Source organism: Sorex fumeus, unplaced genomic scaffold (assembly GCF_029834395.1).
Source record: "Sorex fumeus unplaced genomic scaffold, SorFum_2.1 ptg000006l, whole genome shotgun sequence".
Taxonomy (NCBI): domain Eukaryota; kingdom Metazoa; phylum Chordata; class Mammalia; order Eulipotyphla; family Soricidae; genus Sorex; species Sorex fumeus.
Window position 1 is genome coordinate 4,169,515 of NW_026606063.1, and position 287,667 is coordinate 4,457,181.

General features: G+C 52.6%; 2 protein-coding genes across 5 annotated transcripts in view; both read right to left on the reverse strand.

Moving 5' to 3' along the window:
* Positions 1-1,786: 1,786 nt before the first annotated feature.
* LTBP1 (latent transforming growth factor beta binding protein 1) lies at positions 1,787-192,466 on the reverse strand. 4 transcript variants are annotated; one of them, XM_056125225.1, is made up of 30 exons: positions 192,244-192,466; positions 162,578-162,802; positions 161,115-161,392; positions 144,380-144,482; positions 138,672-138,743; positions 119,669-119,791; positions 111,650-111,817; positions 109,022-109,090; positions 107,188-107,210; positions 104,767-104,866; positions 104,199-104,297; positions 97,822-97,947; positions 97,510-97,635; positions 96,985-97,107; positions 92,928-93,047; positions 82,686-82,808; positions 80,418-80,540; positions 77,978-78,100; positions 68,782-68,904; positions 57,682-57,807; positions 38,253-38,378; positions 34,481-34,624; positions 22,124-22,294; positions 20,638-20,724; positions 16,519-16,647; positions 15,134-15,274; positions 14,074-14,244; positions 4,671-4,793; positions 3,577-3,723; positions 1,787-2,352 (listed from the first exon to the last, which is right to left on the reverse strand). In XM_056125225.1, the coding sequence occupies exons 1-30, from the start codon at positions 192,464-192,466 to the stop codon at positions 2,171-2,173; spliced, it is 4,017 nt and encodes a 1,338-aa protein (XP_055981200.1). In that variant the 3' UTR covers positions 1,787-2,170. The 4 variants fall into 4 exon arrangements, with proteins under 4 accessions (XP_055981200.1, XP_055981186.1, XP_055981207.1 ...); XM_056125211.1 differs by having other exon boundaries at positions 109,022-109,249; XM_056125232.1 differs by lacking the exon at positions 38,253-38,378.
* A 20,951-nt stretch (positions 192,467-213,417) lies between these two features.
* The window catches only part of LOC130034187 (latent-transforming growth factor beta-binding protein 1-like), a 95,019-nt gene continuing 20,769 nt past the window's right edge, over positions 213,418-287,667 (reverse strand). The window contains exons 4-6 of the mRNA XM_056125751.1: positions 278,260-278,563; positions 213,746-213,915; positions 213,418-213,473 (exon numbers count right to left, since the gene is read on the reverse strand). Coding sequence (XP_055981726.1) covers positions 213,418-213,473; positions 213,746-213,915; positions 278,260-278,563 — 530 coding nt within the window. The remainder of the gene's footprint in view (positions 213,474-213,745; positions 213,916-278,259; positions 278,564-287,667) is intronic.

Here is a 287,667-nt window from a genome sequence, read left to right on the forward strand (position 1 = left end):
AGCGCCTGCCTTTTCGGACTTCTCCATTTCCCTCTTGGCTCTTATTGTCTCGCTGTCGTCTTAGTTTGATTGTCTGTTGATAGCACACAGTAGCAAACAGTTGCCACTCCGCCCAGCTATTCTTGTGTTTTTTTGAGTGGCGACTTTGGTCTTTATACATGTAGGGTGTTTATTTCTCAAGGAAGCCTGTTTTCTGTTCTATTGAATTGCCTTGTTCATGTTTTTATTTTTTTTCCTTTTTAGGTCACACCTGGCAATACACAGGGGTTACTCCCGGCTCATGCACTCAGGAATTACTCCTGGCGGTGCTCGGGGGACCCTATAGGATGCTGGGAATCGAACCCAGTTAGGCCGCGTGCAAGGCAAATGCCCTAGCTGGAGTGCTATCATCACTCCAGCCGGCTTGTTCAAGTTTTTGTTCTGTTTTTCTTCTTTACCGCTTTCCCCGAGGCTTTTAGACTTTTTTTAGACTTTTCCTGCATCCATCACTCCAATACCCTCCGACCAGCTTCCCTGCACCAGTGTTCCGAGGGGCGCTCCCAGGTAAACACAAGTCTAGAGGTGAAAAGCTCCAGTTTTCAATGATTCTGGCCAGTTATCCCAGGTCTAACGCCCCTCAGAGACAAAAAAAAACAATCTGAAAAGCTAGAAGCTTGCCTAGGTACATGGTAGTGCTTTGTACGACAGAATCTGGGGGGGGAAACCCAAATATGCAATGATGCATAAAGGTGGTGTGCTACGTCAACACAACAAACACTGTGTTGCAAGGGAGGGGGGCGGGGAGTAGATTCGTGTGATTTGCAGGAGGTCGGATGGGCCTGGAGGGCGGCCTGCAGAGTTTCGTCAGTTCCTCTTGTGTCTGCCAGAGGAATCTTCAAGGTTGCCGATCACGACCATCCTGTTGTTCGTCGATTGCCTCGAGCAGGCCCCAGTAAAGTCTCCTTCGCCCTAGCCCTGAGATTTTTTTTAAAAAGTGCCGTATTCAAGGCTCTTTCAGGGTTAAGAGAATGAGACCCATCATTGTTACTGGTATTTGGCATATTGGGTGCGCCACAGGGAGTTTGCCAGACTGCCGTGAATCTTCAAGGGTGCCGAGAGTGTCTTAATAATAATGGATTGCGGGTCTGAGAATAGAGCGGGTGGGAGCGACCACAGGTGTACACAGAGCAGAGAGGAGGATCGCAGGCACGACGTGGGTGACAAAGGAGCAGCAAAGCCCCCAAACCGGACACCTAAACGAGGATTAAAAAAAAAAAAAGGAAATTGATTCACGAAAGATTGCATGGTCAGCGGAGTGTGAGGAAGGATGAAGGCGGCCTCCTTAACAATGACTCTCAGGCAGAAGTATTTCTTAAAAAAGAAAAAAGGTGATTTATTTTGCTTTAACAGACAAATGTATCAGGATCAAGTTTCCCAGCGGGGTTTGCTGGGCCCTGGACAGGCCCAGGGGCCGGAGTTCAATGCAGACGGCGCCGACGAGGCCCCCTGGCGGTTCGGTTGAGAAAAACACATTCAAACCCAACAACACGCAGGACAGACAGAAAATCCTTTCCTTCCTGGGTGCGTAGACGCTGGCAAAACCCCTGCCTGCTCCACAGGACAGGCAATTTGGATTTTTTTAAAAAATGTTCTTGGCCAGAAAAGAAGTATCAGGTGTCAGAACAACACTTAGACCGTTTTGATATCTTACCCGAGTTTTGTACTTGAAATTAGGTTAAAAAAAAAAAAAAGAAAAACCAAAAAGCAAAAAAATACAAAAAAAACAAAAACAAAAAAAAACCCACCCCAAACTGCCAAGGAACCGCACAGCCCCTAAGATGAAAATTATATAAAATATCTCCATTGCTATTTAAATGCCAAATTTAATCAAGCAAGAGCTTTTTTTAAAAAATAAACTCACACAAATCACTATCATCATACAACCTTCTGTGTGAAACAACAGCTGTCTGGCCTCTCTCCCACTCAATTTTACATATGAACAGAATATATATAGACCGGCCCTCCCGGAAGTGTCCATGGTCTGTCCGAGGGGTCAGCTCAGCCCGGTCCTCTCTCTCCCCGGGGCTGTGCATCTCTCGGGTCTGCAGCACCCTGGGGTGGCGTCACCGTCTCTGGCCCACGAGGCTGCTCATCTCAGGGGCGTGTGCCGGCCCGGCCCGGGTTCCAGGCCTTACTCCAGGTCGCTGTCCCGCTCCCGGCTGGAGGCTGAGCTCGCCGCGGTGCAGTAGTTGGGCCTGTCGGAGGGCACGAAGCCCGGCAGGCACAGGCAGCGGTAGGAGCCCTCGGTGTTGATGCACTGGGCGTTCTTGCAGAGGGTCATGCGGCTGTTGAGTTCCTCACACTCGTTGACATCTGCGCGAGGGGGGGGCGGGCGGGGGCGGTCAGTGGGCAGGCAGCAACCCCCACACCCGAGCTCCTGCCCCCAGCACAGCCCTCAGGCTCTGCTGCCCCAGCGCCGGACAGCTCAGCCCACCCCCTGGGGCTCTGCCCACCCTGAGCTCAGCCCACCCTACAGCTCCACAGACAGACCCCGGTGGCCAGAGGCTTGCTACCCTCGCTGCCCAGAGGCAAGGACGGAATTCAGGACAAATGCTCACACTCTGCAGAGGCCTCGGGGGGCTCGGGGGTGGGCGCCCGGGAGGGTCTGGGTGTCTGTCCCACCAGCCCTCTCACCAGCTCCGTCATTAGCGAGGAGGATGGGGTGGGGGTGGGGCTACCGGAGGAAGGGGGCCCTTGGCAAGGGGGGGGCGGTGCTGGGCTCAGACGGAGAAACACGAAATGCCTCAAACCCTATTTGTGTCGAAATTCCAAGGATCATTATTATTTTTTAAGCTGCTGTTTTCAAAGCTGGAAGAAACCATCCTGCTTCCGGTCTTTTTTCTCCAGCTTCCCTGAGGCCCACTGACAACCGCCCAGGAGGGAGATCCCCACCCCCCAGAACAAGACCACCACTCACAGTCACCTAGTGGGGGCTGAAGCGGGCAGAGCCGGGAAGAGGCCAAGAGGCCTGGGGAGGGAGCAGGGTGTGTCCCAGCCCCAGACCTGCTGCGGAAACAGGGGAGCACGTGCAGGGGCCTTGTGTGTGCATGTGTGTACATGTATGCACATGTGTGTGCATGTGTATACGTGTGTGCGTGCATGCATGTGTGTGTCCGTGCGCATGTGTGTGTGTGCACACTCCTTCCCTCCACTGCTGCAATGGAGTTGGGTTTCCCCCTACCCCAGCCCCCAGAATCTACAATGCCTGACACTTTGCGTCAGGTAAAATCGCCCCAAAAATCCAGTTTTCAAAAGTCAGGGGTTGGGGCCTGAGTGACAGTCTGTCTAGTGGACAGGGCACGGCTGGCCTTGCAGGTGGCGACCCAGGTTCGACCCTGGCCATCGCATATGGGCTCCTGCCAGGAGTGGCCCCTGAGCACCACCGGGGTGTCCCCCCAGGCCTGCGGTGGAGGGGCTGGACAGAGGACGGCACTTGATCTTTGCAGCTGGCCGGGACGCTCCCCGGCCCTGGCACCCTCGGCAGCCACGGCCCGGCCGGGGTCACCTGGCGCCAGAGGCTGGGCCGTGTCCTCTTACCCACACACGTCATCTTGGCCATGTCCAGGTGGAAGCCGTCGAAGCAGTCGCAGGTGTAGCCCTCGGGCACCCGCACGCAGCGCCCGTTCTCGCAGCCGTTCAGGATGCCGCACTCCTCGGCCTGCAGCTCCTCGAAGCTGTCGAAGCCTGCGGGGGGCGGGGGAAGGGTCAGGCCCGGTGTGGGGGCGGGACGGGACACAGGGGTTGGGGTGGGGGGGGAAAGGCAGGGGTGGGTCCTAACCCCACGCGGCGGGTGCCAGGGAAACCGCCGCTCAGGGTGATTTGCAAGCAAGAGCCGCGTGTGTCGGAGGCCACTGGGCTCACCGGGAAGTGGGGGACATGGACAGCTGGACACTGGCCAGGGGCTCACACACCCCAGCAGAGGAGAGAGCGCCCCAGCCTCACGCAGTTCTGGGGCCACCCCTGGTGGTGCTTGGGGTTGACTCTGGGCCCTGGGCCCAGAAATCACTCCTGACGGTGCTTGGGGCTGACTCTGGGCTCTGGGCCCAGGGATCACTCCCAACGGGGATCGGGGCACTGGATGTGGTGCTGCGGACAGAGCCCATGTCGGCCAGGCCAGGCCAGCACCCCGCCGGCCTGAGTCTCCCGTGAGTCCAAGTTGGATCTTCCATCTTTGCCCCACTGCAGGCTCCAGCCATAGGCAAGAAGCTGACTGGGCGGCAGGAGTCATGAGCTCCCTTTTGGGATGAAAAGGGGGAGAATACCCCTCCCCCCCCCCCCCCCCCCCCCCCGGGTGTTTCTGGAACCCTGCAGGTGAGGGCAGCACTCGGGCATCATTCCCCGGCACGACTGCAGGGGGCAGCACCGCGCAGTGCTCAAGGCGGGCCTGGGCCCTCGCAGAGTGGGGGAGGGTGTTTGCCTCACATGTGGCCAACCTGGGTTCGATCCCTGGCACCCCCAAACAAAAATCCCCCCAAATTGAAAGGGGAGGAAAAACCCAACCTAACCCAACTCAAAGGAGCCCAGGTCATTCCCTTGGCTGCAGGCGGGTCCCCGGGGACAGGCAGGCGCGATGATGACGGTCCCTGGGAGCCCCCGACTAGCCGCGGCCCCCGCCCCCCAAGTGTGCTTACGGTCCTGGAGGAAGTAGGGGTCGGTCTCCGGCACATACTGCTGGCTCAGGTCCACCAGGGCGTCGTGGCCGTAGGGGCGCCGCCGGCCGGCCCGGGGGAGGTTGCAGAGTTGGGCGTAGTCATCTGCGGGAAGGACGGGGTGAGCCGGGGCCAGCAGGCACCCCCACCATTGTGGGGGTGCCCTGGCCATCCGCGAGCCACGATGCACCCCTGGCCAAAGGGCTGGGGGTCTGGGTTGGGGGCTGAGGTTCTGGGGGGCCCAGCGTAGGGGCTGAGGGTTGGGCGGCACTCAGGGTTGGAGTCTGAGGGTCTCTGGGAGGGGTCTGGGGGGTCTGGGTCGGGGGCTGAGGGCCAGGGTTATCTCAGAGTTGGGGGGTTGAGGGCCTGGGGGGTCTGGGTAAGGGACTCAGCCTGCTCTGGGTTGGGGACTGAGGGTCTGGGGGGACTCAGGGTAAGGGGCTAGGGGTCTGGGGGGTCTGGGTGGGGGGCTGAGGGTCTGGGGTGGTCTGGGTCGGGGTCTGAGGATTTCGGGGGAGCCTGCTCTGGGTCGAGGGCTGCATGCTGGGATTTCTCTCCTGGTTGCAGAAGCAGGACCCTCACGCACACACAGGTCAGCTGGGCCCCAGAGGCGCCTGTGAGGCAGCAGGGAGGGGCCATGTCCCTGGGGTCCTGGCGTGGACATGCTGCTCTCACAGGCACCCTGGGGTTTGCCCAAGCCAGTGTCCAGCCGGGCCTGGCATGTGGCCATTACAGAGGAAATTTCCAGGCTTCACAGACAGAGAGGGTCTCCTGAGGCTGGGCACCCCCCCCCCAGGTCGGGGCACCCAGGAAGGGGGCAGAGGCACCACCTCAGGCCGGCAATTCTGGGTGCAGAAGCAGACGTGCAAGGCTTATGACAGACAGACAGAGACAGACAGAGACAATGACAGCCAGAGACACAGAGACAGACAAAGACAGAGACAGCCAGAGACAGAGACAGACAGACAGACAGACTGCAGCAGGGCTGGGGGCACACGTCTGGCAGCTGGCCTCTCCCACAGCTCGTCCGTCAGCCCTGCTGCAGCCTGAGCTCAGGGGTGCCCCTGGGTGGGGTCTCAACACGGCCCGGCTCCCACTCGGGGTCTCGGCTCTCGCATTTGGGGGCTTCGGGCATTTCTGGGGGGGGGTTCCTGGCCCAGCCCCTCACATGCACTTCGGGACAGTCCCTTAAGAGAATCAGGCAGGAGGCTGGACTGATAGCACAGCGGGGAGGGCGTTTGCCTTGCACGCGGCCGACCCGGGTTCGATTCCCAGCATCCCACAGGGTCCCCCGAGCACCGCCAGGAGTCATTCCTGAGTGCATGAGCCAGGAGGAACCCCTGAGCATTGCCGGGTATGACTCAAAAATCAAAAAAAAAAAAAGGAGAGAGAGAGAGAGAATCAAGCAGCCGGACTGTGAGACCCGCACTACACAGCCAACTGCCCTGTGCCAGGCGCCGGGGGCCGGCGGGGGCCGTCCGCAGCTTCCTTCTTTGGCTCACGGTGAGAGAGCGGTGCCCAGGCACCTCACAGACGCACAGGGACGCGGGACCGCCAGGGAGGGGCACAGGGGCCGTTGGGACGCAGGGGGAGAGGCAGCCACAGCCGCGGCCACACTGGAAATTATTATTATATATAAATTATTATTCCTGCCACCCTGAAAATCGTCCCGATTCTGTCTCAGTTGTCCCAGTGGAAACATAAAGGGAGTGAGAGTTGCCCCCCGCCAGGCACTGCCTACCCCCAATCCCTCCTCCCGTTGCTCGAAACGATCCGGGAAAAGTTTTTGCTCCCGTCCCCGGTCTCCAGCAGCCCAGCAGTCACGGCCACGAGCCACCTCCGGCTGGGCACATGAACTCAGCACCGGCCACCGTCCAGGTCACACGTCCTCCTCTCCCGGGAGGGAGCAACGTGACGCTCGCCATGACCATGCCGCCAGACCCCACGCCAGGCTGTCTTACTCGGGGCGCCCCGGAGGGGGAGGGAGAGACCCCTGCCCGCCCCAAGGGACCCAGCCCCGGCAGCTGACAACCTCCAGAACTCAGCCACCACCACGGTCACCGCCACTCTCCACACGCTCGGGCCGAGCCTCACCCACAAGTGCATCTATTCCTGGACCGCGTGGTCCTTCAAACCACATACTCTGGCCCTACTCCAGGAACACTGCACCGCACTTGACAGGGTTCAAAGTAGGAGGCACCAATCTTAGAGGGAAATCACACGATCATCCTGTTGTTCGTCAGTTGCCTCGAGCAGGCCCCAGTAACGTCTCCTTCGTCCTAGCCCTGAGATTTTTAAAAAGTGCCATATTCAAGGCTCTTTCAGGGTTAGGAGAATGAGACCCATCGTTGTTACTGGTATTTGGCATATTGGGTATACCACGGGGAGTTTGAGTTTGCCAGACTCTGCCGTGTGGGCAGGTTACATTCAGTAGAGGAAAATATACACTTTTTTTTTACAGATATATATATATATATGAAAAATCTTCATCAAGATCATGAACGATGGGTTTGAGGCCCTTCATGTTCCCGGAGCGAACAGATGCCATTGGGCTACACTAGCACGCGACAGGGACAAATGGAGACGTTACTGGCGCCCGCTCGAGCAAATCGACGACTAACGGGAAGTTAAGTGATTAAGTGATTAAGTGATGAAAAACACACAAGGCTCGACCTTTAACACCATGTTAGTGATCTCTTACAGAAGGGCTTAACGGCCCCTGGTGAAACACAACAATCCTCGCCCTCTTTCCTCTAAGGATACTTTTTTTCTAGCATTCTCAGCAGATTTTCATAGTAAACAATACAAAATATTTTATTCCGGGTTTTCTTTAGTGCAGAGATTGGGGAAACATCCGAAATCTGGTGGTGGGAAGGTGTGATGGTGGTGGCGTTGGTGTTTGAATATTGAATGGAACCAAATATTGTGAACGACTTTATAAAATAAAAGAATTTCAAAAAAAAAAAGTCTTTGCTTTGTTAAGAAGACATCTGGATGAAAGGAGAAGATCCTTGACTCCGAATGCCACTCGCAGCAAAGACAACGGACGCCAAGGGCAGCTGGTTCAGCCGCCAAGTTTCAACAGGACGAGGGGGTGTCCTGCCCCCAGTCTGTCCTGAGTGAGTGGGTCGCCTCCCCCCTTGGCCCCTTAGGGAATCAGCACCTACCACAGGGCAGGCCCACATTTCCCGACAGAACATGGACTCTGTGCTAGAAGACGGGGTTCTGAAAGGGAAAAGAAACTCCTGGGGGCTCCTGGGGCCAGAGGGAGAGCTCAGTGGTTAGGCCACTGCCTGCCCGTGGCACCGCAGGGTTCCTGCCTACGCCCCTAAAAACCCGCGACAAGCAGAATGCAGAGTCTGAGTTTCTTGGCCGGTGACGCTTTCACCCACCGGGTACTAAAGGGCCCAGCCTTCTCCCGGGGACACAGTCTGGCACCAGGCCATCCCCGGGGGCCACAGCGCATACAGGGTGATGGCTGAGGGGCACTTGGGGGCTGACGACTCCACTCAGCTTGGAGGAGCTGGGCACCCTCCCCTTGCAGAGAACCACCGACAGAGGGGGGCAAACTCTGGGCTCAAGCACCCAGGTGGGGCCGGGAGACGTTTGCAAAGCAAGTGCCCACAGAGTTGGGCAGACACACACGTCTCCGTGGCAGAGGGTTCAGAGCCGAGGCATGAGGCAAAGACTCTGGGAGCAGTGCTCAGAGCAGCCCTGGGCAGGGCTGAGTCAGCCACACTCTGTCCCAGGGCAGCAGGGACTACAATTCCCACCCAAGGAGCCTTCGTGACCGAGATGAGTTCAGCGCCCCACCCCCACCCCCCGGCCCCCACTCAACCCTTATTGATCCTTTTGGGACAGCTCGATTTATTAGGTGAAGGCGATCAAGTTGCTCAGTGTCCAATGACTTGTCGTGGACAGGAAAGTAATGAAGTCGCAAGTCTTGGCAGGAGCTCTGGGGCCTGGGGGCTCCTGTGAATGGTAATGACGCAAGGATGGGCTCAGGGCCAGACCCTCTAGTCCCCTCACGCCGCGTCCCCACCCCCCACCACCACTCCCCACCCCCAGTCCCGTCCCAGCAGATGGGCCGCACTCCAAATGCAGGACCATTTATTTGGTGGGTCTGAATGAAAAACAAAAAACAAAAAAACAAACAAAAAAAAAAGCAAGGAAAGAAGAAGAGGTTCCTTTGCTTTGTCGCTTTGTCGCTAGGCCTGGACTCAAAGATACACGCCGCCTCGGACCGTCAAGGAACGCCCTCAGACGCAGGGATGCGGGGTCTCCTGACCTGGCCCTTCTCTGAGTAGCGGGGGGCTTTGGAAATCCACCGTTCCCACCTTAGTGGCAGGCAGTCCTGGAGGAAGTTAGCGTGAGGTCACTGCAGGCCCAGCCGCTCCACAGGTGTGGGAATGTACGGTGTGTGTGTGTGTGTGTGTGTGTGTGTGTGTGTGTGTGTGTGTGTGTGTGTGAACCTGCTAATTTCCTCCTCGGCTCCATCATTTCCCGACATGAAGGGTCTTCCACCATGTCATTTCCTCCTCTCTAAGTGCTCCCCTCAGCAGCCGCCAGAGAAGCCCGCAGTTAGGGAAAAATCAGCTGTCAGTGTCAGGAATACGACACCCCCCTCCCAGCCCCTCTTTTTCTTTTTCTTTTCGCAGCGGTAGGTAGGGCGTTTGCCTTGCGTACAGCCAGCCCAGTGGAGCCGGGTTCGATTCCTCCACCCCTCTCAGAGAGCCCGGCAAGCTACCAAGAGTATCTCACCCACACGGCAAAGCCTGGCAAGCTCCCCGTGGCGTATTCAAGATGCCAAACACAGTCACAACAAGTCTCAAAACGGAGACGTTACTGGGCCCGCTCGAGCAGATCCATGAACAACGGGAGGACAGTCTGCATTCACTCAGGAGGTCCCAGGGGTTTGTCAGAACCACTCCTGGGGGGCAGAGCCCAAAGCCCAGATTGCAGAGCCGAGACCGGCCTGCACCCCATCCCCCTCCTCCCCTCCCAGGTGGTCTGTAGCATAGAGAGTTCTAGAACTTTGGTTCTAGAACAGATGTACCTGAACAGACACATTGGTTTTAAAATCCAATGTATCTGTTCATCCCCCCCCCCCCCCCAGAACCAACAGGGACCCACCTGTCTGTCCATACTCTGGTGGGTTTACTAGGGCTGGTAAGGTTTTTGTGTTTTCATTTTTTTAATTTCCACTTTCCTTGGGGGGGTCCCCCCCACCCCCATGAACCTGGTCTTTCTGGGGTGGGTCAGGCCGTGCCCCAGCTGCAGTTCCTTGCGTCACCAACAGGTGGCACTCTCCCCACACAGTAGGTCAAAAAGTCTTCCAAGTTGAGGTGAAGAGTTAATCGAATCCATATGCTCGATTTACTTACGATGAGCGTTTTAATAACCCACCCACTAGAGTGTGACTCTTTTGGGGGTCCCCCACACCCATGAGAAGCACATGAATTTAACGAGACTGCCATGGACACTGGGGTCCCTGGGCGTGTCAACCATGAGTTCAAATGGATTTTGTTCCATTTCAACAGCTGCAAACCCATAGGTACATTTTTTTTTTCTCCCTGAAAATTTAAGTTGACACTTATAAGTCTGGCGATACACAAAAACACTAGAAATCCACTTTAGGGACCAGAGAGATAGCACAGTGGTTAGGGTGCATGCCTTGCATGTGATCAACTTTTAAAAACTTTTAAAAAGGTTTTTTGGGGCTGGAGTGATAGCACAGCGGGTAGGGCGTTTGCTTTGCATGCGGCCGACCCAGGTTCGATTCCCAGCATCCCATATGGCCCCCTGAGCACCTCCAGGAGTAATTCCTGAGTGCAGAGCCAGGAGTAACCCCTGAGCATCGCCGGGTGTGACCCAAAAAAGCAATAAATAAATAAATGAAAATTTAAAAAAAAATAAAAAGTTTTTTTCCTTTTTAAAAATTCACTTTGGTTTTCAAAGGCGCTGACCCAACAGCTTCACGGGGCCGAGAGAGGTACCGACCCAAGCTTGGGCTGGGTCGCAGTCACATGCAAACACGCGCAGACCCGTCAAAGGGACACTTCTACCAACAAGTGGCCCAGAAAGTCAACTCTGGGCCATAGTCAGGAGCAATTCAGAGGCAGAGCGTCTGACAAGGGCGGGCAGAGGAGAGGGACACTTCCCAGATCCAGGAACACACACCACCTCCAAGGAGGGAAAAACCCTCAATTGCCAGCACCTCCCACACGCAACAGGAAGTGATGTCAAGGACGGGGTCAGCCGCCAACGGTCCCAGGAGAGAGGTCCTGTGACCCCACCGGCACACCAGAGAGCCAGGGAACCAAGTTCCAGGGCTTTTCTGCCCTGGGTGCATCGGTGGGAGTTTTCCCGGCGAGCTGCTGAGGTACACAGGACAGACCTGAGCTTCAGAGCAGCCTGGCGTGTGATAGCGTGGTCAGGAGGAGGTGGGGGACCCACACAGAGCAGGGGAGAGCAAACGTGGCTTAGTCGCGGGCTGCCACCAATGGCTCGCACTGGGAAATGGCCTGGACTCAAATCACAGCACCGGGCCCATGGGTGTGAGCCAGTGAAATGGGTGGGCAGCTCTCATGAAGCCACATCCCCATACAAGAAGCCAAGTGGCCTGCCTTACAGGCCGGTGGCCACTGCTGGACCATCAGGGCACAAGGCGTCCTCCGTGATCCACTAGGCTGAGCGAGGAGAAGTGACACGCGTGGATCGCCTCGGACCCAGGATGGGGATTTCCGCCTCAAACCCAGGATGTGGATTTCAGGGCAACCTCTGACACGGTCGGAACAGTCAGGCGGGGCTGGGCTGACCCTGAGCGTGCCTGGCCGGCCTCAGCCCGATTTTAATCCCTGCTCCCCTGGATCCCCCCCCCCCAACCCCAGAGCACCACCAGGGGTGACTTCAAAGTATCGCTGGGTCCTGCCCAAATGTGTGTGTGTGTGTGTGTGTGTGTGTGTGTGTGTGTGTGTGTAAGCTAAATATGACAGAATAATGGAGAGGGAAAAGGCTGGGGGTGGGGGAGGTTGCAGAGACAGTGTGTAGGGTGTTCACCTTGCGTGCAGCCAACCCCGGGGCAACCCTAGCTGTGACCTCTGAGCACAGAGCCAGGAGTAAGTCCTGAGCACTGCCTGCTAGGCGCCCCAATGGGCACCAAGGCCCGACTATGACAAAGTCAGCTGTGACGAGAGACTGTCTCGCAGGGCCGACTCAGCCGAGATGGGGTCAGAGCGAGGAGACGACTGTCCCTGTCGTCGCTTGACTTCTTAGGGTATTTTGATTTTGTTTTTGGGGACGGGGCACACCTGGCCTGTGCTCAGGGATCACTCCCGGTGGTGCTCAGAGGACCAGGGACAGAACCGGGGCCGGCCACGGGCAAGGCCAGCGCCCTCCCCACTGTACCTGCCCTCCGCCTCCCGACGTTGCTTCTTTAGTGTAAACACGCTGCTTATTTGGGCTTTGGGTCAACCCCTGAGGTGTCCAGGGGTCACGTGGTGCAAGGGATGGAACGTGGGGATCCCACATGCAAGACACATGCCCAGCCTTGGCGTTGTCTCCCCAGCCCTGTTTGGCAAAGAGGAAACAGCAGAAACGGGTGCCCGGACCTGAGGGCCGAGAGCCTTGAGTGATGCCAACTCCAGCCCCGGTGCTCCGAGACGAGACTTCCCCCACCTCTCCCTGGGGCATCGGGTCTGCAGCCCGCGGGCCACCTCAGGGCCAGCTCCCACCCGAGCTCCCTGCTGGGGCGCCCTGTCCCCGCCTGCAGCCGTGGGCAGCTTGGCGTCCACCTGCATCCATGGGCACCGGCGGCCTGACCGCTCACGACTCTGTCTGTCCAGGCGCGTTTCTCCCTGTCCTCTGCCTGTTTGATGGCAGCCTGGAAGGGTTTTCCTTCCCAGGCGGCCTGTGTCTCGTTTAGTGATGTTCCAACACACCCTCAAAGTCGTGCCTCAGTGGCATGAGCGGGGATGGGGGCTCTGGTTCTCGCGAGCATTTCGACTGCCCAGTGCACTCACGCTCATCCCCACACCCCGGGGTTTCCACCACTGGACCAAAGCATTTCAGAGTGCTACACAACACACTCCTTCCAGAACTTTCCTGCACAGGGCAGGAAGTGGCTGAATGGTGAGAAAGGACAAGTGAGACAGGCACAAGGTTGCAAGCAGCCCAGAGGGAGGGTGGGGGAGGGAGTGGGGTGTGTGTCCAGCTGCCCCTCCCCGCCCAGCCCCCAAGAGAGGGGACACCAGCCACAGCCGGCCACTCCCACCCGACTCCGGCCAAAGGCTTCCTTGCCACCTGGAAACCTGGAAAGGAGAATTCTGCACATCCTCGCTCACTCCTTTCTCACTTGGTCCATCCCTTGCTGTTCTAACCACGTTCCCATGTCCTTGACGAAGACATTGAGACTTGGACACACAAAGATTTCCCAGTACATTTTTCCGCCCCTCTCAGAGAGCCCGGCAAGCTACCGAGAGGATCTCGCCCGCACGGCAGAGCCTGGCAAGCTCCCCGTGACGTATTCGATATGCCAGACACAGTAACAACAAGTCTCACGATGGAGACGTTACTGGTGCCCGCTCAAGCAAATCAATGAACAACGGGAGGACAGGGACGGTGACAGTGATTTGCTCTGAGTCAAAGCTCCTCGGAAGTGAGGGTGGTCAGACCCGAAGACGGGGCAGGGAGTAGAATCGGGGACGCGCTGCCCACAGCTCAGCTCCTCCTCCTACTTTGCTTCCTTTCTCTTGTTTGTTTGGGGGCCTGGGGTGGGGCGGGGTGGGGGCACACCTGGCAAACAACGCCCAGGGGTTCCTCCTGGCTCTGCACTCAGGATCAGTCCTGGCGGCACCCGGGGACCGATCCTGAGCCTGCTGGGTGCGAGGCACAGTGCCCCCTCCCCGCTGAGCTGCCCGCCAGCCCTTCCTTTCTCACGCGTTGGCAAAGCGGCCTGGGGGGCTTCCAACAGTGATGCCGGGTTGGGCCGGAGGTGACGGAAGCAGGATGCTGAGTGGGGCCTGTCATCCCTCCAGCGCACGAGGACAAACATATGCAGGAAAGGCGTGCACACGTGCACACACATACAGACACACACACACACACACACACACACCAGGGCATGCATGGGCATTCGCACGCATGGGCATGTGCACACAAACACACGCACACACACACACGCACACACACACACCAAGGCATGCACATGCATTCACACGCATGGATGCACTTACAAACACACACACACACACACACACACACACGCACGTGCACACATGTATATTCACACACACCCCCGCCCAGGGCAGGCACGCGCACCCCCTGGTGTTGGATGAGAGGAAGTGCCAGCTGGTGCCCCACCCCCAACCCCCAGACCCCGGCTCACCTGAGTCCTTCATGGGGCACAGGGCGCACTGCATGCCCCAGGCCTCCCCGTAGAGGCAGCAGCACTCGGTGTAGGTGGTCTGCCGGCCCACCAGGGGCTGGCTGCACACGAACTCCTCGCTCAGGTGCTCCCAGCACAGGTCCTGGTAGACGTCGGTGTCTTCCACTTGCTCTGCGGGAGGCAGGGCCGCGGCCACTCCATCTCTTCCTCTTCCCCACCCAGCGGAGGAGACCTCCGAAACCCCCCTCCGCGCCCACCGCCGTCTGGGGCTCCGAGCCCGGCCTGAGCGTTCACGCCGGCTCTGCCCTCGCTCAGCCCAGCCGCCCCTCACGCTGTGGCGTCTCCCACAGAACGCTGTGGGCTTCGTGTGTGCGCCCCCAGTGACCCGTGGAAGCCCCTGTGATGCCCCCACCCCCATCCAGTCTCTGCCCAACCTCTCCTGTCAACGGGCTTCGGCCAAAGGAATTTCCTGACCAAGGCACTGACCCACATGCAGGTTCTGTTCTGATTATCACATCACTAGGGACACGTGGGGGATTCCGTTCACGGCTCTCCACCAGGTGCTCGAACACCCGCTGGTCGGCTGGCAGGATTCTGGCCTCTGGGCCGTGAGAAGGTCGGGGTTTTCCCGCCCCGGCCTTGTGTCCCTCTCTCCTCTGCTCGAGGGTAAAGACTGACGAAGCTCAGGTGTGGGCTGGTGCCACCAGCTTCCCTGATCCCGCTGTTCCTGAAGCCCACAGGCTCAGGGGGGTTGTGGGAGAGTGACCCCCTGACTACAATCCCACGGTCGCGAGAGTCTCCCGGGCAAAGCACTTTAGCTCTCCTGGAGTGAAATAGAGCGGCGAGTGAGCTCCCAGGAAAGAGCAGTTCAGGGTCTGGTTGACGGGGCGGCCACGATGGGCAAACAGAACATGGGAGACGGTCGTGTCTTTCCACTCGAAGGTGCCCGCGTCCCGGCTCCGTGACACGTCCCGCCAACAGCTCACGGGCCAAGTCTTACGAAAGACCTGGGGGGAGGCGGGTGCGAATTGGACCGGCGTCGACCACGCCCCACACCTACCTTGGGACTCAGCCGGCCTCACGCATCTCTTCTCGGAAGCATCCAGAACCAGAGGGAGGGTGCAGAAGCAGTTGTAGGAGCCTTCCGTGTTGACGCACTGGCCGTCCACGCAGCTGCTGGGGTCCTGACACTCGTCCATGTCTTAAAGAAACGGAGCGTGAACGAAACAAAACAAACCGGCCCCCGGCTCATCCCCAGCCTCACACGATGGGAGGTTCTGGGCCCCGGCCTGGGAGCCAGAGGCGGCTGCTGACCACACGCTCCCTGAGAAACGGGCGCTGGTCGGGGAAAACAAGAGCGCTCCCAGGGCCGCCAGTTGCCCGGCAGACGCGCTGAGCCAGCTAAGATAAAGGGCTGCTTCTGGGTCGTTTTCCAATGATTTCCTTTGGCCCTGTTTCCTGTCTCTTGGATATGGTTTTCAACTTAAGCACGAAAGTCTGGGTCAGGACCTGAAAATGATGCTCCCTTGCAGGGTTGGACAAAGGCATGCGGGTCCCGGGGCTGAGATCTCCAAGCCTGCTCAGATCGGGGCCGAGCATCCTCCACCCAGATCCTCCAAATTCCAGGCGGCGGGGGTCACACCCACCAACTGGCCCCCTGGTGCCGTGTAATCCCATCAATGGCCAAGACCCAGAGACTATAAAAACCAGCTCCCGGAAGCGATATCTTATTATCTCATTCTTACTTTGGACAACCTGGCAGGTTACCAAATGTTACCTGCTCACAGGACAGAGTCTGGCAAACTCCCCTTGGCGTACCCAAAATGCCAAATACCAGTAACAATGATGGGTCCCATTCTCCTAATCCTGAAAGAGCCTTGAATGTGGCATTTTTTAAAATCTCAGGGCTAGGACAAATAGACGTTACTGGTGCCTGCTCGAGGCAATCAACGAACAACAGGATGATCGTGATCCTGATCACGCAGGGTTGGAAGGGATGAACAGTCCAGTTACACCAGGGGCCTGAATTAGAATTCCACAGTGAGCATTAACCCCCCCCCCCCATCAGAAACCAAATCCAGTTGTAGGATGGCATTGGGCTGGTTCCCCCCACCCTTCTAAATAAGCTTTGAAAATCTATTTCTTTTTCTTTTTGGGTGACATCTGATGATGCACAGGGGTTCCTCCTGGCTCTGCACTCAGGAATTACTCCTATGGGATGCCGGGGATTGAACCCGGGTTGGCCACGTGCAAGGCAAACGCCCTCCCTGCTGGACTAGCATCGCTCCAGCCCCAACTTTGAAAAATCTCACTCGAGAGAAGATACACAAAACATGCCTAGATATTTTCAGCACCATGATTCAGAGTCCAAGGAACGGGTTGGACGCTCTCCGAGCACGCCCGTTCTGCTTCCGCACGCGCGAGGCACACCCCGGTGACACCTACCAAAGCACTGCAGCTGCACGGGGTCATAGTAGGTGCCCTGCTTGCAGTAACACTCGTAGCCCGGCTGCGTGTTCAGGCAGAAGCCGTTCTTACAGATCTCCTGTCCAAAGAGGAGGCATTCATTTGCGTCTGCAGGGAAAAAGGAGTAGCAGAAAAAAAGAAGTTGGCTTTGGCTGTTTAAAAAATAGAGCTCATCATTTTTTTTCCCTTTAAAAAAAAGAAACTGAATCACCATGAGATGTAGAGATACAAAGTGGTCCATGATCGAGTCTCAGAAATACAATGTTCTATTTTTTATTTATTTATTTATTTACTTTTTTGCTTTTTTGGGTCACATCTGGCAATGCACAGAGGTTACTCCTGGCTCTGCGCTCAAGAATTACCCCTGGCGGTGCTCAGGGGACCCTATGGGATGCTGGGAATCGAACCCAGGTTGACTTCGTGCAAGGCCAATGCCCTACCCACTGTGCTATTGCTCCAGCCCCGGAAATACAATGTTCTAACATCTGTCTCTTCACTATCTCCTCTCCCACCCCGGTTTCCCTCCTGCCTGCCTCCCCCCCCCGCCCCACCCTACAGCCTGCCTCTATGACAGACACTTTTCTTCTCTCTCTCTCTCTCTCTCTCTCTCTCTCTCTCACATCCTTTTAGGCACTGTGCTTTGCAGGACGGTATCACTTTCCCTCCTTTCAGCTCTCATTTTGTGTCTGGAGCAGAGTCCCTGAATAACTACAAGAAAACGTCCCATCTAGTTGACATATACATCTGTTCGATGCTTATTGTCAGAGACAGAAAAAAATTGTATTCCATTAAAATCATCATATAATATTCTTGGTCTTTGGAAATACAACCAAGACCATCCAAGAAATGAGTTCATAGAGTTGAATACCTGGACAACGTCTGAAACATAACAAAGAACAATACTCAAAGGCCATGGAACCAATATGGCTCTTCGAGCTGGCATGGGACCCGCGCATCCCAGAGACTTAGTGACACAGCACCAACACCTCTGAGAGGGGCTGTTGGGTGCAGAAACAGGAGCAGGCCTTCCTGCAACCGGCAAGGAATAGCACCCAAAGCTTCATTTGGGAGTATATGTTAGGGGAAAAGGGAGGTGCTGTTCTGAAAAGCATCTCTGTGTTTATTGAAATGCCGTATGGATTTCATAAGAGCATCAACAATAGGCTCTAGATCCCTTTCTGGAAATGTCTGTTAGGGCCCATGAATTAGATGCAGTGGAGAGAATTGAGAAAGAGCCTGGCATGGCTCAGAGCGTGCTCCTCAGAGACAACGGTCAGTGCCTGAAGGACCCGTGCAGAGACGACGGTCCGTGCCCAAGGGACCCGTGGCCTCCTCGGAGACGCTGGTCCATGCCCGAGGAGACAACAGTCAGTGCCTGAAGGAATCGTGGCTGGGGGCCGCCTGTAACCCTGATTGTTCAGTGTTCCCACAGTGCAGTTTGCTCTGGGGTAGAGCGGGGGATGAGAGGACGGCCTTACTGAGAGTATAAAGCAGGAAAAGCCACAAGAGGACCGGGCGGATTGCAAAGAGGGTTTCTCTGCTGCTGAGGCCACTGTGATGCTATTTTTTTGAGCTCCTCATTGATGCAAGTCCTCACTGATGAGCCCCACAGATGACTTGCTCAAAGGTCCCACGCTCACGGCCCAGGGCTGCGTAGAGCTGGGTCGAATCTTCCAACCCTGGATGGCCCTGCTAACCGAGGGAAACGGAAGGGCTTTTGTAGAAAAGGGGACAATTATTAGGGGGCTGGAGTGAAAGTTTAGTGGGTAAGGTGTTTGCCTTGCATAGAGCCGGCCTGGGTTCGATTCTTGGCATCCCATATGGTCCCCCGAGCACCACCAGGAATAATTCCTGATCATAGAACCAGAAGTGACCCCTGGGCATCACCAGGTGTGACCCCAGAAGCCAAATAATAAATTAATTCAATAAAATATTAAAAAAGAGGAGGATTTTAAAGCGAAATCTGAGCTCCATTCAATATGACCTAATATTTTTTATATCTGCTGCAATAATATATAGTACATACCTCTAAACTGAAAATACTATAACACATCACAAAACCTTCATATTGTCCAGCTCCTGGATTATACCAGATTATCAAAACATCAGTTTTACAAAAATAAAAGGACAATAAAATGGCTTTAGTCTGTTTTTTTTTCCAGCCTCTGAGCAGTTTTCAATATTAGACTTAACAGGAAATGTAATTAATCCATTTCCTAAATAAAAGGGGTTAGTATTGCTGTCATGGAAATATCAAAATTGAATGGCGTGTAAGGACCAATTCATACAAAAGGTTTGAATGTGACCCAGACAAAAAGTTGCCTGCTTATTTTATAATCAAAGACCACCTTTTATAAAACCCATACAATTCTCCTTTCTTCTTTTCCAGTCTGCGATGGATGTAACCCTCAGTAAAAGATCCCACAATCAGGGACCAGAGTGATAGCACAGCAGGGAGGGTCTCTGCCTGGCACGCGGCCGACCCAGGTTCAATCCCCGGCATTCCATTCGGTCCCCTGGCCCCGCCAAGAGTGATCCCTGAGCCTCGAGCCGAGAATAAGTCTTGATGAAGTCATGAAATTCACTTATAAATGAATGGACATGGAGAGGATCTGCTGAGCGAAATGAGTCGGAAGGAGAGGGACAGACATAGAATGATCACACTCATGTATGGGATATAAAGAAACATAGTATGGGACTAATACCCAAGGACAGTAGAAACGAGGGCCAGGAGAACTGGCTCACGGCTGGACGCCGGCCTCAAGTGTTGGGAGAGAAGGCAGTTGAAATAGAGAAGGGACCCCTGTGGCAAATGAGGCTGGAAATGATCACTCTGGATAAGAACTCTGTGCTAAAAGTAGGTAAAGGAACATACGTGATAACCTCTCAGTGTCTGTATTGCAAACCATAATACCCAAAAGGGTGGAGAGAGAGAGAGAGAGAGAGAGAGAGAGAGAGAGAGAGAGAGAGAGAGAAAAGGAATATGCCATAGTGACAGGCTGGGGGTGGGCTGGCAAGATGGAACTGGGGGCATTGGTGGTGGGAAATGTACACTGGTGGAGGGATGGGATTGGAACGTTGCATGACTAAAATCTGATCAGGAACAGCCTTGTAGCTGTATACCCCACAGTGATTTAATTAAAATACACACACACACACACACATATATGTATATATGCATGGTAGAGGAGTGTGAGAGAGAGGAGGAGGAGAGAGAGACAGAGAGAGAGAGAGAAGAGAGAGGAGCATATATATATATATATATATATATATATATATATACGCACAGGAGAGGAGAAGAGTCCTCTCTGTGTATATATATATGTGTGTGTGTGTATACATATATATAATTGAACCTGGATTACCCGGGTTCAATTCCTCCGTCCCTCTCGGAGAGCCTGGCAAGCTACCAATAGTATCCTGCCCTCACGGCAGAGCCTGGCAAGCTCCCCATGGCGTCTTCGAGATGCCGAACACAGTCATAACAAGTCTCACAATGGAGACGGTACTGGTGCCTGCTCGAGCAAATCGATGAACAACAGGAGGAGAGAGCTACAGTGCTATATATACATATATGTATATATATATATACACACACACACACACACACACACATATATATATATATATCTTGAGCACAGCTGCTGTGCCCCTCCCCAAGCTAAACAAACAAAACCTCCCACAAAGCAGCAGAAAGGTCCCCACAGCTAGAATGGGAGCGGTTAACTTAAAAACGCCTGAACCTCGATTCTGTGAGCTGTGAAGGGCTCCTGCTCTCACTCCCACACACTCTTAGGAACCTTCTAGAATCAGCAGGCAAGTGTGAAGTGTGGGTGAAAGACAGAATTCTGTGTGGAGTATGTTGGTGCGTGGGATCTCGCCTCGGGCCAGCCCAGGAGCCTCCACTCCCGGCTGAGGGACAGCGAGGAGACACCTCAGACCGACAGTGACGGGCACCCCAGCTGATGTGCCGAGCTTCCAGGCCACGACCGAGGCTCCCGGGGCCATTCCCAGAAGGGTCGGGACGCTGGCATCAGTCCGTGTCTCCATCAGCACCCTTAGCCCCCCAGCCCAGTGTCCGGCCCCCACGACTCTCACCTTTGTAGCTCTCACCGCCGATGTCGTACACGGAGTCTCCGGAAGGGACGAAGCCTTTCCCTCTGGGACACATCTCCGAGAATTCCGCTGGCCCCAGAGAACAAAAGGAAAGAGAGAGAAGTTGGAAGAATGAACATTCCCTGGGCGGAGTCTGCGCCCAGCTGCGCTTCCTCAAAGCTGTGGTCCCAGGAACCAGAGGGGTCCTGGACCCCCATGAGGGGACCAGCAGCGCCTGGAGCCTGACCCCAACCCCACTGACACGAGGGTCTCAGAGTTCACGGACTGTGCGCTGACCGAGGGCCAGCCGTGGGCCAATTATTTCTCTGCGGCTGTGACTTCTGCCACTTCAGGGTTTAGTTAGAATAAGAGCAAGGGCCAGAGGGGCCGCTGAGCGGCAGACAGGGGCCACAGAGCGGAGAGGCCCCGATTCAATCCTGACACAAAACAGACACATGCACACACACACAGACACACACACGCAGACATATAGACACACACAGACACACAGATATACACACAGTCTGACACACAGACACACGCAGACACACATACATGCAGACACACACAAGCAGACATACAAACATACACAGAGACAAACACAGTCACGCACACGCAGACATAAAGACGCGCATACACACGCAGACATACAGACACATACACACACATGCAGACACACAGACACATGCAGAAACGCACATACACACAAATGCATACACACACAGACACATACAGACACGCAAACATATGATGCAGACACACATAGATACACCGAGGCACACAGACACAGACATACACAAATACATGCAGACACACACATACACACAGACGCAGACACACACATACACAGACACATGCAGATACACACAGATACACAGACATAGATGCACACAGACACATAGACTCACACAGACATACACACAAGATGCACACACACAGACACATACACACAGACACACACACACATACACACAGATGCATAGACCGCATAGACATACACCCTTCAGTTCCAGTTCTAGACAATGTATTACTAGCACACTCACACACACACACAGACTAGTTTTACCTTAAAAAAAAAAAGGATTAAAACAGAATTTTCTGAAGGCCAGAGCAGTAAGACAAGGAATGGGTCAGGTGTTAGTCTTGACCTGAGTTCGATCCCCGGCACCCCATATGGTCCCCTGTGCCCGCCAGGAGTGTAGAGCCAGGAGTAACTCTTGAGCACTCTGGGTGTGACCCCCAAACCAAAACGCAACCAAAAAATCCCAACCAACCAACCAACGAAAAAAAGAAAGCCAAACTGAACTGTCTTCGGCCAGAGCCGCTAGGGTAGCTGACGGAGAAGCTCTAGCATCCAGCCGAGCGGGGCTGAGGGCGCCAGGCCCCTAAGTCCGGCTCCTCCGAGGCCGCCTCCTCCTTGCCTCCACGGGAGGGGGGACCCGGTCGAGCCAGGTCTGGGGGCAGGACCCGGGGGCGCGGCTGCTCTTACCCGTCCCCACCACCGGGCAGGGGAAGATCTCGCAGTTGTCACCCCACCCGGCGCCCGAGGTGCAGCAACACTCCTGCTTGGTGACGTTGGGCGCCAGCACGTTGTCGCAGAGGCTGGCGTCGTTCAGGTTGTAGTAACATTCTTTCTTCTCCTCCCTGGGCGGGTCCACGCCTGAGGCGGAGGGGAGAGGGAGAGTCAAGGGGTAGGAACGCGTCCGAGGCCGAAGAGTGGACAGCGACTGACAAGGCTACTCCTCACTCACTCTCCGTGTCCAGAGACAACTGGGCACTCTCGGGGCCCCGGGGATGGAGATGGGGAGGGCGCTGCCCTTGCATGCATCCACTTGAGTTCGATCCCTGCCACCCTGTACGGTCCCCCAAGCCCAGCCAGGATTGGTCCCTGAGGACAGCCCGGATCCCCCCGCAGGGTGTGGCCCCCAGACGAAACCAAAGCCAAAACAGGGCATGAATCCTGAGTGTGGGAAGATTTCTCATGAGACCGGAGAGTGGGAATCTGTCAAAATTGCTTCCCGTGGTGCTGGCCAATGGGCTGATGCTGGCAGAAGTGGCCATGAGTAGAGTCTTCTCACCTGCACAGGGTGTGTGTGTTTGTGTGTGTGTGTCTATGCATCTGTGTGTCTGTGTGTGTGCCTGTGTGTATGTGTGTCTGTGTCACTCCTGCCAAACCCAGGGGACTCTTTACAGCTCTAACACTGATGAAAATCAATGCACACTTTCCCCGCCGGGACGGGAGCTCTGTGACCACACGGCCATTTAAGCTGCAGGTAAACTGAGTCAAGCTCGGCCCCAGTCTTTTCTGAGCGGGACAAAGCAGGAGAGGGAATCCAGACGAACACAGCAGAAACCAGGAGTTGATGAAAGAAGGTCTCATTACTGAAACTCTCGCCGCGAAAATCGTGGCAAAGTCTCCATGAGTGAATGAAGTGGTGAGTGCTGTGAAACTCAGGGTAGGGTTTCAAGGGCGATTTCTAAGCCTTGGCTCAAGTGTGTGCCGTGCAAAACATTCCAACAGACCGGGTTCACACTTCTGTGCCAAGACAAAGTGAAATGAGGACGGATGAAGGGGAATGGCAGAATCTGCTCACAGATAACACGCCCAAATCAACCATTCTTAATTTTCTTATTTGCATACGTCAAACTCGTCTAGTAATCACTAGCGGGTCCTTACTGACTTCTGATCATCCTATGTGCCATTTCTTAAAGCTTTGTTGGAATAAGCAATCTAAAGGGAATTTATTATATGCCAAAGGGGGCAGGTTGGGACTGGGGATATTGGTGGAGGGAAGGTCCCCTGGCAGGTGTTGGAACACGAAATGCTTGAAACAACTGTATCGTGAACCACTTTGGGAACCACGGTGTTTTTCATAAAACTCAATGAAGAAATCATTTAGTCTTATTGGCTGAGAAGTCAATGACAAGGCTTCTGCTTATTTACCTATTTTTTTTAAGTCAGCATTTTGTGAGGCGTCTCAGAAAGTAACCACGTCCCTACGGAGGCTGCGGAGTTTAAGTTGTGATGAATAGTTTTAATTTGCACAATTCTCAAGTAAGCAGCCGAGACTGGCTGTCTCAACTGTCCAGATGGACCTTGACAGACCATTTTCATTAGATTCTCGCTCTTTCCAGACCTTCCCCAAAGAACTCGGGAGTCAAGGGAAAGCATTTGCTGATGAGGAGAAGACTTTGAAGTGGGCCTCCACTTTCCCCCTCCAAACTGGGAGATGATTATTTGAGTGGAAAAATAGAATGGGTTCTTTCCACAACAGTTCTCTACCTATTTATTTTGGCCAGGTCAGGCTGGCTGTGGAAATCTGATTAATACACTGAACAACAAATGTGTTTTTACAATGTAAGTTTATAACGTTTCATTGCCCTTTCTTCCTGCCGATGGTATTAAAACCAAGAAAAGCAGCAAACAAAAAGCTTTTTTTGAGGAGGAGAGGAGTTTGGGGATACAGTGAAATAGGAAGGAACTTGGGTTATTCCTGGCTCTGTCCTCAGGAGTGAGACCCCAGCAGTGCTTGGGGGACCATAGGCAGTGTTGGGGGTCAAACTGGGGGAGACTGCGTGCAGGACTAGTGCTTCCCTCCTGTGCTATCTTTCCATTCCACATAGAAACGTCTGATGTGTGAATCCCTCTCGAACAGAGAGGATCAGTGTAAAAGATCCCTCGAACTCTGGAGTCTTGCTAATTCTCTCATTTGTCCCTCACTGTGTGTGCGTGTGCGTGTGCGTGTGCGTGTGCGTGTGTGTGTGTGAGAGAGAGAGAGAGTGAAAGAAAGAGAGAGATTTCTGCTTAGACAAGTATTAATAGCTGGTGGCAGTCAAGCCTAGAATAAGAGTCCAGGGAAAGCTGGACATTCTGATACCCAAAGGTACAGTTTATGGAGAGGTTTCAAATCACTCCCCCGGGGTCAGAGATAGCACCACAGCTAGGGCACTTGCCTTGCATGCAAACGACCCGGGGTCCGATCCCCGGCATCCCATATAGTCCCCTGAGCACCGCCAGGACTAATTCCTGAGTGCAGAGCCAGGAGGAACCCCTGAGCATCGCCAGGTGTGGGACAGAAACCAAAGGGAAAAAAATCACTCCCCAAGCATGGAGCAAATGTGTCCCTCATCCCAGGGAGCACATCAAAGGCGCAGACGAAAGAAAGGGGGCAGCTCAGGCAGAACCCCCAACCCCCCACTTCCCTACTCCAGGAGGACTCCAGCTCCCAGTCGCATTTGGGAGGACGGGAGCTAACAGTTCTGATCGTTACCATACCAATCCCGGACCTCTCAGAGAGCAATGTCACGGCCCTCTCTTTCACTTGTGGGTCAACGGTCAGTGTACTGCTACCAATGGTCTGAGCTAGCAGAAGCTGTTAGTAAACGTCTTAGGAACCGCAGTCATCAAGGCAGTCAAAGAACTGAGACCAGCTGCTCAAGGTGACAATTTGCACTGAAGGGGGACCCCAGAATTGTCTATTTCTTTGGGGGAGATGGTCTGTGAGTCCTTGTGTGTATCACAACATGGAGTGACACATGTCAGGGCACCCCAGAAACGCAGCTCACAGGTCGAAAGTATACACGGAGGCTGGAGCAGTAGCACAACAGGTAGGGTGTTTGTCTTGCACGCAGCCGACCCGGGTTCAATCCCCGGCACCCCCTACGGTTCCCTGAGCACCGCCAGGCATAATTCCTAAGTGCAGAGCCAGGAGAAACCCCTGTGCATCGCCGGGTGAGACCCAAAAAGCGGGGGGAAAAAAGTAAACATGGACTTCGGTTAAGGTTCACATTCTAGACACTGAGCACTGAAACCCAATTTCAGGGGCGTCCCCCCGCTCCTCTAGAAGGAAATTCAGGGGCCCCAGCACACGGCCCTCACCGCACTCTCCCAGTTTCACGTAGAATGCTGTGGGCATCACTGCTGTTCTCTCATTTATATAGCAGAAAGGGAAGGCGCTCAGGCCCTGTCTGTCTGTCTGTCTGTCTGTCTGTCTGTCTGTCTGTCTGGACCGGGAGGGGGATTCTTTGGCAGGAAGAGCAGCCCACAAAGGCCACTCTGGGAAGCCCACAACTCCCCTGCCCCCTGGCTTTCAATAACGGATCCCCCAGGCCATCTTCCACAGGGAAATCCAGCCTGGATTTCTTCAAGAATCTCTGTCTGAGATCACGGCAGCTGCCGGGGAGAGTCCTGGGGCCATGTAACCTCAGACCATCCACTCAATGGCTCTGGGAAGGGCCGAGCCTTGCGAGCCCATGTTCTCTGCCTTTGGGATTTTATGGCGAAGGTCAGCCACAAAGAAAATGATGACTTCATGGTGTTTCACTAACAAAATTTTAAAAAAATGTAAATGATGGAGAATGGGCACTGGTGGAGGGACGGGTACTGGATCATTGTATAACTGAAACCCAAGCACAAAAATTTGTAAGTCTACAACTGTACCTCATGGTGTTTCACTAATAATTTTTTTTTTTAAAATGAGGACTTCCATGAAATTTACACACAAGTGGTTCTACGTGGAAAGTATCATGCTAAGTGAAATGAGTCAGAAAGAGAGGGACAGACATACAAGGGTTGCATTCATCTGTGGAATATAAAGTAACAGAATAGGAGACTAACACCCAAGAGTAGTTAAGTACCAGTAGGTTCACTCCATGGCTTGAAGGCCAGCCACACATGCTGGGGGGAAAAGGCAGCCCAGATAGAGAAGGGAGCACCAAATAAAGGGTGTTGGGAGGATCCTCCCAGGATGGGAGACGCATGCTGAAAGTAGACTACAGACCGAAAGTGATTGCCACTCAATACTTCTATTGCAAACCGCAACACCCAAAAGGAAAGATAGAACAAAAGGGAATGCCCTGCCACAGAGGCAGGGTAGGATGGGAGGGGGATGGGGGAGTGGGAGGGATATTGGGGTCATTGGTGGTGGAGAATGGGCACTGGTGGAGGGACGGGTACTCGATCACTGTATAACTGAAACCCAAGCACAAAATTTTGTAAGTCTACAGCTGTAGCTCATGGTGTTTCACTAATAAAAATTAAAAAAAAAAAAAACGACGACTTCGCCTCAGTAAGATCTTCCCATTTGTATTTCGACTTGGATTTGTATTACGAGCTTAACTTAACACCTGGGTACAGGCAACAAATTTGTGCATTTATTTCTCTCTGGGGCCACCACCAGCATTTGTGTGGGACATGGGGCAGGGCATTGGGGCCTGGGCCTTGTGGACGCCAGACACTTGATTCACACCCCGGGAGTGTTCGGGGCCCTGGGGGTTACCTCTGCCATGCCTGATCCAGCAGCGTGGACTGTTCTCTGCATGGAGATCGGGTGCCTGATGGTCCAAAGATGGAGTTAGGGGTCTAGCTCCCCCCCTGCAATGCTCTGAACATTTTCCCATCCCTAGTTTGTGTATTTAGGTAACCAGGAGCTTGAGGACATGTCCAGTATGTGGGGAGGGGGGGGAGGGGAGTCTTTAGGTCTTTATCCTCCAGTATCAAGAGGATAAAGATGGTCATACACACAGCCCCAGGCCTTCCCTGGAGTGGGTGTTGAACTGTTGCTTCGTGGTGGGGAGCGTGGTCTTCGCCTTGTAAATGCGGTGACCTGTCCTTTCACTTTTTTTCCTCCGACTGAAGTTCAGTGTTTCCCAGTCACTGGGCTAGAGAGTGGAATTCAAGGGCCCGAGGAAGCGATGGCCCGGGGCCCTGGCATGCCAGGCTACACTGTGCAGGCCACACCTGGAAACCCTGAATGTTGCGAGTCTCATGGGAAGTACAGGACTAAGCCCGGTGTTGTTTCCAAGGCAGTGTCGGGAGCTGGGAGTTGCTCTTTGATTGTTAATATGACAACTCTCCCTCCACTCAGAGACCAGATAGCCCATGCGCTTGCAGCCACAGGACAGCGGGCAGGACACTGGGCTTGCATGCAACTGACCCGGGTTTGAAAACCGGCATCCCAGATGGTCTCCTGAGCCAACCAGGAGTGATTCCTGAGTGCTGAGCTGGGACAAAGTCCTGAGCATCGCCAGGTGTGGCCTCCAAACCAAACAACAGAACAACCCTCCCCCCCCAAAAAATAACCCAAAACAAAAGAAACCCAGATGTTCCCTTAGACGCTCTACAACAGAGCAAGCACAACATTTCAGGAGAATAAAAGCAGACCTTTAGCCGCTCTTCGTCAGCCTTGGGAAGGAGCGTGACCACCGTTTGGGACCCTGAACGGGAGCCCCCTTTCCCTTGCCCATCCGACACCTGGGACGGGTGCCCCACTGCACACTCAGTGGGATCTTGGTGTTTCCCGGCATCTCGCGAGGGTTGCCTTCGCAAGACCGTGGTCAGGCCATTACGTTTTTTCCTACCAAAGATCTTCTCTCCCTCCAATCATAAATTATTTTAAAAAGGCTTTTTCAATGTTAATTTATTTTACAGGCTAACTAAACACCGAGAGTATCTTGCCCACACGGCAAAGCCTGGCAAGCTCCCCGTGACATATTCAATATGCCAAACACAGTAACAAGTCTCACAATGGAGACGTTACTGGGCCTGCTTGAGCAAATCAATGAACAACGGGAGGAGAGTGACAGTGACTAAACACATTAAAGAAAAATTAACCGATTCATCCAAATAGAACAGCAGAACTGATATTGTATGTGGTTTCTTGCCTTGAACTCTACAGCACACACAGACACACACAGACACACACACACAGAGACACACACACACACACAGAGCTGTGGTGGGCACTGGGGAAGGTGGTACTGGGTACTGGTGAGATCCACAGGCAGAGCTGGGGGCAAAAGGGTCCCTGGGCTCCAGGGAGCAGGGAAACTCTTCGTTTCCAAAGCCCTTTGCTCTGCCAGCAAGTTAATCCATGCCCACGGAGGAAACTTTCTTATCAGACGCCGAGGGAGACCCTTGTCCCAGAGCAAGACCCTGGGGGGACACATGGGTCCCTGGCCCTCTGGTCCTGGGGTTGCTTTTCCCAGAGGCAGGGTCACTTGGTGGATCTGAGCTTACTGGGGGTCCCTGGGGCCTTCTTCTGGGCACACGAGGGAATTATGTGGGTGAGGCCGAGAGAAGGGTCAAGATGCAACAGATCATTCTCAGCTCTTTGAGTGCCGGCAGCAGAACGTTTTTCCTGAGCACTTCTCGGGGGTGTCAGAGGCATCTCCCAGCCCTGCATGTGGAGGATTTAGCTCTCCCTGTCCCAGGCGTGGGGTCACCCGACACAGCTGTGGGGTCAGGTGGACGCACTCACCCTGGCAGATAATGGGGGACCAAGAAAGAGACAGGAAGTGGGAAATCCTCGGACACCCACATCTGGAAGAACCTTCAAGTCCCTTCTCCAGGACCCTGGGAAAGAGGTAGAAACGGCCACCTTCGGCCCAGGGTATCCAGGCAGTCTTGAGTCCTGCCGTTAGCTGCAGTGCAGTCAGGGGCTGATGTTCGGTCAGTCTTGCCAAGGTGGCCCAAGGCCGCCGTCCTAAATGCCCCTCAGGGCTCCACCAGACTCTGACGCTCTTGGGCCCCAGGCCTGGCCCATTGTACTGAGAAAGTTCTGAAGCCCAGCGGCAGGGTGATAGCTCCCCTGTGAACTGGTCCCCCGTCTCCCAGCTCTCGGGAAGCGTGATCTGATCCGTGAGTAATCACGTGAGTGATCCATGCCCCAAATGAAGCCGCTCTGGGCCAGAGCCGTAGGACAGCAGGTAGGGCTGACCCAAGTTTGATCGCTGACACCCCATCAGGTCCCCCGGTCTGGCCTCCTGGGAGTGACTCCTGAATACAGAGCCAGGACTCAGCCCTGAGTACAGGTGGGTGTGACCCCCCAAACAAAACCATAACAAGATGAACTTGCTTTGACATCCTTAAGAGAAGCCCCAAATCAGAGGTAACGCTAGTGCAAGTGGGTCCTGTCACGGGACAAGCAGGGTGTCTGGAGGGGGACAGTGTCCTTAAGGGGCCTCCTGCTGGACCCAGGGAAGGTCTGGGCCACACTCCCGGTCTCCTGAGGACTCAGGAGGCCAATTCTCCAGTGCAGCGGGCTGACAGTCGTGATAACACGAATAGGTAAAACAACGGGACAGGAAAGGAATAGAGTTGTTCCAGAGCAGGTGACAGCTTTGGAGAACTGACTACTGTGGATTCAGCACAAAGACTGCCATCAAATCATGTGTGGGGGGAAAACCCAACTAAACCATTTTTTTTCTTTTTATTAGGCAAGCTACCCGCGAGGTATTCAATATGCCAAACAAGTCTCACGATGGAGACGTTACTGGGCCTGCTCGAGCAAATCAATGAACAACAGGAGGACCGTGACCGTGAGTGAATCACCGTGGGGCCAACTAAACTATTGACGTGGCTTAAGTGGATGTGTGCAGCCCAACACGAGCAGAGGCCCCGAGCTCTCAGGATGCCCCACCCCTATCTCTGTCACTGACTGGGCTAGGAAAGGGAAAATCCTGACTAAAATATCTGTCTTGCAAGCACGAGGCTGTGAGTTTGATCCCCTGGATCACACGGCGAAGCATGGACCGGGCAGGACCACGGTTTGGATCTCTGACTCACACCCAGGTGTGGGGTCTCTGACTCAGTCCCCTGATTATGTGGCCCTGGGGAGCATCACTGCCTAACATAGTGCAGGGGTGGGGGCGGAGGGAGGAAGAGGGGACTCAAGTTTCACAACCAACGGACACTGGAAAAGTCCATCTGGAGGGATTTTGCACTTGTTTACCCTGCAAAGGTCTTTAAATGCTCACTCACTTTGAGGTGGGTGGAATCGACCCCACTCACTGTGCCTTGGGACCCCCATGGGTGTGGGGGCAGCACTGCAGGGGAAGGTTGCAAAGCAGCTTTATGATTAGTTTTCTTCTTGGGGCGGGAACAACAGTCCAGCAGGCAGGGTGTTTGCCTTGCACACAGCTGACCCAGGGTTAATCCCCATCCCAAATGGTCCCCTGAGCCCCATCAGGAGTGACCACTGAGTACAGAGTGACGGGCAAGCCCTGGGCATCACTGGGTATGACCCAACACACACACACACACACACACAATCTCTGTATCACTGTCATCTCATTGTTCATTGATTTACTCGAGCGGGCGCCAGTAACGTCTCTATTCATCCCAGCCCTGAGATTTTAGCAGCCTCTCCTGACTTGTCTTTCCCAATGCTGCCATATTAGAAGCTCTTTCAGGGTCAGGGGAATGAGACCCGTTATAGTCACTGATTTTGGCATATCAGATATGCCACGGGGAGCTTGCCAGGCTCTGCCACACACACACACAAACACACACAAACACACACACACACACAATTTTCTTTACTTCTATTTTTATTTTTTAATGTATGCTTATGTTTTTTGGGCCACACCCAGCTGTGCTCATCAATATTCCTGGTCCTGTGCCCAGGGGTCACTCCTGGCAGATGGGGGGAGCATAGATCGTGTGGGGGATGAAATGTGAATCGGCCGCATGCAAGGCAAGTGACCTACCCACTGTGTGCTATCTCTCCAGGCCCCAAAGTTCATTTTCCAGGAACAATTTTTAATGATTGATTAGCAGTAAATGTTCGATTTGTATATACATTCTATACCCATAGGCCTGGGGTTGTATAAACACTTCTCAGGTGTAAAGGGGCCTAGAGTGGTAAATTTTAGAAGTCCTGGTCAAGAAAACACACAACAGATCCGGTTCATGCAGGACAAGCCACAGAGCTGCCCTGTGTTGGTTCTCCTACAGATTAAGGTGGGTCGGCCATCCACAGGGAAGCGCGGGGAAAGGCAAGTCTTCCTGAACTACAGAAATAAGGTGAAGGTAAAGGCCCTCCCGTTGTTCGTCGATTTGCTCGAGCGGGCCCAGTAACGTCTCCATTGGAGACTTTGTTGTTACTGTGTTTGGCATATCGAATACGTCACGGGAGCTTGCCAGGCTCTGCCGTGCAGGCGAGATACTCTCGGTAGCTTGCCGGGCTCTCCGAGAGGGGCAGAGGAATCGAACTCGAGTTGGTCATGTTGGCTACGTGCAAGGCAAACACCCTACCGCTGTGCTATCGCTCCAGCCCTAAAGAATGAAGCAGGATGACTCTCTAATGCTGTATCATGGTCATGGTCTTCCTGTTGTTCATCGATTTGCTCGAGGGAGCCCAGTAAAGTCTCCATCATGAGACTTGTTGTTACTATGTTTGGCATATCAAATACGTCACGATGAGCTTGCCAGGCTTTGTGGTGCAGGGGAGATAGCTTGCTGGGCTCTCCGAGAGGGGCGGAGGAATCGAACCTGGCTCAGCCGGGCCAGCTGCACGCAAGGCAAATGCCCTACCGCTAAGTTCTGTTAGTTACTGAAAGCCAGGACTGCAGCCATGACAGGCCGCAGCTGACATTAAGTTTTGACTAGGCCAAAGTTTCTGTTTCCCAGAAACGGAACTTGTAATTTCTGGTAAGGAACTGCTAGAACATCTGACTGGTCATGAGGGGTCACTATGTCCACTTTTGGGAACAAACACAAACTGGCTGTTACTATGTTCATTTTTTGGAACAACCAGAAGCTGACTAACTGTTATCAAATGTTGACGACTCTTGCTTGACCACTGCTATCACAGCGCTTGCTCAACCTTGGAACCTCTATAAACTGCTTGCACTGGGGGGTCGGGGTCACTATCAAGAGACCACTTTGTGGGTGAGATAGCTGACCACAGTTATCTGGAATAAAACTTCTTTGCAAGTGCATTACTGTCTCCCGGTGTCGTTCATATCATGACCCGAAAACCTGGGTACGACAGTTTCACCAGTTACTGGTCTAGTCAGATTATAGAGAGAAGGATGAAAAAAACAATCATGAATGAAGAGTATTTCATAGAGCCCGTCATCTGGGGAAAACATGCAAGGAACCCAGATATTTGAAGGTTAGACAGAAGAGGGAAGGTTAAGTCTTCACAGACAGAACAGTTGTCCTGAGGCCGGGTCTTCAAATTCATGTTCTTTGAAAAAAACAGGCGAGTCCTAGGGAACTCTGAAGAATGTTCTAGAAAGAAAGTCATCGAGTGACGGAGCAAGACTAGGGGAGATGGAAACGGCTAAACAGGTGTCGAGCACAGAAAACTGTCAGGATAAGAACTGAGAACCCGGGCTTGTGTGGAGAGGTGTGGAGCAGCTATGGTCTAGCCAAGTTCTAAAAAAAAAAATGGTCCATTTACGGTTCCTCCACCTCAGTAAATTATTATCTCATTACTAATGGCTAAAGCACGAAAGGAGGCAACTTCAGCATCCTAGACATGGACCATGCGTGAAGCGAGAAGAAAGAATTCATTTCTTGACGCTTCTGAAACATTTTAGCTAGAAGATTTGTAGATTGGGGCCCTCCCCTCACCCCCACCACTTCAGAGAAAGTCATTCAGGATGAGGAATAGATTCCTCAGATGTGCCTGGCGTACAACTTCCCACTTCCCACGGTATTGGGCTACTCGTGGGTGCCTTAGCATCTATGACTTCCTTTAACACCCACAAAACTCTCAGAGACGGGCATATTTCTGTTCTCATGCACAATATGTCAATGTATTTTAGGGGGAAAACCCAGACTCAGAGGCAGTTTATGATGTCCCCAGGCTGGTGCCGTGGAAAGTTCACAGTGTCCTCAAACCCTCGTCTTTCCATCTGAAGCATTAAGTGAGGTTCGGAAAGGCCAGAAAGTCCTCAACCTGCTCTTAAGTCCAATGGGAATCTTCCTCTATGTTCCCTTCCTCCTGGCTGTGCTCAGTCACCTCACTTTTGAACTTAACATTCTTTTCTCTTCTGTTCTTTTCTGTCTGGGGGCCACCCCTGGCTGTGCTTACTCCTGACTTTGCACTCGGGAATCTCTCCTGGTGGTGCTTGGGGGACCCTAAGGGAAGCCGGGGATCGAACCTGGGTCGAACACATGCAAGGGAAGTGTGTTGCCCACTCTCCTAGATCTCTCCAGCTTTGCGTTGGAACTTATCATTGTTCTGGCCACTGTCTGCCCACAGCTCATCTGGGGACTGGACAACAGTCCAAGTCAATCATTTCTGTCCAACCACCACGGCAAGATTTCTGCGCTACCAGAACCCAAAGCAAGAAAGAAACAGAATGATCACTTTGCCATCCTACCCCTGGACACCCAGATTTCTTGGGTTTGGGTTTGGGTTTGTTCTGGTCTGGAGGGTGGAGTTATGATGGCCAGCATGTTCTCTTGAGTTCTGGGGTCACTGAAAGGACCGGTGCCCCTCTCCCTCTCCTCCAAGGGGGACAGTGTCCCACCAGCACCAGCACCCTTTGATAATGAATGCTAAGGAAAGGGGTGTGTGTGTGCGTGTGTGTGTGTGTGTGTGTGTGTGTGTGTGTGTGTGTGTTTTATCCCACATCAGTTTTGGGGCTAGTTATTCCACACTGAACAAGCATGTTCCATTGTTCAGAGCGAGGTATCTCACAGCAGCAAGAATAACCTCGACAGGAGTCGGATGTTCCATGGCTTGGCCCAGACACGGGGGCTTTCCCCCTGGCGGTGCTCATGACGGGCATTTTCACCATGGGCCGTGGCAAGAGATGGTTCTCTGAGGACCCGCAAAGGATGGAGCGAGCACAGAGCTGTGCTGGTCCAGAGCCTGGGATGTGGGCCAACCCCAGCCAACATGCTCCTCCTGAAACCCCCCAACCCAATCTGTGTGTGTGTGTGTGTGTGTGTGTGTGTGTGTGTGTGTGTGCGCCATGCCGTCCCACTCTCGTCGGCACCTCCCATCTCCTGACTCCACTTCCCCGCCTGGAAGCTTCCAGAGGCGAGGGCGTGCCAGCGAGTATCTGTTCTCCTGGACCCCCGCGGGACCCCACAGGCGAGACTTACCTTCCGGCACGGGCGGGCGGCACTGGCCGGTCATGGGGCTGTACTCCTGATGTTCGTGGGGACACACGCACAGGAAGGAGCCCTCCACGTTCTCGCAGGCCGCCTCGCCACACACGCCGCTCAGCAGCTCACACTCGTTCACGTCTAGAAGAGGACGCGGGGATCAGTGGGTGCCAGAGGCTCTGCCTGTGACCAGGAGGGCGAGGCTTGCTGTCCCGGGGGCCTGTTCCCTCTGTTGGGTGCTGCAGGCCAGGCTGCGCTTTGATGAAGGGCCCCCCCCCGCCGACCCCGTGACCACAGAGGGTCCCCCTCGTGTCTGCGGAAGCCCTGGAGTGGGACATCGGCCTCCCAGGTCAAATGCAAGTGCACTTGACAAGTGCGTTTTGTCATTCTGGCTGTCACCATCCTACAAATCTCAAGGAACCCAATATTCAGATCTGAAAAATCCTCGGAATCCCAACATCTATTCTAAAAGAAAAAAAAAGGCAAATGTTTGAAGAGTTTTCTAGCTGTGCAAATGCCCAGCAGCTGACCCCGGAATTCTGGTCAGGCAGATGCTGGAGCTGGTGGGAGGACCCTAAGGTGGCCGGGGGCTCAGAGCTCTCGCCAGACGGTCCTGAGACTGCCACACGCCGGGCTCTCCTGCGTGTGGACCCTCATGAGACTCCGTGTTCAGGGGCTGTGCTTCAGCCGGCACTCGGCCAGAGGTCTGTCTTCGTGACAGGTGGTCCCCCCCATGCCTGCTGGGCGGGACCAGGGGGTCCAGCTCCCCAGGGCACGCTGGGCCTCACTCCTGCCCTCCAGGTGTTCATGCACGTGTGCAATCCCGCCTTCCTGCACACACCAGGGGGTGTAGAGGTGAGCTGAAAGTGTGAGCAGCCCACTCAGCTGGGAGTGGGCGGGGGTTGCCCCATCTCACCTGATCGCCCCGGTTCATTGGAAAAAAAATTAATTTTGACTATTTTGGATGAGTACCCCAATGTTTTATGTTTCACTCGGGATTTAGACAGACAGAAACCCACCGAGCTGGGTCTTGCTTATGAAAAGAGGCTGACACTTGCCAGGGAAGCAGAGGACTGGCCTTGTTTCCACCAGGAAGGTCGGCTGGAAACACGAATGCCCGTTTGTCTCAACCGAGTTCCGACCCGGGTCAGCGGGAACTCACACCTTCCGCGCTCGGCTCCTTGCCTGGTCGGTGGCGTCTCTCTTTCCACACCGAACTCCTTCCGTCAATATCCATTGGACGGCCAGGCCGGGGAGAGGGTGCTGAGCCCCACAGGTCCCCTCCTGCCTTCGCGAGCTTGCCGGTGGCCGGGGAGGAGCCAGAGTCAGAGGCCACGAACAAGCCACCGAGGAGACGGAACGCGGGAAGCAGGCGGTGAGGCGCGGCGGGTGGGTTAAGGTGCGGCTGCAGCCCTGCCCCACCGGGGCCGAGCCGGTGAGCATGAGCCGGTGTGAGGGTCCGGGGGAAGAGCCCGGGCGGCAGAGGCAGCTCTCGGCGCCCACTCACCCGGCAGAGCCCAGAGGACAGTAAGGGCGGCCAGCACGCGGGATGGTGCTCGTTAATACTCAGAGCGAGAGAAGCGAGAGACCCAGGGCAGCACCCTGGTGACGCGGTGACGGCTCAGAGCAAAGCCCTGCAACCTCGAGGGCTGCCGGGCAGCGTGGCGTGGCCGGCGGTGTTTGTGGCTGCCGTGTGCCCAGCCAGCTCAACAGGCGGCCCTGAGGGGCACGGTGTGGGCACTGGCCGGAACTCAGAGCTCGGGAGTGGACAAGTCCCGCAACACAGCAAACATGAGGCCACGCGCGTGGGAACTAAGCTTCGGGATTGCGCGCACGCGTGTGTGTGTGTGAAACGAACTGCAGGATTTTATGTGTGTGTATGCACGAGTTTGATTTGTCTACTTCAAAACTTGCTGCTTGAAATTTGTCCTTTCCATTGAGTGTGTGTGTGTGTGTGTATCTTTGCGTGTGTGTATAAAGCAAGCGTCAGGATTTTATGGGTGTGTATACATGAGTCTGAATTGTCTACCTCAAAGCTAGCTACTTGAAATTTGGTCTTTCCACTGAGTGTGTGTGTGTGTGTCTGTGTGTGTGTGTCTGTGTATCTGTGCGTGTGTGTTTGAAGCAAACTTCAGGATTTTATGTGTGTGTATACATGAGTTTGAATTGTCTACTTCAAAACTAGCTGCTTGAAATTTGGTCTTTCCATTGAGTGTGTGTGTGTGTGTGTGTGTGTGTTTGTGTCTGTGTGTGTGTGTTTGAAGCAAACTTCAGGATTTATGTGTGTGTATACATGAGTTTGAATTGTCTGCTTCAAAACCTGCTGCTTGAAATTTGTCCTTTCCATTAAGAGTGTGTGTGTGTGTGTGTGTGTGTGTGTGTCTGTATGCCTGTGTCTGTGTATCTGTGTGTGTGTATATGAAGCAAACGTCAGGATTTTATGGGTGTGTACACGAATTTGAATGTCTACCACAAAACTAGCTGTTAGAAATTTTGTCTTCCCATTGTGTGTGTGTGTGTGTGTGTGTGTGTGTGCCTAAGAGAGAGAGAGAGGGAGGGAGGGAGGAAGAGTTGGAACCCCCATGACGTTCCTGCCTCAGAGAGAGTGCGCACACACCCTGAAACCATCCCCAACAGCTGCAGGCACGACCAGAGATTTCTGCTTGGGAAGCAGGCGGAAGGGCCCCGTCACCTGTGAGCGAGCCAGGGAGCCAGGTGGAGCCGTGGCTGGCTGAGCTGGCACCTGCCTGGGGCCACCGTGAAGACAAGCGGAGGAAGGGAAGGAAAGGGTGTCGACATGGGGGAGGGTGACAAGAGCCACACAGCGGCACAGTCCTGCGGCAAGCAACCACAAGCCGTGATGCAGTGCTGGGCTGTGAGGGGGGCCAGGGCGAGGCGGAGAAGGGAAGGGGGGACCCGCATCCGGCACCTCCTTGCCCCCAGAAGCAGCCTGTGGCTCCGTGACCCTCCTTCAGGCCTTCCTGTGCCGCTGAGAGAGACTCAGGCCGGGGCGGGGAGCGACCCCGAGGAAGGTCTTGGCTACCGTGTGGGCACAGGTCGCTGTTATTCGTGGCCCCGTGGGGCGTTTTCCTTCCTGGGGTGGTGGGTTGGGACTGAACCGTTGCTTGGAAATTTCCAAACGAGCCCCTTCCTGTCTTGTCCACTCCAGCACCAGCTGTCTGGAGGCGACAGAGTGACCCGGCCTCCTGGAGGAGTCTGGTGTCCAGCCCGGTCCGTTCTCCTCCATCTCACTGAACTGCCCGGGAGCAGGAGGGGGCAAATGTGTTTCCAGGAGGAATCTGAGTTCGCACCCTCTCAGGTGGGTGGAAAACAAGAAAGAAAAGCTTTTCCCTGTGACTGGGCCATATCCTGGGGCCGGCTGAGGGGCCACAGTGGGTCATTGGGTCCCTGCGGAGCAGGACTGGCCGGAGCAGTGCCCGCCGGCGTCCTGGGTTGGAGGGGGGCATCCGCCCACACTCCGGCTGCGCCCTGCCAGGGCCGTGTGCGGTGCAGACAGAACGCTTCGCCACACGCCAGACCGTTTCCTGTGCAGGAGGGACTCCAGCCGCCTTGCGCTAAGGCTTTAAGCAGCTGTGCTTCGCAAACCGCGCTGGAATGCCTCGGGGTGCCGTGGCCCGCTGTGGAACATCCCTTGCCACGGGAGAGCCGGGTCACCCCCGGCGGCCCAGCCAAGGCCAGGGACAAGGAACATCTGGCCATGCTCAGGGTGACCTCTGGGTGGCCGGCTCGGCAGGGGGGAAGCACTCACCCACACACCCCTGCCCATCCGGAGGGGCCTGAAAGCCTTGGTAACAGAGGCAGCGGAAGGAGCCGGCTGTATTGTCACAAAAGCCGTGCCTGTCACAAATAGTGTTGTTTACACATTCATCAATATCTGCAAAAGAGACATTTCTCATCAGAGCAGGACAGACCCACAGAGAGTCCGACGGCTAAGAGGGTACTGCGCGTGTCCTGAGGAGGAGGAGAAGGTGACCGCATAGACAAAGAATGCGCCCAAAGGACGTTTTGTGTGGAGAGAAGGAAAACGTGGGGCTGGAGAGATGGGACCGTGGGCGGGGCACTTGCCTGGCACACAGCTGAGCCAGATTCTGTCCTCAGCATCGTACAGGGTCCGCCTGAGCCCCGCCAGGGGAGATCCCTGAGCACAGAGCCTGGAGTCAGCCCTGAGCACCACCTCGAGTGGACCCCACACCGAACCAAGCAGCTTGATGGACACGCAGCGTTGGGTTCCAGGAGAAAACGCGCGCTCTCTCAGGAAATGTGTTCGAATGGAAACGGGGACAATATTGACAATGAGCATGGTCAATATTTCCTATAAGTTTTCAACTCTTTCATCCTTGGCGGGAGGGGGTTGGTCCCTACGGGGTAAATCTGTGAAAGGGGGACTAGGGGGATTCACTGGGGGCGGGCGACCTTCTCCGAGGGAGGCAAATGCCGGAAGTTCCCCAGGCAGAGGTGGGGCTTGTCTGAGCCACGTTCCTCCAGGGTTCAGATAATCTGGATGAGTCTCGAGAGCATTTCCATGAAGGGGAAATGTGGGGGGCGAAGGAGGACGATGGGAGAGGAGGACAGGTGGGAAGAAAGAGGAATAACAACGCCAGTACAAATGAAATCGACAACAGCATCGCGTACTCCAAGAATCACTGTCACGATAAACCAAATGACGTGCATACGGTTCGTAGAACATTGCTTGGCATGTCACCCAGGGAACGTCCAACACATATCAACAACTGCTATTGTAATTACTAGTACTACAACCATCCCCCTGGGCTGGAGTGATAGCACAGCGGTAGGGCATTCGCCTTGCAAGCCGCCGACACGGCTGAGCCGGATTCAATTCTTCTGTCCCTCTCGGAGAGCCCGGCAAGCTACTGAGAGTATTTCGCCCTCACAGGAAAGCCTGGCAAGCTCCCCGTGACGTATTCGATATGCCAAATGCAGTAGCAACAAGTTTCACAATGGAGACGTTACTGATGCCCGCTCGAGCAAATCGATGAACAACGTGAGGACAGTGCTACAGGGCTACAGTAAAAAAACTATACATAATTCACTATGAATAAAAGGTATTATGCATTTAGTACATAGGGCTGGAGCGATAGCACAGTGGGTAGGGTGTTCGCCTTACACGCGGCCAACATGGCCGACCCGAGTTCGATTCCTCCGCCCCTCTCGGAGAGCCCGGCAAGCTACCGAGAGTATTCGATATGCCAGACACAGTAACAACAAAGTCTCCAATGGAGACGTTACTGGGCCCGCTCGAGCAAATCGACGATCAACGGGAGGGCGTTTACCTTTACCTTTTTTTTGCCTTACAACCATCCCCCGCTGCCACCACTAGTACTGTAAGCACCCCCACCACTCTCAATGCCACTTCTGCTTCTATGACCGTGACAGTTTTAAGTCCCGTTACGGCACACTACCACTACTATGACTAAGACAACTACAACTAAGGCTGTAACAATCACCACAACACAAAGACTTCTCTCTCTCTCTCTCTCTCTCTCTCTCTCTCTCTCTCTCTCTCCCCCTCTCCTTACTTAATGACCAATCAATTCACTTCCTGTCTCTCTATCCCCATGAGAAAACCCACCGGTGACAGACTCATCCCCTACCCTTCACCCGCCACCAGCCCTGACACCGAAGTCTGGCCAACAGTTCCTCCCTTCGCCTCTGGCTTCTCATCATCCAGGAGAGAATGTCACGGCGGTTCTGCCCTCGTCCCTCTGGGTGTGGTGGACATCTGCCCGGGCTCCCCACCAGCCCCAGTTGCCTACTCAGGCCTGCTGACCGCCCTCCCCGCCTCTCCAGACCTCCCCATTTCAATTCCACCGTCCCCAGGGGAGCACCGGTCTCCCTCTTCTGCCAGGATGCACCCTGTTCTTCACCACCTCCACCGCCTTTTACTCCGTCAAGTCAAGCGTGTCCAGCCTTGGACCCAATTCACACTTCCCTGAAGAGGGCACCTCTGACCTCAGGGGACTCACTGACCTCTGTTCTCATCTCCTTACAACTCTGCTCTGTCCATCCCCAACACTCCGCCCACAAAAGCCCATGAAATTATTTCGCTTCTGTCACTGTCCTCCCGTTGTTCATCGATTTGCTCGAGCGGGCCCAGTAACATCTCCATTGTGACAATTGTTACTGTGTTTGGCATATCGAGTTCGTCATGGGGAGCTTGCCAGGCTTTGCCGTGCGGGCGAGATACTCTCGGTAGCTTGCCGGGCTCTCCGAGAGAGGCGGAGGAATCAAACCCAGATCAGCTGGGCCAGCCATATGCAAGGCAAACGCCCTACCACTGTGCTATTGCTCCAGGCCCATTTTGCTTCTAAGAGGAGCAAATTAGGACTCTCCCTTCTGTCCCCCCCACCCCTGCCTCCATGAAGCCAACAGTCCATAACTCTGTTCTGGGGCATTTTCCAGGTTTGCCTTTGACTGGGCTGACAGTGAGTCTGAACGATCACGTGAGCAGAAGCAAAGAAATCGCACTGTGTCAAGTCACGTGACGCAGCTCACCGCTCCTCTCTGGCACCCTGAGCCCACCAGGAGGGTCCCTGGGAGCAGAGTCCTGGGCATCACTGGGTGTGGCCCCAAGGCCAACCCTATCCAAAGGAACCTAAGCTCTATGGTGCGTCTGTCATGTTAGAATAAGGGCCTTTCCCAAGACACTGGCGCCTTTCCTGGGAGAGTGAGAACCAGCCTGTTCCAGCCAGCGTTGGAAGGAGACGTGCAGGGGTCTCCGCCTGCTCCCAGGTGGGGTCTCTTCCCTCGGCAAAAAGGAACAATCCAGTCAACGGCTCCAGGGGCCACCAAGGGGGCACCCGCCGGGGAGGGCAGGGCCAACTGTCACTGGATCGCTGATTTCCGCACCATCACTCGCTAGTCCCTGTTTCTAAATCATTGCAGGGGAGCACCCCCCGTGGTGCTCAGGGGCAGTTCCTGGCTCGGTGCTCACGGGCTCCCCCTGGGGGTGTTTGGGGGAACAAATACGGTGCCGGGGACTGGACCTGAGTGGGCTGCGATGCAAGGCCACCCCGGAACCATCTCCGCCCTCTGCGCCCCAGTCTGACCCAGCAAGGCAGTTCTGTGTACTGCACTTTCCACGGAAGTGACTTCCAGAAGGAATCCCCGAGGCTGACCGGGAACGGGGGGCTTGGGGTGTGTTTCCCAGTGGCACCCTGAAGTCAATGCCAGAGAGAGAGAGAGAGAGAGAGAGAGAAAGAGAGAGAGAGAGCGGGAGCCGAGACGGGGCCTCCACACAAGGCAGCAAGGTTGTCAGATCTCACAGCGCCCCCGTCTCGGCTCTTCATGGGAACCGCCTCCACGAGCCAAGTGTTTTCCGAAACAAAACCTCCTGCCCTCTCGCTCCAATCCTTCTTATTTTCAAATAGAGAAACACACCGTTAGTTTCCGAACTGAAGCCACCACGTTTCACCAGTGTGTGCGTGACAGAACTTGAGGCATTTGGAGTTCCAGTCCCGCCGATGCCGTCCCCGGTCACGTGCATGTGTGCATGTGACCTTGCCTCCGCCAGGGTCCCCAGCGTCCCCCCCAACCCCTTCATCCCAAGCAGCAGAAACTGAGGCCTGGAGAGGGGGGAGGGTGGCCCTGTGGCACCCCCCCTGGGGACAGGGGGGCAGAGCCGCCTTGGAGGGAGCTCACTTTTCCCCTGTCCACTTCCTCCCCAGTCCCCCCCTGCCGGTTCTCAAAAAGCTCCAGAGGATAAAATAAAATCCCCCAAAACACCCAGACCCTGAAGTCAGCAAGAATCCCGGGCTGTTGGTGATGAGGAGGGCCGAGAGAAGGGCCGCGCCCCCACTGACCCCGTTCTGAGCCGCCTCCTCCTGAGTGCCCTCCTCTGTCCATCTCCGGAGAGGCCCCTGGCCCCAGGACCATCCACCCGGAAGCCCCACCTTGGTGACCGGCTGGGCCCCCCCTTTGTGTGGAAGTCCAGGGGGACAGGAACGAACAGGACGGGACTGGTTGGGCATACGCGCTCTTTGGACCCCTTCACCCAAATTGGAGGAAATGGGGTGATTTTGCTTCCGTCTAGGGTGCCTGCTCTGCCGTGCCGGGTGCCGGGAGGACAGGGCCAGCGAGAGGAGCCGGTGCCAGGACACTGAGCGCCTTCCCGAAGGGAACGGAAGTGGAGCGGGACACTGGACACGCCAGCGCGCCGGACAGAACCATGTGGGAGCAGTGGAGAGCGCCCACGGGAATCTGCAGAGGGCATGGCTGCGGGCCCACGGGCGGCCACGGGTGGCCACGGGTTCTCTCTCGACACAGGAGGGCAGCCAGGACTCTGCACGGGAGAGCACCACGAGGACGAGGAAGAGACGAGACTCCGGCTGAGCCCGTCAGAAATTAAGAACTGGGTCTGGACGTGACCCAGGCAATTCAGCGGGGGATGGAGAGAGGCTGTGAGGAAAAGCGTCCCCCGGGGACTTGGCAGTGGTGTCACGGCTGGAGAGGCCAGGGGCTGGGTGGGGTGGGAAGGGGCTGGTCCTGGGAAGTGGGGATGTGGCAGAGGACAGGGGGGCGGGCAGAGTCCTCGTGTCTGACCTGGGGTGTATATGCATGCATGCATGTGTGTCTATGTAGGTGCACGCATGTGTATGTTTGTGCGTGTGCATGCAAAACTTTGGACACTGAGGGCCAAGCGTCCATTGAGCAAGTCCCCGAAGATTGAGTAGCAAGAACGGGCGGCAGCAGTGAAGCCTCTGACCCAGCTTCCAAGCACAGAGACTCCAGAGCACAGAGCTGGTGCTCACAGAGACTCACTATTGAACAGAGGCTCGCTCAGTGATGCAGGTTTCCAGGGGTCATTGTGTGAACTGCAGACAGTCACGCCTCCAGAGCGAAATATCCCATCTGGAAACACCCCTAAGCGCATCAACATCTTCCCGGTTCTCTTCTCCTCGGACCCGGGCCGCTCCTGCACTCCCACTCTCTCCTGTTACGGTCTCAGGACGTTCCCTCTCCTCCCTCACTCCCATTTCCCAGCCCGCTGTCCCAATGCATTCTCCACCTGCCACTAGAACCCATGAGATGCCCTTCAGAGTGGCCTTGGCGCCCCCCGCCCCTCCCGTCCAGCCATCCACGGTCACTCCAGATCAATCCTCCCACAGGACAGACAGATTCACCTGCCGGGACATCCAGTCAAACAATACTCTGTGCCTCCTCATCCTTCCTGTGGACAACAGCCCGGAGGCCTGGCCATGTGCCGCCCTGACGCTTGTCCACCCCCTGCTTGTCAAGTTACCAAACTTTCTCTTTGCTAGCTGGCCCTCTGCCTCTGGTCCTCCGCTTCCCCCGTCTCGTTCCCCCCCCCCCTTGACCAGATCAGACTGTCCACATCAAACTTTTCCTGCTGCCATTTCAAGAATAACAAAGAGCTACTCTGCACATAACTCCTTCGGCTAGAATCCCGTCCTCCTCACCGGCGTTCACAGCCAAAGTTCTGGACTCTGAACACCCGCTTTTGTTCTCTCTGTTCTTGCAGGTCCTTGGCCGTTTCTCCACGCAGGGTTGCTGCTTTGTGAGACCCAAAGGCTCGTGGGGACGGCCACGGCACTGCCGCTCTGTGGACCAGCCAATCTCTCCCTTGCCATGGGTCCCACTGTCCTCGAACTTCTGGGCTTCCTTTCGCGCGTTAGTCATTGTCACATAAATGTCCCCTGCGCGTGACTTCTTTTGTGTTCAATTTTATTTTTTCGATCTAGTTGCTGATGGTGATTTGTTACATTCACATTCCAGCACCAATCCCACCACCCCCATCGCAACTTCTCACCATCGTTATTTCCAATTTTCCCAAGCCCGCCCCACTAACAGCCCCTGAATAGTTAATTTTGCTTGTTATAAGTAATTCACTAAAAATGACTAAAAAAAAATTGTAAAGTTTGAGATGTCATGCAACAGGAATTCAAAAATTTTGAATGGGATAAGACAGTTGGAGTTGAATTTTAACTGGCGTGTGACACCGGGTCCCCTGGGTGACTCAGCCTGTCGAGCGTGACTCTCTTTCCATCCTACGATCTGTTTTGCGGACTTTACCCATGCAAATACCGTCTTCACCTGGGGCTCCCCGGGTCTCCTCTGAGTCCGGCAGCTGGACCTCGGTTGTCCCAGCTTCTACCTGACACAGCAATGTGAGTCACAGGCCACTCGGACGTAAGAATTGAATTATGTCTGTCTTGAATTAATGAAAAGTTTCATTGTGCCCCCGTGTCAGCGGTCAGGACCACTGAGCACCGGACTTGCTAAATCCAGAACCAGGAATCCAAGCTCCGATTTCCTGTCCCTCATCCCCTGGGTTCCGGTCAACACTATGTTCTCCTTCCAGACCAGCTTTCATCTCCCAAAATGTTCCTTGAGTCTTTCATTTCTCCCCGTCTCACTCTCAGGAGTTCTAGCCTGAGCTAGAAACACGTGATCAACCCCCTCCTCGAGAATAGACTGACCTCCTTCTGTCTCGAATGCCACTTCCCAAGTAGTAGGATCTAAAATGTTAGGAACCGGATAGCTAGCACAGGGGTTAAGGCATTTTCTTGGTGTGCATCTACTGGATTCCCCGAACGTGGCCAGGAGTCAACTCTGAGCACAGAGCACCTTGGGCAGGACTCAAAGTCACCCCCCTTAGATAAATAAATAAAAATGGAATCACTGAACAAAATCAATCCGAACTCTCTACTCGTGGAAAGGAAGACAACTATGTAATGTAGCAAACGCAGCAAATGACATCAATTGCTCCTGGCATTCCAATATTGGACTGTGGGAAACACGGACGTTAGAGATGATGAAACAGACTCTCGCGATGGCTGGCCGGAAAGCCGACGGTCTGTGCCAGTTACACTGAGAACGTGTTTCAAACTCTTGACATTTCCCAGAGACGATGCTTATTCTGTCTCTGACACTGTGGCCCCTGGTCCTCCCGGCCTCGCTCTAAGTCCAGGGCGTGACCCTTTCCATTCCCTGGATACACTAAGTCTTGCCCCACTCCGACTCTGCCCTTACCACAGTCTGAGCCAAGACGCGTCCCCCCTCAGCTCCTGGGTCACTTGCCCCTGAGGCCAGCTCCAGGGACGCGTCTTGTGAAACCGAGTTTTCCCTCTGTCAATCCTCCACCCCGCGATTCTATGTTTGATCTATGGAATGATCTGCCGTGCTGGGCTATTTTGGGAAAATGCATTCATTTTTTTTCTGCTTCCACGCAGCTCCAAGAAGCCAGACACAGGAGTTGGAGTGACAGCACAGCAGAAAGGGCATTTGCCTTGCACGCGGCTGACCCGGGTTCGATTCCCAGCATCCCATACGGTCCCCTGAGCACCGCCAGGAGTAATTCCTGAGTGCAGAGCCAGGAGTAACCCTGTGCATCGCTGGGTGTGACCACCCCCAAAAAAGCCGAAAAAAAAAAAAGGCAGACACAATATTCATTTTGCTCATGGCCACGTGGCCACAGCCTAGAACAAAGTCTGACCCACGACAGGCCTGCAGCGGGGGCACTTGTGGCTTCCACAGCCCAGAGCGCGCTGCCCTCACCACCTATTCCTCTTACACGTCTCGTGTCAGCCACACGTGTGAATGCAGAGATGTCCACGGCGGCCCCAGATCCATGCCATCCTCCCAAATCTGGAGCACCAGTCCTGCCGGGACCCCCTCTTGCTGGCAGCCCACGGCTCCCATTTTCCACTGAAATCCCTTTTATTTCCCCTCCAAGCTTGTCAAAGCTCGCCTGCAGGCTTCTGGAAGTGATTAAGATCATTTCAACCCATTTTGGACAAAAAGTATTCAACTCGCACAACTCTTCCAGGCCCTCACACTAAGCCTTAGAAAGACGGCACAGCTTGTCCTCGTCAAACTTCCCAGGCTGAGGGCTGGGGGCCACAGCACCGGAGAAAGAGTGGTTTGGAAGCAGGGTCCGGACCGCAGCCGTCAGGGGAAGCTGGACGCCTTCCCTCTCGGCCAAAAGCAACAGTCAAAAGCCACGAGCGGGTCGCGTAAGAAGAGTGTACACTACAGGAGTCTGTGTTTGAGATTTTGAACGGCAAACATACGAGACAGCGTCTCCCTTAGAATGGAGATCCTAAAAGGGTCGGCCAGAAAAAGTTTGTGCACTGTTAGCTCCCAGAAGGACGGAAACAGTGAATACGAAAAAAGATCATAAGGGGAAAACACTGATAGAAATAGATGTATTCGATAGGCCAAACACAGTAACAACAAAGTCTCCGATGGAGATGTTACTGGGCCCGCTGGAGCAAATCGATGAACAACGGGAGGACAGTGACAGTGACAGTGATCACAACACAACAGGGGAGATGGCACAGAGTCTACGTAATGAAATAAAGAGCCACTTGAACAAATTTAAAGGTAATTAAAGAATAGGGATATCTTTGGAAAATACTCACAAGTGATTAATCTTCATCCATATCACATGATGGAAAACAATAACCATCGAGATTCTAGCTCTAAAGTACATTTCACAGAAGAGGAAAGATTTAAAAGAAACTAAATTCATGAATAGCAAATAGAAATTTAAGTGAGGTATTACTTTCCCCTTATCAAGTAAACAAAGCTATGAACGTGGGCTGGGTCTAGAGATGAAGCGTTAGAGCAAGAAGACTGATGTGCTTAGCCACGCATATGCAAGGTGCTAGAAAGACCCTTTGATCTTGGAATTAAACATTGAAAAATGGAGTCCAGGGATCATGATCATTGGGAGAAAAAACATGTTTCTGTACAAGAGACCAGAGAACAGTTTTATGTCAACAATTGGGGAATAATAATCAAGAAGCTGTGTCTGACTCCAATTGAATCCTTTTATCATGGGATTTAGATCATACCAGGAAAATATAAATCATGTAGTGCCAGGGAGAAAAAGAGCAAAAAAATATATGATCTCATTTTGTTACAGCATCCAAACACTAAAAAGTATAAAGTGAAGCCAAATATAACTAGTTGTTATCCCTGACATCTGGAAACAAATGAATACGTGCTACTCTTAACATCAGAATTATTGTATATTTGCAATCCACGAGTTGAAGAGAATGCAGATACAATGATCGGATTATGTATTCAAAAACGCACAGCACCTTGTGAATTCAAAATGTGATGAGACTACAATGAAAAGTAGAATGGACATCCGTAAATATTTGAAGCCTACCAAGGGCTTGCAGCATTTAAAAAGTTTCCTCCCATTTTCAATGAAGAAAACATGGAATAGCTTTATTTTAAAATAGAGTGCTAGGGCTGGAGCAATATCACAGTGGGCAGGGTGTTTGCCTTGCACGCGGCCGACCCGGGTTCGATTCCCAGCATCTCATATGGTTCCCCAAGAACGGCCAGGAGTAATCCCTGAGTGCAGAGCCAAGAGGAACCCCTGTGCATCACCGGGTGTGACACAAAAAGCAAATTAAAATAAAATTAATTTTAAATTAAATAAAATAGAGTGCTATAGTAGAAATCACACAAACAGGTCAAATATTGGTTGTAATTACCAATTAATAGTGTAAACATATTTTAATTAGTAGAACATTAACAAGTCTCAATAATTATAACTGCAATGGAAAATAAGCAAACAAAATAATCAAACCCTCCAGATACACACCAGAAAAATAATCCTTTAAAATGCTATTTAGTGTAGTCAAGTTCAGTGAAGTTTTGTTATGCAAAAATGTATTTTAGATTAAAATACTTTAAAGATCTGCTCCAAAAGAAAATAATTTCATTGTTAATTCAAAGTTTTGATTGAATGAAAAAATAAAAATACCTTGAACCCAATCCCTTCCTCAAATGCAAATAATAAATCACCAAATGTTATTTTTAATTAAAAAATGAACTTTTCTACTTTTTACGGACAAGTACTGCATATAACTTGATTCTCTGCTGTGTGGAAATAAATCTTATGCTGCTAAATTTCAGACCCCAAAACTTAATTTCAAGAGGTATCTAACCAGGTGCCTTCTATGTTATATACCCCTTTCCCCCCCCCCAGAAGGAGACTGCGATGTTTTTAATGATTGATTTTTCATAATAATGATGACTTGATCACTTGACTTCCCGTTAATTATCGATTTGCTCAAGCAGGTGCCAGAAACGTCTCCATTTGTCCCTGCCGCGTGCTAGTGTAGTCCAGTGGCGCCTGTTCGTTCTAGGAACACGAAGAACTTCAAACCGATCGTTCAGGGTCTTGACTAAGAAGTCTGACCATCTGGTAGGTCTTTTGACGTCCCATGGAATCTAGTTGGTAACGGCTCTAGTCCAGAGGTCTTCTCCAAATCTCATTACATGTCCAGCACATAACAATGATGTGTCGCTATAAATCTTCTAACAAACTTTTGGGCCTTCTGGTAATTTCCTGGATTTCTATAGTTGGTTTTAAACTGAGGTCTGAGGACTTACCAGCTACTATTCTCTAAAGCGTCTTCCATTCCTACTCCATTCTTTCCTTCTCTTTCTCTCTTTCTCTCCCTCTCTCCCTCAACACGTCCCCTCCCCTGCCACCTTCCTGGTATTCCTATTATCTGACGCTTATTTTCCAACAGAATCTAATAATTCTCCAATGGTTTCTTCATTTCTCCTAAATTTCACTTATCTGTCTCTTCCAGGAACCATCAGTGGAATTTTTATCTTCAGTTTTGCTGACTCTTCATTTCTGCAAGACCAAGCCTGATTTCCACGCTTTCCATGGAAATTTTTCACTTCGTTGTTTTTCACATCCGGTATCTTTGTTCCTTTTTTCCTGTTTCAGCCTCTGCGGCGAGGGGCTCTTTCTACTCTCACATCTCCTACATCACTACTCCTTTGTTCTAAGATGAAATGCAATCGATGAAAATCATGGATTTTCTTTATAATATCGATTTTAAGTTCATTGCCTGTGACATAACCCATTTCTGGCATAAAGATTTATTAAAATTTATATCACTTATGCATTTTTTTGATTTTTGGGTCACACCTGGCGATGCACGGGGTTACTCCTGGCTCTGCACTCAGGAATTACTCCTGGCGGTGCTTGAGGGACCATATGGGATGACGGGGAGCAAATCCCGGTTGGGTGCGTGCAAGGCAAACGCCCTACCCGCTGTGCTATCTCTCCAGCCCTGACCTATGCATATTTTTTTCATCTCATGGTTTATGACAGTTTCTAATATAGTGATGAACCAATTGGACAATTATTTAGGGGAAAAGTAAATCTTGGCCTTTTTTTTTTTTTACCTCAGAAAGCAGGGCTCAGGGGAACTTGCAGTGCCAGAAGTCAAACCCAGAGAAGCTCACGCCTTGTCTGTAAGCTGTACTGCCTCCTGGTTGCTGCTTTTAATTTAAAAAAATGTTCTACAAGGGCTGGGATGATAGTGCAGTGGGTATGGCACTTGTCTTACATGTGACCAACCCAGGTTCGAGCCCTGGCACCACTTACGGTCTCGTCAGTCAAATCAGGTGTGATTCCTGAGCACAGAGCCAGGAGTGAGTCTTGAGTACAGCTGTGTGCAGCCCCGAAATCCAAAAATACAGTAAAAGCAAATAAATTGGAATACAAGTGAAAAATAAGAAAACACATGTAATGAAATAGGTGATTCAGAATGATTCTTTTTTTCTGTTTGTGGGGTCACACCTGGAAATGCAAAGAGGGTTACTCCTGGCTCTGCACTCAGGAATTACCCCTCGTGGTGCTCTGGGGCCCATATAGGATGCTGGGAATCGAACCTGGGTTGGCTGTGTGCAAGGCAAACACCCTACTTGCTGTGCTATCGCTCCAACCCCCAGAATGTTTTTTTTTTAATAACATCTCTTCATGACCCATTGCAACTCAAGGGAATTCTTTAAAACTCGCTCCCACACATTGATTATCTTGTAGAAGATAATATGTACTGCAAAACGTATTTTTCTTACAATTACAGTAGTCTTGCTACGGAAGTAAGCAGCTACTGTTCAAAGGAAAAGTCATACTAGGAAGCATTAAGGTCTGGCCCCACCCAGCGCTTCAGATCACCCCAAGCTCTGTCCCCTTCCCAGAAATACGTCCCCACTGAGCCCAGGGATGGGCTGTCACTGACTCAACATGCCCTTTCCTAAGTTTACAAAGAAAGAAAAGGGAAGGACGGATCCTAAGTCCTTTGAGGCTGTCCTGAGTTCTCTCCACTCAGTTTCTGAAGACCAGCAAGTGGGCTGAGTTTACGGAGGAAGATTCTCCATCATTCCAACTCAAGTCCAGGACGCCCTGGGCACAGACGGTGTCGTGGTAGAGAAACACCTTCAGAAAAAGCCAGGAAGAGCATTTCGGCTTACACCCATCACACCCTGTGGAAGATTCTTCCAGTGAATGACCAGGAAAACGGGGGAAAGGTCTTGGTCTCGGTTTTCCTCCTCAAGGGAGCTCTGAGTGTGTGGGGTTGGAAGATAAAGGGAATTGTGGAATTCAGCAGTCACAGATGCCTGCGACATTCCCTAGCCCAGAACAGGGGCCATGTGGGGGGGAGGTCCCCAAAGTGCCAAATGTTTGCTAACTTGTATGAAGACCTCCCTGTTCAAAGGTTAAAACCCTAAATAGAAGCCTCCATGGCGTGTAAGGAAAAATTCTCAATTAGGTTGCAAAGCAGCTTAAGTGCAATGTGACATAAAATAGTTTTTTTTTTAAAGTAAATTCATAAAAAATAAAACCAGGAAGCACAATTAAACATCTAAGCTTCATCTGAGAAAAAAGCAAAGGAATCGTGTATTCTCATATTGAGAAAGGCCTCTCCTTCCTTTTTCTTCTCTCTAAACGCGGCCAGATTCTACAAAAGCCAGAAAAGTGGAGAAGGTGGGTTTGAATTTGCTATAGAGGGAACACATTCCTAAAACCCCAAAGGGGAAGAGATGAGAAAGAGACTTAAACTGCTTTTACTCCTAAAAACATTTCTAATATACTAGGAGCAAACAGATTTTCACAAAAAAAAAAAAAAAAGCGGAGAGCTGGATTAAGTTCTGTTCTGACCCAGTTCTCTAGTCTCCTGCAGCAAATAGGAGGGCTGCGATTACATATTTCTCTTCCTATAATTCTTCACAAAATAGGTGTTACTTAGATATTGTGTATTTTATTTTCTCCTGCACACAGTTACTGAAGTACAACCCTTTGTCTTAACATACTTACGAGTATTTGGGCTATATATGAAAACGAGAGATTTATCATTTTTCACATCTGACATTTCTTTTGAGAAAATCAACATCTTCTTCTAGCCATGCACATAAACCTTCTTACATGAAGAGCACACGCCAAGTAGCCTGGGAGTGAGCCCCACGCCGCGGCCAAACATACCAAACCCCAAATTCATCTTTTTGACGTGCAGATCCCAGAGGCAACAGAACAGCTGCCAAGATTCTTCCCCTCCTTTTTTTTTCACCCTTCTAACTTTTCTCTTTCTATCTTCAACTGGGAGGCCAAGAAAGATCAGTCATGAAACCGCAGAAAACAGACCGCGCATCCCTGGAAATAACCACACAGGCAGGCAAGCGTTGGCGCCAGACCTCCGTCCACGGGCAGCAGACAAGTGAAAGCATCGAAGACTTGAAACGCTTTGCGGGTGGACGGGGAAGGCGGCCAAATGGAACTTCTTGGGAAAGAAAAGGACACCGTACCTCCAGATTACACAGGGAGTCAGTTTCCCCTTATTCTGTAGGACTTGGGGTTTGAAAATGGACAGACCACTGGGGCTGGAGCAATAGCACCGTGGGGAGGGCATTTGCCTTGCACACAGCCGACCCGGGTTCAATTCCAGCATCCCATGTGGTCCCCTGAGCACCGCCAGGAGTAACTTCTGAGTGCAGAGCCAGGAGTAACCCCTGTGCAACGCCAGGTGTGACACCCCTCCCCCAAAAGAAGAAAAAAAATGAAAATAGATAGATCATAACCTAGTAGTTCATTCTTTCTTTCTAGGCCTGGACCGTGGGCTGGCAGACAATCTCTTTCACAAATATCAAATTATCTCCGCACATACTAAGTGTAGCAACTGATCACAGCAACGCAAACAGAATATCTATGATCTCACCTTTTTATTTATTTATTTTGCTTTCCGGATCACACTCGGCAATGCACAGGGGTTTCTCCTCGCTCATGCACTCAGGAATTACTCCTGGTGGTGCTCGGGGGACCACCAGCATATGGGATGCTGGGAATTGAACGCTAGTCGGCCGCATGCTACAGCTCCAGCCCCTTACCCTGAACCTTTGCCAAACCCTGAAACTCTGCGCCAAGCGGCCAGCTGTGACCTATGATTGCGGGCCATTGTGCTTTCGCCCTGCTGCCGGCCACATCACCCCCAATACGGCTCTCCCGCCCGCGAGAGACACAGCGTTCCCTCTGCCAGCCAGGAGCGTGGGCAGCGAGGGTCCAGACGTTCTTTCCCGCTGCTCGCAGGACGTGGACCGAAAAGTCTGGGAACAAAACCAGGCGGACGCCCACTTTGTTCCCGTTTCTTGGATTCAGAGGAGCCCTCCCGGTGTGTCTCTGCTTTCCCTCGAGTTCAAGATCGGCCCCAGAGCTGGAACTGCTGGTTTCATCCGTCTGATCTCACTGTTCCCTGTGGCCTTGAAGAAACACTTCTCCTGGTGACTCACCGCACCCCTGCAGGGTTCCACGGCCCCTTTGAAGGGAGCTGAGGGGAGTCAGCCAGGAATGGTGCCAAACAGGTATCCAGGGAGCAGGCGGTGACTGGCAGGTAACAGGGATCCAGGAAGGGGCTGACTGACAGGTATGGAACCCTAAGTGCGGAGGGATTAAGGGTTCAGCCTGGCTGTTACAAGAACTCCCTTCTCATTCTTGTAGTTCTTTTTTATTTTATTTTTATTTTTTGCTTTTTGGGTCAGACCTGGCAATACACAGGGGTTCCTCCTGGCTTTGCACTCAAGAATTACTCCTGTCTGTGCTTGGGGACCAGATGGGATGCCGGGAATCAAATCTGGGTTGGCCACACACAAGGCAAATGCCCTCCCCGCTGGGCTATCACTCCAGCCCCTTCTTGTAGTTCTTGACTGGGGAGTGCGGAATCATATTCCGATCATCTGATCACTGGGAGCACGCAGAGCACATCCTCAGTCTGGAACAGTGGGAACGGCTAAGACCCCAGGGGCAGAGAGGCTCAGTGCGTGAAGTGGAAAGATCTGGCATTTTCTTCCTGCTGGAAAATTAGGGACTGTGAAAGTGCAACTCTAGGGTTTTGAAAATGCCTTTTTCCAGGTATGTGGATGGATGTCCCCAATACTGGGCTCCCACGTCATTCTGACTTCTGGGGTCTCGTCCTCCCAGGAGGCCACTTGCCTTGTGAGCAAAGTCTGAATCCAGTCTCATCCTCACGGCGCTTAAACCAGCCTTCTGTTTCCTTGGTGTTTTTAAAATTTTGAAGAATTTCCCTGAGAATGTGGCAAAAATCTGAGCTGAGCTCTAGCCATTTAGAATAAAAATAGTATAAGTTTTTATTTAAATTTATACTTGAGTAAAAATAGTATAAATTATAAAAAAAAATTTAATAGTGCATGACTGCCTTCAGCTAACTCGAGTGGAGCAGGTGAGACCGGGGACAGGGCTCGCAGCTTCGCACGAGGGCCTGGGCGTTCCCAGCCACCAAGCCATCTTCTGGTCCCTCTCCCCAGGAGATTTTTGTATATTTGTTTGAGGGCCACGTTCTCCAGCGTGTAGGGGAAGTTCCCGGGTCTGTGCTCAGGGGCGACTCCTTGCCGTGGGGGGTGCCCAACGCAGTGCTGGGGTTGTAACTGAACCAGGAGAGGCGGGAGGCTGACCTCCCGATTGGCCCTCGCTGGCCTCCTCTTAAAGACATTTTAAGAGGCCGGAGTGATAGTACAGCGGGGAGGGCATTTGCCTTGCAGGTGGCCGACCCAGGTTCGATTCCCAGCATCCCCTAGAGTCTCCTGAGCACCGCCAGGAGTGATTCCTGAGTGCAGAGCCAGGAGTGACTCCTGTGCATCGCCGGGTGTGACCCCGCCCGTCGCCCCACACACACCAAAAAAAGTCAGTGGAGATCTGAATTGGGATATAAAACAGTGATGGGAGTGCAAGAAGGGAAAGGAGTCCTTTGCTTTGCCACTCAAGACCCAACTGTGGCAGGAAGGAGGAGAGAGAGGAAGCAACAGAAAAACGCCCACCCACGGGGTCCTGTCTCTGGCCTGCAGGACGCACGTACAGACTGAAAGGCTACAAGAACATGAGAGACTCCATATTAGACTTAGTCCCACATGGTAATGATTTAATGCTAAGCAGGCATAGTGGACAGGGTATCCGGGCTTATCTTTCACCTAGCGAACACGATCACTGGCATAAGTTCTGGGAATGCAGAACAGCAAGTAAAGGTCACGGTCACTGTCCTCCCGTTGTTCATCGATCTGCTCGAGCAGGCCCAGTAACATCATGAGACTTTTTACTGTGTTTGGCATATCGAATACATCACGGGGAGCTTGCCAGGCTCTGCCGTGCGGGCGAGATCCTTTCGGTAGCTTGCCGGGCTCTCCGAGAGGGGCGGAGGAATCGAACTCGGATTGTCCATGTTGGCCGCGTGCAAGGCAAACGCCCTACCTGCTGTGCTATCACTCCGGTCCAAGTAAAGGTGCAGGACCATAAAAGGAAAAGTGGTACACTGTCGCCTAAAAAGGGGAAAGGAAGTCAGATTGGGTGATCAAAGTCAGCAGGTGAGGGCAGCCAGGAAGGGACAAGCCAATCAAGAACAAACACGACCTGAGGGTCCTGGGAGGGACCAACCCAAGGCAGGAAGGTCTGAACCCAAGTAAAGGATAACAGGGGACGCTTGCAGGGAGACGGGGTCGCCCTCTGTGCAGGGACCCTGGTTGACCAGTACATGTGCCTGCCTCGAATCAAGAACTTTTTTGCATGCATTCCGACTCTGTCTTGCTCCTCAGATCACGGACCCTAACAGGACCACAGAGGAAAACCCACATCCAATGCGCATTCCCGGGGTGCCCTGTCCTCACCACACCCACAGAGCAGAGCCACGTCCCACGGCTGCAGACACACACGCGCTCCTCACCCCAGATCGTCGGCTCATCCCCCAGCCCTGCCGGGAATGTGGCATCAGGCGGGCAAGGACACAGGAAATAGAAACGCAGCCTGGCAAGAGAGGGGCGCCCCCCGGAAGGGCAGGAACAAACCAGCTGCCCCCCAATCTGCTCTCATCCATCCAGGTGGGAAAAACAAGAGAAACAAGGTATTTCTTTCCTCACCCCAAGGTCTGCGGGGCCGCAGAGGGATGGGCTGATTTCTCGAAGTATCCACCCTGCTCTTGGGGTGCTCACGGCCACAGCGCCCTCTTCGGGGGGGGGGGACGACTGTGCCTGCTGCTGGCGCCCTTCTAGCCCGGGGGGAACCAGGCATGAACCCGCTTGCCCTTGGCTGGTGGCTGTCTCTTGCCACACTTGCTTGGGGGGATGTGCCAGCCCCCGGTGCTAACAAAGCACCCAACCCACACCCACAGTGTAGCAGGGAGTTTCACAGCCTCATGGGACCCTGGGGCCTGACCCCTAGGCGGATGGAGGAACCGCGTCCCCACTAAAGCCAGCAGAGGGAAGGGCAGCGAACCAGCAGCCCCCAGGGGAAAGGCAGCCGACTGATTCTGGAAAGTTCCAGGAGTGCTCACTGGGGGAGGCTTCCAGGAGGCCACTCTCAGACGCCCTGTTCTTAACATGAGCCTAACGAGTCTTGGGCATGGAGCTGACATTTTTAATTCCAAGCACCTTGTCAAAGAGTAGCCAGAACCTTTGGAAAGGCACGAACCGGGTCACAACTGCATCAAGCCAAGAATGGGTCCCACACTCTCAACCTCACATGGGAACATGGGAACCCATCTGCTGGGTCTCATCGTCGGAGGCAGCTGGTTCTTGAGGTGGGGACCGGTAGGAATCAGCTCCCTCCCCCAACACAGCACCTCTCCCCGAGCTGGGAAGGCCAGCGTTTCTCCCGGAGGCTGTTACCACCACCCACGTCTACTCTCAGAACGCTAGAAAGAAGCACCCTGAAACGCAGACCATGGGAAACGGAGGCACTTGTAAATCTCTCGTGGCCATCTTCTTTGGGTGACGTTTTTCTCCATTTTCCAACTTTTGAACCCTGCCTATCTTTCCTCCCCGCCTGCTCCCCCCAACACACACAACCCCCTCAATCCTACAATCTGATTTTCAAACCCTGCCCTGCTCGCTCTCTCCTGCAAAGCCGAATTTAATATCAGTGGAGAGTTAGCTCAGCAGGGGAGCAAGTCCCAGAATCGTCTGCATCTTCTGTGGTCAGATTCCTTCTCTCCATGTAATTTGCTTCCAGTGAACCCTGAATCCTATGGTTCGGTTCGCAGCGGAGTCAGGAGAGCAAACACTCCCTGCTCCGTTAGGTTTCCTGAACAGAGAACGTGTCGTCCTAGGCCCATCCAGACCCTCTGCTCTTTACTCCGTTAAAACAGAGTTGGGTTTAGACAGCCTAGATTCTCAGAAGGATTGAAATCATGGTCACGAAGGCATCTTCAACTTAGCTTAAACATAAACGCCCGGATGAAAGATGGCCCACTTCTCAAGCTATGCTAAGCCTGGAAGCACCCCCATCTTATGAGAGGAATCCACTCTGTTTGTTGTTGTTGTAAACAAACCCGCAAACACACACAGGTTGCCACAAATGGGAAAGGACGAGGTCATCTCTAGTCTTAGAACTTTGTTTGTTTTCAGGAGGTAATAAATACCAAAATGGGAGGAAAGATCCTGCCTTCGGGCCCAGGGGATCTGAGAAATCAAGTGAGATTCTTCTCACCATTTTAAATTTCATAATTAAGATGAAATTATTAAATCCTTTTCGGACACAGAATGACCTAGACCCTCTCTGAAGAGCAACGTGAAAACAGGTGGACTTGTCACCTTCCAAGACCGCCGTTGTTTCCTCTGTACCGTTAGCACCTACAATCAGGCCAAGCACACACATACACCTCCCGACTCAGTGTCCAAGCGCAGGGAAGATGGCTCGGTGAGTTGGGCACGCCAACCTGGGCTGTCCAGCACAATCCTCCCAGCAAGCCCTGTGCGTGCGACTTCAGGCACTGGTCACCTCTGTGAAAACCATGCGTGTCCGGGCCCTCAACAGGAAGCATCTCCCCTCTGCGTTACCGTGCGTTCGCTGTGCGATTTTCTCGAGTTCGGGTACGGCTTACCTTCGCACACGCGACCATCTGAGGAAATGGAGAAGCCTTGCTCGCAGATGCAGTGAAAAGAACCCTCGGTGTTCAGACACTCCCCGTGAGGACCACACAGCCCAGTTTGCTCACATTCATTAACATCTGGAAGGGGAAAAGGAACGTATACTTGAATCAACCAAACAAGTGGTTTTGTTTTCATACACGATTACACTTGCTATTACTGAAAAACGGGCCACTTACTGCGTGTGCAGCCACAGGGGCCCATAGGCCAGACAGGAAATGAATTCTTACCAATGAATGAGATACTATTGGGGTTGAATCAGATGAAGCCGCCATAGGGGGTGTGGTTAGAGGCGGGCGGGGGGAACTGAAGCCACAGCTGGCCATGCTCAGGGGCTATTCCAGCTGGTCCTTAGTGGACAGGGCACCAACTGGGTTCAGTCACATGCTAGGTCAGTCACACCTGACCTCCGGTACTATCTCTCCACTCCCATAGGATGCAGGTTTCTTAAGGATATATATGACTTCCTGTGTCTTATAAAGATAAATGTTTGGCTCCTACATGCACTTCACAAATGTCTATGAAATATAAAAGTGAAAGAAATTTTGAGTGCTATTGTGTTGAAACTGGAGAACAGAAATGGAATGCTAGAAAAAAGAGAACTTTTAAGACCAAGAAGATTATCGCTGGCATAGCTTTGCGATAACAAAAGTAATCAGTGAAGAGGGTGAGTTGCTTCTAGTTTATTTTCATTTATTTATTTATTTATTTATTTGGCTTTGAGTCTCAGCCAGCACTGCTCAGGGCTTACTCCTGGCTCTGTACTTACAGATCACTCCTGGCAGAGATCAGTAGATTGACCGGGTCAAGCTGTGTGCAAGGCAAGCTCCCTGCCCACTGGACTATCTCTCCAGCCCCACTTCTGGTTTCACACACAATTTAGGGTTCTGTGATTCACCCTTGACCACACCATATTGTAATCAAACTTGTTGGTCTGCTTCCATGGGCTCCTCTTCAGCAAAGTGTGCCGGTGCCCTTCATGCCCAGGGCCTGGCTCTCTTTAATGCCAATCACGTGTTAAGCAACACAGATAAGAGAAACATTCTTTCCAACCACACATCTTAGTTCTGATGGTGAACTGCACCCAGGTTGATGACCTAAGGAACGTCCAGGGTGGGTCCCCCGTTGCCGTGGGTACTGATACATCCCAGCATGCTCTGGGGTACTCCCAACCTTCCTACTCAGCGGGGTTCCTCATAATGACACTGACGCTCTTGGAGGAGCCCAGAGTCCCTTTCCCCTCCCAACTGCTGACACAGCACATTGCCAGCGTGGGCTTATCCATGCCACAGCTCCTCAGCCGTGTCCATTCTCCGTGGCTTGTTAATCAGCGGCGAAGATTCTCTTAACCAACTGGGGGCATGAAAACTAGCCCAGGTCCCCAAGACCTCCGAGGTAGTAGCCCCACCAAAGCCATTTCCCTGGCTCCTCCTTGGTCTCTTTCGAAGGAGATTCTCAATACCCCCCTTAGATCTTCCATTCAATTAATGGCATTTGCTGGGCGCTTGTTAGGTGTAGGTTGAACGGGTCGGGGCCCTGGCCAGGAAGATCCTGTTCGCCAAACGGGCAGGAACCAACAGGGATTATGACCGTGCTCCGTGGGAATGGCAGGAAGGCAGAGATTAGGCATCCCACCTAGTGAACTGAGGGGCACGCTGACCCCTGATCCTGGGGTCCCCTCAGTGACTCATCTGTTCCCTGCATTCAGCCTCTCCAGGGCTGATCTCTTATGCCCTGTGCATCTTGTTATGCAACAGAAATTGGACGCTATCATATACTTTGCCAATCCCTGGTGATCACCCAGCTCTATACTCTTCCAGGTGCCATGTAATCCAGACCCTACAGGCTCATTCCTTGCTGTGTGGAAATAAGAATCCAAGCAGGAATCCCTCAAACTTTTCTAACAATCCTCCCGTGTTTGCTCTTGTCCTGAATTCAGAGGCATTTGAAGGAGCAACAGCTGGCTTGCCACGGGATGTCTCGTAGGAGTCACCGTGAAGCACCTCGCCGCGGCCAAGTCCCCAGGCCCGTCTGTCTGCTATATCTTCCTACTGATTCTACCTCACTCGTCTCTTAGCCTTTAACTTCAGTTTTTCTTTCCAACCTGGCGCGGTGAGTTACCTCTACCTGGGCAACGAGTGCCCCGAGGTTCCACGGATCTGGGGCGCCCGTCCTAAACCTACCTAGCTGGCTGAGGGGACTGGAGACAATTTTATCCTTTAGTTTCCATGCGGTGTGTTAAGAACTGCCTGCTTTGCAACTTCACAAGAGAAATAATGTGCATTTGTCTCTTGCTTCAAGCGAAGTCAGTGATTAACAAATAATTGTCTAAAACGTTTGATGACAGGAACTGAAGACAAATTCCCAGACTTTTTTCCAGGATACGGCTCAGAAAGAACAACATGAATCTCTGGAACCAGGGAAACATATGCATTCAATTTGGTTGTATTTATTGAGGCATTTCTAAAGTAGGCGCTAGCAACGCTGCTGAAAGCCAGACTGTATTTCAGCTGGGTTTCTTTTGTGGGTCCAAGATGCCACAGAAATGCACAACTTGGCCCAGGAAAGTCAAAACATGAAACTGAAGCGGGTTCTGAATCTCAGACAGAACTGCCACATTCTCAATGAGTCTATGAAGGGGGAATTTCCACGCTGCCTTTATATCATCATTAATGAGGCTGGAAAAAAAGATATGCAAATAGACATCCAACTGAAAATACCTTCCTGCATCTGGAATTACCTGAATACAGTGCTACCTTCAGGCTATTGGGTAAGATTTAAAGTTTCTGCCTAAAATATTTTTATTCAACTGTGTCTCCTAGTTATTAGCACTGCCATCAATTACATTCTTGGCATTGAGCGGAAACCTACACTTTTTGGGAGTTCTGAAGAGGTCAGGGCCACCTGGTGTGGTGTCACGGCTTACTGGAGGGATCACTCTGGAAGGGCTCAGGGGACTATATCGGGTGCCAGCGATGAAACCTGGATTGGCCACATGCAAGGCAAATGCCCTGCCCACTGTACTATCTGTCGCTCTGGCCTCTGAAATCTCTATTTTCATAGAGAATTGCTGATCAGATCATGGGGTCTTTGGACAGAAGCAAATGACTAAATTCAAGAAGAAAGATCACAAAAGAGTCTCAGTGAACAGAAAAAGGGCGGATTTAAAACAAGTGAGTATCGGTGCCCTGACAGAGTCTCACTGGAGAGAGCAGGAGATGGAGAGTCACGGGCAGTATTTTGAAACTGGTGCTAAAGCTGCTTCAGAAATACTGCTCCTTTGTGTGGATTTAAATTTTCCAGCAGACATATTAATTTTTTCCGGAAAACAGAAACCTCTAAAGTGGTGGAAAATGAGTCAACTGAATAATGATTGAGAAAATAAAGCCTATGTGTGGGGCAGAGGCACGTCTGAGAGAGAAAAAGGGACACAAGGAATGATCCCATGATGAAATTAGTTCCACGTGAGTGAACTCGGGATGCTTAATTACAAAATTTTCACTATGAGATCATGGTCCCTTTATAAAAGTCTTGGTTTTGCCTCTATTTGGTCAAAAACTGTGGTGAGAGAGGATTTAGTAAAGACAATATTGCTTGTGAGCCAAAAAATGTGCAGTAAAAATAGCAATCAGGTTCTGCTATTTTCTAAAAAAATATAAATCAAAATCTTTTTTCAAATTCTTGTGAAGATGCACAAGTCCCCGTGTGAAAGTATGTTCACATAAATGGAGAATTTAAAAATAATTCTAATAATTCTTCTCTTATGGCAATCAATCAAGCACATTCCATTTCCATATTGGAGAACTGGAAGACTTCATATCCACCTTAACTGCATAATGATGGCAAGTAACTGCATCAAGAGAGGTGCGGCCATCTTTGAAACGTTCAGAATAAGAGAAGGAACACATGGAGGGTGCGGGATCCCGGAGAAAAAGAAAAAAGAAAAAACAGGTTCCAAAAAGAGCCGAGAGCACCGGGAAGTTCCAGATGGAGTAGGCGCCGCATCCCGCCTCCCCCAGATGGAACCCTGGTGACCAGAAGCCTCTACAAACACAGCTCGAGTATGCGGGAACGAGGACTTTTTCTCAAATCTGCCGGACTACACCTCCCAGGTAACCTCTGATCCCGGAAGTCATGCCCACAGCCCGCCCCCCAGCGCCATCTTTGAAACGTTCAGAATAAGAGAAGGAACACATGGAGGGTGCGGGATCCCGGAGAAAAAGAAAAAAGAAAAAACAGGTTCCAAAAAGAGCCGAGAGCACCGGGAAGTTCCAGATGGAGTAGGCGCCGCATCCCGCCTCCCCCAGATGGAACCCTGGTGACCAGAAGCCTCTACAAACACAGCTCGAGTATGCGGGAACGAGGACTTTTTCTCAAATCTGCCGGACTACACCTCCCAGGTAACCTCTGATCCCGGAAGTCATGCCCACAGCCCGCCCCCCAGCGCCATCTTTGAAACGTTCAGAATAAGAGAAGGAACACATGGAGGGTGCGGGATCCCGGAGAAAAAGAAAAAAGAAAAAACAGGTTCCAAAAAGAGCCGAGAGCACCGGGAAGTTCCAGATGGAGTAGGCGCCGCATCCCGCCTCCCCCAGATGGAACCCTGGTGACCAGAAGCCTCTACAAACACAGCTCGAGTATGCGGGAACGAGGACTTTTTCTCAAATCTGCCGGACTACACCTCCCAGGTAACCTCTGATCCCGGAAGTCATGCCCACAGCCCGCCCCCCAGCGCCATCTTTGAAACGTTCAGAATAAGAGAAGGAACACATGGAGGGTGCGGGATCCCGGAGAAAAAGAAAAAAGAAAAAACAGGTTCCAAAAAGAGCCGAGAGCACCGGGAAGTTCCAGATGGAGTAGGCGCCGCATCCCGCCTCCCCCAGATGGAACCCTGGTGACCAGAAGCCTCTACAAACACAGCTCGAGTATGCGGGAACGAGGACTTTTTCTCAAATCTGCCGGACTACACCTCCCAGGTAACCTCTGATCCCGGAAGTCATGCCCACAGCCCGCCCCCCAGCGCCATCTTTGAAACGTTCAGAATAAGAGAAGGAACACATGGAGGGTGCGGGATCCCGGAGAAAAAGAAAAAAGAAAAAACAGGTTCCAAAAAGAGCCGAGAGCACCGGGAAGTTCCAGATGGAGTAGGCGCCGCATCCCGCCTCCCCCAGATGGAACCCTGGTGACCAGAAGCCTCTACAAACACAGCTCGAGTATGCGGGAACGAGGACTTTTTCTCAAATCTGCCGGACTACACCTCCCAGGTAACCTCTGATCCCGGAAGTCATGCCCACAGCCCGCCCCCCAGCGCCATCTTTGAAACGTTCAGAATAAGAGAAGGAACACATGGAGGGTGCGGGATCCCGGAGAAAAAGAAAAAAGAAAAAACAGGTTCCAAAAAGAGCCGAGAGCACCGGGAAGTTCCAGATGGAGTAGGCGCCGCATCCCGCCTCCCCCAGATGGAACCCTGGTGACCAGAAGCCTCTACAAACACAGCTCGAGTATGCGGGAACGAGGACTTTTTCTCAAATCTGCCGGACTACACCTCCCAGGTAACCTCTGATCCCGGAAGTCATGCCCACAGCCCGCCCCCCAGCGCCATCTTTGAAACGTTCAGAATAAGAGAAGGAACACATGGAGGGTGCGGGATCCCGGAGAAAAAGAAAAAAGAAAAAACAGGTTCCAAAAAGAGCCGAGAGCACCGGGAAGTTCCAGATGGAGTAGGCGCCGCATCCCGCCTCCCCCAGATGGAACCCTGGTGACCAGAAGCCTCTACAAACACAGCTCGAGTATGCGGGAACGAGGACTTTTTCTCAAATCTGCCGGACTACACCTCCCAGGTAACCTCTGATCCCGGAAGTCATGCCCACAGCCCGCCCCCCAGCGCCATCTTTGAAACGTTCAGAATAAGAGAAGGAACACATGGAGGGTGCGGGATCCCGGAGAAAAAGAAAAAAGAAAAAACAGGTTCCAAAAAGAGCCGAGAGCACCGGGAAGTTCCAGATGGAGTAGGCGCCGCATCCCGCCTCCCCCAGATGGAACCCTGGTGACCAGAAGCCTCTACAAACACAGCTCGAGTATGCGGGAACGAGGACTTTTTCTATACAAAGTGATCAATGAGAAGTAAACCACCCAATCTTTCTCCCTGAAAATCAGAGTTAAGTTTGGAGCATGGCCACAGCCCCAGAAACACAAGGACTTAATGCAGAAACCAGCAGCTTAGAGCAGAAAAGTGAACGGACGATGCGTTAACCCAGGCCATCATTTCTGCCCAGAGGGGAAAAGGGTGTTGCCCCATTCGCCCTCTCTTCTCTGGAAAGAAGGATGGCGGCCGCATGGGAGCCTTGTGGACAGCAGGTATGGGCCGGGGGTGTGGGGGCGACTAAAACCTCATGGGAAGGGGGGCGTTCCGGTCTGTCCTTCACGCCCTACCGAGGTCACCAGTTGCCCCCCACGAGCGGCTCTCCAGCACGGCCACAGCCCCAGAAGCACAAGGGCTTAATGCAGAACCCAGCAGCTTGGAGCAGAAAAGTGAAAGGACTATGCGTTAATCCAGGCAATCATTTCTGCCCAGAGGGGAAAGGGTGTTGCTCCCTTCCGCCCTCCTCCCTCTGGAAAGAAAGATGGCGGCCACATGGGAGCCTTGTGGACAGCAGGTATGAGCCGGGGGTGTGGGGGCGACTAAAACCTCATGGGAAGGGGGGCGTTCTGGTCCGTCCTTCACGCCCTACCGAGGTCAACAGTTGCCCCCCACGAGCGGCTCCCCAGCACGGCCACAGTCCCAGAAGCACAAGGACTTAATGCAGAACCCAGCAGCTTGGAGCAGAAAAGTGAAAGGACTATGCGTTAATCCAGGCCATCAAGTCTGCCGGAGGGGAAAGGGTGTTGCCCCATTCGCCCTCTCTTCTCTGGAAAGAAGGATGGTGGCCGCATGGGAGCCTTGTGGACAGCAGGTATGAGCCGGGGGTGTGGGGGCGACTAAAACCTCATGGGAAGGGGGGCGTTCCAGTCCGTCCTTCACGCCCTACCGAGGTCACCAGTCACCCCTCACGAGCGGCTCTCCAGCACGGCCACGGCCCCAGAAGCACAAGGACTTAATGCAGAACCCAGCAGCTTGGAGCAGAAAAGTGAACGGACTATGCGTTGATCCAGCCCATCAAGTCTGCTGGAGGGGAAAGGGTGTTGCCCCATTCGCCCTCTCCTCTCTGGAAAGAAAGATGGCGGCCACATGGGAGCCTTGTGGACAGCAGGTATGAGCCGGGAGTGTGGGGGCGACTAAAACCTCATGGGAAGGGGGGCGTTCCGGTCCGTCCTTCACGCCCTACCGAGGTCACCAGTTGCCCCCCACGAACGGCTCTCCAGCACGGCCACAGCCCCAGAAGCACAAGGGCTTAATGCAGAACCCAGCAGCTTGGAGCAGAAAAGTGAAAGGACTATGCGTTAATCCAGGCAATCATTTCTGCCCAGAGGGGAAAGGGTGTTGCTCCCTTCCGCCCTCCTCCCTCTGGAAAGAAAGATGGCGGCCACATGGGGGCCTTGTGGACAGCAGATATGAGCCGGGGGTGTGGGGGCGACTAAAACCTCATGGGAAGAGGGGCGTTCTGGTCCGTCCTTCACGCCCTACCGAGGTCACCAGTTGCCCCCCGCGAGCGGCTCTCCAGCACGGCCACGGCCCCAGAAGCACAAGGACTTAATGCAGAACCCAGCAGCTTGGAGCAGAAAAGTGAACGGACTCTGCATTGATCCAGGCCATCAAGTCTGCCGGAGGGGAAAGGGTGTTGCCCCATTCGCCCTCTCCTCTTTGGAAAGAAAGATGGCGGCCACATGGGAGCCTTGTGGACAGCAGGTATGAGCCGGGAGTGTGGGGGGCGACTAAAACCTCATGGGAAGGGGGGCGTTTCGGTCCGCCCTTCACGCCCTACCGAGGCCACCGGTTGCCCCCCGCGAGCGGCTCTCCAGCACGGCCAGGACTCCAGAACACAGAAACCAATTTCTTAACTATCTGACTTTCAGTAGAAATACTTCCAGGGTCAATAGGTAAAAGAGCAGAAATCCAAAACCAACATTTAATTCTTGAACCCAGCCGTAGAAAGCAAATCACTTCACAATGCTTTGTCAGCATGTCTGATTTGGGGGTGGGGGGTAAACTCTAAATAATAGTGGTGAATCTTTTATTGAAACAATGAATGTAATCAAAGCAGATAGAGTGTTAACTAGAATTCATCTACCCCACAGGGACTGGGAGGGGTGGGGGGTGGGGTTTTATTGGGGTTCTTCATGGTAAAAAATAAGTATTGGTAAAGGGAAATGTGTTTGATATTTGCATGACTGAGACATAAACCTGAAAGCTTTGTAACCTTTCCCACAGTGATTCAATAAATAAATAAAAAAAAAAAAAAAAAAAAAAAAAAGAGAGGTGCGTGGCAATGCACTTACACCCCAGGTTCAGAAGCAAATCAGAAGGTCTTGAGGCCAAGTCCCCTTTCTTGGGTATCTCAGTGATAATTGCTGGGTGTGGGCAATGCTGTAGATAATCACTAGAATGGGATTCTAGTAACACATCCTGGACAGCAGGTCACGTCATCGCCTTCGAGAAAATGCAGGTGGAGCCAGGGATATAGCACAGTAGGTAGGTCACTGGCCTTGTACCCCCGAGCACCAGCAGGAGTGATCCCTGAGCACTGATAGATGTGTCCCCTCCCGCCCTGTAGAGACAGTACAGTGATGGGCAAGGCACTGGCTTTGCATGTGTCCAGGTGGAGTTTGAATCCCCGGAGCTGATTATGGTTCCTCGAGCACCACCAGGAGTGATTCCTGAGCACAGAACCAAGCATAAACTCTGAGCACTGCTGGGTGTGGTGCTGCCCCCCCCCACACACACACATACCATTGTAATTTGGGATCTTTGAGAAGGGATATGATTTATGATGACTGGGAATAAAAAAAAAGTGATAAATGTTCAGGAGCAGTTATAAAAAGGAGAAAAAGGTGAACTCCACGGGTTGGGAGATGGGTCAAGGATTGGGGGATTGGGGGGTGCATGCCAAGGGACCCAGGTTCCAGCCCTGAAGCTGCATGAGTTCTCCCAGTGTGGGTGTAGCCTAAACAGTGATCCTCACGCCATGGAGCACCGTGGGACGACTGTATAAGACTATGAGCCTCTAAGTTCCCACCCTCCAAAAGCCCAGTAAATCCAAGCATCCTTTATTTGCACATTAGTATATACGACAGGGTCAGGTGAATGAGACCAGTTGTAGTTAATATCACAAATGAGAGAACGAATCCGGAGTTCTGACATCCGTCGACGATCAAGGATCAGGGACGCTGTCTCATTTGCCAAGGTGTCGAAAATCAGATGGGCTGGTCACGTAATGAGATTTAAAGACGACCGTTGGACTAGAGCTGTTACTGATTGGATTCCACGGGATGTCAAGAGACCGCGTGGCCGCCCACCTACCAGATGGTCAGACTTCTTTGTCAAGGTCATGAACGATCGGTTTGAGGCCCTTCATGTTCCCGGAGCGAACAGATGCCATTGGGCTACACTAGCACGCGACAGGGACAAATGGAGACGTTACTGGCGCCCGCTCGAGCAAATCGACGACTAACGGGAAGTTAAGTGATTAAGTGATATACGACAGAGTTTCATAATGGCAAAGAAACAGTTAGATAGAAAAAAAATACTGATCAAAAATCAGAATAAATTTGTGGATAGGTAACTATCAGTGTGACTGTCTAAAGGGAAAACTGGCTTAGTAAAATGACCATTTATAGGAAAACAGGCGGGAAGCCAGGGCTTGCTAACAGTGCCGGGGTAGAAACTGAACAGGCTGATGTTTTCAGTGTCGTGTCCGCTACGTCTCCTGCATTCCACTAGCAAAACCACTTCATCTCACTGCCTGCTTTCTTTCAGCGACACGTATAATAATACTTGATACAGCAACAGAGGTGAGGGTTTGGAGAAAAAAACCTTAGCTATCTCAATTATTAGGGGAATGCAAACTTATTAATTCTAATTCATTCTTGAGTCTCAGCTCCTACACACAGCAAATATAGGAAACATAATTTCTTAAATTCTGTAAAAGTGAAATGAAATACAGGGATCAGCACAGAGTAATGCTTAATTAAAATATGGCTGATGGGGTGTTCTTCCCGGTGTCGTGTCCACTGTGCTAATTCTTTTTTTTTTTGGCTTTTTGGGTCACACCCGGTGATGCACAGCGGCTACTCCTGGCTCTGCGCTCAGGAATTACCCCTGGTGGTGCTCAGGGGACCATATGGGATGCTGGGAATCGAACCCGGATCGGCCGCGTGCAAGGCAAATGCCCTCCCCGCTGAGCTATCACTCCAGCCCCAACTGTGCTAATTCTTTGGGGAGACTAAATGGCACTTTGGAAAAAATTATATAAAATCCTGTTTCCTATAATTGTGACTAGATTATTAATGAGGAGTTGTAGAGAGAGAGGAAGCTGGGTATAGAGTCAAAACATGAATCAGGAAAAGGACAGAAACATATCAGCTATGGGCAAAAGGAAGTGTATTTTTCTTTATTTTTTTTTCTTTTTGGGTCACACCCAGCAATGCACAAGGGTTACCCCTGGCTTTTCATTCAGGAATTACTCCTGGCAGTGCTCGGGGGACCATATGGGATGCTGGGAATCAAAGCCGGGTTGGCCATGTGCAAGGCAAACTCCCTACCCGATGGACTATCACTCCAGCCCCAGAAACGTACTTTTCAAAAATAACAACACACCAGAGGATCATTTAGACTTCGATATAAAGGCTGGCCATGGAGGGAAAAGCAAGGTATGGGAGATCACAGGATTAAAATCTTAAAAAATTAAGGACACAATTCCAAAACAGACTCATTTCAGTTAACCCAAGGGTAGTCAAAATAAGAATCTCCTGTATCTGAGGCAGAACCAAGAAATAACTTAAGAATATGAATCGAATTAGCTCTCTTAGTTGCAAAGCAAGTGGCAAAACCGGAGAGTTTGGCAAGGAAGCACTACAGAACAAACCCCCCTGTCAACAGACTTAAGAGAGAAGAGTACCTCGACATCCTTTGTGGCCATTGAGTTGGAACCCTTCCGGACAGGTGCACTCATACGAGCCCTCGGTATTAATGCAGTCTCCTCCTTGGCAAACATTCTTATCTTCCAAGCATTCGTTGATATCTACAAATCAATTTTTAATATGTAAAAGACCGAACCGTACCTAAGCCAGTGAGACATTTTCCCATTTCTTTAGACACCAACATATATTTCACATCACTCGTACCCACGGTTTGTAATGGCTAAAAGCTTTTTAACGAGGAGACTTTTTAAACAGTGAAACGCTTGGAAAGGAGTTTAGCTTCAGTGTAGAAACTGGAGGTTTAACATCCAATTGGAACAGGCCCAAAAGAAATGAGCTGAATGCAACATTTAAGAAGCATCAAGACTGCTGGGCAGAGACACTGGTCCTTATCTTCTTCTCCCTTCCCTCCCTCCCAGAGCCTAAGATAAAGACAGCTTGATCCCTTACTCAGAAATCCCAGGCTTTGGTTTGCAGATAGGATTGGGTGTTTATCAGGAGACCAAGTTACCCGGCAGTTTACTGTTCCGTCTGGTGCCTCCGGCCTGCATGGTACCCTCCTCCCTTGCTAAAAATATGCTTTCCTCTGCTCGTTTTCCATAAACACATTTTTTTCACAGTTCAGCATTTAATTTTTTTATTTTATAAACTAGTCCACCATATTTGATTATATTTAATATTCAAACACCAATCCCACTACCGTTACACCTTCTCACCACCATATCTTGGGTGTTTCCATCCTGAACTCCAATCCCTGATCCAAAGCAGAACCCAAATAATATATTTCTTTTTGTTTTTTTTAGAAATACATATATATATATATATATATATATTAGACTTACAAGTTTTTGTGCTTGGGTTTCAGTTATACAATGATCGAGTACCCACCCCACCACCACTGCCCATTCCCCAACCCTACCAATTCCAGTATCCCTCCCACCCCCCCCCATCCCCCATCCCACCCTGCCTCTGTGGCAGGGTACTTCCTTTTGTTCTCTCCTTTTGGGTGCTGTGGTTTGCAGAAGAGGCATTGGGTGGCAATCGTGTTCGGTCTAGAGTCTACTTTCAGCATGCATCTCCCGTCCTGGGCGGATCTTCCCAGCACCCTTTATTTGGTGCTCCCTTCTCCATCTGAGCTGCCTTTACCCCTAGAGTGTGCGGCTGGCCTCGAAGCCATGGAGTGAACCTCCTGGTATTTATCACAGCTGTTCTTGGGTGTTAGTCTCTTATTTTGTTACTTTATGTTACCCAGATGAATGCAATCTTTCTATGTCTGTTCCTCTCTTTCTGGCTCATTTCGCTTAGCATGATATTTTCCATGTAGTACCACTTGTATGTAAATTTCATGACTTCATCTTTTCTAACTGCTACATAGTACTCCATTGTGTAGATGTACCAAAGTTTCTTTAACCAGTCATCTGTTCTCGGCCACTCAGGCTTTTTCCATATTCTAGCTATTGTAAATAGCGCTGCAATGAACAAACAAGTGCAGATGGACAGGCTGTCTCCTAAAATTGACATTTGATTGGTTTTCTCCCAAGTATTCCAAGGACACTTCCGTTACAAAAGATTGATGTGATTTTGGGAAGTGGGCTGAATTTTCCCTTAGTCCTAAATAGAATTTTTGACAGTGTGCATGTTACAAGTTTAAGGAGTTACAGTCTTTTTTAAAAAAAAATAATGAATCTGCTAATTAATGTTATATTCTCAGCATGCCTGGAATACAAACTTTTATTTTGCAATAGAAAAAAGAAAAAAAAATAATATATTTCCCTCTAAGGTTGGTTGCCTCCTACTTTGAATCCCATCAAAGGTGATGCGGGACTCTCGGAGTATGGGTCGGGTGTGTCCTATGAAGTGTGGTGCAGCCTCGTATGCTAAACACCCATCCTTATGCCTGCGAGACAGTATGCTATGTAGTGAGTCTGCCCTCCACTAACCTGCCAGTTCTGTTGCCCAGAAAGCTCTTTTCCCACCCATCACTGTGTTTCTGATTGATGAGCCCTTGAGTGGTAGCAAAACCAACCTTTGAGGTGACAGGATAAAATGAGATAAAGAAGAATGAGTCAAAATTCTACAACAAGCAATGACCTATTCGATTATGCTCTTGGAAGTGCCAAAGACCCAAAAAGCTCTTGAAGTCAGTGTTCTTACGGCTCTCTAAAGCCTCTATCACACATTATGCATTAAAGGAAAAACTTTTAAAGTACCTGGCATGATCCCTGCCTTCAAAGAGAAGTGTTTGCTCAAAGGACCACTGCGTATTAATTAAACACACACACACACACACACACACACACACACAAAGAATATAAGATATGAAGTTGCTTTGCAAATCCAAGACAATGCAATGTAACGATTGCTTGAAAATTAACTGTTTGTTGAAAGCACATTAGCTATGAATGTCAGGTGAACTGAGAGAGAGAGGGATCAGAAAAATCAAAGTTGACTTTCCTGGGCAGAAGAAATCCAGCAGATTCTACACAGCTGGGGAGAATGTGGAAGAGGGCGGAGTCCAGGGGCTCTTGGCAGAAACAGAGATCAGCGAGATCAAAAGGGCCCTGAAGTCACTTCCTCGGCAGCTGTCACAACAGGTCAGAAGAGGCTGCACTTCTGAACGAGCATATTCATAGCACATGTGTGGCTGAAAATGGTTTACGCAACCAATAATGAGTTTTGACTCGGAGCACATGAGCCCGCTAATGCCCTCGTCCCACAGAGGACCTGGCGGGTCTCTGCAGGAGGGCGGGGTGCGATCGCGCTTACTCCTGGATGCAGCCCATCAGTCCCAACTCACCAGGAGTCCCTCTTCAGCTCTCTGTGTAGAGTGTAAATTATGAGCATCGAAGAAAACTACGGAACAAAACCTTCTTTGCTTTCTTGGCATTGGCATATTGGGGCATTTCCTGCAACTAATTCCAATTGCTACTCAAGTGCATGAAAGGTCTCAGAAAGAAGTAAAAATGCACCCTGTTTCGCTGTCAGTAAAACGCAGTCAGGGATATTGAGACATAGGAAGGCACAGTAAGATACTAAGTCTTCCTATCTCCTCCATCCAGTTCGCATTATAGAGCCACCAAATTAAGTTTCCCTCATAGAATCCAAGGCATGGATAACTGGCTTCATGGGGGCATTCTGTCACATTCATGGGGAAAATAAAAGAGCTAAGTGCCTAAAAGTTTCCTTCATTTAAAACAACCAGTTGCGGGGCTGGAGAGAGAGAACAGCAGGTAAGGCACTTGCCTTTCATATGGCCAACCTAAGTTCGATCCCTGGCACCCCGTATGATCCACTAAGCCTTATTACGAGTGATCCCTGAGCGCAGAGTCAAGAGTAAGACCCCAAAAATGTACAATAAAGTAACAAGTTGTTTTTGAGTTTGCCCAGATTTAAAATGCCTCAAAGAATTCAGTCTCTAAAACGGAAAGCACAACTAAGGTAGTTATTTTGAAGTGGGTTCTCACTTAATATTTAGTTTTCTTCCAAGTTTACTGCATTATAATTTACTTACAGCAGAAGCGTCTAATTATGAGAGTCAGTGGAAGGAAGGATTTTCAGTGAATTGCCCCTGATTTCTGACAAATAGAGAGAGGTTCTCCTGATGACTGTTACACAGGGGTGTCTGTTGGGAGCCACTCTTGGACTCTCAGGTCACTCGTTTTAACAGGCTCACTCTGTCAGATGTCCATTCCATAGTGACCAACATAGACTTCCGCTTCCAATTATGTTTCAAATCTGTCTCATTAAAGTCTCCATTCCGATTACCAAACGGAATGGGTATTACAAAGGCCATGAAAAAGACCCTAAGAGCGGCACCAGGTACATCTGAGAGATATTAGTGTGGACAAGCCAGAGTCTGCTGCAAATTCTGAATGTGTTATTGGCAAACAAGTGTCACCTTTATCTCTCAGACGACCCTTGGTATATCAAGATTTCTAAAAGAATAATATTTTAAGTAAAAATTATATATATGTATATGTGTGTGTAAATAGCTGCTAAATCTCGACTCCCTGCTAATTTCAAGATTTAAAATTGTGATGATACCAAATGGAGATTAAATCCTTGACTCTTGTTTATGAATCTTTGTCAAGAAATATATCCTATACAGAAAAATTTCTTCATCTAGTCATCAAGCCCCAAAGAGATTCAGGCGTTTCCATCATCACAAAGGTTCCATTTTTTTCTTCTCTTAGCATTCTGAGATTCATCCAAATTGCTGTATATTCAGTAACTCTCTCCTCTGAGTGCTAAATAGTGCTACTGTACAACTGTACCACATGAAGAAAAAAAAAGTCATCTCCATTTGGTGAGCACTGGGGCATTTCGGCCATTATAAAGTCTCTAAAGAGGTCAATATTTGAATCTTGGAATAAATGTATTTTCTTAGGGGGCATAAGTCAGAGTCAGATAGCTTTTCAAAAATGGATATATTGGGGGCTGGAGCGATAGCACAGCGGGTAAGGCGTTTGCCTTGCACACAGCCAACATGGCCCACACAGGTTCGATTCCCAGCATCCCATATGGTCCCCCGAGCACCGCCAGGAGCAATTCCTGAGTGCATGAGCCAGGAGTAACCCCTGAGCATCGCCGGGCGTGACCCAAAAAGCAGAAAAAAATGGATATATTGGTTTATATTATCCCTGACGGGGTACGAGAGTTCCAATGACTCCACATTGACTTGACTTGCTCGGCTGCTACTCTAACAGCTGTTGAGTAGGAGATCTGCTGGTTTTAGATTTGTCTCTTTCTCTTTGTTGTGCAGGAAAGTGAGATAGTGAACTGAAAGGAGGGAAAAAAGCACCGTTGGCTATTAGCATGATGTAAATAATCACAACTCAAAAGGTAAAAAGGTAAAAGGCCCTCCCGTTGATCATCAATTTGCTCGAGCGGGCCCAGTAACGTCTCCATTGGAGACTTTGTTGTTACTGTGCCTGGCATATCGAATACTCTCGGTAGCTTGCCGGGCTCTCCGAGAGGGGCGGAGGAATCGAACTCGGGTCGGCCATGTTGGCCGCTTGTAAGGCGAACGCCCTACCGCTGTGCTATAGCACAGCAACTCAAAAAGTGATGAGAATCCCAAGACTAGGAATTTCAGCAACAGAGAAACCTAAAGGGCACCATTGTTTTTACAGCTTATAAGTAACTGGGTAGCAATTAAGACCCAGTTATGGTTGGGTGTAGTTAACTCGGTGAGATCTCTACTGTCAAAAGCAGGAGTTAGATAGTAGATGGGATATAAAGAGACGTGGTGGGGAGCGGAGAGAAAGTCCAGTGGTGAAGGTGCTTGCTTTGCAGGTGGCCAACCCAGGTTCAATTTCCGGTACCCAACCTGGCCCATCCCAAGTCCTGCCAGGAGTGAGCACTCATTGTAGGAGTAAGCCCTAAGCACTGCTGGTTGTGGTCCAAAGAAATAAAAAAGAGACACGGAATTGTCCAATTCCATTATGTAGGCTGTAGAAAGTCTGACTCCTTCGGCAGCTAGGTGACAATCACCCCATCATTCCCCTTCTGAGACTGGCTTCTCAAAGTCATCACTGATCTTAATCTGGTATAATCCCTTGGTCCATATAATTTTTAATTGACTCATCATGCGATACATAATCATAAAGTTATTCATGATGCCTCAGTCATACAATGTTCCAATACCCATACCTTTACCAGTGTACATTTCTGCCGCCCAGTTTTCCTGCACCCCCCAGCCTGCCTCTAAGGCAGACACTTTTGTTCTCTGTCTCTGTCTCTGTCTCTCTCTCTCTTGCATTATGGCTTGCAACACAGATACTGAACGGCCATCATGTATATCTCTTTTCCTTCTTTTAGACTCAGTTCTTGTTCAAAGTGATCATTTCCAATGGTCATTAGCACAATGGGCCTTTCTCTGTCCTTCCTAACTTCCCTCCCCTACAGCTGTGGCCAGCTTCCTACCATGGCTCACAGCTGGCTTAGAAGCTACTTTTGCTCATCACCCCTTCCTCCTGGACTTGCTTTCTTCTCTTAGATTTTGGACTTCCTGCCTCCCAGCCTGCCACTCTTCCTCCCCATGTCTCACAATCCTTCATTTCTAAATGTCCCGGGCTGAGACACCCCCTTTCATTTGAGGGTACATCCATTCCCTTCTTGATAACTGCTCCTGACCCAGACTTGCTGCTGAATTCCAAACACCTTGGTTCAATGGCCTTTCCAAATTCTCCATTGGATCCTATCATAGGCAAGAGAAACTAAAAGTGCCCAGCTGAACCCCTAACCTCTTCCGAAGCCTGCTCTTTGGGGTTCCTGCACCTTCTTCTCCCCCTCAAGAAACCAACACCATCATCTCAGTGAAGCTTCCTGTCTCCTGATTTAGTCTCCACCCTCTCCCAATCAGCATCACATTTACACTGCTACTCTTCACCTAAACATTCACAAACCATGGGTTTCATTGATTTATCTTATTATTAGTTTCCTCACAAACATCAGCCCCAAGGAGCAGGAAGTTTTGTCACTGAGGTTGGCTGCTGCATGTCCTGAGTCCAGAACTGAGTCTGCCACTCCCTTGGCACCCAGTGAATATTCTATTGAAGAAATGCACAAGTCACTCAATGATTCTGTCTTGGAAATCAGTGTCAGAAAGACATGCTGTGACTTCTTCCTCCACTCCTTTGATGTAGTTCACAAAGAAATGAGCAAGAGAGAAGTGCCCAGGAAGAGGGGGTGAGTCATAAATCATCTTCCCAGGCTTCAGCGGAAGGAACTGAAGGGAGGGAGGGGCAGGTGGGAAGCCAACCAATCAGAGAGAGATGGTGCCTGGAGGAAGCCATTCAGAGGGAAGACGACTGGGGTTCTCGACACACTGACACCAGCACATGCCCCCAATGGCTCACACTCCCATGTCATCAGACAGACTATCAGCAGAAATGGTTATAGTGACCAAAATTTCATATTCTGCTTTAGTTTGAGGTCAGTGGATGAATTCAGGATAACCAAGACCCCATCAACAGACCCCAGAGGCTTCTCACTCAGAGGAAGGGCAGAAAGAGCTGGGGGTGGGTGGGTACTTGGACGCTAACTCCAGAAAGCCAGTAGGCATGAGGAACGGGGCGGGGGGGGTGGGGGAATGGGGACACAGGCGTTGACCAGAGTTCCTAGGAGAGAACAGCTTCATAAGTATGGAAGCCAACAAGAAAGATGGCAGCCCCTGCCAGCTGAGAGCAGTCCGTGATCTGCCCCAACTCTTAGTCACAGCTAAATGTTACCGGAGATGGTGTGAGTTAGAAAGCTTAGTGCTAATTTAGTTTCAAAGAGAGGATTTAGTTGCATGGACTGCTGATCTATTTTTAACTCAGAATGCTGGCAAAATTGGCCTTGGCTTTAGGAGACAGGGGCCTGATTAAATTCTCCAAGAAGCATTCTAATGGAACCTAATATGTCTTAAAACAAACAGTGATGACTAAAGACCCAATTGGCTTTGAAAAAAAAAACATTAAAAGAAAAACAAAACAAAACAAAGCAAAAAAACAATGGTTGGGCCAGGGATTGTACAGTGGGTAGTACTTTTGCTTTGCATGTGGCCAACCCGGGTTTGATCCCCAGCACTCCACATGGTTTCCCCGAGTGCTCCTGGAGTTATTCCTGAGTTCAGAGCTAGGAGTCAGCCCTGGGCATTGCAGGGGTGGCCCCAAAACCAAAAATTATATATTTTTTAAGAGGTTCTGTTTTCCTTTTTTGGATTCTTTTTTTAGGTATAAAAAATACATAGAATGAGACTCATACCCAAGGACAATAGAAACAGGGGCCAGGTTTGGGCCATGGTTGGAAGCCTGCCCCAAGAACTGAGGGGAGAAGGCAGTTGGGATAGAGAAGGATACAAGAGTTTCCCACTTTCAACCATCACTGTGACAATCGTGGTTGAAAGGAATCACTCTAGATAGGAGGTGTGTTTTGAAAGTATCACAGCCCCTCAGTATCTGTACTGCAAACCATAATGCCCAAAAGTAGACAGAGAGAGAGAGAGAGAGAGAGAGAGAGAGAGAGAGAGAGAGAGAAGGTGCCTGCCATAGAGACAGATTGAGGGCAGAAAATAGATACTGGTGAAGGAATGGCTGTTAGAACATTGTATGACTGAAGCCCGACCATGAACAGCTTTATAACTATGCATCTCATGGTGATTCAATTTAAAAAATAAGTCTTGGGATTTCTGATAAGGAGACATATATAGACCCCAAAAGCCCAAATAATAGAACAAACACTCTCCTGAAGACCTAGTACCAAGATTTAACCAGGGGTCTGATTTCTCTCTGGACAGGGAATCGAGGCAGAGCTGACACTGACGGTCAGCAAAGGTTTTCAGTGTCTTGCTTCTAGTTACTTCTAGAACAAGTTGTCCCATAACTGCCTTTGGCAATCTGGAATGCCGCCACGTTGGCGCTTTATTTCTTACCTTTATGTTAGAGTTTCCCACATACAAGTTTTCTGACAATCAAATTTCAAGATTTTTATTTCTATTGCTGGTTTGGCCATTTGTTAGCTTTGCAGTAGGTATACTGACTAATTACATGGGTATTTTACAAAAAACAAAACTCTTGAAAGAACATGACCACCTTAGGATAAAGTTCTAGAAGATGCTTTGTTGATTTAATAATAATGTGTATGTGTAAGGCCTCTAAAACTCAATATTGTCCTCCAGAAGCTTCCGCGCCAAGGGTTTGTAGCTGATACGGCTAACAAGACCCAGAGCTGTACATGAGGGAGATCTTTCAGAAACATATTCTGCAAAAATACCTCAAAACTGAATTAAAGTTTGGCTCTTAAAAACATCACTGTGATATGGAATATCTACTTGTATTTACTTATTTGGAATAGTTGGAAGCTTCCCCTGAGTAAATAAGAGTTCAGAACTCTAGACCCGGGCTGGAAAAGTTCATCTGATTCCTCACTCCTATGCTAGCAAAATTCTTTGAAAAAGCAGCCTGCAGCAGAGCAAAGACCAACACACACACACACACACACACACACACACACACACACACACACACACAGACACTTCTTTGCATGACTTGCATGACCATGGGGACAATACTTTGCAGGTTCCTCACGTCCACCATAGCCAACAGATTGAGCTGGAGGCCAGAGGCCGGGCGGAGGGGCGAGCCTCCCTCTGCCTGGTATTGCCCCCCTGAAATGGAAGTCACTTCTCACCTTCACAGCGGTCACCCAGGCCGGAGGCTCTGTAGCCGTGGTTGCAGACACAGCGGAAGGAGCCTTCTGTGTTCCTGCACTGCCCGTTGCTGCAGAGATGGTGGTGTTGGCATTCGTCGATGTCTGGAAGCAACAGAGCAACAAGAGGGTAGCCGTGATCCCAGCTTTGTCTGACGGTTCACGCCAAGGAGGTACAAAACCAATGAGGTTCCTGCTTCCTTAGTATCCATGATGTGAACCAAACTGACCTTCAGTATAAAGTGGGCAACCTCCAGTGGGGAAATCCAGAGGAGCTCAAGGATCGGTGACTTCATTCCATGTTCCCTGGGGGGTGGCCAACACCTGCCCTCACATGTAGAATTGACTCTACTAAGCCTCTTGGATTTCTTTGGGTGACTCAACTGGAACCAGGAATGTCAGGGACACAGGCCTGTATACATCTAGAGCAGGCTTTCAGCAAACTACTGTCCCCATAGCATAGCCACTGACTACAAATAAAGTTTTATTTGAATAGAGCACTGCTTTATTCTTTGGCCCTTTACGGGAAAATATTGCTGGTCAACTGCTGATCAAAACTGTCCTGGCCTGCACACTGATATTTCTTTTTTACAGATCTATCCTTTGGTCCCAGATAACCGGGTTTCCATTCTATTGCCTGCAATAACAAAGATGTTCTGACCATACCAATGCACCCTTCTCTCCTGTCAGCCAATTTGATGCTGCTGAGTTTAACAGAGTTTAACAGAACCCCTCAGGCCCGCTTCCTCGCTGGGAGAGGAGGCATATCATGGGTTGCTTGCCTGACATTACTTGATCTTGGTTGCTACATCTTAAGTTCCCTACAGGTGAGGACTGTGTCTGCCATCTCCTTGCTTGCTATCTGGATGCCCTGGCATTTTCTGATCAGTATTTTCCCATCGCTTTCACGTTGCTGGTTGATTTCACTCTGAGCCTAACATGAAACACTGATCCACTCTGACAGTATTATTCTGTGGGAGCTAACACATGCCTGTTTCCACGGGGATCTGGAACCACCGCCCTCCCCACGCCACAGCACCACGTTCATTATCAGGCATCTGGTACCTTAAATCCGATCGTCCCTATTAATAACCTGCTGGGTGGGTCTGCATGCATCACACTTGTTGCTGTCTGCGAGAGCGTACGGCAATGCATTCTTAGAAGAAGGGACACGATGACATTCTATGACATGTAGACCTCCATCGGGAATTATACTATTGAGTTTTCTATGAACAAGACACTCAATGAATGCTCAGCTAAGTGGCAAGTATGAAGTAATAAAGTATGAGAGATTTTGTTGAATTTAGAAGAAATGGCACACTCGTGTGTGTGTGTGTGTGTGTGTGTGTGTATTCATGTGTGTTCTCACTTTCCTCCCTTTGAGGTTCAGTATTATGATGACTTTCCATGTTCTAGAAAGAGGTACGTGGGGAAGGATAGGGTAATCCTGGTGGATTCCCCTGGCTCTCATACTCCATCTTCAGGAGACCTTTTGCTCAGTCAATATTCAGGGCAGACACACAGACATGGATATGGTTTGTGTCTTTACAGTAAGACGCAAACACAGGTTCTCTTTCAAAATGAGAGACTTTAAAGCAGTGTCTCCTTTATAGATGGAGACCCTGTGCTTATCACAGCAGAACCTTAATACCTCCAAGTTCAAAAAACATCTACTGGGTCAGAGCAATATACAGTGAGTGGCGAGGGCATCTGCCCTGCACGTGGCCAGCCCAGGTTCGATCCCCAGCATCCCATATGGTCCCCTGAGCACTGTCCGAAGTGACTCAGAGTGCAAGGTCAGGAGAATCTCTGAGCATTGCTGGGTATCACCCCCAGACCAAAAACCAAACAACCTCTACCTCCTTAATGGCACAGAAAGGCTTTTCATGTGAAGTTCAATAAAATTTCTTAAATCTCAGGCCAACCCAGCGAGTTTTAAAATCCTCCCCATCACCTCTATGAACAGGACAGACTTTGAAAACTTTCTCTCTCAGGAGAAAGGGGACAAGATCTCAATCGAATCCAACTGGAAAGTTTTCTTCAGTGAGATTGCTTTTAAAGGCAATTAAAAAAAGAAGGGTAAGTCCACACAAAATTCAAGATCATTTCAGGTCACTCCATGATGAAACAGCCAATGGATCTTCTAATAGCTGAAGTTCTGGTGTGTGAAAATTTCAAATGAAGTCTAATGGAATGCATTTTATGTAGTAAGGAATGATAGAACAATCGTTTCTCTTCCTATATACTGATGCCTAGTCACTATCATGAGTGTCCTGTTGGAAAGTCGACCTTTCTCCATCCAGCTGTGCTACTTCCTGTGTAGGTTTCCACCCTTGCTTTCTGGGCCCACAGAGCTATCACCCCGGTCATTTCCAGGCAGGCGTCCTGAGCTGACCCTGCAGTTCATGCCCCACAGTCTTACCTTCACACTGGTCTTTTGCTGCTGACAGCTGGTACCCCTGGCTACAAGTGCACTGGAAGGAGCCCTCGGTGTTTCTGCACTGCCCGTGCAGGCAGAGAGTCCCTTGCTGGCACTCATCAATATCTGTTAAGACCAACAATCACAATGGCTTGAGTTGTCTCATACCCAGAACCAGACCCTCCGCTTGACTCAACATGGAGACCTGTGATCTCCAGTCACGGTCACAAACGTCACCTTCTAAGCACAGAGTGTTGGTTTTGAAACAGAGAAAGGGGCCAACAGGAAGATGCTGTGTTCCTTGCGAGATTTCCTGGGGCTCCTGGAAGTCCCAAGAACACCCCCCCAAAAAAAAACATACAAAGTAATGAGACTGTCTAGAACATCTGTCTAGAACATCAGCCTCCCAGTGTTCTTCATCTAGATCTCAGAGTGCCAAAGTGTAGGACAGGCAAAATCCTGAGGACAGACTTTGGTAAGGAAGAGATATCATGACACACCATCATGTCCTTTGCCATGTCTCTTTCTCTCTCTCTTATGCTTCGAACAGGAACGCAATGTGAGGCATCTGTTTTCATTTTCCGGCATCTCTTCTGTGGTGGTCTTTTGGGCCACATCCAGGAGTGCTCAGAGATTACCCCAGCTCTGTGCTGGGGAATCACTCCTAGTGGGGTACTGGGGACCCTGTGGAGTGCTGGGGATCTAACCCGAGACAGTTGTGTTCCAGGCAAATGAGCTCCATGCTGTACTACTGTGGTGAACCCTCGTTTTTAGTTTTTAACGGTTACTTTTAGCCCTAAGGTTTACAAAGCTGTTCATGTAGGGTTTCGTGCATGAAACACTCTTGCGCACCGTCTCCACTCCACGAGTGTGTCAGCTTCCCACCAGTGACCCAGCAATGCCTCTCCTGTGCCAAGTTTCTACTAAGACCAGTGGAAATTGGTCTTCCGCACTGAAGACCGGTATTTCAATCGAACCCTGCAGAAAAGTCTCTTCCATGGGACGGCTTTTAAAGTAGAAGCTGGTCTCAGTAGTATAGGAAATGCTTACACACGTGGACCTAAAATCTGGCAAATGGAATCCTGTTCAGGAGAGCCCCCCCATACTAGGGGAACCCTCCTATCCTTCCCGCTCCCCCCTTTTTATCCTCTCAAATACAATCGCTTTTGCAAATGGGGGTGGGGAAGGGATCTGACAAATGAGAGACACAAACACATTTACAAGGGAAGAAACAGAAATGCTGAAGAAAATGTATGAAACAAATGTTTAATAGTTGGAAGAGCATCGTGAATTGTTAAAAGAAAGGAACGCAGAAATAATAAATCTTTAAAAAATTAAGGCACATATTCTACTAATTAGAAATTAGTAATCTATCTAAACAGCATTTAAAACCTCTTACCCCAAAACACCATTTTTAAAAAAATAAACAATTCGAAAATCTCAAAAAGATCACTTTCCCAAAGGCTCGGCACAGAACTCTTTTTACATAATAATGAGATTTGGTGGGGGTGGGGGGTGTGGAAGTGAATTCCACATCTGATGAACGGCAAGAAAATGGTGATACAGGGATATATCTGAATATTACACAGCCCTGAAGGATAATATTTGAAAAGGTTCATTAATAAAATGTCTAATATTTCTACTATAAAGCCACAAAAGCCACAAAAATGCCTACTGACTATGCTCTATAAAATATTCATGAAATATTTTCAAGAGCATCTCTTTTGTTTTACTCTTTTGGGCCATATCCAGGAGTGCTCAGGGATTACCCCAGCTAATCAAACAAGATTATGAGCAAGCATTGCTTTTAACCTTTCCATATTTGTTAGTCTGAGGTTTGACTGAAACGCAATTTGCACACCATAGAGGTTATCTATCCAAGTATATACTTTAAAAGTTTGTGGGGCTGGGAAAGAACTCAAATAGTTTGCCAGGGGCACCTCCAGCACCTATCATGGTCCCCCATGGCCCCTTCAAAACCTAACCAACCAACCCACCCAGAGCTTTAGAGGTCTTTAGTATATCCAGGGTCATGTAACAACATGCATTACTTTTTTACCCAGAAACATTTGAAAATAAATGCCTCTGTGGTTTAGAGCTCCTCTGAAAATATGCTGCTTCTCTCCACGGAGCAACAGTCTGCAACTGCAGTGCCTCCGCACTTTCAAAGACTCAGCCAAACCTCACCCAGGGGCATAGGCCGAGAGGATGACCAGTGTGTGTGTGTGTGTATGGGGGGGCTCATCCTGGACCATGCGGGGGCCGCCTCACCTTTACAGTGCTTGCGGTCAGGCGTCGGGGAGTAGCCCCGGTGGCAGGAACACATGTAGGAGCCGTCCAGGTTGGTGCACGTCCCGTTGCGGCAGACTCTGGGATCCAGGCACTCATCCACATCTGGCAGGGCGGGGCACAGCGCCAAGCCCAGGAGAAGGGAAAACAAAGAGGAGGAGGGAAGACGTGAGCACGGTGGCATTTGGCGAAAGATCAAACCAGCAGACCCTTAAAAGGAGACGTCGGTCCTTTACGCTCAACTTTCCAGCGTGCAGGGGAGGAACAGCAGTGCAGCGTGTGAGCATGGGACGGACAGTGTCCGCCTCCGTTTGCCGAGTGTGCAAAGCCACGCTCGAGGGAAACAAACACGCTCCGTGTGGAACGGTGGCGGCGGCTGAGTGGGGGAGCCACGTCCCCATCAAAACAAAACAGTCCCGGGGCTGGAGCCATAATAGTACGGCGAGGAGGGCGTCTGCCTTGCTCACGGCTGACCTGGGTTCAAGTCCCAGCATCCCATATGCTTCCCCCAAGTACCACCAGGAGTAATTCCTGAGTGTAGAGCCAGGAGTAACCCTTGAGCGTCGCTAGGTATGATCAAAAAAGAAAGAAAAAAAAAGGAAGAGAAAACCCAAAAATTCAGTCCCAAGAACCCAACATGTACCAGGGCTGGGGAGCTGGCACAGGGACTAGTGGTGGATGCCCAAGTACACCCCTGGCACTGGATTGTCCCTCAAGCACCACAGGGGCATCCCTGCCAGCTCCCAAGCGCCACCGGGTTGGTCCTGCTGGTCCTGGTCACACGGACGTCTCAGTAGTCATATCCTTGAGCCCTGGTAAGGAACCCCCTGGTCGACTGGCTGAGAGCTATTGGGAATGGCCCGTTTGGGGTACCCCCACCAACAATAGTAGCACGGTAGCACAGTGCTCTGTTTTTCATCGATTTGCTCAAGGGGGCCCCAGTAACGTCTCCATCGTGAGTCTCATTGTTACTATGTTTGGCATATCAAATATGTCACAAGTAGCTTGCCAGGCTTTGCCATGCAGGCAAGATACTCTTGGTAGCTTGCCAGGCTCTCCGAGAGGGGCGGAGGAATGGAGGAATTGAACCCAGCTCGTCCAGGCCGGCTGTGTGCAAGGCAAACGCCCTACCACTGTGCTATCGCTCCAGTCCACCACCAACAGCGAGACAAGGAATCATGGAGGTCTGCAGAGTAGGAACTGGTGAGTTCCACATGACATGTGGGTTCACTGAAACAAACGCTACAACTCGGAAACTAGAGAAACCCTGGAGAAAGTTACAACAGAAAGGCAGAAGCACTCAATACTTGAAGGCAGCCCTGCTTCCGTGTTCGAAAAGCCAACTGAGGCTTGCAACATCGCCTGTTGGGCAGTTTGAAGATAAGCTGCGGGCTGAAGAGTCCAATCAGATAGGAATCCGTTGTTGCTAAGCACTGGATGCCCAGGTCTGGAACCTGGAGCTGCAGCATGTCCAGAGTCAGGGGTGTGTGAGTGTGTGTGTGTGTGTGCGTGTGTGTGTGTGTGTGTGTGTATGCGCACACTGGCACAGGGGTTAGGGGAACAGCCAGCAACAGGCATGGTGGCCTCCACACTCTCCTCACTCTCACAGAACCACTCAGCGGAGTGAACCAAGCCAACTCCGCGGCAACCACACAGCGTGTCCAGTGCCGACGCCGCACCCACGCTCCCGTTGGTGGGTCCCATGTTCCCCAGTAGCTGAAAGCAGACGGGCCAATAGAAGCAGCCGGACGCACGGCAGAGGAGATGGTGGGACAGACCGAGCGTTGCCCTCCCCGTGGAATTCTGGATGGCACCAAGGAAATGGGAGGTGACCTAGAGGGTCTGCTTCAGCTGAACAAGGTACGGACTGACTTCTCTCCTCAGCGGTCTGCACCCGGGGCCCTGATCTACAGGGAGGTAACAGCCAAATCCATCCCCAAGACAAACGTTTTCCTTCAAGCGATACAGAGGCGTCGGCAGTTTATCATTCAGGAGATACTTAGACTTTGCTTTTGCCAGGTGGTCGCGGTGGTTAATGAAGCAGCAGTCGGGTAGGATAAATGAAGAGCAGAGGAGACCTCAGACTGCCAAGCCACGGGTCTGCCTTGAACTATCTAGACAGCCCGAAATGTTTATTCTTCCCTGACTGCAGCTACAGACGCAAGGAACCAGCCCCCCTTCATGTCCGCCAAGGAGTTGTAGATGGAAAATTCTGAGCTGAGTGAGCGCCTGGCCTTCTGAGAGCCTGGACCCTTCAGAACACGACTGTCAGTAAAAAGTCACTGAGGGCTCTGCACAGAAGCGACGTGTCTAGGGCTTACTGGGGAGAAATGCAGAGAGACCAGCTCAGTGCTGTATCCTCAGCTCGGGTCACTCTGCACTGTAGATGCTACTTACAACCCACTGGGTCAGCAGACAGCTGAATGTGACCTCCTATAGGCGCCTGGAGTCTTCAGGATCCAAGGGGGCCTCAACACCTCCACCCGCACCACACACACTGCATTCTTGGTTTTTATAAATAAAATCCTGTTGTTTATCAATTGCTTCGAGCAGGCACCAGTAATGTCTCCTTCATCCTAGCCCTGAGATTTTAAAGTGCCATATTCAAGGCTCTTTCAGGGTTAGGAGAATGAGACCCATGATTGTTACTGGTATTTGGCATATTGGGTACGCCACGGGGAGTTTGCCAGACTCTGCCGTGTGGGCAGGTTACATTCAGTAGCCTGCCAGGTTGTCCAAAGTAGGAATGAGATAATAAGATGTTGTGCAGCCACAAATGCAGCCGCGTGCTTCCAGGAGCTGAGTTTTGTAGTCTCTGGGTCTTGGCCATTAATGGGATTACATGGTGCCAGGGAGTCAGTTGGTGGATGTGACCCCTGCTTACTGGAAGATGGAGGATCTGGGTGGAGGATGCTCAGCCCCGATCCGAGCAGGCTTGGAGATCTCAGCCCCGCGACCCGCATGCCTTTGTTCCTCTGCCGGTACCTTCATGCGTGCGGAGAGTGGTCTCAGCATGGTGGTGGCTGGTTCTGGAGGTCTTTGGCTGCCGGAGCTCTGCTCGGGGCAGGGAGGGAAACTCAACCCACCCCCTCCAAGGGGCCCCGGCGAGGACAGCCATGCGTGAGGGCAGGAGACTCCATTTAGACACCATGGTTTACGAAGTTGTTCATAATAAAGTTGTGATGGGCTTTTGATGGTCCAGCACCAATCCCACCATGAGTGACCGTCCCTCCACTACTTCCTTGTTTTCCCCAACATCCTCCTCTTCACTATATCCTATAACATATAACATTACTGCTCCAATACCCGGATTGGAAACGTGGGTGTCTCCCTCTCTAGATTGTTTACCCTCTTTCCCTGACTACAAATTATTACCAAGTCCTCCGCATCTCTCTTCCAAATCATTCTCAACACATCACTTTATTTCATGTCTAATACCACCAGTTGTAGTTACTGGTTTTGGCATATCGAATACACCATTCTCTCTTATTTCGCTCCACTTCAAGTCCGGCCCTCTCTAACCTACTTCCAGCCTGCGGGCAGAGGAATCTGTCAGAAACACAAAAGTTGATCAGGGTGTTATTCCTCTAATTAAAAAAATTTCTGACACAGATGTGCTGGACCCTGGTAAGGGTATCAGAAATCATGGCACCCACAGTCCTTATTAACACCTTCAGGCTTCAATTCCATAGAAAACAGGGAAGTCTCTCCACAAAGACCACCCCTAGCTCCTTACCTCTGTGGCAGAATGTGCAATAACCATCTCTGGCTTTACGTCTGGGAGATTTTATCTTACTCTCAAGAGGGTAGGTCTCTTGAGCTGGAGTGATAGTCTAGTGGGTAGGGCCCTTGCCTTGCATGTGGTCAATCTGAGTTTGATCCCCTGTACCCCACAGGGACCCCTGAGCACAACCAGGAGTGGTTCCTGAGTGCAGAGCTAGGAGTAACCCCTAAGTATTGCCAGGGGTGTCCCCCAAAAAATAGAGAGAAAGAGAGAGAGAGACAGAGAACAGGTCTCATAAACATATCCTTACAACAGATGCATATATGATTCAAAGGCAACATTTATCCAGAACAAAGCTGGGAAAACAGTCTGGAGACTCCCAGAGATAAATTTGCTACTGGGTTTCTTAATGATCTGGCACTTGCCCTTCTGTAAATTAAATGGGTCACAGACAGGAAGTACTCAGAGGGTTACGAGGCTGGTGCCATGGGGGTGAGCAGGCCAAAGGTTCATTGTGAGCCCATACCGCTGTTACTGCCCCAGCCTAAATGGGTCCTTCTTAGGACACTTGCACAGATGCCCAGTTGGAAACTTCTCGGCTCCCGCAGGCTTCTCTGGGACACTTCCCCGAGCCCAGAAATAGCAGCATAGGCTGGCATGCATGACCTAGGCGAACCCCAGCTCCAAGCGGCAAATTCCTTTGCGAAAAGTTTCACCTCATCATCGGAAGCCTGAGGTCTGCGAGTTCTCTCTCGGTCAAGATCAACACGAAGCTCCAAGCTCATTGGTTCCCAAACTCTGCACTTTGCTCCTTGAGGGGAAGCAAGGACGAGGAGCTGCTCTGGCAGGCATCCCCGGTTTTCACAGAGATCACTCCCAGCTGGCCCACCTGCACACTCTGCTCCCTGTGGATGGAAGGCAGGTGCAGACGCCTTCTGGACTGTGCCCTCCTCCAGCCGCCCTGGAAGGGGCCGGTGGTATCTGGTGGCCAACACATGGCCACAGAGTCTCAGAGCTGTGCTCTTCCCTCCCATCCCTCGACCAGCCACCAGGGGTTGGTGGAAATTGGTTCTGGAGCAACAGTTTGCTTGCAGAACTTCCTGTTCTTCTAAGGAGAAGAAACTGTCACCATTAAGTCCTTTTCCGAGCCCATGATCTTGTAAAGATATTATTAATATATTATTTTATGATTAATGATACTACCACGGTAGAGCCTGGCAAGCTACCTGTGGCACATCTGATATGCCAAAAACAGTAACAATAACAGGTCTCATTCCCCTGACCCTGAGAGAGCCTCCAATAGGGTAGGGTTGGGAAGGACGAGTAAGGAGAGGCTGCTAAAATCTCAGGGTGTGACGAACGGAGACGTTACTGGTGCCCACTCGAGTAAATCAATGAACAATGGGATGACAGTGATACAGCGAATGATACTAGATACTATAATATTATTATTCTGAGGTCTCCAACACAGACTTGGTGCCATCTGACGTGGAAGATACACACTTTCTACCGCTTTCACCCTGAATAGAATTACTTCCTGCCCCAAACTTTCCAAGACGTCACTTACCCTTCAACCAGCAAGCCACAACTATAAAACACTGTGTTGCATGTAAGTGATCTCCTATAGAAGGGCTTAATGGCCCCTGTGTGAAATGCAACAATCTTCACACTCTTCCTCTAAGGAAACTTTTCTTTTTCATTTTCAGTGGTTTTTTCATAACAAACGATTCAAAATAAATTATTTTGGTTCTGCTTTGGGGCAGGGGTTGGAGTTCAGGATGGAAACATCCAAAATATGGTGGTGGGAAGATGTCATGGTGGTGGGATTGGTGTTTGAATATTAAATGTAATCAAATATTGTGAACTATTTTATATAACAAAATTTTTAAAATTATATAAAAAAAAGTATCACCTATAGCTCAGAGTTAACTCTTATATCTCTGGTTTGAGGTGGTTGGTTTAATTTCCAGATACAAACGACCCCTCTCTTCCTCCTCTACTGCCAGTCTTTCTCTACGGAACTGTGTCTTCGTATGTGCTTGCATGTTTTCAAAGCACTATAGCACTGTCCTCCCATTGTTCATCGATTTGCTTGAGCGGGCACCAGTAATGTCACCATTGTGAGACTTGTTGTTACTGTTTTTGGCATATCGAATATGCCACGGGGAGCTTGCCAGGCTCTGCCGTGCGGGAGGGATACTCTCAGTGGCTTGCCAGGGTCTCCAAGAGAGGCAGAGGAATCGAACCCTGGCCAGCCGTGTGCAAGGCAAACGCTCTACCTGCTAATGCTATCGCCCCAGCCCTAAGTTTTCAAAAATAAAAGATAATTATAATTTTTCTAAAAATTAAAAAATAAAACACTGTGTTGGGCCAGAACTGAGCAGCAAGCAAGTCTGGTGGGATGCAGTTCAAGCTGGTGAGGCCAGTGTGAGTGACAACTTCCACTGTACTTGAAGGACAGTTACCTCACGCCCTCAGCCCCACATCTCAATTTGGACTACGCTGAACAATGCAATACCGGATCAGCCGACAAAAATGTGACGCATTCCTCAAAGTTCTAGAAAGAGCCAGGACTCTGCATGCCCCAGAGAGCCGGGCAGACCTCAGGAAGTCACGCCGTGATCTGCCATGCCACCCCTGCCCCCTTCCCGCTCCCCAAAAACACTGAGTCTTTGTAGCCAAATGCTACAAGATCTGCCATGTCGGCTGGCCAGGAAGAGTCTCGAATCCTTGAACCATTCTTTTTTTTTTCTTTAAATGAAACCACCCTGAGCTACACAGTTACAAAGTCATCCATGATTGCTTCAGTCAACAATGTCCAACAGCAGCCCTTCACCAGCGCACGGTTAGCACCACCAATGCCCCCAGTGTTTCTCCTTCCACCTCCCAACCCTGTCTGCCTCTACAGCACTTTTCTTCTCTGTCTCTCTCTCACTCCCTCTTTCCCTCCCTTCCTCTCTCTCTTGCTCTTCCCCTGTCTCTGTCTCTCTCTGTCTCTGTCTCTTCCTTTTGGTCATTATGGTTTGCAGTACCAGTACTGAAAGCGTATCATGAATATCCCCTTACCTCCTTTCAGTACTCAGTTCTTGTCCAGAGCGGTCATTTCCAGCTACCATTGTCATCGTGGTCCCTTCTTTCTAACTGCCTTTCTCCCCCTGCTCTTTCTGAAAGCTTCCAGCCATGGGCCAGTCCTCCTGGTCCTCGTTCCTACTGTCCTTGGCCTTGAACCATTCTTATTGCTACTGGCAAGAAACGGATTGCAGCACAAGATCTCTCCTCCCTGTGAACTCTTCATTTCCTTATGACCCCTGACTATACCTGCGTTGTTCTCTTATTTTTCTTGTGTGTATCTGAGAGTTGGGAGATCTGCAGAGAACAAAGCATGCGCTTGGGGGATAAGAGGCCGGGGCCCTACCCTGCCCTTTCCTACTCATTATTCCTTAGTAACTGGAGCAGGCCAAGCCCCTTCGCCTCCTTTGGGAACTGGATTTCTACATCTTGTATCAAAGATTGCCATCAAGAACAAGTGAAATCAAGTTTAAATCACTTGATGGCTATAAAAAGAGTTATAATAAAAACTTCCCCCTCAGGGTAGTTTCCTGCCTTGAAAAGTGGTGTTATTGAGAGAGAGAGAGAGAGAGAGAGAGAGAGAGAGAGAGAGAGAGAGACAGACAGACAGACAGACAGAGACAAACAGAGAGAGAGAGACAAGAGATATACAGAGAGAGAAAGAGAGAGCAAGAGACAGAGAGGCAGAGACAGAGAGCACCAGAGATCACGGAGATGCCTATTACATTGTGGAAATGTAAGACATTCAGGATGCTGATGTGATCCACATATATGTGATGAAATGATGAGCTGATGCCCTCATGCCTGTCCATATTCCTTCCTTCCATGTGGCCACAATAGTTAAGGCCAGTTTCCTGTTTTCCCAGCAAAGCTGGAAGACTTTCCCAGTGTTTCTCAACTGGGGACCTTATGAAAGTCATGTAAAATGGAGGGGGTGAGGGTGGGGAGAAAGTATATCCATTCAGATCAGTGCAACTCTCCAGGATTTGGGGAGGAAAGAGGAAATGAGTTCTATTCGGATGCGAATTCCCCGTGAGGTGACTTCAGTTCCTAAGTCCCCAACTCCCAGGGCAAGTTAGGCTTTGAGGAGATGAGCAGAGAGACAGCGCCAGAGAAGACCTGTCGGACACAGGCGTGTGACACACCTTCTCTTCCAGCATAACTGGGCTCTGACTCACCCTCCTGCTGCTGGGGGTCTGGAGAGGAAGGGGGAGGCCGCATCACCACATCCTCAGGGTCCTGCCCTTGTCACCTGCCTGCCAAGATGCTGTATAACATGTCCAAACGCTGCCATTTCCTTATAAAGCAGGCCTCCTCCTCCTCCTCCTCCTCCTCCTCCTCCTCCTCTTCCTCCTCCTCTTCCTCCTCCTCCTCCTCCTCCTCTTCCTCCTCCTCCTCCTCCTCCTCCTTTTCTTTTCTTTCTTTTTTTTTGTTTTTGTTTGGGGGACACCCCTGGTGGTGTCTGGGGCTTTCTCCTGGCTGTGCAGGAATCACTCCTGGCTGTCCTTGGGGGACCATCTGGGGTGCCGAGGCTCACAGCTGGGTGCAAGACGAGCACCTTAACCTCTGTACTCTCTCCAGCTCTGAAGAAAGCGTTTCCTCTCCCCTTCCCCGGACTCTGCAGAGCCTACCGGGTTCCAAACGATCAGAGACAGCACTGAGGGGGCGCGGCTTCCCCGGCAGGACACGTCGGTTCCTCTGAGGAGCGGAGAACCCCAGAAAGGGCGACCCACTCGGGGAGCAGTCGCCAGTCGGAACTGGCTCAGGCCGGCCCAGGGAACCAAAACCATCACGGGAGGCAGGGAGCAAGTAGCAGGTGCTGGGGGTCATAGGCGAGAGCCGGGCAATGCATTGTGGGGGGCGCAGGGGCTCTTGGGGGGAGGACCGTACCCCCCAACTCCAGGCAGGCGCTCCACACTCGGAGGGGCCCCCCGGAGCTGGCGGGTTTGGCAGAGCCAGGGCAGCGATTTTGCTGGTGGACACCAAGGACCGTGTGCCCCTGACCTCAACCCCGCTGGCATCTGGCCAGCTCGGCCCCCAGCCACCTCGGACCCTATCCCAGACCCAGGACAACCGTCCCGCTCAGAGAGAGGCTGGAACTGGGGCCCCGTGGATGACCCCAAGTGGCCGCTGGGGACGAGCCCACGTTGGGCAAGAGAGATGTTCCCAACGGCCGCTGAATGGCAGGTGCCAAGGGAAGCGGAGGAGGACGGGGTGATTCAAAACAGAAGCAAACCAAAGCCAAACCCGAACCATCCACGCCAAACCTGCAAGCCCAGTGCCCAAAGCTGGTACCACGGAAAGCCCAGGGCAAGACTCCGGGAGCAAAGGCACCTTAGCACGGAAAGAGGGTCCCCCACCAGCACCGAGGACGGGACAGGGTCTGACCGCCGGGAACCCAGACTGGGAAGCAAGGCAAGGCCGTGTGTCTGAAACGAGCTGCTCTAAGGGATTATCGATGTTCCTTATCCCCAAGGGACCAGCCTTCGATCATCGTCTGACTGTGACTCGATCATGAGCTTTGCAACTGCATCTCATGGTGAGTCGACAGAAAATTCATCAATAAATAAGAGATTCTTTATTAAAACTACAACAAAACAAAACACCTCGCCGCAGATAAGAGCCAGATAAAACCAGACGTGAGTACTGAAGTTCTAAGGCATAATTCGTCAGGGCGAGTGGTGGTGGTGGGGAAGTGGGGGGGTCCCTGCGTTGTCAGGCCCCACCAACAGTGGGAGGTAAGGAGGGGAGGAGGTCGGGAGGGGAGGGGAGGGCAAGACTGAGGCAGGGAGGAAGGGGAGGGTGGGGGGGGGAGGGCAGGGAGGCTGGAGCGAGAAGGAGTTCAAAGCTGGAAGAGGCCCCAGGAAAGCTGTTGGAGGAGGTGGGAGAAGAGGACTCAGACCCAGGGCCTCAGGCACCCTCTGGCACGCAAGAGGAGGCGGGAGGCAGTGGCCACACCCAGGCGTGAGTCGGGATCTAGGGGTGCCGACGATGCTTCCGGGTTGCTCTGGCTTTGACTGTCTCCAAGCCCTTTGCCGCCGCGTCATTAGTGACAGGCGAGAGATGGCAAAGGCGCAGCGGCCTTGTGAGCGGCGACTCTCAGGGGCCACACGGTCCACCAGGCACCAGTGAGAGGGTGTCGTGGCCTGGCGGGGCCCCGGCAGCACCTGCAGACACTGGGTCACCTGGAGGGCTCCAGGGCGTCCCAGGCGACCGGTGACCGAGGCAACACTGGTTGTTGCTTTTCTACACAACGCCAAAGTGACACCCACGTGCAGGCTGCCACCCACCCCGCACCCACGCCCGTCCTGCCCTTCTGCTCCCCTTCGGCTCCCAGTCCCCTGGGTCATCTTTACTGGTTCTCAGCTGCAGAGCCAGACCCAGCCGTGCTCAGGATGAAACCCCGGTTGGGCGAGAGCCGTCGCACCTACCCAGACACTGGCCGCTCCAGCCTCGGAATCCCTCAGTGCAGGGCACGCAGCGGTAGGAGCCCGGCGTGTTCACGCACTGCTCCTCGGGACAGGCGCTGGGGACTACACACTCGTCCACGTCTGCAAGAGCAAAGGCAGGTCAGCGTGTCAACAGAGCACCACGGCAGGCCTGAGTCCTGAAGATGGGACCCCGAGTCCTGGGGGATGGGGACCTTGAGTCCTAGGGATGGGGGTCCCAAGTCCTGGAGGTGGGGACCCTGAGTCCTGGGAATGGGGACCCTGAGAATTGGGGATGGGGGCCCCAACTCCTGCAGAATGGGACCCCCCAACTCCCAACTTCTGCAGTGATGGAAACACCCGATCCCTGGCGTGATAAGGACCCCAACTTCTGCAGTGATGGGTACCACGACTTCTGCGGTGATAGGACCCCAAATTTTATCAGTGATGGGGACCAGGTGTGCACTTCCCCAGTTTGGGCCGAGGGAGCGAGCGCTGACTGACCCACACGAGCAAGGCAGGCTCAGGTACTTCGTCCTGGCTTCATCTTCCCCCAGGGAGCTGGTAACTCGTCTGGGCCCTGAGGTGAAGGTCAGTCTTGCCAGAAAGAACCAGGCTGGCCCGGCAGGGAACGAGGAGTGGTGGGGTGCCGGAGGGGAGCAGGAGGGGAGGCCGGGAGCCCCCTGCACTGGCCACATGCACCAGGGAGGGCCTGGCTCAGGTTCCAGGCCTGAAACGTGCTGGGCTGGAATGATTCCAACCCCTCTAGGCCACGAGTTGCTCAGAGGTGGAATAGAACTTGGGGAACGCCTAAACTTGGAATCACGGGGTTCGAGATTTCCCGGAAAACATGGTAACGGGACGCGGGGCAGTGTTATCTGTGGTCACGCCATGGCCTCCTGCCCTTCAGTCACCGCTGGGGCTGCGGCTGATCCTAGAGGGAGGCCCAGGCTGGAGTGAGGTGGGGACGGGTGGCAGGAGCATTCAGAGAGGCAAGACTGGCAGGACACCGAAGCAGGAAGAGCGAGTGATGACCTCACAGGTTTCTTTTGGGCGGGAAACGATGCATTGGGGGGGCCACACCGTGTATGACCAGGGGCTACTCCTGGCTCTGTGATCAGGGTCACTCCAGGCAGAGCTCTGGGGACCAAAGCCGGGCAGGCCCTCAGCTGAGCTCGCGGGCCACCCCTCGACAGCTGGGAAGGGGCAGAACTGCGTTGGTCCCCTCGGAAACGAGCCGTACTGTTCACCCTCTGGAGTTCAATTTTGAACTCGAGTCAGCAGACTTTAATGTCCCCCCGCAAAATAAATAGGTGTAAGATCTCTCTCCAGACACAGAGCTGCAGACAGAGGGCTGGAAAGAGAGAGCCCTGGAGGAAGGGGAGGCTAAAGACAGAGGGTGTTTGATCATCATCATTCTGGCAGCTTCTTAGAACAGTATCTCCCACTATCTCCCTGGCGAGTATGGAGAAAGATGCTGAGATGCAAGAGACACTTGCCAACAGAAAACGACACATGACAGAAGTGCTGGGACTTCTCCAAAAAGCTGAGTCTGGACCGGGGAGCCAATACAGTGTACAGTGGGGTGCTGACCTGACACACTGCCAATCCAGGTTCCATCCCCGGCACCCCGTATGGTCCCCTGAGTCCTTCCAGGACTGATCCCCGAGCACAGTGCCAGGAGTCAGCCTTGAGCACAGATAGGCGTGACCCAAACCCCCAAACCATCCCTCCCCACCCCACGGAAAAGAAAAAAGAAAGAAAAGCAAAATAGTTACATCTTTCTGGTTTCATTTTTCCAAAGAGCACTGCATTTTTCTCTGGATGGGACTCTGTGTGTGTGTATGTGTGTATGCATGTGTATGTGTGTGCGAGTGCATGTGTGTGCACATACATGGACTGTGCACACGTGTGTGCATGTGCGGATACACAGTGTGACTAGGAAGGGCTTGGAGAGGGGCCATGTGCAGTAACTTCGGAGCAATGCCAGGCAGCCTGATGCGACAGCCCTGGACTTCCTGTGACTGTCAACTCTCTCCCCCCTCTCTGTAAATGCAGAACTCCCTGCCCGGGAGAAGGTGGGAGGCAGGAGAGCATGGCTGTCACCTGTACTGAGGCCTGGGGGATGGGCAGGTCTGGAAGAGTCACAGCTGCAAAGTAGTGAGAGATCTGGTAAGGACAAAAGCCGGAAACAGCCAGCTGTGTGGCTCCCACTTTTCCGGGGAGGGAAGTGTGCATTATTGATGAGGGGAGCCTGGCAGGGTTTCTCTGTCCATTTCCATCCATGGATGGTTCCAGAATCGGGCAGGACGCGCTCCCGTATCCTACGTCCGTCACTTTCAAGTCTCGTCTGCTCCTTCCCACCCGGCTGCTCTCGTCTTCCCTCCTCCTTGTCCCCTCCTGAGCCTCTGTGGGACTCGAAGGATGAGTGTTTGCCTTCTTCAGGGCCTGCTGCTCCAGAGGGAAACGCTAGTCAGCTAATTAGGTGTCCTTAAAAAATACCCCACAATTATAGATGCATGGAGAATGTCTCGAAGCAAAATCAAGAAGGGTTGGATGAGTGAATTTCTCCTGACAAGCTCAGGGGACCACACAGGACGCCAGGGATCAAACCCAGGTTGGCTGGGTGCAAGGCAAATGCCCTACCTGCTGTACTATTGCCTAGGCCCCATTTTTGTTGTTGTTGTTGTTAGAAGAGTTTTTCTGCTGTTTAAAAGATTTTGAATACGTACATTGTACTGTACTGTTGTCTACAGGGTTTCATACGAAACACTTTCAGCACCATCTCCTCCTCCCATTGGATCTTCCCTCCAATATATTCCTTGGTCCCGCCCTGAAACTCTCTGTCCTACAGGCCAGCTCCCTCAGGCGGTGGTGTTTTTCCTATTGACTTCAGCTCTCGTGCTTTTTGTTTCTATTCTTTTTTTATATATTGAATCACCGTGAGCCATAGTGGCAAAGCTTTCATGTTTGAGTTTCAGTCATATAATGGTTGAACACCCATCCCTCTGCCAGTGTACATTTCCCACCACCGATGTCCCCAGTATCCCTCCCCTCACCCCATCCCACCCCACCCCACCTCTCCCCCTGCCTCTGTAGCAGACATTTAAAAGTGCCCTTTGTAGAGGCAGACTTGTGGGTGGAAGATAAAGTAGGGGTTTGGGGAGATTGGTGGAGAGATGTGGACACTGAAGAAGGAACTGGTGTTGAGACAATGTATGCCTGAAACTCAACATGAATAACTCTGCAATTTCACAGTGATTAATATAAAAAGGACAAAAAGAACAAAACCAAAAAGAATTTCAGGTAGTTTAGGACTGTATGTATTTTATATCAAAACAAGTGATCAATTCATGGGAAAATTGAAATTGAAATAATTAAAGTCAAAGCCAAAGATAAAAAAAAAGATTTTGAATAATTTAATCTGACTTGGTAGACTCATTGAATCCTCCTTTTCTCCCTTCTTCTTGTCCCTCTTTTAATTTTTTTATTTTATTATTTTTCCTCCTCTGCTGTCCTTTATTTTAAAGAGCGGCTTGCCTTTCCTATTTGTTTTAAGGCACTGTGGCATTGTCCTCTCATTGTTCATTGATTTGCTGGAGCAGGCACCAGTGAAGTCTCCATTGTGAGACTTGTTACTGTTTTTGACATATCAAATACATCACTGTAGCTTGCCAGGCTTTGCCGTACAGGCGAAATACTCTCAGTAGCTTGCTGGGCTCTCCAAGAGGGGCGGAGGAATCAAACCCGGGTCAGCCATGTGCAAGGCAAACGCCCTATCCGCTGTGCTATGACTCCAGCCTGGGCTGGAGCGGTATAATATATAGGATATAATATTCACCATATATTGTATAATTCACCATATATTCTATATTAAAATGAGGGGGCCTAGGAATGGAGGAGGTCAAAGGCCTGAGCCCCTAGAGAGCCCCCATTACTCTGTGCTTTGCCCCTGATGAACTGAGTCCAAGTCAGAACTGAATGTGCACCCCTCCTTGCCTGCCACGTGCCTGCACACCTCCAGGCCCCCGCTCTGGGCGGGCAGGCAGGTGGGACTCACCTTCACAGCGGCCTCCCCGGGTCATGCGGTAGCCACTGTCGCAGTGCTCACAGCGGAAGGCGCCCACCGTGTTGACACAGTGGCCTGTCCCGCACACCTGCGGCCGTCGACACTCGTCCACGTCTGTGGGCAGAGAATACACTGAGGGCCAGGCCCAGCTGCCACTGAGCCACCTGGCCCCAGGGCGCCCATCTCAGCAGCCACAGGGGGAGCAGGAGGTACGTGCACCAAGCCGGCCTCAGGAGCTACTCGGGTAGTCTCTGCACTTACTTTTGCTACTTGGGTCACACCCAGATATGCTCAGGGGTTCCTCCTGGCTCTGAACTCAGGGATTACTCCTGCGGGTGCTCAGGGGATCAAACCCGGGTTGGCCGCATGCAAGGCAAATGCCCTCCCTGTAGGACTGTCACGCTGGCTTTATCTCTGCTCCTTCTTTGATGGTGGACAGGGGAAGGCCCTGTCTGTCCTCCAGTTACCGAGGGCAGTGTCCGGAGCAGTGGGACCCAGCGCGGACCGGTGCCTTACCGATGCAGTGGGTGCCCTCCTCGTTGGCCATGAAGCCCGCCGGGCAGATGCACAGGAAGCTGCCCTCAGTGTTCTCACAGCGGCCATGGGAGCAGAGGTTTGGCACCTGTGCACACTCGTCGATGTCTGGGAGAGGCCAGAAGGCAGGGTCAGGCCAGCGTCATGCCAACGCCCATGCTGCCTACTTGCTGGGAAAGTGCCAGTGGGCTCCCCCTGGCCGACTGAGTTATAGGAACATCTGGTTTCACCACGGTTAAAGGAGAAAATGGTCTAATGTGCAACCGTTTGAGAGTGATGATCACTGTCTCTTACCTACACACTTTCTCAGCTGGTCACTGAACGCATAGCCCTTGTAGCAAATGCAGGTATACCTCACTGGAAGGTTGACGCAGTGTCCAGCTCCACAGATATTGGGGTTCACAGTACATTCGTTGATTTCTTTCAGGAAGAGATAGGAAAAAAGACACAAACAGAGATTCTTCGACACTTGTAAATTATTAATTTTCTGACTCGAAGTCATGATGCAGTAATACAAAAAGGTAGCCTAGTCTCTAAAATAAAGTATAAGTTCACTTGGTTTTCTAGTTAATTGACCAGTAGGAGGAATTATTTCCTAGTGAGCAGGAATTTCTAATGAAACAACTTCTACAGTGAAGAAGAATAGGTAGGTGGTGAGGAACGGGCCAGGAAGGAGAAGCTGTAGAAACCAATTCCTCCAGCTGCTTGCTGGTTGGAGACTGAGTTTCTGTCTACCCGAGTTGATCTGAGACACTGGCCTTCAAGTTACCGTGTGGTTTCCCATGTGAGAAATCTATGTTCAGTTTCTGTTTGTCAGAAGGCCAAGTTTAGGTTTCAACAAATACATCCAGCCTCCTCCAGTGTGTCTTAGTAATCCTCCAGAAAGAGTTACCATTTCTAACTCAAGTGAAACTTCTGGTTTCATATGCTCTTAATTTGCCAATTCCAATGGGGACGAATTCTGCTTGTGCTGGTGAGGTACAATCTTCTTCCACACTTTTCCCGTTAAACTCTCCTTTCCCCTTGATGTCCTAGTGGTCCCTGCTTGAGACACTTCTCGAAAGCCTGAGCAGGTTAGTGCTCACACACATGCTGGTAGAGCAGAATCACAGGAGTCCAAGGTGAAAAAAATATTAATAACCATTAACTATGGTTATTAATAAGAGCTCTATAACCCCAAAGACCTAGGAATCAAAGGCGTAATCAGAGAGTGTAACTAACTCTGAGTGTGAGGTTCATGGCAAGGACCTCACTAATGCATGCAGTTTCAACTCCTGCCACATTTTCAGTGCTCAAGACAAGTTTGCCATTGTAATTACAATGGTTCCTTTGAAGTCATTTAGGAAGGCATAACAAAAGAAAAGCCTGTTTATGGCAATATTGCTGTGAGTTGTTGCAGTGGCACGTCAAAGAACCATACATTTACAAATCCTTTCTCTTTGAAAGCCAACTTATGCTGACCCACTGCCAGGAAGCTAGAGCTGTTTTTGTAACTTCTGATAGAAAGAGCTTTAAAAATTTTTTACACACGTGACACAAAACGTTATATAACATTCACAGAACAGGAAAATGCCCCTTAGTTAAATACAGTTGGGTGCAAGGTGTCAGTTTCAAGTTCAAATACGGATACACGGATGAAAAGGAAGATGGGGCGGAAAGAGACCCCAGGGTGCCAATTACGAGTACATGTAATTTTTCACACTTGTCTGTACTGGTCGAAATATCCACAGTAAGCATGCATGACCACCTTTATAGTCATGAAGTCTTCCATTGAAAAAGTGCCATTTCTACATGCCACAAAAGACTGGAGGTAAGAGGTGACCCCTCTGCAGGTCACAGGATCTCACTAGCCAGCGTATCTCTTGCTGTCTCTATCGTACCAAGGCACTTTCTTTGAGTTCTGGTGCTCCATGCTCAGTTTTCCATGAAATTCTTGACCTTCCTTTATATTATATTCTTTCCCACCGTTTTCTCTTTGTTTTATAGGGCCACGCCCAGCAGTGCTCAGGGGTGCTCCTTACTGGTGCTCAGGGGAACCGTGACTACTAATGATCATTCCTCAGGGCTAAGCAGGTATCCCTCTAAGTTGGCCCTGCTACCATTTGCTTCTAACTGACAAAGCGGAGTGATCATTTTGCAAAAATTGAAAACTGAAGATGCGTCTTCTAGGGATAAGACAGCAGAGAGGATTGCTAGGCTGTAAATGCTGGGATTTCCTACAAGGACAGTGCAGCAGTCACTCACTCCACCAGCCATGCACATGCCAGCATGAAGATGATCAAAGTACCTGTCAGTCACTAACAGGCAGACCTTCAGAAAGACCTTTTTAACAGAGGCAAACGGAAGTCTTCAAAAATACACGAGCAAATAACATCTACTCCTACATCACACTGTGCCAACCTATTCCAATTATTCACTGGTGCAAAATCAGAAGAGTTTTAACATGATAACATCTTAACCTTTGAAAGTGAGTACCATGGCTTTTCCTCCTAACATCTTAACTGAGGCAAAGGAGGAGAGTTTTATGTATGAGAAGGTCTAAGGATCGTTAGTGGACAGGTGCAATTTGACAATGTGAGTGACACTGGGTCCAGCACTTGTAATGTGTAAGAAGATGTCGCTTTGACACCACTAGAGGGTACCAAGAGATTCGCCCAGGAAGGAGAAGGTATTTATTGCAGTTCACGTGATCTCTTGGCATTGCTGGTGTGATGAATGCATCAGCCTGACTTGGTGGCCCCTTTCAGGAATCCACCCTTCTAAGGGAGAAAGAGAACTTTCCTCAACATCCTCAAGACACCCCTCTACTTATTTTCTCTTCACTGGCCATTTAAGAGTTAACTAACACCACTTAGGGTAAAACTGAATGACAGGTATACCCAGAAGTCTTAAGCATGTCTGCTGTTACTTCTTGGCCCGTTTCCTTTTCGAGCAGACTGGCATGCCTGAGCGTAAATAGTTCACAAAGAAAGAGGAGGATTGTCTTGAAGAGAAGGAAAAACTTTCACTTCTTCCAAGTTCTTAAAGAGACATCATGTTCTATGGTTTTCTAAGAGGTCACTGTAGGTATATGAATCCATTCTCACAGTGACAATTCCATTGATTGCTCGGAGCAGATGAACATGGTGTCAGCTTAGAGCGATGGTGAAGCCTCGCACAGAAGGACTCGTTCTTCTACCCCAGGGAATTCAGAGTCAGTGAGAAAGTTTTGTCTTCACTTGGCTGGCTTTCAGAGTGATTCTGAAACTCTCCTGAGTTACCTTCTTCCTAATTCCCATCCCTTGGTCCTTGGGCCTCAGGACAGCCTGACGCTTTCCTGCCACCCCTATCTCCTGAAGCAACAGCACCATCATGGGCTAGAGGACATCATTCCATGTCTTTCACAGTTCATTTAGAAGTTGGACAAACAGTCACAAGCAGAGGCCAATGGAAAAGCAAACACTATTCTAGAAACAAGGCCAATGGTGGATTCAGGAGTTTGGTATCTTTATTTTATTTTCTAGCTCTAAGTGAAAAGGAAAGCTTTTGCCAAAATAGGATGATGAGCACGCTGACTTTCAACGTTTTTCCTCATCGTGTGATTATGCCAAGCAAATAAACGAACGAAACCTGGAAATATTAAAAGTGCGATGATTTGACATGCATAAAGCAGCCCTGTTGCCATCAGCACAGTTTACTGAGGCTGTACTGACACTGGTGATGGCCCTCAGGGACAAAAATTTTTGAGAGGTCAGTTCCAAGTGTTGCAAATGATCTGATGAGCAAATCATTTGCCTAAAGTTGGAGCTCTGAGAATTCCAAGGGTTTCTGCAAGGCGCTCTTGGAAGTCAGAGCTGTCTCTCACTGGCTGCTCCGAGGGGCCAAAGAGAGAGTTGGGGAAAGCTGGAGGAAGGCATGAGTTGTTAACTCACAGGAAAGTTTACATAAATGCCCTGGCCACAGACCTGCCCTGCGACTGAGCATCCATTGTTCCACGACAATCGAACAGATGTTTCCACTTTGTAAATATTTGCCAGAGGAGTAGAGACTTGCTTTTCCGATCTCTCCTTGAGCTAGCAAGACTCTAGCATATATCAAGAACATATATGCTGAAATGTCCAATTTACTTGGAAACAGTATTCCGGCTACAAGTCAGCAGGTCAGCTAGGAAGAGTGGAAAACGTTATACTTCCTCCCTGAAAATGTGCGACTCTTTCTGTAATGATGACATGCTGTGTGTCTGAGAACTCTTAAAAAACTACTCCCAACCTCACCGTCAAAAAGAGATCATCACTGAGCAATGTGGAACGGATTTCATTTATTTTAGACTCCTACTTATTATTCTAGCCCTTTCCCCAACTGAAGGACAAAATGCATAGTGACAGTAACATTGATCTCCTCAGTGTTTCCGGGGGAGGAAGCACTGTCTAGTGCTCCCCAGATGATCGATCCACTTACGTCTTTAATCTACATTTTGGCGGGAACACCTACATTTCTGATTTAAATTAAGTCTGACACAAAGCAGTCTGCGGGTTCCAGTGTGGACGACTGATGACAGTGTAGTCCCAAAGCTGCAAACAACTGTAATTCAAAACCGAGTTATTTCCCCCCACGAATTATTGCAGAAGGGGCTGTCAGTGGGAGGCTGTGTGGGAAAAGAAAACGAGTGTCACTTGCTCCCTGGGAAGAAATGTGGTTGGCGCTAGCAGAGGTGAGTCCCACGTTTCTACAGAACTCCAATGAAGCTGCCTTCCAAGAACTCCTGAGACTCCCCTTCTCCTCCTTTATTTTTTACGCCAATATTTGCAAAGGTCAAAAAAGACCTTTTCGGGGCTGGAGCAATAGCACAGGGAGTAGGGCGTTTGCCTTGCATGTGGCCGACCCGGATTCAATTCCCAGCATCCCATATGGTCCCCTGAGCACTGTCAAGAGTAATTCCTGAGTGCATGAGCCAGGAGGAACCCCTGTGCATTTCGGGGTGTGACCCAAAAAGAAAAAAAAGGCCTTTTCCAGCAAACCCCACTGGCCTTCCCAGAGGTAGTTTGCAAGAAGCCTGGGAGTTGAAGTCAGCTCTGTGGAAATGGCACAAACCAAGAGCATCTTCCTCCTGCAGCAGGTCTGGAGGGCTGGAGGGAATGAGTGAATGACGTTGCTCCAGGAGTTTTTTGCTCAGCCCGCAGCAGAAACGCCCCACCAGGTGGTCGCTGCTAACCCGCACATCAGCCCTGAGGGCCCGTTTTCGGTGCTGATGCAGGAAGAGCGGAGCGCGCATGCGCAGCCCACAAGGGCGCCGCGAACTTGCCCTTGGCTGACCTCTGGCCCGCTGGAGAAGACGGATGCCCAACGCTCTGCGTGGTCTTCCAGGAGCCTCCAGCATCCCTCCCACGCGCACCTCTATGAAAGCGGCTGCAGCCCGTCTAGGACACTTACAAAAAGCTCTTTTTCCCTTGAGTTTATGTGCAGTACACAAAGCACGCAAACCTCTTGGTAATAAAAATAAAGGGAAATTCTTTTAAAAGATACTTTTATTAATGTAGAGGTATTTTACTATAACTGTCGCTGTCACTGTCCTCCCGTTGTTCACCGATTTGCTCGAGTGGGCCCAATCACGTGTCCATTGTGACACTTGTTACTGTGTTTTGAGATATCAAATATGTCACGGGGAGCATGCCAGGCTTTTTGCCGTGCAGGCAAGATACTCTCAGTAGCTTGCCCGGCTCTCCAAGAGGGGCGGAGGAATCGAACCTGGGTTGGCCAGGTTGGCCACATGCAAGGCAAACGCCCTACCTGGTGTACTATCACTCCATCCCTATAACTAGTGTAATAAAATAATAGAATTGCAGGGCAAGCACCTAACCACTGGACTATCTCTCTAACGCTGTGTTCCTTATTTCTTTCCATAAACGTATACTCACAATCACGATCACGACCATCCTGTTGTTCGTCAATTGCCTCGAGCAGGCCCCAGTAACGTCTCCTTTGTCCTAGCCCCGAGATTTTTTAAAATGTGCCATATTCAAGGCTCTTTCAGGGTTAGAAGAATGAGACCTATCATTGTTACTGGTATTTGGCATATTGGGTACGCCACGGGGAGTTTGCCAGACTCTGCCGTGTGGGCAGGTTACATTCGGTAGCCTGCCAGGTTGTCCAAAGTAAGAATGAGATAATAAGATGTCTGGGAGCTGGGTTTTATAGTCTCTGAAAATATATTCAGGACAGTAAATATTCTCCTTCTTTTATTCCCCTCTTCTTCCTTTTGTTATACCTGTTGCACTGACCAGAGGTCAACACCCGTAGTTATGGTGTTCTCTGGGACTCTCACTTTGGGTCACAGTGCTCACCCACTTCAGCTGTCACGCTCACACACACTCGGCTATGGCAGTTGCTGATGTTGCAGCATCCCGAATAGAGCAGGGGTGGGAAGGCTCCAAAGATCAAACTCTCAGCCTAAGGCTTGTAAGTTTGCTACATGGCTATTTCCTGGCTCCTCAAAACATTCACATCTACACGACACTCCACGGCACCATCCACAACCAACTCCTGCACATCCTCCTGTTTCCCATGACTTAGAACATATCCCTACTTGGGCCACCACCACCCGTCCTGTCTGAGTAATCTCACAGCTGTGATGCCCTGGAATCCTAAACAAGACACAAAACTCCCATCCTGTCTTCTCCACGGGCCGCACATACCTGTCACCTGAGTAGGGGCAATCACTTGGCTGGCACTTGACGTGGAACCTTCAGGAGCGACCTCCACAGGCACGGGAGGGGATGTTTTCTCAATCACGACTGTACAAGGAAGAAGGCAAGAAGGGAAAAAAAAATGAAAATCTGTCCTGCGCACGGATTCCATTTCAGAATGAAGTGCAGCTCAGACTAATAGACCACAGAGTTGTCGGAGAGTAAAACACTGCCACTGGTCCTGAAAGCTCCAGGGATTAACAAAGCACTGGTGGCAGTATTTAGTAGGAACATCTGAGAGCCTTTTGGAAGCCAAGAAAAACCACCCGACATCCAAAGTGCATCCAAGAATGTTCTAAAAATACATACTGCTCCTGGCCATAGGAAAGAGTGAAAACTAGCTTCCTGGCTATCCCATGTTTATAGAATGCTATGGGAATATATTCAAAGCGATATTTGGCTTGCTTCTCACTCTCTCAACTTCTCTTGAGAACCCAACTGATTTATTCAGCCCTAAATTCAAAGAAGCAGCATTATTTTTTTGCTCCTGCAAAGAGCACGGGCTGATTGCAATTACCTGGAAACTGGGGCTGCAGATGAATTGTGGAAACGCCTGGAGAGAGCTGGGGTTGACCAGGCTCAAGTTTGTTTTTCCCGTGATCCAAGGAAGCAATTTCCTGGACAGGCATGGTAGAAAGAAAAAGAGATTGCTGAGAGCACTTGTCACTGTCCACAGCGACTACTGAACCTAATTCTTCCCCTCCAGAGGCAACCGGACCTCACAGGGCGGAGGGCTGAAGAGGCTGCACCAGAAGGGAACTGAAAGGAAGAGGAACTCTGTCTGTGCCTCTGGATTGGGGAGCCCTTGAGGCTCCCTGATAAAGCTGCTTTAGGCACACAGCGGGCCCTATTTCTGCGACGGCTCACAGCAAGGTCCCTTGGGCAAAAGCCATGACTCAGGGTCCCACATCCAGTCTGGAACAAGGCAAAGTAAAGTCACAGGACCAAGAGCTCACGCATCCATGGCTGTCCCAGGAAGAGGCAGCCCTGCTTTGCAGATGCCGCAATGGCTGGGGCAAGGGAGCTGGGGAGTTGGGGAGTGAACAGGCTTCTTGGCTGGCTCGCCACAACTCTCCACTCACACACTCATTCTCCAGACACAGGGGGATTGTCCTGGCAGGGCCTCCTCCCTCCTCTGTCCTGTCATCCACTCCTGTCCGCTGGGCTACGAGCAAATGAAAAAGATGGAGACTTGTGCCCTGTTTCTGCTTCCTGTCCTGAGCATCACAAGGACTGAATAGAGTAGGCGAGTTGAGGCCCCACAACCTCAGATACCCAAGGAGGGGCCTGTGTGCCCCAGGGATCCCCCCTTGCCAATCTCCAGCTGCTCCCTGATGCTTGTGCACTCTACATTCTACTGGGGTTAACGGTCAGCCTCTCTCAGCAGGCTCACTTCTGTCGGCTGCCTCATTAGCTGCTCTCCGGACTTTCAACATCACCATCCCTACAGTCTCTGAAACACGGAGTCTGCCTGAGGAACTCATGGACGCTCCAGAGTGGGGGCCTGGGTGCTTCCAGGTCATAGCCACAAAATGCCCCAAGTGGCCTGTCTCAGCCAAAGTCACCTTTCCCGTGCACACCCTGCTCATTTCTCAGCCTGTCTGTGGTGTGCTATCTTTGTTCTCACCCTTTTTAGCAACAGCACACACTAGGGTGTTCTCTCTCTCTCCTTTCTCTCTCTCTGTCACAAACACACACACACACACACACACACACACACACACACACACTTGCATGCGCAAACTACTGGAAGAACCTAATTGGCCTTCCACAGCTGTTCTTCCTCCTGAAACTTGTCCTCTAGGACTCCCAGCAACACACACAGAACCCCTGTAGCCTACAGGCAGAATTCTGTCTCCCGCATGGGGCAGAGGCATCCCCCTGTACTAGCTACCAACTGAGCAGCCTCAAACCAGCCCCCACTAAGCAAGTCTCTCAGGCTCACTAAGGTGATTTCTTGTGCCCTCTTCCTAGGACTCCGCCTTTGCACACAGAATTCCCAACACACACACACACACACACACACACACACACACACACACACATCCCACATTCTCAACCCACTTTCAGATTCTTCTTGAAAGTTGCCATGAACTCAAGTCATTCATGGCAAGGAGCAAATGGAGGAAAGTTGAGACTTGTCAGGGGTAGGGCTGGCCACTCACACTTCAATTTCTCCCCATGTCCACCAGAACTCAAAGTCCGCAGACTGTGACTCCTGCATCACGGTCCCTGGGGTTTGCAGTGTCCAGGGTGTGATGAGCATGGGGAAGGCACTGCTGTTAGCTCCTTTGGGGGCCAACAAAAAACAGTGCTTCTCCTTGGCAGGTACCAGCCCTCTCTCAAACCACACCTGCTTTCTGTCTAGGTTCTTGTGCATGGATGTTATTCGCCTTAGGTTTACAAGCTAAAGATCTTCTCAAGAAGATAATTTGATGGAGATATTTTATATCCACGTATGGACATAATTTATATCCACGCCCCTGCACTGATGTCCACTGAACATTCTTGTCAGTATACATAAATAAACACTTTAAAGGGATCCCCATCTTCATGCTTTCATTAAATGAAGAACCAGAGCCACACTGGGAGAAGTCAAGGAATTAGCAGACCTATCGAGTCCTGTCAGGACACAGTACGCTGCTGGCTAGGAGCTGATTCCTTTCTTTCTGCTTCAGCCCCGACTTCCCACTCCTCTCCCCACTTCTTCTCACTAGCCCTCGAGTCCCGTGAGAAGCAGACACCTCTTGCTGGTTCTCGAGAGTTCTGGCTGTGTGTTGGCTGCTCCCCCGTCTCTCCTCCCATGAACAATGACTATTTCCTTCCCCCAATGATGCGTGATGACATCTTTACTACAGTTCTGTCTATGAACATCCCAGGACTCCAAAATAAAATCATAGCAAGTTATAAAAAAAATTGCAAATGATGAATCAGTTACCTTCTCAGAGGGTATAGTTGCCACTACAATCAGAAAAGAAAGAAGAACCATTAGTGCAATTGAGAACAATCAATTCCTGAAGATTTCAATGCTTAGTAAGCAACCAACATGCCTTTCTCCCCAAAGGAGTAAGTGGGAAGGAGTCCAATGCAGAGCGATGGCCCCATGGGGAGTCTGGGCAGTGACTGCTGAGCAGGAGAAACTGGTTCTGGAGGTGGGGGGGTCACTTCTCAATCACAGCTGCCCCAGGGGCTGCTCCCACAGAGTTCTCTCCCTCTCCTTAACCTTTTCTGTCACCTTATTTGGTGGCTAGTAATTTTGTGAAATCTCCCACATCCTCCAGACCAATCCTCTCATGCACCGGGCACCGATTTATCTTTCAGGTAATTGGGAACATCTGACACACATCATCACACACACACACACACACACGCTAAAGGACACAGTCCTCTCCTTTAGACTTAGCAAAGCCTGGCCCCCTGACACCTACAACTCTTATCTGCTGAAGGCCGGAGGGCAGGAATGCGTGTCAACTAGAATTATGGAGTGGGGGCCGGGGTGGCGGAGGGAAACCCAAGTTTGTGAGATTCAAGGCAAGATCAACACTGAAGGTTGGACCAAATGACGCAGCTTTGGGCTGGCCTGGATCTCGGAGGGCCACTGGCCTCTCATTCATCAGCACTTAGTATCAGCTCTCAAGTCTCAGGACAGCCACTCACTGGGATTTTCCTGATGAGCTGATGCCTCCAGAGGTAGCCTGGGGTCATGAGCAGCCCACGTACCAGCTGAACTGTCTCACTGCTTCAGTATTCTCTCAGGGGAAGAGCCAGGCTGCAGTCCATCCACCTAACACGTGCCACGGCCCTCTCTAGACGGGACGCGAAGCAGGGCCATCTGCACTGCCCGTGTAGGGCACACACATTCTCTAACATGTCAGCGCATTATGCCATGTCTATGACGAGCACAGCTGCCTTGCAGCAAGGCCCCGGCAGCTCAGGGGAACCAAGGACATGGGGAGCTCTGCAAGAGACATCCCCGGGGGAGACTCTTAGCCCCCCAAAGCTTTATGAACCGGGGTCTGATCTCTCCTCTCAAAGCCCAGATGTGGACACCGGGTGTTCTGACAAGAGAGTCTCCTGAAAGGCCAGCAGGGAGCCTGAGAGAAGCAACGGGAGTCCACTCAAACTCTGGGTCGGGGGTGAGCATTTCCGTGTCATGAACATCCTCTAAGTACTAGCAGGAGCCCTCAATGAACTCTCCTGCCTTATTCTTTTTGCCCCCCAGTCTGACTCCTACTGCACTCAGCTGGGATTCGTCTTCACGATGATGGGGCTGATGCTCTAACCTTCTCGAGTCTGAACTCCACTTGGTACATAGTGAGTTACAAAATGGACTTCTAGATACAGAAGTGAATCCAGGCTATTCAGTGAATACCCTAACACACACACACGCACACACACACACACACACACACACACACTGGCCCCCAAACAGCTAAACAGTGTCCTGAGATCACCAACAGAATACTGGTGGCTAGGAGTATATAAGTCCCCAGCAAAAATTCTCCATTAAGGGCCATACTGTGCTCCCTTTGGGGTTGTTTCGGGGCACGTGGACACTTCAGGAGGAAATCCTGGACGGGGAGGGGACTAACGGCACACAGAGGTTAGGGACCAGGGGTCCACAACACCCAGAGCAGTAGCCTTAACCAAGAATCATCCTGGAATGACAACAGTGCTAAGGCTGCAGAAGCAAGTTCTAGAAGCATCTACAGAGGGAATCGAGGCCAAGACACGTGAGCATGACAGCAGAGCCGCCTCCCTCTCCCACTCACCTTCCTGCTCTGCCCGGCCGTGCCCGTGCTCCTGGGGGAAGCTGAGGGCCTCCACGTGCTCTTCCTTGGCTGGGAGAGGTGGAGGGTGAGTACTTTTAGCAACAGGATGGGTGTTCTTTGGCTTGACAAATACAAGTCCTTTACCTACATGGTGATGGATTGGCCTGCGTCTGTGTACGCCAGAAACCGTATAACCCATTCCACCAGGACAGATTTCCTTAAAAGCGGCTAGATTTGGGATGGGAAAATAGGCCTTTTAAAAACCTAAACAGTGCAAACTTATACAGAGGAAAAGAGCACGATGAATATGTCTTAATCAATCATCACTAACCGAGTCACATTCACAAACTCAAAAACAACAGATGCACAATGCTTGAATTTCTGGTAAACGTAATTTTTAAGTAAATTTTAAAGTAAATTTCTATTTACTTAAAGAGAAATCAACCATGTCCCTTAATAAACATTTCCCATCTGTTAATTCCTCACCACACACAACCAGAATTTATATGTCTCTAGACATGCACACACACACACATATATATATACATATATCAGCAATAAATTAAGAGATTTATTGTATCTAAATATTCAATATTCAAAATACAGTATTTAATATCATATATCACATTATGTATTATACAACACATTTCATATATTAGATTTTTATATAGCAAGGATGCTCTATTATGTATCACGCATTTCTGTAACATCAGCTGAGTCAGACTTTTTCCTTTTCTTGCTGTTTTCATTCATTACCAACAAGAAACTCAATAGGATCTCCTTAAGTTAGATGACTAACAAAAAAATTGAAAAAGAAAATCTACTCTTCAGAGAAATGTGGTGCTGAAAGCTTAGTCAGTAGAACAATTCAAGGGGCTCAGCAAAGAGCAGTTTGTCTGCTACAGGGGAAGAGTAATTAAGAAGGGTTGGAAGGGGGGAAATGTTTTGGAGGGGAAAGTTCTCAGGACGGGGAGAGGGACTCTCAGTCCTGGGGCTGAGAGACAGCCAACAAGACAAAGGAAACAGGCCCAGTCGAGGCCGTCCTTTCTCGGACAAGAGGGCTAAGGAATTATCACCTGCCCCAATGGGTGAGGCCAGCACGCAGGAGAGATTTGAGGCCCAGGGAAAGCTCTGATTGTCAGAAAAGTGGTCCTGGAGGTCTGAGATAATAAGAGTTGGTGCAGGTGATGGGGAAAAACCAGGCTGGCAAGGTGGAGTGAAGCCCGGGAGGGGATAGCCCCTCTGCCCTGGGTGTTGGCATTGGTCACAGTTCATCAACTCCAGGCACGCGGAGTTCTGGGGAACTTGTATTTCTTCTTCTAAACCTCACAGAAGAATGAGTCCTTTCTCATGCCTACCGAACAAGAGATCTTCTATTGAACGTTCTGGACTAAAATGAGTTCTCCATAAAAAGGAAGCGCTAAAATATTCCTTACAGCATGCCAAGCATTGGTTTTCTAAGGAGTTGGAACAGTGCAGATTCATTCTGTGTTTCACTGCATGGAAATGCAGCTCTTACTTGAAAGAATGGATGTTTTCAGAAGGAAACATGTTTTTCTAGCAAGTATCTGAAATGGCGGCAAACTACCAGCTTTATAAAAAAATCTCTGCATTAACCAAAGATTGGTTAAGCGCAGAAACATTTATCTTCAAATTGTTTTCATGATATTCACCCTCCTGACGGATAAACAGTACACAAGCACTCGAAGTGGACCATGGGGAGAACTATATTTAAGAATCACAAAGACTTGACTCCGTGGATGATTCCTTTTTCATCATGCATGTATCCGATCCCAGCGGAAGAGACTGGGGTCTTCTGGAGCTGCCCTAAGTTGCCCTGCCTGTGCCGAGCCAGAGCCGTGATGCCCGTCTGCTCGGTCAATTCTTTCCCACCCTCTCCACTAACAGAGGCAAATGGAGCTCTGCAAGTGTGAAGCACAGGCACAGCTGTAAGCCATGACGTTAGGACAGTAAGAGACTCTGCGACAGTCTGTGTCGGGCCCTTGGCAGGGTCTCACTAAGCAAACACAGGAATAGAACTTTGTACGTTCCTCCAGATGGGGGTGTTGGTGCCTGATAAGCTCGCCCTGTCTTGGGGGGCAGCCTTCTCTCTCTCCCAAGTAAGTCTGTGGGGCCCTGCTGGAGAGTTGGGTGATCCAGATGGGCTAAGGCCACTGCAGACACATAATACCCACTCTTTCTGAGCACTAAGCCCACTGGCTACGAAACTTCAGGGACACCAACTCCTAACCCTCAGCATCCCTGGAAATGCTCAGGACTGTGGGCAGGGCTGGCCTTTGAAGGATATAACACTCAACACGGTGACGGGTGTGAAGACATGTCCCTCTGTGGCTGGCAGCAAGAGCGACTGGGCATGGGTACATCCCCAGAGGGTCAGAGAAGGCCAGCTCTCCTGGGAGCAGAGGATGGGACGTAATGGCTATCCTGAACCTTCCAGAAGAAGCCACAGCTGACCCAGGAAGCAGGCCATGTTTATCACGGTCCCCATGGATGGGCCGTATGTCCCCGTGCACACTGACTGTCCCACTAGACACCAAGTATAAAGGCCCCAGCACTGGCTCGCGTGGCCAGGAGAAGAGTGTATGCGGGCAGGCGGCCGGGTCTTACCTGTGCCTGGCGGGGGGCATTTCTCACAGTGGGGGCCCCAGGCCTTGCCCACGCTACAACAGCAGAGCTGCTTGGTGAGGTGCACAGACAGAGGGTGCAGGCACTGCCTCCCGGAACTGACCAGTCGGTAGCAAGGCCCCTTCTCCTCCGAGATCACAGGGGGTTCCGCTGCAGGAGAGAGAAGATCTGACGTCTCCGGGAAGGACCCGGATCTACTTTTCACGCAACGGGGGGCACAACCCGGATGGAGGGAGGGCGTCTGAGACTGTTCTGCCATCCTGTCTATACTCCGGGCACCCCCTCTCTGCTGGTGGGGAACCCAGTGAACCACAGCAGCCCCTGGCTCCTAAGGCCACACCAGTCCTTCCCCGCACCCCAGGCCGTCCACCCTGCACCCCCGACGGGGCCCAGGTGATGGACACAAGACCCGGAAGATGCTGCCAAAGCAGAGATTCGGCTCAGAGCGACACATGCGCTGGTGTTTTCCCTCCGCCTTTTGGAGCTGAGACGCCGAGAAGCTGAACAACAGGCTGGAGGGTGGTTCTGCATGTCAGAGGCCCAGGATGGCTCCCCTGACCCCCCAGAAGGGATGGATACTGCCTTCAAAACATGCATTTTCTATGTAAATGGGGGTGGAGAACTTCCCCTTAGAATCAGTTCCACCCGTCCTCCATTCCCGTCTCTCCTTTCTGCTCAGACCTAGAAACGGCTGGACAGAACGGGCCTGGTGCTCTGCATCAGGAAAAACTTTTTTTTTTTTGAATTTTTATTAGTGAAACACCATGAGGTACAGTTGTAGACTTACAAATTTTGTGCTTAGGTTTCAATTATACAATGATCAAATACCCATCCCTCCACCAGTGCCTATTTCCCACCACCACGGATCTCAGTATCCCTCCCACCACCCACCCCTCCCTGCCTCTGTGGCAGGGCAATCCCTTGTGTTCTCTCTCTCCTTTTGGGTGTTGTGGTCTGCAAAAGAGGCATTGAGTGGCAAACATGTTCAGTCCATAGTCTACTTTCGACATGCATCTCCCCTCCTGGGAGGATCCTCCAAACATCCTTTATTTGGTGCTCCCTTCTCTATCTGAACTGCCCTTTCCTCTAGGATACCCGGCTGGCCTCTAAGTTATGGAGTAATCCTCCTGGTGCTGATCTCAGCTATTCTTGGGTATTAATCTCCTATTTTGTTACTTTATATCCCCCAGATGAATGCAATCTTTCTATGTCTATCCCTCTCTTTCTGACTCATTTCGCTTAGCATGATACTTTCCATATTGTACCACTTGTATGTGAGTTTCATGACTTCCTCTTTTCTAACAGCTACATAGTACTCCATTGTGTAGATATACCAAAGTAAAAAACCTGAGTGCCCGAGAACAGGAAAAACTCTTTGACTGAAAGGCAATCGTGAAAGTTTCTAAGTCTGTAACAACTCTGTCTCATGGTGATTCACTAAAATAGAAAATAAAAATAAATAAATAAATAAACAAATAAATAAAAAGTTCTACTCCCTCATCTCGAGGTCTGGATGAGACTCCGCCACTTGGCCTGCCTCTGACCCATCCTCCGTTCCCGTTTCTCCTTTCTGCTCAGACCTAGAAGGGTCTTCTGGCCCAAGGCAGCCCCCGTCTCTAGCCACCCCAAGAAACGGCCACATGAAAACATGGAGCTGGAGCTCCGGACTGGAGCAAGGGTTTCCACCACAGAGACCTTAGTCCCCCCGTGACGCCTGACCCAGACAGTTCACTTCAGGGGTCAACAGTCCCCAAAGAGTTGCTCCAAGGCAGGTTTGCCAGATCTCTGTCAAATTATTATTTTTTCATTACGTGGAATTCCCATGGCGACCAGCAGATTTGGAGCACAGCAGGTTTCACTGCAGGATGTGGTGGGCACCGGGGGGCAGCTGAGCTGGCCCAGAACCCTGCGGGCAGACAGTCCTGCCTACCACTGTCCTTGTCCCTGGTCTCCATCCGTCTGAGACTTGGGACTTAGCGACTCCACAGTACTGAGTCAAGAGGTTTTTGGGTTTTTTGGGAGGAGCAGGGGGCCACACCCAGCAATGCTCAGGAGTTACTCCTGGCTCTGCACTCAGGAATTATTCCTGGCAGTGCTTGGGGCACCATATGGGATGCTGGGAATTGAACCCGGGTCGGCCGCGTGCAAGGCAAACACCCTACCCACTGTACTATCGCTCCAGCTCCATGAGTCAAGGTTTTCTATCAGGCAGGCGGCTCCTTTCACCCACCCACACTGCGCTAAGGGATTCTGTTCCTCTAGAGTTTTGCCGGACAGTCAGATTGAGCTTCAGTGACTTCCTCATTTAGAAATGCAAGAGCAACGGACAGATGAGAAATACCAAAGGCCAACTGAGTATGAAAGAGGCACAAAATACAAGCCGTCCACTGTTTGTGGTAAGAAAGGTTAAGTGCCCCGATTCTCTCAAGGACAAAAGACCTCCAAATAATTGCGATGGATGGGTGGCGGGTGGTGGGGAGGGGGGAGAGTTTCAGAAAAGGGAAGAGAGTTATCAAATGGGTTATTTGGGGAAGTTATTCGGAGGTGGGGGCAGAGAGCAGCGAGAGCTTTCTAGAACCTCAAAACATACACAGTATGTCTAGTCAAAGAAAAAGTTTGTGGTTTCTTTTTTTCTCCTGCTGGACTGACTTTTGAAAATAAGCTAGGAAAGATCAAATGTCACAGAGGAAAAGCTTTTAAAAACCAATCTGAAAAGAGTGTGGATATCACCCCTGAGAGGACAGTCTGTCCCTGGAGTGGCTGAGCCTCAGCCTAGACGTGCGTGCGTGCGTGTGTGTGTGTGTGTGTGTGTGTGTGTGTGTGTGTTTTGTCTACAGGGCGTATCATCTTAAACACATATACACAGTTCTCTCTCTCGTATAATCAGCACGCAAAACGTTTTGCTCCAAAATCCCTGCTCCAAACTGTTTGGAACCTACAACACAGATTTCCATAGAAACAATGTCCATCAGCTCCTAAGAGCACATTGAGCACATGGCAGGGATTAATTGTAATACTAATCGCATTAACGTGAGCGTGAGATCCCAGAAACAAGGGCCCTTCAGAGACCCCAAATCCTCCAATTTTGGCAAACTGGCCCTGGCTCTCCCTCCCCCCACTCCCCCACTTCTTTTCCTCCACTCCTGGCCTGTGTCTCCCTCCACGGATGGACCTTGGCAGTGACGCTCTCTCAGGCTTCATCCCCAAGAACCTGGGCTGGCCCCGACAGCCAAGCCCCCCTCCGTAATTGAGGGAATCAGCCACCATGGCCTCTCCCCATTCAAACAAAAACTTCCAACGAGGATTTTGTTTTTTCAAGGGATGCGTGAGAGAGAATCACATCATGCTGCCTGTTTGTTCAAGTAAGATGCATCATGTTGACGCATCATGCATTGAGCGCGCGCGCGCACACACACACACACACACACACACACACACACCCCATGTAGGTATTTCATCGTCTGAAGAACCAAGACCCATGTTCTTCAAGGCAATTTCCCTTGAACATCTTAGCCTGAAAGGTCTGGTTTATACGTGCTTGTCTCTCAGTGTCACCTCCTAAGGGTATCTGGCTGTGATGTTCTTCCCCTGACGGCCTCCAGGCCACATCCAGGGGAGTCTGAGAGAATCATGGGCTCAGAGAGGCCACGGAAAGTCAAGCTCTGTCCTCAACAGTGTGCTGCATTTCAGAGCAGAAAAGAATAAGAAGCAAAACATCCACCAATGGGGCTGGAGCGATGGCACAGCGGGTAGGGTGTTTGCCTTGCATGCAGCCGACCCAGGTTCGATTCTCAGTATCCCATATGGTCCCCTGAGCACCGCCAGGAGTAATTCCCGGAGTACAGAGTCAGGAGTAACCGCTGTGCATTGCCGGATGTGCCCAAAAAAGAAAAACCATTGGTGTTTCCTTCCTTCCTTCCTTCCTTCCTTCCTTCCTTCCTTCCTTCCTTCCTTCCTTCCTTCCTTCCTTCCTTTCTTCCTGCCTGCCTCCCTTCCCTCCCATCCCTCTCTCATTCTTTCTTTCTTTTTTTGCAGTGCTGGGAATCAAATCCAGAGCCTCACACATGCAAAGCAAGTGCTCTACCACCTCTGGGACCTTAAGAACACCACAAAAGGGGGCTGAAGTATAGGCTTCACTTTTATGGATGCACCCAGAATTCAAATTTCTTTTTGACCTACCACTCTGGAGAGCCCAAAGAGCAGCATTCTGTCTGAGCTCCAACATGCCGTGTCCTTTGAAGGGGCCTCATTTCCATACCTCTATTGCCTATTGTTCATTTCCAATATGCCATCCCGGGACCGAGGCAGGGATCGAACACACGCACCTTAGCAAGCCCTGCACCATCTCTTGGCCCCACTCCACTCATTTTATTAGCCATCCCCGGCATCAAATACAGCCAGAAGATGATGAAACAGTTCCTGCCCAGGCTCTGAAATCATTTATCTGGGTTCTTCTCTCCTGAACCCTTGGGCACTCATCCTAGAACTGTGAAGTCTTGAGCAGAATAAACGGTTTCTCAGAAAAGTTCCCCAGTCTGACTGCAAAGGCTAGTATGTGCTTCTTGGAGTTGCTCTGAAATTTCACGTTCCCCCCAAAGCCTAGACAGGGCTGAGCCTAGCAAGCCCCTGAGGCCGGGGATGGGGGGAACGTGGTCAGAGCCTCCCACAGGGCCTCGTTCAGCCCAAGTGAGTCAAGAACAGAGAGCAGCAGGAAAGCCAGGCCACAGGCTAGAGTCAGGAATTCTGAGGGTGTTGGTCACCTCAGCGATGCGGAGATTAGGGTCAGCTGCCCATGGCCCCCGGCCACTGCCAAGTGCATGTGGGAAGAGTCAGCCACGGTCTGGGTGGCCTGGAGCTGCCCTTGGTTGATGTGAAATGCGGCAATGTGGCCAAGCTTCTTCTCCTTCTCTCCTTGCCTCTCAAGAACAGCCACTGCAAAGGCTGGGCAAGAACTCTGGACACGGGGCTGGAGCAATAGCACAGCGGGGAGGGCGTTTGCCTTGCACCTGGCCGACCTGGGTTCGATTCCCAGATCCCATAGGGTCCCCTGAGCACCACCAGGAGTAATTCCTGAGTGCAACGCCAGGAGTAAGCCCTGAGCGTCACTGGGTGTGACCCAAAAAAGCAAAAAAGAAAGAAAGAACTCTGGACACTGCACGTGTGTGCACAGATGGGCCTTGTGTGGGTGCCTGAGTATGTGGGACTCGCTCTCATTCCCCCAGGATGGTCAAGGGCGCCGCCATCTTGCCAGTACTCCCTCCTGGACACTCTAAGCATCGCCTCCCGTCCTGGTCCTCCCCCCAACCCTGCTACCCCACCAGCTTCCTCCGCACATAGGTCACCCGCAAGCCAGACAAGGATTGATCCCAGTGACTAATGCTGAGAACACTGCATATCTCTGCGATGTTCCATGCAGTAAATTCAGAGGAAAGAGAAATAAATCTGCCCACTCAACACGGGTGAAGAGCCCAGGGTTTCAGCTCCAAACTCAAAAGTGGAACATTTAACGAGCAACAAATGTCTCTTAGTACTTATCATTTCAGCTGTTGTAGCTGAACCATAAAATTGAATTATTTATTTTTCAAATAAAAAATGGATGGTTGTTTAATAAATTCAGTTTTATTTGGACAATGACAGAGAAAAATAAATGCTAAGACAGTGTGTAAGAGTTTCAAAAATCTCATTGGCAGATTCCGACAATCTTATTAAAACCTGGAAGTCTGCCCTGTGCTCCAGACATCAAACTGAGTTAAGTTTAATAAAATGCTTCGAGACCAGTTCTCCAAGGTTACCTAATCTGCAAACGTTAGGGCTGTGATTTTAACTAGACTACAAGTAAAATTATTTAATTAAAAGAATAAAGCGTTCACAGCAAATGCTTTGGCCAGACTCTGTGAAATCTTTACACGCAGATGATGAAGTGCTGTAAAATATTTATCATTTAATCTAAATCAGCCAGAATTATCCCTAAATTATCTGGACATTGTCAACGATGTGATTTTTGGCCTGAAATGCAAAAGTCCTCATCGTGTTTCAAATATACCTTGTGTGCAAACATAGCTTTGTAAGTCTAATTTATTCCCCTCCTCCTGCCAAAAATCTCCACCGTGAGGTGTCTGTCTGCTTCAAGATCAAAATGTAAGAGAACGCGGAAAAGAGAACTTACGTGGGTCAACGTCCTAATCTTCATTCGACAGGTTTTAAAGGAAACAGCAGTTATTAGCAACAATATTCCAACAGATTCATCCTCTAACACCCTGAAGGAGCGAGACCCACCCGTTTTGTTTTGCTTTGTGTCTTTCCCAAGCCCAAGCTTCTCGGTTCCCCCCGCACAGCTAGAAGGACATCCACCTTACAGAACAAACGCGGGCTCTTGGCAAGAACAAAAGGCAAGCTGCAAACTGGGGGACAGGGGCTGGAGAGGGGACACAGAGGGTGAGGGTGTTTGCCTTGCTTACAGCCCATCTGGGTTCAACCCCAGAGCTCCGTATGGTCCCCTGAGCACTGCTAGAAGTGATACCCGAGCACAGAGCCAGGAGTAAGCCTGAGCACCACTGGGCTTGGCCTAAAAAACAAGGGAAGGAAGGAAGGAAGGAAGGAAGGAGAGGCTGGAGCAATAGCACAGCGGGTAGGGCGTTTGCCTTGCACACGGCCGACCCAGGTTCGATTCCCACCATCCCATATGGTCCCCTGAGCACCGCCAGGAGAGATTCCCGAGTGCATGAACCAGGAGTAACCCCTGTGCATCGCGGGGTGTGACCCCCCCGAAAAAAAAAGGAAGGAAGGAAGGAAGGAAGGAAGGAAGGAAGGAAGGAAGGAGGAAGGAAGGAAGGAGGAAGGAAGGAAGGAAGGAAGGAAGGAAGGAAGGAAGGAAGGAAGGAAGGAAGTCGGGGAATATATGGCTACACTTTACCAAATGCCAAAGCCATATTAAAAAAAAAGAAAAGATAAAAGCAAAATCCCAGCAGGATAAAAATGAGAACAGAATTGCTCTGAAAATTACCTGGAGCATTTTTCTAGCAGGCATTCATTTCAAATCTTTAACCCTTCACTTGATCTGGCTTTAAAAGCCACGAGGAGCTTTCTAACTGGTGATAATGGGCAGAACCCAAGCCTTCCTCAGAGGGGTTGGAGGGGTTCGCTAAGGTCCACTCTGTGCTCACGCGTGGAACCTCCACTGACAGGAGGTGATCAGGCAGCGTCTCGAGTGATGACACGGATTTGGGGTTTGTGGCAAGGAGTTATTGGAGGAAACCATATATTTGGGACCAAAATTAGAACCCGTGGTCTGATGAAGAATTTTTTTTTGCCATCACCAGGTACAACGGAAAAGGCTCATGTGAACATTGACACGGCAAGCACACAAATTGGAAACCAATTTGGTGGCTTTTTGGAAGACAACAGAATAGAGTATTTGAAATTACAAATGAACAGAACATCTGAGTGGGAGGCCACGGAGAATATTTCTCCACCTCAGCCAACTGAGAAAGCAGAACAAAACCTCATTCACCCAGACGGTGGAGACTCCTAATTCGGAGTATAATGAAAGACAGAAGCCGGGCTAACGTCTAACGTGGCCATAAAAACGTATCCAATACTCAGGAAGGGAAAAACAGTTCATTTCCTACATGTGCCGACTTTAATTAACTGTCTTTTATCCTCTCAAAGTATATTCCCTTGGTATGTTTTTTTTTTCCTCTACCTTAATTCTTTGAGCTATTACATTTTTCTGAGGGCAGTAGAACTGCACCTTGGGGGATGGACAGGAGAGAAGAATTTATTCTCAGATACTAGGTTGGCCTCTCTGTCTTGTCATTTTGATTAATATGATTTTTTTCTCGCATCTTTACAATATTCAGCAAATCACTGGGTCTATTTTTTTTCCAGAATTCTTTCTACGCATGCGTGTACAAACACACTCACCTCCCCCCGCCCCTCACACACACACACACACAACCCAAAGCAAGTCCAAAATAGGAATAAAACACAATCGTTACTTACGAACGCAACTCGAAAAGGTCGGATCCGGCCCAAAGCCCATTTTGCAGGTACATCTATAGCTCCCCATGGTATTCAAACACTCACCATTGGGGCACAGCCCCTGGAGCTGGCACTCATTGATATCTGCGGGAAAACACAACGCTGTTATTGGTTTTCGCTTTGGGGGGGTCCCCCTCCTGGCGGTGCTCAGGGGACCACATGCAGTGCTAGAGGCAGAAAATCCAGGTAAGATAGATGCAAAGCAAGCACCTTACCCTGGCATCTAAAACACAACGCTTCTACTGAGAAACGCCCCGTCCTGTGAAATAATCCATCCAGAAATAAAATTACATTCACTTTCTTTTTCACTGTAATAACCTGTTGGTTACAGTAAATGAAGACTGTTTCAGGTGAGGAGTGAATTAAAACCAACAGACATGGGGCTGGAGAGAGAGCACAGCGGGTAGGGTTGTTTGCCTTGCACGCGGCCGACCCGGGTTCGATTCCTACCATCCCATATGGTCCCCTGAGCACCGCCAAGAGTAATTCCTGAGTGCAGAGTCAGGAGTAACCCCTGTGCATCACCAGGTGTGACCCCAAAAGCAAAAAACAAAACAAATTAAAAAAAAAACAAAACCAATAGGCATATATTGAATACCTATCGTGTATGTGACACAGAGCTACAGTCCACCTGGTTCTTTTCTAGGACTTAGGGATTTACTAGTGGACAAACAGGACAGTAGCCTGCAGAGAGTTTACACCTGTAGGTCGAATTATACTGGTTAGACCAGGTCAAGATTCCCTCTGGAGACGCTAACAGTCCAGGCGCACATGCAGAGCTATGTAAAAAAAAAAATCAAAGACATCAAGATTCGTTTCGGTCACCACCATTGCGGAGGGAATGTCAGAGACGCAGGCCTGGTCAGTGGGGAAGTGGCCCACACAGACAGGAAGGGGCTGGTTGAGGCCAGGGTGAGGGAGAAGCATCAGCCATGGGGCAGGAAGACTCTGCAGAAGTGCAGAACTGTCAGAACTGCAAGTGCAAAGGAAGAGACGGGTTGGGCGGGGAGGGCGGCAGACGGGGTCCTGGTGGGAGGCAGTGTGGGTGCTCGCAGGGAGTGGAGAGGGCTCAGGAAACCATGAGTCAAAGCGTTGGCTGGGAAAGAGGTGGGAAAAAGTAAATGGCCGGAGTCAGAACGGCTGAAATTTGGATTTCCCGTGACAGGGAGATTTCTGAGCAGGAGAGAGACATCACAGGAAGCGCATCTGGCCGGCACGTGGCTTGGTGAGAAATGACGCAACGCTGGTTCCGAGAGGGAGTCAGCAGCCCCGGTGACAGGCCAGGTGGGTGACGGCGGGGAGGCAGCAGGAAGCAAGGGCTTTATCTCGCTGAAGAGGCTGGTGTGCGGCCGGCTGACCAGGAAGGGGACGGGAAGATGGCCAACGTGGAAGGGGGGGCAGCTTCAAACGGGAGAGTGGGGGGAAACCATTGTTAGTTTTAGGGGGGTCACGATCACGATCATCCCGTTGTTCGTCGATTGCCTCGAGCAGGCCCCAGTAACGTCTCCTTCGTCCTAGCCCTGAGATTGTAAAAAGTGCCGTATTTGAGGCTCTTTCAGGGTCAGGAGAATGAGACCCACCCTTGTTACTGGTATTTGGCATCGTGGGCACGCCATGGGGGGGTCATGTGGAGAAAAAAAGAGGCAGCGGAAGTGGTCCCTTTCCCCCTGGAAAGCCAGGCTGGAACTCCCCAGTCTGGTGTTCCAACACTATCCAACCACGGGGCTGAAGTCCAGGATAAAGTGGAAGAGAAGAGGCCGGAGTGATAGTCCAGCAGGTAGGGCGCTTGTCTTGCATGCGGAAGACCCAGGTTCGATCCCTGGCATCCCATATGGTCCCCTGAGCACCGCCAGGAGTGATTCCTGAGTGCAGAGCCAGGAGAAACCTCTGGGCACTGCTGGATGTAGCCCCTGCCCCCATCTCAAAAACCAAAGCAAACAAAAATAGAGGAAACAAAGGCCAGAAATAAAATCTCCACGTCATCTGCTCTATAGCTTAAACAATCTCAAATCCCCCACATGTCAGGCCCAAGGGGAAGGTAACGGTAGGTGGTTTGTAGGGAGACGCTTAGCCAGAAGGTGACTAAGCATTTAATTACCTAAGCATTTAATTTACACCTTCCAAGCACCCCAGGACCCATAGGGGTGATGTAGATTGGGTTCCAGGACCCATGGGGGTGCCATAGATTGGGCCCTTAGTAGACCACCCTGCTATGGCCATGATCTGGAGGTCCCAGCCTCCAAAACTGAGCCCCGCCTTCTGCTGCTCGAAGCTCTGTCGTTTACGGTGGTTCATTATCACAGCGTAAATGAATTAAACTGTCAAGGGAAGCAGGAAGCTTAAAAGGCGAGTTGGAGAAACAAAGATCACAGTCGCTCTCCAAGTCCATATTCTCCCGAGACACGGTCTCTCCCTCATAGTCTCTCTCTTCTTCTCTTGCCTATTTCTACTCCGGGGAAGCCTGGCTTCTCTCTCAAACACACTTTTCCCTCTTTCCCTCTCCTTACATCTTTCTATATAGGTTTCAATAAAAACTTTCTTGCTTCACATACACACACACACACACACACACACGAAAAGGAAAAAATGGAAAAAAAGATTACAGAGTCATCGGAAAAGTTGATAAAAAAATCTTTTTAAAATAATCTGACAAGTTTCAAGGGCGAAAATGAGTCAGCATTTGTGTTTTATGCAATGTGGCCCAAAAACAAAAGTTGACTGCTTTTGGCTCTGGGTGCATTCATTTGTGATAACGTTTACTTCCTTCAATCCTTAATTCCAATAAAACTTTCACTAAGGATCCTAAGAGATTAATTTTCTACATGAAAATGAAATCAGGGGGGAGAAATCATGACGATTCAAAGAGTCACTGAAAAGCCACTGTTGGCTCCCTTGTCTTAATTTAAGTCATCACAGCATTTGAAAAAACACCATCACCTGGGGCTGGAGCAACAGAACAGCAGGTAGGGTGCATCCCATTTGGTCCCCTGAGCACCAGCAGGAGTAACTCCTGAGTACAGAGACAGTAGGAAGCCCAGAGTATGGCCAGGAATGTTCCCCCCTCACCACCTCAAAAAGAGACACAGTTCCCCATTTGAGAGTGAACTTCAGTGATGAAGCACTGCATTTTCAATGATACTGAAATGAAAGAATGCCTCTGCTTCTTGGAGAAACCTCACGGTCTTCAGACGACAGCCCAGATGCAACCTGACTCCACACCAGCTCTCTCTCTCTCTCTCTCTCTCTCTCTCACACACACACACACACACACACACACACACACACACACACATATACACACACATATACACACACACATACACACACACACACATACACACACACACCTGTCCGGCACGCCATGAAAGCTGATATTCCCTATTTCACGATCCCTTAAGAAAACTGTCAAGAAGTAGCAGGAAGTGTGTCGAGTCCCGCTGGGGCTCGCAGAGAACAAGGGAAGCCCCTGGCCCAAGTCCCCTGGGAAACCCCCTACCTGGGAACCAGCCGGGTGGGAACCAAGTTGCAGGGCCAACCCTCCCCTGGCTGGCGTCCCGTGAGGGCTCAGAGCCGACCTCTCTCCACACAGTGACCCTCAAGTCCCAGGTGGGCCCCCGCCTGCCCCGGAGACCTCCAGGTGGCACTCCAGCCTCTCTGCAGCCTCCTGCTCAGGAGTGAGACGCCCCCCACGGCAGAACTCCCCGTCTGGCAGCCACTCTCCTGATGGCGCCTCTCACCCTCCTTGACACGCCTGTGGCCTCAGCCACGCACCCTGGGAACGGAACACAGGAAGTTGGACTTAAAAAAGAACCGAGTTTGGACAGGAAGGGCCAACTCCATGAGGAAGAGGACTTGGACGTGACACTTCCTTTTCCTACCGCCTCGAGTCACACCGGCCTGAGCCACCACCTCTCCTCAGCCAGGCTCTGGGAACCAGGCACAGGCTCAGAGCTTCCAGAAAAGACCATGCGTCAACCACCTCTAGTTCTCCTAGGTCTCTGAAGAGCCACAAAGGAAGAATCCTTAAATAGCTTGACTTTAGACTTTTTTTTTTAACTGAACCACCAGGAGATACACATTTACAAAGCTGTCCATGACCGGGTTTCAGTCATACAATGTTCCAACACCCAGCCCTTCACCAGTGCACATTTTTCCACCACCATGGTCCCAGTTTCCCTCACACCACCCCCACCCCTATCCTCCAGTCTGCATTAAGTGAATTTTACATCATACATAGGATAAAATGTAACCACATAGATAGAAAAGGGCCTGTCCTAAAAGTACTCAAAGAAATGCAAAATGTCCATATAAGAGTGCTTGCGGGTGTGAAATATCCGTGGAAGAGCGCACACAGCCCAAACCAGGCAGGAGGAAGAAAATGATAAAATTTAGAGCAGAAATTAATGACATGGAAACCAAAAAAAAAAAAAAATCCAAAAGATCAATTAAACTAAGAGCTGGTTCTTGGAGAAAATAAACAACGAAACCACTAGCAAAATAAACCACTAGCAAGACTCACAAGGAAAGAGAGAGCCCTCAGTCGGCTTCCCTTACATCCATGTAAGAGTGCGTGTACATGGGAGATGGGTGGAAGGGCCCATGAGTAGAGGCTGGCGCCTAGATGCACATGCTCCATCCAGACGGTTTCAGAACAGCTCAGAAGGTCTCCCTGGCCCTCCTCTTCGCACTTCAGCACTGCCTGGAAATACTTTTCTGACTCCTGCCTCACTGACTCCTCTTGTCTGTTCGTGAGCGTCATGCCAAGGGGAAGTGTCATGTTGAGGCTATTTTGTCGGGTGCCCGACTCCTGGTTAGAGCTGTCAGAATCCTCACGGATGCTGATCGGATGCAGCTGGTCCGTTTCACTGTGGTTCCATCTGCATGGCTGTGGGTACCCAGAAGAACTCATTCAGCCTCCCCTGGGCAGGCACTGGGAGTCTTTGCAGCTGGACGCTGTCACTTTCCTTGCTTTCGTGACAGTTTTTTGAAAATACATGTCATTTGGTTGGGGACCCATTCCTCTTGGCTGTATCTAGGCAGGACAATGAGTGGGTCACCAGGAAGGACCCAAGTTAACTTTCTCAAACTTTCTCTTTATTCCCAGCATCACCTCCAAATCCTCGTGAAACTACAGTCAGCATTTCATTTTGGTCCTCTCGGAGAGCCCGGCAAGCTACCGAGAGGATCTCGCCCGCACGGCAGAGCCTGGCAAGCTCCCCGTGACGTATTCGAGATGCCAGACACAGTAACAACAAAGTCTCCGATGGAGACGTTACTGGGCCCGCTCGAGCAAATCGATGATCAACGGGAGGGCCTGTCTAGGTGGAAGCGAGTGTTTCAGCTCACAGAGGTTTCAACCAGAATTTCTTTTCCATATGTTTTTTTTAAACAATTTGGTTAGACAAACATTCTCGGGGCCGGAGCAAGAGTATAGTGGGAAGGGTGTTCACCTCACATGTGGCAAACCCAGGTTCAATCCCCAGCATCCCATATGGTCCCCAAGCACTACCAAGAGTAATTCCTGAGTGCAGAGCCAGGAGGAACCCCTGAGCATCGCTGGGTGTGACCCCCAAAAAAGGGGGAAAAAAAGAAAAAAAAATTTCTTCTAAAATGTCACTGTTTACAGGCAAGTCACAGGTCTCTAAGACAATTTCTCTCTTCTGGAAGGACTGGGGTGATTGTCCGAAAGCAGGGAGGGGAGTGGGGTACTGGACAGATGGGACAAACCAAGGGAGCAACACATTCTCAAAGGGGGGCAGTTCCCGTGACAAATGCCTTTCTGGCCAATCTGTCCGCAGACCCCTCATGCAAAACTGCACCCCAAGGGGTGCTGGGAATCCAGGTTTGCAAGGGCAAAGAGGGGCCGGTGGGAGGGAGGCTGTCTGAGCATCCTGACGGGCAGGTAGCTAGGAAAGGCCCCCATGGCAATGGAATTCCTCAGAAGCAATAAAGCCAATGGCCCAAGGCTGCAGAAAGTCCACCGTGCAGACACAGGAACTAAGGCGTGGTAAGACTTCACCTGGCGCCAACAGACCCAGAGAAGGCCGGACACGCCCTCCGACAAGAACCAAAACCAATGAAAGGAATTTCAAAGAGGACCATCAACCAATCTTCACTCTACCCCCTTGGCAACCACCCTAGCAATGGACTCTTACCTAGCTAGAAAGCCCCACAGGGGGCAGGTTTGGAGAAAGCCTTTAAAAGCCAACTGGAACCAAGACAGGGCACGTAGATGGCCTGAGCCCATGGGGGCCCACCACCTTCAATCCTAAGGGGGTTCAGGGTGCCATCCTGAACCCAGGGCCCGAGAGCCCCCTTCGTCCCTAAGATCTCGAGCCTGGATGGGGGCTCAACTAGCACACAGAGACGGGGTCCACCAAATGCCTGAGCTTAGGGCTTCCTGCTTTGTGACCTGCCAGGCCAGTCGAGGCACAGCCCAGTCTGTCCCGGTCATGAGACGGTACCTCGGACCCTCTCTGGAGTCTGGGCCTCCGCTGACCCCTTCACCAAGGACTCCCTGCTCATCTGCTTCAAATGCCTGATAAACGCCTCTCAAATGCCTCTGTGACACAACACCACAGTTGCTTGGGGACGCTTGAGAATCCCAGCCTTACTGTGTGCCACCACCCATGGCCCAGGACCAAAAGTGCCGAAAGCTCTAGAAAGCATCCCCACCCACAGTGCTTCACACCTAAAGACAGAGCAAACTCCCCCTCCCCGCCCCCAATGATGCGTGCCTTGATTCTCCCACCCTCGGCCCTTTCCTCAGAGGGCGGCTAGGGAGCTTAGATCCTTGGGGCTAAAAAAAATAAATAAATAAATGAAAATGCAAAGAGCAAACTGCCCCAGAGCTGTTCCCCACAAGCCACAGATTAATCAGGACCAGGAGCCAGGTCCCAGTGGCCTTCTGAGGCAGCTGCATACTTGAGGCCTGTCCCAACAAACAGACTGAAGTGAAAGTCTCAAAGAGGAGTGGGTCCCAATAGCACGTGGGCCGCCCCAGGACCCCAGCGTACCAACAGGGGAGAACTTTCAGGACTTTCCGCCCCATCGTCCTTGGCCCAAGCTTACCACGAACATGCAACTTGATGGGAAAACAGCAAATTTTAATTGTATTTCCTCTGTGATTCTTTATTATTTATTTATTTATTTTTGCTTTTTGGGTCACACCCAGTGATGCTCAGGGGTTACTCCTGCCTCTGCACTCAGGAATTACTCCTGGCGGTGGTCGAGGGACCATATGGGATGCTGGGAATCGAACTCGGGTCGGCCGCGTGCAAGGCAAATGCCCTCCCCACTGTACTATTGTTCTGGCCCTTCTCTCTGATTCTTACGGCGACTTCTAAATCAACTGAAAACTCCTGACTTGGTTAGAATAGGGATAGTTAGTTCCATCTGATAAACAGAACTAGGGGTTCAGCGTTCCCATGCTTTACAGGGTCAGGCAATCTCCCCCCGGACGTCTTGGGATTCAATGCAAAGATGTTTCAGGCTGAATTTGAAAAATAGCTGCATAAAACAACAAACATGTTCCCTGTCTTCTTCTGCAGACCCTCCACGGTGATCTCACCAGAAAACAGCGGGTTTGGGCCTTTACTGCACGGTCTAACATGCACATCAAAGAATGAAGAGACCAGAAGTAGACACCACGGGCAGGGCCCCAGACAGGATGGGGCCCACAACCTAAATCCAGGGACCCGAGAACACTCTGATACATTTTTTTTTATTAGTGAGACATTATGAGGTACAGTTGTAGACTTACAAATTTTTGTGCTTGGATTTCAATTATACAATGATCAAATACCCATCCCTCCACCAGTGCCCATTTCCCACCACCACGGATCCCAGTATCCCTCCCCACCAATCCCACCCTGCCTCTGTGGCAGGGCATTCCCCTCTATTCTTTCTCTCCTTTTGGGTGCTGTGGTTTGCAAAAGAGGCAATGGGTGGCAATCATGTTTGGTCTATAGTCTACTTTGAGCATGCATCTCCCATCCTGGGAGGATCCTCCCAACACCCTTTACTTGGTGCTCCCTTCTCTATCTGAGCTCCCTTTCCCCCTAGCGTGTGCGGCTGGCCTCCAAGCCATGGAGCAAACCTCCTGGTACTAATCTCTGCCACTCTTGGGTGTCAGTCTCCTATTTTGTTACTTTATGTTCCCCAGATGAATGCAATCTTTCTATGTCTATCCCTTTCTGGGTCATTTCGCTTAACATGATACTTTCCATGTAGTACCACTTGTATGTAAATTTCATGACTTCCTCTTTTCTAACAGCTACATAGGACTCCATTGGAACACTGACACATTTAAATATCTGCAGAGTCACCCACAGCAACAGAAGCTTACAGAGAGAAAATGATTAACCGGTCCACATCAAAATACAGAGACTCTTTACAAACCAGCTGAAAAGAGGATTCCAGGACTGGGGTAGGATAACGTCCTCTAACACAGGGGTCCCCCCCACCCCACAACTTTTCTCCACACCTGTCATCTCACTGGCACTCCAGAATTTCCCTCTCTGAATGCTGAACACCAGGCTCGTCATCCCCGTCTCAGAGAGAGGATTCCACCCCGGACCCTGTCCTAAGCCAGTGCTCAGGGGGGAATGGGAGCAATTCAGCGGGAGCACGGTCTCACAAAGGTCTGTCTGGGTCAAGCAAGGATGCTGGTCTTGGGGGAGGGGCTAGAACACAACACTCTGTTTCCCCAAACACCAAGGGTCTGACTCCAGGTTCCTTCAAACTTAAAAATCTTAAGTTTGCAGGGGTGGAGCAATAGCACAGCGGGGAGGGCGTTTGCCTTGCACGCGGCCGACCCAGGTTTGATCCCCAGCATCCCGTATGGTCCCCTGAGCACCAGCAGGAGTAACTCCTGAGTGCAGAGCCAGGAGGAACCCCTGTGAATCTCTGGGTATGACCCAAAAAGCAAAAAAAAAAATCTTAAATTTGCTTAAGAATTTAATCAAACTTAAAAAAAAATTTCAAAACCACTGCCCAAAATTTCAAAACAACTGCCAGTGTCCGGGAGAGAAGCAGCCGAGGACGCCCGTGGTCTGCCACTGAATGCCTCCTGGGTGGGAGCCACCAAGCCTGGTGGTAAGTCAGGGCTCTCTTCTCTCTCCCACAGGAGAGACGTATATTCAGCCGAGGGAGCACTGTCTCTCGGGCGCTGGCTGGGATGGGAAATGAGGCATTACCTGCAGCAAACAGGAGCTGGCGAAAAGGAGAGAACGGAGCCTGACACTGCAGAAAGCACTGACACTTCCTGGAGACTGGCTCACCCTGTATCGTTTGTGCTGATGGTGAGAAATTCCCCTAGACAATGGGGAGAGAGAACTTCCTCTGGGAAGCAAAAGGAGCTGTTCTCTGCCGGACAGACCAGCTGCCGGTTCAACGGGACCGCTTCCTGTATTTGGGGGGAGCGGGAACGACGCCCAGGGGGTCTGGAGAAACAAGGCAGTGCCAGGGTTGAGCCCAAAGTTCCTGTGTGCAAACCACGTCCCCCCACACAACCCAGCCCTGAGACCATGAACGTTAGAGAGGAAAGTTGCTACCGGTTACTCTAAGTGCCACAACTGGTGGGGAGATGCAATGTCTGAAGGGGAGCTCCCAGATCAACCTCGGACCCCAGAGTGGAGGGTGGCGGGAAGAAGAGACAGATGGGAAGCTCAGGGGAAAGCCAGGAAACTCAAGTACAAAGGCTGGATACGAAATATCCACAGTCAACAATGCTGAAATGAAGAGACCCGAACTTGGAACAACCGAACTTAGAGCGAAAGGATGGGAGGGAACGGAACCGGGGGCCACTGACGGAGGGAGGAGACACGGCTGGTTGACACTGGGTGCAGGGTTGTATGCCTCGGCGTTGAGAAACTTTGCAAATCACAGTGCTTTCAGACTGTCACTGTCACTGTCCTCCCGCTGTTCATCGATTTGCTCGAGCGGGCACCAGTAACGTCTCACAACAAATTGCGAGACTTATTGATACTGTGTTTGGCATCTCGAATACGTCACGGGGAGCTTGCCAGGCTCTGCTGTGCGGGCGAGATACTCTCGGTAGCTTGCCGGGCTCTCCGAGAGGGGTGGAGGAATCGAACTCGGGTTGCCCATGTTGGCTGCGTGCAAGGCAAACGCCCTACCGCTGTGCTATCGCTCCTTAAACAAATAAAAGTTTATAAGGAAAGAAAGCAAACGAGCTGCCATCCCAAGGGACCTGAGGAGTCCGTTGACGAGCCTGCAGCCAGGTAGACCCTGCAGCCGTGCGCTCACACGCCAGATCGCATCGCACGGGGACAGGAAATCCTGTCTCTCTCTGCGAGCTGCTGAGGCCACCTCTGCCATCCCCTTCGTGTGTACAAAGTCAAGACCCCCATCTGGAATGTTCCGAGCTCTCAAGGTGCAGTGTCCTCCAGGGTCAAAGCTCTCCGAGAGCCCACACAGATGGAGCGATGCTCAATCCCGGCCTCCCCGGGGAGAAGGTTGGAGACGCGCCTCGTCTCGTTCATCCCATCGGCAGACCCGGCTCTGCCAAATTAGTTAGACAGCAGACGTTATTCATGAGTGGGAGCGGCCAACACCGCAGCTCCAAGGTTGCCACGAAAACCTGTTGAAAACACTCTCTCGACATCAACAGGCCAGCAGTGAATCGGCTGCCTCTATTTAACGGTCGATTCCAAATAAAATCCTGTAGGTATGTGTTGGGGAATGCGTGCATGTGCATATGTTTCAACTTTTGTTTTTTTGGAGGGTCACACCCGGTGATGCTCAGGGCTTACTCCTGGCTCTGTGCTCAGGGATCATTCCTGGCAGAGCTGGGGGACCAGATGCAGTGTCGGACAGAACCAGGCTAGACTAGATAGCTCTGGCTTCTTTTCCAGAATTCTTTTAAGAGGAAAGTGAGTTAAAAAAAAATCATTCAAGAGCAACTGTAAGGGGCTGGAGCAATAGCATAGTGGGTAGAGCGTTTGCCTTGCACGCGGCAGATCTGGGTTCGATTCCCAGCATCCCATATGGTCCCTTGAGCACCGCCAGGAGTAATTCCTGAGTGCAGAGCCGGGAGGAACTCCTGTGCATCGCTGGGTGTGACCACCCCCCAATAAAAACACACATGTATGCATATGTTGGACCTAGGTTCAATTCTCAGCACCCCCTTATGGTCCACCAAGCCTGCCAGGGGTGATTCCTGAACACAGAGCCAGGAGTAAGCCCAGAACACCACCGGGTGTGGCCCAAACATACCCTCATTCTCCACTGGTCACTGTCCTCCCATTGTTCATCGATTTGCTCGAGCGGGCCCAGTAACGTCTCCATTGGAGACTTTGTTGTTACTGTGTCTGGCATATCGAATACTCTCGGTAGCTTGCCGGGCTCTCCGAGAGGGGCGGAGGAATCGAACTCGGGTCGGCCATGTTGGCTGCGTGCAAGGCAAACGCCCTACCACTGTGCTATGGCTCATTCTCCACACATAAGATAATTAAACACACGTTCCGTGAGGCATCTTTTATAAGAAGCGTCAAATAAGCTAGAGGAACCATGTTTCCACAGCCTCCGGGAAGGATGCCTTTCCTCCCTCTTCCCGTTCCTTCCTCTCCTCCCTTCTCCCCACATCCCGTCCTTCCGCCCCCTCTACTCTACTCCTCTCCTCTCAGCAGAGGACTCTCACCCCCGGGGTCCTGGGATGAGCCACAGTCCAGAATGAGCCAATCCTAGGGCACCGTGTGGGTCTCCCCCTGGCAGATGCTTCCAGGGCATCTGGGCCCTGCTGGGTGTGGCAGGTGTGGGTTGGCTCCGACCTGGTGCTCCCTGCCCTCACCACAATGAGTGCACCAGCATCCCCCTGGGCCCGCCCCCCATGACATATGCCCTTTGACCCAGAGATGAAGGTCAGAGGGCTTTCAGAAAATAAATGACGCCCATCCCTGAGGTCTTTCCTGAAGGAGAGGGGAGGAAGAAGCACACTTTTCCTTTCTAATCCTAGCCCAAGGAGCTGCGTGCTCAGGGCAGACACATGGCACTGGCCTCTCCCACGGATGGATGGACGGACAGAAGGACAGAGAGGCAGGCTGCACACCGGGTTGGAAAGTTCAGGTCATGACAGAACTGTTTCAAGTCCTCCTGAGAAGAAGATGGCGCCTGTTTATTTTGAATTTGGGGAGGAAATGTGTCATTGAGATCCTGTGGCTTACAATGCTATTTCTAATGGTCTCTCATGCATAATTCTAATTCTTTTTTTTTTGCTTGTTTTTTTTTTTTGGGGGGGGGGTCATACCCAGCGATGCTCAGGGATCATTCCTGGCTCTGCACTCAGAAATTACTCCTGGTGGTGCTCAGGGGACCATATGCGACGTTGAGGATTGAACCTAGGTCGGCCACATGCAAGGCAAACACCCTACCTGCTATGCCATCACTCCGGCCGGCCTCATCATAATTCTAATACCACGCCCACCACCAGTGTTCGCCTCCTCCTTCCCGCCCCTCCCCCCAACCACGTGGGTCCATTCTCCCATTCTGTGGCCCTTGGCCCTGTGTGGCTGCGTATCCTGAAGTCCCTCAGAGGAGAGACCATCTGTCCTTCAGCATCTGTCCCTTTCCTTCCGACTCACGTCACCGATCAACCAAAACTGGCAACAGGAACTCTCTGAGGCATCGGTAAGGCATCGGTATTCGGGTCTCCCAAAGAGGAATCAAAAGAGCTATGCTTGGAGTATCACGTTTCACTCAAATGAGAGAAAGAATCCGGAGTTCCGACCTCCGTCGACAATCAAGAATCAGGGACGCTGTCTCGTTTGCCAAGGCGTCAAAAATCAGATGGGCTGGACACGTAATGAGATCTGGAGATGACCGCTGGACTAGAGCCGTTACCGACTGGATTCCACGGGATGTCAAAAGACTGCGTGGCCGCCCACCTACCAGATGGTCAGACTTCTTCGTCAAGACCCTGAACGAACAGTTTGATGCTCTTTGTGTTCATGGAGCGAGCTGACACCATTGGGCTACACTAGCACACGACAGGGACGAATGGAGACGTTACTGGCGCCCGCTCGAGCAAATCGCCAATTAAAGGGAAGTCGATCAAGTGATCAAGTGATCAGTAAGTCACCTTCCAACCCCCTCACTCGGCGCCCATCTGGAAGAGTCTCAATACCACAAGCAGCAGCTGTGCGAGGAGGGGCCTGGAGTCCATCCCTGGCATCAGACGGGCTGAGCACCACAGTTGGAGCCGCCAGGAAAACAAAATCAAGCAACTGACACTTTGTTTCCTTTTCTCTCTCTCTCTCTCTCCCTCCTTTTGTTTGCTGTTTATTTTCTTTGTCCTGAAAAACCCGGATCCCTCGGCTGATGTGCACACCTCTTCCTTTGCGGATCTCGCCAACCCTCTCTGCCTTGCTCTGAGGTTAGTACGTGTGCAGCCAGAACCAGCACCAGACAACTGACTTTTCCTAAAAGTTTTTGCTACGTAGCTGGGCTCCCAAGGACTTTCTGGAATGAATTTATTTATTTGTTTATTTGCTTTTTGCTTTTTGGGTCACACCTGGCAATGCACAGGGATTCCTCCTGGTTCTGCACTCAGGAATGACTCCTGGCAGTGCTCAGGGGACCATATGGGATGCTGGGAATTGAACCCGGGTCAGCCGCATGCGAGGCAAACGCCCTCCCCGCCGTGCTATTGCTCCAGCCCTGGAATGAATTTATTTGATTTTTGAAAAATGTCTAGACTCAGAGGCAGGAGACTGCACAGCAGTGAGGGAGCACTACCTGGCGAGCTCAAAGCCCACCAACACTTGGTCCCCGGATAGACCTGTATCCCCAATACAGCCCTGGGGGGCACCCCCACAAACCACGAGGGAATGGGGGTCCCCAGCACCACAGCCTCCAGCCCTTGTCTGAGAATCCCTACTGTGGGCTCCAGATCTTCTGAGCACAGCTTGGGACCCCTCAAGAAATAAACTTAGGGTTGTATCACAGCTGAAAATTCAATGATCTCCCCTCAAAGGAATAGGCAAGTCAGGGTGTCATTGGCTATAAAAGCACAGCCCCCGGGGCTGGGGAGCACCAAAGGAGGGCCTCCCATCACCTCCTCTCTGAGATACGGTCCCGTTTAATTCAGGCTCTACAACAAACCTCCAACGGAAGGACCAGAGAGCCACTAATAGGCGCTCCAGAGTCACCAGGAAGGAGAGCGACTGTGTGTGATGACAAACCAGGCGCAGTTGAACAATTCCATCCCACAGACACCGGGAGCAGGTCTGCAGACTCTGTGTGTGGGTCCGGAGTAAAGCATCCCTTTGAAAAGATCTTGCTGGAGGCCCGGGAGGACCCTGTGAAGGCCGTTCCTTGGGAAGTGCCTCAAGCCAGCCTGGGCACAGTTCCTGCTTCGTTACTGAGTGCATGAAACTCAGAGTTGACTCAGGAAATAACGCGATTCTTTGGTCAAGGAAAATAATGGGATTGTCTTATGAATCACTTTCATGATCGACTCACACTTTGCAAACAGAGAGGAAATTCAGTTGGGAAAACAAAGTAGCCCACACCCGGGGCAGGGCAGGATCGAGCTCCTTCTGCAAAGCTCTGAGCTCACAGAACCCCGCACGGGGGAGGCTGAGGAAAAGCCGAATGCGCGACAGTCCTGTGAGACCATCCAGTTCCATGTTACTGACCCGCCGCACCAGCTGACACGAAGCCCTGATCTGCGACGCGATCTTAACAGATGATGCTGAATGAAATCATATTATTTTAGGAGGCGATCTCCACGCCAACGTTGCTGAGCAGCGTGTTCACGAGGCACCGTGAACCAGAGCTTTCTGCGATGCTTCCAGAAGGCCCGCCAAAGACAGCATCCAGCCCGGGCCCCCCAGAGACACGCAGGAACGTGGATTTGGCCTTGGTGACCCTCTGACTGAGGTGGAACCGCTGGGCTGCTCAGTCAGAATAAACTTTGCTCAAGATCCTCCCATCCCGGAGAGGAAAAGCAAGAAAAAAATCTAAGTCCTGAGTGAAAGAAGTTTCTTCTGAGAAATGAGATGGCAAGGGCCCGCCTGCCACGGTCAGTGGCACTGGCCCAGGGCAGCTGAAATAAACTCATTATGACTGTGAAGCAAAGAGGGCATGGGATGTGTGACTTAGGCATCTGTCCTGAGAAATGCGATCAGAATATTCATTGCGTGGACCTCAGTCAGTTCCTCCAACAGATCTCTCCTCTGTGAGCGAGTATCGACATTCTTAGTTCTTTACAGTTAAAGGTAGGAGGGCAGTGAGAGGAGAGAGAGAGAGAGAGAGAGAGAGAGAGAGAGAGAGAGAGAGAGAGAGAGAGAGAGAGATCCTGGACGGATCCCTCACTAACCAGCTCTCACTCACTCCTGGGGGACTTGATGACATCACCTCCCTCCCTCCGTGTGTGTGTGTGTGTGTGTGTGTGTGTGTGTGTGTGTCTTAGATCCTAATTGGCATGAATAATGGCCAAGTCGGGATTGCCTTCCACATCTGATGAAAAAACGAGAAGCACCAGACACACTCTGACACAATTTCTAACCACTGGCCGAGCAGGACCCAGTGATGGAAGAGAAGTAAGAATCCTCCTGATCTTGGAGAGCACAAAGGGGCAGGGCGGGGACATATGGCCCCCGGCTGAGAAATGCTGGTCTACGGACTAAAACTCAAGGGACAGACCAACTGCCACTTCTTCGCCACAACTTTCTTCCCAGCGGACAGAAACAATGGCAAAGGAGTTGGACACTGTAGCTCCAGAATCTTCTGGCCCCCCCTTCCCCCCCCCCCATGGGACAGAGCCTCCTGGAGCTCCCCTGCCAGTTAGGCATCAGATGGGCCATTTCTGCGCTCTGCAAGCTCAGTCCTTGCAAAGAAGCCTCAGGGTGGCTTTGGGGAGTTGGCACCCACAGAGAAGGGCTTGGCCGCCTCATCAGTCCAACCTCTGATACCTCTGAAGCCACAGATGAAAGCTGGTTTCCTAGGACAGCCTTCCTGGCGACCACCTGGAAGGTGCCCATCCCGTTTCTCTTCATTCTCTATTCCTCTGGGCTACACACACACACACACACACACACACACACACACACACACACACACACACGTGCCCAGGCCCGACACAATCATGGGAGAACTCAGAGCCCAAAGAATAGCCAACCCTCCCGCCTTCAGGTTGGCAGGAAGGGAGAAGAGACACTGCTCCCATAGGCTGGAATCCGGCTTTAATTTGGGGGTGGCAGTCACACCTGGCAGTGCTCAGGCTTACTCCTGGCTTTGGTTCAGGAATCACTCCTAGAGGAGACAGAGGAATAGAGGGGTGCCAGCGCTCCGTGCAAGGCAAGTGCTATTCTCTCTGTGGCCTGGAATCCAGCTTCTTGGTCCTGGCACCAAAGGTGGGGGTTGTTTGATGATAAACCCCTGGTGAGGCACAGGGGTTACTCCTAGCTCTGCACCCAGGAATTACTCCTGGCGATGTTCAGGGGACTATGGGATGCTGGGAGTAATTCCTGAGTTGGCCACGTGCAGGGCAAATGCCCTCCCTGCTGTGCTATGGCTCCATCCCTGAAGATAAATTTGTTGATGAGGTAGAATCAGTTGATGTTTGATTTTATAGGTAATTTAGATACATCCCAGGGTCACATAATCATTCCTGGAGCAAAAATGGGTTGTGAGTGGGAAAAAAAAATTGAAGCTCTATGGTAGAGACGATTACTTAAAAAAAATAAAACAGTATTTTATTCAAATCTTTGAAACGATAACTTGGTTTACATGCAGAAAACAGAGCCATTCATTCACAGAACCTGCTCACCCTTCCATCTAATTTCATCTTCCAGCCACTTAGTACAGTCTTTTAAGGACACCGTAAGTTCTGCCGAGTGTCAACTAATCTTCAGCAATTCATATTCTCCTGTTACTGAGATTTGCAAATGTCTCTCAGGAAGTTTCTCTTGCAGCCTCTCCTGGGGTGGGGAATCCTAAGCTTTGCACCATTCTTTCACCCAGGAGGCTCTGTAACAACTCACAGCAGAACCTCTCAAACTCAGGCATACCCCTAGGTACCTCTCAAAAGAAACCTGAAGTTAGCCAGCAGAGGCTCACCCTGACAGCTGTGCTGTGAGAATGATTTAGCTGAGAAAATTCCCGGGTGATTCAGAATCCCCTTGATGGGAATCCTGTGGAGAGGCCTCGCCCGTACCTTCTAGAACATTCCCTGCTTCTATTCTGGCCACAGACTCTGGAGAGGACAAAGAGCGTGGGGCCACAGGTCAGAAGACACGTGCCATGGTCCCTGTTTCTGTCAGCAGACGCACCTTTCCACATCACTGCTGCCACGGACACTAAACCTAGGCAGGCAAGTCACCGCCGCCATGGATACTAAGCCCAGAGAGGCAAGTCACCACTGTCATGGATGCTAAACCTAGGCAGGCAAGTCAGAGCACTCGGGTCACTCGCCCGAAGGAAGTAAGACGGAATTCAGAGTCACCAACAGGCTCCAAGCTCACTCTTGGTGATCCTGAGTTGCCTCCTGTGCTGCCTCCGGTGCCCACCCTCACCCCCCCATGCACCACCCACCCTGGGACATGCTCTAAAGTGCTTAGGGCATGGCATTTGGCAGCCTGGGGCGCTTAGGGCATGCTGACCGTTCACCTCTGGAGTACGTGTTTGGATGAGAAAAAGGGTGTGTGTGTGTGTGTGTGCGTGCGCATGTGTGTGTACTTGCATGTGTGCGTGCATGTGTGTGTGCGTGGCTGTGTGTGCATGTGTGTGTGCGTGTGTGTGTGTGCGCGTGTGTGTGTACTTGCATGTGTGCGTGCATGTGTGTGTGCATGCATGTGTGTGCATGTGTGTGTGTGCGCGCGCGTGTGTGTGTACTTGCATGTGTGCGTGCATGTGTGTGTGCGTGCATGTGTGTGCATGTGTGTGTGCGTGTGTGTGTGTGCACGTGTGTGTGTACTTGCATGTGTGCGTGCATGTGTGTGTGCGTGGCTGTGTGTGCATGTGTGTGTGTGTGCGCGCGCGTGTGTGTGTACTTGCATGTGTGCGTGCATGTGTGTGTGCGTGCATGTGTGTGCATGTGTGTGTGTGTGCGCGCGCGTGTGTGTGTACTTGCATGTGTGCGTGCATGTGTGTGTGCGTGGCTGTGTGTGCATGTGTGTGTGCGTGTGTGTGTGTGCACGTGTGTGTGTACTTGCATGTGTGCGTGCATGTGTCTGTGCGTGGCTGTGTGTGCATGTGTGTGTGTGTGCGCGCGCGTGTGTGTGTACTTGCATGTGTGCGTGCATGTGTGTGTGCGTGGCTGTGTGTGCATGTGTGTGTGCGTGTGTGTGTGTGCACGTGTGTGTGTACTTGCATGTGTGCGTGCATGTGTCTGTGCGTGGCTGTGTGTGCATGTGTGTGTGTGCGCGCGCGCGTGTGTGTGTACTTGCATGTGTGCGTGCATGTGTGTGTGCGTGGCTGTGTGTGCATGTGTGTGTGCGTGTGTGTGTGTGCACGTGTGTGTGTACTTGCATGTGTGCGTGCATGTGTGTGTGCGTGGCTGTGTGTGCATGTGTGTGTGTGTGTGCGCGCGCGTGTGTGTGTACTTGCATGTGTGCGTGCATGTGTGTGTGCGTGGCTGTGTGTGCATGTGTGTGTGCATGCGTGTGTATGTGCTTGCATGCGTGCATGAGTGTGTGCATGTGTGCAAGTGTGTGTGGGGTGGGGGGAGAATGCTCTGTCACGTGCCCCCAGTCAGCATGAGGGCAGACGCGTGAGCACAGGTGAGGCCGGGAGATGACCAGGCACTCTGGGCGTCGGCCAAGCTTCCGGGGATTCGACTGGGGGGGGGGGGAGGGCAGCGACGAGGCTCCAACAAGCCCACATTCTCCTTCGACCTCGGCCACGTGTGGGAGCCACGAGCCAGGCTCTGGGCCGGGCAGGGGAGCCGCCCTAGAAGCCCCCAGAGCCGCAGAGTCCAAGCCGGAGCCTCAGCTCAGCTTACCTTGACAGAAGGTGTTGTTCACGCGCTTGAAACCCTGCAAACACTCCAGGATTTGGTTCGATCCGTGGTAAGCTGCAAGGGAAGGACACAGTCTCCGTTACACGGGCGCGGGAGCCAGCGGCCTGTCCTTCCTGCGGGCGCGTGAAGGCAAACCGGCCCCTCTCGTGCCCTGCGGCTCTCCAGCGCACACACTTGCTTCGCCCCCGACAGGCCCAACTCTCGCCAGTCTCTGACTGGCATCGTAAGACTTTCCTCCCTCCTTATGACTAGCAGCTCCTTCCTTCTCTCACAAAGGAGGGATCCTCCCTCCGTGCCCGGGACTGGGCTCCTGGCACCTGCTCTTCCCTCCTCTCCGTGCGCTGACCGTCTGCCTGGGAGCGTTTGGGAGCCTGCGGGTCCGGCCAACTTCTTGCCGAGCACCGATTTCTCTCCGGCGGGGCCCGTGGGCACCGTAAGCTCCAGGCCGGGGGTGTCGTCCTAGCTCAGGGGCTCTGCCTGCCAGCTGCTCCCCAGACCGTGAGCCTGGGGAGAAAGCGCAGGAGTGGAGAACGCCTGCTGCCCCCACAGGCATCTGCTCCGGGCGAGCTCCAGAAGCTGGCGGGCACAGCAGAGGAGCCCCCAAACCGGGAAGGGGAAGCCCAGGGCTGGGCTCGGCCAGCAAGACTGGGAGACAAGCTCGGGGTATGGGGGGATTCGTGCCTGTGAGACAGCCCGGGGGCAGCAGAGGCTGCGTGGGGTCGGGCTCAGGACTGAGCTTGGTTCACAGTGACCGCCACTGAGCAACAGTGACAGTTGCCATCGTCCCTTCCTACACAGTCTCTCTCTCTCTCTCTCTCTCTCTCTCACCTTCCTTCCTTCCTTCTTTCTTTTTCTGTGTCTTTCTCATTCCTTCCTTTCCTTTCCTTTTCTCCTTCCTCTTTCTTTCCTTTCTTTCTTTCTTTCTTTCTCTCTCTCTTTTTTTCTCTTTCTTTCTTTCTTTCTGTTTTGAGGTCACACCCAGCAATGCTCAGGGGTTACCCCTAGTTCTGCACTCAGAAATTACTCCCGCTGGTACTCGGGGGACTATATGGGATCTCAGGGATTGAACCTGGGCCTGGGCAAGACAAGTGCCCTCCACATTGCACCATCACTCCAGCCTCCAAAGGATCTTTTGTTTGTTGTTGTTTGGGGACGACACCGGCTGTGCTCAAGGCTCACTCCTGGTGGTTTCCGGGGTCCACATGGGGTGCTGGGAATCGAACCCGGGTTTGCTGCATGCCAGGCAAACACCCTCCCCCCTGTACAGGTTGGCCCTGCAGGCCCACTTTCATGACCAAGGCAACGAGTCACAGGAAGTTCACTGTGAGTACAAAGGGAGGCGTGGACCAGCTCTAGGACCTGCAACGGGCAAAGGGGAAACTGAGTCAAGGAGGACTTTCTCTGGGGAAAGAAGCGATTTTGCCCCTAAGGCAGGTTCTTTGCTCCTGCCCCTGGCTGGTGTTTCCTCCCTCAGGGCCCCTCCCCCCTTCCTTCCGCTCTTCACCCAACCTGCTTCTAAGTGGAGCCTCCTGAAGGTCAACAGGGAAGGGGATATCTGGGGGGGGGGGGGTGTAGATGACCGGGAGCTGCCCCATTGGGCCCCTCCTCTTGTCCCTTAGAAGGAGAACCCGGGAACCCTGCAGAAAAGCCGGGAGGGGGGCTAGAATGATAGCACAGTGGGTAGGACATTTTCCTTGAACGCAGCCGACCCGGGTTCGATTCCCAGCATCCCATATCCCCGAGCACCACCAGGAGTCATTTCCTGAGTGCAGAGCCAGGAGTAACCCCTGAGCATCACCGGGTGTGACCAAAAAAAGCAAAAAAAAAAAAAAAAAAAAAAAAGAAAAGAAAAGAAATCCTCCCAGGAGGGGAAATGCATGTTGAAAGTAGACTATGGACTGAACATGATTGCCACTCAATGCCTCTTTTGCAGACCACAACACCCAAAAGGAGAGAGAGAACAAAGGGGAATGCCCTGCCACAGAGGCAGGGTGGGAGGGGGGGTGGGGGGAAATGGGCACTGGTGGAGGGATGGGTATTTGATCATTGTATGACCGAAACTCAGGCACAAAGATTTGTAAATCTACAACTGTACCTCATGGTGCTTCACTAATAAAAATAAATTAATTAATTTAAAAAAAAAAGAAAAGAAAGGCCAGAGGGACCAGTGGGCCACAAAAGGCAACGAACTTGGTCCCTGGCCCTATAACCCACATTTCTCCACTTCTGATATGATGCATCATCCGCTGGATCAGATTAAGGAGCTCCAGGGCTTCAGCGGGGCCCCTCACACTTCCCTCCGTGACTCCCCCCGACCCCCATCACAAACACTCCTCCCTCTTCCCACCCCCACCAAGAAAAGGTGGGAGGGATGCTGGGACCCGTGGTGGTGGAGGATGGGCACTGGTGGAGGGATGGGCACTCGATCATTGTCTAACTAAAACCCAAGCACAAAAATCTGTAAGTCTACAACTGTACCTCATGGTGTTTCACTAATAAAAAAAAAAATTCCGAAAAGACAAGTGACTTATTCATGCCCATTTCTAATGGACTCAGGCCAGCAAATAAAATCGTTTGCAGACTTGAAGTTTCCCCAGAACAACGGATCGACAGGGCAAGGCTTTTCTGTATGTGATTAAACAAAACCTTCAAACAGGAACTGGAAGCTACTGCAGCGGAATTGCCCTGTTCTGGGTGAAAAAGAAAGGCACGGGCAGAACACAACAGCATCGCAGACAAAGCCAAAGCGAGTCTGCACTGGGCCAAGAGGTGGGACCCCGGGAAGTCGGTGTGGCCACAGGAAGAATGTGACCCCGGGGTCTGCGGGCTGCAGAGGGCAGGGCCGGCCAAGCAAAGGCCAAGGCTTGCGCCTGCCTGACTCTCTCCTCCACGGGCCCTTCCAGAGGGCCGCTCCGTCTCTTCTAGGTCAGAAGAATTTCTTTTCATTGGCCCACCCTGGCAAGCCACTGCGACTCCCACCTTCGACTCAAATCAGGAACTTCAGCGCTAGCCAACGCACGGGAAAGAATGCAATTCTCCGCTGAAAAACGCAGGTCAAGATAAATGACCCGAGGCCGGGGACAGACGGCAGGGACTGAGAAAAAAAATGATGAGGATTCCTTGTCCCAAGTTGGGCCGCGCTCTGGCTCTTTGGGGACTTGGGAGAGGGGGTTGAGAGAAGAAACTGAGCCAGATATCCCCGGAAGAGAGAGAAAAGAAGACAGTAGCTGGGAAATATTAACGCCAAAGTGGTGAGATGCAGACTTGCTCCCTGCCAGCCTCTAAACCCAGACGCCAGAGATGGGCACCCCCACTGCCCACTGCCCTATCTGTCCAGCGTCTACCCAGGCAGACGGGAGCAGGCATCTGTCCGATGCCTTTGAGGGAGCGCCGGATCCAAGCTCCAGACAGCTTGAGAGTAAATGACAGGGCCAGAAAGTGTGTCTAGGGGTTGGGCCACTTCCCTCCCTGCAAAGGACCTGGGTGTGATCCCCGGTGCTGCGTATGGCCCCTTGATCACCGTCAGGAGTGATCCTTGAGCATCCCCGGGCACAACTCAAAAACAAAACAAATAGTTTGGGGCCACTCCCAGGGCTTACTCCTGGTTCTGTGCTCTCAGATAACACTGGCTCGGGGTTCCGGGGACCGTATGGGGTTCTGGGGTTTGAGGCAGAGTCAACTTCTCTGCCACACCATCTCCCTGTCTTTCCGTCACACCAGCTGCCTTCCAGCCCCTTGCCCAGGCTGCCCGCCTCACTTCAGGCAAGCGTGTCTTCCCCGGGTGGGGCTGTCACCAAACTCACACCCACTGGGAGGATGTCCACGGGACAACCTCTCCGTCCCCGGCAGCTTTATTTGGGGGCCTTTCCCTTAGATGAAGAACACACTTTTTTTTTTTTGGTTTTGTGTTTTTGCTTTTTGGGTCACACCCGGTGATGCACAGGGGTTACTCCTGGCTCATGCACTCAGGAATCACTCCTGGCAGTGCTCGGGGGATCATATGGGATGCTGGGAATCGAACCGGGTCGGCTACGTGCAAGGCAAACACCCTACCTGCTGTGCTATTGCTCCAGCCCCAAGAACACACGTTTTATCAGAAGAGGCAGTGGGGCATTGCACAAGGCAGGCCTCCTCACGAGGGTAAGCATAGCATCGACAGGGGCCGGAGATAGTACAGCAGGTCGGGCACTTGCCTTGCACAGGGCTGGCCGGGTTCGATCCCTATCACCCCAAATGGTTCTCTAAGCCCTGCCAGGAGTGACTCCTGGGTGCAGTGCTCAGGCGTAAGCCCTGAGCATAGCTGGGTACGGCCCCAAAACAAAATAACCAAAAAAATGGAAAATGAACATTGACAAAATCCGTGAAATCCACTTTCGACAAAAAGAGAAGTCGCGAGTTGGACAGACCCAACACCCAAAGGGAAAAAAATCACTGAAAACGAATCCTAATGAGAAAAAAAACTGTCAGCAGACAAGACCGACAAAGAAAGCCATGTCCCAGGGAGGTTTCTACGTTGGACAGAGAGGTAGGGGAAAATATGCACCCAATCAAATTTATAATCGAATCACATGTGTGACATACATTTAATGATAAATTTAACGGGCAAAATAGAAAAATATCCAAGGGAAATAAATGAGAAATTCCTCGGGACCCAGAGCACTAAAAACACGGCAACAAAACCAACAGCAACAAGGGAGAATACTGCGACCAGGGGTGTGTGATTTGTGAGTACGAGACCCCAGCTCGACCCCCAGCACTGCAGTTTCCCCGGACTCTGCCACGGATGCCCTGGTGACCTCAGCAGCGCCGGGTTCCAGCAGCTCCAACGCTCGAGCCTGAGTGTTGACCCCTCCGTCCTGGCTGAGTGATCTGAGTGACCCCAGCTGCACCCCAGGGTCTGAGCACGGTTTGGGGGCACTCCCTCAGACCCCAAGAATCAATAGACGACTATAAAATTAGTGGCGCGGTTGTAGTGGCACAAGAGAAACTTGAGAAAAGGAGGTCTCGCTTTCCTGAGAGTAAATGAGTGAAAACAGAAAGCCCAGAAATGCCTCTGTCCTCCCGGGAGGTACCATGAGAAATCTCTGAGCCGGAAGCAGAGGCCCAGGCACTGGGCGCTCACGGAGAAGAAGGTCCGAGAGGAGGAGAGATCAGGAGCTCTGTGGACCAGCTAATTGAGCCTTTTGGGCTTCTGGTAGATTCTGCTCCCTGAGAAGGAGCCAGAAGACTCTGTCCCAGGGCTGGAGAGAACTTGCCTTGAACGTGGGTAGTCCTGGTTGCATCCCTGGGGGTACCCAGGACCCCCCTGAACACCGCCAGGTGCACCTGGAAGCCCCCATCGATGCCGGCTGGGCCTAGGGGACCCCCCACTCCGCGGGCTGTGAGTGTATCATCCCCGCACCCGGCCACTGAAACACGGATCACTCCTGTGGTTTAGCGTCTCGCCTGAAGCCGCATCTGAAACGCTCGGGTCTAACCCAACAGGAAGTGGTGGACTGATGAGATAAGTTATTTGGGGGAGTCGCCTCAGACACGGAGACCGACTTTCCCGGGGCGGGAAACCAGACGTGTGAGGTTTGGTCTCAGGAGACCTCAGTCTCTCTGCTCCCGAGAGAGCGGCGAGGGGTCTGCCCGGTGAGGCCAGGGGGTGGCAGTGTCCAGGGACCCGCGGGCTGGAACGCGGCACTTACCGGGCTTCTTGGGGCACTTCTGGCACTTGTGGAAGCCCCAGGAGGTGCCCACGGTGCCGCAGCAGTCCTCCTGCTTGGACAGCCCCGGCAGCGCCTTGCCACACTGTAGGAGGGAGACGGGAGGCTTAGCGGGACCCGTAGGCCTGGTCCTGTCCCCACACCCCTGCCTCTGAGCTGGCAACCACTGAGCAACCCCAGCCTCAGAGCTGGGCGCCCGCGTTCCCACGCTGGCCGAGGCGGCTGCTGGCATCTCCGCCCGCCAGCGTGGGGGACCCCTGGGAAAAGCTTCTGGTCCCCCACGCTCCAACAGCCTGGGGAGGCACAGACGGGGGCAAGCAGGGCCGGAACACCTGAGTCCAGGTGGCGGGCAGGATCCATCCATCAGGGGACTGGGAGACCCCAGTGGTCAGCCATAGGTCGGGAGGAAAGAAAGTGTAAGAGGCAGGAGGAAGGACATTGGCAGGGGAACTGCAACACCGCAGGCTCTGCCTCGCCCACACGCACTCCATGTGAGAAGCCACGCCAAGGGTTCTGCCCTCTGGCTTCCAGCAGAGACGCTCTCTCTCCCCTCCTTCCCCTGCTCTTTGCGTCTTTACTCACCCCTCCTTCCCTTCCTCCCTTCCCGCCTGGCTCTGTGCTTGGGGAATCACCTATGATGTAGTGCCAGGGATCAGACCCCGGGTTGGGGAATCACCTATGATGCAGTACCAGGGATCAGACCCCAGGTTGGGGAATCACCTATGATGCAGTATTAGGGATCAGACCCCGGGTTGGGGAATCACCTATGATGCAGTATTAGGGATCAGACCCCGGGTTGGGGAATCACCTATGATGCAGTATTAGGGATCAGACCCCGGGTTGGGGAATCACCTATGATGCAGTACCAGGGATCAGACCCCAGGTTGGGGAATCACCTATGATGCAGTACCGGGGATCAGACCCCGGTTTGGGGAATCACCTATGATGCAGTACCAGGGATCAGACCCCAGGTTGGGGAATTACCTATGATGCAGTACCAGGGATCAGACCCCAGGTTGGGGAATCACCTATGATGCAGTATTAGGGATCAGACCCCGCGTTGGGGAATCACCTATGATGCAGTACCAGGGATCAGACCCCGGGTTGGGGAATCACCTATGATGCAGTAATAGGGATCAGACCCCGGGTTGGGGAATCACCTATGATGCAGTAACAGGGATCAGACCCCGGGTTGGGGAATCACCTATGATGCAGTACCAGGGATCAGACCCCGGGTTGGGGAATCACCTATGATGCAGTACCAGGGATCAGACCCCGGGTTGGGGAATCACCTATGATGCAGTACCGGGGATCAGACCCCGGGTTGGGGAATCACCTATGATGCAGTACCAGGGATCAGACCCGGGGTCAGCCACATGCAAGGCAAGCATGGGGACAGCTGGTCATCTCTCCAGCCTTCTCATCCGCAATGTTCTGACGACGGGCTCAACACGGATGGGTCTGAGGCCCAGGGCTTTCAGAAGGCGGCAAGCCGGGGTGGAAGGAACCAACGGCTCTGGTGAGGCCGGCTCTGGGGCCTCTGAGGGACAGCGAGGTGCCCCGCCTGCTGGGTTCATCCGCACGATCCATGCCCACCAGCTTCCTGGACCCACTGAGGTACCAGGGCAATGACTGGGCTTCCGGATGGCATGAAGATTAATCTCCTGTGTGCCTGCTTTTGTCCCCCAAAAGGGCAGCTTTTCCCAAAATAGCCACGGTTTCTACAGGGCTCATCCTGGATCCTGAGAAATAATCCACATGGTGTGTGTGTGTGTGTGTGTGTGTGTGTGTGTGTGTGTGTGTGTGAATCCAGAGGCCAGAGAGAGGCTGATTCAGCAACGCTGGACTTTGGCGTAAGGGACAGTGTCCTGACAATGCCGAGGTCCACACAGCGTGGGTGGCCCCACAGCTAGACAGGCATCCAGCCCACTACCACCCACAGCACCTGGTCCCGTGGCATTCTGGGAGTCCAGTTGGTGGGGGGAGGGGGTGTGAAGCCCAAGGGCATCTTTTGCCTAGACCAGGGTGAGGGCCCTTGCAGGGTTCTCTCTGTCTGGGAAGGGCTGGTGTCCTCAAGCACCCGGCCCAGTTCTCCTCCGTTCCCACCATCAATCTTGGTGCAGTGACACAAACACATCTACGCCCTGGCAAAGTGAACTCCTCCATCACTGAGGGAGAGGGTATTCTTCAAGCCTCCGGACCGGCCGGGGTGCCAAAGGAAACAGGAAAAGCTCCTCCGAGCTCTCCCATGCGCGAGCCCATTAACTGTGTTTACGTGTGTGTGCCAGCGCAGAAGGGCGTCCAGCTCTCTGAAATCAACCCCCAATGCAAGGGAACAGCCCACCTGGTCCACTTGTTCTAAAGGCGGTCATCATAAGAGAGGAGATTGTAAGCCAGACCCCTGGAAGGGAACAGGCATTGTCTCAGAAGAAGAGGGAAATGCTTAAATACTTCCAGATTTTCTAAAAGAACTTGTAAAAAAGAAATTTTTTTTTTTTGCTTTGGCTTGGGCAGTACATTCTTTATAAGCAAGGGTGGTTTTTCTTTTTCTTTCTTCCTTTTCTTTTTTTTTTCAAAGTCCACCCAGCTTTCTTTTATTAGAGTAATTAAAACAATGCTTGGCATCCGGGGTATCTGGTACAGCCATAATCCTCTGATATTTCAGACTATTGATTTTACAAAGCATCTCCTGTGACCAGGCTTAAGTGCTGGAAAGGTATCCACACTCATTTCTGACCGTGGATTTGTTTAACGTTGGCGGGAGCCAAACCATGGACTTCAAGGAATTCCAGACGACTACTTTAGTTTATGCAACGGGATGTGAAAAGTTACACTAAGACACAAACGGTTTCAAAGTGACATACTGAGAGGAGAAAATGCAACAGTGAAACTTTTGGCTGGACGTGACTTTCTCTCTAAAGAGACCCTCATGTTCCCGCTGCCTGATTTTTTCCACCTTCACCAGGAACTGCCTCTTCCACACTCAGATCTACTGGGCAACGCTGTGTGTACCATGCTTCTCAAAATTCTTAAATTGCATGAAGAATAATTTAGAATTATTCTTAATAAGTTCTCCAGAGAAGATTCTTAAAACCAGTAATGAAATATTAATATAATAATGAAGATGTCCTGACGACATTCTTGTATTGCAATCCTTGCTAACCTTACCTTGGAGCAAAACACACATAAAAATATATATAGACGTGTGTACATTGGTCTGGAGCAATAGCACAGCAGGTAGGGCGTTTGCCTTGCACGCAGCCGACCCGGGTTCGATTCCCTGCATCCCATATGGTCCCCTAGCACCGCCAGGAGTAATTCCTGAGTGAAGAGCTAGGAGTAACCCCTGTGCATCGCCGGGTGTGACCCAAAAAGAAAAAAATAAATAAACGTGTATATCATAAATACTTTCCTCCCCGCCCCGACCAGGGCTCCGGCAGTTGAAGACCTCCAGGACCAGCCACAACCATGCTGAGACCACTCTCCACACACATGAAGGTACTGGCAGAGGGACAAAGCCACACGGGTTCTGGGGCCGAGATCTCCAAGCCTACTCGGACTGGAGTCAAGCATCTTCCACCCAGATCCTCCAAATCCCAGTAGGCGGGGGTCACACCCACCACCTGGCCCCCTGGCGCCGTGTAATCCCATCAACGGCCAAGACTCAAAGACTACAAAATGCAGCTCCAGGAACCGCGCGGCCGCATTCGCGGCCACGCGACATCTTATCAGAACATCTTTTTATGATATCTCATTATCTCATTCCTACTCTGGACAAACTTGCAGGGTATCGAATGTAGCCTGCCCACAGGGCAGAGTCTGGCAAACTCCCCGTGGCGTACCAAATATGCCAAATACCAGTAACAATGATGGGTCTCATTCTCCTAAAGAGCCTTGAATATAATCTCAGGGCTAGGATGAAAGAGACGTTAGTGGGGCCTGCTCGAGGCAATCGACGAATAACAGGATGATGAAATGAATGAAATGAAATCATAAATACTAGCTGATTATCATATATCTGCATAGACATTATATATAATTTCTATCAAAAATACTAGATGATGAGAAGATGAAATATATTCAAGTTTCCATTCTGAAAGAGGTGTTAAAAAACAATCCATCTGGGGCCTGGGAGGGTTGGAGGTGTTTGCTTTGCACTGCACACAGATCTGGGTTCTTTCCCCAGCTCCACACGTGGTTCCCCAAGCCCCACCAGAAGCGATCCCAGAGCTCAGAGCCAGAAGTGAGCCCTGAGCACTACAGGGTGTGACCCTCAAACAAAACAAAAACAATAGATTCAGACCGGAGTGGTAGTCCAGTGAGGAGGCTGTCTGCCTTGCACATAGTCAACCCGGGTTCGACTCCTGGCATCCCAGGTGGTCTCCCAAGCACCACCGTGGGTGACTCCTGAATACAGAGCCAGGAATAACCCCCAAGCACTGCTGGGTGCGACCCAGAAAACAAAAAACCCAAACAATTGATGGAGTAAGTAGAGGACACAGGCATGGTTGGTGTTACCACAGGACCAGCTCACTCCCCAGTCCCAGAAAGGCCTATTTCTCCCTCTGGTTCCTTCTCCAGCTGTACAGAAATTTTCTCCAAAGAGCTCAACGTATGTCCATTTCCTTTCTGTCGATGGAGAGACACTGAAAGAAGCAAAACCATTCGGGGCCTCACCACATGCTGCAAATTATAACACAACGGGCCACTTGGGGGAAGAAGGTTCCACGTTTTCTGCGTCTCATCCAAGGACACCCAAATCAAAACTGATCATTACCTGTGGTTTGGTTGCAGGTAATGTAAAAACACCGAAAGCCACAAATGATGCTAATAGGTTTTTTTCTGGTTGCCCACAGCAGCGAACTGTCTGTTTCATTCAGGGCTCTGTCACAGGTCATAGGAACTGAGTGCTCACGCCAACCCACTACTCCCACACACATCACACGTGGACAAGTTCCCCTCCTACGGGGCCACGACAAAATGCCATTCCTCGAGCAGCTCATACAACCAATGCAGATCTTTGCTCGTCTTCGAGAGAATTCTGCTCAGGAGGCAGCCCGGGCCTCTCTGTGAGGAAACCCCTCCTGCCCCTCACAGGCTGCCATTTGCCATGTCCTCACAGGGACTAAAGACCAAACTCCCCAGGCACCTTCTTACAAAGCCACGACCCCTGTCCCATCATTATGGCCCTCCTTGGTGGCCTCATTTCATCTTAATTAATGCTTTCTAGGCTCGACTGCCCACGAGTCCCTCAAGGGTTGAGATGCCAACTTAAGTTGTGAGGGAGCCCAGGATGGGAGATGCATGCTGAGAGTAGACTCTAGACCGAACAGGATGGCCACTCGTTGCCTCTTTTGCAAACCACAGCACCCAAAAGGAGAGAGAGAACAAAAGGGAATGCCCTGCCACAGAGGCAGGGGGGTTGGGGGGTGGGAGGGATACTGGGATCCATGGTGGTGGAAAATGGGCACTGGTGTGGAGGGATGGGTATTTGATCATTGTATAACTGAAACCCAAGCACAAAATTTGTAAGTCTACAACTGTACCTCATGGTGTTTCAATAATAAAAAAATTTTTTTAAAAAGTAATAAAAAGTGAGGGAGCAGATTAACAGCCATGATCCAGAGACTCTCAGATGAATCTCAGAAGGGAACAGCATGCCCCAGAGATGCCTCTGACCCCAAATATTTGAAATTTTAGAATTCCGGGTAGGGTGTTTGCCTTGCACGCAGCTGACCCGGGTTCGATTCCCAGCATCTCATATGGTCCCCCGAGCACTACCAGGGGTAATCCCTGAGTGCAGAGCCAGGAGTGACCCCTGTGCATTGCCGGGTGTGACCCAAAAAGCAAAATAAAATAAAATAAAATTTTAGAATTCCAGGAGCATGTGGCTGCAAAAGCCACCAAGTGACATCTCGTACTATTGATAACAAGCAACACAAAGTAAATTACCCCTGTGGGGCAGGCTTGGATGGTGGGAAAATTTGAAATAATGGCGGTGGGAAGGTGTAATGGTGATGGGTTTGGTGTTGAGATATTTTAATGTAATCAATTACTGTGAACAACTTTGCTCAAGTGGGCCCAGTAACGTCTCCATTGGAGACTTTGTTGTTACTGTGTCTGGCATATCGAATACTCTCGGTAGCTTGCCGGGCTCTCCGAGAGGGGCAGAGGAATCGAACTCGGGTCGGCCATGTTGGCCGCTTGTAAGGCGAACGCCCTACCGCTGTGCTATCGCTCCAGCCCAACAACTTTATAAATATAAAATATTTTATATTAAATATAAAATTTAAAAAATAATTTAAAAAATCAGGTTTATGTATTGCAAACCATAATGCACAAAAGGAAAAGGAGAGAGAGAGAGAGAGCAAGAAGGCAAGTAATGTGGCGGTCATGCCCAATTCAATCAGCTTAATCAATGGCTGAATAAATAACAGTACTCCACTAAAAAAAACCAAGTTTATGGTTAAAGAAACTTTGGTACATCTACACAATGGAGTACTATGTAGCTGTAAGAAAAGACGAAGTCATGAAATTTACATACAAGTGGTACTACACGGAAAGTATCATGCTAAGCGAAATGAGTCAGAAAGAGAGGGATAGACATAGAAAGATTGCATTCATCTGGGGGACATAAAGTAACAAAATAGGAGACTAACACCCAGGAATAGCCGAGATAATTACCAGGAAGTTTACTCCACGACTTGAAGGCCAGCCGCACACTCTAGGGGTAAAGGCAGCTCAGATAGAGAAGGGAGCACCAAATAAAGGGTGTTGGGAGGATCCTCCCAGGATGGGTGAAGCATGCTGAAAGTAGACTATAGACCAAACATGATTGTCACCCAACGCGTCTTTTGCAAACCACAACACCCAATAAGAGAGAGAGAACAGAAGGGAATGCCACAGAGGCAGCGGGGGATGGGGGGGATGAGGGTGGGAGGGATACTGGGATCCGTGGTGGTGGGAAATGGGCACTGGTGGAGGGATGGGTATTTGATCATTGTATAATTGAAACCCAAGCACAAAATTTGTAAGTCCACAACTGTACCTCATGGTATCTCACTAATAAAAATTAAAAAATGAATAAATAAATAAAACCTAAAAAATGAACCAAGTTTAAACTTGCCAGATAACAACGTGAAAATGAAACCCCAGTGATGGGCCAAAAAAAAAAAAAAGTGAGTGAGCGGGCAGGGTTCTCTCCACCATGCCATTCACTCAGCAGGCAGAATGACGTGTGGTGGGGAGGGCTGCCTGTGCCCCGGGTGTGCCATGCTCCCTGGGCAGGGATGCAGGAGGCCCCACCTACCGGGGAACAAAGCACCAACACAGCAAAACCAGCTGAGCCCCCTGGGAGAGGGAGGCAGAGTGGTCTGCTCCCTTGCGAGGCCAAAGATGGGCTCAGTCAGGGTTGGCTTCTCACCAGAGCCGAGCCAACTGACCGAGTGCATCCGGGTCTCTCCCAGGGACCCTTCTGGAGGGGAGTCTGACCTCAACAGAGCCCAGGGGGAGGGAGGATAGCAAACAGCCTCCTCTCCATCCACACAGCGCTGGCGGGTTCTAAGTGCAGGAAGACTCCAGGGAGGGCAGAAGGGGACAGAATGAGGCCACATGTGAGAAACGTCTCTAGAGAGGCTGGGCTGGGCTGGGCTGGACAAGCCTCAAGTCATGGACAGTATCAACATCTGTCCATCTCACTCATACCATGTCTAAGAACACGGCAAAGAAGAAATGTGCGAGTTCTCATGTCAGAGGGGCCAAAGGGGCCTGGCGGGGTGGGGTGGGTCTTTCCAGTGCCTTCATTATTTTGGGAAAGGGAAAGACTAAAGGCCTGGACTCTGGTGGGTTTGCGAAAACGGAAAAAAACACAGATAGGTTACCCGTCAAAGCTCACCACCCACGTGGGTCTCGTGGTACACAGCAGAGGGAAGACCCTCCTTAGGTGGGCACACACCAAGCAAAGATGGCTTTGCTATAGAGAGAGAGATAGAAATGCAGATGTGTAGCTATTACGATGTTTTTGGTCAGAGTTTAGAATCCTCTTTAGGGCTAAAGACACGTTAACGTCCCCAGTGGGGGCAAGCTGGAGACTGGCTTGGCCAAGAAAGTTTCCGAATCACTGAGCCCTCCTAAAGGAAAGAGCTGCAGGAGATCAGTCCTTCCCGGGGCTGTTCATGAAGGGCTTCTGGAACATTCCTTCGAAAGAGGCCATCTCCAACTCCGGGCTCAGAAGCCACAGCACGAGGGTCCATGTGGCTCAGAAAGTTCTGCCTGCAAAGGGCGATCCTGTCCCACCTCTGAATTCGCTCGTGCACCAAAGGAGACAAGAAGAAGGAAACGGAAACAGGAAGCAGGACGGAAACAGGAAACAGGACGATGCTGCCAGGATGCGGCCGGTGGGAGGGATCCTGCAAACAGAGGCTGGTTTGCGCATTCACTCGCTCCAACTCTGGGCCACATTCTAGGAGACTTTGTTTATTTAATTAAACCAGGTGATACCACTTCGTCTTAGCAAATCTCACTTCCAAGGGATCAACTGGCCGGCTGTGCCTTCGTGTGTGACGGATGGGGGCTCAAACTACTCTCAGATTTGTCCAGGGTCTTGTAAAGCTTTCAGCTGGCTTGGTGCTGTCATCTTCGAAGGCAACGTCCCCCCAGATCCTGCCACTACTTTTATAAGTCCCCCAGCTGACTCAGATGCCTCTTCCCAAGCAGTATCTGGAGTCATTAATAGGTGTCTCACTGCAGAGATCCCAGGAAGTAGCAAGCAAGAAAGTCAGATATTGCAATCAAGGTGGTTTCCCTCTTTCTTTCTTTCTTTCTTTCTTTCTTTCTTTCTTTCTTTCTTTCTTTTCTTTTCTTTCTTTCTTTCCTTTCTTTCTCTTCCTTCCTTCCTTCCTTTCCTCTCTTTCTCTCTCTCTTTCTTTCTTTCTTTCTTTCTTTCCAGTTTTGGGTCCACACCTGGCTGTGCTAAGGATTTATTTCTGGGTCTGTGGTCAGGGATCACTCCTGGCAGGGCTCAGGGAAACACACAGGGTGCCAGGGATCAAGCCCAGGTCAGCACTTGTTTTATAGCAAGTGCTCTACTCGCTCTGCTATTTCTCCGACCCTGAGCAAGGCATTTTCATTGCCAATAAAATGTAAACTTTTGTGAGGCGGGGACTTGAGGAGCCAAAACTGGCTTGGATGCTAAGGAGGACGGGGTGCGGGGCCCAGAAGGACTGGCCTGGGTAAAGCAGGAGAAGTGTTCTGACTGTGCCTTGCCCTTTCTGCGAAGACTCTCTCTCAGTTCTAAGAATCTTGACTTTGATCATCTGCTTGTCTGAGGCGCCAGTCTCGATGCAAACAAAGCCAGCACCTCTCCCCACGAGTGGCAGAAAGAAGCCAGGGACACAGAGCACACTCCCCTCCCATGGCACGAAGCCCGACTCCTGCACTGTTTGGACTTGACCCGTGTCAGCCTGGCAGGGCCCGCAGGGGCCAGAGCGGGCAGCAGTATGTAGGCGTTGCAGGCGCTGGGCTTCATCAAGGGCAGCTTCCATGGCACAGGTGGACATGGGCCAGGATGGCCTCAAACAGCACCAGAGATGACCAGACTCCCCGACGCTCACATAGTTCTCAGATGACGCTGAGGATAATGCTGGCACAGGCCCTGAAGGGAAGCCCAGATGGCACAGCAAGTGCCTGCTACGGACACTTCTCCCCAAACAGAGGCCAAACTGCACCCACCACCATCTGCACCCTCCCGCCCAAACTGTGGTCCTTGTCAAGTCTGGGGGCGGGGGGAGGGGGCTGATTTTCCCCAGTCACACCCCTGCAAAGGTGAAGAGTAAGTTCAGGAATGGGGGACCAGAAGCGGGAAGGGCAGCCTCCACCCCTGTGACGCAGCCTGGCTGGCTCGGCACAGCTCCCACACATGGACTTCTGCGTCAGAGAAGGCTGTGCAAAGTAGGTTTACAGGAATTCCTCAGGCACCACCTAGCCCCCATGATGCTGTCGGGGAAGGGGGTGTGTTTCTGGGGAAACAACAGAGGGAGGCAGCTGTGGAGCTGCATTGCATCAGAGCTTTGGGTCTCACAAGGGTCATGCTCACAGAGCTGGGTCGAGGAGATTTGGTGGAAATGGAGGACTGACGTGTGAGCACAAGTCAATGGTCCCAGAGTCATCTGTGAGACACTGAATTTCTTTTCCATCACCGGGAGATTTGGAAAGCCTGATGTCTGCCCTTTCTCCTTACGACTCCTCCACCTGTACTGTGCGGCCATGTGGGCCTCACGGCCTTCATATCTGTTCCCCTCCTTTCGCACTGGCTTCTGTGCGGTGGAAACCAAAAAAAAAAAATAGTTTTCTTCAAAGTTCTGTGTCAGAAGGATGGAGAGCATTGAAAGGACTTTCAGCCGTCGATGAGGACACACTTCACGTGGATGAGCTCACTTTCCTGTTAATGGCTCCATGATGCTTATTTATTATAACATTTTGACAGTAGCTAAGCACATATGTTTGGCACTCCAAAAATGTGTAGTGTGTGTGTGTGTGTGTGTGTGTGTGTTTATCTGTGTGTGTTTTCTGGTACTAAGGTTTGAGACTTAAGGATGTTATTAAACGTATCTCCCAAAAAATGACCTATCTCCAACTAAATCATCTTTTTCTCCAATGACCCACTCTGTTTCCATTTTCCTGGCGCAAAGAGAACAGTTGGACTGACTTCTGGAATCTCAGGCAGATCCAAACAGTCCTCTGTCACCATAAGTCAAATTTGACCTGGGTCATACTTGCATGACCAATAATTAAAGGAAAGAAAGGCTTTCCCCCATGATCTCAGCACTCCGTATCAAGCACCGGGTGTTTCTTAGGCCCATGATCCACTACAGAATCATTTCCTTTTGTAGGATATATATTAAGAGACTTCTCTCACTTGAGTGAAATATGATATGTGATATTCCAAGCATAGCTCTTTCGATTCCTCTTTGGGATACCCGAATAGCGTTCTCGTCCTGTTTTCATAGGGTCCAGGTCTCTGAAGCATATATTAGTTCAGGTTCCAACCTCCGTCGATGATCAAGAACCAGGGATGCTGTCTCGTTTGCCAAGGCATCGAAAATCAGATGGACTGGACGCGTAATGCGATTTAGAGATGACCGCTGGACTAGAGCTGTTACTGACTGGATTCCATGGGACATCAAAAGGACACATGAACACCCACCTACGAAATGGTCAGACTTCTTTGTCAAAACCATGAACAAACGGTTTAAGACTCTTCGTGTTCCTGGAGCAAGCAGACACCGTTGGGCTACACTAGCATGCAACAGGGAGTAATGGAAATATTACTGGCGCCTGCTCGAGCAAATTGAAGATGGATGGGATGACTAGTGACAAGTGATACGAGTGATATTAAGAGACTATCCCAGAGAAATAGGGCAGGGGTTTCCGTACTTGCTTTGCACATGGTAGGGGTGGGGGGCTCTAGTTTTATTCCTGGCTCTACATATGGTCTCCCAGCCAGTGCCAGGAGTCATTCTAAGCACAGAGCCAGAAATAGGTCCTAACCACCACCAGGTGTGGCGCAAAAAAGAGAACCAGAGGAAGAGAGAGACTTAATCTGAATTTGTTGCTTCTTTCAACTGCAGTGGGGATTTAATGGTGCAAACTATGAAAGTGTGTTTATGCACCATTTGATCTGATCTATGTTGGAATGCTATCCTAAAGGATCTTCTCATTCTCTCCCATTGCTTTAAGTTTTCCAGAATCTCTGCTGTTTCTCGTGAACTCAGGTGTTTATCGGTGGAAGGCTCTGCTCTTTTGGCATTTGCAATAACAAGGCCTGGAAACCCTGCGATTTTCTGCCCCATCCTGCAATCCTGGATCTAATTAAGGGCCGCGATCCTGTGTTCAACAAAGAACACAGATTGCACAACGAGGCCATGGCAAAGCCAGAGTGGATGCTGGACCCTGAACCCAGCCATGGGGATCTGAACAATTCCCAGAGAAGGTCTTTCCTGCCATCTGGTATCATTAGGTCACCAGGGAAGACTTTGCTTCCAACAATTGGGCAATCATCGAAGCCCGCTGGAAACAAAAACTCAGATGCCAAATAAGTTTCAGATTTAGGTCACCGTGAAAAGAATCACTTTCAAACAAAGGCCATCCTGTACAAAGGAGAGGGCGGGCCCAGTCAATGTCTCTGTCAGACAAAAAGAGATTGGAGGAGAACGATCTGAAGTTTGGCCTTTCCTCAGAGATGAGCATTAGCGTGGAGCTGTTCAAGTTCTCAGCACATTAAAAAGAACTTTTCCTAAAGTACCTGGCAATGAGTGGGAATGTAACTTCTAACTTGATCTATAACAGAGTGAGCTCAATGCAATGTTTTCCAAGCACGTCTAGGTACTATGATTTACTCCGCGTGGCACGGATGTCTCACTGCCGAAAGATAACTTGTCATTGACTTCACATTTTATTGACATGCCAAAAGCCATGTCACTGAGCCACCCATTTGTTCTATTATCTGATCCATTTCTTATAGTGCTTTCACAAAGCCTGGCTCAACCCAATGCACATAGGATCAATGCTATAAAAGATTTCTCTCTCCCTCTCCCTCTCCATCCCTCCTTTTCCATCCCTCTCTCTCTCCCTCTCTCTCTTTCTCTCTCCCTCCTTCTCCCTCTCTCTCTTCTCCCCCTCCCTCCCCTCTCTGTTTTGGGCCACACCTGGCGGTGCTCAGGAGTTACTCCTGGCTCTGCATCCAGGAATCATTCCTGGCAGGTCTCAGGGAACCATATGGGATGCCAGGGATTGAACCCAAGTTGGCCACATACAAGCACCTTACCCACTGTACTATCTCTCCACCACCAATGCTATAAAAGATCTTAAGAACAATAAATTACTTTCGAGCATCTGGAAAATGCCATGTCCCTTTCTAAATTCTCTCCAATCTCCCCACCAACCCCGACTTCATCCCATATCTGAGACTCTCTGAAGGGAAAAAACAAAAAACATTTCACATTTCTACACTTTTCCTTTGCCATACAAGCCAGAAAAATGTATTTGTTCTCATGAATTTACCTGCCAACACTCCATCTGTACTCACTAGACTCTGCATCTCCGGGCCGCCATCTTTCTCTCCATCTCTAGAATAGGAAGGAAATCCCTGATGGGTGTTTAAGGGGCCGTGACTCGAGTCAAGGATGGGACAGCTTAAACCAAGAGGAACAGCTACTCTGCCTTCACCTCCTAATCTCCCTGCCCTGCAGGGAGGTCACCAACGTGAGCACTTACCTGATTTCTTGTAACTTAGGGGTTGGGGGCCGGGTGGGCCCCCACCTGGTGGTGACCAGGGACTATTCATGGCACTGTGCTCAACAGTGACCCCTAGCAATCCTTCAGGGACCATAAGCAGTCCCAGGAATCATTCAAGACAAGCACCATAATCCCTGTCCCATTTGTCCAGCCCCGAGAGTCCGGAAATCAGACCCATCTGACCTCTGAAGCAAGAAACACACAGATCTCCACGTCAACAACATCCTTTACTTTGCACGAGTTGCTTCTGTTGCTTGTTGCTTGATTGGTTTGGCGGCCGCATCCGATGGTGGTTGGGGAGAACTCCCAGCACTGTTTGGGGTGGGGGTGGGGTCCTCAATGCTGGGACTCGAAACACGGGTGCTCTCTCCCTGACGCCGTCACAGTAGTTCTTCATCAAATCCTGAGGCTGGATTCTCCACAAAGCTCCTGCACCCACTGTTTTTCTTTCAACATGGCCTCATGGAGAGCCCAGCAAGCTACTGAGAGTATCCTGCATGGACAGAGCCTAGCAAACTCCCCGTGGCGTATTTGAGATGCCAAGTACAATAACTACAACAGGTCTCATTCCCCTCAAAGAGCCTCCAATCGTTGGGAAGAGAGGAATAAGAAGAGGCTGCTAAAATCTCAGGGCTGGGAGGAACAGAGACGTTACTGGTGCCCGCTCGAGTCATTCGACGATCAGTGGGATGACAGTGATACAGTGATGGCCTCATGGATGGGACAGGTTACTTCACAGCAGGGACGGGAGTGATTGCTTTTCCAGTCCCCTCCCAACTGCCATCCACACCCACCCAGCCCACGCATTCCCAAGATGAAACTTCAAATCACCTTTAGAAAATCAGTAGCGATCTTAGAGTTGCAGTGATCATATTCCGCAGAAAATTGTATACTTTCTTTTCAAGTCATGGGAACGTGAGCCCTTGCCCCCTTTCTCTCTAAAAACGGTTTCTTCTAACCTTCCCTATCTAACCTTCTAACCTTCCCGCTCAACGTCCTGACTCTGGCACATACCATCCGTGGCTCTCCCCTGGACACGCTCAATGAACACCAACTGCAGTGCTGGCGTCCGCTTGTTAAGTCACCGTCCCCTTTGTCCCCTGAGTCTGGTTTCCTGACCCCTCACTGTTTTTCCTCCACCCAAGCAGTTCTTGAAATTCCACCCCTGGGGAGTTTTCCTGAATGTAAATGGATGATGGTTCATATTAGTCTTTCCAGCCTCCTCCCCGCCCCTCACATCGTCCGTGGCCTAGTTATCAGAATATAACAGAATGATTTCTGCCCAAATGACTTCACATATGGCCTCTCAGGACAATACGCAAAGAGGCATTTATTGATAACTCCAGGGCACTAAAATCTCAATAGTTGAAACCTACGGTGACATTGAACTCCAAGCAAAGCAATGGCAAGTATTTATGTAGTTGTTCTTGTCTGAGTACCTCTGCTCCTGTAGATATACGTGCAAGCCATGATAGCGAGAAAGTATAATTACTTTCAAATATTTCTAAGGTAAAGGTAAAGGTAAAGGCCCTCCTGTTGATTGTCGATTTGCTCGAGCGGGCCCAGTAACGTCTCCATTGGAGACTTTGTTGTTACTGTGTCTGGCATATCGAATACTCTCATTTCTAGGGGATACTTTTTGTTTATTTGAGAGCCACACCTGGCAGAGCTCGGGGCCCTACTCTGCACTCAGGGCTTTGGCGGCAGGGAGGGGAACATAAGGATTCGATCTGTCCTGGATCAGCTGCATGGAAGTGTCTGGTCCTCTGTATTATCTCTCCAGCCTTTACAGAACACAGTTGAGATGCTCTAACTATTTGACAGTGCCTATTTTGGGTTTTTTGTTTGCTTTTGAATTTGTGTTTGGAGGCCATACCCAGTTACTCGGGAGTTACTCTTGGATCAACGCTCAGAGGTCACTCCTGTCAGTGATCCAAGGATCACGCAGTGCTAAGGATCAAACCTGGGTCTCCTGCACACACTCCAGCCTTCTGAGCTGTCTCCCAGGCCCAGTTGTGTCCTTTTAAAAATGTCGGATCATCCTAATTGTGTTAGTTAATTGGGCGATCACAGACCTACATCCATGTTTCTCGCCAATCTAAGAGGCCAGATCTAATCTAATAATATTTTCTGCAAGCAAGTCTTACTTTGGAACTATATTAGTGGCTGTCCAGGCAAAACGCAACAGGCATTAGCACAATGCTGGATCACTCAGAACATAAGCCAGAAAATTATCCACATAAGACCAGAATACTCCTCGAGTTGTGAGTATCTGGGTAACTCTACTGATCAACTGATCATCCAATTATCCAATTCCTTTTAGTTGTATAGTCTCTCTTAGGCTTAAAAGTAAATTGTTTGTTTTTAGTCTTTCTAGCTAGCAATCCTCTGCCTGCTATTTTACAAGCATAATTCATTTTCTATGACTTCATTTCCTTCTTCTTATTATTATTATTATTAGGGCTGGAGCGATAGCACAGCGGGTAGGGCGTTCGCCTTACAAGCGGCCAACATGGCCGACCCGAGTTCGATTCCTCCGCCCCTCTCGGAGAGCCCGGCCAGTTACCGAGAGTATTCGATATGCCAGACACAGTAACAACAAAGTCTCCAATGGAGACGTTACTGGGCCCGCTCGAGCAAATCGACGATCAACGGGAGGGCCTTTATTATTATTATTATCATCATCATCATCTGTGTTCCAACTTGGAAATTAAGGAGAAAGATTCTGGGCACAGGTTTTGAAAGGATCTGCTCTTCCCTTTCTCTGGGACCTACTGCAACTGGAAACACCCATCAAAGCAGTGGCACCAAACTGATCCTCCCTCCCCAGGGTCAGTGGGTGAGAGCAGCAGCGTCAGATCCACAGAACTTAACTTCACCTCCCCCCACCCAGGCCTGTCAAAACTCGCTCGTCACACACAAAACCCTGTCTTTACTTCTAGCCTAAATTCAAACCAATGATGCTTCCTCTCCAAGAAGCATTTGCTGATACCTGGCCTTCTGTTAAAAGAAGGAAAAGGTCCCTGTCACTGGCACCTCAGATCATCCCAGGCAAAGACCATCAGGGGGTTGAGCTTTCCTTGCCGTATTGAAACGACACGACATGGGCAGTCTCTGGTTTTCCCGTTTGACTCTGGCTCCCCTGGAAGCATCCCTTAACACCCGCAGAGCTTCGCGGCATGCATGGAGCAAATTTTCCCAGGTGGAGAGCTGCATGCACCCTTTAGGCTGGGCAGAGGGCCCTCTCATGCAGACACTCCGGCACAGAGAATGCGCGGCCAGCAGGAGAAGCCACAGGCAAGAACACTCCGGGCCAGAGCAGGCGCTGGCAGCATCGGGCCCTGCCCCTCGAGGGGACCGCCACCTCACTCCCTCCGTCTGTCTGATTCAGTTGCTACCTGGGGGAGGAGACAACACAGCTCACCTGGGCACCCACGGTTTCCTGGAAGCAGCGGCCCAGCTGCGTCTTGGCGGCCACGGGGTAGACGCGGGGAACCACCTGCTGGTGGGAGTACGTGGAATGCACCGCCTGAGTCTTCTGCACTGGCAACCCCGGGTAGGAGACCTGGGCCTGGCTGGGCTGGGCAGGGTCTTTCACCTTCTGGCCCGTGGAGCCGTCGATCCGCGACACCTGATGGAACTGCACGGACGCCTCGGGAGGGTGCTTCACGTGGATGTTGACTATGTTGGGAGGAAATTTCACTGCAACGAGCGGGAGACGGAGGTCATGAATCACGCGCATGGGCGGCAGCGAGACCGCCATGCCATCTGCCATCCACCACACCCACCCGCAGAGGGTTGCTTCCATACTCCGCATCCCTGCCTGCAGTCACAGAACATCCTACATTCTACACGCGTCGGCTGCATCTCGTGCATGTGCAGTGTATTCCTACATGTGCAGTGTCCAGAGCAGGTCATACATACAGAATAGAGCATGCCATCTTATGTCATTTTCACACTCACATCTACTGTTTTGCAACAGTCGGTACGACTCTTGGAAAGGGCACACCCCAAATCACTCGTCTGAGTCTCAACAGCTTGAAGACTAAAGAGGCCCTCAGAAGAGGAAATGGAAGCTCTTCACGAAAGCATGTGCAGAAGACAGAGATGCTTTTTTTTTTTCCTTCCTGGGGGAGCAAAAAGACTAGGAAATGCAGCTTCTGGCGATCAGAGCCGGGTGTGCCTTAGCAAATTCTCCTTCTCAAGAGTTGGGCCACTCTGGAATTCCTCGCCCTGCATCAATCACAGAAGCTGCAGGGTTTGCGTTCCAGCTTCAGAAGGAGACCAGCCGTTCCCCAGAGCGTAATCCTGTGGGTCTGAAACCCAGCACACGTTTCTCTGTGTGTCTCTGGGGTGTCCCGGGACACCCATCACCTGCCCCAGCACTGTGCGTACCGAGCAGAGCTTTACTTCTCGCGGGGTTGCCCATGAAACGTCACTGGCTGCCACTGACATTCAAGGGCTAAAGAATAACAGCTGCTTCTTTGTGCCTTTTTTTTTGGAATAAAAAAAAAAGCAATTTGCGCATGTAGAAGAGATTTCAGGTTTAAAAGAATGAATCCGGGACAGAACTCCTGAGTTCCTAGTGGCCCCACTCACTCCCTGTCCAGATAGAGAAATGGAGGAACCACGGGGCTGGAAAACCAAGCCCTACAAATTGTCCTCGCCAAGCCTTGCAGGTGCCCTCACTCCTCAGCTCGGGCCAGGCCAGCACCCCGCTCCGTGCCCTCTCGATTGCAGGCACGCCCAGAATAGCACCAGGCCCCCGGGCCGGCTCCAAGCGGGACAGAGAGATTCCTTTCTCTGGGCTCCCTTCCCTAGGAGCCAACGCCCTTTGACCCAGGAAGCAGTGCCACCACACCCGGGGCAGCGGCTCTGCTGGCTTACCTTTGACTCCTTGCTGGCTGGTCATGGTAAGAGGCAAAGTGTGCGTGGAGTGGACGACGTGCGTGCCCAGCGCCTTGCTGGCTGGCTGGGCGTGCGGGTACCGCTTGGGCACGCGGGCGCCGTGCACTGGGATCTGGCAGAGCTTGCCCGTGAAGTCGGGAGAGCACTGGCACTTGTCCCTGGAAGTACACTGGCCGCCATTCATGCAGGGGAGGTGACAGATGACTGAAAGGCAGAGCATATGGGAGACCGGGTCAGTTTCTCAAAGGACACAATGAGGTCAGCCAGCCACGCGCGCCCAGAGCCCGCCCAGCTCACGGCACGCCCACGGGAGACAGGGCCAAGTGCAGAACGTGCCCCAACAGCCCATTTTTCATGCTTGTCCCTTCCAGCTGAGGCCACCTGGCCCTCACTGGCTTGTGGGAAGGAGGGATCACAGAGAGAGAAGACACATTGGCGGCCACTCAGCCCCCATGCCCAGGAGGACACCCCCAACCGCCCTCCGCTGAGCGGCCGCCGGACCATCTTCAAGTCTCAGCACCCAGGACAAGACCTGGCACAATGCAGACGTTAAAGGATCCTCCCCACCCAGAGGCCTCCAGGAGCCAACGACAGAGCCTGGAGTGCGCGCAGACATGTGTTTCCTGGGAGTGCGAGGCAGAGGATGGGAGTCACAGGTTCCCTGCTCCTGTGCAAGCAAGATCACCATGCAACACAATAAGTCCCGGGGAACGTATTCAGAAAACCGAGAGATCAAAGGCTGTGCTGGGCGGGGGATTTTCAGAGGCATTTTCAACTCCATCCCCAGACACCCTCTTTATCACCAAGCGATTCTTCCTGTCTGCCTGTGAATAGAACCGGAGCACAGGACTGGGGGCCAGGCAGAGAGAAAGCAGAGAGGCCACAGCCAGGACCCGGACAGAGAGCAGAAAACGCAGGTGAAGGAAAAACGCATCCCTGAGCCCCTGGTCCCAAGCCACGCACGGGGCACTGCAAACATACCCTCCTGGCGCTGGATAAGAGACGCCTCCCCCGCTTCAATGTCCACATTGCCAGTGTGGGAAATCCGGGACCCCCAAGACTGCATCCCAGGGTGCTGGGAGCTCATGCAGACGAGAGGTGCTGGGCTGGGACTGCGCCCCCACACTCCCAGGGCTCTGCTGCAAAGGGGGACCAGGCACGAACAAAGCCGGGCTGGGGGCCGAAAGGCTGCATCCCACCATCCCGCCAGACTCCGCAGACCCCAAGATCACCGCTCACTGCCCAACACCACGTGTCAGAAGCAGCTTCGTGCGCCCCCATCAGAGGGTGTGTGTGTGCCAATGGCACGCTGGGAAGACGGGCACAGCAGGAGGTGGCCGTCTCTCTCCTTTCCCAGTTCTCGGAGCTCCCAGCACGCCAGGCTAGTTTCCTGAGCACAGGCCCTTCTGCCCAAGAGACCCTAAAAACAACCATTGCAAAGGCATTCGGGGACAATCCAGGCTTCTCTGTCGTTCACAGACATGCCGACACAGATGTGACCGGCCACTCGACTCTCCCATTTTCCCCCTTGGAGCGTCAGTGCAGGGGGTAGGGCACGGGCCTTGCATGTGGCCACCCAGCGTTGGATCCCCGGCCCCCGCTATGGGCCAGGAGTGATCCCTGAGTGCAGAGCCAGGAGCAGCTGTGCTTGGAAACTGCCTACAACCAAGCCTCGGTGGCCCACTCACATACTCAGAGGCCCCCAGCCCCCAGACACACACCTGCCACCGCTGGTACCCAGGGGGCGGAAGCAACCTCAGACACACCTGCCACAGCTGGTACTCAGGGGCGGAACCTCACCTCCAAGGTGAAATGGAAGAGATGCTCCTATGGCAGGAGGCTGTGTGGGGAAGAAGAGTAACGGGAGCGATGATCAATGGGCCCTCAGATGGAGCTCGTGGGGTAGGACTGAGGCTGATGTGTCTCCCTCAGCCGACAAGAACACAGTACAGGCTGGCCGGGAGCCAGAGCAGGGCCTGGACCAGGCTCCCAACAAAGTCCTCATGCCACAAAGCAGAGGCGGGGGCAAGGACTGTGGGAAGCCAAGAGCCCTCTCATAGACCCTGGCCGTGGTTCCCATGTTAGGGACGTTGGTGACAGTCTCCCAGGACTTCCTAACCTCAGCCCTCAGCAGAGACCTGATCTATAGCCACATACATCAGGCTGACAGTTATCTTATCTGACCTTATCTATAATAACCTCCAGGATGCATCCACTGCCCTAAGACCCTTTGATATACAAATGTAAAGCTCAGGATGCAGCTACTGCCACAAGACCCTTTGATGTACAAATGTCTACCTTGAATGCTAGGTAAAGCCCCTGTGGCTGACCTTACCATGTATGGTTATATTGCTTCTGCTCTGACTGGGCTGCCCCAGACCCTATATAAACAGCCTGTAGCCCTCAATAAAGTTCTGTCCCTTTTTCTCTCTGTTTCTAAACTGCACTCTGTCTCTTGTGTCTTGTGTTCATTCGGTCGGTCCTTCCCTGCACCTACGGATCCTAGGGCCACCTCTGCGGGCCGGAGAGTGGTTAGTGGGGCTCCCCGCAACTGGCGCCCATGCGGGGTGGTGTCTGGGAGATGACTGCCGAACTCCCCTTCAGGAAGCGGTGACCACCAGCTTGGCAACGTGTAACTATCCAATCGGTGCACACCTGCTCCTGGTCAGGAGCCAATGGGGCTCTGACCTGCCATACCCGGAGCCTGGCAGCCACACCCACAAACCGCCTCCAACGCCATATAAGCTTGTTAACGCCATATAAGCCATGATCCAGAGACTCACAAATAAATCTCGCAGGAGAGCCACAAGCTGCAGAGATGCTTCCCGATCCCAAAGTGGTCTCCAGTTGTATCACCCAATTGAAATTTTTACAACCCCTGGAGCACACGGCCATATTCGTAGCTGCATGAGGTTTTATACTCTACTCTACGTCTACAGATCTACCAAGAGTAGCACACCACAATTGAAGGGGGTAAGGTAGAAGGCAGCCGATATCAATCCAAAAATTGCTCGATTTGCTCGAGCGGGCCCAGTAACGTCTCCATTGGAGACTTTGTTGTTACTGTGTTTGGCATATCGAATACTCTCAGTAGCTTGCCGGGCTCTCCGAGAGGGGTGGAGGAATCGAACTCGGTTCGGCCATGTTGACCGCTTGTAAGGCAAACGCCCTACCCGCTAGCACACAAGGCTCAACGTGTAACAGCATGATAGTAATCTCTTATACAAGGGATATAAGGGCTTAATGAATCTAGGATGACATACAACAATCTTCACACATTTTCTTTTAAGAAAACTTTTGGGATCATTTTTAATGCCTTATTTGTAAAAAGCAATACAAACTAAATTATTTAGGACCTGCTTTTGGGACAGGCTTAAGGGATGGGGGGAAAACTTAAAATAATGTTGGTGGGAAGCTGTTATGGTGGTGGGATTAGTGTTACAATTTACTATTTTATAAAAAATGAAATAAAATTGGGAGAAAAATAATAATAATTTTTAAAAACTGGGGGGCTAGAGCAATAGCACTGTGGGTAGGGCGTTTGCCTTGCACGCAGCCGACCCAGGTTCAATTCCCAGCATCCCTATGGTCCCCCAAGCACCGTGAGGAGTAATTCCTGAGTGCATGAGCCAGGTGTGACCCAAGTGTGCATCGCCGGGTATGACCCAAAAAGCAAAAAAAAAAAAAAAAAGAGGGGGGCTTTCTTTTCTTTCATCCCTTTGTGTGCAATCACTCAGGTCTGGTTTGTGAGCGCTCCAGGGCACCTTTCCACAAGTTCCTTCATATCCTCTTGGTACTATGGGTGCCTGAGTCTTCACAATGGAGGGTTTTTAAGTAGCTGCTGAATCAGAATCTGTCTCTCAGAACGCCCGCAGCCCGCTGACCCCAGAGCAGTGTGAGCTCAAGTCTGGGCCAAGGACGACTGGGAAAAACTTTCACTTCAAGGAAGAGCAAGTGGAAGATAAGGAAAGGATCCTCGTGGCTTCTGCAAAGCCACAATAGTGGGGAAGGTCACTTCTAGAGATAAGTCAGCTGTCAGCTGCCAAGGTTACATTATCTCTCTTCTCTCTCCTCTGGGCTTTGTGTTTTTGTTGTTTTTTTAAAATTTTTATTAGTGAAACACCCTGAGGTACAGTTGTAGACTTACAATTTTTTGTGCTTGGGTTTTGATTATACAATGATCCAATACCCATGCCTCCACCAGTGCCCATTTCCCACCATCATGGGTCCCAGTGTCCCTCCCACCCCCCACCCCCCCATCCCACCCTGCCTCTGTGGCAGGGCATTCCCTTTTGTTCTCTCTCTCCTTTTGGGTGTTGTGGTCTGCAAAAGAGGCATTGAGTGGCAAACATGTTCAGTCCATAGTCTACTTTCGACATGCATCTCCCCTCCTGGGAGGATCCTCCAAACATCCTTTATTTGGTGCTCCCTTCTCTATCTGAACTGCCTTTTCCTCTAGGATACCCGGCTGGCCTCTAAGTTATGGAGTAATCCTCCTGGTGCTGATCTCAGCTATTCTTGGGTATTAATCTCATACTTTGTTACTTTATATCCCCCAGATGAATGCAATCTTTCTATGTCTATCCCTCTCTTTCTGACTCATTTCGCTTAGCATGATACTTTCCATATTGTACCACTTGTATGTAAATTTCATGACTTCATCTTTTCTAAGAGCTACCTAGTACTCCATTGTGTAGATGTACCAAAGTTTCTTTAACCAGTCATCTGTTCTTGGGCATTCAGGTTTCTTCCAGTTTCTGGCTATTGTAAAGAGTGCTGCAATGAACAAACAAGTGCAGATGTCACTTCGACTATACATTTTTGCCTCTCTGGGATATATTCCCAGGAGTGGTATTGCTGGGTCAAATGGGAGCTCAGTTTCTAATTTTTGGAGAATCGTCCATACTGTTTTCCAGAAGGGCTGAACCAGTGGACATTCCCACCAACAGTGAAGGAGTGTCCCTTTCTCGCCACATCCACGCCAGCATCGGTTGCTTTTGTTCTTTTGAATGTGGGCCAGTCTCTGAGGTGTGAGATGGTATCTCATTGTGGTTTTGATCTGCATCTCCCTGATGATTAATGATGTAGAGCATTTTCTCATGTGTTTTTTTGCCATTCGAATTTCTTCTTTGAGAAAGTTTCTGTTCATTTCATTGCCCCATTTTTGGATGGGGTTGGATGTTTTCTTCTTGTGGAGTTTAACCAGTACTTTGTATATCCTTGATATCAACCCCTTGCTGGATGTGTATTTGGCGAATATCCTTCCCCATTCTGTAGACTGTCTTTGTATTTTGGTCACTGTTTCTTTGGAGGTACAGAAGCTCCTTAGTTAGAGATAGTCCCATTTGTCTATCTCTGTTTTCACTTGCTTGGCCAGTGGCGTAACATCTTTGAAGATACTGTTCGCTTCAATGTCGTGGAGGGTTTTGCCAACCTTTTCTTCAATGTACCTTATGGATTCCGGTCCGATGTTGAGGTCTTTAATCCATTTTGATCTTACTTTTGTACATGGTGTTAGGCATAGATCTGAGCCCATTTTTTGGCATGTAGCTGTCCACTTTTGCCAGCACAATTTGTTAAAGAGGCTTTCCTTGCTTCCCTTCACATTTCTTGCTCCCTTATCAAAGATTCGATGATCATACGCTTGGGGGGAGATGTCAGTATATTCAACCCTGTTCCATTGGTCTGCAGCTCTGCCTTTGTTCCAGTGCCATATTGTTTTAATTTCCTCTGGGCTTTGAATACGGCAGGGAAAGGCATTGATGTTCATATCTTCCTAATATACTCCTCCCCCAAGCCTGGAGACATTCCATTATCCTGGAAAAAAACCCTTGGACAAGGGATTCCCCGTTTCTCTGACTCGTGCTTCTTCACTTGAGGTCAACACTGAGGCCTGAACTGCTTCCAGGTCACAGGGCTGTCCTGCGGCTGAAGGCAGGTGGTCTGTTCAAAGCCATTGGCTACGACATCTCCATGAGGGGGTGACAGGAACAGAACGGGGGATCCTCTAGGAGCAGCTTGACGATGAGTCAGGTCATGGGACCCGACTGCATCCACTACCTGTGGCTCCTCTGTTGCTGAGCCCACAGGAGGGCTGCTGGGGAGACCCCAGAGATATTACACGGGTCACAGTGCTCGCCCTGCATGTGGCCAGCCCCAGCTTAAAGCCCGGGTTCTCCTGAGCACGGGGCCAGGAAGAGGCCCACACCATCAGGTGTGCCCCCACCACCCCCCAAAAAAGTTGATTCATGAGAAACACCAGGAGTAGGATGTTCAAACATCAACTTGACACCTGCCTTACTCAAACAGGGTTTTATCTCTGGATATTTCTACCACTATAATAGGCTCCAAATGACAACTTTGGACTTGGAATCATGAACTAAGATTCCCCTCACCGCGGCTCACGGCTTCGATCTCCCTTGCTGAAGCTGCCTCCTCAAACAGGTATTTACCAGAGTCTCGCTGTTACGAGGTTTTAAGACCACATTTGTCATGCTGATGAAAGTATCTGTGTAGGTTTCCTGCTCACCCCGGTTGGCCTGGGTGGCACACATCCATCGCAGTCTCTTTCCTGTCAAGAAGTTTGTGAGCGCTCTGTAACGGGGCTGCGAAGGGGCTGATAAGCATCTTCTCACGGGAGCTCTGGGTATTTTTGCTTCATCCCTTTACGCTTCCTTATTTGATTCAGCCCATGTGGAGTTTCTGCCGCCGTAGAAATACGGGTCTGAGCTTATCATGCCTCAGAACTGGCTCTCTTCATCCCCAGCCTTGTGTGAAGCTGCCGTGTCTACTCTTCAGATGAACCATGAGGGGCCTGAGCGATAGCACAGCAGGTAGGGCATTTGCTTTGCACATGGCTGACCCAGGTTCGATTCCCAGCATCCCATAGGGTCCCCCAAGCACCGCCAGGAGTGACTCCTGAGCGCAGAGCCAGGAGTAACCCCTGAGCATCGCTGGGTGTGACCCCCTCCCTAAAAAATAGATGAGTCAGGGTGGGGATGACAGGTGGGAGAGAGTACAGCAGGGGAGACATTCGTCTTGTGAGAAGCTGACCTAGTTTCCATCGGCAGCACCACATAGGTTGCCTCAAGCACCCACACGGGATCCTGGAGGGCAGAGCTAGGACTGAGCCGTGAACACAGTACATCACCCCCCACCCCCACACACACACCAAAAAAAGCAGTCCTGGTCGCAAACCTTATACAGTTTGCCCCTATTTTTCTTAATTTTGCAGTGCCGGGTGGAAGCCAGGGCTTCCACTCTGCTCTCAACCCCTTACAGCAGGGGCGTGCAGGGGCTCTGACCCTTCCTTCACAAGGGCACCCCGTAGGAAAGCCCTTCTCAGCCAGGGCCCCCAGGGCATTCTGTGACATCACCACTGGGGGCTAGAGGCCAACCCAGTGGGGAGGGGCGCAGGAGGGAACAGAGTCGAAGGGGGCCACATCGGGGAAAGGCTGGGGATCGTGCTCCCAGCCAAGCACACCGACCTTCTCAGAGTCTCAGAGCTATGTCCTCATGACCGTCTCAGCCCAGTCACAGACTCTCGGTCCCCTTCAGGTTCCGCCCAGCCCGGTGACCCCTCTGCTCCCACGTTCTCCTTCATTCTGGTCACACCCGCACCCGAGTGTGATCTGAGAACACGTGCCATGTGCATGTTCCCTCCCTACCCAACGCCTCACACCAGCCCAGCCTCTCGGCACCTGGCCACAGTCAGCCCACACACAGCACGGAGCTGCCACTGGGTGGGGCCATTCCTGGGGGAAGACCCCTGGTCTCTGGGCACCTGTCTATCACCAGAGCTAAGAAACGGGTGGTCACTTGGCAGGCAAGAAATGAAGGGTTGGCTTCTCCTCAGGCCTGTGTTCTCTCCTGAACACATACATCGCTTGCTTGTCCCTATGGAAGGGTCGGACTCCAGCTGAATCTAACAAAGACAATGTTTATGAGAAACAGCCTCGTTCCTGACGCCCCATTCGCTCTCAACGGAACGACCATCTCCGAATGCAACAGCTATGTGTACCTAGGTCGAGAAGTCAACTGATGAATGACCTGGCACCCGAGCTGCGCAGGAGGAAGAGAGCGGCTTGGAACGCCTTCAAGAGCGTCGAAGAAATAGCTAAGAGGATGAAGAACCTCGGACTTCGGGCACATCTCTTCGGTTCCACTGTTCCTCCTGCATTAACATACGCCTCAGAGACCTGGGCCCTATGCAAACACGATGAGAACGCTATTCGAGTGTCCCAAAGAGGAATCGAAAGAGCTATGCTTGGAGTATCACGCAGATGCCATTGGGCTACATTAGCACGCGACAGGGATGAATGGAGACGTTACTGGCGCCCGCTCGAGCGAATCGATGAATAACGAGACGTCAAGTGATCAAGTGAATTTTTCTTTTCTTTTCCTTTTTTTTATTGAATCGCCATGAGATAGTTACAAAGCTTTCCTGTTTGAGTTTCAGTCATACAATGATCCAACACCCATCTCTCCACCCGTGCACATCTTCCACCAATGTCCCCAGTATCTCCCACACCTCCATCCCATCCCATCCCTCCCCCTGCCTCCATGGCAGACAATTTCCCCCACACTCTCTCCCTACTTTTGGGCACTATGGTTTGCAATACAGATCCTGAGAGGCCATCACGCTTGGTCTTTTATCTACTTTCAGCACACGTCTCCCGTCCCTATGTTTTCTTGCTTGTTTATTTCCACTCTTAGAAGCCTGTGTTCTTTCTCTGACACACCCCATCTCTCACCTCACATCATTCTAAATAAGTTTCGAGAAAAACTTTCTTTCTTCACAAAGAGAAAGAAAACAGAGATTTTTGAAAGCTAATAAAGAATGAGCACCTGAATGTTTTACATTATGTTTTACATGTTTTATACAATATATGACTTTTTTAAGTTGGAAAGCCAGCTGAATGCCAAGCTCTAAAGGTCTCCAGTTTCTCTACTATCTCTAAACGTCGTCTCATCTGACTCAAAGCTGACCATCAATATTATATCCGTGATAGGCTTTGAGTCCTTCCAAATGACCCAACTGAATATTCCTAAAAACCACACTTGGTCCTTTTTTTCTCTGCACTCAACTTTGATCAGTTTAGGTAACATACAACTAAGTGACTTAATCTTCTACTAGCAACACCCATTGGAGCACTGATGGAGGGGAACTCCAGGGGGGCGGACTCTTTCTTGTGACCATTAGGGCTGGTCATCGGGTCACTGTAAAGGACAGGAGAAGCTAGCTCAGTGGGAAAATCAGTGAGTCTGGTGGCGGCGGCTGACAGCACCTCTCCCACAGGCTGCTGGGAGAACATCCCGCGTCCAACGCTAACGCCATTCAGAGCCACGAGCTTCAACACTGCTGAGACGGGCCAAGACGTCACCTTCGATTTCACTTAAATAACTCGATCTGTCAAGCTCAGGTTATTAAAATAGGCCCCTCCATTCCTCAGGGCTCCATATAGTCGCCAAATCCGGAACATTCCATTAAATCAGGACAATATGTATCAAGACTGACTTCCTGAAGATAATTCCTTCTAATCCCCAGGACGGGACAGGGGTATGTTTCTAATTAACTCTCTGGAGATGCAGCTCAGACCCGGACCCCGAGACTCCTGAAATAACCAAGTGGCTCCTTTGACACCCAGTTACCACAACAGAACACCCCGAGGTCTAGATTCCGTGCGGGATAAGAGACCTGAGGAAGGAGAAAAGGGAAACGACCCTGATTAATCAGAATGAGGAAAATGGCCACAACGTTCTGGCAATTTTCCTAAATCAACCAGGGGTTGAATCATCAGGGAGATTCCGTGGGCCCACGGAGACCCATGCACCCCACTATGCCCAAGTTCTTTTCTCCTTTCCCTTTTAAGGCCAGTCCGCCAGGAGGGAGGAAACTAGAGAACGTGGTTTCGATCACCAGGCACAGCGATCAGACAATGATTTATTCCACGGCTATAAATCGCGGCGCTGTCACCAACTCTGATCATTTCTCCGCCGTGCGGACGACGCCACGAAACGACCCGGGTTGGCTCCAAGTGAAGCGGGGAGGTTGAGGGCAGACCCGGTCCGGACAGTTACGGGAAAGCACCGAGCTGTGCGGTGGCTTCTGAAGCCAGGCTGCCCGGCAGAGCTCTCTCCCACAGCCCTGGGGACAGAGGAGGTCTGGTCCCCATTACACCTGAGGGGAGGGGCTCGGCCAGCTCGTTTTCCTGCACCATCCACGGCAAAGCGTTTTCCTGAGTTTACTCCTGAAACTCTATTTCTTTTTTTTTTTCTTTTTCTGCTTTTTGGGTCACACTCGGCAATGCACAGGGGTTACTCCTGGTTCATGCACTCAGGAATCACTCCTGGCGGTGCTCGGGGGACCCTATGGGATGCTGGGAATCGAACCCGGGTCGGCCGCGTGCAAGGCAAACGCCCTACCCACTGTACTATCACTCCAGCCCCAAAACTCTATTTCTTTTCTTTATCGGCCTGAGAGGTTAAAACAGCTTTATCACAATTTACATTTTCTTATTGAAAACGCTTTTGTTTAGGAAAGAGGCCCAAATAATAGTAATTGTAGCACTGTCCTCCCGTTGTTCATCGATTTGCTCGAGTTGGCACCAGAAACATCTCCATTGTGAGACTCGTTTTTACTGTGTTTGGCATACTGAATACGCCACAGGGAGCTCGCCATGTTCTGCCGTATGGGCGGGATACTCCGGGTAGCTTGACGGACTCTCCAAGAGGGGCAGAGGAATCGAACCTGGGTCGGCCGTGTGCAAGGTAAATGCCCTACTCACTGTGCTATCACTCCAGCCCTATAATAATAGTAATAATAATACTAACAACAACAATAGTAATAATAATAATGCTTCCCAGGTGTAATAAAATCACCTTCCTCTGGAGTTTTGTTTGTCTGGGGGGAGGGAAAGGAGCTCCCAGGTCCTGTCCAGGGGAGCCAGGGCCACTCCCAGTGACCGTGACCACCCCACCAGACACCGCACTGCGTGGTCCAGCGAGCAGAAGCAGGGAGCCTGAGGGGAGCCTCCTGTTGAACCCAGAGCTCACAGCCCTGACACGGCGCGGCTCAGGCAGCTGGTCTCCTGGGTGAAGGCATAGCCAGAGCGGGAGAGGCACCCTCTCCTCTGCGTCCTGCCGCACCCCACCCCATCACCCGCTCAGCCTGCAGTGCTCTCTCTGAGGGACCACCAGGGCTGTCCATGGTGCCCCCATACACGGGTCAGCACACGTGCCCACGGAGCCTCTGGTTCTGTCTTGGCCCACTCCAGGCTGCTCTGTCGTGCACAGGCGGTGGCCAAGCCTGGCCAGAGGTCCCCCCTTCTCTCACACCAGATCAGATCCACAACAGCCTTCCTGAACTTTCTGCATATGTCCACAGCCATTTCTGACTCCCGTGACACTTCCAGTGGGTCTTTCCAGGGCGGAGAGACCACCCTGCTCTGTGCAGGGAGTTGGGTGGTCACCCCCCCAGGACTTCGGGGTGACCGTGTCATGGAGTTGATGGGGAGAATGGAAGCGCCCTTCCAACTCCTGGACATAAAGTCTGAAAAATTCCAGATCCACTGGGGGAAAAAATGGAATGCCCATTTTTCCTGCACCCCACTCTGGCCCCCTCGGTACTTTGAGGCCCTAGAGGATCCTGCTCCCTCTCCTGCCCCCCACCAGGTCCTCCCTGCAGAGAAGATTCCCCCCATACCCACATCCCTGCCTCTGGAACTCTCTAAGAAGGATCCCAAAAATAACAGCAGTTTGGGGGCTGGAGAGATAGCCCACCGAGTAGGGCATTTGCCTTGCACGCAGCCAACCCCAGTTCGAATCCCAGCATCCCATAGGGTCCCCCGAGCACTGCCAGGAGTGATTTCTGAGTGCAGAGCCAAGAGGACACCTGAGCATCACTAGGTATGACCCAGAAAAGCAAAAAAAAAGAAAGAAAGAAAGAAAGAAAGAAAGAAAGAAAGAAAGAAAGAAAAAAATAGAAAAGAAAGAACTGCAGTTTGGAGGAACTTGCATGGGGCCACCAACCCCTGAGTCAAACCCTGCAGCTTCTCACGGGACACGGGCTTTCTCCTGGCTGAGTGTCATGTTGTTTGAGATTCCAAACGGCCCCGAGACACACCCTGCGCTCAGGGTCCAGCCATTGCCACTCTGCCCGCGACAGGCAGCTGCTTCTCTGGCATGCTGGGTCCCTCCTGCTGCCGCAGTCACACGCCCCTTGGCTTGTCTCCCAGCGGAATATTCTGAGGCCCAGAGAAAGTTAAAAGGCGGGAACACAGCGCTGGCAAGGATGAGACCCCGAGTTCGATCCCAGCGTCACCTGACCATCCCCCCAGCACCAACTGGTCCACCATGTCCCCCAAATCTAGCCCCCCCCCAAAAAAATTCTCTCCAGGATACTTGAAAGTTATATTTTGTATTCTTCGGAACCTTTTTCCCAGCTTGGAATTCTCAAGGCAAAACATCGCTTTCTCTCCCAAAGTTCTCCGCACCTTCACTTGCCCCCTGCAGTTCCCGCGAGAGCTGGTGCCACTGACCACGGTCCTTGTCTCTGGCTGGACAGTCTTCAAACTTGCTGCAAAATTCAACTCATCCCTCCCTTTCCCTGTTCTCCTTTAAAAGGGAAAGAGCCATAGCCAAGGCACCGTGATTTCCCGGCCCCTTTTCTGAATCCCCAAATTTGCATCCCGGGAGGAGACGGCCAGTACACATGGACACACTTCCAGCTCATCACGAACCCCCCTGGGTGATTTATTAGCTCGTCCAGCTGCGAGCGGGCTGAGCAAGAGCCAAGCAGAGGAGAGACGGACTCGTCAATGCCTGTGTCATCAATATGGTTGGGATTAGGGAGGCCGTGGCCCAGACCACGAACGCGAAACTCCCACTTCCACGAGGGCCGTAAAACGGTCCCGAGTTCTTGTGATGAAAATGGAAAGTTGGAATTTTCCGAGTAATTGGCAGGTAGGGAAGGATCACGATGCCCCAGTCAGAATTCCTCAAGCAGACAAGAAAATAAATTTGCTTCGGAACTTGGTTCCAGGCTGAGCTGGTCACGGGCTCGCTGGCCTGGTACCGATCTCCTGACACACGGGACGTGGCGCCCTGGGCCGGGAGGCCTCAAACTCGACGCTTTAGCTGCAGAGTCTGGCGAGAACCTTCCCAGCAGCTCCCTTCGGACTGGAGCCAGCCACACTCCGGAATTATCTAGGGTCATCACGTGTGCTAAGGTGACACGACCATTGTGTCTCCACAGGGCCTCTGAGAGGAAGCCCAGGACCCTGTGCGAGCTGCCCACTGCCTCCACACCCTTCCAACCCTTCCAGTCTCTGAAGCGAGAGCCATGGATGAGCCACAGGAGACTCAGGGTACAGTGCTGAAGGGAGCTCAGAGGGCAGGAGAGATGACCCGGAAACAAACCCAAAGGTTCAAGGGTCCTAGGCACAGTCGTTGGTTTTTTTCCAAGTACCCTCTGAATGCTCTGAGGAACGTGAACTGAGGTGCAAGGGCCACAGACTCAAGTCAGGAACGGCTGTGCGTGTTGCCGTCCAATGCAAAAGGCGACTTGGAGACTTCTAGGGAGACACTTGACGAAAAATGACCACAATGGGAAACGCAAGAAGAGCCCAAGCCAGTCAGCCAGAGCCTTGCCACCAGCTGTGACCACGAGGCCATAATATGCATGTCCGTCTGGACTGAGGCATTAAGCAACAAGCGGGCAAAGACCAGATGGGGTTTTGCTCATGCCTCACAGACCCCGGGTTCTGGTCTGATCCCGGGCCCTGGATGGTGTTCCTGGAACACGGCCAGTGGTCACTCCTGAGCAGAGCCCAGAATAGACATTGATCATGGTTCCAAGCCCCAGTCCATCAATCACCAAATCAATCAATGAGAAGTGGGCCTGTGATAGTCGCCTGGCCCCTCTCGGCTCACGGGCAATCCCACATTCTCTCCCAGGCAATACCCACGTGTGGCCCCCAAATCTCGGCCTCCCATGGAAAGCTCCGGTACCCTCGTGGGGGTTCGCTCTGGAGAAACTCTGCAGAAACTATGCCAGAGAGTGAATCCCCCTGATCTCAGAGACGCCACCTTCAAAGCCCCATCACCTCTGCTTCCCCACATTTCATTCCGTCGAAAGTAGCTCCCCACAAACTGCCAGGCCATTCCAAGCTCCACATCCGAAGCCCCTGGAGTGGCTGGGACTCCATCCTTCGAAGTGCTCGGCAGTGCTCAGGCAAGCTCCCTGTGACAAAGCCTGGCAAGCTCCCTGTGACGTATTCGATATGCCAAACACAGTAGCAAGTCTCACAATGTTACTGGTCCCGCTCAAGCAAGTGTCTCGGACTCCATCCTTCAAAGGGAAGTAATGAGGAAGAAGCTTCAAGTGCTCCCAAGGCAGGAGGGAACCAGAGTCTGTGGCGGGCCTCCTGGGAGATGCTGCTGGCTTTCCCTTCCTCCAGGAAACCCTCCCAAGGCCAATTAAATGAAGGGAAGTTCTTTGACTGCCCCTGGAGTGTGTTAAAATTCTGAGTCCGAGTGTCACTTCCTGGTTTCCAACTTGAGACTACAGTTGAAGGGCAGAACCGTCAGTGGCCAGGGACTTCTGATGTTTCCTGAGGGTCCAGCGGCAACCAGAGACACTGTGACCATCTCCTCCCTGGCCACAGCGCTGCCCGCTAGGCCATCTGTGACTCGTGTAAGCGGCTGGAGGATGCCCCTAACAGAGCAATGGATAAACTCTAACAGTGCCAGCCAACGTGTGTGTTTTCTTTCTTAGTATAATGATGGACTGGAGAGAGAGAGAGAGGACAGGCACTGTGGCACCTGCAAACATCTGATCCAGATGGATCCCTGGCACCGCATATGGTCCCCCAGGCACTGTCAGGAGTGATCCCTGAGCACTGTGTCAGGGTAAGCCCTGAGCTTCGGAATCAACTATAGCCTGGGCAATAGGACAGTGGGGCGGGTACTTGCCTAGCATGCAGCTAACCCGGGTTCGAGAGTTCAATTCCCGGCACCGCAAATGATTCCATCAGCCCACCAGGAGCGATCCCTGAGCAGAGAGCCAGGAGTAAGCCCTGAGCAAGGCTGAGTGTAACACCCAGACCAATAAAAGACAAGAAAAGCAGAATCCACTATAATAGTGGGGCCAGAGCAATAGAGGGAGGAGTGGGAGGGGCCAGGAGCACCAGTGCTTGCCTGGCACCTGACCGGTCTGGGTTGGGTCCTCGGCACCCCACGTGGGCCCCCTGAGCCAGGAGCACCAGTGCTTGCCTGGCACCTGACCGGTCTGGGTTGGGTCCTCGGCACCCCACGTGGGCCCCCTGAGCCCAGCCAGGAGTGACCTCTGAGTGCCGAGCCACGAGTAGGCCTGAGCACTGCCGGGTGTGAAACTAAATCAACTCTAGAGACCAGAGAGGTAGGACAGGACAAGACAGGACAGCGGACAGGAAGTAGTCAAGGTGCTTGCCTTGCCTGGGACCCAGGCTTGCTACCTGGCTCCACGTACGGCCCTCTGAGCACTGCTGGATGTGACCCCTAAACAAACAAAACATCAACTATAATTTTTTTAATTTGTCTTTGGACAGGCTGGAACAATGGCACAGCGGGTAGGGCATTTGCCTTGCATGCGGCCAACACAGTCGACCTGAGTTCGATTCCTCCGCCCCTCTCCGAGAGCCTGGCAAGCTACCGAGAGTATCTCGCCCGCCTGGCAAAGCCTGGCAAGCTCCTCGTGACATATTCGATATGCCAAACACAGTAGCAAGTCTCACAATGTTACTGGGCCCGCTCGAGCAAACTGATGAACAATGGGAGGACAGTGCTACAGTGACAGTGATTTCCTTGGATGTTCTACCACTGTCACCATGAAAGTCCATCTACCTGCCCTGTTCCAGAGACTCATACAGAAATCTCAACAAAGATCAACTAGCTGCAAAAATTTCTCCCACACCCATCCTGGCCGAGACCCTCCCCCCTGGGTGATCTCAGTGTGGCCAGCTCCCCCCTAAACAAAGCCCAGGAAGCCGCTGCCACTCAATGCCCCACCATGCCTCCAGCCGGACTGCCCCCTTAAGTGTTTTGAGTTTTCAGGAGGGAAATCTCAAACCTGTACACACTTGCATCTTAGTACGAGCTGGATTGGATGGGATGTAATGTAAAAGAAACCCAGGAATCCCCGCTAACGAAACACTACCACAGGGCTGAAGTGATATTATAGCAGTAGGGCATCCGCCTTGCTCACTTGTTCGACCCCCGGCACCCCATATGGTCACCAGAGCACCACCGGGGAGGAGCCCTGAGTGCAGAGCCAGGAATCCAGGAGTAAGCCCCGAGCTGCCCATAAAACCCATTTCCGGGGCTGGAGAGATACCACAGCGGGGAGGGCATTTGCCTTGCACGCAGCCGACCCAGGTTCGATTCCCAGCATCCCATATGGTCCCCTGAGCACCTCCAGGAGTGATTTCTGAGTGCAGAGCCAGGAGTAACCCCTGTGCATCGCCGGGTGTGACCCCAAAAGCAAAAAAAATAAAAACCCATTTCCATGAAGCTGAAAACGGAGCTTAAGACTCTGCCGCCAGGGTCATTCTGATCCTCAGCCCTGGAGTGTTCATCCTAAATCGTGCGTTTGTTTGAGGAGAGAGAAGAAGGCAAGGCAGCGGAGGAGAGGGGAGGGGTGGGAAAAAGGATGGAGGGGAGAGGGGAAGGGGGTCTGAGAGGAGGGGAGAGAAGAGGGGAGAGGAGGGGAGGGGAGAGAGAGGAGACACAGATCTCTCCCCACCCGAGGGCCAACCCGCCCCACTCCGTCAGGCCCCTACGTGAGCTGTGCACCCCCGAATCCACCCTGGACTCTTCAGCGCTCACAGCTCATCAAGGACACGTGCGCGCCCTTGGTCGGCCTGAAGCTGTCAGGACGGTCGCTCGGGGACCAGGCGTGCCCGGCCAGCCACACATCAGCACACAGGCTGGACTCGTATAGAACCACCCTTTGATTTAGAGCAGAACAAGGAGCCAAGGCAGGGACTAGAGGGAACAGACTGTCCGTGCTCAGGAACCGCAGTAAATATTTTCAGAGTCAAACGTGCTCCCGAGAGCTGATCCCATTTACAGCCCATCACTGTCCCCGCGACGGGCCCCACCGACAGGATGACCGTCTCCTCCTCCTCCTGAAACAGCCCCGGCTCGCGGGGCCAGAGGACGGGGCTCGGTCTCCCAGAAGACCCCAACTCGCTTCCAGGCCCGCAAGCACACGCACGCACGGTTCTGACACGGAGGCTGCAGTTCTTCACGAGAACAGGCGAGTCTTCAGAGTCTTAGCGTGGATGAGAGAAGCCCATGGATGAGTGATGCCTGCAGTCCCGTCTCGGCCACGACACACACGGCCCACCCTGCAGGGCTCGGGTCACCTCCGTGTGCGTGCCCAGACGTGTCACCCATGGCCCAGTGCTGGCTATGACCAAGTCTCAGCCCCCCCTGCCCCGTGCAGCAGGGGCACGGCCAGGCCGATCAAAGGCCAGGGGCCCGAAAGGGCCAGAGAGGCCCAAGCTGGACCAGGGAGGGAGACGCCTGCCGAGGGGGGCGCGGAGGCAAGGGGGCAGGGGAGACGGGAGGGAAGGTGGGTCACGGGGTAGCAGGAGGTGAGGCTTGCCACTGAATCTCATGCGCTCGAACCCTGATCAGCGGGACTTCCCACTGGTACGGGCTGGGCCAGCCTCTGAGCACTGGAAGTGAGTGCTCACGCGTGCTTCCTCCCCTCCCGGCGGCTGCAAGAGGACTTTCAGCAGCGTTTCTCACCCAGGAGCTACACGGCCCCCAGTGGGCCCAGGATATTCCAGGGACACAGCAAGAATCACACACACGAGGCCTGTGGTGGGGGGTGAGGGCCCCTCTGAGAGCACGGAGGTGAGGCACATGGGAGGAACAGAGGTAGAAGGGGGTCCCAGGCAGGAAAAGGATGAGAACCACCGCATGGGGCGTCAGATGCTGCTTTCCAGCAGACAACCTGGCTCGATCCCCGGGACCCCAAGATCCCCTGCCTGCCTGCCAACACCTCTAAGTCCAGCTCTATGCACCAAGGACCACTTGAAAGGCCAAAACCAAACACACGACACTCCTGAAGAGCTTGAATGTGCCCGGCACAGTGACACGGGGCTGCGCGGTGAGCCACGCGGGGGTGACGGAGCATGGACCAAAGGGAAGACGGAGGTGGGGGTGCAGACGCGTCTCCCCTTACGCTGGGCCCTGCCGAGAACTCACACACACGCCCCAGCCCCCGACTCCTGCTCGCTCTCCACTCTGCAGACCTGAGCAGGACCTCCGCGGGGCTCCCCCAAAGCTGACGACAGGAGTCTATGAGCACCCGCCTCGCTCCCCGGGGCACAGAGCCGGGCTGCCGTGTCTGCCGTGGGACTGTGTGGACGAGTCGGGCCACGCCACCTGCCCTGGGCACTCCAGAAGGTTTTTCCAGGAACGCGCCATGGGACATCCTGAGGGCAGGAGGCAGGTAGAGCGGCTGAAACGCAGAGGCAAAAGGGGGTACTGAGTTCAGCACCATGTGCGGCAGGAACGCCATCCTGGAGACCCCTGGCCCAGTGAGTGGTCTTGGTTTCAACAGGAATGGGCAGAGGGGTTAGGAGAGCAAACAGTGGACACACTGTCCACAGGGTGTGGCCCCTGGGGTTCCCATATGACGCCTGGAGGCAGCACCAGGCCTTTATGGAGGAGAACCGAGCACCAGCTGTAGCCCTCGGCTACCCACGGGGCTGCCTGGCGTCCCACACCCCAGGCCCGGGAGTTAGCAGGTGACGCCGCGTCTTGAGCTCATGCTGGAACACTGAGCGTCGGTCTTTATATACAGGAGGGGCCGACCACCATCCCCACTCCCGCCACAGCTCCCGGCCAACCCTCCCCCAATGCTGGGGGCCTTTCCTGAGGATGCCCAGAAGTTGTGGTCCAGGTCGGAACTTGGAGGTGAGCCGGGATTCTGGGTCCTGGGAGAGAGGTGGGTCTGAGAAGCCCTGACTTGGGGCGGGGAGAAAGAAGAAGGTTTGGCCTCGTGCCCCCCACCCCAGGGACGGTTTTCCCAAGGCAGTTCACCGTGTCCCCCCGCTCGGCGTTCATGAAACCATCGCCAGCCTTCAGCAAAATAGACTCCAGGTGACCACTTATCTCTTTGAGAGAGGAGGAATCGGACAATCAGGACAAAAGGCCCAGCCGGAGGAGATGACCAAGGCCACCAGAAACCTGCCTGGGAGCGGCCAGCTGGGTCTGACCCCCCCCCGGGGGGGGGCTTTTCTCTGTGAACCAAGAGGAAAGGAGCCCACCCCCCATTGCTGCCTCCAGGGGAAGTTCCTGGGGTCTGTCTGCAGGGATGTGTGCGCTGAGCTGGATTCCGTCAGTGCCAGGGTGTGGGCCAGGACTGCGCCATGGACCCAGATATCACACCTCGGCTCCCGTGGGGGTCCCCACGGCTGCACCAGCCCAATTCCTAGCACGGACAGATGGCTCTCTTGGGGTCCGTGTTTCTGAGCGTCCCTTTGGCTAAATAAGAGTCCCTGGAAGGCTCCCTCCGAGCGTCTGGTAAGAAAACGAAACCCTTGCAGCAGAAAACGCTTGCAAACCTGACGAAGGCTGAGGAAGGGGAAGGATGGCGGCTGCGGGAACGCGGTGTCAGGAAAGAGTCTTTGACCAAATAAGGCCAGAATTTCTGCCGCCTGGATTCCGACGGCCAGGGGCAGCACCCTGGGCGGCTGTGTCACACAGCGGCATGGCGCGGAATCAGCTCGGTGGAAGCTAAATGCAGAGACCTGCGTGTGCACCGCGGGGCTGTGTGTGCAGGTCGGCCCCTCGCCCCTTTCCCGCACGTCCTGGTTTTCGGGGCACGTTCGGGAATACTCAGATGTTTCTCATTACCCTCTGTGTACACCCCATAAAACAACAGGCTCGAGATGTTCTTAAGACCCCACCAAAGAGCCGGCGGGGCCTCATCAATCACCCCCTTCCTCAGAAAGCAACCACGCGGGGGCTCGGGCTGACTTGTTTAAACAGGATCTTCCTGGAGAAGGTTCCAGCTCTCTCTGGAATTTCAAAGAAAGGCGCCGTCTTCTTTTTCTTACGGGTAGAGGCTGCCACATCCACTTTCCCTGCCGCCGCCTCGAGGGGTGGAGGCGACCCGGGCTGAGTTGTGTGCACCCCGACAGTTCCAAAAGCCGCGAACACCCAGCACCAGTCCTGCATTATTCAGTCTGGTGGGCACCAGAGCCAGCGGGAAAGAAATCGCTCTTGACGGCGTGAGCGCCAAACCTCCCAGCAGCCGAGCTCACGGCTGTATCAGTTCCCTGGCAATTACCGCAGGAGCCAAGATGGAGAGTACCCGGTGCCCAGGGTCTCCGATGCCCAGTCTTGCAGCGCCAGTGAAGACCAGGCTGGTGAGCAGCATGATGACAGCAACCTGCAGGTGGTCCTGGAAGCCCCCCCACACCGTACGCCCCCTCCCTGGCTCAGCTCCGCTTCTCTGCGCCAGACTCCAGGGAACGGGCCCGTCTCCCCCCACCACTGGGTAACCCAGCCCTTTCCCCCTTGGTAGCTCTTTTATTTTCCCAGACAACCAAAATGAGGATGAGTTCAGCGTAGCTGCCCTCCAAACCATCTTCACGTCACGCGGGATGGGTGTTCCCAGAGGGGAATTGAGTGGAGGGTCCAGAAAGACACAGTTTCCGTCTCCACAGGGAAAAACAGAGAGCGACCTCCATGTCCCAAGCCCATCTATCAGTTCAGCTTTTCTACGTCAGTGTAAATCTCACCCGACTCTCTCCCGTGAGCAGGAGTGGCCCAGAGCCTGGCAGTGGGGTCTCCTGGCCTTTTCAAGTCCTGCTCCCCCAGGCTGGTGCAAAGGGGGCAGTGACGGAACCAGTGACCCAGAGCGCAGAGGATCTGGACCGCCGTTGGCGATGTCCATGGCCTCCAGTGATGGCTTATTCTCCTGGCCACAGTTTGTGGCCCCCACATCAGCCGCCGCATAAGGGCCCTGCCCACAGGCTCGGCACCACACAGGGGCACCCCCTGCCCCACACCCAGGAGGTCTAAGACAGGACCACGTGGGCAGAGGGTCCTTTGAGCGCCCCCCAACTGTGAGAGTGTGAGCTGGCTTTCCTGGATGTGTCCCCCAGTTCCACCCAGAGTCGCTGCAAATTTCACGACACACTGTGGGGAGACGAGAGAGCATCACTGAAAGGCTGCCGTCCATCCTCCTTGGAAACAAGATGTGAGCACTAGAGAGGCAGGACCGGGATGGGCCGTGGGCCTTGCAGCCTGCTGATGTCGTTCAATCCTGGACACCACCCATGGGCTCTGAGCATGGCCGGGGCTCACTCCTGAGCCCCCAGCCAGGAAGGACCCTGCGCACGCCCAGCTGTGGGTCCCTCTCCCAGAACAGACAAAGGCTAGGCTGCGTGTGACAATGAAGTGGCGGCAATGATCACGCAGGGAAAGACGGAATCTCGCCTGGTCCAGCCGGCGGAGACCCGAGCCAGGCTGGTGCCTGGAACAAAGGCAAAGAGCTTCTTGGCTCCAAGCTGGACGGTGAGCAGAGCCCCCCTGAACCTCTCCTTCCTCTTCTTCCTCCTTCTCCCCGTGCCCCTCCCCCTCCCTCCCCTCCTGGTCCTCACCACAGACAAAGAGTCAGAGGAAAATCTTTATCTTCCCCCCATCACGCAAGGAGGCCTGAGAAGCCCCAACCTCCACCTTCCTGGGTGCCCAGGGGTGCCGGGAAGGCTGGGGCATATGGCAGGTGTGCACCTTTCTGGGGCGGGGGGTGGTCAGCGGGCCAGTGTCTGAACTGGGCCCCGGGAAGCAAGTGATGTGTCCTGAGTCGGGGAGAGGAGGAAAGAGAAGGCAGCTGGGGGAAGGGGGTGTCATGGGCCTGGGTGGGCAGCGGGGAGGAAGCACATGTCGTCGGTGCTAGAAACGGAAGGTGGGGCCGGGGAGATAGTGCAGAGGGGAAGACGAGCTTCCTGGCTCTGGGACAGAGAGTGCCAGGGACTGGCGGGGGGGGAGGGGCTGGACCCGGCCTTCATGGGTGACCATCACCTTCCCAGAACAGAGGGGTCCTGCCCGGGGGCACGAGTCACACTTCCCCTTGCTGCCCTGCACAGATGCACCGACACAGCCGCAGGAAGGCCCGGGCAGCTCCGGGGACACAAGGGCAGCGAGGGCCCAACCCCAGGGGACCCGTGTTGGGAGAACAGGCCTGGCACCAGGGGCCAGTGGGCAGGGGCCCCTCTGGGATCCCCAGGACCCCACAGCTTACGGCCCTGGGAACCCCCACATCCCAGAGCTCCGTCTGGCAGCAGGTGGTGAAGGGGGGCACAGCTGGACGTCAGGGAGGCCCCAGAACCAGGCTCTGGGACCCCCGCTGTGCCACCGAGGAGTCTGGAACGGCTGTTCATCCTTGGGGCGCCTGCGGGACGCCCCACTGCTGTGAGCAGCTGCAGAGCGGCCCGGCCGGCTCTGCGCCAACCCAGCACCCCCTCCCGCCTCCCTCCTGCCCCACAGTCCCAGGAAGACCGCCTCCCACACGCACACAGCACACACACGCATGCCATAAGTGTGCACACGCTGCACATATCACGTGCATGTTATGTGGATGCAATATATGAACATGCCACACATATACGCAAGCAGCAGGTGCACACATGCCACATGCATGTAAGCCACACATGTGAGCCACAGGCCATATACACAACCCCACAGACGGCACCCAGGGGCACACACACGTGCACCCCACACATACACATAGCCCACCCGGGGCACATACGTACTGCAGACGTGTGCAAATCACATGCACGCAGACTCAAATACACACACGTGAGCGTGACAAATATGGGCATGGCCCACACGTGCATTCACATACACCGCGTTCCACGTGCTGCCATCCCGTGCATCCCCATTGCTGTGCGTGCGCACGCAGCCCATAGTGCACACATTCCACGAGTGAGCGTGCACCAGGCACACCGTCAGGAGTGACCCCTGAGCTCAGGTGGGGTGGAGGGGGGAGAGGGGAACGCGCCCCCTTGTCCTTCACCAGGGAAACTCTGCGGCGCTAAAAGGGCCCTGGAGCGTCCCGGAGCAAACCTGGAGCCAGATGCAGCCCCTGAGCGACGTGAGGTGGGGCCCAAGGAACCCAGGAACTGCCCCGTGCTCTTCCGGGGTCCCTGGTCCGTGCGGACAGGGCAGAGCTGATACCCCCACAGGGAGCTGAGGCCGCGGGCGCCGGTGGTCAGCTGAGTCCCGTCTGCAACTATGCGGACTCCGAAAGCTCCTCTGTATGCGGGAACTGGGGGCTCCAAACCACTGGACCCCCCCACGCTCCACAGGACACCCCCTGACATGGCGGAACCCACTGCGATGACAGCAGCCAAGCGGCCGGCCACATGGGGGAACGTGTTTCGGTCCAAAGAGAGCAGAACGGAGAGGCAGGACTCAGCCCGCTCTGGGAATGTCGGTCGGGCCTGGGAAGAGCACAGAGGCGGGAGCGCGGCCCTGCACGGGGAGGCCCAGGGTCCGACCTCGGTGACCAGGGGCGCATCCCCCCAGCACTGACCCATCCAGCCCCTCGGCTGAGAACTGCTGGGAGTGACCTCAGATGCCCTGAGAACTTCTTGGAGCGCCACCCAGCTCCCCAAAAGGAAAAGAAAGTTGTGAATAAAATGAGGAATCTACTACTCCCCCGGACACCAGCACTGCCCTGGCATGCGCTCTCGCTCACGGAAGGACACGTCCGTTCTAGAATCTCGAGCTCTTCCTCCATTCTAGAATCCTGAGCACTTCCTCTGAGCAGCAGCTCCAGCCAGGACTCCTGGGCTGTCTGGGGGTCAGACCTGGCAGTGCTCGGGGGCTCTGGCAGGCTGGCACTGAGGAAGGAGCTGCACCCGGCTGGGTGGGGGTTTTACGGCATGCCAGATTCTGCACCCCAGCCTGTGGTCAGCCCTCCAGCCATCTCCCCACCTCGCTCTCCCAGATACCCATTGGATCCATGCCCCTGTGCGTTCAAGGGCCTGGCCTTAATAGCTCATATAAGCCGGTACACTGTTCAGCAGAGCCGGAGGGCCCCCAAACAGAGGAACTGGATAAAGAAACCCTGGCACACCCATGTAGGGGAATACTACACAGCCACCAAAAAAGATGAAGTGATGGAATCCACTTATAAATGGATGGACATGGATGGTGTTCTGCTGAGTGAATGAGTCAGGAGGAGAGGGACAGACATAGAATGACTGAACTCATTTGTGGGATATAAAAAACACATAGTATGAGACTAATACTCAAGGACAATAGAAACAAGGGCCAGGAGGATTGGTCCATGGTAGGAAGCCTGCCACAAGGGGGGCGGTGGGACAGGGGTCAGAGGAGCCAAGGGGTGCAGGGAGTGCAGTTAGGACAGAGAAGGGACCACTATGACAATGTCACTGTCCTCCCGTTGTTCCTCGATTTGCTCGAGTGGGACCAGTAACGTCTCCGTCACGAGACTTGTTGTTACTGTGTTTGGCATCTCGAATACGCCACGGGGAGCTTGCCAGGCTTTGCCGTTGCGGGCGAGATACTCTCAGTAGCTTGCCATGCTCTCCGAGAGGGGCACAGGAATTGAACTCGGGTTGGCCATGTTGGCAGCGTGCAAGGCAAACGCCCTACCGCTGTGCTATCGCTCCAGCCCACTATGACAATGATAGTTGGAAATGATCACTCTGGACAAGAACTGGGTGCTGAAAGGAGGGAAAGGGACACACGTGAAAACTTTCCAGTGCCTGTGTTGCAGACCATCATGCTCAAAAGGAGAGAGTGGGGGCAGGAGGGAGAGAGGGAGAGAGAGTCAAAGTTTCTGCTATAGACGTAGGCTATGGGGGTGGCAGGGGAACTGGGGCCATTGGTGGTGGCAAGTGAGCACTGGTGAAGGGACGGGCGTTGGAACGTTGTATGACTGAAACCCGGCCATGAACATCTTTTCATCTGTGTACCTCATGGTGGTTCAATAGAAAATTAATAAATAATAATTTTTTTAATTGCTGCTTCTCCCAGGCCCAGAGAGAAGCACCCTGCAGCCGTGGGACTGAGCAAAGGCGCTCACTCTGCGCCCCTCCCCACCCCACTCTGGAGGTGGCAGAATTTGCCTTCGCTTCCACCGAGTCCTCCCTTGTCACCTGCTGTCACCTGCCCTGTGCGGATGAGCACCAGGCTGGAGAGGACGGAGCCAGGGCACGGTGACCGCAGGAGGCCAGGACTCGAACCCACGAGTGCTGGTCTCACAACGCTTCATTTCCATCTTCAGTTTTGTTCTATTTTTTGTTTGGGGGCCACACCCAGTGATGCTCAGGGGTGACTCCTGGCTCTGCACGCAGGAATTACTCTTGGCGGTGCTTGGGGGGACCCTCTGGGATGCTGGGGATCGAACCCGGGTCGGTCACATGCCAGGCAAACGCCCTACTATCTGGCTCTGGCCCCACAGTGGCTCCCTTATGTCGTCTTGTCTGACCCGCCCATAAAACCCAGCTCCCGAGGCGATGGGAGAGACCCCAGAGTAAGAGGGTGGAGCATAAGGAGGCTGTGATTCTGGTCCAGCCACTGTCTTGCCATCACCAGAGGCAGCAAACTTATCATCCAAGCTCCTGCGCATGCCCTGTCTCCCACCCAAACTACCAAGGACTGGTGCAGAAGTCTGATAATGTCCAGTTAACAAGATGAGCTCTTTAATTAAGGGGCTTTAAATAACGGGGGCTTTTCGGGCGGGGAGTGGGGAGGTGCTGTGGGCCACACCTAGTGGTACTCAGGGATGGAGTCTCACTCCTGGCAGGGCTCATGGACCATCCAGGTTGGATCCCAGGTCAGCTGCGCACAGGGCGATACCTTCCCAGCTCTCCGGTGTCCCCACCACCACCAGGAAGCCCCCAGCTTCCTCATTTTCTTCTGCCTCCTTGGAACGGGAAGCTGTGGTCTAGGGCCTAAGGCACAGCCAGACCCAAGGGTTTCTAGAACATCCACTTCACACGTTCCGGGCCGTGCTGGCTGGCTCCCACGGCAGAGCTGATATGCAGAATGACGGAAGTGTAGGGGGGCAGAGCAGAGATGTATGCCACCCACCAGGTGCCCAGTTGCGGGAAGCGTTTCCCAGCCCACACCTCTTAGCACCCTTTAAATATCAGAGGCCAGAACCGGGGAGCGAGCTCAGAGATCAGGAGCACTTGATCCGTATGTGGGAGCCCCGGGCTCACAACCCAGTCCCATATGTTTCGTATGGAGGAGCCCTGGGTTCACACTCAGTACCATGCGCTTTGTGCGTGGGAACCTCAGATTCACTCCCAGCCCCACGGACTCCGTATGTGGGAGCCCCGAATTCACCCCCGGCACTTGGTCCCCTGGGACAGTAGTGACTCCCAAGCCGAGTTGAGAGTAGCCTTGAGTGCAGCTGAAAATAAATTACCAAGTCTGATTAGGATCGGCATTCCTGGGCCAGAGAGATAGTGCAGTGGGTGCTTGCCAAGCACGTGGCCTACCTGCTGTTCCATCCCTGGCACCACAGACAATCCCCTGAGCCCTCCAGGGGTCAGCCCGGAGCAAAGCCGGGTGCAGCCCCAAGACCCCTCGCCCCAAATGGCATTCCTATTAAAAATAGTGGCGATTAAGGAATTTTATTTTAAAGGGGTTGCTCGAGGGATAGAAAGATAAGAAGAACTATGTACGCTTTTCATGCAAGAGGCCTGGATTTGAACCCCAAACACCGCCAGGAGCGATTTTCCAGAACGGAGCCAGGAGTAGACCCTGAGCGCGGCTGGGTGTGGCTACTCAGAAAAAAAAATGCAGATATGCCCCCCAGTCAGCATCTGAAATATATGTGTGTACACACACACACACACACACACACACACACAACATACATAAGTGTCAGAGGTGAAAGAATACTAACAAGTTAGAATAAATTTTTTTTCTTTTTGGGTCACACCCGGCGATGCTCAGGGGTTACTCCTGGCTCATGCACTCAGGAATTGCTCCTGGCGGGGCTCGGGGGACCATATGGGATGCTGGGAATCGAACCCAGGTTGGCCATGTTGGCTGCGTGCAAGGCAAACGCCCTATCCGTTGTGCTATCGCTCCAGCCCCAAGTTAGAATAAATTTTAATTTTTTTCTAGCATATATTTAAAATATATGCTTTTCCATAGCTCTTTTTGTCAAAGACATAGCACACGGTACATAACTATATAGAAAAAAACCCCAAAATTATATTCAACCAGTAAAACTCTCTACCCCCTGAATCCCTAAAAATTCTATAGACCTGAAAAATAAACCAAGCCAAAAATAAATAAATAAATACAGTTTCAACGTACGTATTCTGCTTTTCTGAAAAACCCATCATCTGAAGATTCCATGAAACAGACATTCTCAAATTCTAAAGCTTTTCCATTTGTCCCTCAAATGGGTCAGTAGGTGAATTAATGCGAGAAGCGGGCAGAGAACTGCGCTCTGGACGGCAGTGAAGGTCTCCCCATCACTTTCCACACAGAACTATTTATTCCACACTGTTCTCACCCTCACCTTCTCTGCCCCTCCCCAGATCCCCTGTCCCTTCTTCTCTCCAAGTGTCATTAAGCCACTAAAGCACGCGGCCCTCCCTGAGAGCAGAGATGGGCTCTGGTGTCAGCGCTCACCTTCTGTTCAGAACTGTCCCTCTTCCCATTCGGAACGGATGCTGCGCGCTCTGCTCCGACACATCGGTGGCCGAGTCGGAGAGGAAATGTGGGCAGCGTGTTTGAACAAGTAGGCTTCCTCTGCCTCTGAAAGCCTTCAAACGTTTCGTTTCCCAGATCGCACAGCAAAAGCCAACAATTACCGCCCAGCCGAGGGGATCCATCGCCCTGTCATCCCAGCGGTGAAGAGTCACAACAATACAGCAGGCAGGGGAACAGAGAGGCCGGCTAGAAAGGCACCTTCAGGAAAAGAGGCAGTGAACACATTCGAAAGCACCTTCAGGAAAAGGGGCAGTGAACACATTCGAAAGCACCATCAGGAAAAGAGGCAGTGAACACAATCCCGCAGGGAATCTGACCTTTCAGCACTACAAGACTTCCCCAAAAGCCTGAAATCAATATTACAACAGAGAGAGAGAGAGAGAGAGAGAGAGAGAGAGAGAGCAATGAACTGAATCATAGAGATGATTAAACGCCATCCATTGATGTGTACCAGTCATTGATTTTTACGGATGAGAAAACACACCAAGCCCCAGAGCTCAAGCCTGGGATTTAGCGAGTGGCAGACCCGGGAGCTCATTTCCTGCCCCTCCGTCAGCTCAGCACGTGTCCCCAGGGGACAGGGTTCCCTGGCCAGCCCCAGAGATTACACAGGACACCTCACAGCTAAATTCTTTTCAAAATATGCCCCGGGCACGCCTCTCCATGCCAGCAAGGCTACAACCCCCTCCCACTTGGTATCTCGGGTCACATGCTTGTTCTGGGTCCAAATGATCAAGGACTCCGCTTCCGTCCCCTCAGGCTGCAAAGTGGTGAGAAAGCAGATGGGGGGAGGGGGGGAGGGGGGTCGGAAGCCGGCTGGCCCCGCTGCATTTGGTCTTGGTGGAAACGGGTTTGAAATAGACACCGCTGCTCTGAACTCCCTCCCCAGACACTCTCCTAAGACTAAACAGCGATATTCCATAAAAAGACCAGATCGAGCCAGTGTTATTATCTGTCTGACACGGGGGGTTATTCTGGTGAGTAGCTCAGAAAGTAACGTGGGTGTCTGTGATTATTTCAGTGCCCGGGGCCAACCGTAATTGGTCCAAAATAAATAAATAAATAAAAGACACATTTTTTCCGTGACAAAAATACTGGATTGCATGACAGCTTTCACTGGACCGCAAGACTTTCTTCACAAATTTAAAAAAAAAAAAAGTGAAAAGGAAACAAGTCCCACCTCCCCACCCAAACCCCCCACAAGCAGCAAAAGAGCTCCCCCCCTCGTCACTGATGATTACAGTCACTCATATTTAAATTAATGGTGCAAGATTAAAGGGTTTGGAATGCTGGTTATCCCCTAACCTACCCCCCCACCCCCCGCAACACACACACATATCCATATCCTCTTAATCAATTAATAGCCCGGTCTCTGATAGAGAACAACAGACGCCAATCTGAAGTATAGGCTGGCGGGGTCCATCAGGGGCCAGCTCTGCGTAAAGTCAGCCTTGAGAGTGAGCTGCGCCCACCGTGAGACCCCACCAGCTCTAACATCCGTTCCGCTTCTCCGGTGGCAGATAAAACGTGAGACCGTTCGGAGAGACACGGGAGGTCCTTTTCCCCACTGTCCTGCTCCCACCCACAACCCCCACCCGGAGCCCGCGTGAGCCCCCAGCCTCTGGGCAGACGCCTCCTCGGCTTAGAGAAACCCCAAGTCAGGTTCAACAGCGACCCGCCGAAACGGAGACCCGCCGAGCCGGGCCAACTGCACACTTGGCTTCCTGGACGGAAAGCGCTGGAAGAGCCGGGCGGAGAGGGGGGCGCGTCTGGGCGCTCGGCCACCCCCGGAGCCGGCTCCCCGGGAGGGACGGACAGACAGCCGGCCGGACGGCCAGGGCCGGGGCCGGGGCCGGGGAGGGGACACTCACCCACTCGGAAGTTGGTGGCGGTCAGCGTGTCGGCCGCGTGCCCGTTCTCGCTGATGAGCGTGGTGGTGTTGCCTTTCTCGCAGCTGTTCTGGCAGCTGCCCTTGGTGCAGGTGATCTTGCAGATGCTGGGCGTGAAGACCACCTTGATGCGGCCCGTGTGGTTGCCCACTAGCAAGGGCGGCAGGGAGAGAAAGAGCAAGAGGCGAGTCAGCTGGGGATCCATGAACGGCCCCGGGGAAGGTTTCCTGGGAACCAGGAGGAGAAGGAAAAAAAAAAGCGCAGCCAAGCGAAGGAGCGGAGAAGCCCGGGCCGACAGGTTTAAGGCCGCCGGCGGCAGCAGCAGCAGCAGCGGCGGCGGCGTTGCAGCCCGGCACTCGGCATCCGGCCGTGCCTCTGAATCGGGAGGAGGGCGCCTCCCCAGCCGGCACTCCGGGATGCACTCCAAAACCACATTTGAGGTCCAGTCGCTGGAGCGGGATTACTGGCCACCAGGCTGCACTTCGCTCGCAGGCAGACAAAGAGCCCTGCAGAGGGCACGGCCCAGCCCCGGAGCCAACCCCACAGGCAGCTGGGACGCAGGAGGGCCGGCCCTGCCCCCGCGCGCGCCCGCAGGAAGCCGGTGTCCTGGCTGGCACCCTGCCCCTGGGGGAAACGTTTGCACATCAGCGAACATCTGTCTCCAATCTCCTGGGACTCCCCCTGGCACTCCCGGACCCGGGGCGGCCAGGGCAGGGCACACACCTCTGTACCCCCCTCGGGGGGGGGGGGGTACCGCGCTTCCCCACAAGCACCAGTGCAGCCCCTGAGTGTTTTCCGGGCACAGAGAGCAGCAGCTTTGGCTCTGGAAACGGGAGTCCAGAGAAGGAGAAGAATCCCGGGTGAAGAGGCCCTGCTCAAGGTCGCCTGGCAGTTCCTGGACCCCCCGACACCTCCAGCAGCTGCTTCTCCCTGGCCAGCTGGGCACGGCAGTGCTGGGAAGCCTGACCCAGACTCACCCCCTGCCCCCCCCCAACCCTGCCCACCCGACGGGTCAGTTCCCTGCTCTCGAGTGGGAAGGAAGCTGAGCTGACAGTTCCCTCCTCGCCTGCCGGTTCTTCTGACATCAATGTCAGAGTTGGGGGACTCAGCCCCACAGCCGCTCCGCCAGCCCCTGGTGGTCTGCAGGATGGGTCCCGCCCGCTTCGTCTATGTGGGACCCCCATGATCTCACATCCTGGCCATGGGACTGCCCTCCACGACCGCATCCCAAATCAACACTCAAGGTGTGGCAGATTGCACAAATTGGAGTTTCAGTTCTTTTGCAAGAAGGGGCACCCCGGGGTGGGCTTGGGCCGCCGGGCCAACCCCGGAACAGCAAGGACGGAACCCAGGGCCTCCTCGCTCCTGGCCCCTGCCAGCCACGGGCTCCCTTGAGCAATATCCCTGGTTTGACTCTGATGTCTCCACCTGTGGCATGTTTACACTGGCAACACAATCCACCCCCCGGGCCAGCCCTAGCACAGCAGGTTGGGTGCTTGCCCGGTAGGCAATCGACCCAGATTCAATACCCAGCACCCCATCTGGTCCCCCAACCACCACCAGGAGTGATTCCCAAGTGCAGAGCCAGGAGTCAACCCTGAGTATCGCTAGGTGTGACCCAAAACAAACAAAAAACAATCCTTCATCCTCGGGGAAGTCAAGGCAGAAAGCAGATGTTGCGGCGAGTGGAAATAAGGGCTCATCTCGGAGGACTTCCGGGAAGAGGAAGCCCTGCCCGGGGTCGCTGTGCAGTGTCCGGAGAGGCAGAGCTGCCTGCACGCCCCCCTTCACTCCCGCCGCCCAACAGACTCCTGAAACCAGGTCAGGCTTCCGTTCTCAGGAAATCATCCACCAGGCTCCCAGGGATCACCCACTCCACGAGCGACAAGTGAGCACGGGACTGGTCAGGTGACCGACCTCGGGCTCTGAGCCCGACTGACATTTCTCACCCGAATCTCCCTTGGGACGGGGAGCTCAGTCCCGCACGCCCCGGGCCACTCTCCCGCACACCCAGCTCCTGCAACGCTTCACTGACCCCTGTCCGGCCCATCCTCGCCGAGAACAGCTGGCCACAGCTGCAAGGGGTGCGGGGTCAGCCTGGCCCTCCAGACGAGAAACGGCCCCCGCTCTCGTCCGAGCAACCCCCAAAGGCTCCCCAGTCCCAGCAGTTCAGCCATAAGAGATCAGAACGTGCCGTCGGGTGGGGGCTAGGAGCCGGGCGGCTGCCGGAGGAAGCTTCCAGAAGGAGCCCCCACGCAGGGCCAGGCAGTCAACAATTCAGGGGAAGGGGCCTGCGGCTCTGAGCAGTGGCCCCCCTCTGCCTCCAGGGGCTGAGGCCAGGATCCAGAACATTCCGCTCTGCAGGTGCTCCCTGGGCCGAAACCCCCTCCACAGCCATCTCAAACCACGGGTGGAGGCTGGTTCCACAATCAGACCAACTTCAACCCCATCTGATGTGGCTTTCTAAGGTAGCGGGAGAAAAAAGCAGCTCAGCCAAGCTCCCTCCTGCTGGCAAACATCTCCGGAACGTTCTGTGCGTCTGCGTGTGAGAACCCACCAAGCCCAAGACAGCAGTCGCCCTCGCACCTCCAAATTCTAGAAACTCCCTATTTTTTCTGGCTGTCAGTACAGTAATGAAGTTAGGGCACGGTGGTGCCAACTCTCTGGCCTCTGGCACAAGCTCGCAGCCGCCCCGCCGCCATCCACGCGTGTGGTCACTCCAGCCAGTCCATCAGACGCCCAAGTGGGCCGAGCAGTCACTGCATTTCACCTCCCAGACACAGTAGTTGCTTTACCAGAGCTGGACAGTTTCCAGGTCTATTGTTTTAAAATGTATATATACACTTTACTTCTTTGCCAAAAAAAAAAAAATTGGGGGTAGCATAATCCCCTGTAATGTCTAAAGGCAGAGACAGCTTCCTCTGACCCAGTTCGGATCTTTTACAATGTTGACATCTTCTTAGACACAGAAGATGCATTTCACTTTGCCCTGTGTTTCACAAGCGCTCATCCATGAAGCCCGAGAGGGCTAACCCAGTCCTGGGGGTTCCCTGCTTGCCTCCCAGAGCTTGGCCAGGTGTTTATTTCGTCTTCTTAATTACTTTCTGTTTTCGGTGTCCCTGCCTGAGGCCCCCCTTGTACAATGCACAAATGAAGAACGAGGCTCTCGGGGCTGGAGAGATAGCACAGCAGAAAGGCACCCGCCTTGCACGCAGCCAAACCCGGCTCGATCCCTGGCATCCTATACGGTCCCCTGAGCACCGCCAGGGGAGTAATTCCTGAATGCAGAGCCAGGAGTATCCCCTGAGCATCGCCAGTACGGCCCAAACCCCCCACCCGCCCCCCAGAAAGAACTCCACTCTCAATGATGAGAGCTCCATCTACGTGTCAGGTGGCCCTTCTGATTCCACTCCAGTGGGAAATGTTTAGAACAAAGCACAAAAGCAAAGATACGAACAGCAGATACTCTGGGCAGCTGCGGGGTTGAGAGGGAAGGGGACAAGATGCCTGGACCGGAGGTACAAACTCTCAGCCCTCAGTGAGAGAGGTGCCGGGATATCGGGGACACCGTGGGGAGGAGAGTCAGTGACGCCCTGTTTCTCGGGACGCTATGGCAGGGCAGACCCTAGAGGTCCCATCACAAGACGCAGAAGAGCTGGTACCGAGGTCAAGGTGCCGGCCTGAACCGGCTGCCCGTGGGTTCCATCCCAGCATCTTATTTGATTCCTTCCTGCACCAGGGGTCACTCTTGAGAGCCAGGCAAGAATATCCCCAGGGCCCCACCAGGTGAGGCCCGAACACCCTCCCTCACCCCAGAATAAAAAGTCGCCACACACACACACACACACACACACACACACACACACACACACCACACACAAGAAAAGCTTTGTTTCTAAAGCTGCAGGATGCTGAGTTAACAAGCCACGGGGTTCACTCACCAGCTACACACAGTCAACCCTCACACTGCAAAGGGTACCCGGGAAACAACTTATACTGCAATGAAAAGAGGTGGGGGAGAAGGCAGCTCAGATAGAGAGGGGAGCACCAAGTAAAGGGTGTTGGGAGGATCCTCCCAGGATGGGAGATGCATGCCAAAAGTAGACTATAGACCGAACATGATTGTCACCCATTGCCTCTTTTGCAGACCACAACACCCAAAAGGAGAGAACAAAAGGAAGTGCCCTGCCACAGAGGCAGGGTGGGATGGGGGGGGATGGGAGGTGGGAGGGATACTGGGATCCAGGGTGGTGGAAAATGGGCAGTGGTGGAGGGATGGGTACTCGATCATTGTATAACTGAAACCCAAGCACAAAAACTTGTAAATCTACAACTGTACCTCATGGTATTTCACTAACAAAAATTTTTTTAAAAATGTAAATGATGGAGAATGGGCACTGGTGGAAGGATGGGTACTCAATCATTGTATAACTGAAACCCAAGCACAAAAACTTGTAAGTCGTCTACAACTGTACATCATGGTGTTTCACTAATAAAAAAAAAAAAAAAGAGGTGGGGTAGGGGGAAGGAAACTCCTCCCTGCCTGACCCCCCTTAAAATCAGCATCTGAGATGAGTTTAAGTTTAAAACAAAATCACAAGACCTGGGCGTCCTCCTCTGGGGGCAGGAGCTCACCTCTGCAGACGGGGGGCCCCTGGCCATGGCCGCAGCCCTGCCTCCAGGGGCCGCAGGGTCTGTGTGTGGCCTCCAAGGCCTGGGACTAGCTCATTCTCACCCCTCCATGCCCAGCCTAGGAGATGGCCATTGAGTGTGGAATGGACGAGAGAGTCCTGGGTGGGTTAAGGGACCGTGGCATGACCCTCGGTTGGGGTTCCAGGAGCTGCAGATGCTCTCACGAATGGTCTTGCCATGTTTAAGGCAAGGCCGAAAGTCCCAAGAGCCATCTATTGGCTTATTAGATGTGGGGGCTGGAGAAACGGTACAGCAAGGTTAGGCACTGCTTACCTTGCATGCAGCTGACCTGGGTTCAAATCCCAGGCACCCCCTATGGTCCCCGGGGCCCCGCCAGAGTTGCCCTTGAGCACAGATAGCTGTGGCCCCCAAAATAACAACAAAAATTCAGAGCTGAGGGCCAGAGAAATAGTCAGATAGCACAGCAGGGAGGCAGCAGCCTTAACGGGCCACTCACCCAGGCAGGTTCCGTCCCTGCCACCACAGATGGTCCCCGGGCAGTGCCAGGAGTGAATCCTGAGCCTACAGTCAGCCCTGAGCACTGTCGGGTGTGGTTCCAAAACAAAGAAATAGATTCTATCTGAAGTGCGAAAGTCAGGAGCTACCAGGGACACTGTCTCTCTGGATAGCTCCCCAAGTCAGCTCCAGAAACCTTCTTCTGTGGGGACGGGGACACCTACCCAGTGGTGTTCAGGCTGCTCTGGGTTCAGTGCTCAGGGGGTAGGTGATCCCTGCAGTGCTCAGGGCCCATGCAGTGCCGGGGGCGGAACCTCATCCTCCCGCATGCAGTGCCAACACTGTGGCCCAGTCCCAGAAACCTTCAGCTCCTCCTTTCCAACCTTGGCTGGTGACAGGCACCGCCGGGAGCCATTGGCACCTCACCGGGCCAGGTCACTCACCCGGCAACACCCTGTCTGTGGCCTCTGTCCCGGCCTGTACTGACGCAGCCCTGGCACGAGGCTTCACCCATTCACAGCGGGCAGCATGGGCGGGGGACCGACGGCTCCCTTCCCAAGCAAAAGTGTTCTCATCTCTGCTGCCCCTCAGCGGGGGCTGAGAAATCCGAAATTGTGAGCACTGCTGTGTACGTGGACTTCCGAGCAGGAGAGAGTGTGGCCGCCAAAGAGGTTTGCCCAGAAGCACCAGCCGTAAGGACATTGATGCCACAGGCGCGGGACACACCAGGATGTCAGGAACTGCCATCTGCCTGCTGTGTCCAGAGTGTGGCAGCCCGGGGCTGGAGTGATAGCACAGTGGGTAGGGCGTTTGCCTTGCACGCGGCCGGCCCAGGTTCAATTCCCAGCATTCCATATGGTCCCCTGAGCACCGCCAGGAGTGATTCCTGAGTGCAGAGCCAGGAGTAACCCTTATGCATCGCCAGGTGTGACCCAAAGAGCCAAAAAAAAAAAAAACAAAAAAGAGTGTGGCAGCCCGTCAGGTCCCCCAACGAGGGTGGAATGAATCAGTGAGCAGGCATCCTTGTCAGAACTCAGCACTGCCCCTAGGACCGAAGTTGGTGATGCTGAAGATGATGCACTTTCCGAACCAAACCCGTCCGCCGCACTGCCTTCGACCAGGAGAAAAATTTTAGTCAAGAACTTCAGATCGGGGCCGGAACGATAGCACAGCGGGTAGGGCATTTGCCGTGCATGCGGCCGACCCGGGTTCGATGCCCGGCATTCCATATGGTCCCCCAAGCACTGCCAGGAGAAATTCCTGAGTGCAAAGCCAGGAGGAACCCCTGAGCATTTTGCTGGGTGTGACCCAAAAAGAAAAAAAAAAGAACTTCAGATCAAGGAGAAGCACAAATGATTACTCAGGAAACCTGAACACCATCACAAAACAGATTTTTCTCCAATCATGAAAACATCACCAAAAAGTAGCCACTGACGTGAAATGCGAAAAATGTTCAATTAAACATGCCAATAACCAGACCACAGGAAGGAGACACTTCTCAAGCTCGTCAGAAGATAAACACTAATTTGCTTCTGAAACTTCACAGCACAGTCTGCAGAACTCCCATCGACACATGACACAAACTTCCTTTAATTTTATAGATAAAACGTGAGGGTGTGTAAGGAGTCGGGTTTTTACCATTTCTCCAACTTAATAAATATTCATTCCCTTTGCAAGACAAAAAAAAAAAAAAAGATTGGGAAAGATCCAGAAACACCCTCCCCAGAACCTACAGTCTGCCGTGAATTGTCTCTGAGCCAGACATTCCACCCAGAAAGAGAAACACATTTGGGTTCTCAGCGGGGTGGACACTGCCTAAAGTATGGACCCGAGGTCCAAGAATAAAGATGGTGGATTTCTTCCCAGATTTCCACTTCTTTCTGGATCGGGGTTTAATGGCCCATGTTGCTCACTGGGTCTTTGCTTCACCCAGACCAGGAGCTCAGGACAGAGATTTTCACTTCGAATCACACATTTTCTCCACTTCTGCCCTGCCGAGCCAGCCAGGTTCCACTGCCCCGGGACAGCTTTTGAGAGGAGCCCTGGGGAGAGAGCAACTTCATCTGTCCTCTTCCTCCTCGGAAGACTCCCTCTCAGTGCCAGGTGCAAGCTCCTTTTTTTTCTAAAAATACAAGTCAAGGTTCTATTTTTTTGACCCTCCGAATTAATCCCAGCATGTCTGAAAGTATAATCTATTTCACTCTCAAAAGCAACCTCACATTTCACGAACTGCCGTCTTCCCTGTAGCTGACACTCGGCAACCAGGGGAAGAAAATCCAGCTGGTAATAAAAATTAAAAAAAATAGGCACAACCAACCAGGGCCTTCTGGCATAGAATTTTCTTTTCTGCCCGTTTGGAGGAAGGACCAGAAGAGTCCAGGACAGGCTCTGGACAGCAGTCCCAAGACACAAGTGACCTCGTGGAAGACACCAGACCTGGTCAGGGATGGGAAACGAGGGGAGGGGATTCCTCCATCTTAACAGCTGTGAGGACCAGGTGGTGCCAGCATAAGCTACGGGCCAGGCATGTGCCTTCACCCTTGTAGTGCCACACCTACACTGGGCGCCCCCTCTGTTCCTGCATCACAGAATCCCCCAGGCTCTCTACTCACTGAACACCAGATGGCTACTCACCCCTGGACAGAGAGACTCAAGGGTGAAAAAACAAGGAGGGAGGAAGAGGAGAAGAAGAGAAAGAGGAAGGGGAAGAGAAAGAGAAAGGGGGAAAGAGGAGGAGGTAGAAGAGGAGGAGGAGGAGGAGGAGGAGGAGGAGGAGGAGGAGGAGGAGAGGGAAGGAAGGAAGGAAGGAAGGAAGGAAGGAAGGAAGGAAGGAAGGAAGGAAGGAGAAGAAAAGAAAGAAAGGGGAGGAAGAGGAGGAGGAGGAGGAGGAGGAGGAGGAGGAGGAGGAGGAGGAGAGGGAAGGAAGGAAGGAAGGAAGGAAGGAAGGAAGGAAGGAAGGAAGGAAGGAAGGAAGGAAGGAGAAGAAAAGAAAGAAAGGGGAGGAAGAGGAGGAGGAGGAGGAGGAAAGGTAGGAAGGAGAGGAGTAAGAGTAATAATAATGTGAAGGAGGAAGAGGAGGAAGAAGAGCAGGAGGAGGAGGAAAGAGAGCAACCACCACCAGCACCTGGAAGTGCTTTTCCCCTGGGTCTTCATTCAGAATTGAAGATGGAACCGCCTGCAACTGGAATTTCGACAGAAATGGCTTTGCCCAGGAATCATCTCTATTCTTAACCTGGCATCCAGGCACAAGATGTCACTCTAAGAGTTTGTTTCACAAGGAGGGAAAAAGCACTGACGATGGCTGGGGGAAGGGGCTGGGCATCGGCTCACAGGACCACAGGGGGCCAGGAGCAAACCCCACACCAAGCACCGAGCCAAGAGTGGAGTCCGAACACACTGTCCGCTGTGCCCCCCCCCCCGAAAACACAAGCATGGCGGGGGCAGGGCCAGGGCCGGGAGAGAGCTCAAGTGGCCGTCCAGCGTGGGGCAGGCCTGAATTCAATCCCCAGCCCTGGTGGGGGGGAGGTGGGGGGTGGAGGAAGCATCTGTTTGGAGTGCAAATCTCTACCCGGGAGAAGCAGGTCTGAACAGCGCCAGCCCGAGCCAGACTGCGCCACGCCCCTGGAGACTGGCAGGCTGGCATCCGGAAGGGCACTCTGGAGAACAGGACCCCGCTGCAAGCCGCCAGCTGGGCACCGTCCCCAGCACACTGCCTGGCCCTGGGCAAATGGCCAATCTCACAAGCTTTGCCCAACTCCAGTGTTCTGGACTGTGCTTTTCCTGGGAGGCAGGGCGCTCTCAGCAGTGCTCAGGGCTGACTCTTGGCTCTGTGCTCAGGGCTCACTCCTGATGCCACCTGGAGCCTGCATCTGGAATCTCAGCAACCGTGGGGACCAGGTTCAAAGCACCGGGCGGTACCAGGAACGGAACCATGGTGAGTTACGGGCAAAGTGCCTGAACCCTGTACTATCATTCCAGTCCTTCCTCCCCCACCACCAATTTTTTTCACCTCGTTAGTCTGTCTCGAAGCCATACCTGGTGGTTCTCCTCAGCAACTCCCAGCTCAGAATTCGGGGGTCGCCCCAAGCAATGTTCGGGGACGCCCAGATGGTGCGAAGGACCAAACCCGGAGTTCCCACATGCGGAGAGTCTGAGCTGAGTCCTTTGAGCAGGCTCTTGGGCCTGACTCCAATTCTCAGTCCCTCCGATCTGGAACAGATTCAGGTTTTATTTCTGCCCACATATGTTGTTTTCCCCAAGAGGACTAGAAGGAGGCATTTGGTAAGGGCCTGTCACTCAGCGCTTCCAGAAATACCCTCTCCGCGCGCGCTCTTGGAGTGCGTGTGAGCTCAGGGGCGGCTGGTGGCGATGAGCTGGTGGGAGCCACACAGCCAGGGCACTCCGGTGCCAAAAACCCTCACCGAGACCACAGCGCTTCGAAGGGGCACGCACCCGTTTCCCCTCTCGATCCCAATCCGGGCTAAAGGCCTGCCATCCCTCCAGGGAGAGATGGGGGTGTCGGGGCCTCACTGCTACTTCCTCCTCCTGGAAACACCTTTCTTCCCCTTTCCGCACTCTGTCGCCCAGGCCCCCCGCCCACCCAAACACGTTCTCCCAGCCGGACACATGCCCGTCCTTCTGTGGATGTTTTTTGACTTTCCAACCTTCCTTCGACCACAATCAAGCCAGAGTAACCTGGTACTTTCTTTTCTTTCTTTCTTTCTTTCTTTCTTTCTTTCTTTTTTTTCTTTCTTTCTTTCTTCCTTCCTTCCTTCCTTCCTTCCTTTCTTTCTTTCATCCTTTCTTTCTTTCTTTTTTTCTTTTTCTTTTCTTTTCTTTTTTTTTTTTGGCTTTTTTGGGTCATACCCAGCAATGCACAGGAGTTACTCCTGACTCGTGCACTCAGGAATTATTCCTGGTGGTGCTCAGGGGACCATATAGGATGCTGGGGATCGAACTAAGGTTGGCCCCATACAAGGTAAACACCCTCCCCGCTGTGCTATCACTCAGGCCCCAAACCTGGTATTTTCTTATCTTCCTTTTTCCAAGTAAAGCAAACACCTGCGGGGTGATTTGCGGGAAGAGGGTATGTGAGAAGCATCGTGGCGTCCAGGAAAGAAGGCAGGAGGCTGGTGTGGAACCCGGCCCCACGACACGGGCATTCCAGGCCTCAAGCAAAGGGTCCTGATTTACTCCTCACAAATCTACCAGCCTCCAGCCTTCGACAGAGCGACCGTGCTGTGTTCCAGCACCTTCCGAGCAGGCCTGAAAATCACCCAGCACGCAGGCAGGCGTGAGGCCGGAAGCGACCTGTTGAACTCTACCAGGTTCAATCCTGCTGGGGGGGCTGAAGAGGAGGGAGGAATGGGGATGGGAAGGAGGGATCGGGGAGCCTTACTCTGATCCCCAGCACATGAATTCTGCTTGAAATGGGGTGTGTGTGTGTGTGTGTGTGTGTGTGTGTGTGTGTGTGTGTGTGTGTGTAAAATACAAGAGACAGGGAAATTAAGGAAACCAGAAGCCAGGGAACAGGCCACTTGTACACAGAAGGACCCAGTATTTCTCCTGCGCAGGCAATTAATGCCCACAGCAATTCAATATATGATCCTTCCAGAGAAACAGTAAAATGATAGGATGCTTGCCTGGCAGGTGGCCAACCTGGGTTTGATCGTAGCGTCCCAAATGGGTCTCCTGAGCACCACCAGGAGTGATCCCCGAGTGTAGAGCCAGCAGGAAGCACCCTGAGCACCCCTGGGTGTTGGCATCTCATATGGTCCCCTGAGCACAGTCAGGAGTAAGCCCTGAGCACTGCCAGATGTGGCCTCAAAACTAAACAAACAATCCCCTCCCCCTTTCCCCCCCCAAAAAAAGAAGATTCTTTCAATGCATTTTATTTTCAGAAGCCCCGAGGAAGTTGCAGAAATGCACATTTTTGCCAAGTTCCAAAACAACTATCCAGTTGGGTGGACTCAACTGAAAGAAAAGTCTGTCCAAGCCATTAGTTATATAGAAAATCGGCATTTCTGAGTCTCTGGATTTAGAATCCTAGGACCGGAGAATCCAAGCTGGCAGGACAGCAAGTCTGTCATTTGCTCTCTCCTCCCAGAACATTCTTTCTGGCTCTTTCTCCAAATGACTCCATCAAGTGGCCCCAGCCCCACTCCCCGAGGGACTCCTGCCAAACTCAACGGCTCTCATCCTCGGGAAGGATTTCAGCCTAATTATCCCTGTGCTCCAACTCCCCATGTGATACCCCGTTATGCTCCAGTAACATGTGATAAATAAAACTAAAGTGATTAGTTGCCAATAAAAAATGAATTACAAGCTAAGATTTCCTGCTGTCAGCTAATTCTTTCTAGGTTACTCATCTCCAACTTCCTCTTCTCCTTCTGGAGCTCATCGGGATCGCGCCTGCTGGATTTCGGGAGGGTTTTAAGGTTTTCCCACAAGTCCTTCGACTTCTCTCTCTTGAAGAGGTGCAATTCCGGGGCCAGGAAGGTAGCCTCAAATGGTTGGAGGGCAGGAGTCCCGGGCTCAATCCTCACCACCGCATAAACCCCTAACACCTCTGAGCACTGCATCAGAGCAGACCCCAAGCACCACCAGGTGCACCACCCACGCCCAAAATAACGAAGATCTGAAGTCTAATTTGCATCCTCTAGGGCATGAACTAGTCTTGATGACTTATGCCAAAAGAACAGAATCAAGAAAAGCAATAGTTTCCTCCTTCAGACCTAAGCTCTGAAGAGCACTGAGACTTCTCCCTGGTCTCTTTCTCTCAGATCTCTGACTCAAGGAGGCCAGCTTCAGGGAGAAGGAAGCTGGGATAGAGAAGGGACCACCAAATAAATGATGCTTGGAGGGCTCGCGCAGGATGGGAGATGTGTGCTGAAAGTCGACTATGGACCAAACATGATGGCCGCTTAGTACCTGTACTGCAAACCATAACATCAAGAAGGAGAGAAAGAGTAAGAGGGAATGCGCCTGCCACAGAGGCAGGGAAGAGGGGGATGGGCTGGGGGTGGTGGGAGGGACACTGGGAACATTGGTGGTGAAGAATGGGCACTGGTGGAGGGATGGGCACTCGATCATTGTATGACTGAAACGTAATCACAAAAGTTCGCAAGTCTGTAACTGTACCTCACCGTGATTTATTTTGAAAAAATAAAAAAACATGGCCAGCTTCCCTGCCTGAGAATACTGGAGGGGTCAAATTATCAGTCCAGGGGACAAAGATCTCCAGTCTCCAGACACCAGCAAAATGGGTGAGTCCTCTGGAGCAGATCTCTGTTACTGGCCAAACCCGGCAGCCTTTGCTGATAACCTGCTGAAACCCCCACACATGAGCCAGAACCGTCAGCTAAGAGAGGGCTGACTCCCAGGCACACAGGAACAGTAAGATCTGGTGCCCATGGAGTACTAGGCAGCTCTAAGGAAACAGGAAAGCTTTCTGTCTGTGGAAACACCAACGGAACTGGAGGATCATGTTAAGCAAAACGTGTCAGAAGGACAAAGACCGGATGATCTCACTCATCTGCAGAACAGAGAGAGCCTGAGAGATAGAGACGCAAAGGCAGTGCCATGACAGGCTCATAAAGGAGCCAGAAGGAGCCAGGCCTAGGTTTCGGTTCCAGAATTCCTGGAATTGAGCACAGATACCTGGAGTTGAGTCATGAGATCCCCAAAGTGAGGTGGCCATGGTGAGGTCAACTAAGGGTTACCAATCAGATGCAGGTAGGGAAGAGCCCCCCCGCCCCACCCCGCCATATAACCCTTATGTAACTTTTATGCAACTCTTATGTGACTCCAACTTATAAACCAATCAGCTCAGACTGTGGCCAGGAGGACGATCTGCAGAAAGTCCCTGTTACATAATGCTATGGTATAAAAGCCCCTCAGTTTTGAGACTCAGGGTCGCTCGTCTGCCACTGTGACGGTGAGCCGGACGAGGGTCCTAGCGCAAGCCAGCCAATAAAGACCCTTCACTTATTGCACCGTGACTTGTCTTCATGTGACTCCTCTGGGGAGATCTCGGCCAGGTTTAATAAGATGAAACAAGGGAACAGACAGGATCAGGATGAGAAATCCTGAGCCTTGGATGATAAAACTGGACACCAAGCAGTGGGTCAAGAGGTGAGGGAGGGGATGAAGAGGGGGAAGAGGTGACCCAGGGACAGGGGTGGAGTGTCTGTGGCATTTTGGTTGGGGGTAGGGTGCAGTAACTGTGTATCAAAACCGTAAGTGGTATTTATGGGGTTTTAAATTATTTTTATCGCCATGGTTTATAACAGCACTTTACGGTAGGGTTTCATGCATACAGCGTTCCAACATCACACCCTCCACCAGACTGTTCACTTCCTTTCACCATTGTCTTGGGTTCCCCTGCACCAAACCCCACTCCTCCTGCCAGTTCCCAAACATGGCAGTTCATTTCTGTAGACCAGTTCCAAGAAAACCATAAATGCCTCTTTGTAGTGTGGTTTCTATGGTGTTAACCACGTGACCTAAACTGGCACTCTCACTTAAAAATTCTACCACTCAAAAAAGATGGCCTACGTTGCCATAAGTTAGAGTGACTTGTCGTGCAATGCATGACTAACACACACTCTTCTGACTTTTTCTGGGTCTAGATTCTGAACAGACACAGAATTTCTGGAACCTTCTAAATGCACAGAGTACGGTCTGTAGTCAAATGGGTATTTTGCACCTACTAAGCACCAAAGCTTAAAGGCACACCACAACTGTGTCAATTATAATTGCTTTGTGGACACGGAATCACTTTATTAACTCAACCAAGGTCACTCTGCTGGAGAACTGCTCCTCCGTTCCGCTCCTACTGTGTTTCCATCACATGTTACTGCAAAAATCTAAACTGCCGAGTAGTTGGTGAGGTGGGAAGGAAGAAGGAGGACAAAGAGGATGAGTATAAACTGTGTCTGGCAGGGCGATATCCGCTCATCTTTTTCTTACAACAATCCTAAGGATTGTTCTTACTTTGGACAACCTGACAGGCTACCGAATGTATCCTGCCCGCACGGCAGAGTCTGGCAAACTCCCCGTGGCGTACTCAATATGCCAAGTACCAGTAACAATGATGGGTCTCATTCTCCTAACCCTGAAAGAGCATTTCTCAGGGCTAGGACGAAGGAGACGTTACTGGTGCCTGCTCGAGGCAATCGATGAACAACAGGATGATCGTGATCGTGAATCCTAGGGAATAAATACTGAGCTTGTAGGGCAAAGAAAACAACGCCGAGATGTTTAAGGAGAAAAATCACTCCCTGTCTCTACCCTACAAGATCTTGTCATGTAGAATAGGGAAAAACGGGCATAAAACTGACACTCAGCCCACCCCACAAAACCCTGGCATGGCCGCAGGAAGCCCTGAGTGCAGATATGACCTGTAAGTCAGGCTGGTTCACACTAATTCCATGCTCTTGTGGACGGTGTGTGAGGATCGCACAGCCACCACCAGATGGATGCCTTCTGTGTTACGCTTTTATGACATAGCTCACATAGGCCAAAGGCTCCAACTGCAGAATTCTCTATTTTTGCGACAACAACCCCAAGCCCAAACCTCCAACCTGAGTGTATTTGGTTATATATCCCCAACCCTTATTATTTCTCCTCTCTGATTGGTTACACCCCTGTAAACGAGGGTTTGTGGAACTCACTGACTGGATCAGATATGGGAGTGAGGGATCAATCAGAGGTCTCGATGACTTGGCCCCTCCCTTCAGAATTCTGTAACACAGTCTGTGAACTACTATGCAACTGTGTACTTGGCATCCAGAAGAATGAATGCCACTGGGGAAAAACATTTTAATTAATTGACAAATTTATCTCATGAAACATGAGAACGCAAAATCCCTTAAATAAGGGTAAGTTTCGTCTCAAGACGTTTCCTTCCTGGGGCAAGAGTGATAGCACAGCGGGTAGGGCCTTTGCCTTGCACGCAACCTACCCAGGTTCGATCCCCAGCATCCTACACTGGTCCCCCGAGCACCGCCAGGACTAATTCCTGAGTGCAGAGCCAGGAGTAATCCCTGAACATCACTGGCCGTGACCTAAAAAACAAAGTTTTTTTTTAAAAGACGTTTCCTTTATGAAGATAATTATTAAACTTTCTAGAATAAGGGCCCAGGAGGAAGTTCGGGGGATGGTCAACTTGCCTACATAAATAACTGCCTTCTTGGCCATGTGTAACTTGGGATTTTGGCTTCCTAAAACTTAAAAGAACACAGATGATAATGGTCGATGCCCTTTAATGAGGAAGAGGTACCCATATTCTGCTGACATAGATTTTGTGGGGGGTGATTGGGGATTAAAAGGTCATCCTGGTAGACACAGAAAGATTGCATTCATCTGGGGGACATAAAGTAACAAAATAGGAGACTAACACCCAAGAATGGCCGAGATTAGTACCAGGAATTTTACTCCCTGGCTTTCAGGACAGCCACACATGCTAGGGGAAAAGGGAGCTCAGATAGAGAAGGGAGCACCAAGGAAAGGGTGTTGGGAGGATCCCCCCAGGATGGGAGAAGCATGCTGAAAGTAGACTATAGACCAAACATGATTGTCACCCATTGCCTCTTTTGAAAACCACAACGCCCAATAAGAGAGAACAAAAGGGAATGCCCTGCCACAGAGGCAGAGTGGGATGGGGGGACGGGGGGTGGGAGGGATACTGGGATCTGTGGTGGTGGGAAATGAGCACCGGTGGAGGAATGGGTGTTTGATCATGTATAATTGAAACCCAAGCACAAAAATGTGTAAGTCTGCAACTGTACCTCATGATGTCTCAATATTAAAAATTTTTTATAAAAAAAATAAATAAAAATAAAAATAAATAAAAGGTCATCCTGGGAACAAAGGAGACGCTGTCCAAATCTCCTGAGTTCCTGGTTTTCAGGGACAGGAAACAATTCAAACCACTTGGAGGGCAGGTTTTGTTCTTGTTCTTGAATCATTTTCTGTTCTCGAGGAATGCTAAGAGAGAGTGTGTAAACTGCAGTCTTTGACAAAAAACCATGATCACTTTTAAAACCGCACTTAAGGAGTTAGAGAGATGGTCCCCTGGGTAGGCAGATGGCCTGGCCACGCTGGTCCGGGTTCAAGGCCCTGGCATCTAGTCTCCTAAGTCCCACCAGGAGTGACCCCAAAGCACTGAGCCGGGAGTAAGCCCTGAGCACTGACGAGTGTAGCTCAAACACCTAGACAACAGCAGCAAAAAATAAAAATTAAGGGGGGAAAAAAGGTGTTTGAAAACGCAGCATCTCGGTGTAACGGATTCCCCTGAGCTGATGTGAAGGACGTTCCCGACGTCCAACAGGATGGTGGCATTGCTGGAGTCTTGGGAGAAGATGCCCGTCCACCTTCACGGACGGCCCAACCCAGGCCAGCTCTAGTGCATGTGAGCAGGGACCACCTGAGGGTCCAGAATGTTCTTGTCAAAAATGCAAGTGGGCATCCGGACAGGCTGCCACACTGAGCTCGGGTCCGAAGGACGAAATGCATCAGGGGTCTACGGATAACAGTGCACTGAGTCACCCCGCGCCCCGCCCACCCAGCCCCAGCGTCCTTCAAAGTTTGCTTTGGGGCAGGCTAGGCTGGCCAGGCCCTCAGCGAGGAGGGAGGGCGGGGAGCTGGCAGCCGGGGCCGCCCTCGAGCAGGCCCTCGGCGCTGAGTCATCACACACGGGCAGCTGTTGGGCAACCTCATGAAGAGGGCAGCACCCGCTGGCACCAGAGCCCAGCAGTTATCTCCAGTGAGAGGGTGGTACCAGGAAGCTGCGCGGACGAGCGTTCACGGCCCCAGAGTCCACGGGCGAACGCCTCTGCCTGGCCCTCGCCTCTGTGTCTGCTGGGGCCGAGCGGGGCTGGAAAGTCCCAGAGAGAATCTGATTCATTTCCCCATATCCGGGAACGCTCTTCTGCTCTTATCTTCCGAGAGGCAGAGGGAGCTAAGCCAGTCCGGGCTGGTTTTTTCTACACCGCTGTCCACTTTGGAGGGGGGAAGGGCCGGCAGTGCTCAGGGGCTCCTCCCAGCAGCACTCAGGGGACCATCGGTGTCAGAGACCACCCCCTCCCCCTGAGGGCTCTCACATGCTTCTGCCCATGGGACCCTTCCTGGCCCCTGGTGCACTGCTTTCTCGCCTAAGCCTTGACCCTTGTCGAGACGACCGTGGGCAGGAGGTGAAGACGCCCAGCACAACATCTCAAACTTTCTGACTCTTAGGGCCGGAGCAGTAGGACGGCAGGGAAGGCATTTGCCTTGCACGCGGCTGACCTGGGTTCGATCCCTGGCATCCCATAGGGTCCCCCAAGTACCGCCAGGAGTGATTCCTGAATGCAGAGCCAGGAGGAACCCCTGAGCATCGCAAAAACAAAAAAAACTTTCTGACTCTGCTTTTCAGGGCCCTCTTAGATCAGCAGCAGTGGAGACTAGCACCCGGGTTCCCTTCCGAATCCAGTTTGTGGCCCAGGCAAGGCTGATCTCACAAAGCCGTGGCCGGAACTGGCTCCTGGGCAGGGCAGACATGGGCTTTAGTCATAGGAGACGACGGGGACACAGCAGTCTCTCCCGAGCCTTGGCCGCACCTCTGCACACGGTCAGGCCACCTCCACACCCCTGGGGTGGCCTGGAGACAGAGGCCGGGAATGTCCTGAGGACCCACGGAGAAGCCCAGGGCAAGAGGTCAGAAGGAGAGTCACATTTTGATTTGTTAAGATGGACATTTTTCATTCTTGATTTCTGGAAAAGGACCCATGGCAGGGGATGCAGGTCGAAGACTCTTAGTCATTCGATGTGCAGCTCCCTGTCCCCGCACTGAGCTGGAACTCAGCTCATTGTCCCTGGGCCCAGCAAGCAGCTAGAGTCACGACAACACAAAGCCTCAGGACCAGAATCACCCTGCTCTCCATGACGGCAGAGGGAGAGAAATAAACAGGGGTCGCACACAAAGCACGGGACCCCAGTTAAATCCTCAGTGTGCTCCCTGCCCCAGCCCCTTCACCCACAGCCCTGGCGGCACCCCGTCTCCCAGTGTCCCAGCATTCAACATCCATGGACATACCCAACTGGCCGGCCATGGATCACCAGCATATGCCAAGAAAAGGGGGAAACTGTCAACTGGATCAGATAGAAATAAAAACGCTAAGCGGAGGCTTATCCTGTCCCCATCTAAAATGAGGCAAGGAGGGCTGGAGGCGACAGCACGGCGGGGAGGGTGTTTGCCTTGCATGTGGCTAACCCGGGTTCGATTCCCAGCATCCCATAGGGTCCCCTGAGCACCAAGAGGGGTGATTCCTGAGTGCATGAGCCAGGAGTAATCCCTGAGCGTCGCCAGGTGGGACCCAAAAAAGCAAAAAAAGTAAATTAAAAATAAATAAATAGATAAAGTGAAGCAGGAACTGTGGAACTGTGCTATGGAGCACCAGGGACAGGACGGCGGGCATGGGGTCTGAGCAGGGCGTGAGCCAGGAGACTCCTGTTGCTGTGAGACTGTGGTCACTGCCACGGGAACACCAGCTGCTCAGGGCCGCTCCTTGGCCAGTTACAGGAGACGGTTTCCAGCTCACGGGCGTTTGTCACAAATGCAACCGTAAGAAGCCCAGAGAGGACCATGACAATGTCCTGCAGGCTGGACAGTGCCCACAGCTCCCAAGAGCGGCTGTTTACGCAGGACGCACACTTGTGTACCTGGTTAAGTGTGTGGGTGTGTCCACACTATCTGGGGTGGGCTTAAGGCTCACCGACCACCCAGGGGCTCGGGGGGCTGCTGACTGCTTGGCGTAAGCGCCTCAGGATGGAGCCCCAACACCAGGCACCCGAAATCGTGTCTCTCTTGTCTGCTATGGCATCTGGTATACATAGAACCATCTAGAACAACAACTGCTCGTCCCCCTAACTCAACAGTGCTTTGTGGCAAAAAAGCAACTCTCTTGCACATCTCCCTAACCACGTGGCAGGGCCCGTCCCTTCTCTTGTTGCGGGGAGCAGCTGGGAACACAGAACTTCCCTAGGACCCCCAAGGCCAGACCCGTCTGTGGCCTCACGAAACCCTCACCCCAGACGCCAACATCCTTGAGGGGAGACACATTCTGCCTTCCGGCTTTACCATACCCATCCTCATCCTATCTTCTGCTTCTGGACGATTCTCTTAGACCCACCTCAACCCTCTCTTCACTGGGGCTAACAGTGCTGCAAATCCCGGGATACAACGCTGAGATTTCCAGGAACGCATCGTTCTTACCGTTTGCAGGAGACCAACGCCACAGACCTACTAACCAACCTTCCACTCCGTATGGGCCACCTTTTCTCATTCCGGGCAAAGATGATGGTGGGTGAACAAAGATGATGGTCGATGACATATATTTTAAAGATGGGCAACTATACCCACAAAACATACAGTCTTATAAACCAGTGTTACCTCAAAACCCAAAATAAAAATAAAATGCACATGCACTGTGCGAATTTCCATTCCAACAACAAATCATCAATAACCAACCAGAACCACAGTCATTTCCTGCCTTCACAGCCGTGATTCTCAGGCGTGTTCTCCTCGGCCTGTCATGGAGTTCGAATTCCCCCCATGCCAAGACCACAAGCTTTCCAACTCTCTCCTGCTGCCCCAGTTTGGGAGAAGGCTTTGGAGCCATATTCGACCTCTACAAAACTCCAAGTCAGTAAGAAGAACCTCTTTTCTTTGGCTGACATGGAAGAACCAAGCGTTACCACTTACACCAAAGGCACTTGAAAGGCCAGATGGAGACGTTCTTGCCTGAAGGGACAGGAGTTAGGATTCCCCTTCTTCCTCATCTCCCCAATAACTGACCTCCACCAGTTGCTCTGGGGTAGAGCCTCAGGCCAGTGGGCAGAGATGTCTTAGCTCGTGTTGAAGCGACAGAGTCTGGAATAGACAGAGTCTGTGGTAGAAACAAGGGCCAGGAGGACTGGTCCACGGTTGGAAGCTCGCCGCAAGTGGTGGTGGGTGAGAGCATCTAGGACAGAGAAGGGACCCCCGTGACAGTGATAGTTGGAAATGATCACTCTGGACAAGAACGGGGTGCTGAAAGGACCCTGTATCGCAAAGCATAATGCCCAAAAGGGGAGGGAGAGAGAGAGAGACAGAGAGAGAGATAGAGACAGAGAGAGAAAGTAAGAGAACAAGAGAGAGACAAGTGCCTGCCATAGAGGTAAGCTGTGGGGAGGGGGGCAGGAGAGAAACTGGGGACATGTTGATGGGACATGTACGCTGAGGATGGAACATTGTATGACTAAGACTCAACCATGAGCACCTTTGTAACTGTGTGCCTCACAGTGATTATATAGAGACAGATACAGATATACACATACATATATGTATGTGTATATATATATTTTACTTTTTATTCATATCTAAATGAGTCCAGACCGGAGCGATAACACAGCAGGTAGAGCATTTGCCTTGCACACTGCCAACCTGGGTTCGATTCCTCCACCCCTCTCGAAGAGCCCAGCAAGCTACCGAGAGTATCCCGCCCGCACAGCAGAGCCTGGCAAGCTCCCCGTGGCATATTCAATATACCAAACACAGTAAGGACAAGTCTCACAATGGAGACGTTACTGGTACCTGCTCGAGCAAACTGGTCAACAACGGGAGGACAGTGCAGTGCAGAGCTATACAAATGAGTCTGAGGGACACAGGGGGCGGAGGGAACCCAGTGCTCACCAACACAGTCCAGCCCTTCTCGCTGCTATAGGTGGCCAAAGTCCACCACTCAGTGCCCATTCACTTCCATCAATGCGAGACAGAGCTGGAAGCTGCCAGAAGGAAGACTCTGCCTGGGAGGACTCAGCTGTCCTCCCTGTCAGACAGAGCCCGGCCACACACCTTCCCTACAGAGGGAGCTGCTGGCCACGCTAACTCGAGAGCCAGGCCCAGTGGCAGGGACACTCACTGTCTGTTTGGGACACGACATAGTGAGATTCCTGACAGACAAACACCGCTGAGGGGGGGCTGGTAGGTCACACCTGCACTTCTGCCATCTCCACAGGCTGCTTCTGAGGGAATGCAGTCCTCACTGACACACATCGGACCCACAGGAAAGCAGCTGACAGGAGACTGAGATCCCAGGGCGCTCCCTTCAGCATCTTCCTGGACATCCGAGATGGACATCCATCTTTCCTCAGAGGAAGGCGCTCGCTGGAGGAGCCCATACACAGATGATCTATACCGGGTCTTTCCCACAGCCCAGGAATGTGACCTGCTTGGGACACTAAACGCAGCCCCCGTCCCCGAGAGCGACTCCAAGCAAGGTGCCCAGCCTGGGCAGTGATCTCCGTCCATACTCACCTTGGAAAGGCGCAGAGCCCAGCTCCTGCCTGGACCTCAGGGGGAAGGCTCCTTCCGTGGCCTGCTCGCTGGTCATCACCTTCCGGGCAGCAAAGTCCTTGGGCCTGAGCACGTACGCCTGGGTCTGGCCACGATGAATCATGATGTTCTGGGAGGTCAGAGATGCCACTCTGGGGAGAGAAAGAAGACGTGGGTGAGGAGAAGGACGTGAAGAAGGGCCTGTCCCAGACAGCCACGCAGGAAAGCACGAAGCAGCGAGGCCGAGAGCATCCCTGGCTCCCGGTGCCAGAGGCAAGGGTTGACCACACACCCAGAGAAGCGATCAAGTCGAGTCTCCCAGTCAAGTCCCTGGTGCCCATCCATGGGGGTGCCCAGCTCTCAGAGCATGTAGAGGAAACAACCAAGACACCCAAGGTCAAGGTACACCCAGACCAAGGGCAGACGCGGTCTTGATATATAAGCAGAAGCAGGAAAATGGGAAGGTTCAAAAGGAAACAGAGGGAGGGACAGGCAAGGACATCCCAGCCCACGGCTGCGACCTTGGGCTTCATCGTTGAAAGTTGAGGGTCCCACAGTCACCGCCAGGGGCCGACCTGGACTTGGAGCAAGTGACAAGCAGTGGGCGGGTCTTCTGTCCTGCAGTGACCAGCGCCACACTGGGAGATCAGAGCACTGGGCAGAGGCCCTACCTCCTCTCCCCTGAATGGGGGGGGGGGGGGGCAGGGCAGCAGGAAGGAGGGAGTTGGGGTCCCACCACAAACAGAGACGGTACCCAGAGCTGCCGAGGCGCTGAGACCTTACATACCCCCTGCATCGCTGGGCATGACTGGGGAGCAGAAAGGGAGCAAACCCAGACAAGAAGCTACACAAAGACAAGAGGACACCTGCCCAGAAAACCCAGTGAACAAGGAACCAAAAGGCCCCGGGGGCAGGGGAAGGTCACTGGATCAGGAGGAAGGTCAGCTGGTCTGGGGAAGGTGATGGCCACCAGGTCAGGGGGAGGGCATCAGGTCAGGGGGAGGTCCAGATCAAAGGGAAGGTCATTAGGTCAGGGGAAGGTCATCAGGTCAAGGGGGGGAGACCAACAGGTCAGGGGGAGGTCATCTGATCAGGGGAAGGTCATCAAGTCAGGGGAAGATCATAAGGTTAGGGGACAGTCATCAGATCAAGGGGAAAGTCATAAGGTTAGGGGAAGGTCATTAAGTCAGGGGAAGGTCATCAGGTCAAGAGAAGGTCATCAAGTCAGGGGAAGGTCCTAAGGTCAGAAGAATGTCATCAAGTCAGGAGAACGTCATCATCAGATCAAGGGGAAGGTCATTGAGTCAAGAAGGTCACAACCCTGGGGAAGCCAAGGTGGTCCTACACAGCGTGAGTCTGGCCATGCGGTGACTGCCTCTGACGACGCCCTGACAGGCAGCATGCCAGGGACACGGGTGAGAGGCTGAAGGCACAGCTGGCTCCTGGGGGCCACCTCCACAGACTGCAGAGACAATGGAGCAGAACTTCCCTCAGGATACAGTGAGCGTGACTCCCTGACATAGGCGAGCCCCTCCAAGCGCCCACCCAGCCCCTCCTGGCCTGTGGACAGGGAGGCCTGGCGAGGCCCCAACCACTGCGAAAGGGCTGGGGACTCCCAGAAGGGACCCTCCAGGCAGCTCCTCCCGGCCAGCCCCAGAGGCGAGAGACAGCACAGTTCTGGGGAGATGTCTCCAGAGCTGGTTCTCTTGGGGATGCGGCAACCATCAAATACCTGTGTGCAGCTGGAAGGGACACTCTCAGCGCTGGTTTTTTTTTTTGTAGAAGTATTGATATTTATTCAGCCATTGATTAGGCTGATTGAACTGGGTGTGAACTCCACCTTACTTTTTTTTTCCTTTTTTATAATTTTATTTTTTGAATCGCCGTGAGAACAGTTACAAAGCTTTCGGGTCTAAGTCTTGGTCATACAATGAAACACCCATCCCTTCACCAGTGCCCATTTTCCACCACCAAAAACCCCAATACACCCCCATCCCACACCCTCCCCCTACCTGTGTGGCAGATGATTTCCATATTACTCTCTCTCTACTTTGATTACATTCAATATTTTGACACCAGACCCACCATTATTTTTTTTATTAAAAAAATTTTTAATAGTGAGACATCACGAGGTACTGTTGCAAACTTACACATTTTTGTGCTTGGGTTTCAATTATACAATGATCAAATACCCATCCCTCCACCAGTGCCCATTTTCCACCACCATGGATAATATCCCTCCCACCCCCATCCCCCCATCCCCCCTGTCTCTGTGGCAGGGCAATCCCCTGTGTTCTCTCTCTCCTTTTGGGTGTTGTGGTCTGCAAAAGAGGCATTGAGTGGCAAACATGTTCAGTCCATAGTCTACTTTCGACATGCATCTCCCCTCCTGGGAGGATCCTCCAAACATCCTTTATTTGGTGCTCCCTTCTCTATCTGAACTGCCCTTTCCTCTAGGATACCCGGCTGGCCTCTAAGCTATGGAGTAATCCTCCTGGTGCTGATCTCAGCTATTCTTGGGTATTAATCTCTTACTTTGTTACTTTATATTCCCCAGATGAATGCAATCTTTCTATGTCTATCCCTCTCTTTCTGACTCATTTCGCTTAGCATGATACTTTCCATATTGTACCACTTGTATGTAAATTTCATGACTTCATCTTTTCTAAGAGCTACATAGTACTCCATTGTGTAGATGTACCAAAGTTTCTTTAACCAGTCATCTGTTCTCGGGCACTCAGGTTTTTTCCAGATTCTGGCTATTGTAAAGAGTGCCGCAATAAACAGACAATTGCAGATGTCACTTCGACTATACTTTTTTGCCTCTCTGGGATATATTCCCACAGACCCACCATTATTATTTGGCATTTTACCCCAACACTCAGATCTGCTGAAAAGGCAACAGTAGACAATTTGTTTTTCTATTGCTGGTTATGAATAATATATGATGTTGTGTGGCCACAGTAGTACTGTGGCCATGGAACTCCGAAATTTTAACAATTAAATCTGGAGGGATTTCTGCCAAAACCTGCTGGGTTCCGAGATTTGTTCCTGAGTCTCTTGGATCATGGCCGTTAAGCAGCTTGATCAGAGGAGCCAGAGAGGCCATTCGTGGGTGGCAATTCGGGGTCTCGTTGGGGCGGCGAAAAAAAGGCTGGCTTCACCCCCATCCCGTGAGGTCCTGAGTGTCTTGTCCCTGCGGGCCCAAACCTGACTGTCCAGTGGCCTCTGGAGGATGGCAGCCACCAAGCCACCAAGGGGGAGCAGGCAGAGAGACAGCATCCTTCCCCCCCTGGGGTGGCCCAGCAACAGTTACCTACTGCGGGGACTGGACACATCTCTGCCAAGAGCCGCTGGGTTCCAAGATTTGTCTCTGAGACTCTGGGATCATGGCCGTTAAGCAGTTCGATCAGGAACCAGAGAGCCATGCCTCCAATTATATAGCTGAGCTGGAGGTGGTTTGTGGGTGTGTCTCCCACATACCTAACTTTTGTCCATTTACTTTCTTGGTAAACTTGGCCCCAAGTTTTTGGGGTCTGGCCAAAGGCACAGCAGCAATTTGGGGGTATCTGGAAGTCTGAAGGCGCCATCAGGCTGCTGATGCACTCGCCTCACAGGTACAGACTGACCTGCTGGCGGGACCATACCCCCTCGAGGCTGTTTTTGCCCACTGAAGCTAAACAAATAAAACAGGGGAAATTCTTTCCATTTTTAAGGTGAGAGCAATAAACTGTTTTTCCCCAATAGCCTTCTCTTTTTTTCCTCTTACAATTGCTGCTAAACTAGGTCACCTCCGTAATAAATATTGAAAGCATTTAACCAAATTCAAACATCTGTTCCAATCCTCTTTTAGGATGGAGCCGGATGAGACAAAATATCCGCCAGCCTGAAACTGGGGCGACCCAGCCTGCCGGGGCTCTGCGGAGCCAGCCCACCTGCTCAGAGAGCCGCGTGTGCTTCCTCAGGTCCAAGGACCGAAAAGCACCAACGGGACCGCAGCAGACCTGGGCTGGTAAACCCTGACCCTCCGGCACTGCCTGCACGAGGCTGAGTGGCCTGGCCGTGTGCTGAACCTCAGCCGTGACCTGCTGTTCTAGCCAGAGAATGTGGTCGAGAAACAACACCTGGATTCCCTCTACGGACAAGCTGCTCTGCTTTGCATTGGAATTCCTAAATCGATAATTCCCATCAGACTTCAGGAACAACTGTGTTGACTTTAGGAAATAAAAAGGCCTGGGCTCAGACGAGCCTCATCCACGAGCGAATCTGCTGAAAGACCCAGGTATGCAGGGTTGGTGACTGAAATCTCCAGGCTCCCACAGAGTCAGGAATGGGCAACCTCCACCCATCTCCCCGTGCTTCCAGGAACCTGGCAGCCATGCCCACGAACTGCCTCTGGCACCACATAAGCTCATTAACGGCCATGATCCAGAGACTCACAAATAAGTCTCTCAGAAGAGAGCAACATGAGAGAAACATGCCACAGAGATGCCTCCAGACTCCAAAGTCACCATCAGTTTTTTTTTCTTTTTGGGTCACACCTGGCGATGCACTCAGGAATTACCCCTGGCGGTGCTCAGGGGATCATATGGGATGCTGGGAATTGAACCTGGTTGGCCGCATGAAAGGCAAACGGCCTACCCGCTGTGTTATCAGTCCAGTCCCACCCCACCATCCAGTTTTAAAAAAATTAATTAACCAACCTCAGCTGTATCAACATATTTAAAATTTTAGAATTCCTGGAGTGTGCAGCCACACACACACACACACACACACACACACACACACACATATATATATCACAATCATCCTGTTGTTCGTCAATTGCCTCAAGCAGGCACCAGTAACATCTCCTTCCTAGCCCTGAGATTTTAAAAGAGCCATTTCAATGTTATTTCAGGATTAGGAGAATGAGACCCATCATTGTTACTGGTATTTGGCATATTGAGTACGACACGGGAAGTTTGTCAGACTCTGCCATGCAGGCAGGATACTTTTGGTAGCCTGCCAGGTTCTCCAAAGGAAAAATAAGATAATAAGATGTCACGCAGCTGCAAATGCGGCCGCACGCTTCCAGGAGCTGGGTTATATATATATATATATATATATATATATATATATATAATATTATATATTATATATAAATTATATGTTATATAATATATGGGCTGGAGCGATAGCACAGCGGGTAGGGCGTTCGCCTTACAAGCGGCCAACATGGCCGACCCGAGTTCGATTCCTCCGCCCCTCTCGGAGAGCCCGGCAAGCTACCGAGAGTATTCGATATGCCAGACACAGTAACAACAAAGTCTCCAATGGAGACGTTACTGGGCCCGCTCGAGCAAATCGACGATCAACGGGAGGGCCTTTACCTTTTATATAATATATAAATATATATTTATCAGCACACAAGGCTCAACCTTTAACAACATGTTAGTAATCTCTTATAAAAGTGTTTAATGGCTTTAGGGTGAAATACAACCATCTTCACACGCTTTTCTCTAAGGAAACTCTTTTGGATCATTTTTAGCAGGTTATTCATAACAAGCAATACAAAATAAATTATTTAGGTCCTGCCTTGGGGGCAGGCTTTGGGGTTTGGGGTGGAAACATTCGAAATATGATGGTGGGAATGTGTAATGGTGGTGGGATTGGTGTTGGAATATCGAATGTAATAAATTATTGTAACCAGTTAAAAAATCAGAGTCAATTTTCTTTAATGACCCGAGTATAAAGAAAAAAAAAACACCATAAGCAAATTTAGCAGCTAAGTAAGAGGGAAAATGTTAGTGCTACACCCACACAAGAGAAGGGGCAGCTCTTGGCGTCTCTAAGCAGCTAAGAGGAAAACAGATGAACGAGCCACTAGGAATAGGACAAAACACGAGAGAAGACCGGCACGGGCTTAAGCAACTCACTAAAACAGAAATCCCCAAGACCACAAAATGTGGGACGCAACTACTTTGTGGAAACACACTAAAACCCAAAGTTGCCTTTTGAAGCCACTTATGTATATTTTTTAATGACTGAAACTTGCAAGTAAGCGCTGCTAACATCAACTGTAAGGCGGGAGTGAACTCCAGGCACCACTGGTGGGAATGTGCGGCCACGAACTTTGGAAATCAGTCCAGAAAGCCAAAGCAAGCATATCCAGTGACCCATTCATCATTCTCGGCCCACTTTAGAAGGAAAACCCTAATAGAGAAGGTCTGCTGAACTTGTTTATTGAACCACTGGCCAATGGTAAAAATTCAAACACTAGAAACAAGTGCTCACGGACAGAAGAACCCATCAATACATAAGGACAGCTGCAACATGAAATATCCTACAACTACTTTTATTGGGGTCAGGGAGAGACCCCGGGAACAGGGGCATGGGCCTTGCAGGCAGAAGGTCCCTCCTTCAATGCCTGCATTGCACTGTCCCCTGAGAACTGCCAAGTGACCATTACAAGAGGCTCCCGAAACCAGTGGGACTGAGCATTGAGTCGCCCAGCCCCTCTGGCTGTGGAACTCCAAGCACTTCTTCAAAAGGCCCAAACAGAAATATATTTTTCTTTAATTTTTAAGGGTTTCATTTATGTCAAGGTTTTGTTTATGACCTATTTGAATGGAGAAAACCAAGAAAGCAGACCCTATTGTTTACTGAGCAGAGAGGAAGAGAGAGAGAGAGAGAGAGAGAGAGAGAGAGAGAGAGAGAGATATTTGTATTGTAAGTTTATGAGGGGGAAAATGTCCTCCACTAGACGATTAATAATAGAATTTGTGATGCTGCAGTTCTAGAGGAATGGAAGACAAAGGCTAAAACAAGGTTTAATTTCAAAGGTGCCCACGGGTTTGTGAAGAGCATGCCTACTCGAGTTCTATAAAATTACATGGGTGCTTCGTACACACACAGATTAGCACTGTAACACTGTCCTCCCATTGTTCATCAATTTGCTCGAGCAGGCACCAGTAACATCTCCATTTTGAGACTTGTTGTTACTGTGTTTGGCATAGTAACACGCCACGGGGAGCTTGCCAGGCCCTGCCATGAGGGCAGGATACTCTCGGTAGTTAGCCAGGCTCTCCAAGAGGGGTGGAGGAATCGAACTTGGGTCAGCCGTGTGCAAGGCAAATGCCCTACCCGCTGTGCTATCAGAAACAAAATCATTGTAGTTCTGCCTTTTACTGTGGGTGCCCTGGTCTTCAAGCTCGGTGCCACACCAGAAAAGTACAAAATACATTGCTGACGCCCCTGAAGAAACCCAAGCCCTTCCTCTCTCGACCTACGCTTCTTTTTACCGTCTGCCTTTGAGAATGTTTTAGAAGACAAAGAAAACATTCATAATCTCCTCATTTACCTAAGAATACTGCTTAATAATTTATAGAGAATACTCATCATCTGGGCTGGAGCGAGAGCACAGAGGTAGGGCGTTTTGCCTTGCATGCATCTGATCTGGCCGACCTGGGTTTGATTCCTCCACCCCTCTCGGAGAGCCCGACAAGCTACCGAGAGTATCTCACCCGCACGGCAAAGCCTGGCAAGCTCTCGGTGACGTGTTCAATATGCCAAACACAGCAACAACAAGTCTCGCAATGGAGAGGTTACTGGGCCCGCTCGAGCAAATCGATGAACAACGGGAGGACAGTGCTACAGTGCTACATTTTGGAGCTATATTTTTTCTTTAGACATTAAACTCCCATTCAGCAGCCTACATAAAGCCTCAGATAATTAATATAAAGACATCTTTATCCCCTGAAAGACATCCCACCATTCAGGGATGGCCATGCTGGACGATGAGCAGTGGGGCATCAAGCTCATACTCTGTCATTATGGAACAGGCATTTCTCTTGGGCTGCTGTCAAAAGTCCCTGGATCGAAGCGCTTTTCCTAGGAGGTATATATGGGTTCATCTTCTTGGAGGTGTATTTGGGTTCATCTTCTTGAGTTTTCCTGTGCTTCTTCATCTGGAAGTTTTTCACCTACCCTGGGAAATTGCTGGTCATTTTTCTCTTTAACATTCACTCTCTGTTCATGATTTCTGCAACTACAGTTAGACAGGAGTGGTTATTTGACTTTTTATTATCAACAGCCCTGAAGCTTTTTTTTTCCTTCATTTTTCTCCTTAATCTCTAGATGGGATCATTCTAGTGCTCTATCTTCAAGTTCACTGTTTCAACTTCTACACGTTTTGTGTGTTTTTCAATGAAAGCTTTGTTAGGGGAGTAAATTTCTTCAGCCACATCTCATCTGATTTTTGAAAAGTGATTTTTCTTCTACGGTGGCCACAATTCCAAATAAAAACCAATGTGGTGTTTAAGAAAAGAACGTTTCCACCACTAACCCAATGGGGAAGAGTAAGAGAAACGATTGACTTTGACATAGAATGGAAGCAGTTCGTGGCGGCCACAAGTGCCCTTCAACCCCAGACTCCCAGAGCCCTGGGAAGGGGCACTTTCTCCTCCCCCATCCCAAGCCCCTGCCCCCAAAAGACTCCCCCCAGATTCACTCCTTTCTGCAGGGGATGCCATGCAGCCACAAGGAACCAGACACACAGAAAGTGCTGCACTGACCATGCAATCCCTTCACTCGGACACCAAGTCCCCTCTGAGTTCCGTCTCCTTGCAGCCACCCCTGCTGTCTTCCCATGGCTGGTTTTCATATTTCCCCCCTACACACACACACACACACACACACACACACACACACACATACACACAAACAAACACACAAGCTTCCTGCAGGAAGGTTAGTCTGAAAAAATCTGTTGCTTCATGACACTCGCCATAACCATGCCACCGGACTCTGCGCCAGGCTGTTTCATTCGGGGTGCCCCGAGGGGGGCGGGGGGGTGAGGCATGAGACCCCTTCCTGCCCCAAGGGACCCAACCCGGGTGACCAAAAACCTCCAGAATTCAACCGCCGCCAAATTCACAGCTGATCCCCACATGCTCGGGTCGAGCCTCACCCATGAGTGAACCTTCCCCTGGACCATGTGGTCACATTCGTGGCTGCAAGACACTTCATAGGACACACTCTACCCATAGTCCAAGAGTACCACGCCACATCTGATGGGATCAAAGAAGGAGGCAACCAACCTTAGAGGGAAATATATTATTTCGGTTCTGCTTTGGGGCAGGGATTGGGGTTCGGGATAGAAACGCCCGAAATATGGTGGTGAGAAGGTGTAACGGTAGTGGGATTGGTGTTTGAATATTAAATGTAATCAAATATTGTGAACTATCTTATAAAATTTAAAAAAATTTTTAATTCTGTTGTTTTGGGGGGATGGAGCGATAGCATGGTGGGTAGGATGTTTGCCTTGCATGCAGTCAACCCAGGTTCGATTCCCAGCATCCCATATGGTAGCCCAAAAAATGCCAGGAATAATTCCTGAATGTATGAGCCAGGAGTAACCCCTGAGCATCGCCACGTGTGACCCCCCCAAAAAAATCTGTTGCTTTTGCCATCTCCGGAATAAAACCATTCCCTGTCTGTATCTGGGAAACCTGCTTCCATGGTTCCAGATGGCCTGCATCTTAGGTTGGGACAGACTCGAGTCCTTGTCACAGGAAAAACCAACACGGAGACGGGTCTCTGCTTTGTCAGCGGTTAGGTGATCTCAGGAACAGTAGAGAGCCCCTGCTTAGTTCACCGAATTATTAATCCCGTGATGTATTCGATATGCCAAACACAGTAACAACAACGTCTCCAATGGAGACGTTACTGGGCCCGCTCGAGCAAATCGATGAACAACGGGAGGACAGTGCAGTGCAATTCATGGTGACTTCCAGTTCTACACTGCTGTAGAGGATGGGTGTCATGCACACAACAACCCAGCACCACACCCCACCCGAGTGTCCCCTTGTCCCCACTATTGTCCCAGAGTCCCCCTTCACCCACCCGGCCCCAGTACACCTCCCCTCCCGTTCTTCTGTCCTTCAGTCTTTCCACCAGGAAGTCAATACACCAGCAGCGCAGCCCGGTCAGGGGCGTCTCCCAGAATGAGAGGAAAGCCAGCAGGGGCAGAGGAAGAGGCCGAGAAGGGTCCGAGGCCAGGCCAGCTCCACCCCTGACCGGCCTCTGCTCACCAGCTCCTGCTACCTGAAGGACTGGTGGCCAGTGGCAAAGAAACACTCGGTGGCGCGGGTTCGGGCGGCCTTGCGGGGGGGGGGGGGGCACTCTAGCGGTGGTCTCGGTCCTACCCCCGAGGCTCACCACCTTCCACCAGAAGGAAGGCAAGACAAGACTTGCAGTCAGGCGAACGAGACCGGCTCCCTTGGGGGAAGGAATGCCGGGACGGGGTGGGGTCGGGGCTGGTTCCACAGAATATTCTGGCAAGAAAACAGGCCCAGGGAGAGGAGGCCAGGTGGGAAGACTCTCCGTCTGGGGTCTGGAACACAGACTGTGGGTGCAGAGAACAGAAGTGACGGGGAGAGAGGTCCAGGTCGCGGTCTTCCAACTTTAACTTACTTGTCGAAGACTCCGACCAGTGAGTGTTCAGACCAGAGCGGGAGAAAGAGCGTTCGCGTTCCTCTCGGGCTTAGGAAATCTCCCTCTCCTATTCATTCCTCCAAGGAAAACACGTTCATCCCGCTGTTGGTTTAGAATATAAACGATGGAAATGGAGGGGAAAGTCAGAAGGAACCTTCCAGAAGTCAGACCCAGGGTTGCCAGCACCCACACAATTTTTCTTCTCCGCCTCCTCCTTTTCTTCTAAGCATATTTGTTTTTTTGCTTCAAATCCAGGATGAAAGGTCTGCTAATTTTTACAAGCTCCAATACAAGAAATTTCCCACCGATTTTCTCATTAAGGAAACACCTTCTCACGGCCTGCTCGAGGCCATCGGGGCACAAGAAGCCGGTCGAGATGAGAACAGAGGCGGCGCCTGGGATAGCTGGCTCTGTGTGTGTGTGTGTGTGTGTGTGTGTGTGTGTGTGTGTGTGCATGCATGCATGTGTGTGTGCGTATGTCATGTGTATGTGCATGTGCTTGTGTGTGCAGAGATGCCTGTGTCTGTGGTGTGGATGTAACTGTGTGTGCATGTGTGCAAGAGCTGATATGTGTGAACACGTGCCTGCATATGTGTGTGCCTCTGTGTGTGTGTATGTCCCGAGTCACAACAGTCAGATCAGGGTACATGCCTCAGACTGCTGAAGCCCCTGCAGATACCTGCATTCCTGGAGAACTAGGGAAACAGAGGCAGAGCCCCCTAGTGAGCCATCCCAAGCTGAGGCCCAGGGGAGGGGGCCCAGGGAATGGGAAGGCAGGAGACGGGGCCGAGGCCAGCGGCCAGCAGGGTCCAGAGCCCACAGGGTCCCGCCACTCTGCCCCTGCTCTGCTCGCACCCAGCGTTCCGGTGCCCCTTTATTCTGGCCCCAGAGACGGAAGCAACACATGCAGGGTGAGGAGGCAAGGGTGGGCAGCAGAGGGGCCACGGGGACGTGGGTGACTGACCCCCGGGGCAGCCCCTTCCTCCTGCCAGAGAGCCCTCAAGGGGTTCACAGATGGGGGTCCCCCTAAGGCTGGCCTGCCCCGTGCAGGAAGACCACACTACCCCATCCCTGCAAGCCTAGCAGACACACACACAGAGACACATACACTCACACATCACACATACCACATACACACACGAACACACAGACACACTCACACACAGACATACACACACTCACACACAGCCCACATACACAAACAGAAACACATATAAAGAGACACAGATACACACACTCACCCACCACACACACTCACATACACACACTCACACACACAGACATACACACACACTCGCACACACAGACACACACAGACACACTCACACACACTCACATACACAGACACACACACACAAAGAGACACAGACACACACAGGCACACACACAAAGAGACACAGACACATATACAGACACGCACACACAGAGCTTCCTGTTCAGGGAGGATCTATCCTACAAGACTGACGAGAAATGTCCAGTAAACCCACACCCAGACCAATGCGGGGTCTCCCCGGGGCAGCCCGTGGCACACCTGTGTTGGGGACAGCAGCAAGCCTGTGCCAGAGCTGCTTCTCAGCCACACCCGGCACCCCTTCCGTCAGCCTACATGGCTAGCGCCAGGCCCGGGCAGCTCAGGGCGGGCGGTCCGCCCTCCGGGCCAGAGACTGGACAGCGGGGAGGGTCCTCGTCTTCTACATGGCCCGGCTGGGGTCCACCCCCAGCACCCCACACGGTCTCCTGAGCCCACCAGGGATGATCCCTGAGCGCAGAGCCACGAGGAAGCCCTGAACACCTCCGGTTTGGCCCCAAACCAACACCAAGCCACAAACAAACCCCACAACCAGAGAACACCTTTCCTTGGTACACACCTCGCTCTGCGAGAAACGTCTGTCCAACAGGCTTACAAATGCAGTGGCACACATTTCAATTTTTTTTTTCAATTTTATTTTTACCACCATGATCTCCAGTTTGGGCTGGAGCGATAGCACAGCGGGTAGGGCGTTTGTCTTGCATGCGGTTGACCTGGGTTCGATTCTTCCGCCTCTCTGGGAGAGCCCGGCAAACTACCGAGAGTATCTCGCCCGCACGGCAAAGCCTGGCAAGCTCCCTGTGACGCATTCAATATGCCAAACACAGTAACAACTCTCCCAATTTGTTGTGAGACGTTACTGGTGCCCGCTCGAGCAAACTGATGAACAAGGGGAGGACCGTGCAGTGCTGTGCAGTCCAGACCTCCAGTTTGACAGCACTGCCCATGTTCTACCTGTGCGACACTCGCCCCCCAGAGTGGCCATAGCCCTCCCGCACCAGCCCAGGCCCTGCCCCCCACGTCATCATCCCACCCAGCTCCCCACATCTCGCTGTCCACAGAAGCTCCATACTGCAAACCAGCCACTCGGTTCTGTCGCTGTGGGCCCTGTGTCGCTCCGTGTGACGGTCTGCACACGGCACAGAGGACAGGGACCGTTGTGTATCTGTCCCTCTCCCTCAGGCTGACCTCTCCACATGACCCCCTCCAGGTCCATCCACAGAGTGGCCGGTCACATGATCTCCTCTTTCCTGACAGCCAGCTTAGTATTCCTGCATGCGGGCACCATGCTAGGCTTGCCCACGCCTCTGCCCTGGCCACCGGGTTCTTTCCAGAGTTTGCCGATCGTGAATGGTGCAGAACACCCACAGCCGTGCGCATGCGTTCCTGAGTAGCTTCTGTGTCCTGGGCGAGGGTGCCCAGAAGTAGGATTGCTGGATCATCTGGAAGTCCCATTCTTCTTTTTTTTTTTTTTGAGACATTTCATTCTGTCCCATACTTCAATGTTATCCTCTCAGAAGTGGCCAGGGCAGAATTTCTCAACCTGGAGTTTGGGGTGCAGGGTGGGGCTGTGTTAGACACGGTGGATCACAACCCATTCGTGCCAGAGGTGACACATGCCAGCCACATCTCCTGACACTGCCCACGTGCCTCAGGGAGAGATTCCTCTGGTTTAGACCACCCCCGACTCAATTACACAAGAGTCTCCCTCTCCCTCTGCTCCGAGACCTGTGTGCAGGACAGGAAGTCACTGGACGATCTCCTCTTAGGTCACCTATCTGCCACCTGCCGCTCCAATCTATAGGATCCTGGCCCTGACCACGACCTATGGCCATGGCTGTGTTTACAAGGCTGGAGCCCACGTGGTGTCCGGGAAGCGCTGTGACTCCCCAGTGCCAGTGTCTGAATCTTTCCCGGGCCTGACTCCTCCCCAAGGTGCTTTCTGACTGTCTGAGAACACGCCCCAGCTCTCCCAGACCCCGGCCCTCTCCCGCCCACCCCTGGGTTCACACGGTTGGCCGGTGCACCATCCATGCAGGCCACGGGGAACTGTTAGGGGCACCAGCCCCAAAGCGGGTGAAAAGCTGTGTGTGTGCATTTTGATTCTACAAATACCTGCCGTCGTCACACTGCTTCCAGACACAATAAAAGCCCTGGGAACTGGGGTCCCTGCGAGGCTGGCGTCCGGGAGGGCCTGAGAGTCAACTTCATCCCAGGATGCAGACGCAGAGAGGAGGAAATCCCTGCCAGTCGGTCTGTGCCCCTGGCATCCACGCTGTCCCGGGGCCGGCTGGACACTACCCCCTTTCCCGCCCAGCTCCAGGCTGAGGGATCGGCCAGGACAGAAGTCGGGGACCTCGGGTGCGAGAGATACCTCCCGGCAGAGCAATGCGCAGTGCAGACTCTGCCTCCCCCCCCCAACACACACACACACACACACACACACACACACACACATACACACACACACACACACACACACATACACACACAGAGCCTCGCAATGGGGAATCCTACTGCCTCGTCCACACCCCCAGTGGCCACGGGCCTTTCGTTCTCCATGTCTGCTGCCAGACTGACATGATGCTATCAGGCCTCGAGAGCTGGCACTCCCTGTAACTGGGGCCCACAGTTTTCCAGGTGCCAGGAGAACATCGCACCAGCGCTGGAGCATCGGGGGTGAGCTGGATACACAGAGATGTGAGGCTGGGGCCGGAGGGATAGCACGGCAGAGAGGGCATCTGCCTTGCACGAGACCGACCCGGGTTCGATCCCCGGCATCCGATATGGTCCCCCGAGCACCACCAGGAGTAATTCCTGAGTGCAGAGCCAGGAGGAACCCTGTGCATCGCCGGGTGTGACCCAAAAATGTCAACCAAAAAAAAATCCCCGAAATTCTATGGATCAGAAACCAATGAATCATTATCCACCCGCTTCCCTCCAAAACAAGAATGAAAAAAGATCATCCCAAAACAAGAATGAAAAAAGATCATCCCAGGATTAGGGTGCAGGTGAAACAGCTCAGTTCCTGACACCCTAAGGTGTCCCAACGCTGCCAAGTGTCACCTGAGGAGCACCTGGGCACCAAAGGGCGTGGCCCCGGGGGTCCCCGGCACCTCAAGGCGAGATCAGCAGCTGAGCCTCAGACCCCAGCATGGACCGCCAGCCTTGGAGGCCTGGGACTCTCTGAGCACTGCCAGGGAGAACCCCCAACCCCAAGTCATTTCAACTCCATTACACCACACACTCATTTTAGTCACGTTAGTCATTTTTCAGCCTTTTCTGATTTCTCACCTCAGAAATCAGAACGTCGCGGGTGGCCTATCAAGCAAACCCATTTTATTCTATTTTATTTTTTAACTGCACCATGGCTTTCTCCTTTATTAAACTCTACGCCTCAGGCATTTGCATCTAAGTAATGACTAAGTTATTCGTGAATACGAAGTGAAAAATCACTCCTGCTTGAATATCTGGGGAAAAAAAAAAAAGATTAAGCTTCAGCTACCTCGAGGAGCTGATTGAATTAATTACGGAAAAAAATCTGAGTTCTCAGGGTGACAACTAGCTGCAAAGCACATCACCTTTTTTTTGTTTTTGTTTTTGTTTTGTCACACCCGGCGATGCGCAGGGGTTACTCCTGGCTCTGTACTCAGGAATTACCCCTGGCGGTGCTCAGGGGACCATATGGGATGCTGGGAATCGAACCCGGGTCGGCCGCGTGCCAGGCAAACGCCCTACCCGCTGTGCTATCGCTCCAGCCCCGCACATCACCTCTTGACACCAGTTTGGCTTCAAGTCCAAGTCCAACAGAGTCCCGTCACTGCATGTCCTGTGAACTGGAAATATGCGTGATGTGCGGGACAAACCCATCTGACTCCTGTAAACGGGGGGAGGGAACTGCAGCGTCTCGAGAGCCACGTGGGGTCTGTCTAGGTCGGCAGCATCCTGTTTCATAAACAGCAGCGGCCTGACCTCGCGGACAGCTTCTCTGGCCTCTTCATTGCTGCCCTGCTTGGCGAAGGGGCCAGCACAGGAGGCCACAGGAATCCCAGGGAAGCGACAGCCTGGCCCCGGGTCCGGCCCGGCTTCCAGAACAGAATTCAGTGCCTACTCGTGCTGACGGTCCAGTGAGACACTTAGAAACGTGGCAAGGAATCACGTCCACGGTGGAGCCTGAGCACGGGTCCAGCGCCAAGCCCAGGCAGCAGAGGAGCTCAAGTATGTCCCAAACCAGCCACTGGCGTGCCACCCACGAGGGCCTGCCCGACCACCCCACAAGTAGCCACAAGATGGGGGTGTTCCCTCACAGAACCAGCATCGGACCGGGCCCCTCCAGCTGCAGGCCCAGCGGGAACTGGCACAAACCTGCTCTGGGGAGAGCCGCAGGGATAATGTTCCCAGGGCCAAACAACAGTGACGTCAGCCGTTTGCAGAAAGCCGCGGCCTTGCCCAGAAGCTCCGGCTGAACCCCCTGACCTCCTCCTAAAGAGCGAGCCGCAAACACAGTATTCTGGGAAGCGAGGGCTGGGGAGAAGCGGCTGGGCCCTCCCCGCTGCCCCCAAGGCCCGGGACATGACCGGGGGTCTCGGAGTCTGGCTCCATCGTTGCCAGCGGCTACGAAGGGAGGGCCTGGCGCTCCGGGCCGGGCAGATGCCCTGAGTTCCTTGTGCCCACGGTCCCACTTCCGGCTGAGACCCACCTGCGGGCCTGACCTGGCCCCTTTCCTGGTCCCTTCAGAGCCAAAAGCCCACTGGCCCTTGCCACGTGCTCTCTGGGGGGACCTCCCTCCACGGGAACACCACATCACTGCACCCCACGACGTACCTGCGGGCCCTCCGCGCCGTTCACAGCGGGCGACGGGGTGGAAGGAGAACGTGGAGGTTTAGGGACTCGCTGGCAGGTGGCTGACCCTGGTGTGACCCCTGGCACCACACAGAGTCCCCTGCCTCCCGAGCACAGAGCCAGGAGGAAGTGCTGAATAAACCCCGCCCAGCCCCGAAAAAGAAAACCACAACGATGGAGAAACAAAAAAGTAAATAAATAGTAAAAAGCCACAGTGGGCAGGTGAAAAACCAAACCAACGCCATACTCGTCCTTGGCACATCCTCCAAGCCGCTAACCGGAAGCGTCGGGCTTCGGCCCTGGGACCTCCAGGGTTTCCCCGCCCGCCTCGAGGACCGGTCAGTCCCAGTCGCGGCTGGGGCTGTGGCACCAGCACCCTGAGCCGCGAGCTCCACGTTCAGCTGGCCAGACCAGCCTTCTGCGCCCACTTACACACACGCCCTGCAAACCCCACCGGCAGCAGGGCGCCAGACACCCGTCTTCCCGCCCTCGAACGACGAACAAGCGCAGGGCTACAGCCTTGGTCCCGCCTCCTCCCACGGTCCGTGGGCCAGTGAGCTCCCATGCGAGGGCGGTGTGGGATTCCTGTCCATGAGGCGGGCAGCCAAGGAGAGGACAGTGTGGTGTGGTGCCCCTGCGAGGCCCGGTCACAGAGCATGCAGGGGGTGCCAGGCACCCACACAATTGTTCTCCAGGTCACGGAAGACGCTGATCAGACCACAGAGAGGGCCCGTTGGGAACCGCCCCTGTGGGCAGCATGTCCAGCCTCTCCCAGACCCCCAAGACAAGCCCACAAGGTGAGGGTCTGGCCGCTTTCTAGGCTGTGAGGACCAACACAGGGCCACCCACAGGGACCTTAACCAGTGCTGACGGGGCCGCCTCCTTCCCGAGGCTCCAAGATAAGCCCTGCCCCGCCTCACCCAGTGCTGGGGGCTGCATGAGCCCCCCTCGTCCCCTCCCTGGCCTCCCCTCCACCTGGGTTATCTGCGCCCCCCCCCACCCTTCCCAATGACCAGATCATCGAGGCTGATCTCATCTTCGGAGCCTGGAGCTAATGCCATGGGCAATGGGATGTCTTCCAAGGTAAGGACACCAGTGGGTCGTAGGACCCCCCTTGGCCCACGGCAGGCTGGAACCAGGATCAGAGGAGGTACCCGCCAGAGACGCTGGGCAGAGCAGAGGCGGGACGCTCTGGAGAGGTAGGAGAGGGAAGACCCTCAGGAGTCACCACCCAGGGTGGAGGCTGAACACCTGTGCACGTCTGACACATACGTGTGCGCCTCCCGACAGACGTGTGTGGGCGCACGTGCACCGTCGGGACGTGTCCGTGTGGTGCTTGTGTGCAATACACACACACACATGCAACGTGGGTGTCTGTGTGTTGCCAACGTGCTCATGTGTGTCTCTGTGGGTATCTGCACGGGGGAGCGCATATGTGAGCACGCGTGTTCATGTCCATGTAGGCCTACATGTACACACGTGTGTATGCATGTGTTTGCTACGAGATAAGAGCAAACTCCCCTCAGAGGTGGCTTCTGGATGGGGCCTGGGGAGGGGGCCACTTCCCGGGGCGACACGCCTGACTCTCCCTGTGCCCCTGCTGGCTGCAGACTCCTTACGGAATCAGTTCCCGAAAACCTGTCTCGGCATTCATGGGCCCCTGCAGGAACTGCAAGAGCAACAATGAGCTCCAGATGAGTCCTCTGTAACCGCAGCCGGGGGCCCAGCCTGGCCCCCCCAGGTCTGTCTGGGTCACGGCTCCCTTCCCAACTTCAAAGCCCCTTTCTCTTGCCTCCCCCCTGCGAGGGCCCGGCCTGGCGCTTTAGGTCACTGAGCCTGGCTCTGTGTCCGGCACAGATGCTTCTCGGGCACAGAGGAATCTGATACATGCCCATCCCACAAATTGCAGGTCATCGAGTTTCAGAGGGCAGCGCGGGGTCTGGGAGCCAAGGACTCTCTTTGTGCCCTTTGTCCACGGAGTCATGAGGAGTAGCTGGGAGACCCTCGGCTCCTCCGCCAGGAGCACTTTCCTGGCCAGAAACGCTAATGCAATTAGCACCCAGGAGCCGGCAGCCCCGTGGGAACCTCCCTCCCGCCCAGCAGCCCCGCCTGGGCAGAAGGGCTGCTCTCGGGGCGGAGCGGCCCGGCCCGTGGCCTCCTGGTCAAGGACCTGCTGGGAATCTCGGCTCCCCCTCTCGGCAGTGCAGCGGGAGGTCGTGGAAGAAAGCCCATTTCCTCCCGGGGGCCCCTGCTGGGTCCTTTCTCAGCACCCAGCTGCGGGGGTGCTGGGGCTCCCCGCGACAGGCCAGTCGCCTGTGCTGTGTGAGGGGGAAAATCCAGAGAAGAGTGAAGACAGGGCAGGACGGCGGGAAGGCACTGAGGTGCACGTCTCCCTGGCACCGTGGACGGGCCCCCAGCACAGGAGAGATCCCTGAGCACAGAGGCAGGAGTAACCCTGAGCATCTTCAGTGTGGGGGAGAGAGAGAGAGAGAGAGAGAGAGACAGAAGGTGGGGGGACCAGGGCAGGGGTCCGGCAGAAGCAGGCCCTCATCATGGGAGGCCTCAGCGCCCGAGCAGAGCGTTATGGCAGCGAAACTCGCAAGGTCCCAGGCAAGTCACCAAGTGTGGACACCAACCCACCTGCATCCAGAACCTTCCTCCCCCCACCTGCTCGCCCTGGTTGTCAGATGTCGGGTATGCCCCCCGCCCCCGGCTGCCCTATGGGGCCCGCACCCCGGGCTAGCTGAGACTCCCCTGGGGAGCACGGGGCCAGCGGACAGTGTGCTCAGGCCCTTCCTGGGATGGGAACCTCGGTCCTCCAGGCCTAGAAGCACGGTGAGGAGAAGCCGGCCTGGGTGGCCGATGGGCCCGCAAGGCCCAGACAGCGGGAGAGGCAGAGCTGGGGGCTCAGGGTGGACCTTTGGGGAAGGTGTGAGCACCCAGGGCACTGCCCAGGGAGACGTGGCGGCCTCAGAGGATTCAGCTCAGAGGCTCTGTTGCGTCTCCAGGGCAAACTCCTGAGGTGGCTGGGAGGGCCACCCCCAGGACACGGCCAGGGCCAGTTCAGACCCACCACAAAGCGACCCGCGGAACTCGGCCACCTCACACCTGCCACCAGGGACCCTCCTCATGGCACCGCGATCCCCTCACCCTCCAGAGTGGAAACACTGCTGAGAAACCCAGGTGGGCTGCCTGGCAGAGTCTGGACTCCCGCCATGGGCCCCGCTCAGGGCATTCCCTGCCCGAGCAATCTTCCCACTCACTTAAGCTACTGACTTGCCCGTCCTTCTGCTCTCAGCGCCAGGCCACGGGGACACCCAGGGCGAGAAGAGAGACGGGAGGCTTGCAGGCACGCGTGTGCTCCAACCCCGCCGATACAGGGCACTTCCTTTCCTTTTCATTTGCTTAAAAAAAAATCAAGGCCGAATCCACCTGGCAGTACTCAGGGCCCACTCCCGGCTCTGTGCTCAGAGACCCTCTTGGCAAGGGGCAGGGGCGCACAAGCTTCCAGCAGGGACCGAAACGCAAGGCAAGTGCCCTAGCCCAGCACTGTCTCTCCTGCCCCGTGTCCTTCTGACCCGAGACCCTGTAAGTACCACAGACACAGCGGCAGAAGCAACACACTCACGCGGGGAATCGTTTGCACTCCAGGGTTAATTCCTCCAGTGGTTGTGAGAAAGGAAACAGCGTCACACACAAGAAAGTGTGTTGTATGCAGGAGATGCTGCAACAAGGAGGAGGAGGGGTGTGGGAGGAGGAGGAAGAGGAGGAAGAGGAGGAGAAGGAAGAAGGGGAAGAGGAGGAGGAGGGAAGGGGAAGGAGCAGCAGCAGCCTGCATATGTCAGCTCCCCAATGGACTTCAAATATGTTTAAAAAAAGAAAAAAGATGGTATAGTGCTTCGGCCGGGGGGGGGGGGGGGAGGAGAGAAGAGGATGAACTTGAACTTGAACTTGGAGTGAGTGGGGCTTAGAGACGTAAGTCAGGGGTCAAGGGCAATGACTGCACAGCTGCACCGATGCAAAATATGAATGATGACAAAACACAGAGTCCCGGACAGCAAAACTCACTCCTGGACCTGTGGGAAACACCGGGAGTCAGAGAGGGCAGGTGCAAGGGGGCCGGTTTTGGTGGTGCGAGGGAGGTGCTGCCCTTGGGGTGGGGTGGAGCTATGAGTCTTGACACACTCAGAGGCGTGAAGCCGGACCCTTCCAGGTCCAGAATGTTGTCCATCAATGATACATCTGCACCCCTGTGCTCACCGCAGTACTATTCACAATAGCCAAAATCTGGGAACAACCAGAGTGTCCCAGAAGAGACGGTGGATAAAGAAGTTGGTATATAGACACAATGCAAAACTACTCGGCTCATTCTCTTGCCGCCAGAACCCATTCCTCCTGCCGGGCACTGCCCCTCCTGGCATCCCTCTAAAATCTAACCCCCAAGACGGAGAACGGAGATACTCTGCCCGTATCCCCCTGAGTTACCAGAAAATCAGCAGTCACGGCCATGAGCCACCTCTGGATGGGCCAGATAATCTCATCACTGGCCACCATCCAGATCACGTGTCCTTCTCTCCAGGAAGGGAGCATAACGTGCCGCTGGCCATAGCCATGCCGCTGGACCCCATGCCAGGCTGTCTCACTCAGGGAGCTCCCGACGGGGACAGGACGAGCCTCACCCACGAGTGAACCTTTTCCTGGACCGCACAGGCCCGTAGGACACACCCTACCCACACTCCAAGAGAACCGCACCACCTGTGATGGGATTCAAAGTAGGAGGCAACCAACCTTAGAGGAAAATATCATATTATTTTGGTTCTGCTTAGGGGCAGCGATTGGGGTACGGAATGGAAACACCTGAAGTATGGTGGTGGGAAGGTGTATGGGGCTGGGATTGGTGTTTGAATATTATCTGTCACTGTAACTGTCCTCCAGTTGTTCATCGATTTGCTCAAGCGGACCCAGTAACATTGTAAGACTTGTTACTGTGTTTGGCATATCGAATACATTATGGGTAGCTTGCCAGGCCTTGCTGTGCGGGCGAGATACTCTCGGTAGCTTGCCGGGCTCTCCAAGAGGGGTGGAAGAATCGAACTCAGGTCGGCCGTGTCAGCCGCATGCAAGGAAAACGCCCTACCCGCTGTGCTAAATGTAACCAAATATTGTGAACTGTCACTGTCACTGTCCTCCCGTTATTCATCGATTTTCTCAAGCGGGCCCAGTAATGTCTCCATTGTGACAATTGTTACTGTGTTTGGCCTATCAAATACGTCATGGGTAGCTTGCCAGGCTTTGCCGTGCAGGCAAGGTATTCTCGGTAGCTTGCCGGGCTCTATAAGAGGGGTGGAGGAATCAAACTTGGGTTGGCCATGTTGGCCGCTTACAAGGCAAACGTCCTACCTGATGTGCTATCGCTCCAGCCCTACTTTATAAAATTTTTTAAAATTTAATTTAAATTTTTTTATTAAAAAAATTTTTAATAGTGAGACATCACAAGGTACAGTTGCAGACTTACACATTTTTGTGCTTGGGTTTCAATTATACAATGATCAAATACCCATCCCTCCCCCAGTGCCCATTCTCCACCACCACTGATCCCAGTATCCCTCCCACACCCCATCCCCCCCATCTCCCACCCTGCCTCTGTGGCAGGGCATTCCCCTCTGTTCTCTCTCTCCTTTTGGGTGTTGTGGTTTGCAAAAGAGGCAACGGGTGACAATCATGTTTGGTCTGTAGTCTACTTTCAGCATGCTTCTCCCATCCTGGGAGGATCCTGCCAACACCTAAAAAATTTAGTTTAAAAAAAATTTTAATAAAAATAAAATCTAACCCCCAAACTGCACAGAGGCTGAAGAAGTTGCTCCCTATAGATCTTCTGTTGGAGATACCAGTAAGCTCGTTTGAGGCTGCACATTTCTTCACAGCTCCATAACGCACCACCAACCATGCAAAGACATCCTAGCTGGAGCTTCCTAACCACACAATAAGACGCAAGAAACAGCTCCAAACTGCAAAGGTCTCAGGGGTACAGCAAGGCAGGAAACTACTGGCCCTAGGAAAGATGAGCTCTGCTGTCCCTCAGCCTGGGAGGGGGCGTGGTGACTGACATCCATCAGGAAACAGAACCTGAGAACTGGTCTGACAGAACTGAGCTTACCAGCCGGGGCTGGGACTAGGACCAGGGCCATGGATACTTCTGGGCAGTGGTGGACACCGTGGCCGTCGTGCTGGGACCTTGTCTGCATGAAACTGCAAAGCACCGTGGCCGAAATAAAACCCAAAATGAAAGCATTATTTTTTTGCTTTTTGGGCCACACCCGGCAATGCACAGGGGTTACTCTCCTGGTTCATGCACTCAGGAGTTACTCCTGCCAGTGCTCAGGGGACCATATGGGATGCTGGGAATCGAACCCGGGCCGTCCACGTGCAAGGCAAACGCCCTACCCTCTGTGCTATCTCTCCAGCCCCAAAATCTATTATTAGGTTGAGTGGTTCAGAGCAAAGATCTTTATTCCCCCCCTTCCCCCTTGTGTAAAAGCGGGCTAGATACTCTCGGTAGCTTGCCGTGCTTTCCAAGAGGGGCGGAGGAATCGAACCCGGGCCAGCTGGGTAGGCCCCACGTACGGCAAACGCCCTACCTGCTGTGCTATCGCTCCAGCTCAAATGGAAGCATTTTTAAAGGACTGAGAGTCGAGTGTCTGCCTTCCACGTGGCCAGCAGGGTTGGAGCCCTGGCACCCCAGGTGGTCCCCCAAGCGACTGTCAGAAGTGGCCCCCGCACGCAGAACCAGAGTGAGCCCTGAGCACTCCTGGGGGTGGCCCCCAAACCGAAAATAAATATCGGTTAATTACCATGGAGAAATGAAGTTCCCGGCTCCCCCTTCCCTCTCTCAGGGGGGCACATCCCCTCCCAAACCCACCGGCTTCTCTGCCACCCGCAGACAAGCAGGGCACCCCTCCCTACTCCAGCCCTTGTTCCTTTCTCTTCTTTTTTTAACTGCTGGCACATGGGCACAGGGCCATGGAAAGTGGTGTGACTATTACCAGGAAGCCCGAACTCGACTGGCCAACTTCTGCCCACTCGTAATTTACCCACTGAACGTGTAGCATAACCCGGGGGCGGGGGACGAAGTCTGGAAAAAAGCAGCACATTATATGAACTGGGGAGGTGGTGGGAATGACTCTTAGGAAGGAATCGCCTTGTTAATGCATTTCATTTTACTTTAAAGCACCTGGGAATGACTTGTATCGGAATGCGAGTACACCCTAAGCAGTCTGGATTATATCACTTGCTTAAGAGTCTTAAGTACAATTGCTCTGGGCGACAAAACAGCACCCCGCGAAGGAAGTACATTGTTAACAGGGAGTTGGGTCCTTTCAAAGTCAGACACTGGCTGAAGCACAGGCAAAAGGTCATTTTATTAATATCATTTTGTGTTTATTGGGCTGGAGCGATAGCACAGCAGTAGGGCGTTTGCCTTGTGCGCAGCCAGCCCGGCCGAGCCAGGTTCGATTCCTCCATCCCTCTCGGAGAGCCTGGCAAGCTACCGAGAGTATTCAATATGCCAAACACAGTAACAAGAAGTCTCACAATGGAGATGTTACTGGGCCCACTCAAGCAAATCGATGAACAACGGGAGGACAGTGCTACGGTGCTACTATTTCATGCGGTTGACCCGAGTTTGATTCCTCTGTCCCTCTCAGAGAGCCCGGCAAGCTACCGAGAGCATCTCGTTTGCACGGCAAAGACTGGCAAGGTCCCCGTGGTGTATTCCATATGCCAAACACAGTAACAAGAAGTCTCACAATGGAGATGTTACTGGGCCCACTCGAGCAAATCGATGAACAACGGGAGGACAGTGTTTTGTGTTTGTTGCTTTAGTGTTTTTACTTGGGAGCCATGCCCAGCAGTGCTCAGGAGCTATTCCTGGCTCTGGGCTTAGGAGTGACCCCTGGCAGTGCTCAGGGGACTCTTTATCCCATGCCAGGATCAAAGAGGGCCAGCTGTATGCAAGGCAAGAACTTCCACCCTTAGACTATTTCTCCGGCCCTTTCTGTACGGTTTTACAGACCAACCTTCTTGCACCCTGAGCAGAATTTTTCATGAACATAATGTCAGGTTAGCTCTCACGGCTGAACAATGTTTCTTCCACGCAACCAACCAACCAAGCTCCCTGCAAACATCTCCGGGTCATTCTTTGAATGTTTGATACGGACAACTTCATTGCAGCTCACAAGATTCACAAGATGCAGCTTAAACACAGGTGCCAGGGAGAAATGCAAAGTCGTCCCTGATCCTGGTTCTACAATACGCAACTTCCCACCAGTGTTCTTCTTCAGCCACAACCAGGGCCCGTCTCGGCTGCCCACAGGTCACTGAAAACCGTCCATGTGGGTATTCGCTGGCTATGAGTCCCAGCTCTTCACTCCCGTTTCTTCCCATTCCAGTCGTCGCGTGACGTTCTCGAGGGTGGCACTGAAGAGTTTCGGTGAAATGGTATCACCCTGCCGCACCCCTCTCTTGACATCAACGATCACTTCTTTGTAGAATGGTGAGATCCTGGTAGTGAATCCACAATACAGCTCACGGAGGATCCTGATGTATTGGGCTTGAATGCCCTGATTGGCTAGGGCTTCAATGACCATTCAATGACCATTTCACCAAAACTCTTCAGTGCCACCCTCGAGAACATCATGCGACGACTGGAATGGGAAGGAATGGGAGTGAAGATAGATGGTCGGCAACTACACCACCTCCGCTTTGCTGATGACATTGTTTTAATAACACCAAACATCAGCCAAGCGGCACAAATGCTGGCCGACTTTGACCGTGAGTGTGGAAAGGTAGGACTACAGCTGAATCTTACGAAGACAATGTTCATGAAAAACAGCCTCGTTCCTGACGCCCCATTCGCTCTCAATGGAACGACCATCTCCGAATGCAACAGCTATGTCTACCTAGGTCGAGAGGTCAACATGACAAATGACCTGGCACCTGAGCTGCGCAGGAGGAAGAGAGCGGCTTGGAACGCCTTCAAGAACGTCGAAGAAAAGCTAAGAGGACGAAGAACCTCCAGCTCCGGGCACACCTCTTTGATTCCACTGTTCTTCCTGCATTAACATATGCCTCAGAGACCTGGGCCCTACGCAAACAGGATGAGAACGCCATTCAGGTCTCCCAAAGAAGAATAGAAAGAGCTATGCTTGGAATATCACGGTTCACTCAAATGAGAGAAAAAATCTGGAGTTCTGACATCCATCAACGATCAAGAATCAGGGAGGCTGTCTTGTTTGCCAAGGTGTCAAAAATCAGATGGACTGGTCACATAATGAGATTTAAAGACTACTGCTGGACTAGAGCTGTTACCGACTGGATTCCACGGGATGTCAAAACACCGCGTGGCCGCCCACCTACCAGATGGTCAGACTTCTTCGTCAAGATCATGAACGATTGGTTTGAGGCTCTTCATGTTCCTAGAGCGAACAGATGCCATTGGACTACACTAGCACGCGACAGGGACAAATGGAGACGTTATTGGCGCCTGCTCGAGCAAATCGCCGATTAACGTTAAGTGATTAAGTGAGTCCCAGCTCACGTGCCCTTGACAGCCAGACACTCCATACATACAAGGTTGGCCTTTGAAGAAGGGAGAAGGCAGCTCCCAGGAAAGGGAGGGGCACCTGCCCTTTATCTCCAGGTCTCAGAACCAACAACGGGTAAGAGCTGGCAGGAACCCAGGTCACAGCTGAACCCATCAGTCTTACAGGGAGGGGCAGAGTCCGCCTGCTGGGGGCTTTGGGGTCACACCCAGCAGGGCCCAGGCCTGAATCAGGCTCTGGTGAGGCTTGCGGGGGGGGGGGGGGGGGGGCATATGCAGTACTGGGCATCAAACCCAGGCATCAAACCCAGGTCACACACATGCCAGGCATGTGTCATGCCCGCTGTACTCTCTCCCATGTCAGCTTTATCAAATCTCCTCTTCCACACTTAAACCGTGTAGGTGAAATTCATCTTAAACATCTGTGACAATGGGGCTGGAGCCATAGCACAGCGAGTTGAGTGCTTGCCCTGCACGTGACCAGCTGCGTTCAATCCCCGACATCCCATGTGGTCCCCCAAACCCACCGGGAGTGATTCCCGAGCACAGAGTCAGGAGTAAGCCCTGAGCACTGCCAGATGTGGCTCAAAAGCCAAGAAACAAACAGATAAACACAAAAAACTCCACTGAGATTCTCTCTGAATGATCCGGCTTGGGGTCAGTTGAGCCTTGACTGCAGGCCGTTCGCCCTTGGTGGGAACAAACGTCTTCCAGAGCACCCCAAAGGAGAAAGGAAGCAATGACTTATTTCCTTAGACTCAGAGCGTTCTCCGTACTTTCCAGATACTCCTTGGAACAGGGAACTGGGCAAAAATGGAAACCTGATGTTACTCAGCAAATCTGGATACGGAATCGATTGTTTAGGGGGAAAAGAAAAAAGTTAATAACAACAAGAGAACACAAAGAATAACAACTGTAGAATTGAAGTTTCTTCCAAAAGCTTGGCAGTTCTCATACATCTCACTCCATGGGGCAAATTATCAAAGGGGTGAACTCCCACTTAACTGCAATATGGAAAAAGGCACGCCCCATTCAGTCAACCAGGAGGCCTTTAGAGATTATTAAAGCCCGAGATAGTTATCAAAGGGGAAGTGCAGAACAGTGCTTAGCAATTAAGGAACAATCTGTTACGAGTATCTGATATATACGGCCCCAAACCGCTACGACATCAGTGATTAAGTAAAAAGGAATGAGGAAAGACGGGCTTAGAGCCTCTTTCCAGCCCTCTAAAACCTTTTCTCAAGTTTCTTCCTCCTACCTTGCTCCTCTTTCTCAGGCCCCGTTCAGCCTAAAGCTGGTGCCATCGATCCATCGATCCAACCCTCCCCATGCCCACAGCCTGGTCAAAACCACACTAGCCAGGACCGGAGTGATAGCACAGCGGGTAGGGCGTTTGCGTTGCACGCAGTCGACCCGGGTTCAATTCCCAGCATCCCATAGGGTCCCCCGAGAACTGCCAGGAGTAATTCCTGAGTGCAGAGCCAGGAATAATCTCTGTGCATGGCCGGGTGTGACCCCAAAAGAAAAAAGAAAGAAGAAAGAAAGAAACAACTCCCAGTACCAATGCCACCAGCTCGCCCTCCTGCAGATGGGGGAAATGGCTGAGGCATGTCCCCAGCTGCTGGCCACCATTAGCCCCCTAGCCCCACCCTGGCTGTCACCGTCTCTCAGAGTCAGAGGACGTCACCCTGGTGAACCCTGGGACAGGAAGGATGAGGTGAGCTGATGGAACGCAGGGTTCTCTGGCACCAGCCCCCTGGTCACGGCGGCAGAGTGACGAGAGCCCAAGCACAGGTGGCACCGGAAGGGCTGGTGGCCCGGAGAGCAACATGCCACGGTGCCCACAGCGGCCCGCAGACAGGAGCGGGAGGTGGCGGGAGGCTTGGCGGCATGGAGGGCCCCCAGAGCTTGCAGTCCAGCCCGGGGTTCCTGCTCCTCCCGTTGCCCGAGCCGGCCCACATCCCTCTCCTCTCTTCTCCTTCCACTCTTCCCACTTCTACTGCAAACGCATCCCTCACTGCTGCAGCCCTGGGTCGGGCCCCCAAGACGCCCCCTTCCTCCAGGGTCTCTTCCCTGGAGCACGGGGCCGACCCCCAGGACTCCCTTCCAAACCCGTATGGCGAGGCTGGCAGAGCAGACCCCAAGCCCGGCTGTGAGTCTCCGGTGCCCCTCGCTGCTGCCTCCTCCGGGAAATGGGCCCATCAGAGTCCCCGGTGGGCAAGCGAGCCCGACCCAAATCAAGGGGTGGGGGGGTTGGCAGGGGGACCTTGGATGGGGCCGCTCCCCCATCGGCTGGCCGTGAACACAGGCTGGGGCACTGCCCAGATGCCCGTTCTCCACCTGGAAACGTTCTCCCTCCAAGAGTTCCACCTTTAAACTGCTTCTCTCCAGACTCCACTCAGAGCCCCGACCCTTCTCCACACTTCCCATTCCAACGGACACTAATTGCTTGTTCCAGCCGCTCACGGCCTCTCTTCAACCATCCTGCTCGTTCCGTGGCACAAAACCTTCCGGACACTGCGAGGGCTGGGCTGTGGGGGGCCACCGGCGGAAACCAGAAGCCCAGAGGCAGGAGGGAGCGTCCCCACCAGCCTCAGAGGGGCGGCCGGGGGCGGGGAATCCCGCATGGGGCGTGTCTGGGCATCCCCTTGGCACTGACCAGGGAACAGCAAACAGGGCTCCACCAGGTGAGTCAGCGGCCACGCCTCCCTTCCTGCTTCCTGCACTGCCTCACTGCCCATGGGCCCCACCTGCCCTCGCAAACCCTCTCAGCCAGGCAACACCCAGCTTCAGATGGAGAAATGACAAATCATCCAAACCTTTCCAAGGGGAGGAAGGGGGGGGAGATCTATAAATATGTCTGCGGTTTTCTGTGCGCAGTTGGGGGGGGAAAAAGGAAGAAAGAAATATATCCATGCTAACACCCACCCATGCCAACACCCACCCACACAAATACCCACCCACACAAACACCCACCCACTCCAACACCCACCATGTCGACAACCACCATGTCAACACCCATCCACGCCAACACCCACCCACGCAACACACACCCACGCCAACACACACCCACACCAACACACACCCATGCCAACACCCACCCACGCACACACACCCAAGCCAACACCCACCCATGCCAACACCACCCACACTAACACCCACCCGCTCCAACACCCACCATGTCAACACCCACCCATGCCAACACCCACCCACGCCAACGAAACCCCTACAGGTTCCCTGCTGTCACTGGGCGGCCGGGGCAAGGCGAGGGTTGGCAGGGACTGATGGGTGACGGGTTCCCACATCACGGACCGGCCCAGCCCTGGGGCACAGCCCGTCCGAGCCGGATGTTGGTAGTGAAAGCAAAAGGAGGGTGAGCATGAGGTCACCCATGAATCAGCCCCCACGGCCATGTTGGGGGTCTCCAGCAGATCCACAGACCGAGCCCCCAGGGGCAATGCCATCATCCTGCAGAACAGCATGGCGCCCCTCCCAGGACAGGCCACAGGCTCCCGTGGGCAAGGCGGGCAGGTGGGGCAGGAGCCCGGGCGCCCTCCCGCCGCATCCCACCCCCAGCCCTGCCTGAACTGGCCCACTCCACCCCACGGGTGTGTCCCCACAACCCACAACCACCATCAAGAACATGGGACAGAGAGCCGGGGGTGGGGTGGGGGGTCTCTGATAGCATCCCACCTGGGCCTGAAACTGAGGCTGGGGCACAGGAAAGGGGTCTCCGCTCTGGGAGCAGTGGGCGCATCCGGAGGGAAGGCTGGAACGGGGGTCCCATACGCCACAGCAGGACCCCAAGGCTGCAAGCGGCTTCCAAGGACAGAGGGAAGATGAGGCCCAGAGAGAGGGGGATGAGGAGGAAAGGAAGGGCAGGGCCGCACCCCTTCCTGGCCCTTCCCCTCCCACCCCTCCTCTTCACCTTCCCTCTCCCCTTCCCTTCCCCTCCCCCTCCCCACGCTCCCAGAGTTGGGGTGCACCTGGTGGGGAGCCGTGCGGCTGTTTGTCCTGTGCTCAGTCACCTCCCACACAACACAGAGCAGGGGTCAACCTCCTCCTGGAGATCAGGGTTTCCGAGCAAGAACACCTGATCCCCGACCCGTCACTGTGGGTTCTGAGAGAGCCTGAAGAACTGTCCGGAGTTAGCGGGACAGAGCACAGGCCAGCGAGGCAGCGTTTCAGCCTCTGTGGGCCAACGGTACTTTCTTTTTTTTTTTTGGTTTTTGGGTCACACCCGGCGATGCTCAGGGGTTCCTCCTGGCTCATGCACTCAGGAATTGCTCCTGGCGGTGCTCAGGGGACCATACGGGATGCTGGGAACCGAACCTGTGTTGGCCATGTTGGCTGCATGCAAGGCAAACGCCCTACCCGCTGTGCTATCGCTCCAGCCCGGTACTTTCTTATTTCTTAAGATTTTATTATTGAATCACCGTGAGTGAGACCCTTACAAAGCTGCTCATGGTTATGTTTCAGTCACCCAGTCTTCCTGCACCCATCCCTCCACCAGTGTACATTTCCCAGGACCACTGTCTCCGGATTCCCTCCCATCACCCCCACTCCCCACCCCCGCCAGCCTCTCTCTATGGGGCATTTTTCTTCTCTCTCTGTCTCTTACTCTTTCACTTTGTCTCTCTCAGGCAAGGTGGTACTTCTAGACTCAGCAGCAAAAGTCGACAGCCTCTCATAGTGTTTCTCTCGGCAAAAGTGAAAACGTACTCCAGTGCCGTTCTACAGTTATGGCAACACAAACCTCATCATCTAAGGAGAGTCTATTTGGGGGCTGAGGACCAGACGACCAAGATTCCAAGGCGACCCTCCCGAACATCAAAGTCCATGATGCTAGGGCAGATCCGTAGGGTAGTTTGAGGTTCACTGAGTTTCACACAAACAGGCAACAGTGATCACTGAGACCTGCGAGTCTGTCTTCTTAAGCATCGTTGTGTGAGTGGCCTCAGACGGCTGGACAGATACACAGCAGGGAATCGGCCATGCCGGGGCTGCTTTGGCGGTGACCTTGGTTGATGGTATCACATATGGTGCCCCCCCAACACCCCCAGGGTAACTCCTGAGCACAGATCTAGGAACAGACCCGGAGCACCGCTGGGTAAGCACTCAACACTGGCACTGCCCCCCCCCACACACACACACACAAAAGAAAGAAATGAAGCTGAAAACATCTCTTGGTATTTTCCTTTCATGCAGTATTAGATATCCCAATTTATTTATGGTGGAGAAATAGCGCGTCAAAGAAACAGCTAGGAGGACGAAGAACCTCCGGCTCCGGGCACATCTCTTTGATTCCACTGTTCTTCCTGCATTAATATACGCTTCAGAAACCTGGGCCCTACGCAAACAGGATGAGAACGCCATTCAGGTCTCCCAAAGAAGAATAGAAAGAGCTATGCTTGGAATATCACGTTTCACTCAAATGACAGAAAGAATCCGGAGTTCTGACATCCGTCGACGATCAAGGATCAGGGACGCTGTCTCATTTGCCAAGGTGTCGAAAATCAGATGGGCTGGTCACGTAATGAGATTTAAAGGCGACCGCTGGACTAGAGCTGTCACCAACTGAATTCCATGGGACATCAAAAGATTGCGTGGCCGCCCACCTATGAGATGGTCAGACTTCTTCGTCAAGACCCTGAACGATTGGTTTGAGGCTCTTTGTGTTCCTAGAACGAGCAGACGCCACTGGGCTACACTAGCATGCGACAGGGACAAATGGAGACGTTACTAGTGCCCGCTCGAGCACATCGATGAATAACGGGATGTCAAGTGATCAAGTGATTTTTGGTGGAAATCCTCAACAGCACTGCCCGGTGGATCCCAGAAGATGGGAATTAGCTTTGACCTTGCATTCGGGCCCAAAATGGACGGCGCATCCTTCCTCTGAGCTGCAGAGAGAGTACAGCGGGGAGGGCACTTGCAACCCGGGGTTTGGTCCCCGGCATCCCACGTGGTCCCCCAAGGCTGGCCTGGAGCGATTCCTGAGTGCAGAGCCAGGAGCGAGCCCTCAGCATCCCCAGTGCAGCCGCCTCCAAATCAACCCCAAACAAAAAAGCTACAAGAGCTACACTCTGGTGTGGGACAGGCCAGTTCTTCGAGATTTTTAGACTTCATGTTTTCCGAAGTTCGAATACCATAAAAAGTATGTGAGGCAGCTTGTCATTCCTGGGGACGCTGGCCACATTTGTTGTCACCTGAATCAAAGGTCACCGGGCGTCTAGAGGCTGAAGTTCTCTGGTCTAACACACACTAAGTGGCTGGGCTGGGGTGGGAGATGGAGGGGCGTTCGCCGGAGCTGGGAGAAAGTGCTGAGCTAAGTGCCCGGACCTCAGTCTCATTCCCACACAAGAGCCGTGTCCCCCCTAACCCCCGCCCCCCCACCGCCCTGCGTCCATTCATCATCCAGGCTGTGGCAGCAACTCATTAGTGAAACCACACGTGGTGACTCCAGGCAGCTCTTCTGCATCCAGGAAGTTTCCCTCGGCCGAGAGCTACAAATTAAGCCCATCAAAACACAACATAAAACTCTCTGCCGTGTGGTGAGTCACGCGCGAGCCTTTCTGACGAACGTTCACAGAGCTGAGGGTGTTCCGGGGAGCGAGCCAGACCCCCCACTGGCATCACCGTCCGGGACCTCAGACACGGTCACAGACCCACGAAGGACGTGGTGGTGAAAACAGCCCTGGGCCTTAGAGGCCTTTCATCCGGAGCTCCGTCAGCGTGTCCGACGCGGCCTTCTCCGGCCTTCCATCTGTGTCCCCTCCCCGCTGCCGGCCCCCTGAGCAGAGTCCACTTCTACATTCCTAGTCTCCCTGATTGGCGACTCCCCGAGGGACGTTCTGTGCAGGCTGGCCTGGGGCTGGCATCGGGTCCAATCCCCTCATCCTCTACACTGATCCCTCAGGGAAACTGCATGGGATAAGGGTGATTTAGCACCTCACCAAGAGCCAAGGAAGCTGCCAGGTGTGCGACCGGGGATGGAGTCCCATGGGCTCTACCCCCCGAGCTAACTGTTCTTTCTTCGAGGGCTGGCCAGTGGGTTTGGGCCAGGCCCGCGTTCTTCACACACATCTCCTCAGTGGCTGCCACGGAGCACGTGTTCGTGACCTCGCCTTCCACGGGGGGCTTTCCAGGCTTGGCCAACAAACCCACCGGGGGCTCTCCCTGATTTCGGCCTCACTTCCCTGTTCTCGTTTCTGAGCAAGAACTCTGCCCTCTTGAGCGCTTGGCTCTGCTCATCTCCGTGTTCATTTTTTCCTTTCCTGATGAGCCGGACAGGAGGGAAGAAGGGCTGAGTTGGGCAGAGGGGGGAGGGGATGAGTGTCCGTGGAGGCTGCGGCCACCTCATCCCCCTCACGCGTGCCTCTGGGGCAGTGCGGAAGTCTGCCTCCCTCCTTTCCTGATTTGGACACCCGGGAAGGCGCCGAAGAGAAATCAAGGTGGTGTCACTCTCGGGGAACACGCGCCCCTCTGACCGTGGGGAGCAGCCACTGCAGGCTGAGGGGACGCGATGCCTCACTCACTGACCCCCCACTCTGCTCTGAGAAGACGCAGCCACAGACACGGGTGACACGGGGCCCACGATGCGTTCCCCAGAAACGGGGCGGTGGAATCTGAATCCCATCCATCTCCACGTTCTGTGTCATAAATGTTTCCACTACAGTGTTTCCACCCTTGAAAGACTTTAAAGGCACATTTTTAGGGCCAGGGTGGGTGGCTGGAAAGGGCCAGAGCACAGTCTTGCCATGTGAACCTCGGGTCCTAGTCCTGGTACCACCTGGTCCCCCAACACTGCCAACTGTGATCAAGGTGAGAGAAAGGTAGTCTTCACTCTCGAGCAAACTAAAGCAAGGCAACTGGCCCGCGCCTTCCTCCTCTGACGGACGTGGCCTTAGCTCACTTCAGCACAGTGACGGCACTATCACTCCGAGGCTGATCAGACACAGAATGTCGCTGGGTCTCCGAGGCACGCAGAGGGACGGTGACAGAGAACCCAGGTGGGATGATGGAAGCCCCAATAAACCTGGCCTATTGAATCCAGCCCGTTTCCCTCAGACCCGCCTCAATCACAGTCTGGTTGGTGACCTGTGTTCTGGTTGATCTTTTCAGAGACAGCGGGACAGCACCCAGGAGACAGTGTCCACCGTCAGGGCAAAGGGCAGGTATACTTGCTGCCCACAAAATGAATCTCTCTGTCTCTCTCTCTCTCTCTCTCTCTCTCTGTCTGTCTCTGTCGCTCTTTCTCTCTCTGTCTCTGACTCTGTGTCTCTATCTCTGTTTCTCTCTGTCCCTCTGTCTCTACCTCTCTGTCTGTGACTGTGTCTCTCTGTCTATCTCTGTCTCTCTGTCTACCTCTGTCTCTGTCTCTCTATCTCTCCCTGTCTGTCTCTCTGTCTCTCTATCTCTCCCTGTCTCTATCTTCGTCCCTCTCTGTCTCTGTCTCTCTCTGACTGTCTCTCTGGCTCTGTCTGTCTCCTTCTCTTCTCTTTCTGTTTCTTTGTCTGTCTTTCTGTCTATTTCTCTGTCTCTCTGTGTCTTTGTCTCTCTGTCTCTCTGTGTCTCTGTGTCTCTGTGTCTGTCTCTCTGTGTCTCTGTCTTTCTGTGTCTCTGTCTTTCTCTGTCCCTCCCCCCCACCCGCCTTCAGAGGTCACTCTGAAGCTCAGAGAGTAGCACAGCACCCCATGTTAATAGCATTGCTCTGGCGACTTGCAATCTCCCACGAGCTGGGCAGTGGACAGGAAGCTCGCACTGCCTGGAGTGAAGCTCACGCTCCTGCCTTGGTGCTGACCCTGGGGGGTCTTGCATCTGTCAGATCCATGAAACCGCAAGCGGCTTAACTTCTGAACCTGCCAGCAGAACAAACTCTCAGATTCTTCCGTTTTGACAAGGACCGGACTGAGATCTGAATTTAGAAGAATTCCCAGATACAAGGTCAGGCCCACGTAGACCAAGTGTATTTCTACCTGTAAGTAGCAGCACATCACTGAGTTCTATTTAAAATTGTAGCCCATTTACAGAGCCTAAAGCATAATTTTTTCAATACATTTAACAGCAGGTTTTTTTTTTAACCTAAAATGAAAACCACAACAAAAGTAGGGATATACCATGTTCATGGATTAGGAGAATATTTTTTAGGTGTTGATTATCCCAACATTGACCTACAGCAGAAATTTCTAAACATTTCCTCTCAGACTCCTTGACACTCTTGAATTGAGAGTGCAAAAAAGAAAAACTTTTAATTTCCTGTTTTATTATGATTCTAGCCTAAGGAAAAGCAAGTAAATGGGTAGAACAGGCCAGAAACTACCAAGAAGAGGCACACAAAGTCTGCTGACATTGACAAAGCTACTCAAGCACTCTAAAGGGGAAAATAAATGAACGAATCATACTAGGACAACCGGATGCCACTTTAGGATGACTCTTACCTCAAGTTGCTCACAAATATTAATTCAAGGTCAATCACGAAACTAAATGTTAACTGACGTCATAATGTTGAGATAGCACAGAGGTTAGGGCACCTGCCTGACATGCACCAATCTGTGTTCAATCCTGGCACCACACAGGTCCCCCGGCACTGCCAGGTATAGCCCTGAAGGCCCCCAAGAATTGCCTAGTGTAGCCCTGGGCACCTGAAGCACCACTGGGTGCTCAAAGTCCCATGGCACCCCAGAATCTCAGCAGCAGCAATCCTCAGAACGTTCACTGAATCGCTGGCCTGGGAGGCCAAGAACTGCCCCTTGCGAGGGAGGTCCACCCCCAACATTTTTAAAAAATTATAATGCTTCCAGAATAAATCAGAGGAAACTGTCTCATTTAGGAGGGGGAACAGGTTTCTTAGTAGACACACAGAGACCAACCATGGAGACAGAGACAGAGACTTCGAACATAAAAACGTGTGCTCATAGACTCTAGACCGAAAGGATTGCCACCCAATGCCTCTTCTGCAAACCACAGCACCCAAAAGAAGAGAAGAAAAGGGAGTACCCTGCCACAGAGGCAGGGCGGGATGGGGGATGGGGAGTGGGAGGGATACTGGGATTGGTGGGAGTGGAGAATGGGCACTGGTGGTGGGATGGGTACTCGATCGTTGTATAACTGAAACCCAAGCACAAAAACTTGTAAGTCTACAACTGTATCTCAGCGTGTTTCACTATAAATAAAGTGTTTCAAATAAAGAAATAAATAAATAATATTTTTTTTAAAAAGTGTGCTCAAAAGTCATTTTAAAAAGTTGCTAGACTAGCCAGAGGCTGGCAGGAGAAAACGCAGAGTGTATAGGACTAAAGATTAGTATCCAGAATAAAGAACTCTAAGTGGATAAGGAGGGGACGATCCAATTCAAGAATATTCAAAAGACTGGCCGGGACACAGATGTTTCCCAAGGAAAACCACTACAGATGATCAGGGCATGCGTGAAAGCATTCACTGTTGCTGGTGGTCAAGGAAATGTCAACCGAAAATATAATCGAGGGGCTGAATGCAGCTCAGTGGCCTCACAGGTATGAAGTCTTGGGATACTACTGCACACTCAGCAGGAAATTAGAACTGACAACATCAGATGTTGGTGCAGATAGGGTGGCAAGTGGAACGCTCGCCCACCCTTCGGAGAACCAAACTGGACACAACTGGAACATTCGCCCACTCTTAGGAGAATCAATCAGGGTGCCATGGAACACTCGCCCACTCTTGGGAGAATCAAATATTGGGTTGCTGTTGCTGTTGTTGCTTTGGTTTGAGCAAAATAGTTTTTTTTTTAATTTTTTTATTTTTATAGTATTTATAGTAGAAATATCAAACTCCCAGTACACTAGTACACTTTTTTGGGGGGGTCACACCTGGCGATGCACAAGGGTTACTCCTGGATTTGCATTCAGGAATTACCCCTGGCGGTGCACAGGGGACCATATGGGATGCTGGGAATCGAACCCGGATTGGCTGTTTGCAAGGCCAATGCCCTACCAGCTGTGCTATCACTCCAGCCCCGCAAGATAGTTTTTAGGGCATGAAATTCACTCCGATGCAAGGAGAGAGAAGGAGAGGTTGTGTTCGAGAGAGCACGGGCTTTGCAGATTGTAAAGGCAAGCAGTGAGAGCGGCCAGGATCCGTGCTGAAGGGAGAAGGTGGGCGTGAGAGCGCGAGCACCGTAGGGCGTCTTTAGACAGAGATCATCAGGTGCTTAGTCAATCTGAGTCTTCCTCAAACGTCCTCCTGAGTGTCACATATTGTTTTTTTTTCTTTTTTGGGTCACACCCGGCAATGCACAGAGGTTACTCCTGGCTCTACACTCAGGAATTACCCCTGGCGGTGCTCAGGGGACCATATGGGATGCTGGGAGTCGAACCCAGGTCTGTCGCGTGCAAGGCAAATGCCCTACCTGCTGTGCTATTGCTCCAGCCCGTGAGTGTCACATATTGTTAATGAAAACTCCTATGTTCATGGAACCTCCCCTGCAACGCTGCGCGTAAGACCTTTATTCATAATCTCTCCCACTCACAAACGCCCCCAAGTGCTCACCAGCTGACGCACAGATCAACACCGTGCTTGTTCATGCAACAGAACACGACAACACCAAGAGAATGCACTCTTCATTCAGACCACAGCGTGAGCTCCGGAAACAGTGCGGTGAAGAAAACTAGAGTCCACACACGTGTACAGTCTAACTCCACTCCTGTGAAGTTCTAGAACGGGAGAGGAGTTCAGCTACGGCAAAAAGTTCAAAAGAGTTCTTGTCTCTGGGAGAGCTCAGGGAAAGGCAGGAGAGAACTTTTCGGTCAAAACTTCATCTTGGTGGTTTAGATTCCACCAGGGTATACGGTACTCCAAGAACAAAGGGTACCAAGGACAGTAGACACGAGGGCCAGGAAGACTGCCCCATGGTTGGAAGCCTGCCTCACGAGCTGGGGTTGAAAGCAGCTGGGATAGAGAAGGGATCACTGAGTCAGTGATGGTTGGAGGGATCGCTCGGGATGGGAGATGTGTGCTGAAAGTAGATAAAGGACCAAACGTGATGGCCTCCCGGTATCTGTATTGCAAACCATAATGCCCACACGTGGGGCTGGAGCGATAGCACAGCGGTAGGGCGTTCGCCTTACAAGCGGCCAACACGGCCGACCCGAGTTCGATTCCTCTGCCCCTCTCGGAGAGCCCGGCAAGCTACCGAGAGAATTCGATATGCCAGACACAGTAATAACAAAGTCTCCAATGGAGACGTTACTGGGCCCGCTCGAGCAAATCGACGATCAACGGGAGGGCCTTTACCTTTTTATCTTTATCTAATGCCCAAACGTAGAGAGAGACAGAGTATTGGGGAAACTGTTTTCCATAGAGGTAGGGGGAGGATTAGAAAGGGAGGGGATACTGGGGACATTGGTGGTGGAAAATGTACACTGGTGGAGGAATGGGTGTTCAATCATTGTATGACTGAAACTCAAACGTTAAAGTTTTGTAACTGTATCTCACAGTGATTCCATTTGTTTTTTTTAAGAAAGGAGGAGGGAGAAAAAGAGTGCAATCGCGTGTGTGAACATATCATGCGCTCAAGAACACACACACACACACACACACACACACACACACACACACTGCAAGCCAATAGTTACTCTACATCCTGAAAGCGTGCCCAAAGAAGACATAAAGACAGGAAGGTTGGGATATCTGCTGAGGAGATGAAACCCTTCAAGAGAGACTCTCACATGTTCTCACCATGCTGACCACTCAGCCCTCGGTCTCTCCCCAAAGCTAGAGGAAGCTGGGCCCCTCCATCTCAGTACTAAGAAAGGCACCCTTGTTCTAGGACCCACTGTGAGACAGCCCAGGACGGGGCGACAATTAGTTTCAGTTTTCATTTGTTCAAATGTTTACAAAGACCTTCCTTGCAGAAAAGAATTTATGAAAAGTGATGTCATTTGTAATGGCTAAAAGCTGCCAACAAAAACCCCAACCGCCATAAAACACGAGTTTACAAAATGTAAACCGACTTTTAAGTCTGAAAACCTTTCTGACCTCCTAATTTTCCTCTAAATATGAAAATAATCCACTTTGCTGAAAATGATTCCATACCATGTCATTAAAGACCATAAAATTTGTCTGTCTTAATCACAAATATATTTTTCTCTCTGTCTTTTTTTTAATAGGGGATCATTCCCAGCAGAACTCAGGGTTCATTCCTGGCTCTGCACTCTGGGGATTGCTCCTGGCGAGGCCTGGAAGACCATATGTGGTGCCAGGGAACCAATCAGAGCCGATCATGCCTGGATTCGCTCTCCAGACCACAAATAAATTTTTTGATTAAAATCATAAAATTTAGATGGTCACGTTCCTCTCGATCCCCTCCAAATTAAAAAAAAACAAACTCAGCACTTTTAATATGGTTTATTCAAAGTTGGAATTAAAACATGAACTTCCGGGGCTGAAGCGATAGCAGAGCGGGTAGGGCGTTTGCCTTGCACGTGGCAAACCCAGGTTCGATTCCCAGCATCCCATATGGGCCGCCGAGCACTGCCAGGAGTAACTCCTGAGTGCAGAGCCAGGAGTAACCCCTGAGCATCGTCAGGTGTGACCCAAAAAGAAAAAAAAAAAACAACAACCATGATCTTCCATGGCAGATACACTGAGCTGACACACCTGAGGCTTGAATCCGTTCCCACCGACCAAAAGCAACACGTGTCTCCCGGGAAACAAACCCACGCCACTCAAGAACATCCCGACAGCGATCGATCGGCATCAAAGGGTCTTCCTTCAGGTGTCCAGGGAGTGTCCCCGGGGGTGGGCGTGAAGGAACATGGCGTGGTCACCAGCTTTTCCACACTCACTCCCGCTCCGTGTGTGCCGGACACACTTCTGGAACCCCAATTCCTCCTCCCCCTCCACGCCTGGGTATTGAAATGTAAACAATCCCCGGGCTGAGCGTTTGAGCAGAAGGGAAACGTGTGGAGTAAAACCAGACCACGTCTAAAAATAGGCCCGTCCACGTCTAAGTGCGTTTGGAGAGGAGCCGCGGGGGCGTCTGAACTGCCGACTTGACAAAGAGCAGACCTGCAGCTCCGACTGCGACGCTCTCCTAGAAGCCTGGTGGCTCCAGCCACTGAGCTGGGGCAGCGGCCACAGAGGTCACGCAGAGCCGGGGAGCGCCCGCCACGCACGCGTCTGAGCTCAGAAGACTTTCCTTGCCGTCCTTCGGTTTTCGGGGATGTGTCCCATGCCTCGAGAAACCCCCGGTTGTTTCCCTTCTTGTCCCCATCAAAAGCTTTTCTGCTCATAGCACAGCGGGGAGGGCATTTGCCTTGCACACGGTCGACCCGGGTTCGATTCCCAGCATCCCATAGGGTCCCCCGAGCACTGCCAGGAGGAATTCCTGAGTGCATGAGCCAGGAGAAAGCCCTGTGCATTGCCGGGTGTGACCCAAAAAGCAAAATAAATAAATAAAGCTTTTCTGCTCAAAGCATAGAGGCCGACACCGTTTCCAAAGCCCGCCGTGGCGGCAGCGTGTTGGGCAGGAAAACATCTCCCTAGGGGGACCCGTGTGCACCCGCAAGCCAGCACAGCCTATGTCCCCCCGCCTGGAGATTCTGGCCCCGCTGCTCTGGCCCCTGCTGGAGGGGGGCTCTGCGGGTTCTCTGGTTTACACTGAGATTTTGTGGGGGTTCGTCCTTCACTTGCGCGTCACATTCCCGACAAGCCTGCACAGAACTCCCTGGAGGTGCGTGAAATCAGAGCCCAGGGCTCGCCGGGTCTCCAGTTTCACTGGTTTGATTTATGGGTCTCATTACTTGGGGAAGGCTGAATGGGCCCTTTTCTTTTCCTGGCTCGGGGTTTCAAAGCACTGCATGCTTGGCTACCCGAGCCCAGGCAAGCTCTTTTAAATCATCATCCGAAGCACCAGCATGTTCCACAAACTAGAAAAGACCCTGGAACCCAGAATATCTGGTCACGGCTTTTGGAGTTAATAGGACACAAAGTTGCCGACCGACCATCAGGATAACGGCAAAGATTTTTATGTAAGTCCAGGGAAATCTACTTCCTCACTATTGTACTGATGCTGCCTTAGAAAAGAAAGTCCCCACCCTCCTGCTCCTGAAATGCAGGTCGCTGGCAAGGACCCTCCGAGAGCCCGGCCAGGGGAACGCGACTGACAGCACCTGTCCAGGAACGAGCTGGACCCACGCTTGCCCTGTCACCTCATAATTCATGCAGAAACGCCACTTCTTCTGCTACGACGACACTCCGCTGATACCAAAATAAAGAGTCAAGACAATCGCACTATCGGTTAAACATTATGTGGGAGCTCAGGAGAATCACCAGAGGGTTTTCTGCGCTAAAATTCCCAGATGAGGGGCTGAAGCGATGATAGTACAGCAGGGAGGGTGTTTGCCTTGCACGTGGCTGACCCGGGTTCGATCCCCAGCATCCCATATGATCCCCTGAGCACCGTCAGGAGTAATTCCTGAGTGCAGAGCCAGGAGTAACCAACCCCTGTGCATCGCCGGGTGTAACGTAAAAATAAAATAATGATAAAGTAAAGTAAAGTAAAGGCCCTCCCGTTGATCGTCGATTTGCTCGAGCGGGCCCAGTAACGTCTCCATTGGAGACTTTGTTGTTACTGTGTCTGGCATATCGAATACGTCACGGGGAGCTTGCCAGGCTCTGCTGTGTGGGCGAGATACTCTTGGTAGCTTGCCAGGCTCTCCGAGAGGGGCAGAGGAATCGAACTCGGGTCGGCCATGTTGGCCGCGTGCAAGGCAGACGCCCTACCCGCTGTGCTATCGCTCCAGCCCTAAAAAATAAAATTCCCACATGAAATTCTCAACGGGCCGAGCACAGGTGCTGCATGCAGTAAGTGTGGGTTCCCTGGCCCCCATGCACAGCTTGGATTTCCACTGCCAGGGAAAGCATCTCCCCACGTCCCCAAAAACAGGGGAAAAAAAGATTTTTTTTTAAGTTTCAATGTGCTATCGATACAAGCTATGAAGTTGAAATAGAAAAGAAGACACACACGATTGACCTTTGGGGCACATTTATCATGACTCTGGACCTAGAAATGCTTTAGAATATTCTGGAGAGCAGGGAGCACGAAACAGGAAGACCAACTGGTCGGTTCAATGGAAAGAATGAGGAGGAGGAGGCAGCAGAGTGGAGAGTGAGTCCAGGGTTATAGGCAAGTAATGTAAGTTTGGGGTGTTTTAGTTTCTCCTTTATACAATAAAGGACATAGAGAACCGAATCCTTATTGCCTACAGGAATGTACAAACAGGCCAGGTTAGGGTTAGGGTTAAGTCACCGGGTCACCCCTGGTACCACCAGGTCACCCCCGGCACCACAGGGCCTAGGAACACCCCGTCCTGAAGTTCTCACATTGAATCATAAGCTGAGTTGGCCAAGAATCTCTGGAGGGGGGGGGTCTCCTGGGCATCCAGAGCACCACGTGGGAGCCCCCACCCCACCCCCTAAATCAATAGTCTTTAATAGGAATAGTTCTCTTAAAATAGCTTGTACCATGTTCACTCACAATGCAATGCCTATCAAAACTCCAATGACTTTCTTCAGGGAAATAAAACAAACATTCAAATTTGTACTGAACCACAAAGAGTTCATCGTCAAAATTATCTTGAGAAAAGAGAAAGGAAGAAATGTACCAAATGCCCCCCACTTGACACCATACTACAAAACTACAGTGAGCAAAACAGTGTGGTATTGTAATTTAAAAAAAATTTTTTTTACCAGACCAACGGAACAGACCTGAGCCCAGAAGTAAAGTCACAATAATGAATCCAAATGGGCAGCTCTGGCTGATAAATATCGTTTCACTACTAAACGCTAATAACATAGTGAAAATTGCCAAATCTCTACCTGCTTCCCTATATATACCAGTCATAAGAACTACAGAAAGAATGGCAAGTTTTAGAAAGCGCTCCCAGATGACATTTTTCTACGAGGCCCTGGGTTTGACTCCTGGCACCGCAAAAAGAGTTAATCAACCGAATCAGAAATAACCGCTCATTCCAGTTACCATTTTGTTAAACTGGGGAAATTCCGATGCATCTACCCTTAAATCATTAGAAACTATAATGGAAAGATGGTTGAGGGCCAGAGAGAGCACAGTGCGTAGTTTGCCTTACATGCTGCTAACCCGGTTGGATCCCTGGTACCACATTATGCCCGCCAGGAGTGATCCCTGAGCACAGAGCCAGGCATAAGCCTTGAGCACAGCCAGGCGTGGCCACAAAATAAAACCAAACAGAAAGATGGTTTAGCAAATGAGGAAGAAGGAACAAGGGAAAAATTCTTAGGGAAAAATTCCCCCCCAAAGAGAAAGACGCATGTCACCCTCCTCGCTCAGAGAAAGCGCTGAATTCCTTTCCATTATGCTGTGGACAGCACCCAGGTGCTTCTGAGGATAAAGTAAGGGGTGAAAATACTCTGTTCACGGGGTAAATGTGGCAGAGGCCGCCCTCACCTTGCAGTCAAGATCACCCCAAAAAATGGGGCTGGAGCGATAGTACAGCGGGTAGGGCATTTGCCTTGCACATGGTCAACTCGGGTTCGATTCACAGCATCCCACGTGGTCTCCGGAGCACCGCCAGGAGTAGTTCCTGAGTGCATGAGCGAGAATTAACCCCTGTGCATCGTCAGGTGTGACCCAAAAAAATGCACACAAAAAAGATCACCCCAAAAGGTTCTATTCCTCACAAAGTGTGATTCCCAAAGAGCCTTCCTTCCCAGACCCCCCAAGAATTCCAGCCCCACCACAGAAAGGCGCCCAGACACCCGAACCCTGGGCCACCCACAGGACACTTCCAATGGAGTCAAGGGCAGAATGAATACTAACAACAGCAGGAAACCAGACGTGACAAGTGTCCCGGAACTCTCTGGATGGTGCCACGGAATGCAAAAAGGACCCACGTGGAAAAACTGGTAAAAGAAGAACAAAATCCCTAGTTAACGGGGTTATACCAAGGCTCCCTTATTTCTGACCAACAGACCAGGGTTCTAGGAACCGTCAACATGAGTCAGGGCTGGGTGGAGCGTTTAGGAAGCGTCTCTGTAATGCTGCCGCAACTTTCCCGTAAAGCGCCATGCCAAATAGAGTGTATTAATATAGCATCAATAAATCAGAACGCTTATTTTAAAAGTGTATGGCCAGATTTATATGGTGATTCAGACTCTACACGAACTCGCTGAAATAAAATATACCAGGAATCCCAGACATTTGGAATCTGAGGACTAAAATAAACACGCGAGCACATTGTGGGTATTCCCAGAAGGAAAAGGAGAGAAGGAGTCATCACTGTAAATCGCCATTTCGGCCTCGCTCCGGAGTCTGTGGAATTGGAAAGAAAGAAAAGCCCCCGTTTTCCACAAAGGATGAAGATCATGGAGGAGTCACAGAGCTGAGGTCGGCAAGGCACCGTCTTCCCCAAAAGTCAAGCCAGAGCGCAGCCGGGCTCACCCACCAGCACAGCGGGAGGCCGGCCGCACCCTCCCCGAGTCTGTTTTGGGGAGACCCAGAAGTGGCCCCAACTCACCCACGTCTGAGCAGAGGGGAGGAGATGAGTGACAAGCGATGAACTCGCTCCCGCGCAGAACCCACGAGACAGCTGAGCACCCAAAGGACTTTCTCATCCCAAACCAAACTCTCCCTCCTACCTCCTGTCAATCAGCAGGTGTTTGGCACACTGACCAATCTCATTGGCCCTGGATCTCTGGGGGAGGGTCTTGATTTCCAGGTCCTGAAACGTGCAGGTCCAAGTGTCTCACATCACACAAAACCACTCTCAGCAAGAGAAACCCTGTAACAGTCCAACCGCTTCCCGAATTTATTTAACTGAAGTTCCCCCTAGAAGACGCTTCCTTGCCCGGCCCGTTTCTTCTAGATTCTCCCGTCTGTCCCACTTTGTTTCGGTTTGGGGGAGTGGGGGATTGTTTCCAGCCGTGCTCAGGGACCCCTATAACGCTGGGTAACAAGTCTCCAGCCCTCTGAGTGAACACTCGGGCCAGAAGGCTACGGTTCCCCTCGGAAGGACAGAGTTTGTATGAACTGCACTGATGTCTGAGATAGCCGTGAGGCAACAATGCCACAGCTCACGGGAACCGTGGTATGCAAGTCTCCAAAGCCTGGATGATGCGGGAGTCCCCAAAGCCCGTCTTCTGCAAGCAAAATGACTAATCTGTCCTCCACCACTGTCAGTAACTTCCCCCTGCTCCCCCTAGAAACGGAGTTTGTGCTCTGAGAGTTCTTTGACTCCGGAAACCTCCCGGTCCGGGATGCTTCTCCCTCGGCAGAGAGAAATCTCCACGAGAGACCAGGTCCGTCCCCTGGAAGAGGCCCAGATCTTCCTCCCGCACACGCGCAGGACACCAAAGCCTGTGGTCCGGTCTGCGTAGACAGGGCGAGTTTCATCCCCGTGTCTAGACAGACGTAAGCGCCAAGGGAGCATCCACCCCCATACAAAGCCCCACACGCCTGGGCAGAGTCCCAGGAAAATGCGCGGCGTAGACAGCCTGAGTCTGCCCATCCCTGACCCTCGAACCCTAACCGTGTGCCCCTCCCAGATGCGAGGGTGGGGCTGGGAGCCGGGACTGTTTCCTGCTCTGCCCAGCCCCGGGATCAAAGTGAGGGGAGTCACCGGCAAGGCAAGCGGCTTCTCTCGGCACTGTCTCTCTGGCCACGAGAACCTTCTCTTAGGAGCCAGGGACGTAACTCCACGGCAGACTCGCCTTGTAGGTGGCCTGGCTCTCACCTGGCTGGCACAAGAAGAGAACAAATTAAATTAACACGTACATCGAAGGCCACTTCCTCTCCTCCCGTCATCTACCCGGCACCTGCGCACACCGTTGGCACCTGCCCGAACACTCCCTAGCCTCTGTCCTTAGGGCCTGGTCTCACCACGGACTGTATGACAGGGCCCTGTGCCGACAGGAAGCCGCTGCAAGCCGGGGGGGACTATTACAAGGCATCACCGAGGATTTCTGTAATTACAGCTCCGGGGTAGGAGTACACATTACCCAGGGCGCTCCTTTTCAGTCAGAAAAAGAAAGGCTTTCTTTCTCTGGCGCTGTTAATTATGTAGGACCATAAGCAGAGCAGGAAAGGCCCCAGCTTGGGCTTCGGTCCAGCCTCTCATGTGTGCCTGAGGTCCTGGGACCCACACTTCCTGCCCACGTGGCTTCAAGCCTGGGACCATCCTGCACATGCCTTTGCCAAGACACCCCCGGGAGGGGGCGTCCTCATCACAGGAAGGGGTTAGGGAAGGGAGTCCAGGCTCTCTTGGAGACTAGAGGGAGCCGGTCAGCATGGAACTTACTCCCCGTAAAATGCTCCAACGGGGGCTGGACGGATGGCGCAGTGGGTAGGGCTCTTGTCTAGCAAGCAGCGGAATCAGACGCGATCCCTGGCACCACATAGGGAACCCCGAGCCCCACCAGGAGTCACCCCTGAGCACTGCCGCGTGTGGCCGAAAAACCTGGAATTGAAAACTAAAATGCCCTGGGGCCGGAGCGATAGCACAGCTGGTCGGGCGTTTGCCTTGGACGCGGCCGACCTGGGTTCGATCCCCAGCATCCCATATGGTCCCCCAACACCGCCAGGACTAATTCCTGAGTGCAGAGTCAGGAGGAACCCCTGAGCATCGCTGGGTGTGGCCCAAAAGGAAAAAAAAACTAAAATGCCCTTCAACACAGAAGGGCAGAGACAGTGCCACCCGAGGCCTGCATGTGGGAAGGAAGTTTGCCTGCCAAACGGGGAGCTTTCCAAATTGCCTTTCACCCACCTGTGTGCCACCATCACCCCGCGGGGATTTCAGGAATCAATGCACACCAACTTCTTTCAAAGTAGAAGTGAAAGGTCACGAATGCTTTTGGGGGAACTGTGACTGGACTGATACGGCGGCCCTATCAATACAGAGGCTGCAAACACACGCTGTCGGGTACAGAGAGAAGAGGACGGACAGAGTCCACCGGTTCTGACCGCTAGACCACCCGGGCGAACCCCCCTTTCTCTCGCTCAGGCTGAGGAGTCGCCGGCCAGAGCCCCGGCAGTCTCTGCCTCCCCAGTGTTTCTCTCCTCAGAGCAAACGTTCCCTTCGCCATTCCACACTCTCCCGCCTCCACTGGCTGCATCGTCCCTGTTTTCCTCCTTAGACCGAAGTTCAAAGTCCCTTGGAGCTTCCTGGCTCCTCTCCGTCTCCCCCTTCCTCAGCCCCCCGCTTTCAGAGCACATGGAGGGAGAAACGCGCTGAGACTCCCCTCAGTCTCCTGCAAGGCCGACAGCCAAGCTCATGCCCCTGAGCACCTTCCTTCAAGCACATCACGGGCTTTTTAAATCAAGGGCACCCAAAACCCAACGAGCAATTCGCTGAGAAGAAAACCTCTGCCTTAGGGACTGGAGTGATAGCACAGCGGGTAGGACGTTTGCCTTGCACACGACCAAGCCAGGTTTGATCCCCGACATCCCATAGGGTCCCCCGAGCACCACCAGGAGTGATTCCTGAGTGCAGAGCCAGGAGGAACCCCTGTGCATCACCGGGTGTGACCCAAAAATCAAAAAAAAAAAAAGACTCATCCGGGGGGCTAACCACACCCCTCTCATCAGAGCAGGGCACCCCACAACAGCCAAAACACAGACCCACCTAAATCTGATTTTTCTTAAGAAAAAAAAAATCTGCAGCCTGCCTGTTTGAGTAACACTATTATTCATTAAAACAAAGGACCGGAGCGGTAGGACCCAGCAGAAACCAGAGGACGTCAGCACCTGTCCCCGGCCCTGGCCCTGGCTTGACCAGCATCCCAGGCCCAGTCCATGCCAGATCTGTACAAGTACCCCCAGAACCTCCAGTTTGAGGGAGCATGTGACTGCAAAGGAAGAACACAAGTAAAACATGTTCCCCTGAGCTCTGCCAGGAGGAGCCCTGTGGGCAGCCTTGCACGTGGCCAACTCTAGTTCAAGCCCCTGCATCCCTTATGGTCCTCCGAGCACCACCAGGAGTGATTCCTGAGTGCGGAGCCAGGAGGAACCCCTGAGCACTGCCGGATGTGGCCCCCCAAAAATAAACAAACACGATAAAACTGTGTCTTTGGGGACCAAAAGGGATATTCTGGGGTGAGGAGGATAAAGAAGTCAGGAAGTGAAAGAATTACTGGGTGGCTGCACTGATGAGTGGAACACAAACACAACTAAAGCAGACACGCTGGCAATCAGCTGAGAGTCTGCGACGGCCCGAGGGAGAGTGGGGGTGGGGTGGGGAGAGCGGCAGGGTCTTTCCCAGGGATGGGGAACACTGGAACTCTGGCCAAGGGGGTGTTGACATCCAGAGGCCTGAACCAGCGGCCCTGAAGCTCCTTTCCTCCTGCGAACCAAGCCTGAGTCTGCGGGAAAGAGGGAAGAAAGGGAGCGGCAGACAGCAGAGGGGCAGGGCAGGGGAGGGCGGGGAGGGAGATTTTCCTGGCCTGTAGAGAGAGGGGAGTGGTGGGTTTCACCGCGGGACCACACAGACCCGCTAGCCCCGGAGGCCGGTCTACCCAGCAGAAACCAGAGGACAGCAGAAACCAGTGCCTGTCCCTGTCCCTGGCCCTGTCCTGGCATCCCAGTCAGTGCCAGATGGGTGCAAGTACCCCCCAAGAGCCCCAGTTTGAGGGAGCGTGTGACCACAGAGGCAGAAACCAAGTAAGACATGTTCCCTGCTGGGGGGGGTCCCTGTGCGGGAGAGAGCCCTGAGCACCAGAAGGGGATTCCGTAGAGAGGCACCTGGGCGTGGGCAGCTGCAGGCGTGACCCCAGGATGTTTCTAAATGGACGGAGTGTGGGCATAGGCGGGCCTGAAAGACGGATGGAGCGAACAGCATCTCCTGGGAGAGTTACTCCATGTGTCCCTGTCTTGTGGAGAGAGGCACCACAGCGGGGCTGCCAGGGCCACCTAGGAGGACTCTCCCGCCACCAGGACTGGGCCCTTGGGGACAGCTGAGTCGGCCGACGGCCTGGGGCCACCTCAGGGTCCCCCTCAGCTCTCAGCGCGCACGTGGGTGAGACCAAAACGCACGTGGCTTGGGAAGGGGTCTAAGCTTGTGTCCACCTGCTGAGAAGGACGGGGAAGGCCGGGCACCGTGGCTTCAGCCTGCGAACTCTCCGCGTCTCACCCATCACGGCACAGACTAAGCATCGCTCCCTCGTGGGCACATGGAGGACAAGACCCGCCAGCCACGGATCCAAACCCGAGCTGTTGGCTGCCTCGGGGGAGCTGGCAGAGAGGAGACACTTGAAGGCCGGCAAGCAGCACCAGGGTGGGGTCAGGGGGACAGCTGGCGACTTTGCCCTTGGCAGGCCAGGCTGACGGGGCTCCCTGGGACACATGGAAGGGACAAACTCGTGACGCCAGAAGGTCGGGGAGCCCGGGCACGACCCCAGAACAACACAGAGAGAGTGCTCACGGAGGGACCCTCGCTCCGACCCTCCTGATGACAGCCCGTCCGTCCTGCACGGCTTTGGCAGACAAATGAGAAATGTCCCAGCAATTGAAAGAGCAGCTTCAGGCGTTGCAAGGGAGCCAGGGGGCTGGGGGGAAGGCTCCAGGGCCAGAGGTGGGGGGCTGCTTGGTATGGGGGAGCCCTGCGTTTGGCCCCTGGCACCTGATGGTCCCCCAGCCCTGCTGGGTACAGTCCCCCGCGGAAAAGAAAGAAGAAGTCTGCCTGGCTGGTGCTCCCAGGAACTTGAATGACATGCACACAAATGCCCTCCCTAGAAGCCGAGCTTAAAACGCGACCCAAAGTTATTCTGGAGGTAAAATCCTAAGGAACAGCACTCAGACTCTGAAATCACAAAACGCAGAAGCCAGATGCAGAACACAAATTAAACTAGAGAATCGATCCAACGCCGAGTGTGGGTTATTCGCCTAGACTGTAAGCCCCAGAGTATGTGGGACGTGCATTAGAACACAGGTGTGCGTATGGTGTGCATTAGAACACGGACAAGCGTGTGGCATGCATTAGAACACGGACGTTGTATGGCATGCATTGGAACTCAGATGTGCATGTGGCGTGCATTAGAACATACACACGTGTGCGGTGATCATTAGAACATGTACGTACACATGGCATGCGTTAGAACACGGACGTGCACCGAGAGGATATTCAATACACGGACCAGCAGCTCAAGACTATTAATCTCCTTAGGGGAACGTGAAAATCAGCCACCCAGAACTTGTATACCCGAAGATGTGCCAAATAGTTCCATGAAGGATGACAGCAAGGACTCGGAGCTCTGCAGAAAGTCAAAGGAGTAAGGAAATGGGCTGAAGGCAGGGCAGAGACACACGAGCATGCGTAGAGTGGAATGACCAAGAACAGAAGTTACCAACCCTTTGTGTGAGGAGCACGATTCTGGGAGAGGAGAGAGAGAGAGAGAGAGAGAGAGAGAGAGAGAGAGAGTGAGAGAGGAGAGAGCCTTGGGTTTCAAGTGCCAGTCACCAGTCCCTGGACCAATACTCACCAGTCTCCAGACCAGTGCCCACCAGCAGGTATGGAAGGAATTTTAAAAAAAAAAACTTGGCAAACACTGAATCCAACAAAAGTGACTTAGAAATTTTTTGCAAAAGTGAAAACCTGCTTCCTCCCCACCAAATCCCACCACATCCCAACTGAGATGAATTTTTAAAAATTGAATAGAAGACATCATGCGACGACTGGAATGGGAAGGAATGGGAGTGAAGATAGATGGTCGGCAACTACACCACCTCCGCTTTGCTGATGACATTGTTTTAATAACACCAAACATCAGTCAAGCGGCACAAATGCTGGCCGACTTTGACCGTGAGTGTGGAAAGGTAGGACTACAGCTGAATCTTACGAAGACAATGTTTATGAGAAACAGCCTTGTTCCTGACGCCCCATTCACTCTCAATGGAACGACCATCTCTGAATGCAACAGCTATGTGTACCTAGGTCGAGAGGTCAACATGACAAATGACCTGGCACCCGAGCTGCGCAGGAGGAAGAGAGCGGCTTGGAACGCCTTCAAGAACGTCGAAGAAATAGCTAAGAGGACGAAGAACCTCCGGCTCCGGGCACATCTCTTTGATTCCACTGTTCTTCCTGCATTAACATATGCCTCAGAGACCTGGGCCCTACGCAAACAGGATGAGAACGCCATTCAGGTCTCCCAAAGAAGAATAGAAAGAGCTATGCTTGGAATATCACGTTTCACTCAAATGAGAGAAAGAATCCGGAGTTCCAACATCCGTCGACGATCAAGAATCAGGGACGCTGTCTCATTTGCCAAGGTGTCGAAAATCAGATGGGCTGGTCACGTAATGAGATTTAAAGACGACCGTTGGACTAGAGCTGTTACTGACTGGATTCCACGGGATATCAAAAGACCGCGTGGCCGCCCACCTACCAGATGGTCAGACTTCTTCGTCAAGATCATGAACGATCGGTTTGAGGCCCTTCATGTTCCCGGAGCGAAGAGATGCCATTGGGCTACACTAGCACGCGACAGGGACAAATGGAGACGTTACTGGCGCCCGCTCGAGCAAATCGACGACTAACGGGAAGTTAAGTGATTATTATTAAGTGATTTAGTGAATAGAAGACAGAGTAGTGATTGGTTACGAATTGATAAGGAAGCAAGAATCAATCCGCCATCAGCTGATACAGCAGCAAGAACCAGAGAAGTCTAGAGACACCGAGGAATGGCTTGAAATACCAAATAAATAAATAAATAGCTCACGGCAGAAAATGCACACTCAGGGAAACCCAAGAAAATCAAGACAAAGACCCTCACCACAGGAATTTCTAAAAGAGGCACTTTGAACAAAAACAGCCCGGGAGCCCAGGTCTGAATACAAGTAAGAACACTAAACAAAGAAACCGGTAGCCTTGTGGGGACGTCTACATAAGCATCGTTGTCCAAAGCAGTGATAAAATATCTGATTTGTAGGATTTAAACTTTTTAAATTAAAATTTTGAATAAAAATAGCACAGATCACTGGAGACAGAGGTCAGACAGCTGTCCTAAATCCATGCATTGTTTGGCATAGGGTGAAAATACTGAATACATTCTGCCTTCGTTCATTGAAATATGCATGCTTGCGTAGGGTACACATCTGTGACGATCAATCACTAATCAGAAGTATAAAAGCCAATGTGGTTTATGGGAAGGGAGGAAGTAGATGAAATGAATAAAAGGGGGAAACATGAATACATCCAAATATATCAAAATTAAAGCCAAATTTTGTACACAAATAAAAAGTTCAGACGACACAATGAAAATTAAATCACCTTTCGTGGGACTTACCTGGAAAGCTTTATGAGCAAGTTTTATGTCCTTTTTCTATTGCAATTTTTAAAAACCTTAATACAGAGATTAAGGCAGTTGCTTTACACATGGCTGACCCCGGTTCAATCTCCAGTACCACATATGTCCTCTAAGCACCCCCAGGAGTGACCCCTGAGCACGGAGCCAGGAATAACCTCTGAATACCACCAGGTGGGGCCCCAAAACATCCACAAACCTTAATATAAAAATGGTATCAAAGCAACACGAGAAACCGAATCAGCCTCCAATCTCCTGACATCATATGCTAACAAAAGGGTTGAGAGATTTCAAAGGAAAAAAAATGTGGCCAAGGAAACATCACTCTATGAAGCCAAGGTTGTTCCAACATGAGAAAATCTTTTACCATAATTGCCCACATTAAAAATGAGAGGCTGGAGTGATAGCACAGAGGTTAGGGCGTTTGCCTTGCATGCGGCTGACCCAGGTTCGATTCCCAGCATCCCATATGGTCCCCTGAGCACCACCAGGAGTGATTCCTGAGTGCAAAGCCAGGAGTAACCCCTGCGCATCGCCAGGTGTGACCCAAAAAGCAAAAAAAGAAAAAGAAAACCATGGTCAAACCAACAGATCAAGATCAAATGAACATCTGTAACAAACTCTTGGCCATCATCAAGCAATGCAAGGGTCCTCAATTTAATGAAGATCACTGATAAAGAAACTGCAGATAAATATGGTCACCGATGGTGGCTGAATTCACATAGCCAAGTCCACATTCACTAATTTCACAGTGAACCGTGAAAAGAAAACTCCAGCTGGAGATGTCAACATTGGCAGGCAAATCGTTGTATGTGACATAATTCTCTACAAAATTCAATAGGGTACAAGCCAAAGTATCGGGATTTGTCATCTTAGTAAACTTGTGTTACATAAAGACATACAGGGCCAGGGCAAGGGCTTGAAGAGCTGGATCTCGTGCTCACAGGCAGGGACCCGTCTGATGCCCACAAACCATGCCAGGGGTGACCCCCAAGCACTGCCAAGGGTGCCCACCAACTCGGGACAAAAAGAGAAAGCAACCTCATTTATAAGAAAACCATGTTGAGAAGGACGTTTCAGGAAAGATGATGAGTAAAGAAATTCCATTAGAATTTCAATCAAGGATGCTGAGCCAATAGATCTCATAAAACGTGAGCAAATTTCTCATCAAAATTATTAGTTAGGGGCCGGATCCATAGTACAGCGGGTAGGGCATTTGCCTTGCGCACGGTTGACCTGGGTTCAATCCCCAGCATCCCATATGGTCCCATGAGCACCATCAGGAGTAATTCCTGAGTACAGAGCCAGGAGTAACCCCTGAGCATCACTGGGTGTGGCCCAAAAACAAACAAATAAAGCAATCATTATTTATATGTATTAAAAGACATTGAAGAGGACCAGAGAATGGGGGTGACTGACTGTGGGTGGAAAAAAACAAGTAGTTGGACATAGATTCATCTCAGAATTATCCACTGAGTGAGAGCAGAATCCCAATTCCAACCAGATGTTTGTTTATTCAAGTCTACACAGCTGATGAACACCGAGTGCCTTAATATTATAGAATTCAAGCACTTCGGGTATTGACTCAAGGATAAAGACTGATACAACAAGACCAAGAGTCCAAAACCGGCCTGCACACTTCTAGAAACTTCCTGAACAAAAAAAGGTCTCAAAGCATCAGGGTTCAGCAGCGGGAGGGCTCAGAAGGACAGCCGACAGGTGCCTTTCCATGGGGAAAAGAAAATGACACCAGCCCCAACTTCAGGGTCGCTCAACAAACTGGAAAGGAGAAGCTTCCGGTAGACACAGGCAGGTGGCACGTGCCCTAAAAGCTACCATCAAGGGGCCAGAGCAACAGTACAGCGGGGAGGGCCTTTGCCTTGCACGCGGCCGACCCAGGTTCAATCCCCGGCATCCCATAAGGTGCCCCAAGCACCACCAGGTGTAATTCCTGAGCACAGAGCCAGGAGTAACCTCTGAGCATCGCTGGGCATGACCCAAAAAGAAAAAAAAAAGCTGCCATCAAGGTGCAAGCTCGGACCCTGCTCAGAGCTCCTACTCTAAAAGCATTTTTCTTCGTGTGTACGTATGTTCCAGAAGCTTGTTTCACAAAGCTTCCTCCATCCCAGCGAACCACCCTGGTATTTTATTCTGAAAGGACTTGTCTCGGCTTCGACAAGGATCCTGAGGAGGTCCCTGCTGGGAAAGCCAAACCCTGGTCCAACAGCTCCCTCCCTGTGGGGCAACGGCAACGCGTGCAGGAGTGCACAGGGTGGAACATTCTAGAAAGGCAGGTCCACGAATCCCCGCCACGAGGCATGGGATGCTGGCGGCTCAGAGCCTGGTGCGGTGAGCGATGGCTTTAGTGCTGCCTGCGAGTTTGGGAATCAGTCAGCTCCCCTTCACCCTCGCTGGAAGCGAAAGGAAGGGGGCCCCAGTAGGGGCTGGACAAGGCCTCCAGGCCCACCTCAGCTACACTGCCGGGAAAACCAACACTGGCACAAGAGAAAGCTCGCTTCAGAGGAACATAGTTACACCAAAACGTCACAAAACCGACCTGCCGGAATAACAGCATCCCAAAGTCCTAAAAACCCTGGATCATGGGCGTGCTCCCAGGGTCCCCCCAGAGAGGCCCGGGGTCACCCAGCTCCGGGACCCGAGCACCATTACATCCTCCGACCCACACACGGAACTATCCGCCCAGCTGAGGGTAGGGGGTTGTGGCTCCCGGCCCCCCCAAACACTGCTTTGGGGCCACCTTCCCCCCAAAATTAAATAAAACATCGTAAAAGCGCAAAGATTAGCAACAAAAAAGCATTAACATGAAGGTGTTCTATGGAAGAATAGAGACATTACTGGCACCTGCTCAAGTAATTCGACGATCAACGGTATGACAGCGATACAGTGATTCTATGGAGGAGGGAGGACCAAGCTCTGGGCCCCACACTCCAGAAGGATGAAGAGAGTATCTATTCCTTGAGAGAGGCAGTGGGAAGGGGTGTGTGGTCACTCACTGTCCACTAAGTTCTGTGTATTATAAGTTCCCTTCACGTCTTTCATTTCTCTTTTGGTAAACAATATACTGCCCTGAAAGTCAATAGTAAGGCAAATCTGGAATAGGAGCAAAACAAAGCTGTAAGACACTTAGAGGGAAGAGGAGGAGGAGGAGGAGGAGGAGGAGGAGGAGGAGGAGGAGGTGGTGGAGGAGGAGGAGAAAAGAGAGGAAGAAGAGGAAGAGGAGGAAGAAGAGGAAGAGGAAGAGGAAGAAGAAGGAGGAGGAGGAGGACAAGGAGGAGAAGGAGGAGGACGAGGAGGAGGACGAGGAGGAGGAGGAGGTGCCTCTGCCATACAGACCAAACATGATTGCCACCCATTGCCTCTTTTGCAAACCACAGCACCCAAAAGGAGAGAGAGAACAAAAGGGAATGCCCTGCCACAAGGGTGGAGTGGGATGGGGGGAATGGGGAGTGGGAGGGATGCTGGGACCCGTGGTGGTGGAGGATGGGCGCTGGTGGAGGGATGGGTGTTGAATCATTGTATAACTGAAACCCAAGCACAAAAAGTTGTAAGTCTACAACTGTACCTCATGGTGTTTCACTAATAAAAATTTACACTGTCCTCCCGTTGATCATCGATTTGCTCGAGCGGGCCCAGTAACGTCTCCATTGTGAGACTTGTTGTGACTGTGTTTGGCATATTGAATACTCTGGGTAGCTTGCCAGGCTCTCCAAGAGGGGCGGAGGAATTGAACCTGGCTCAGCCAGGCTGGCTGTGCACAACGCAAACACCCTACCACTGTGCTATCACTCCAGCCCAATAAAAATTTAAGAAAAAAAGAAAAAGAAAAAAGAAAAGTGCCCCTGCCACAGACATGGGGAGGGGGTAGGTAGGGAACCCGGGGGCACTGGTGGTGGGAAATGTAACTGGTGAAGGGACGGTGTTGGAATATGATATGACTGAAATCCAATCACGAACAACTATGTATCTCACTGTGATGCAATTAAAAAAAAATAAAAAAAACTTTTTTAAGGAGGAGGAAAAGAGACAATAGCACCCAGGAACTTGATTCTAAGAGGCCAGGAAAGGGCTGGGGAGGGCGGTGGTTAGCCCCGTGGACTGGTAACTCCTCCACTCACAGGCTTCTGCATTTCTCCCAAGATTCAAAGTGCACAAAACAACAATCTGAAGAGGAATCACTTGTTATGGGTAGGAAACACAGCCTAAAATCACTGGGGGCCCACATCATCACACCCCATCTTCAGATGTGTTGTTTTCCTGATTTGAAATCTGAATCCTAATCCCTTCCCCCTTCCCCCCACCCCGCACCCCGTGGCCTCACACACGCCGATCTAAGGGACATTAAACTCCGTTTGTCCAGGGCCAACCCCGGCGCCATCCTCAGCACCCCCGACGGTTCCCTGAGCAGCAGCCGGAGTGACCCCTGAGCACAGAACCAGGTGGAAGCGTGAGCACCGCCACCTCATAGGGTCCCCAGGGCCAAACTCCATCAAAAAACGAGGCTCGACTTTGTTCCTCGGTTTCTCTGGTCTCCGAGCAAAGGTGCCCAGGCCGTCAGAAGCAATTCCAAAGAGCAGAAGCCAAGGACGAAGTGGAAGAGTACATGGGGCGGGCAGGGCCCACTTCTCTTGGGCCGCCTCAACGCTGGCTTCCCGCCCTCCACCCCTCACGTCTCCCCCCTCAGCAGCGTCTGCTCAGCGTCACCAAGGCGAGCCGGGCCCCGTGAGCATCCGAGGAGGCGATGACACGCGCTGAGAGAAGGAGGGCAGACTGTGCTGCCAAGAAATGACGCATCCGGCTAGATGCAACGCCCCCACCCCGCCCCCCATCGCTGGCACGGCTGGACGGACACCCCAGCCCCCAGTCCCTGGGAGAGCAGAGCCTGCACCCGCTGCTCATGCGGGCGTGACCAGAGCAGGCCCGCGTGCAACTGAAGTGTCTTGGCAAAGTGGTACCTGGGCACTCTGGGTCCCCATCCAGCCCCTCCCCCGCCCCGATTGTTCGCCAAATGCCACGTCCGGCCCTTTATGGGTGAGCGGTGCTGAGTACCTCACCCAGTGGGGAGACGGCGCCCACGGGACAGGGCCACGAGGCACCGTGAGCCTCTGCAGGAGGAGCGTCACCCCAGGCTGGGAGCTGGCACTGTCACCCCCACACAGCAGCTGGGATTCTGGGAGACGCCAGCCCGCCCTCGTGCTTCTGAAGATTCCTGCGAAGTGAGATTCCCTCCCTCTGCTCAGCTTCACTTCGGACTTTCCTTAGATGTGAACTCGTTTTGCTGTTTTGAATGTCAGGACTCCACCTACTGCAACCCGTTTGGCCACACGTGTTGGGTCCCAAGGACCCCCCAGCATCTGGCCTGGCCTGGGTGACCTTCACAGGAGAATCCACACTGTTGGTGCCGTAGGACACACAGACGCCAGGCGGGAGGCGGTGTTGGAATACGCGCTTTCCCAGCTCGGACACTCGGCCCGGAGACAGCTCCAGTGGGGAACGTCTGTCCCCTAGCAGAGGGCTCGAGGGGTTCCCTCCTTCAAAGCGCCCGGCTGCCCCAGGAGCTGGACAGAGCCTCCTGGCTGGGAAATGTGCCTCACCCGAGGGGTAGGCTGGGTGTCTGGGCCCCACAGGGAGAAATCAGGAAGGCATTGTCTCCACGTCCTTTGCTCAGAGGGAAATGAATGGATTAATCTGCTCAGCACGTCTACACCACCTAGTGTGTCTACACCATCTCAACATGTCTCCGTCCACTCAGCACGTCTACAACTCTCGGCCTGTCTACACCAACTCACACATCTACACCATCCGGGGGCTGGAGCGATAGCACAGCAGGTAGGATGTTTGTCTTGCACACGGCTGACCTGGGTTCAATACCCAGCATCCCATAAGGTCTCCCGAGCACCGCCAGGAGTAATTCCTGAGTGCATAAGCCAGGAGTAGCCCCTGTGCATCACCGGGTGGGACCCAAAAAGCAAAAACAACAACAACAAACTACACTATCCAGTGTGTCTACACCACGGCAGCCTGTCTGCACCATTTCAGCACGTCTACACCAACTCAGCACTTCGACACCATCTCAGAACGACACCATCTCTGTGTATACACCAACTCAGCACATCAACACCAACTCAGCCCGTCTACACCGTCTCCCCGCTTGCCTCAGGACGTCCTTCCCAGGAACCGCGAGGAGGGAGTGGCCGCTGCAGAAAGAGGCCCTAGACAAACGAGGAGGCAACTCTCTGGGATTCGGTCCAGGAAACCCCCAAACAGTCCCACCTGCCAAGACCCCAACCTTAGGCCGGAAAGAAGGGGGAGCACTGGTCAGCAGGAAGACGGCTAGGAGGAGCCCAGGGTTGAGGCCACTCAGACATTTTTCCTCTGGGAAAAACTAAAAATTTTTTTTTTTTAAAGTGTGGAGGACAAAGATTTCTTTGTAGCTGTTGGATAGAGACCCAGGCGCGAGGTGAGGACCGTGAGGACCCTGCCCTTGTCAATGACGGGCCAGCACACCGGGAACTTTCAGGGTGGGGGCAGGGCCCGGACACAGGAAGACCCCCTCCCAACCGGCATCTGGAAAGTTCAGTGGGGAAACAGTCCGCTTGAGAACGGTCCGTCCTTCGCCTCTGACCATTCGAACAAGGTCCTTATCTCACAATGAAAGGTCTGAGCAGCCCTGCAGCCTCTCCCTGGCGCCGGACGCTGACGGGGCTCAGGAGTCTTATCTGCCGGGGGGCAGGGGGAGCGTGGGCAGAGCTGTGGAGATCCCAAGGAGCGGGTCCTGGCTCCCGTTTCACTGTGCTCTCGTCAGCAGAGCAGAATCCTTCAAGAGCATCCCACAAAGTCCCCGTCCAGGGCCAGAGCAATAGGGCCACGGGGAGGGCACTCGCCTTGCACGGCTCGCCCAGGTTCAATCCCCGGGACCCCAACCACGCCCACCAGGAGTGACCCCTGAGTGCAGAGCCAGGAGTCAGCCCTGCGCACCGCCGGGTGCAGCCCTCAAACCAGCCAACAGCAACGAAGTCCCCATCTGCGTCACCTCACAACCTACAGTTTCCGTCGCCCAGACCAGGGACAGGAAGCTCAGACAGGGCGAGTGGGGACAAGCCCACCCCCTCCTCCCTGCCCCAGACACACCCCGAGATGCTTCCACAGACCGTGGGGGTGGGGGATGCTCGTTCCTCCGGAACTTCATCACGCTCAGTGTGATGCTGGCAGCATCCAACACCGAGACTATTCCTGCAAGTTGGGAGAGTCCAGTGATTAGGCCACGTGCTTAGCACACGCCTGACCCGGGCTCCACCCAGCACCTCCTCACTAAGGGTAGGCCTGCTCATCCCGAGCACTGCTGGCCCAGGCAGCGCCGCGTTCTTGGGCCCCAGCCGGCCGAGAACCACCCGGGACCTCCTGCAGCCTGGCTGGGAGGCCCAACTTCGAGAAGAAAGGAAAGGGACCGTTTTCGATGGATCTCTCTTCTCCAGAGCCCGCACTATTCCCTGGCCATCACCTCGCTGTGTTTGGAGACTAGAGAGCACTCATTTTGAGTTCCTGGAGAAACTCACCGCTCTCCATCACAACCCAAGTTCCGATCCGTGGTGGAAATAAGCCTTCCTGGGGAAGGAAGCCTGTGACGGCGTAGACAGAGGCCACGTGGATGCTGCAGCAGGACCCGATTTCCTCCTACAGCTCCGAGCCGGACCTGGGTCCTGCCACAGCCCGATAGCAGCTCCCAGTTTGGCTCGGTGACTATCATCCTGCTCCATCCCGGGAAACCTCAGGGCGTCAGTGAGAGACCAAGCACGCTCTCAACATCCGCCCTGGCTGCCCGGCTCAGGGACAGCGGAACAAGACCGTTGAGAACTGCATCCCAGGAGAGCATGGAGAACTGCATCCTGGGGGTGGGAAGGACGCCTGCGCCTCCGCCCTCCCCCAGGGCGGCCAGTGTGGGTGACCCCGGGCAGGGAGAGGCCGAGAGCGACAGGGATGGGGAGAGACAAGGCTCTTCGGAACTTGAGACTTTTCTCTCCGGCGCTGACTTCCGCTTCCTCGTGGAACACCCAGGCAGATGCTTGCCTCCAGGCACCTTTTCTGGCCAGAAATTAAAGATCCCGGGAAGCACCATGGATGCGGCTGCTTCACAGAACCGGCTGATGCTTATGGACCACGGGACAGTGAGCAGAGTCTGCGGCTATTCTGGATTCGCGAGGGAATCCGCAGTCTGGGTTCAGAGGCTCAGAAAAGTGGCCGGCCACATGTGGACACAGGAAGAGGCAGCACCATTTGGTCACTTCACGTTGAGGGGGCAGCGATTGGGTCAGTAGTGCAGAGTGAGGGTCCAAGAACGCGAGGCTGCTCGGGCAGCCTAAGGGGTGGGGGTGGGAGGCTGGCATCTTCTCCTCCAGCACTTCCCCACCTCCCGCAGGTCTCTGCCAATCACCTTCTTGGCAGAACCTTCCAGGTCAGCCCAGTGACACCCGCCCCACTCCCCCGGGACCCCAGCCCCACAGTTACCCCAGAGGCTCCAGGCATGACCCAAAAGTCCTTCCAATGGGAACATAAAGTAACAAACTAGGAGACTAACACCCAAGAGTGGCCAAGATCAGTACCAGGAGGTTCACTCCATGGCTTGAAGGCCAGCTGCACATGCTAAGGGAGAAGGCAGATCAGATAGAGAAGGGAGCACCAAATGAAGGGTGTTGGGAAGATCCACCCAGGATAGGAGAAGCATGCTGAAAGTAGACTATAGACTGAACATGATTGTCACCCATTGCCTCTTTTGCAAACACAGCACCCAAAAGGAGAGAGAGAACAAAAGGGAATGCCCCACCACAGAGGCAGGGTGGGATGGAGGGATGGGGGGTGGGAGGGATACTGGGATTTGTGGTGGTCGAGAATGGGCACTGGTGGAGGGATGGGTATTTGATCATTGTATAACAGAAACCCAAGCACAAAAGTTTGTAAGTCTACAACTGGAGACGTTACTGGGCCCGCTTGAGCAAATCGATGAACAACAGGAGGTCAGACAGACAACTGTACCTCATGGTGTTTCACTAATAAAAATTTTTTTTAAAAAGTCCTTCCAATGACCACATGTCCCACCCTGCCCAGATATGTCCAGGGACAAACACAGCACCCACAGTCCAGGCATCACCAGGCACTGGTTCTGCTAACGTGGGGTCCCCACAGAGAGCAGCACAAGGCCACAGGCTACATGTGACCGTCATGCTTCGAGTGGTCAAATCCTCAAACCCATCAGGGGGACAAAGGAGACCACCCTCATTCCCTCCCCAGGCGGGACCCTCCATCTTTAAAATCCACCGAGTACAAGCTTAGGTCTAATCTAGTGTAACACCCCCTGCAGGGCCCAGAAAACAGGCAGGCCTATAAAGTTTACACAGAAAATACCAGAAGTGAGAGCATTTCAGGGCAAGAATACCCCAAAGCCCACAGGCACACCCGCCCTCAGAGAGCCTCCCAGGACAAAGCCACGTAGAAAAGCCCCTCCAGTGGACCTCACCTCTGAAGCATATGATCAGTGATCAGATGATTCTTTTCCCCAAGTCCAGTCAGGGCTGAAACGTCAGCTTCCCCACTGACTCATGATATTCTTAAATTACACAAAAGGACAGAAAAGAAAAAGGCAGAGACGCTCTCTGACAAGGGCCATCTGGTCGACCCCCCACCCAAGCATGGGCCCTGGAGCTCCCAGTGGCCGGTGGGACTCAAGAACCTTACTCAGGGGTAAAACACATCACACGGGACCCAGGACATGGCCCGGAGCATTTGAGAACATTATTCGCACACGGGAGCCCTGGGTTTGACCCCTGGCACCGCTGGGAGCCACTCCCTCTCACTGGCCCAGGGGTCACCCCCCCACAGCAGCCCTGGGTGTGGCACAAAAACAAACCCACAAACACACAACCCCAAGCTGTGAGTGATCTCCCGGTCCCCTGAGCGATGATGCGGGGAGGACCAGAGAGGGCACCCAGAGTCCTGGCCGCACCCCAGAGCAGAGATCCACGTCATTACCGAGACCCAGAGCCGCGTGGAGCAGGGCTGCCCAGCTCAGCTGGGGGCCAGGGGTCCCGGCCTCGCATGCCTCCCAGGTTATATGGGATCCTTGTGCTCGGCCTGGCAGCACCAGCAGCCCCAGGACCCCAGGGCCCGGCCCATGGGCTAAGGTCACTCTTCACACTCGCAACGGCCGAGACAGATGGAGGAAGAATCCTGACGGGCGATGCGGGCATCGTAGCTGAAACGGATGTCTGCAGATGCCAGCGTTGCTGACTCAAGCTCCAGGAGACCATCCCCACCCGTGCTCCGGGGTTATCCCGGATGCTTTCTCGTCCACACAGCAGGCCAGGGCCAGCCACAACCAAACCGGCACCCCCCAGGCAAAGGAGTTCTGGTCCTGTCCTACAGATAAAAGCCCAGCTGTCCTGCCAGCTTGAGGGCACAGAGGCCTCCTGTTCCCACCTAATTCCTATCACAGCACCTCATCCTTCCCTTGGCCGCTCTGGGCTTGGTTCCCTCCTCAGGGCATGGGGGGAACCTGCCTGACGGGGGAGATGACAGCCTTCCTTCACGGCGACCCCCAGACATTGGCTCTGCAAATGAAATACTGGCGACGTGGCTCAGGCCCTCCTACCCCCGGTCTGGATGTCTGTCAGGGGAATGGAGACAAGAAGTGACAGGGACCATGAGGAAAGCAGCAGAGGGGGGCAGAGGGAGGGACGAGGGAAGAGAAAGGCGGCTAGGGCCCGCCCAGCGGGGACTGAGAGGGCCTTGGTTACAGGGCTGGGCAGTGAGGTCACTTCTTCTACAAGAACCCCCAGACCGCCTCTGGAGGTCAGCTGAGCCTGACCACGGTGGGGGGGGGCAGAGAAAGTCCCACGGCGGACCCTCATGAGCGGCTGTCAGTGTACAGAGAGACCCCCAGCGTCCTTCCCGGGACCACCCCCGACACTCTCGGGGGCATCGTCCCACCCAGTCCCCCTCTGCGAAGGAGCCTGGGGCTTCGGAGGCCTGGGGGCACAGACACGACTCGCCCCGAGGCCTTCGCTGGTCAGAAAAGGGCGAAGAAAACTAAGTTCCTGCCCACGAGCGAGCGAGAGCTCACGGCCAGCAGCCCTGCGGGTGCCTCGGGGACAGCGAGGAGGAAGGGAGTTCGCAAGCCCTCCACGGCACCCCAAACCCCCTCTCTCTTCTGCGCATTCTCTGTAGGGCTCAGGGGCCACCTTGTCCAGCTCCTTCTTCTCCTGTTTGCTTTGGTTTGGGGGCCACACCCAGGGGTCCCCAGTGCTTACTCCTGGCTCTGTGTTCAGGGACCACTCCAGGTGGGGCTCGGGAATCCAGACGGGGAGCCGGGGATTGAACCCGGGACAGCCGGGCACAAGGCAAGCGCCGTAAGCCCCGTTCTGTCTCCTGACCCCAGCCGCCGCCCACAGAGCATTTTGATTTGAGAGTTTGCTTGCTTGGGCCCCATGGGGATGCTCCGTGCTCCCTCCCGAAGGAGCTGGAAGGCACTGTGTGATGCCTGGGGTCGAACCCGAGCCTGCCATCTGCATATGCATCTCTGGCCCTTTATAAAAAAAAAAAAATTTTTTTTTGACCCACATCCCCACAGTCACACCTCCACAGTCCCTGCCCCAGTGACACTACTTCCAGGCCGTTCCCCCCACCTACACACACACACACACATACACACACACACACACACACACACACACGCTGGCTCCCAGCAGGCCTCCCTCTGGCTCGGGCGGACGCTTTGGCTAAGTCCCGCTAGCAGAGGACCAACTCAGACAACGACACGCTCTTAAGAGGTTCACGGAGCGACACAGTCACGCGCCGGCTCACGCCACAGACCAACAGACTGGTCTCTGCAAACTGCAGGGAAGGGGAGTGAGTAACTGCAAAGGGCCCAAGAGAGATCGGGACACTCACTGAGCGCGTGGCTGTGGGGACAGGCTGACGGACGGCGGCTTCGGCTTGAGCGTCAGGGTCATCTGGGCCACGGGGCTGGCTCTGGGCACAGCGTCCGCCTTCTCCGAGGAAGTCAGCTGGGCCGCCGGCTCCGGAGGCTTCCGTGGTGAGGCAGGGCGCCCGGCACTCCGGGTTCTGAGCACTGTGGGTGCGGGCTCGCGGGCCGTGGTCAGCTCACAGGCTTTGCCCCGGGTGCCTGGTTTGCACACGCACAGCTGAGGCCGCAGGCACATCCCTCCGTTCAGGCACGGGGGAACACAGCTGGCTGCAGGGAGACAAGAGAGACACGCGGTGAAGCACCCGCAGATCTCGCCGGACGCCCCCCCCCCAGGGTCACGCGGCCATCAGCAAGGCTCCCGCAAAGGAACGTTCAAAGGCACGGGGATGCGCCCCTCAATTAATGTTTGATGTGGGGCCATGGAAGGGGGTTCGAGAAGTCCAAGAGGGGCTCCCCATGAGGGGCTCAGGATGTGGAGCTACTTCGGCCCCACAGTGCTGGGGTCCCCCAGGACCACACCCAGCAGTGCTCAGAAGCCCCCAGGGCTACACCCAGTGAGGCTTGGGGACCACGTGGTGCCAGGAAAAAACCCAGGCTGGACTCATGAGCTGGGGGAGAAGGCGGCTGGGATAGAGAAGGGATCACTAAGTCCGTGATGGTTGGAGGAATCGTTCGGGATGGGAGATGTGTGCTGAAAGTAGATGAAGGACCAAACGTGATCGCCTCTCAGTATCTGTATTGCAAACCACCATGCCCAGAGCAGAGAGGGAGAGAGAGAGAGAGAGAGAGAGAGAGAGAGAGAGAGAGAGAGAGAGAATGGGGGAAGTTGTCCGCCAGGGAGGCAGGGGGGAGGGTTGGGATGGGAAGGCGGAGATGTTGGGGACATTGGTGGTGGGGAATGTGCACTGGTGGAGGGATGGGTGTTCGATCATTGTGTGACTGAGACACAAACATGAAAGCCTGTAACTGTATCTCACAGTGATTCAAGAAAGAAAGGAAAGAAAAGAAGGAAAGATGGAAGGAAGGAGGGAGGGAGGGAGGAAGGAAGGAAGGAAGGAAGGAAGGAAGGAAGGAAGGAAGGAGAGGAAGGGAGGGAGGGAGGGAGGGAGGGAAGGAAGGAAGGAAGGAAGGAAGGAAGGAAGGAAGGAAGGAAGGAAGGAGAGAAAGGAAGGAAGGAAGGAAGGAAGGAAGGAAGGAAGGAAGGAAGGAAGGAGAGGAAGGGAGGGAGGGAGGGAGGGAGGGAGGGAGGGAGGGAAGAAAGGAAGGAAGGATGGAAAGAAAGAAGGAAGGATGGAAAGAAAGAAGGAAGGAAGGAAGGAAGAACCCAGACGGGATGCACGCTAATGTGAACACAGGGGCACATGGACCCAACCACAGAACCGTCTGCTGGTCCCTTCTCCCCATTCAAGGTTGAAAAATGTTGATGGTGGCGAAGATGGGGCGGGGGGTGATGAAAATAGCTAATACTTCCTTGCGGCTCCCTGGGAGACCAGCCCTGTTGTCAAACAGGTCGACCAATTTTAACCCCAGCAAGCGTCTGAAGTAGGTGTTCGGCTCTGCCCATTTTACTACGGAAGAGACGCGTGTCTGCCAGGTGCACACTCCCACCCTCGCGCTGGTCAAAGGTCACACAAACGGGCAGCAAAGAGCTGGAACTGGAATCCAGTGAACCAGCCCTGAGGCCTCACCCAGAACCAATGGCTCGTCCTGCTTCTCTTGCTGTTTTGTTTGGGGGCCACACTCTGTAACGCTCAGGGCTTGCTCCTGTCCCTGCAGTGACTCAGGACTCACTCCTGATGGTGCGCAGGGGACCCCATGGGATGTCAGAGGTCAAACCCAGGCTGGCCATGTGCGAGGCCAGTGCCCGCCCCAGGGTACCATCTCTCCAGCCCCTGGACTAGCCCTGCTCAGAAGAATGAGCAGAAACCCAGGGAGATCCGGGGCCAAGCTCTTGGGGCCCGGGTCAGACTACAGCAACCTAAGGCCGACTTGGTCACACACCTGAGCCCTCAAAGCCCTCAGCTGAGGCCCCGCCTCATCCAAGCTTCCAGAAATGGAGTCCAGCCACCTCCCTCACCACGGGGCCCACGTGGAGTCCTGCCAGCGGCAGCTGCTGGTCCCTGCACGGCAGTGAGAGTCCACGGGGCGGCAGCCGCCTCCACAAGCCCAGGGCTGAGTCCCCAGCCTGTGGTCAAGGGCAGCTTCTCAGGAAGCAAGGCTGAGCCCTCCTGGGGCCGGAGCGATAGGCCAGCAGGGAGGGCGTTTGCCTTGCATGCAGCCGACCTAGGTTCGATCCCCAGCATCCCATAGGGTCCCCCGAGCACCGCCAGGAATAATTCCTGAGTGCAGAGCCAGAAAAACCCCTGAGCATCGCCGGGTGTGACCCCCCCCCCCCAAAAAAAAGCTAAGTCCTCCTGCACCTCCGGTCTCCTCTCTGGCTTGGCCAGGGATCCCTGAGGCCACTTCTGGTGCCAGGGCGGCGGGTCTGGGTCCGACAGTGCGGGGCTACTCGGCCCTGCGGAGTCAGGTTCAGCCCTGGACCTATGCCTGCCAGACTGCGCTCCCACCAACCCCCCTCCTCCACACACAGTGGTCTGGCCGAGGCCAGTGGAGTTGAGGCCAGTGACCCGCGTTTCAGCAGACCAAGGCCATGAGCCTGTGGACGCTGAGGTTTCCGTGCCCCTCTGTGTGGGCGCAAATTATTTCTTTACGCCAAACTTGGGCTCGGAGACCGCCTCTGACTGAAACTCTCAGTCCCGAGGCCAATCACAAGGGAAGTCAAAGCAGGGGTGCGGTCAGGACTCAGGGAGAAAGGCCAGGCCTGCGTGAGCCCCCAGAACCAACACCTCCGCCATCTCTCATCCCTTCCACCACCTTCTTCTCCCTCATCCCTCATCCTTTCCACCATCTTCCACCATCTTCTCCACCCTCTCCACCATCTCTACCAGAGTAGTCCCGAAGTGTCTGACCAGGCTGACAAACTTTCCAAAGGTTGAGGAGAATTCTTTCTTTGCAGGGGTGGGCAAGAACCACACCCAGTGGTGTTCAGGGCTTACCCCTGGCTCTGCTCCCAAGACCCCCTTCTGACAGGTCTCAGGGGACTCTACGGCGTGCTGGAGATCAAACCCGGGCTGGCTGCACGCAAGGCAAGTGCCCTTCCCACTGTACTATCGCTCCGGTTCCCTGGAAAGAATTCTTTAAAAAAAAAAAAAATGCAGTCAGCTCCCTAGATGATCAAGATTAAGTGAAATTCCTTAACCGTGGCCTCTGCACTTGGACATGTCTGGGGCAGGAAGAAGGCAGCCGCTTGTCCTAGAATCATCCCCAGGGGCCGGCGCGACTCTCCAAGTTTGCCTTGCACACAGCTGACCCCACTTTGATCCCCAACACCTCCTGCTGCCCCCTGAGCCCTGCCAGGAATGATCCCCGAGCACGAAGCCAGGAGTAAGCCCTGGACGCCATCAGGGATGACCCCGAAACCCAAAGACACTAAAAAACAAAATGAAATAAACGCAAATAAAAACAATCCTCCTGGCTTCTTCCGCAGTAATTAAAAGTGAATTAAAAGTGAACCGCAGAGGAGCCTGAAGGAAGGACCAACTTCATCTGCATTTTCCTGGCAGGCTGGGCCACGGCTATTTATGGCAAGTCCCAGGAATGACAAGGGGGCCCCCAGGGAGCTGGGGCGCAGCGGGGGAGGGTGTACCCAGCCAAGCTCTCCCTGCAATGCCCTCCAGGACGCTTCCCTTCCTGCCTCCATCGGCTGCACCCTGAGCCCCAGGTCCTGACCCTCTGTCCCCACCGGCTCGGCCCCCCACCAGGTGGCTGCAAACGTCCTCACAGACCAGAGAGGCCACGGATCCGCTCACAAGCGCTGGGACCTCGACCACGGCCACAGACCAAAACCTGCTCAGTACCAAGAACGCACGACTAGTTCCTGCTGGCTGGGAACGGGAGGGACAACTGTCCTGAATGCCCCACAGCTCCACAGCGGCGGGTGGAAAGGGAGGAGGAACGGCAGCAGTGAGAAGTAAAATGAGACTTTAAACTCCCCAGAGGGGCTGGAGCGATAGCACAGCGGGGAGGGCATTTGTCTTGCACGCGGCCGACCCGGGTTCGATTCCCAGCATCCCATAGGGTCCCCTGAGCACCGCCAGGAGTGATTTCTGAGTGCAGAGCCAGGAGTAACCCCTGTGCATCGCCGGGTGTGACCCAAAAAGAAAAATAAATAAATAAATAAAATAAATAAACCCCCCGAATTCTCTACCAGGAGAAAGAACGTTTCAACATCTTCCCCCTTGAGTGGAAGAGAGGTGGAGAGAGACTCGCTTCTCCTGCTTCTTTGCGCTGTCCCCAGAGGGGCTCAGCGGGCGGGAGGGGCTGGCTGGGACCCGAGGCAGCAGGGCGCCCCCCCCCCCACACACACACACGGGCCCCAGCCAGAGTCCAGCCTAGCGGGGACCCCACTCCCACCCCTCCTGCACAGTGCAGCTCGAACACAGCCTCGGACAGCCTGGCTCCCACCAGGGGCATCTCTGGGGAACTCGCTGGACAGGCAGCTACCAGGGATGCTGGGCCAGCTCACACGCAGACACACACACAGACACACACACACAGGCCCTGACACACATGCACACACATACACTCATACGCACATGCACAGATATGCACATGCCCAGACACACATGCACACATGCACCAACCCACAAGCACACACACATGCAGACACACATGCACAGACACACACATGCACAGACATGCACATGTACCAGCACACACACACACCTGCACACACTTATGCACACACACAAACACACACAGGCACCGACACACATGCACAGACACATATATACACACATTATGCACAGACACACATGAAGAGATATGCAGACACACAGGTACACACACACACACATGCACGCACATACAGACTGTGTACCAGCAGGGAGCGTAGGAACCTCCAGCCCCTGCCTCCAGCCCCATCTGAGGTCAGAGTCTTCGTCCCTGAGTGCCCTGAAACGGCCCCCGCCCCTCGCCTCCTTCTGAGACGGGGGCATTCTTACACCTTGACTTCGTTTTCCTCTGACCCAGCTCTCAGGGTGACCGGGGGTCCCGTCTGTCTGTCTGTCTGTCTGTCTCAAGGCCGTGGGGCACCTGGACGTGCATGGAGACGCGGCACTGCATGGAACGGGGGTGTCTCTCCCACCCTGCTGCTGGCCTGGTCTGCGTGGGTCCAGCACACGTGCGAGCTGCTTGGACCCTCGCCGGGGCTTGACGGGAAAAGCCCCCGTGATGCGGAGCGGCTCACGCTCGGTAGCAAGAGCCGTTAGCCAGCCTCAACTCCCCTGATGGCGCCGAAGGCAGCACCCAGGAACCCCGGCAGCGGTTCTGGGTCTCGGGATCTCAGTACCCCAGCAGCCGGCGGGGCGGGAAGTGCCACCGAGAGACTTAGCAAGACCCAGGCTGAGCCTCTGTGGGCTGGCCGGGAAGAACCCAGCCCTGGTTCCTCGCAGGTTTCCTGAGTGTCCCCAGCACCTCCGGGCCCCTGAGCACAGCTGGGGGGACCCACTTAGCCATACTGGGCCTGCGACAGCCAGAACTGAAGTGGGAGTTGTTTTTTTGTCTTGATTTTTTTTTTTTTTTTTTGCTTTTTGGGTCACACCCGGCGATGCTCAGGGGTTACTCCTGGCTCTGCACTCAGGAATTACTCCTAGCGGTGCTCGGGTGACCATGTGGGATGCTGGGAATCGAACCTGGGTCGGCCATGTTGGCTGCGTGCAAGGCAAACGCCCTACCTGCTGTGCTATCGCTCACAGCCCCTAAAGTGGGAGTATTTGACCCCCATAGGGTAAGTGATTCCTTGGTTGTGGATCTTTTGTAAAATGTTCATGCAGTACCATAACACCCCAAAGGAGAGAGACACAGAGAGAGAGAGAGCGCAAGAGGGAATGTGCCTGCCACATTCCTGGGAACATTTGGTGGTGGAAAACGGGCACTGGTGGAGGGACGGGGACTCAAACATTGTTTGACTGAAACGTAATCACAAAAATGTGTCAGTCTGTAACCGTATCTCACGGTGATTCATAAAATTTTTTTAAAAATTAAATAAAAATTTTAAAAAGTATTTGAATCTTTTAAAATAAAGAAAGAAATAAAAACAAAATGTGCGTGCTCTTTTCTAGGTTGCTTGCTCCAAGGAACGTGCAGGGACCGAGAGGCAGCTCCGGGCCGTCCGCGGGGAAGGCGAGCTCCCGTGTTTGCTCTCTCTCCGTGCGGTTATTACCACAGCCGCCGAGGCCGAGACAGCTGCCCCCAAACATCCCTCCCGCTTGCACAGGGATTTTCCAAAGACCCGCTGGCCCTCGCTCTCAGCAGCGCGTCTTCAGGAACGTTTCTCTCTCTGGAAAGGAGACGCCCGGGACAGCCCGGGACTCCCAGACGCAAGCCGCCTCCTGCCTCATCCTGCCAGAGGCGCCTGGTCCCAAGGGCAGCGTCTCCATTCCCAAACGCCCCCAGACGCGTGGCCCTGCCCAGGCCCCTCTGCGCTCTCCAGACCCCTGCTGCCGCCTCAGAGAGCTCCGGGGCTATGGGCGGCACTGCCCTATCCCCAGGGCGCCCCATGGTCCCCGGGCAGGCCTCGGCACAGGGGTACAACGACCACACACCTTGCCCAGGCTCAATTTCCAACATCGCGTGGTGCTCAAAGCACCGTGGGCTGCAGGAGGGCCCAGGTAGCCCTGCTCGGAGCAGAAGCACCCGGAGGGCCTGGTGGTCAAAGCTGCCCATGGGGAGGGCAGGAGGGGAGGGAGGGAGGGAGGGAAGGAGGGAGGGAGGGAGGGAGGGACGGAGGGACGGAGGGAGGGAGGGAAGGATGAAGGAGGGAGGAAGGGAGGAGGGGAGGAAGGGAGGAAAGGAGGAAGGGAGGAAGGGAGGAAGGGAGGGAGGGAGGGAGGAAGGAAGGAAGGAAGGAAGGAAGGAAGGAAGGAAGGAAGGAAGAGGAGGGAAGGTGCCCTTGGCCAGCTGTGCCCACTGGCATCCCAAGGCCTGGAACCCGAGCCTAGAACCTGCAGAGGAAAGGCTCCCCCCCCCTCCCTCCCCAGCGGGGGAGCAGCAAGGGGCCAGGGGCCAGCATGGCCACCAAAGCAGGGCGCCAGGAGGTGTGTGGACACAGCCACGTCCACTGCAAGCAGGAACGACCCCTTCACCTGAGAAAGCGTCTCCCCCCCCAGCACCCCCGACTCAGAACAGAGCCTCAGGCCCTCTGCAGCCTTGGCTGGACGGACTCCTGTACCCGGGGAAGCGCCAGCAGGCAGGGAGTGTGTGGCCACATCAGGACACGTGGCCAGGAGCCACTGTCGCCACCAGCCGACGTCCAGAAGGGTAAGGGCGGGCGGAGAAGCCAAACCCAGACGGCCATGAGTGAGTCCTGGTCTGGGCATGGCACCTCCAGTGACTAAGAAACCCTGGCACAAGACCTCTCCGGAAGGAACGGGGCCAGCACACACTCTCAGTGCTCTCTGACCCTCCTTCCTTCCCCTCCCTCCCTCCCTCTCTCCTTCCCTCCCTCCCTCCTTCTCTCTATCCCTCTCTCCCTCACTGACTCCGTCTCTGTCCCGCCCTGCCTCTCCCTTCCTCCCTCTCCCTCTCTCTGTCTCTCACTCTCTTCTCCCTCCCTCTCTCTCCTTCTCTCCCTCTCTCTTTCTCTCTCCCTCTCTTCATCTCTCTCCCTCTCTCCTTCTCCAACCTCCCCTCCCTCCAAGTCTCTGCCTCTCTCTCCTCCAAGGGGGGTGGTGGACACAAGCCAGCATTGGGTTAAAGGATGCCCCCTCTGCAGCCTGACCCCCAATTCTGTTCCGGGGGGAAAGATGAGCAGCAGGTGTCAGCCCTTCCCTCGAATCCGCCCGGCGCTCTGCGGGCCCCTGGCACCGGCAGATTGGCTCTGCTCAAGCCACGTTTTTCCAGGTTTAGTGTGTCCTCTTGCAGTGCCCGCGCAGACGCAGCTGGTTCCTGTAACAAGGCAGAGATAAGAAACTTCCTCCCCCTCCCCTGCTCTCCCTCCTCCACTCCAAGACTGTGTTTGGTATTTTCCTCCTGCTGTCGGAATAATAAGACATCTTATTATCTCGTTTTGACTTTGGAGAACCCGGCAGGCTACCGAATGTCACCTGCCCACACGGCAGAGTCTGGCAAACTCCCCGTGGCGTCCCCAATATGCCAAATACCAGGAACAACGATGGGTCTCATCCTCCTAACCCTGGAAGAGCCTTGAGTATGGCACTTTTTAAAATCTCAGGGTTAGGGCAAAGGAGACGTTTCTGGTGCCTGCTCGAGGCAATCGACGAACAACAGAATGATCATGATCATGATCATGATTGTCGGGGTGTCAGGGTGCGAGGGGTCATTCTCGGGGCTATTCTCACTGTGTGCCCGGGAGATGGTGCTTGGTGCCCCTGATCTCCGGTACAACCTCTCTGGCCTTTCCTTCCCTTGGCCCCAGGTTCTCATCCTGTCTCAACCCAGGGCTCGTAAGAGGGCAGCTTCTCCCTGGCCCCTCGGGGCAGTGGGGACCCCCGGGGCCGAGGAAGCCCCTTGCTCACGGTCACTGGGATCCACTCTCTGCAGCTTTTTCTCATCAACAACAAAAGACCAAAAAAGTGACTGAATCTTTTTTTTTTTTTTTAGATTTCCAGGGCCACTCCCAGGAGTGCTGGGGGGTGGGGAACAGGGAGGTGCTGGGGTCAGCTCAGAGTCACACCCTGGCCCTTGCATCAACTTTTTGAAAGACATTCTTTCGCCATGACTTGAAAGAAGGTTGCAAAGGACCAATCCCATGTGCTTTGCTCAAGAAGCAAAGCCAGCCTGTGCTGGGAAGCCCCTTGCCTCGCGGTCTCCCCGGCCTGGGCGCTGGCGGACACTCACATCCCCCAGAAACAAGCCACGACACCCAGTTCTGACCCGCGCCCGTGCCCGGGCCTGGGTGCCAGCTGGAAGACACTTCCTGGTGTCGGAGCAAATGTAGAGTGGAAAGGGCATTTGCCTTGCATGTGGCCAACCTGGGTTCAATCCCCGGCATCCCATAGGGTCCCCCCGGACCGCTAGGAGTGATCCCTGAGTGCAAAGCCAGGAGGAGCCCCTGAGCATCGCTGGGTATGACCCCCCTCCCCGCTCCAAAAGATACTTCCTGTAGACGCAGCCCAGCACAGCAGACCGGCTGGTCTTCCACGGGGTGCTGAGTGGGGTGGGGCGTCTATGTGCGGGCCAGCTCAGGGGCTTGGGAGGGTGTGTGATTTGCGGGGACTGGGTGGACGGATAGTATTTATCACCATAGGACATTCTCTTGTTTTTCTCTCCTTTGGCTTTTTGGGTCACAC

What these genes read in the sequence shown, in the direction of transcription:
- LTBP1 (XM_056125211.1), bottom strand. Translation starts at nt 192,466, where the DNA reads ATGGATCCCCAGCTGACTCGCCTCTTGCTCTTTCTCTCCCTGCCGCCC. An exon ending in CTGCCCGGTGGTGGGGACGG is followed by an intron (nt 20,725 to 22,123) that starts GTAAGAGCAGCC and finishes CTCTGGGGCCAG; the next exon opens with CGGAATTCTCGGAGATGTGT. An exon ending in GAGGCCGGCTGAGTCCCAAG is followed by an intron (nt 14,245 to 15,133) that starts GTAGGTGTGGGG and finishes TGCCTCCCGCAG; the next exon opens with AGCAAGTGGAAGACACCGAC.